This window comes from Podarcis tiliguerta (assembly GCF_965153285.1).
Source record: "Podarcis tiliguerta genome assembly, chromosome: 5".
Lineage (NCBI taxonomy): Eukaryota > Metazoa > Chordata > Lepidosauria > Squamata > Lacertidae > Podarcis > Podarcis tiliguerta.
The window spans coordinates 55040610-55328967 of record NC_139538.1 but is presented as its reverse complement, the minus strand read 5'-3'; the positions used below and the strand labels follow the sequence as shown (position 1 = coordinate 55328967).

The 288358-nt window shown below is 40.7% G+C and overlaps 1 protein-coding gene and 2 long non-coding RNA genes across 14 annotated transcripts; 1 reads left to right on the top strand and 2 right to left on the bottom strand.

Moving 5' to 3' along the window:
- Positions 1 to 87251: 87251 nt before the first annotated feature.
- Positions 87252 to 91214, bottom strand: LOC310677215. Its single transcript, XR_014510996.1, has 2 exons — positions 88585 to 91214; positions 87252 to 87745 (listed from the first exon to the last, which is right to left on the bottom strand). It is a non-coding gene; the product is annotated as an uncharacterized lncRNA (long non-coding RNA).
- A 25-nt stretch (positions 91215 to 91239) lies between these two features.
- Positions 91240 to 287980, top strand: CTBP2 (C-terminal binding protein 2). 12 transcript variants are annotated; one of them, XM_083439599.1, is made up of 11 exons: positions 113126 to 113580; positions 119217 to 119304; positions 211518 to 211678; positions 263523 to 263677; positions 269551 to 269695; positions 273599 to 273805; positions 276323 to 276537; positions 278676 to 278806; positions 280390 to 280517; positions 282424 to 282541; positions 286533 to 287980. In XM_083439599.1, the coding sequence occupies exons 3-11, from the start codon at positions 211621 to 211623 to the stop codon at positions 286711 to 286713; spliced, it is 1338 nt and encodes a 445-aa protein (XP_083295725.1). In that variant the 5' UTR covers positions 113126 to 113580; positions 119217 to 119304; positions 211518 to 211620; the 3' UTR covers positions 286714 to 287980. The 12 variants fall into 12 exon arrangements, 10 of the variants coding, with proteins under 10 accessions (XP_083295726.1, XP_083295723.1, XP_083295722.1 ...); XM_083439600.1 differs by lacking the exons at positions 113126 to 113580; positions 119217 to 119304 and adding an exon at positions 91240 to 91356; XM_083439597.1 differs by lacking the exons at positions 113126 to 113580; positions 119217 to 119304 and adding an exon at positions 91251 to 92505.
- Positions 144446 to 157564, bottom strand: LOC310677226. Its single transcript, XR_014511007.1, has 3 exons — positions 157522 to 157564; positions 150952 to 151015; positions 144446 to 144648 (listed from the first exon to the last, which is right to left on the bottom strand). It is a non-coding gene; the product is annotated as an uncharacterized lncRNA (long non-coding RNA).
- Positions 287981 to 288358: the final 378 nt, after the last annotated feature.

Genomic DNA, 288358 nt, shown 5'->3' with positions numbered 1-288358 from the left:
GTCGTGGCCGATTCTGTGGTTGCGGCGCTCATCTCACTTTGTTGGCTGAGGGAGCCGGTGTACAGCTTCCGGGTCATGTGGCCAGCATGACCAAGCCGCTTCTGGCAAACCAGAGAAGTGCACAGAAACACCGTTTACCTTCCCGCTGGAACAGTACCTATTTATCTACTTGCACTTTGATGTGCTTTCGAACTGCTAGGTTGGCAGGAGCAGGGATCGAGCAACGGGAGCTCACCCCGTCGCGGGGATTCGAACTGCCGACCTTCTGATCAGCAAGTCCTAGGCTCTGTGGTTTAACCCACAGCGCCACCCGTGTCCAAGAAGCTACATAGAAAGAAACTATATCCCTGTTCATTACATCCTAGTAAAAGAAAAGCTTTCAAACCACATTAAAAAGCAACAGAAGAAGCAATGCTGTTACATATAGTATGTTAAAATAGAACTATGACTGTTACAATAAAATACATTATTCACAAGGCGTGATTGCAGAATCCAACAGAACCAATCAGGAGCCTCCTGTTAAGTTTTCCTGATGTCACAGTAAAAGAATTATCATTTTCTTAAATCTACTTCCGCTGTGTGCCGTTACCTCAAAAGCAATGCATTATTCTCCCTAAGATACTTGGCAAGATAATTATCTATGCATGGATGCTTTAGTGCAAATGGCATCTCTAAGAGTCTTAAGTTGAACTTTCTTGGGTTTCTCCCCGCTCTTCATAAAACAAAAGGGGCAAGGCAGAGATTGGTCTAAACCCAAGGACTGCCATTTAAAACCTAAACTAATGAAATGCTAATGTGCACAAATGAATATTGAAAGAACCAGGGCCACTGCTCTGAAATGTATTCTCTGCCTCCCATTGTCCTTTCAAAATGGAAGATTAAAACCTGTACTGCAATGTTTACTGTGTTTAATTTTCAATTGTTTCTTTGATGTAACAGATAGAAAGGTTTGCACCTGTGAAGTAAAAAGGCTTTGAACAGATTGCAAACATTCTGCAAACACTTCATCAGAAATTTTAGTTGTCAGCCTCCCCTAGCACAAGGGAGCCTTGATGATATCTTTGTGTGCCTTTGACTCCTTTTGATTAATAAATGCAAACAAATTTCTCTCCATAACCTCTGTTGCAATCTATGCATGACAATTAGAGACAACCTCTGGTGAGGGAGGCACTGAAGTCTGTTCCCTCTTCTTCTGCCACAGAATAAATACTTGATGTTTAATGCTTTTTGACAATTAGAGAATGAAGTCTTTTGTAGCTGGGCAATCTTGGCTTCTGCTCATTATTCTGTTTTCAGCAGCACAGAATCAATGTTTTCTATAATATTAATGCTTGTCCAGGAGATGCTCTTGTGTCCCAATATTGAAACCTGTAGCAGAAATATAATTGTCTTCCTTCAAGAATATGTTGCTACCCTCTCACTTAAGGATGTGTAAAATAACAGTACATAATGAGGAATCCACGGGTGGTGGTGTCTTCAGATTCTGTAGTGGGACTGTGGAGGGGGGCTCTTAGAAAAGATGACCCATAATGGGACCTCCTCCCTGTGTTGGCCTACGTCCTTGACACTGTCAATAATAGCTAGTGCTTGTTTGCTTACCTCCTTCCTCTAGGCCTAATCTGCACCACTGCTCAGGTGACTACAAAGCAAGTTAGTTCATAAACTATAGATGGCAGATAAGCAGTTAGCAACAGTTTAGATCCAGATTTCACTCTCCCTGTTGGGAGCATACCCACACTCAGGGGACATGCCCTATGGTAGAAGGGAGGAAGTGTTTTTGGCTGATTTCCCTTCCCCCTCCAGGCGCTTGTGCCATCTGAAAATCTGCTGCAAAAGATTGGGAGACCCTCCAGAACAGGGCAGCAGGTAGGCACTGGGGAAGGAAGAATAGGCAAAAGTTGTGTCCCCACTCCATCAGTGGGCTCCCTTCTCTGGATCAAAATCCTTCTGTGGAAAGAAAGAGCATTTCTGTTTGCAGAGGCCAAAATTGGGTCTACCCCAACAAGTAATAGAAAGATCTGCAAAGTCAGAGGGCTCTGGGAGCTAGTAGTGGAAGGTGAACCCTTCATCTTCATCATTTGTAACAGTACTGTACTAGTTTGAGTTCAGAAAAAATCAAACTGAGCTGCCCCACAGACCCTACGCCCCTTCCCCCATCCGTTGTGGACTGCCTGCCCCTGACTATTTATGATACTGTCCAGGGGTTAGAAGTATATTGCTATATAGCCTACTTGCCCCCTAATCGTAACAATACTTTCATAGCAACCTTGTGCACAGCTTTGTTCAGGAATTCTAAGGCAGGGTAGTGTGCAGTTTCAAAACCACTGCTTAAATCTGCAGTTTTGAAAGCAGTTTCAGCCTGCCATCTTGATTCAAAATGGCATCCCATTGTATCCAGTCATAGATGAGAAGCTGCTTCTTGATCTCAGGATCAGGCAGAATTTGATTATAATATCTTAAGATGCACAGCAAACAACTTTCCAAAACATATAGTAGATTCAGACTGGTTACCCTTGGTGCTCGATCCCAATTTTTATTCCCCCCCCCCCCAAAGGCTCAGACCATTGGCCAAGATACCTTTTTAACATATCAGAAGCTTCCTTTCTGACAAGTAGGTCTTCATTCTCACAAGTCATACTCAGCAGTATGAAACAATAATGAAAGGAGCAGGTTATTTTTATGGTTATTTGGTGTGGTGGTTAGATGTAGTGATTATACCTTCTTTTCAGTTGATTCACTTGATTGACTAGGATGGTCTTTGGCTATTCTCTCTCAAAGGTAAGCACTGTCTTAGGTATGCTATGTATCTTATATCCTCCCACCTACCTTAGTGAATTGGCATATGAGTCAGTACTTCTCTGTTTTATTTAACAGGCATATTGCAGAAGGCCGATTAACATTCACAATTATAATTTGCAGCATGACCCCAACCATTTGGGCTCCCCCTTTTCAATAAGATTTTGATATTGCTGTCTTTACCCTTTAAGAAACATCTATAAAGAGAACAAGGAAAACACAGCTTGGATGACTGGCATCATGTAGCGTACATGTGTGTGTACATATATGTATGCATTCACACACACAAATACACAGGCATTTCTGGTATTTATTTATTGCAAATGCTAGCCTTGCCATCCCAGCATGTTCTGCAGCATCTTCTGAAAATGACAGCAACTATAATTCAAATTTACTGCTGTTATTTTTTTAAAACTAGTAATGAAGTTGTAAATGCAGCATTTCTTTCATTACCTATTCATTAAAGATATGACATGAAAACAGAGTTACCATGGAAATAGCACTGCGAATTCTAAGTACATAATAAGAATTTCATTGTTTACACTACTGCACAGATAACTGATGGGTGTTATTGTAGCTGGTAAAGTCTTATTTAGCTTCGCAAATGCTTGGAAAGAGGAAGAAAGGTTATGCAATTGGTCTTCTACTAAGTGCTTGAACACGAGCAGACCTCTTTAAAATCATCAGTGCAAAAGCAGTTTTATGATGAAAAGGACCAAATGTGTTTGGAAAGTATCATTGAATATTTAAGCATTCAAGCTATAGCCCACTTCATGTGTTACTAATACCTCCAATACAGATGCAGTATCTCCGTGCAGCCATATATATAGAAATTAGCATACATAAATGTAGGGATGTTGATTTAAAAAAAAAAATCACGTAAACTGAAAACAATACAGTTTAATTTGTGCAAATGTGTCAGGTGTAATGAATAACAGTGTCAGCAGCTTTGGAAAGGCAGGCAAAGGTGTTAGAAGCTTTATCTCGCCCCCAACGTGTTATGATTTAACAGTGGGAAGGGATTGTGAATATTAGACAATGTGTCTTCCAGCTTCTATAAAGGGTCTATGCAACAGAAGGAACATGAACATGACAAGTGGAGCTTTCAACTTCAAGTGCCCCCTGTGTAACACTGTGGGTACATTTGCACTGTCATTCTTAGTGACCGGATGTTTCATTTTGCATTTGATCCCTTGTAAGGCGTCAATGAAGAAAGTGTGAACTCACATTTGACTGTTACTCAACTATAGAACTTGAAGGGCCTCTGTGAAAATTGTCCAAACATTACCACCACCATAATCATTATCATCATTATCTTTTATTTTTATCACACCCTTCTACCAAGGAGCAGAGGTTCTCCTGCATCCGTTTACAACAGTTGTGGCATAAGGTCACCCAGTGAGCTTCATGTCTAAGCAAGATTTTGAACCCAGCTCTCCTTGGTTTTAAGGATGGGTGGTGCTGTGGGTTAAACCACAGAGCCTAGGACTTGCCAATCAGAAGGTTGGCTCCCGTTGCTCGGTCCCAGCTCCTGCCAACCTAGCAGTTCGAAAGCACGTCAAAGTGCAAGTAGATAAATAGGTACCGCTCCAGCGGGAAGGTAAATGGTGTTTCCATGTGCTGCTCTGGTTCGCCAGAAGCAGCTTAGTCATGCTGGCCACATGACCCGGAAGCTGTACGCCAGCTCCCTCGGCCGATAAAGCGATATGAGCGCCGCAACCCCAGAGTCGGCCACAACTGGACCTAATGGTCAGGGGTCCCTTTACCTTTATATAGTTACACCACATTAGCTCTCGATGCTGTTTACAGGCCTGGCTCACAGTGGTGAGCAGTAATGTAATTATTGTATTTATTTATTAAATTTGGCATACCACCCTTCGTTTTAAGATCTTTGGGTGGTTCACAGAATAAAAATACAAAAGAAAAACACAAAATACATACTGAAAACAAAAAAAATGAAACAAACCAATGCCCCCCTACAAACACATTTAAAAGGACATAAAATGTTAATCACCCAAAGGTCTGGTTGAATAGGAATGTTTTCGCTGGGCGCCTAAAGATGTATAATGAAGGCGGCACCAGGCAAGCCTCCCTTTGGTGAGCATTCCATAAATGGGGAGCCACTACAGAAAAGGCCCATTCTCGTGTTCCTACCCTCCAGACCTCTCGCGGAGGAGGCACATGAAGAAGGGCTTCCAGTAATGATCGCAGGGATCAGGTTGGTAACTAGAATAAGACAACCAGGGCACCGGCCCTGGCTGCGAGCTAGGGTCCCTCCAGACTGGTGTTTTTGTGTGAGTGTATTCTCCGAATATCATCGATGCCATAATAGTGCATTAGTGGTGTATTTATACTGGGCTGTCCACACACCATTCTGATTTATTAGTTGTTCTTTGATGTTTCCCCAAGGTTATTGTGCTATTGCTGTGCTATTGCCCGCATTATAGTGGGACAAAAAATAAACTGGAGCATGGGTGGTATAAAAAGTTACAGGATTTCAGCTTGAAGTAGTGAAGCACTCACTGATTTGAAACAAAGCAGTATGTCCACCCCCAAACTTTTCCAGTCACAAACAATATTGAATGCAGAATCATCCATACTGTAGCTGTCTCATGAGCACAATTATGGGCTGTCCCATGACTGTACAATTATAAAGGATGCCTTGGAAATATCTGTGAAATGGGCACCAAACATCACATAATATATTGCCAATTATGTAAAGGCATGTGAATCATGCACTGTTTTCTAAAGTAAAGATAACCAAGCATATTTTCCAAGCAGGTAAACGAAAAGCCAAATTGTTCAGAGGCACGGCCAGGGCAGCAGGGCAGGCAGAATGGCACTGCCGCAGCTTTTCATTAGCTTTCTGCCTGCAGCCTAACACAGTAAATCACATTGAGCCATTGACCGAAATCTGCTGGAAAGAGAGAGAGGAATTTGAAACCTGTGAAACTGGTCAGCAACAGACAGGTGGTTTGGTTGGTTGGTTGGTTGGTTGGTTTGCACAACAGCTTTTAGGATTATTAAGACTGTGAACTTGGGATGTTAGCACCAATATATTAAAATGTCCAGAAACTTTGATGGTATTTTATGTTTTAATTGTGTACATTATGTTGTGCACCACCCTAATATTTCACGAGATGGTGGTATATCAATACCTTTTATCAATAGATAACCTTAATCTGCCACAGTTCTAATTCCCAGGAGAAGGAAACAACTTGCCTTGTCACAGCACTGGTAGTGGGGTCCCTTTAGGACAGGAGTGGGGAACCTTCGACCTTCCAGAAGCTGATAATCTACAAGTCCCATCAACCCCAGCATGGCCAATGACCAGGAATGATAGACCTTACTGTTGTTCAGCAACATCTGGAGGGCCAAAGTGTTTGCACCCCATCCTGAGGAAAACACGAGTCTCCTATTTTACTGTGTACCCTAGTTGGGCATGACAACAATGGGCCAAGAAGTCTGGAAGCTATAACAGTACCATGACCAGCATAAAGAAGGAAGACAATGCTTGATTTATTTAGTTACAAAAGCAGGTTTGGTCCTGTGCTTTCTAGAACGTTAGAAAGAAAATAGAAATAGCTGGCAGCAGACTTGTTAACTGAAAGGTGGTGGGGAAGAGAACATAACAGAGAGCTTTGGATTGCTTTGCCCATTTGCAGTTGACATGTAGTACTCTTTTCATGTCAGTTAGTCTATCATAGTCCAATGATAACCGTATTAAATCCGACTCCGTGAATAATTTGATATATCTAGTGTCTGATAGGGAGAGCTATGAACTGCAGTCCTTGCGCAGTGTGCATAATAATGTGGAAGAGAATTAAAAAGGTACTCCCAAGGTGTTTCCAAGTATTTTATGGAATATTGAGTTAATAAATATTAGTGATTTAGGGACTTAGTAGGCAAAGGGAGTGGCTGCCATATATTCCCCAATAATTTGCAGAATGCCTTGGAGATTAGGAGCAGTTTTGCTCAGGAAACAAAAGGCTGGCTGTATCTCTTGCTCTTATCACAAAGAACCTTCTGGAAAGATTAAAAAGGATCATGACACAGCTGTTAGTTCTGAGACATGTTCAAGTATTGCATTAGCATTTCATTGCCATAAATGTAATCAGCTCCGCTTAATGAGGTAACAGGGCAATCCTATACATATCTCGTCCAAAGTAAATCCCACTGAGTCCAGTGGGGTTTCTTTCCAGTTATTTGGGAATAGGATTGCAACCCTAAAGTCCATACTGTTAGATGACAAGGGACAAGCTGAGATTTATGTTTTTGTGGGAGGTTTTGTCATGGGGATGAATTTTCATTCATTCCTATTGCTAATGAACCCATTAACTTGGGGCAGGGGGGAAATTCCGTTCAGTTTGCATTTAGAGGCTGTGTTGTCTTCTAGAAGAAGTTCCAAATTCAAGGTAGTAATTTAGAATTCAGAACATACATTTTACTAATAAGCAGGCAAACCTTATGTGTACAAGATCAATCAACTGAACTTAAACTTCTCTAACTGACAAAGCTAACTGACAGGATTGCTCTTAAGATTTTGTTCATTGCAAAGGTACACTAACTACCTAAATCAGGTATTTCATGCATCTTTGTCAATTAACCATTTTGGTAGGACTCTGATGTGTTTGAAACATTGTAACTCAGATTCTTGTCTTTCCATTGTACCTTGTTGCTCTCTAGCCTTTTTTCCAATATCAAACATAGTTTGTTTTTCCAGGAAAAAACCCCACTATTGACTCTCTAAAGAAGCAGGAGATTACCACAGTTTCATTTGCCTCTAACACAATAGCCCAGGTCAACTTAGATTTCGGTTTCTCTGTGATGCCCAAGAAGACATTATCCTCCTCCAGGTTCTGCAACAATCCCTGATGTTTGGGGGGAAATGAGTAACTCTCCTTCAATATGTTTTATGAACTTTAACGTGGAGAGTGAGATGGAAGGGGGGGAGGTAGTTTAAAACTGACATCTGAAACATGTTAACTGAGCGGTTCTAATTTGTACAGATGTGTGGATATTTGTTCCTGCAAAGTTTTGCAAAGTCTACAAACAAGCTAGGCAGGTGACAGCTGCATCTGAGGTTCTCATATTCTGTCCCTATGGAACCCTAATTTAGCAGATTGGTAGAGGCATGTGAGACTAAACTTGCTTTTCTCAGAGTGCTCTTTCTCTCTCAGAAGAAAGTATGGGCCTCACATTTTAGGTCAGTGGAATCATAGTGCACCTACCATCTATTGCTGAAATTAGATATTTTAAAAATAACAATTAGTACCACATTGGCCAAAGTGAATGTATATGTGCATTCACCAATTAAATGTCCCTTTAAAGATGAAAATACATGCATTCAGAATGTTGCTTAAAAAAAATGTTGTGCAGATTTAAATTGTATCCATGAACACCTTTGAAATATGGTTTTATCAGGGGCATGATAACAGATCATGCATGCCTCATAAACAAAGCATTTTAAATATTTGGGTAGGCCTAGGATGCAGGTGGCGCTGTGGGTTAAACCACAGAGCCTAGGACTTGCTGATCAGAAGGTTGGCGGTTCAAATCCCCGCAACAGGGTGAGCTCCCGTTGCTCGGTCCCTGAGCCTGCCAACCTAGCAGTTCAAAAGCACGTCAAAGTGCAAGTAGATAAATAGGTACCACTCCGGCGAGAAGGTAAACGGCGTTTCCGTGCGCTGCTCTGGTTCGCCAGAAGCGGCTTAGCCATGCTGGCCACATGACCCGGAAGCTGTACGCCGGCTCCCTCGGCCACTAAAGTGAGATGAGCGCCGCAACCCCAGAGTCAGCCATGACTGGACCTAATGGTCAGGGGTCCCTTTACCTTTACCTTTAAGGCTCATCCAGTCCAGTATTCTGTTCTTACAGAGAACAACCAGACAGATGCCTATGGGAAGTCCAAAAGCAGAACATGGATGTAACCATGCTCTCCCTACTCGTGATTCACAGCAGCTGGTATCCAGCCATACTGCCTCCAATCATGCAGGCAGAGCTTAGCATAATACAGGCTAGCAGCCATTTATAATGTTATGCTTCATGAATTTGCCTCATTGTTTTTTAAAGTCATCCAGGTTTGTGACCATCACTACCTGTTGGGGGAGCAAATTCAATAGTTTAACTGTACTGTGTTTATTTTTTGCCTGTCCTAAATGTCAAAACATTCAGCTTCACTGGATATCCCTGAGTTCTAGTATTACGAAAGGGAGGGAAATTGCTTATCCACTTTTTCTGCACTATGATACCCAGCAATTGGTATTCAGGAACACACTGCCCCTGACAGTAGAGGTTGGCACCATGTTGGCTACCCCTACCATAGTTGCTCCAGGAATACTCTGTTCCACTCTATGTATTGGTCCAGAAAATGTGAATCAAACCACTTCATTCGGCTCATCCACACATACTTTTCTTCCCCTTCTTTCTAGGCAGAGGTCTGCACTATAAAGCTCTGTGTCAGAGCACTTCTTATTTTATTTTTTTGCTTTCCCCATGAAAACCCACTCTTTATCGCTAAATCAGAACAAATGGCAATTCAGGTTTTCTACACATTGCTATTTGCTCAGATTCAGTGGTAAAGAATGGGTTTTCAGAGGGAATGTGCTGGAACCAAAACAAAGCTCTCAAACCCTTAACCCAGTTTCTTGGGGATGGGTGTGCTTTAAATGTATGATGTGTACAGCATGAACAAAATCCTCACACATCTTTGGTTTTTCATGAACATGTTCTGTCTCTTCCCACCACCACCATCACAAAGAGGCAGCTTTCCCAACAAAAACTGAACCTGAAGATAATTCAGCTCATGGAAATAGCCCTTTTACCTGATGTGCTGAAGCGAATGTGAACCTTGGCACCTTGGAATGTCAATGGCTTTACTGAGCAAGGCATATCAGCCATTGCAGGGCCATACAACTAATTGTATGATATGCAATAAGCAGCCCACAGTGGCTCAGAGTCAAATAAATTGATTAGCTGAAGAGCAGGTAAATATTTAGACATGATCGATATAATAGCTGGCTTTTTCAAAGGCTGTGTTGTTATAACAGAATAACCAGGCCAAGTCTGTTTGTGTAAAACAACAGCATATCCAGAGATGTTAGAGGCCCAACAAAACAAATGTAGAGTACCTTGATAGAGATAAAACTATTGATCCAAGGGGGACTGCAGCCTGTAAGACTATCGGTTATTGGGATGCAACAAAATCTCATTTGCTGGCTTCTGTGCTTGAACACAGCTACTGATCACTGCACCACCTCGATCTGAGATCACATCTTGAGTTACATGCCTATTTCTCAACTAAGCAGTGCCAATTACTGTCACTTCTGTGCTAGCTCTTCCTATCCACACCAACACTGGTGCCATTCTCCTCCTTCACAGAAAGAATTCCTTTATATGGTTGATCACAAGCATTGTCTTTACCAGTGTTTTCTAGTGTTTGATAAACAAGTGAATTCTGCACTGTTTGCAGATGCCGTTCATAAAGAAAATCAATGGGCTTCCCGCAGCGTATCTAGCAGGCTTGATATCTTACATAGTTTGTGGTGCAAAACCTGTGATGGACTATTTGATATTTCTGGCAGCAGTTAACATTTTACGGTCCTCTGAAACTGGATTAATGCTTGGAGAAGCTGTAGTGGAAACCGTGCTGCTTCAGACATAACATTTTTGATGGTCAGGGGATATGGGAAAATGAGATTTGTATATTTCAAGAACCCTGCAGAGGCACTTTACAGCCTGCTAGTAGGGGATCCTTGTCAGTTAGGACCAAGCCAACTTTGGTGCAAAGGCAGGTTTTTTCTCTAAGGGCAACAATACCCGCCCAAACAGCACTTTATCCCTTGGGCTGCCTTTTCTGGTTTTTTTGGAAGGAAAGAAGTTCAGGCCCCCACTTTGGGAAAGGGATGTAGGACCTGAATGTGCTCCCTGCCTCTGGTGATCCATTCTGTTGATCATCAAATCTGCTTCTAAATCCACTGTCTGGCCATTTAATCTTCATAATCCCATCTTGGCTTCTGTTCATTGGCTAGAGTATTATGTATTTATTTATTTAAGGCACTCCCTCCCTGGGAAAAGTCTCACAGAAAAGCTTAAATATCCATTAAAAAAAACCCAATACACCTTACCTTCACCATCTAAAAGACATGGCACAAAAGAAAAAAAGGGGTGGGGAGGAAGGAAGAAGAAGGCAAACTCAGGCACCAGTTCCTAGAGTTACAGTGTTCTTAACTGGCTAGGGTGGAAATGGTTCAAGGCCAGAAACAGCTCATCTCTCAGCAGAAGTGACTAGGCATCCATGCTTCCTATAGCATATGGTGCTAGACTTTACTGAAATATTGAAGTGTGTGTGTGTGTGTGTGTGTGTGTGTGTGTGTGTGTGTTGGCAGTACATTCAACATTGCCTACCGTAATTACTACCCAATACAGCTTTTGATGCATTTATTTATATATATTGTCAGCTCTTGGAGTAAACTTGACAACTTGGACAAAATGTTATTGATGGACCCCTTAAATTCAATGAATTGGAAACATATTCATGTATTACCTACAGCTTCCCCCCTGTCCAGTACATATTTGCAGAAGCAGAACTATTTCACTGTGAAATACTGCCATGAGTGCTGCCAATCTCCACTGGAAACAAGAGAAACGAGTGCAGCTTTTGGTGTGTGTCTGAGCTTTTTGTTATGAGCACATAATCCAGAGGCATCATCTGAGGCTTCTTTCTATTGATATCCTCTTCCCCCACACTTGTTGCCATGTCAGATTCACTTCGGTAAGCAAACATCTCTCAGCACTTTTCATTGCCTTGCCCTCAGGCAAAATCGTCACGCAAAGAATCATTGAGATTGATCTCAAGTCGTATGTGATGATAGCTTACTTAAGATGGCTGCTTGTTATCTCACTGACTTACCCCCAGCCTTGAACTCTGCTGTGGAATTGGAATTCCTTGGCCACTATCAGGGTTTCTTTGGGGGAGAACTCATGCTGCAGAATTGCTATGGGTTTATTAAAGGATCATATTCCACAAAAGAAAAAGAAGAAAACCGCAACATAGCTTCATGTAAACATTGATTAAATTGTGGCTTGAAAGTGTAGGCATTTCTTTTCTTTTTTTTGTGGTGCTGTTTCTAAATATATCTGCAGATTTGTTGTACATGGTAACCAAAACTCTACTTTTATGTGTTACCCTGTTACCATACAATTGTATTTTACCTTTGTAAGATTTATTTGCCTATGAAATTCCACCAGTATTTTTTAAACAACAACAACGTTCAGGGATTTCTTTTTTTATAACCTACTTTTCCTTGCCATCAACAGTATCTTCATACGCACATTGGGATGAGTGTCAATATCAGCTGCTGGGATTCTGGGGCAACTTCTTGGGACCCCGGTGTCCTAGCAAACCCACTGCTAATGCAGCAAACCACTAGCCACCTCTCTTTAAAAACATACCCTGGTCCAGTATTCCAAGTAGCACCAGGCAGTTGGGTCTAGTCACCATTTGAATTTCCCAGAATGCCCCAAACTCCCAGATTAATGGTGGGTGCATTCTATCAGCACAAGCTTTGCAACCTGCCTGACAGAATGACACCTCCCTCCCCCCAAGCAGTGTTCTGGGACTTATCCCAACACCACCCCCTGCAAGCCAATTTCAGCAGGTGTGGAGGGAAAACCTCATGGCACTAGGTAGGTAAGGTAAATGACCCCTGGACGGTTAAGTATAGTCAAAGGCGACTATGGAGGTGGCACTAGCAGAAGTGAGCTTCCACTAGTGGGACTATTTAGTTGAATCCCTCCCTTATATTTGGTTCCCCTACACATTCCATTCAACTCCACATATTTTTCAAGTGGCACTATGCTCCAGACCTTTGTCCACCATCCCTGCAATGAAAATGGAGTTTAGTACCACCAGTGCTTGTCTGTTTCTATAGGAGCCATAGCCTGTACCAAGGTTATGAAATGCTTGTGCGTAGTTTTGAAAACATTACCTGTAGCTGTTGCATCAACGAAGAGTTAAAATAAAAAATAAGAGGAAAAGGAGCAAAGACTCGTCTCCTTGAAGCTTATGGCATAAGCTTTCGTGGACTACAGTTGACTTCACTGGATGCATTAGAAGTGGTTTTTTTCGTCCATGGAAGCTTGTGACACAATCAATGTGTTAGTCTTTAAGGTCTCCCAAGACTCCTTGCTGTTTTTACTGCAACAGGCAAACACGGCTACCCCTCTAGAAGAAGAAAAAGGGAGCGCACAGAGGGAACAGAAAAGAGCAACATAACCATTATGATAAATGTAATGGATTGTGAGCTGAAAGAGTCAGGACAGGAGGAGGAAGGAAAACGAAATAAGAGAATGTTGCAATAGTCAATTTATGAGAAATAATGAGAGACTGAACAAGAGCTTCAGCTGAATCAGAAGGTGGAGGGGCTGAGGCGGGAAGAGAGAAAGGGCAAGTTATATAGATGTTATAAAGCAGGGAGCAACATGAAGCCAATTGCGTGAATGTATGGAGAGAAAGAAATAAGAATTAAAGATAGCACAGGGATGGGAGAAATGACAGGGTATCTAGTAGAGGAGAAAGTGAAGGCCAATCCAGAAATGTCAGAGCAGTAGCTTACATGTCTGCTCTCTTCACATATAAGGCAGGGGGCAGCTGGGGGCAGTTTACGTTTTGCATGGAGGAACGTGAAACTCACCCCTTCCCCTACATTACACAGGACTCTAGGGAAACTGCATTCTGGTGAGTCAGACCATTGGCCCATTTTGCTGAGTATTCTCTGCACTGACTGGCAGCAGCTCTGTGGGATTTCAGATAGGCCCACCTAGAGATGCCAAGCATTAAACCTGGAACTTTCTGCAAGCAGAGCATGTGTTTTACTAGTGAGCTGCAGTCCCTTCCTTCACCTTACCTCTTTGAAACTACACTGCTTAAAGCAGTTTGCCACCAGCCTAAGTCTAGTACTAACAGTGAGTAAAAGCAATAAGTGTTGTGAGCAAAAGTGTTTGCAGGTGGGATGGGAGGGTGGGCTGAATTTGCTCCCCTCCACCATGTACTCATTATTATTTTTAATATGAAGTGTACATTCCCTCCATCTCAGCTCAATATATGGGGCAGACATTTTCATAACATACATGTGGCTTCCCTGTCACATCCAATTTGCTCCCAGGAAGAGGAGAATGAGCACAGAAAAGCAGAATAAAGTTCATTTATTCTTACAGACTTTAGTTTGAAGACATGGGAAGCCAAACAGCAGGCTAACGATTGAGAATACTTCAGGCATCGTGATGAAGGAAGGAGCAAGGAAGAACTTAATGATGAGGTGGAGATCATCTGCAAAGGGAATCAAATTGGCAAATAATAGAGCAAAAGGAGATGAAAGATAAGTAGACAGACTTGAAAAGAAGACCCATAAAAGAGAGCATAGACTGTAGAAAAAAGAGAAATGTGAACAGAAGGAATAGTAAGATCTGCCTAGAATACGTGCCCCCCCCCACCCCTTGAAGCTGGTGTTTTGTTCTGCAACATGTTCTTGACACAATACTAGTGCATTAGTGGCGGATTTATTCTACTTTGGTTTGTCCTGAGATGCTTCTCCAATGCTAACAGGTTATTGATGTCCAGAGGGAAAATAACACAACCAAGCAGAACAAAAATAAACCAGAACATTTGTAGTATGAAAAGTTATGGGATCTCAGCAAGAATTATTGGATATGCCCTGATTGGAAATGAAGCTGTGTGACCACCTCAAAATATTTGCAGGCACAAACAGTATCAAAAGCAGGATCGTGTACAAGCACCCCAATAGCATTATGAGCATAAATTATCATGAATATACAATGGAAAAAAGACACATGGGGCCCAAGGAAAGAAAACCCAGAGAATGCAAAGAAGAAATGCAAGGAGCATGATGTATGAGAGCAATTGGTTCTGAATAAATAATTAGTTGTGGGAGGATTCTGGCCTTTTTAATAATCCAAAAATTCCTTCTTAGCAGTCCCTCTGTTAATCATAAGGCACAATACATAGCCTCCAAAATATTGCCTTTCTACAAGGTCTTCTTCACACTTATTTCTTGTGTTGGTTTTTTTTTTTTTGAGGGGTGGTCTTTATAGTCTTCTTGGTACAGTCTGAATGTATACTTCTCTCTTAAGACACTTAGCAATAGATGTCAATATGTTTTATCATTCATCCTTGCTGATCTCTTTTTCTGTGTGTCAGATAAAAGGGAATGGTTACTTTTTCTGTCAAGTCTTTTAAAGGCAGTGTCACTGTTTAATTATTTATTCAGCCTTATGTTCTCGGTGGAGAGGGTCATTTTAAGATGTATCGTATTTCCCTTTATGTTCTGCACATTACACATTTCTGCAGATGTTCCCCTTGATGGTAATAAAAAAATGAGATTTCACAATTGTATATACTTCTGCTGCCTATTGTTCACCTGGTCTCATTCTCTGCCCATTTTCAACACAGCAATTTTCATAGCAACCAGTTTTTGTATAATGCAATGCAGGGGAATGTTCTAACTTACCAATCACTTGGACCTGTGACAGTGAAGAACAGTTGCTGGGAGCAAGAGCCATATTGTGGGCTTACTACGCACACACCTTTGGACTGAAAATATCATTTGTGCCTAAAGGACATATGGCAGTGGAGAAAAACAACTTCCTATACATTACAACCCTGTATTAACTGACAGATCCTAAGACCCTGCAGTCTGCTACTGGAACCCCTAGGTCTGAGCCCAATGCCAATTTAATGTCATAACCTGTGATGCCACACCAGTTGTTCCCAACCCTAGTACAATTTGTTGGAGTAGCCACCAGTTATCCTGTAAATAAGACTGTGGGCCTTTAAGCCCATGGGAATCACAGATTCTGCCATAAACATGCACTGCCTTCCTATGGCTTTTTAATGATATTTGAAAATAATCCTTATTTAGATGACAACACTGGATACATGTCTTCACCCATACAAGGCAGCCCAAGCTTCTGCCGTTAGCGTAGGTTTTGACCCTGTGGTTTATATGGGCTGGAGCCACCAATGTGTGGGTTGGGAAACCTATGGATACCAACTCTCATCAGCCTCAGATAGCATGATCAATAGTCATGGGTGATGGTAGTTGTAGCCCAATGACATTGGGAGGGCCACAGGTTTCCAATCACTGGTCTATGACATGCTTGTTTGAGGATTCAGCCAAGAGGCTTTGTGCTTCTGTGATCTACAAAAGTGTGTCAGTGGGAATGAGAGCTTGGGGAAAATGATAATAAGAGACATATACATAAACACTTTCATAAGGAAATCTTCTTTCACAATTCAAAGCTCGTTCTCTTAACCTCCATCAGAGCTCTCATCAATTGCTTAAGGATGATGTGGAACTACTTAACATATTACTGCTATCGTGGTGGAGAGCCAAACCCTTCAAAACCCTCGTCTCTAGGGGTAACTCTGGTGCTTGCCAAGTTCAAGTGAGTTCAGAACTGTTTTGAATGCATCTCTTTACTCATGCAGAAATAAAACCCAATTATTGACTCAAAAGTTAATGTAAGATTGACTGAGCGTACCTACAAATAGTCTGCTTTATTAAAAACCTCACTTCACGATGTATTTTATTTCTGTGATTCATCTGGCAGTATTTTGTTCATCAATTCTCCCCTCACCCACCCCGCCCAACACACTCTTTCTTATTTCAGTAATACAAGGACTGAAGTCACACTGACTACTTAATTGGCCAAATACATCAGCTGAAGTGTTACACTTTAGAAGCAGTGTGTTTTTTCCTCCAATTTATTTACTCTTCAAGGTGGAAAAATAGCAACGTTACTATAGAATTCAATTAAATTTTCCCAGGTTAATGGGTTCTGTGTCAAGAATGAATAACCAGAAGTGCGTCGGCAATGAATGCAACCATAAAGATTCATTCCTTTCACTGTATATTCTACTTCAGAAGCATATTCGTGGGTTTTTTTCCCTGGTAGGCGAAACAAAAGGAACTACCCCTTTGTTTTCTCTTTTACAGAGCAAGTGCTACTGCCATTCTGAGTACAGCAAATTTCTTAAAATTATACCAGCCACTTTTACTTTAAGTGCCAGAGGCCACTAGGAAGAAGAATAAAACGCCCTTTCACTTGGGTTAGCTTTAGTGAATATATTTAGTCAGTAAATTATTTGCTTCCTGAACTAGAAGAGCCAATATACATTTATGTTCCAAGAATGGGTTGTTTTACTTACTTTATGAGTGAAGGCTGCAATAGTAGCTAAGTCAAAGGACATTTAATTAAGTTATATTTGCTTTTTCATGATCTTTTAGCTCCAGATTATAAATCAAGAATCAATGAGTACTTAATTTCCTCTTCTGGAATTAAAAGTAATTGCTTCATAAATTCACTTTAGTAATCCAAATATTTGTGCAGAGCCCAGCACAAAGAAGTTGCTTCACTGATGAGGAGTCAAGCTTCCTTCTGTTCATTAGCAGAATATGGGACTGGGAAATTTAGGTCCAACCCAGTCCTATAATGTACCACATTTCCTTAAACATTGGACTTTGTCTCATATTGGAAAAATTCAAAGGCTCCTGTGAACACTCTTTTGGGTTAGCTTTTCCTGCCTGGAAGTGTACTTCTTAGATACTACTCTGCTATTTTCTACTCCCAGACATAATTCTAATAGATTTGTGTTATTTATAAATTTTCTACATATATAAAGCAATAAAATACAGAACAATTGCAGTTGAAATGGTGAGAGGCAGCAGATAACAATCCATGCATAACATGGCAATGAGATAAGAAACTTCCCAGCAGGCCAAATGCTTGTTGAAAGAGAAAAATGTTAGACCACCAGCAAAAGACCAACCAAAAAGATGCAAAGTAGATCTCCCTTGGAAGGAGTTCCACAGCTTAGGAGCAACTGAAGAGTGGGCCCTCTCCTCTATCCCAGTCACATTCAATTCAGATGTTGGTGGAACATGAAAGAGTGTGTCTCTGGAAGATAACAAATGGGCAAGCTTATATAAGTCACAGCCACCATTTTGATTTGGGCTCAGAAATTAATAGCATTGCTGTGCATTGTCCTTAACATTATACTTCATAATACAAGATTTGTGCATGATTATTATTTATCATAAAATGCATTGAAAAATATTCAGCTCTCACTGGCTGGCTGACTTGCAAGGCAACATTGGTATGAAGATCGCTAGGTATCCACACAACACAGTAAGCTGAAAATCTGATTCAAACCCAGTCCAAGATACTTGGGTTGCTAGAACTGTCTGAAAATGTTTTGCTGTTGAAACACACTGCATAAAATATTTCTAATGACATTGGCTAGTTCTCAAGGACATATGTGGTCATTGTTACCAAGCAGCTTGACCAGTGGCTAGCATTACAATGACTTTGTGCAAATGAGTTAAAAAGCCATTGGATAAATCTTCGCTATGTCCATAGATCAAAGCTTGTGGTTTGTCTGAAGAGAACCAGGTTTGCACGACATGATAAGCCAAACCATGGCTCAGCTCAATTCAGTGACAAAACAATTAGAGGAGTAGCAAAGCAGCTGCTGCCACTTCACCAGGAGCCCAAATGTATGCTTGTTCACGCTAAGCCATGGTTTAGCTTACATGTGAACTGAACAACTGTACATAAATGCAGGCCAGAACTGAACAAATTTTAGATATATTCCAGATGTAATGTGAAATATTTATGATGTGGTTAAAGGGGCAACAGAACTAAATGGACACAATCTCTCCAAAAATAAAAAAGGGAGGCGAGGCCATTGATTATAGAGTCCTGGAGAGGTGTCTCTAGTTAACATTCTTGGATCCATCACATAATAACATTCAGAAGCAACCAACCCCTTATGTCTTTAAGAGGTTATTTCAGGGAGATGAACAGGGAAAAAGGAGGCCTGAGGTCAGAAACAACTGTTATATCAGGAGGAGATCTCCATCCAAGTGCAAGGGAATAATCAAGATTTATTTAGAAAAGATTGCTATTAAATAAACATTACAGAAACTTTCGACTATCAAGCTTATTTATAGCTTAAGGCGTGAAAAGCCACATTAGTATGTTGAATTATATGAGTTCACTGCTGCTAGCTGACAGCATGTCAAATTATTTGCAAATATTTTCTGGAACAGTAACCTTGAAGGATGCCAGCACTATTCAGTGTAACCTTATCACAAGACAGGAACCAAGTGTTGAGGAGGGATCTAAGGAAATCAAGGTTTTAGGACTATATGACCTCTAAGCTTTGGCAAAAAGGAAAAAAAGAGAGTTTGTAGATATATCCTTTGGCAAAGAGGCTCCCTTGCCCCCCCCCCTTTTTGGCTCTTTGGCAATTGGACTGATTCTATGGAATGTTCTGGAAAATAGTGTGAGGGATGTCTAACTGAGAAACTCTGCTCTGGGCAGGCATTTGTGAGTACATTAGTCACATTTAAGTGGGTTTATCTCTTCCTGCCTGCAGTACCAAGCTTCTGCGAAAATTATGTAATCATTTTAACAAAGTGTTCTGTAATTGACATGAAAAAGGCAAAATAAAATAAAAATGAATTTCTCTATAAGCAGTTTATCCATTTTAACTGCAATCCGTAAAGGGGAAATAAGGGGGGGGGGGAGGATACAAATACAAGAGCTTTATGGAAATTGCACCCTTGTTGAAATTATATGCTTTGCACCATTTAAAAGAGTAATACCCCCTATGCAGAATGTTTTCTCATTTAAAGATTTGTTGAAGAATGATTTCCAACTTTTAATTGCCTGCTATATTGTAACTGCTGTTCTACTAAATATTTTGTTTCCAACCATTGGAAATAGTGGGAGCAATGAGCAGTGTGGTTTTTGTTCTTGTTTTTTTGTTCAGCTGACAAAGTTTGACTGTGCAAGAATTGGTTTCTGAGGCAAGGGGAGGGTTTTGAGAAAAATATTGCACTTTGTCAGTGACAATTGTTTGAATTTCCTATCACTTCCTGCTTATAATCCACCTCAACCCTCAATTAGAAGCTGCATTTTTGGGAATTTTGTGTGTGTGAATTTTGGTCCTAGGGGTAGAACCCACCTCCTCAATCTGGGTGGGATTCACCTAACAAGATCTATTAGCGGAAGCCCTCTCCAAAGACTTTGGGTTGCACAATAGGGCTTTCCCCTTCCCCCTCCCCTCCCCCTGAACCCTCCAATGATTCTGGGGAGGGTCAGGAGAACCCCCCGGAACAGCATATGGAGAGAGAAGAGGGGATCATTCCATCTGACAAGTTGAAACGCTTGTGCAAACAAAACGTTCATCATAGGGCTATGTTTGATTCCACCCTCTGACATCCTGGTGTCAGAGGACCTCTGTGGGCACTGTTGCCTGGCAACACCAACAAGGGAAGACTTCCACCATGAGCTGAGTGAGATCCAGCTGCTCTGTTGCCTCAAGGACAACACCAGGGAAGACAAAGGCTGAGGCAGGAAATGCCACCTGAATAATGCTGTCACCATAGGGACATTTCCTTTTCTGGTACCGAGCTAGGATATCATTTTTATTATGATAATTTTTGTAAGCCATTCCGAAAGTCTCTTGGGGCTGTTAATCAGGATATAAATATTCTACTAAATTAAACATGTTATTTATTTTTTAATAAGTGAATATGCTGTCCTTTGATATAGATACTCTCAGGGCAGCTCAGCAGAATAGAACAATAAATGCAGCAAGCAGTGAGGTTAAAACAACATCTAAAACTTAGGAACAACTTGTGGGGCGGCACTATGGAATTGGCTCCCTTGAAGCAGCATCATTGGTGTTTGTTGGAGTGATGAGATAGGACAGGGTGTTAATGTGGTCAGGGCAGCACAGATATACTAGCAACACAAATCTAGTGCTCTCGCTGGTGTGCCCACACTGCCCTGACGTCAGTGCCACCCAAATCAGACCAATGCTTCATCTCACTCAGTGTTGTCCACATCAATTGGCAGCATCTCTCCAGATTCCAGATGGGATTCTCCCAGCCTGACCTAGACCTGTCAGGGATTGATCCTGGGACCTTCTGCATGTGAAGAAGATATACTACCACTGCTCTTGGACAGGCAGTATTCAATGAAGATGCTTAAGTTACACTGCCCCTAGTTTGTTACAGTCAAACACTTTTGCTGCCATAATTTGTATTAACTGAAGCTACCAGTCTTCACAGTCCTCACAGTGGGAGGCGCTGTGGGTTAAACCACAGAGCCTAGGACTTGCCAATCAGAAGGTCGGTGGTTTGAATCCCCGCGACAGTAGTTCGAAAGCACGTCAAAGTGCAAGTAGATAAATAGGTACCACTCCTGCGAGAAGGTAAACAACGTTTCCATGCGCTGCTCTGGTTCGCCAGAAGCGGCTTAGTCATGCTGGCCACATGACCCGGAAGCTGTACGCCGGCTCCCTCGGCCAATAAAGCGAGATGAGTGCCGCAACCCCAGAGTCAGCCACGACTGGACCTAATGGTCAGGGGTCCTTTACCAATCCTCATAGAGAGTCCTGAGAGCCAGTGTGGTGTAGTGGTTAAGAGCGGTAGTGGTTAAGAACTGGGTTCATGTCTCCGCTCCTCCACATGCAGCTACTGGGTGACCTTGGGCTAGTCACACTTCTTTGAAGTCTCCCAGCCCCACTCACCTCACAGAGTGTTTGTTGTGGAGGATGTTAGCCGCTTTGAGACTCCTTCGGGTAGTGATAAAGCAGGATATCAAATCCAAACTCCCCTTCTTCTTCTTCTTCTTCTTCTTCTTCTTCTTCTTCTTCTTCTTCTTCTTCTTCCCATGTTACAGTAGAAGTTCTGCTCTGGAGGTTACCACAATGTATAGCTTGGCCAAGTTATCTTTAGCTTTACTTTACATTTGTCCTTGTTGATTTTTAAAAATTTTCCATCCAAATTCTCACATTTTATTGTGATTAATTTGAAATGTTAGTAGATTTTAAAGAGTTTGTGGCTACTTCTAGTTTCTTTAAATCCACCCATAAGTTTAATAGATACATGCGATTGTAAGATGCCAAATAGTGGTAAACCTAGGAGTTCAGCTCCTCCAGAGCCTCATTGCAAACCTTTTTCAACGACGCTAATTATTCACTGCCTACTGTTTTGTTACACGCAATATTCAAAAGCACTGTTGAAGTTCAGATATACTATGTCTATTAAGCTGCCACCAAAAGGTATCTGGTGTGGCATGATTTGTTCTTAACAAAGCTATGGTGGATCAATCTGTATACATTAAACATAGCTCCATAAAAATACATATCTCGCTGAATTTGTTTACTCTAAAATTTCAAGAGCTCAATATTGCATAGAAAAAATCTATTAACGCAAAATGGGAGCATTTGTGATTACATTTATGGCATCATAAAATTAGAGTTTGTTCAGTATAAAAGACAAGTAGCTCTATTGAAGCTATCTTTGTCATGCAATAGGCACTGCGGCAGTAGAACATATTTAATGACAGCACAAAATGACTTGAATATATAGTTAACCTTGACGAACAAGTGTGAAACAGTAGGAGGGCCATAAAAGTGTTCACTTTTTATGTCTGCCATTCTGTCTTCTGGATACTGTTGCACATGCCATCAATTTATACAGTATTTTTGGGATTGACGCCGACTGGTGTATAAAGTTTTGCAATTCTGATCCACTGTGGATGGAAATAATAGAGGCAATGCCTCTGTAAAGCAAAGAGAAAAGAAACATGTATGAAGCCATGGCTAGCCTAGGATATTAGAGAGATGGTGTCTGGACCCCTTGCTGCTAAGTCTACCAATGACGAGATTATTTTGCATCCTATTGAGATTCATATTACCATCTTCAGAAAAGTATGATCTGAGAACCATCTCATAAATGTGTCCACTAAAAGTGATTGGGCTCCTACCCATATGACTAATTCTGAAAAACAGATGTTTCGGTTTGCAGCCAGCTTGCACAACCCTCAGGGGAGTATAAAAATTTCATATAGACATGTAAATAGAACGGTAAGAATATTCAGAGACAGGCTTATTGCTAAGGACATTGGAAACAGATTCCCACCCACCTTGCTATCTGTGTTTACAGCTGGGTATAATTACTTGTTGTTATTATTATTAAAAGCATTTATATACTGTTGTCCGTTTACAAAAATCTCAGGGTGGTGTATAAGAAAATATCTAAACAAAGATGCATTAAAATCCTAAATTACATTGGAAAGAAACCAGATTACAACAGCAACTGTCATTCACCATACTAAAAATAAGTGAACAAAAATCAGTAAAGGTTAGGTAACTAAAGATCAACAAATGCCTGGGTGAACAGATGGATCTTTTAAAAGATATCAAAACAATGTCACTGATGTTGCCTGCCTTACCATAGGGGGGAAGTAATTCCAAAGGCCACAGCGGAAAAGTTCCTTACCCCTGTTGCCACAAAATTTACCTGCACAGGAATTGGAGTAGCCAGGAAGTTCTGATCTTCAGCTATCAGTGAATGGGCATGGTTACATTTCGGAGAAGGTTTTTTCTCCCAAACATGGCCCTGAGTTGTACTAGGACCTTATATGTATATAACCACACCTTGAACCTGGATCAGTAGGAGACTGGCAGCCAGTGCAGTTCCTTCAGCAAAGGTGCAACAACTTAGCTACCAAGTTCTGCACCATCTGCAGCTTCCATAATAGCCTCAAAATATGCCCCACATAAATTGCATTGTGGCAATCCAGTCTTGAGGTTACCAGTGCATGGACCTCTTTGGTAAAAGCAGTCTGTTAAGACTTCTTTCTCTGCGTGAATGCTAGCAGAGATGCATAGAATCTGAGGATAAGATTTAGCACCAAGTCTATGGGTCTTTTCACCTACCTGCTGTATTGAAAACACATTCTGTAAAGTAGCTTTCCACACAACTAGTGTTGTATGATTACACCACAACCTTTTAAACTTAGTATTGGACAAAGGTCAGGTAAAATGTTACTTGCACTTAATGTCCACTTTGTTATGCATTCAGGTAGCAGCAAAGTAATAAGACTAATTGGAAACTGGCACAAAAAAGTGTGGATGAAACAAGGTCCCATAAAGTGAGAGCACCCAATTTGGTTTCAGTATTCTTCCTTGGAGTTATGAGCGAATTCTCTTCTCCCCAAGGGTACTTGCTGGTTTATCATTCTTCTGAGTCTCTTGTTTATTCAGTGGATGCCGTGTGTGTGATACAGATGTCGTAACAATTCCCAAATCACCCAGTAGAACAGGGATCGAGAACTTTCATTACAGAAAAAAGAAGGCTCCTTCTGGTTCCTGCCTGGATATAACTAACAACTACTAACAAACAGAATAGGGCTGTGACAGAATTACTAAACTGTATTGTTAGGGAATGGCTCCAAGTGTCCACAACAGATTCTCCTTCTGATATAACAGTTCTCTTAGGAGCATAACAAACTGCCTAATCAAGCTATTGATGCATCTAGCTCATTATTGTCAATAATGACTGACAGTGGCTGCCCATGATTTCAGATGGGCAGATATTCCCAGCCCTACTAGGAGATGTTGGGAGGTGCTCTACCACAAGTGTGGGAACTTTTCTGACCCAATGAGCCACAGCACTATTTCTGTCCCCCTGCCTCATGGGCCAACTCAGCTGATGGTTGCTCATCCCTTATTTCTGCAGGGATCAGCCACACAATCAAATGCCCTACAGGGAACTCAGCTGCAAAGTGAATCCAGCCACATCTACCTGCCCAATACCTGAGGTCACATGTGATATAAGTTGTGAGGCAGGTGGACACAGCTTTGGGGAAATGGCCTTGAGACCTGTCTTTTGGCCCATGGGCCAGAGTTTCCCCGACCCTGCTCTACCATTGTTGTTTAATTGGTTCTACTTCGGCTTGATACAGCATGGAAAATTGATTTATCCCTGTAAGTCCCTCCACCCAGGCCCATTGGAGAGGGGAGGCAGCAAGGTGCACTTGCCTTGGGTCTTGGAGGGCTGAGCTGGCCTGGGGGGGGGGTGTCCGCAGGGACAGGCTGCTCTGTTGTTTGAGTTTATAACTTTATTGTAACAAGACTCTCGCCATTGGGCCTCAGAAAAGCTTTGCACAGGCCTGTCTCCATCTAATGCTGGTCTATGTCCAGTCACTAGGGTCATTCTAAAACCTGAAGGAATGCTCAGAGATAGTATTTGCACAGATTTCTTAATGGCATTTTAGTTTTAATTCTGTTTTTAAGTTCCATTCTTCTGTTGTTGTTGTTGTTACTGCTGCTGCTGCTCTTGTTGTGGTTGCTTTTGTCTTTTACTCTCAGAACAACTGCATGTTTTATCTCTTATCTTGCTAGCACATTTTACACAGAGATAAAGGATATGGTGGTTGAATAGAACCCTATGTAACAACAACAACGAAAACAACAACCCAAAAACCCTTCAGAATCCACCGCCAAGCAGCTTTAATTCTTGTTCTGTATTGTTAGTTTTAAGAAATGGTTGATAGTCAAGAATATTTCATGGTCTTTATGTATCACATTTAACCCTGGGATAAATACTACTCCTTAAAAAAAAAAAAAAAACATCATCATGTCTACATTTGCTCAGTAGATTTTAAAACACACTACCAAAACCAAAAATAACCAAGCTGGCTAATTTTATGGCTGCTAATTGCATTCGTTGCTATGCAAGCTAGGATAATGATAAGGGTAATCAAATCTCATGCTTCAGGGTATATGCTCATCACCTGTGGATGTCAGGAAGGGTTTTTTTCCCCTTCCTTCCCCACATACAGAGCCAAGTAATTAGCAAGATATAGTGCAATTGTTGGTTGCATTTTAGTTTGTTTATGCTTTCTTGTGAAACACCGTCTCTTAGCTGCAATCTATGAAGCAGTATACTTGATGTGGTTAAACGACTGATTTGCCTGAGTGAGGGAATTTCCAGTGTCTTCCCTATATTGTTTGAGGGTAGGCGGTTAATTAAGTAATTAATTAAAATGCATTTATATACTACTAAATATTTCGAAAAAATCTCTAAGTGGTGTACAGTCTAAAACAACATTATCATTTAAACAAAAACAAACCCTAAAAACAGCAAAACAGCAAATGAAATAGAAGTTCAGGAGAATGAAGCACATAAATCACAAAGGACAAATATTTTAGAAAGAGAACATAGACTTTTCCAAATGTCTGAGTAATCTATTTTCTCCCAATATGGTTTTTTTTAAAAAAAATGCATTATGACATAAAGTTATGAAAGCCAAGTGAAATTTCTGTAAACCTGTTGAAATTTCCAGACTTTGGAACTCCCTCCTTAGAGAAGCTAGACTGGCTCCTTCCTTGTTGTCCTTCTGCTGGCAGGTGGCTTTGGGGAACCAACTGCTTTTAATGAAAGGGCTGGTGCTGTGCTGTTTTTATTGTAATTATTGGTATGATTTTTGGTAGATTTTATATAAGGATATATTTTAATTTTATCAATGTTTAATTTTTTTAAAAAACATTGTTTTTTATGTTTTTAGCAATTCTTATTTTTGTCTGTAAGCTGCCTTGTTTCCTGCCAAGAAAAAGGGTGGTATATAAATAAATATACACCAGCAGTAGTAGCAAGAATAAGAATAAATTTTCACAACTAGGACAAGTCTGGGAACCTGGTCCTCTCTTTCACCCAATTACCCTGTGTGGTGACATTGTCCTTTAAGATCAGTTTGCGGGCTGGGCAGGAATTTGCAAGAATTCCTAAAATAATGAGCTTACACACAGCTGTCTCCAGTTAAGGCTTCAAGGCTGGTGTCGAAAGGTAATTAGAGACACGAGAAGGGAGCAGGTGCTGATTTTGTGGGGTGGAAGGGGTGAACGCCCATGGTCAGCATTCCCTTAAAACCTGGATTGGAGAGAACTCCCGACACCCAAGGCCAGCGTCTACCTTTGAATATATCTACTTTTGAATATATCTTGCTTCGTTGTTCAGCCTACTAAGATTTATGTGTAAGTGTTTATGTTAACTAGCTAGATAAGGCAGTTTTTGTTATTTTTAGCTTCTAAGCAGTTTTAATCTGTGCAATTACTTGACGTTTTTCTCTCTTGTAGAGTCTTGTTTTAACAAAGTTTGTGTATGGTTTTTATGGAAATTGGTTTTGCTTGAGTTTCTGAACCTTCCAATCTTGACTACGCTTTTCGAAGCAGGGACATCCATCACACCCTGTGTCAAGGTTGTCCAAGAACTGGGAAACTAGAAAAAGAAATTTATTTAAGGCTTGTTCCCTTATGCATGAACCTCCCTTAATTTCCCACAACTTGATAACACTGGAGTGCTCTCAGCTTTCTATGAAAGAAAGAAGAATCACAAATGAACATGTGAAAATTTTCAAACGAAAAGCACCGTTTTGTTTTGTAATAGCGCCATTGCACTCTTAAGTCACCACCTGATGATGCCACGGTCATCAAGTGATGAACATGACTGTGCTTCATTAGACTTGGAAAACCTCTGCCTTCTAATGCAGCTAGTTCCCAGGACTATAATTGTGGCATCCATCATGTTATGTTAACATGGCAAGCACTGGCCAAGAAAATAACCGAGAATTGGCCTCACTGTCTCCATCCAGGAAACACCTCTGTGATAATCCTAACACAGGATATTGGGTTTGCCAAAATGGAGTGGGGAGGGGGAGGGAAAATTGTCAGAATTCCACTTCATGCCTCTCCATCTTCTTCTCCTTTCTGAAAGTCTTAATCACGGATCAGCAGCTGTCCACAGTGCAGCTCCCTGTCATTCTACTGTGCAACATCAAGTAAGACTGGGACGTGACTGTTATTGGCTTTGATTCGTTCCTTTTGTTTGCTAGGTTCCCCTTTTCCTTTTCCTTCTCTAGTGCTTTCTCATTTTTCTCTGTTGCTGCAGATCTGTCATCTAATTAATTGATTGGCCTTTATCTGAAGCCAAATGAAATTTCTCTATTGCATTCTCTGATTGAAGCAATCTATTGACATTTATACATCCTAGCAAGCACCCTTTGTAAGTGTTATTAATTATCTATACGGCATGCATGCATACAACAACCATTTGTCAATATGTATTTAAAATGTTATTATGTTCATACATACCTGATGCATAATCATATAAATTCAGCAGAACAGCTCGGGTGAACTGATCAGACAGCCTTCACACAGGGACACCTCTTGCATTGCATTTGGGGGAGAAATATTTATTTCAAATATTTTGAGGATACAAGCAATCACCAGGGTGGGGGTACATTAACTCACTTTTAAAATAACAAAGAAAAATAATGTAGGGACACAACTGAACAATGGAAAAACTAAAGGCATCATAGGGTAGTAATACTGAAAACCAGATTCTACATAAAGAGGCAATTATAGTTATATGGGATACAGTCCTGGAAGATAATGATCACTCTGCAAATTGCTTGATAAAGATTTATATATTTTATCTGTTCTATAACCTAGTACTCTGTGGTTCAGTTCAATAAGTTTCTCAGAGCATCCTGCAATAGGCATTAAAACCATATCAATAATGACACAATATTGTTCTGTTCCATTTGGAATGATTTTATGTATTTTATAACAGTAATTACTTTATCTGTTTTTAAAATAGTGTTTTCTTTTGCTTTAACCCGCACTGGTATCTTATGGTGAATGGCAGGTAAGAAAGGGGGGTCCATTTTTTTAATAAGCTATAAGAACATAATTAAGCAGTACAGCATACAAACCTGTTATGTACTGAGCTGAATCCTAGAACAATAGGATCCAGAATACAGCAGTCTGATTGGTCCGCAGGAACAGCCAATCAGGCTCCTGGATGAAGTGAATCAACAACCTGATTGGCCTGCAGGAGTAGCCAACCAGGCTTTTGGAGGAGGTGAATCTGCAACCTGATTGGCCTATAGGAGCAGCCCTTAATTAGCCAATCATGCAGGGCCCATTGTGTAAATAATGTATATATAGCTAGACGTTTTGGGGAAAGATTCATTCATTGCTACTATGAGCTGAATAAAGAGCATGAAATTCACACTCGACTCCGAGTATATTTCAAAACCTTTAAAAGGCCTGGAAAAAATATATTAAAGATGTTCACTTCGTAGTCATAGGACGTCAAACTTGAGAACAGGTAAACCCCACTTAGGAGATAATTTTAAAAACTGGGTTATCCCCATTGAGAAAGCCCTGTCCCTAGTTACCATTTACTTCACCTCTGACTGGAGAAGATGGTCTTTGAAGTACCCAGGTCTCAAGCCACTTGGGTTTGGGTACTCCAACAGCCAAACTGGCCATTTCAAGGAACACAACATTTGCCCATAACACAAGAGACATATACTGGAATAGAAGACATAAGCCATATACTGAACAATACAAAAATCCAGTTTGGGGAGGTCTGGTAAATGAAGATGGAGGAAAAACCTTGCTGGATCTATTTAAGGTAGATATATTATCAGTTTTTCTGACTCACTGGGATCAGAAAAAGTTGTTTGCTTATTACATGAGATGGAAGCAATTGGGTTTATTGCTATGGTGGTTAACATTTTCTGGGCAGAAGTCATATCCAGTGCTGCTCTTCCCCTAGCACAGCAGACTTCTACTTGCACAAGAGAACTTTCGCCTCCTCTCCTCTATCTACACACATACCAGTAGAGTCTCAAAATCTGCTTCAGAGGCTTGGGAGACCTTATGGAGCAGATTTTTTGGTCATGTAAGGATAAGAAAGGAAAGTACTACTGTACAAGTAGAACACCACACATGCAACATTAGATACAATCCAGAGCTTCTCTTAACATACAAATCTATTTTATCTCAACTCTGTCCATTGGTCTACTCAGTTAAATACGGTCTCCAATGATTAGCAGTGGCTCTCTAGGCCATCAGGCAATGGGTTTCCCTGCCATCAGCTACCTAATCCTGATTCTAAACACATATAAATTCCAGGGGTTAAACCTGAGAAGGCATGTGCTCCAACACTGTGTTGCAGCTCCTCAAAGCTATAGGGCATGTAGAAATCCAGAAGATTGGTCCAGATGTTCTTTCCCCTCCCTATCACTCTCTATTTCTTCAGCCTCTCTCTACATCGCTCAGAGCTACAGGCAGCCCAAACAGTCCAGGTGGGGTTGGTGAGGCAATGCAGCACTGGGAGATCCCCAGAAGGCACGTTCTCCACCTACAGTAGCACGTGAGGCCATTGTGCTACAGGTGTGATAGTACTGATCATTTCCTCTTCTACACCCGGATTGTGTGCATGGGACTGTTCTCCTTTGAATTTCTTCACTTTGACTTACAACACTGAAAGCATTAGCAGGCCAGCTATTCCTTTTATGGCCTTGCTTGTGTGGATGTGTTAATCAGGCTTTCCCAATTGTATCTGCATTGGCTGACGGGGTGGGAGGGGCGCACACGTTGATTTCCTCTAGTAATGGCTCATGTTAGAGTATTTTTTCAGGATCAAGGCCATCATTCTTCATGGTTTGTGTTATAGAAAACACCTGACAATATTGATCAAACAAAAGCACTACAGTACTCACAGGCAATATCACTCCAGAGTTGGTGTATGAAACATTTCCCTTGTCTCCATAGCAATTATTAATGAATGGAATAAAGCTGCAGGTGAGCACAAAGAGCTGACTGTTCTTTTCTCTTTTTTTTTTGCAATGTCAGCACTCCAGATTGTATACTAAACTAGTCATCATACCTGGAAGCAGACCAATAGGCTGTTGACAGACATGTATTTCTGAAGGGAATGTGTGAAAAAATGAAAATAAGCTGCCTCTGATTAAGCTAAACAGGCCTATTAATTACAATACTCTCCCTTTCTTCTCGAGATGAATGCAGGACGTTGAATAAGAGGCTTATCAGGGACTTGATCGTTTGAAATGTTGAGATTCACGCAGGATCTGAAGTGTCCATGTATGCCTTACATGTAAGGCAAGCAAATTGCAACCTATAATTTATTTTGTATTATACATGCCTGGAGAACTAAACACCTTAAGCTAGGCTTTTTAAAAAAGATATGATCATATAGATTTTTATGATCATATAATTATAAGGTGAATGTGGATGCTGAGAACAGCCATACATCAGAATTTGTGGCTGATACCTTCCAGAAGGACCAGAAGGACATTCCTTTCTTATGCACATTGCACAGGCTTCCACAAGTGTGCGGGAGGATTGCTGAAAGTCCCCACCCTCCCCCTCACCAGGGAGAAAGAAGCATCAGCTGCCAATGTTTGAAGACACCAGTCAATTCCTTTGCCTTTGTCTTCTTGCCCTGGGTAAACACCTGCAACCTGGAATCTCACACTTCTTGGAGACTGGGGTGCCATGCAACAATATTCCTTGCAAACATGCATTTTGAAACGCATAGGGAGGAGTAATGGAGAAGTCACAAGTAGGGAAAGAGTTAAGCACAGCCCACCCCTTTATTTGTTCCAGTAGTGTTGGATCATAATGAACTGCCTCTCCTTGCATCCCACCCTCCAGATCTGCTCCCCGCCCCCAAATCTACTCCAGAGGATGCCCCATCCTTCTGGAGCAGGTTTTGTGCATGTGTGAGGTGTGGGGTACGGTTACAGCAAAGAGGCGAGGATGTGAACATTCCTCAGCACAAGCAGAAAAACAAACAAACTCCCATGAAACAAATCACAGGTTGTAGGCAGGCAGATAGATATTTTGTCACCTTCATTGCCAGAGGAACTTCATAATTTCTTCATCATTCCGGTTTCCTAATTTTGAACTTATATATGCAGAGCTATAGCATTTGCTAGCTTCTTTTCAGCTTTCATTTTAAACCTTTCCAAGATATAAACAACAACAGACTTTGTTTTCGATCTGTCGTTAGTTGTTTTAAGCAGGAAAGGGAGGAAGGAAATGTAGGGAGCTTGATATGGGTCATGTGCCTGTTGAATAGAAATATCATTACATATTTCCTTTTTGATGTAAGCTTAGAAGTACCTCTCTCTGCATTAAAACACCATGAGGTGTTAATTTCCCTCTTATCTTGTTGTCCATGCCCTAACATTTGAACCAGATACTGGTTTTTATAACAATACCAAAAGTCCAACAGGGCTTACTTGAACTGCTTAAATGATTTATAGTGAAATACTGTCAGTAATTTAGGCTGCAATCCTATACACACTTATGTGGGAATAAGTCCCAATAGAAATCCTTTCCAAGTACGTATGCATAGGATTGTACTGTGACTTTTGTGCTAATTCTAAGGCCCAAGTGATTGCATGCGCTTGTTCCTATGGTCAACAGAATGTCTTCTTTAATTTTCTATCTGTTCTGTGGGAAGCAAACCAAAAATAGCTAAAAGAACCTTGCTTGTCCCGAAATCTATTCTCATGAGTACATACACCTTTCTTTCCTGTAAATGTAAACACTCTATAGGAAATTATTATTATTATTATTATTATTATTATTATTATTATTATTATTATTATTATACTGCCCTATACCTGGAGGTCTATGGCTATGCAAGGCATAATACATTTTTATATACAGGCATGCAATATGGGGGCACAGCTTAGATATGATGGTCAGATGAACCAAACAAAGTCCCAACAATTTCTTGTAAAGTGTGTGTGGGGGGGATATGGCTTAAGCAGGCATGAGTGGGGAGCCCAATCTTCCCTTTGCCCATGCTTCCCCATCTAAATTGGCCCCTGAATAAGTGGCAGCCACCCATCTTGGTCTTTAAGTTCTTTATGTTCAAAACAGTTCTGGAAGGTTAGTAAGAAGATGCTATGACTTATATCAAAACGTGTTGCATTAACATAGATTGTCAGTGAATGGTGAGGAACATCATCTGCTGTTTCCTTGCGGAAGCAGAGCAGGTGTAGACCTGATCAGTCCCTTGTGTGGGAGATTACTGGGAGCCCCATGAAAGAGCAGTATATACATAACAGTCACAATTAGAATAAATATTTTAAAATCCTGCATCAGCTTCCTCCAAAAAGCAGTTGCATGCCAAGTGTGTCACTCCTATAAAGCAACTCCTAGTCCTTTCTGCCTGTCTCTCGGATTAAAACTGCCTTTCTCTCTCTCCCCACCCCCAGCATTGGTCTCCAGGGCCATCTTAAGCATATCCGGCGCCGTGGTGCTGCTTCCCCATGCTGCTCACACGCGGCCGGGCATCAGCTCCTGCAGCGGGCTCATGGTGTGGGGTGTGGGACTGGGCAGCTGGGCGCAATGTGGGCGGCACGGGAGGCAGGCGGTGGTCTCGTCCGGGCAGGGACAGGCGAAGCAAGCTGGGCCATCCATGTCACAGCAGCAGAGAAGCACGCTCACTCAGCCGCAGTCTCGCCGTCCTGGCTTGGGAAGGAAGGGGGGGAGGAGAGAGCATGACTGGGAGGGCATCGGGCAGGGGAAGGAAATGCAGTTTGTGTGAAGGAGTGCAAAGGTGGTGGGAGAAGTAGGGGAAGGAGGGAGGGGTGCTGGGGGCAGCACTTGCAGCGTGTAGCCTTGAGCGCGGGGATCTTTCGAGGTAGAGTGGATGGGCGGGAGCAGTGGTAGAGTCACGTTTATTATGCGCAGAGCTTGGGGTGCAAGCACACACCATGCAGCCAATGAGGTGGTGTGTTGCGGAGCCAGCAGAGAGAGCTCTGGACAGCGGGAAAGCATCAGGAGCCTTCCCGCCTCCGAGGGGCACTGGAGGCGCGCAGGCACCAAGCCCCCGCTCCGCCTAGCTTACCTGCCCGCTCTCCCCTCCCTGGACTCTCCCCAGACTCTCTGCCTGGCGCCCTCACTGCTTGGAGCCCTGGCTCGCCGCGCCACTACACCCAGTGGTAAAGATGTCCCTGTTGGTCTCAAACCCCATCCTGCTGGGGAGTCCCTCCCAACCAGGCAGGGGTGGTTAACCTGTGGCATTCCATATGTTCTTCAGTTCTTAAGCGCTAGCCTGCATAGTCAATGCTCAGGGATGATAGGATTTATAGTCCAGCAACATCTGCAAGACCACAGATTCACACTCCTCATTAACGAAGTACCATCTTATCCCTGGCTATTAGAAAATATTCAAGTTAACAAGTTAACAAAAGATGATCAAACTTGCCTGCTGAATTCACTGGTGCTGCTTTCATATTAAAGTCACATATTATTTCTATTTAATCACTCTGATTTATTTCTTTACCATCCTTGGTTTGAAATGTGTAGAATTCTTTATAATAATTGTCATCCACTGCACAGCCCTGCGAAGGTGGTGAGTCTTATTTTCAGTTTGACAGGTGGGAGCTAACTCTTGACATACATTGACTTGCCCAAGGCCATATAGTCAGTATATGGGCTGGACAGGCTTTGAAAATTCAACATGTATTGATTGTATTTTTTAAAAATGCCAGTCCTGTTGCCTTGATGACTGTAAAATGGAAGTCTGCACCAGGGTGAAGGAGCTACATGTGCAGGTGTCCTGATGAGGGCATGAGAAATTATAGGACAAGCAAGCTATGTGCTGTGAGCTGAACAGAATTTTGTGTCAGGTTGTGATGGTGAGGACCCTATCAGAAAACCTCAGGAAATCAGGGTTAATTATATCCCAGCTATTTACTTAGCCACTTGTTCACAGAACAGGATGTGCAGGTTGGGAGAAATGATCTCTGCCCATAATGCTACCGATGATGGATGGCACTGGAGTTGATAAGGAAAGGCAGGTTCTTCAAAGGAATGTTGTACACTGCGACTGAGCAGGCAGAAAGGTGAATGGATCTGTTACATGAAGTGAGAGAAACTGATCATCTAAATGAACAGAGGCTTAGTTAAATCCCTTGCTTCCCATTACTGTATTGCTGAAACATTCCCTTAATACAAGCCAACTTAATACACAAAACTAGGAAGCCCAGTGCTACAGCTTCATTACTCCTCTTTACTCTGGCAAGTTTATTAATACTGAAATTGATCAAGTGTGCCATTTTCAACCACATCTATAGGAGAGCTCTCATTCTGAGATCTCTTTATACATCACCCAGCTTGGGTTTTCGGGTGAGAAACACTGTGGGCCAGATTTGATTAACTGGTCCTGCCAGCAGAAGCCTGCACAATGACTTCTGCTAGTGGAACGGGGGTTTCCTCCTCTTCTTCCCCCATGTGGTTGGGTGTGTATGGGAGAACGACAGCACAGCTGTTTCCTGCGCCACAAATATGACAGAAGTCCTAGGCCACATGGAATGAGTACCTTTGTGGCTTCTCCCCACAGCAGCATAGGGGAAACGCTACATGGGCTGCTTCCCATATGAGCTTGGGCTTCTGACATTGTTAATAGTTCAAGAAGGTTCCACTTGGTGCCAGTGAGATGGCACTCCCAAGTTTTCCCACCAATAGCAGCCTCAGAGAGACAGCTGCATAAGAGAAGTAACATCTGATCCTCCATGTCTTTGGTTACAACTGTTGCTTCTCAACAGTGACCCGTGTTAATCCTGTGCTTAAAGAATGTGCCACTGAACCTGCGGTAAATTGCTACCACAAAGCAGTGCCTGTATAGACAGGGATGTATTGGGCTAGACCAGGGGCCTGCAACCCGCGGCTCCGGAGCCGCATGTGGCTCTTTTACACCTTTGCGGCAGCTCCGGGGAGGATACTAGCGAGGGGAGGAGGCGCATTGTGCGCCCTGACACTCCCCACTGTGGCGGGCACTGTACTGGCTGTGACGTCGCATGGGGGCGGTGCGTGCATTAGTCACGCATCGTCCCTATGTCACCTTCCCGCGCGCCTGCCCGCTACATTGTAAGGGGCATGTACGCTGGTCACTGCATTGAAAGGGGGCATGTACGCTGGTCACTGTTTTGAAGGGGAGTGAAGAACACACACACACAAAAAGGTAACTTGTTAATTTAACGTTTATTTCTATGAGGAGGAGTAATTCTGAGGGGTCAAACAAAGAAATAATAAAAAAGTGACAAAAAAGTTATTTTTATAATGACAAGTTTTGCGGCTCCCAGTTTTTTTCCTTCGGAAATGGGTCCAAGTGGCTCTTTTTGTCTTAAAGGTTGCAGACCCCTGGGCTAGACATTTCTTCCTTGACATCCCTGATTGCTCTGCATGTACTAAAGAAACATATAGATGACTGGATGGGCTAAAACAATGCAGAGTCTTGCAGTACCTTTAACTCACACATTTATTATGGCATAAGGTTTCATAGACTAAAGTCCACTTCATCAAATGCAAGAATGGGCTTAAGGTCTATATTAGAAAGAATATTAATATAAATACCATCAGAGTTATAGATTTCTTTTTCCTTACACTGTACAGAGAAACACATTCGGACTGAGATGACTGAGTTCTTCATGCAACAAATTTAGCATGTCCCTGTAATGGCCGGTGATACACAAATAACTTCTAATATAAATAATGAACCACTTGGATGCAGTTCAGCTTCCAGACCGGCTAAAAAATTGCAAGTGTTTGGGTCGGATGGGGGGAAGGAAAGAAGGAGAGAATCCAAATGCATGTCAGGATTTACAGAATACAATAGATGGACGTTGCCAAAGAGGTTGGAGTTCGTTTAGCAGAAGAGTAAGCAGATGGCCCCAGGAAAGTGATCACATTCTTAAGTGCTGAATTAGATTTATACAGAATAGAATCACATCTGCCAAGACTGCTAGCTAGAAGTATGGTGGAAAGGAAATGCCGGAAGGAAATACAGCTTTCACTAGCCTCCGGTCTGGATTCATAGTAGAAGAATGCTCTAATATAAAGATTTGCAACATCTGTATTTGGGGGGGGGGTATCTACAAGATTATCCAAATACTATATTTTGTTGCACAAACTGACGCCTTCGTGAGTGGTCAGATTCCATCGAGTAGTTTTGGGCTACATAACCTTGCATATTGGGGATTTTTTAAAACCATTCTTACCTATTTCATTCTAAAGCAATTGAGCAATATGAATATAGTAACTACGTAACTACATCTGGTTAGCAGCATTCCTCTTAAGAAGGACTTAAGAGCCCCAGATGTGTTGGGATATTAAATACTCACTCATCGACGTATTATTTAGTTATCTGTATTTGTTTGTTTGTTTAAGCATTACTTATTTTATCTGGGTTATGGTCCTAATGGTAGGACCTGTAGGCAGAATGTGGGCTCCCACATTAAAGTACTGCTCAGGAGGGTGGGGAGGCATAGCCACAGGTACAGTGAAAATTAGGACCCTATTAAGAAACGGTTGGGTAGCTGGGAGTCAGTACAGTGGTACCTCGGGTTAAGAACTTAATTCGTTCTGGAGGTCAGTTCTTAACCTGAAACTGTTCTTAACCTGAGGTACCACTTTAGCTAATGGGGCCTCCCACTGCCGCCGTGCCGCCAGTGTGCGATTTCTGTTCTCATCCTGAAGCAAAGTTCTTAACCCGAGGTAATATTTCTGGGTTAGAGGAGTCTGTAACCTGAAGTGTCTGTAACCTGAAGCGTCTGTAACCTGAGGTATCACTGTATTTCAGCCCTCAGTTAATTGCCTGGAAAATGCTTGTGTGTCAGCCTTCACTGAAGGCAATATGTTTCAGGTAGAGTTGCAATCCTCCTACTTATGATGTAGTTAAGGCTGGCATCAACTAAAATAGTCCTTCCTCTAGCACTCATCCAGCAGGAATAGTTTTCCAAGTTTTTATTAGAGGTTGGCTGAGAGACAATTCTAAACCTCCTTTTTTATATATAAAAAGTAAAGTACTGGAAACTGCTTGCCCACTCCTTCAAACCCTCTCTAAGACATTTTAAAAGTTCCCAGTGGAGTGACAAGTCCTGGGGTGGACGATTCAGCAAGAATTCTGTAATGGTTGGTGGAACAAAATGCTGATGCAATCACCCACCCACCTGTCTGGAAACTTTTCATGCACTAACCTATAGTTCTGTGGGCTGCTTCCACAGCCTTTTTAAATGACTAGTGTTATACCAGGAGGAGAGTTAATAATTTTCCTATATACTTATATGGCTGCTGTTGTCCTTTTAAATTTTTGTTGTTGGATGAACATATGTGTTTTAAATGATTCACAAGCTGTTTGATATTTTATATATATTTGTGAGTTGCTCAGAGGCATTTTTTTTGTAGAAAGTAATAAACCTCTTCTTCTTCTTCTTCTTCTTCTTCTTCTTCTTCTTCTTCTTATTATTATTATTGCAAGCAGCTTTTGGTACAAAGAGATTCCAGAAGTAAATAATGAGCTGAATCTAATTCTGGTCCATATCGTGTTAGAGTCCCCACTTCCCCAAGCAGGGGAACTATCTTCTTATGAATGAGTGCTTGACTTATTGTGTCTTTTCACTGTTTATTTACAGCCTGGCTGAACAGATGCAAAGTGGGAGCATGTTCAGAAAGTGCTTAAGAGCAACAGCTCATCCTTGCAGCTCTCCAAGGCAGTTTCTTGCCAACCAGCTCAAAAATTCAGTCTCTTACTTTCTGTCTCTGACCTGTGCCATTCAGATATCATGGGGTTGTGAGGGACACACATTTCTGAAGCTTAGAGTAGCCACCAGCCACCAGTGTTTGTTAGCAATGACCCTATTGTTCACTATGAAGTGTGAGGCTGTAGCCATAGACTGTTTTACTAAAGAGCATGTTTCCTCAGGATTTGGGCGGTACTGGATCATTTCATGTTCCTGCTCCTCTGTAAAGCAGGGTGACCAATTAAAAAGAAAACAAAAATTAAAACTAAGGCTAGCTTGTATTTTGTTTTGAGGCCAGTTGCCAGAAAAGCGAGAAGCTGTGTCAAACCTTTCAACCTCACGTGTTTTAAAAACTTAGATGAAATGTCATTTTGCTTGGACATGACCCCAAACTACTGGGCTTTACCTCCAGATCCAGCCAAAACTTGTGATCTCTATCAGGGATATCTACATCCACAACCCTGGCAAATAATTTTGTGTGTGTGTGTGTGTGTGTATGTATGTATGTATGTATGTATGTGTGTATGTATGTATGTATGTATGTATGTATATGTATATATGTATATATATATAGGTTTATAGCTTTCAGTAAGCCTGCAGGTTATAGTTTCTCTTAACTTCTGGAGGTTTGGTCAGGATATCTCTCTCTCTCTCTCTCTCTCTCTCTCTCTCTCTCTTTCTCTGTGGGTGTGTAAGCATAAGATTTAGAGCTGAGGAAACGTTCCATGTAGATCCTCACACGAGTGTCTTCTCATGTAGTAATAAAGGACTTTGTGAAGGTGTGGAATCGTAGAATTGGAAGGGACCCCCAAGGGTCATGTAGTCCAACCCCCTGCAATGCAGGAATCTCTAATAGATCATATATGACAGGTGGCCACCCAACCTTCTCCTTAAAAACCGCTAAGGAAGAAGAGTCCACCACCTCTTGTTGGAGCCTGTTCCACTGTCAAACAGCTCTTGCTGTCAGAAAGTTATTCCTGACGTATCTTGTTAGCAAAGTCACTTTCAGAACACAGACATAGTTCAGAGAGAAGAGAATTCCTGATAGCATTTTAATGAGGTAAATGGAACAAAACTATGTTTAGTTTGAGAAGAAATGAATAGAGAGTTTTTGTCTTTCCTACTTCAGGCCTCATACATAGCAGGGAGATGTTCAGTCAAACATACAGAGGAAAACTCCATCAGAGCTACACAGCATCTGCATCTTTGTCACTCTGCCTGCTTGTTAAGCCTTCACCCAGCCAGCCCTTGGTTAGCTGACTTGCTGATATCAGAATTAACTCTCAAATTACAAACGGAATAATCCCTGCTGTTTCACTTCCAACAAGTTTCCTGTGTGTTGCCTAAAGAACAGAGTCAGGGAAAGGACTTCTAGAAGAGACAGAAGAATATTTTTTGCTGCCTAGTCTAAACCCAGTTGTAAGCAAGTCTTCAGGAGCAAGTCAAAGGATACAGTAGTGTATGCTTAAGAAGTAATTTGTTGCCAGCACGTAGCATTCTAGTGATCCATACTTTCAATGCCATGCTATTTATGTTTTTTATTATTATTATTTACTTCATATATATTACAAGCAGTTCTGGGGATTCTTAACTAGCGGTTTCAGAGCTCCTTGAAAATTGTATTCAACACCTTATAAAGCGAAACCTGAAGAAATATGTGCTAAGTATTAAAACCTAACTTATTTATTTCGGGTTTTCCCTGTAGATATTCTGCTTTCACACACCCCACCTGAAACATAAATTGACTGTGCTGGACATGCATAGAATACAAATTAGAACAAACTAGATCCATTGTTTATTAATTTATCCTGTGAACCTAGTGTGTGGCATACATTAGCTATCAAATAAAGAAGGGAAGAGAGCATCCCTTCCCTCTTTATGCTAAATGTGTTACTGTGCTTTCTTACTCCACTGACAATCTGCACAAAACGCCCTGACAGAAAAATTGTCATGAAAGTTAAACTAGACATGTCCAATTTTGTTACAGGATAATCTGTGCTAAAACATGTGCCAGTTTGGGTAACCTTCTCAGGCTCGTACTTTGTTTTCTATTAAATGTCAACTCTGATAGACTAGCTCGCTTATTGGAAAGGGCAGGTTTTTACTTCAATAAAAACAAACCTTATTAAAAAGACAGGCAGTCCCTCAAAAAAAAACACACCAAAAAAACAAAAAACAAAACCCAAAACAAATCCTTACAATACATGAAATATTCACTCTTAATTGGCATGGCTACACTGTAAAGTTTTATTGGTAGTGTGAAGGCTACCTGAGATTATTTGTCTTCAAGGGATTGTCAAGGTTATGAAACATTTTCAAGGTACCAGAAGATGCATAAATTAAGTCTGCTGCTGGTGATAACATCATAGTACTGTTGGATTAAATATGCAGGAGCCTTCAGGAAAAAAATATATTATCACAATATTGTCTATATATTTAAAGGCCTGATTCTCATCTGGTATAAATTGGCTAAGTCCCCCTTGACAGTCTTGTAATTGTGTTAATTTACAACTCTTCAAAATGTGTCTTTGCAAGCCCAGACTTGCTGAATGGAGTATATTACCTTCAAAGCTAAGACTCAAGGGAAAGGAATCAATAGCTCAGGGTAAATGTATGCTTATCCCTCACAGATAAATTGGGCTGGGCTCAACTCTTAGAGAACAATGAATGTAGAAGTACAATGACAAATGTTTGTAGTACTCTGGTCTTTAAGACAGCATTTAATATAATCATATGATAGTATTTATAAATTATAAAGCACCTGAGACGATAGGCACTGTGGAAGCAATTGAGTGTTTGTTTGTTTTTTTAAAATCCCACCACGAAACCTGCCAGCTTTTTTGTAGAAATCTTTTTTTTTTTAACTAGTAGCAAAAATACAAGAAAAACAGAAGAGTAAGGAGAGGATGAGGCAGGGGTTGGAGGTCAAAGGCTCAGGAGGTGTTATTGTGTATAGCTTAAACATTTACAGGTAAGTTGAGGTGTGGATGTAAAGAAGAGGCCATATTTTCCAAAGAAAATGTGCAGCAAAAGATAAGGCAGAGGTGTACAATGGAAGTAAACTAGGGTTTAACAAGTGTGAATCAACAGAGTTAAGGGGATTAGAATACAAAGAGGGAAAAGATAACATAGATATGAAAGGTGAAGAGACTTTTAAGAACTCCATAGTTAGGTGATTCCAACCAAAACAGTAGAAGGAAATGTGTGGCAAGCTTTTGAGTTCTCCATAAGCCAGCAAGCAAGGTGTTGCACAAAGGAAGGGATGAGAGAGATGTAACATGTTTGTTTAACACCCTTCCTGATAAAGCATTCTGGAGAGCTCAAAAGCTTGATGCACTTCAGTGGCATTTTGACTAGTCTCAGTAAAGGTATCTCCCAACTGTGGAGTCCACTCTGAAGATTTTTATTGTGTACTCCCACTTCCCCCCAAAATTAATAGAACAATCAAGGTCTGACAAATGATGGTACAATAGGAATGGAGAAGCATAGACAAAACCAAGTACAGGGTGGGGTGGGGGAAGGAACAGCCAAGTAGAGAGGGCGAAGCTAAGGAAGAGGAAAACAATGAATTGCTATCCAGGGTGGAGCGAGACACTTTTGGTCAGAATATCTACTGGTGACTCTGCCTCCCAGTGGAGACACATTTTCAGGCAAATCAGAACCTGAGCAATATAAAAGCGTCCAGGGTAAATAATAATTGACATTATTTGCTTTTTATATGGCTGCCATCATTTGTTAAATATGAATAGCTTGAAAGAGAAAGCTTTCCTACAGCAATCCATTCCTTTTATCTCCCTGCCCATAAAAATCAAGACACAATTCTTTACTTTTACCATCATCACCTGTTGTCATAGAAACTATTGCAACACATAAGTACTGCAAATGACTGCAACTTCACTGGATGGACAGGGATGGATATGGGCCCCTGAAGGGGAACACTTTAGTTTAAACAGGTGTGTCTATAATAATGGGGGGCGATAAGAGGAATCATTCAATATCACAACAATGCGGCATGAGCAACATCCATTATTATGCTAACCATATCCTAAAAGGGTATTTACTGAACCTTTTGTTTATTTTGTGGCATTGTTTCCCACAAGATATGCAAATGTGCCTGAAAACAAGGAGGCTCGTTGTCATGGAGTGAATGAAGCACTGCACTCAAGTTCTGTAGTAATTTTATTATGATTCATAGGAAAGGAACAGAAAGGTGTGCATATGTGTTTACACACACACACACACACACACACACACACAAACACATAAACAAACACCCTTGTTGATAAAAGATTATTTAGTGTGAAACACGTGTAAGGTACCCACTGGCAAATCTCCCAAAATTAATTCATCATCAAACACTTTCTTTTTCTTTTTTTTTTAGTTTTATAGCACCTGGAAATTGACTGTACATTCTCTCAAGCTTATCTACAGCGCGGTGCTGTTCACAAAAAATCAGGAGGTCAGTTACAATGCAAGTTATCATTTTTGTTCTTCACTGAAGATGCAAAATGCCAGGAGAGCTTTGATTTGAAGCTTGGCAAAAACAGTTATTCCTGCATCATCTCAGTGGAATGCAAAAAGCTCAGACAGGTCCTTAGGATGTGTAAATGTCACCAAGATTCCGTTTTGCAGGGAATCCATTGACACTCGAGTGACAGCAGGCAGCATTTTGCTTCTGGTTCAGTACAAATTACAGACAACTTGACATTAGAGACCTCGGAATACAAAAGCAGACTGAAACCCTACATGATCAACTGACTTTTTCATATTTACAAAACCAGAGCTTTCGTTTAGACCTCTCTTAAGGGACAGATGGATAAAATGGAGGGGGGGGGTACTGCAAAGTTCCTAATTCATGTTATTTTCTGCACTATACTTAAAAACCTAAAATGAGCAATGATTTTCTCTGCAAGATATTAAACATAAATGCTATTGGCATATTCATAGGTTTTTTTAGTGTGCAGCCTGTAGTCTCGACAAACCCCTGTAGCATAAAGCATAATAGAAAGCCAAACCATTCAAACAAGAAAAGATCTTAGCGGTATTTCTGGCCCCTATTCATGTTGTTTACTGCAGATAAATTCCTACATTTATTGTGTGCGTTTACGTGGTGGTTTTGCTCTCTTCTTCTTTTCCTTTCACATGTAATAGGCAATTTGGGTGTCTATTTTATCAAGAGGTCTGCCAGCTTGATTCTGCATTTTGAACGTGCTCACTGAAAATAAAGCAGGCAGCGATAAACAGCTTCTTTATCTTATCTCTCTCTCTCTCTTTCCCTCCTTTTCTTTTTAACATGACTCTAGGTCAGTGATGAACATAACACCTTTGGCTCAGCTGAGAATATAAGCAAGATAGGAAATCAAGGTATGTGTTGTGTTAGGATACTGTCATGCCTTGGGCAGGTTGTTAAAAGTAGAAGTCAAGGCACTCAGCTAAGTGTGAAGTGATGATAAATCCCAACGCTGCTGTTTCTTATAGAAATCAACCGTGTGCCCATAAAATAAATTTGAGAAAAGTAATTAGAATTTGCACCAATGGATGTAACTTTGCCTGGCCAAAGAAAGAAATAGAAACAAAAAGAGTTAAATTATTTCTTCTTCTTCTTCTTCTTCTTCTTCTTCTTCTTCTTCTTCTGCTTCTGCTTCTGCTTCTTCTGCTTCTGCTTCTGCTTCTGCTTCTGCTTCTGCTTCTGCTTCTTCTCAGACAGCCAGTGTGGCGTAGTGGTTAAGAGCGGTAGATTCGTAATCTGGGGAACCAGGTTCGCGTCTCCGCTCCTCCACATGCAGCTGCTGGGTGACCTTGGGCTAGTCACACTTCTCTGAAGTCTCTCAGCCCCACTCACCTCACAGAGTGTTTGTTGTGGGGGAGGAAGGGAAAGGAGAATGTTAGCCGCTTTGAGACTCCTTTGGGTAGTGATAAAGCGGGATATCAAATCCAAACTCTTTTTCTCTTCTTCTTCTTTGGCAATCACTTGTAGCCAAGTAAGATTGTCTTCCATAAGCACGGTTTTAACAACGAGTCCGTAAGGGACTGTGGAGGCCAATTCTGGATCCATACATCCTCCCACAGTGGGGACATTGGTTTCCGGGCAGGAGTTGATCACGGTGTGGTTTTGCCAAGTGTGCCTTCCTCCAAGCACGTTTCTCCATTGCATTCTGAGTTCGAGTGTCTTCAAAGTCCATGACACCTTTGGTAAAGGCTGTTCTCCAACTGGACCGCTTCCAGTCCAGTGTTTCCCAGTTGTCGGTGTTTATACAACATTTTTTTAGATTTGCCTTGAGACAGTCTTTAAAACTCTTTTGTTGACGACCAGCATTACACTTTCCATTTTTAAGTTCAGAATAGAGTAGTTGCTTTGGAAGACAATCGTCAGGCACCCTCACAACATGACCAGTCCAACGAAGTTGATGTTGAAGAATCATTGCTTCAAACACTGGTGATGATTTAAGCACGTACTAAAACACTGAGAACAAATAAAATTCTTAATACAGAAAGTATCACTTTTTGCAGGTAGTTTTCCACTTGATCTTATTCTATGAAATTGAAGATGAAGACAAGCAGACAGGTGGCTTGGCCAGGTGTTACTTCCTGGACCTGTGTAGGGAACAGTGAGACCACACATAGAATCCTGCATATGCCAGCTCCAATCCCCCCCCCAGCCTTTCTCTGTTGTACAGGAAGGTCTGAAGGGCATTTGGCTGAATATGCTCAAGATCCTCCCCATGACTGGGAACCCTGATAGCGCTGAGGGAGTTTCAAGTCACTGCGAAGTCAACCAGCACAATTCCAAACAGTTTTATGGGGGGCTTAGATTTCCAGCCAACATCTCAGAACCAAGGAAGAATAACATTGCACCACAGAACTGGAAATTCAGCAGCTAGAAATGCTTATAGCACCATCTGTTGGTGGAGGTTCTAGCTATAGCTAGCTATCTCTCTAGCTATAATTTTCTATAAATGTTGGCAAAAAACCCCACGAGTTTCCTCTTGGGAGGAATGGTGGGATATAAATGCAATAAATAGTCATTATCTCAAGCAAAATGTATATAAATTCATGCGCAATGTGGAGTATGCATCATTCCCACCCATATCTGAGGAGGGACTCAGTGATGCTTTTCCCCTGTGGAGTCCCATATTTACCCCCCCCCCCAATATATAACTTAAGGAACTAATGATGTCCTTGTGAAGTCTAATACTATATAAAAACACATATATACTCTCAAGGTATGTAGCTTCATCTACTAAAAGGGGTTCCATGGTTACAGCCTCAAGCAATGTAAATTGCTGAGGAAGCTCGCATCAGCTTCTGGCCAATTTAATGATTTAAGTGAAGTGTTAAATTGGCAGAGGCCACATATTCAGGAAGGGGAAAGAGAGAGCGTTAAAACAAAGGTTTCAAACGTGTCACACACACCCTATTAAAATTGAGTTTGCCTGTGCCTGACTTCTAAAGTTCCTTCCCACTCTCATTCCACTCCCACCAAACCCAATGAACGAATCAGAGTAGCTTGCAAGCAAGTTCAAAACTGTAGCCTAATAGCAATAGAGACTAAAGAGTCAACCCACTGTGTCTGTTGCCTTGAGTTAGAAGGGGAGGCTTAGCAGTTAGGGCTTCTTAGAAATGGCACCTAGACACACAAAAGCATGGAAAGGGCTGTGTGCACACCCTGTGCATTTTGGAAAACCACCACAAATATTGTCCAAGTGTGAACACACTATGGGACAAGGAGAAGAAATGCTAAAGGAACTGCTTGATTGAGCTAAGGATCTGAGATTGAAAATGGGAAGTTTGTGTATATGGTGGGTTATTTCCCCAGAAACCTATGGAATGTGAGATTTCCCCATTGTCTGGAATCGTGTCCTGCCTAAAATTACTTCTGCTGATGGATAGCAGTTTTGTGCTTGGCGAAAGATTGAGGATAAATGAAATAAACCAAGTGCCTTTCTATACTGGCAAACTGGAGGAGCTGCTATTGCCTCCCCCCATTTTTGCTCCACAATACTTTTGTGTACGTGTGCAATGTATCTGTGTGCATAAACACAGAAAGGGTTGTATGCATGTGAACACATGGACCAACCATGGCCACTAGTATTTCCCTGACCTCCAAGCATGAAGGTTCACATTTTCCTGGAGCCTATGCATGAACAAGGCTCAGGCTCCAGTACTCACAATCCATAACTCTGGAAAATAGAAGGTCCCACTGTATGTGCATAATAACCTAAAGGCATCAAGGAGTACCAAAACAGGCTAAGTATACACATGGAACTTCATCATGTGGCCAGAACAAATGAATGAAAATGTATGCAAATACATGTATCAGAGACTGCACACACACACACACAATATTTTCAGTGACCCATGAATCTTTGCTTCTGTACTCAGTCTTTGCTCCCAAAATTTATCAATTGTACAAAAATCCAAAATGTTACTTCTCAGTAGGTTGGTGCAGGTGTGGGATTCCACATGCAGTTTCATCCAGTTACAGAATTTAAGCCTTCTGACTGGAGAATTTTAAGGTTTTCTAAATGCTAAAATCTCTTCTCCCTGATCATGACCTGTTTCATGTCACTGTGATGTGTTTCAGCAAAGAAATAAAAAAAAAAGAGCCATCTCTTGGTATCCTGTTAATGGGGACTGCTGTGTATAGTGGCCAATCAGAATGGGAGGTTTAAAATGCCTAATTAATTCAACTGTCATGAAATTAAACTATCATGTACATTGAAATGTGCCTTTTTTCAGGTGCAGTTTTACTTGAAGAGCCCCCATGCCTGTTTAGCTGTGATCCCTTTTGGAAATAATTGGTGCAGTTTGATTGATAATGTGTATTCCTCTTTAAAAGAAAACACGCTATTTTTCATAATCAGAGGCTGAATGCATAATGAGCGTTCTGGCACTGCCTTTAGCATCAGGTCTGTCAAACTGCACTGTTATTTCCATATTGATGCAAACTAAGATATTACACTCCCTCATTACATTGACACGGCGTATCTTTCAACAGTCAGCTCCCAATCATACATTCCTTGCAAACAAAATTACCTTCATCTTCTCTTTTGCTGTGAAAGGAACTAGTCTTGGAAATGTGCCCCTAACAAGCTAATCAACTAATTTTTAGGAAATGTTTCAACCATTTAGCATCCTCAAGGAAAACAAGGAGGGAAAAGTCACTAATGGAGCAGCAGGCATAAACAGAAATAAATAGACAACTGGTTGACTGAACATTAGCATACTTGAGCTTTATCAGAGCTACAATAGAATTATCTTTGCGAGCAGAGAAAGAAAAAGGAAGATCTATTTGTTATTATAAGCCAAACCACCTCATTTAGAATATGCATACTTGAACAGATAACTACAGCTAGGAAAGTAAAAGAATGGAGAAGGTCATTCTTTCATGCACTGTACATCTTGTGCTAGAAATCCATTTCCATGGAACCAGCAAACAAATTTTCTAAATCGGGATTTTAGCTGCAGCGCATCACAGTTAGCATATGCACAAATCAAGGGATCCAGTCCAACTAAAGATAAGCACATTTCCTATTGACTTCAACTCTTCCATTGAAATGAACAGGAATTGAAATTATTTGAAAGTGGGATTGTGTCCCCCATTAGCAATTTCTGTTTCGAGCTTAAGAATCCACTGTGCTCACTTGCACCTTCTCCTTAGTTGTAAGTCCTTAGAGCTTGGACATAACTAATAAAATCAAATGTCAATCTTTGGTCAACAGTATTTTAATGCTATTTTTGCAACATTTTGCCCTTTAGGGCTGAGTCCCAATCTGTTCCTCGCTTGGCACAAGCCTCCATGACCCGTGAAACAATGAGGCCTCACGTGGGTCACTCTGATTGTCTCTGCCTGAGGTCAACCCTGGGCAAGAGACTGTCCAGAGGCAGGAGAAGCAGAAGTCAGATCCAATAGAAGAAGTGGCCTGTCTGGTGCACTTGTGTACCTTGAGTATATAAAGTTAGTGATTCAGACATAGTACTGATATGTGCAGAACACATCCTGCCACTTTCAATAAGGATACTGGAAGATAAACACTAAACACTACTTTTTCAGATCATATTCAACTATAAGCTCCCAGGTTTGTACTTAACAGTGGTTTTAAAGATAAAATTGAGTTTACGGATGAATACAGGTCCTCAGACTGTGCTTAAGTTGTGGCCTTATCCCTACCTACCTACCCACCCACACCATGGAAATTCAAATACCATTGTCTATGGCCCACCCAAGCTCATAAAAAGCAGACTGGCAGAGTTGTCCAGCTAGCCACTTTGCACCACTTTTTCCAGACTATGGTAGCACAACCCAGTTGCATCTACAACTCATTTGCTGGTGTAAAATGCTAGAAGAATGAAAGCTTTGTGTACAGCTGCTACAAGGGATGGTAAGGCTCAGGTGGAAAGGGAAAAAGGCAGAGATCAAAGGAAGAGACTGCAAGGTGGGGATTTATAAATAGTAGAATGGAGAAAAACAGGACCATCATAGCTTCTAAGAGATGGTTATGAGAGGGAAAAGGGTGAGAGGGAGAAAGTGACAGAGGCATTAGTAGCGAAAGGGTTAAAAAGAATAGTGAATTAGTAAGTTAAATGTCAAACAATTTGCCCCATGTTGTTCAGCAATGCATTCATCTTGATTTAGCAGAAATATAAATGTGTCCTTCAAAGTTATTTGTGTTGTCCATTCCTGGTATAAACTATGCACATTTAAAACTAGGTCAAAGTCGACATTGACCTTTCCCACCCTAGTGCTATTTAGTGGTCAGGGATGATGTGATTTGTGGTTCAAAATATCTGAAGGGCAGCAGGTTGAGAATGGAGGGTCTAAATAAGTCTTGTTAGAAAAAGTAATTCACAAATCAGTCCACAAATTAATAGAGTTTCATCCCACAAATCTCCCTGTTGTGGGTCTGATTTACACTGGTTTCATCTTGTGCTCACACATTTAGCATACCATATTATTTATCTTGTTATAGCAAAGCAAAATGATAGATGAAATATGCAGGATGTCAAGCCAGAGGAGATGTTTTATCTGGCCAACTGCTTAGATTTGATATTTTGTTCAAGTGACTAGAACTGGTTGGCAAACACTGAAAGCTGAAAAATTGTCAGAAAGACCACTATTCACAAGAAACCTAGATTCAATTTTAAAATGAGGAAGAAAATCATTTTAATAAAGTTAGAGGATCTGCTAGCTGAAGACTCTAAATGACACATCAAAGAATATGGGGCATAATGTAGATCACTAGAATTTATTGCAATCTACATTTCTGAGATTATATTATTAAAGCAAAAGCTGGCTCTAGAATCCTTTTGTGTTTGTATCTTTTCTCAAAGAGATCATACAAAATAAAAAGGATCATTAGCTTTAAATTAGATTCTCAGAAAAGCAAGAAATTTAGCTTTGGGTACTGCATAGTATCAAGATGTCATTACTTCTTTTTTTGCTAAGGCAAAGAATGGGTCAGAAACTGCTCTGTCCTTAATTGTACTATGCAGATAATGACTTTACATTCAAAAGCAAGGCGTCAGGTAGGAGCTGTGTGTTTCAATTAACAGGCTGATGACCACAGCTAAATAAGATCTGATAGGAATTTCCCAAATGAATATTTGTGTTCTGGGATGAGTTTCAATCCTTAGGGCCTGAAGCAGGCTACAATTGAAATCACACAGCCTGAATTCACAGTTAATGTACGTTTACACTAAAAATGCCATAGCCTTAAAAAGTTGAACGCAGACAATGAAAAGCCAACTATGGGGGAGGAGGGGGGGTCTTTGCAAATGGAGGGAAGATTTTGACAGCTGTGATGTAACCATTAAAAGTTTCTTTAGCTGTTCCTTCCTTCCATGACACTGTATCTGCCACCATATTTTTTTTTCCTGACAGGGATCTGCCCCTTTAAGAGTTGGAGAAATAGTAGAGGCAGAGAACTGACAGACTTTAGCAAGAAGCTGGAAAAGAGAAAGAAAGGATCAGATAATGGCTCCAGTTGCTGCGAAGAGTGATGTCGCCATTTAAGGGAGGGAGGGAGTGAGAAGGTGAAAGTGGCTTAAATGCGCAAAAAAAGAATGTGTGTATGGAACCGGACAACTAAAACAAAAGAATCAAGTAGAAAAATAAAATGCTGAGCAGAATGCCAATCAATGCGGTTAACTGAAATCATCTCACACTGTCTTGCTGCCATAGTTGTCAGCTGCGTCTGTTTTTTTCATTTGGGCAGGGTGTGTTAGTGATTCTGTCCTTTCTTGGTTTCACTCCTCTCTCACAAATCATTCTTTAAAGTTTCCTTTAATGTCTTCTTCTCAGTTCCCTCAAGGTTCACTTCTTTGCTGCTTTCTTTACACACTTCCCCTTGGCAAGACGATTTCCTCTTTTGGCCTGCAATATCATCGTGGCACTGATGATACCCAGCTCCATCTTCCTCTTCCTTCCCCGTCTTCCGCTGTTCTTACTAATATTTCCAACTGTCTTACAGCCATTTCTGCTTGAATGATTTATCATTATCTCAAATTCAGTATGCAGAAAGGAGCATTTATTGTATTGTCCCCCAAACCACTTTCACCTTCCTCCTTCAAATGGAAGCATCTTCACAGCAAGAGAGGAGCTCTGGCAATATCCTTCATTCTTCTTTCCTCTGTCTCAGCTCACATTACTATTCTAGCTCAAAGGCTGTTGATCCTCTGTCTATAATATTTATAAAACTCATCATTTTTATCTACTTATTTTATCAAAATGTAGTCCCATTTTATTCCACTGATTATTATAGCGTTTTGCCAGCTAGCCTTCCTGATTCTGAACTTAAATCTATTTATCCCTCTTTTCAATTTTTCTGCATGCAGAGTTTCTTGCTTTGCACTTTACAGTTACAGTGGTACCTCAGGTTACAGACGCTTCAGGTTACAGACGCTTCAGGTTACAGACTCTGCTAACCCAGAACTAGTACCTCGGATTAAGAACTTTGCTTCAGGATGAGAACAGAAATCATGGCCCCATTAGCTAAAGTGGTACCTCATGTTGAGAACAGTTTCAGGTTAAGAACAGACCTCCAGAACGAATTAAGTTCTTAACACGAGGTACCACTGTATAGATACATAATATTTATTGATTAATATTTGTATATATAATATGTAATTGTGTTACATATCAGGGCTGGGGAACCTTGGGCCCTCTAGATCTCTCCCCTGGCCACCCAGCCCTCAGGCCACACAGCCCTCACCTCAGGTCACACCCTTCCCCAGCCCTGCTTCATATTCTCCTTGAGGGATTTTGCTGGGAATGTGCCCTTGAACTCTGATAATACTTCTTGATTACCTGGACAGAGGACCGAGAGAGGTGTCTGAGTGTCTGTAGAAACTAGACAACTGTAAAAAAGGGGGGTAAAAGTTGTGTCTGTCCACTTTGGCCTCTGACCGTGCCCACCATTGGCATGTGTCTCCTAGAAGGTTGCTCAGATGGGAATAGAAGCCTACGAAAAAGGTTCCTGCCTCAGATGGATTCCTCTATTGTCCCACAGCCTTGCCTCTTTTTTACGTACCTTCATTGCTTTCTCTGCATTCTTCTTTTCAGTCTCCACATTCATCAGATACTACTCTACTTTCCAAAACGCCACCCTTTTTGAGAAAGCTATTGTCTGTTCTCACATGGAACCCTTTAACATATTCAGCAGGCATCTTTGTCCTCATTTATTTTATTCATTTATTTATATTATTAAATTTGTATACTGCCTTTCATCCGTATATCTCAGATAAAAACACAAAATATACAATAAAAGCAGGAACACACACACACACACACACACACACACAAACCAATAACCTTCTTCCCCACCCCCTATAGGAGTTAATCAGCACAATGCCTGGTTGAAGGCAAACATTTTCTCCTGGTGCCTAAAGGTGTGTGATGAAGGTGCCAGCTGCACCTCCCTGGGGAGAGCATTCCACAAATGGGGAGCCACTGCAGAAATGGCCTGTTCTCATGTAGACACTCTCCGGACCTCTCATGAATAGAGGCACATGAATAACGGCCTCCGGTAATTTAAGGAGTTGTTTAAAATATCATCCTAGTAATCTTGATTTATTCAATTCATTTCTTATTGATAGATTAATTATTGTATTGTATGGGTGTTACTGCAACTGTTTCACTTCCTTTGGCTTTCTCTCATTCAGCAATAACGAAGTTTTCCCCCTTCCTCCAAGAAGACCATTTTCATTTTATCTCTCTATTTTCATATAACTAGATTTTGAGCAAGTGAGCAGGTTTGCTCATGTACACTACATTTTAGGCATTTTCTATAAATGAGAATATTGATAAAATATAGGGACGCAGAGTCCTGTGTGTACTGAGAATGCAAGAAGAATACATGCCTGTAAACGTACAGAAATGTACAGTATGGCAGCCAAAAGCAGTACCAAAGACGGTCACATATATCAGAATCCATTCATTCATTATTTATAGGTTTCTGTTTATTTTCATGAACTATCACAATGTTTAACTATTTGGATATGAAACAAGCAATGTGATGTTTGCAAATAGAAAATGGCCTTGAGAATATATTAGCTCTCATCTTGGAACAATCCAGCTAGATCCTGAGGTTACTATCTGTCGTTAATTATCTGGCAACAACGAGTTGAAAAACCAATAACATTAAAAGTCAGCACATTATTGGGTATCCTCCCAGGATTTTTCCTATGGAAATGTGGCTGAGATATTAAAACTCATCAAATACATTGTGACAGTGTCAACGCACAGAAACAAACCTTCCTGCTGGAGGTTTATATGGGGTATAGTATAGTTCCCAGTAAATAGTTTTTGCCTGTGCAAGTACCCTAGGGCCTAAGTATACACCTCCACTGATCAACGTAACATGTGAACAGAACAAATGTGGCTGGCAGCAATTCCCATGACGATGATGGATGGACATATCCTCTCATAATCACAAAATCTGCTTAGAGGTGTTGTCAAGCTCCAGGCTCAATAGAACAATCTCCAAGGGGATAGTCATACTTGCCTCATCAACGATGTACATATTATAGCTCTGGAATTATTGTCCAGCTTAATTTTAATCCGAGTCAAAGAAGAAACTTCTTTTATCCATCCAGCAATTGCCCAAAGCCAACCACCATGTTTTCTGTCACCCCACTTGCAAGTGGTGGTGCTTCATCAGTGGCAAGCTATGGTGAGAGCAACACTGGAGAGAGGGTTTGAGAGAAGTCCTCTTCCCTTCATCCCCCCCATGGTGTGTCACTACTAGAGTACTGCCACCAGCTGCCCCAACCAGATAAATGGAAATGAAAGGGAAGTGTTTAAGAGATTACTCCACTGAGTAGATGGAGGAGGTGGGGCTGAGGGTCCAAGAGAATTAAATTTGCTTGACTTGGATATTAGCTCAGCTAGGCTTATTTCTGAGTCACAATCCTGGGTAGATCAACCATCTCTGGATTGTTGGTTTGCTGCCAATCATAGTAAAGTTGTCACACAAATTTGTTGTTGACACCTGCCCATGTCTAGATAGCTTGACTAAATGAAAAATTATACTGTGGGAGCCTATCCAGATAACAGCAATCAGTTTTTTAAGACTAGGAACAAGCATGCCAATCTCTAGTCATGAAACTGAAAACAAAAGTAAACATAATTATTGAGAAACTTTTACATCATGGGGTATTTTTTTATATAATGCCTCACTGCATCTGCACCTCATTAATTCCACCATGTTGCAGCTAGAGAGGGAAAACAGGACATTCCCAGATGAAATTGGAAGCTGGGTTTGCTTCTTAATTCCGTGAATAGGGACACTTGACGGGTATGCTTTTTTAGAATGATTGCCAGTAATGGATCAGAATGACATTTTAAGACTCAGCATTACAAGGACTTAGAGCAAGTGCAAAATTGCAGACATATTCCTCAAATTTGTTGTTCAGAACAAACATGGGCAGGGTGATCTCATGTTCTTGGTATGCTAAACCAGTGGCGTAGCGTGGGGAGTGCAGGGGGGGCCGGCCGCAACATCTGGGGGTGCGCGCTTGCACTCGCAGCTCTCTGTCCCTACCAGGTTAGGGGGCGCAAATTACTTGCCTTGCCCCGGGTGCTGACAACCCACGCTACGCCACTGTGCTAAACTAAGGTCAGAACTAACAATAACACATACCTGTGATGATGTGCCATCACTGGCTATACTGTTAATGGGATTCGGTTTTTTTTCTTGTGGCTACAGAGTAAAGGAAGAGTGGGAGCCACTTGTCTGCAAATCTCAATTGTTCCCAAAAGGAGTGTTTAACCTTCTTCCTTTCCAGGCTGGTGCTGGGGGCAGCATAAGCCCCTGGGCAAGAATAGGATTCCAACTAAATCTCACTTCTAGCCCCACCACATTTCCAGCTCTACTCAGTTTTCCACGTTGCGCTGGTAGAATCCCACTGATGCAAACCAGTAGCCTTCCACTGGCAGTAAAGGCATCACTGTGTGTGATTCCCCCACCACCACCACTGTAGTTTTGTGCAAAGGGCTTTTGGGATGACTCAAGAATAGTATTGCTCTATGACATTACAGTACCTCAAATTGCGTGGAATCTCATATAGTACATTATACTACTTTCCCATTTGTTTGTTGTTCAATATATATCATGTCTTGACTGACAGATTATAAAGTACTCTTCTATAACTCACCTAACTGAATTTTTCTATTCTTGGATTTTCCCTGCTCTTTATTATCTGTAATTGGATAACTTCTCTCAATTTTCTCCTTGGAAGACTGAAGATAAGGTTTCTGTTTAATCATCCCACTTTAAGTACTTGCAATCAGAGAGGATATTGGTGCTTTTTAAAATAAGACAATGACATTTAATGACTTTTATTTCTTCCTATACAAAAGATTAATTCATGTGCTGGAGTCGTCATTACATTTAGAACCACTCTCTCTCTCGCTCCTTTGAATGATTCAACCTAGTACTGTAACCCTTTTTCATTTAGATTTTTGTATATTTCATTGCTTGTATTTGTGTACAGTCCTCTCCTCAATATTTATTTTTCATTTTGTTTTCAAAGAGTATCCTGATGGAGCACTGATGGAACATCTTTTGGGCTGAATAATGGTAGGCAAAATGCTTTTAAAATGCTTTGTCACCTTCCTTCGGACGCATTTCTATTTGTCAATATTGTTTTAAAACTGCTACACCCAGATTGAAACACAGTCATTTAGGTGCATTGTGACCAACACAAAATAGAGAGGTACTATTGCCTCTCATGATCTGGACACTATGCATCCATTGATGCAGCCTGGAATTGCACTAGGTGCTATATCACACTGCTGACCCTTGTTTAACTTGTGGTATACTAAAACCTCTGGATCCATTTCACATACACCACTATCAAGCCAGATGCCTTCTTTTCTATAGGAATCTAATTCTTCCTGCCTAAATACACAGCTTTACATTTATTTAAAATGAAATTCACTTTGTTGGTTTGGGCCCAGTTTCTGATTCCGTCAAGATCATATTGAATCCTGTTTCTGTTTTCAATGTTTTCCACTACCCTGCCCAGTTTGGTACCATCTGCATATTTGATGAGCATCCCATCTATTCCCTCATCCAAATTATTTATAAAGATGTCAAACATCTCTGAGCCCAGGACAGATCTCTGTGGTATTCCACTTGTCACTTCTTTCCAGAATGACCCAGGGCCAGTTGATGAGATGAGCCAGTTTCAGCTCTACCGTAGCCATTTTCATGCCCTGTGTATTCACTATCTATGTGAGATACACATATCAAAATGGCAGCAAAGTGCGGGAGGACATTCAGTCCCTAATAGTGATCACCATGATAACCCAGAAGGGTCGTATCGAGTTTGTTTTTTGCATATAATTGGCTTGTAATTTAATAAGGACAATTATTACATATTCAGATCAATAGTAAAATTCCAAATGATTTCAATGGGATCAAATTTTCACCCAATTAATTTATTCTTTCCCAAGCCTATGGGACTCACTTCTATATTTTATGTGTTCATTTGATTTTCTGAAGGCAAAAATTGGTCTACGATCATTAATATGAAACTAGCCATCTGGTGCTGATATTTTTTCCCCCTTTGTTGGTTAAGGAAACAATACTAATGTTGCAATTATTATAAGCATGATTTTTATTTGTTAATTTTCTTAAACCATCAAATGCAGAGAAGGGAATGAGATGTGGCATGACAGATTGTAGCTGCTATATCTAGTGGCCCCAAAGGCTGCAATTTATGTCTTAAAAATGCACTAATTATATATGTCTGTTACTGCCTCTAATGGCCCCCAAATGGTTAAGAATGGAGAATACTGTCACCAAATATTGCAGCAAAAGTGCTAATCATTAAAATGAAATGTAGATTGCTTTTTTATATTTGGTATGGTGCTGTGTCACTTAACCAACAAACCAGAACTGTTTTGCTGATCGCTTGGCACAAAAGTAGCAAGCACATACAGAACCTCAAATGGAAACTGGCTAAAGAAAGTGATTGTGGTCCTGTTCACAGGAAGATTGTCCAAAAGCAGAGAAGTTCTGGTATCTTATTATCTTATCTCTCCTGCTTCCATATTGCACAAACAAATTGTGGAAGGTTTATGACTGATGTAGCCCATGTTATGAGATTGATGTAAGATTTGCATGCATGATTTATCCCTGACATATATGAGATGATAAATTTGCATGCATGGATCAGATCACAAACACTAACATGCGGACTGCTGAATGGGCAATGATGTCATAGATTTCCACCATAATTTCAACAACAACAACAACAACAAACCTTAACATAACCATGGCCATACAGATCAGTGTTGTGAACTTTACAATAGAAGATGAACTGTTTGTACTATCTGTTTCTGTTTTCGATTGAATAGTTGAGTAGATAGTTTGTGACAGGTGCTTCCCAAGCCCAGTGCCCCCAAGCAGTTGCCTGCTCCTAAATCCAGCCCTGAATTACCCCATGGTGGACAAATTTAGCCAATTATGAGGGCTACTGCATATAATTCTATTCACAACACATCAATGTGTTCATGCAAATTAGCCCTGAGTGACTTTGACACACAGACTTCCAGATTCATGCTCTTAACAACTACATGACATTGTAGCTCACTCAACAGAACTCATGGATTGTTTAGCAAGCATTACCGAGCAGATCGAGAGAGGACATGAAACATTTCCATTGCATGAAAAAGAGTAGGACAGATGCCCCACTGCAAGCTTCAAGTTCCCAACCAGCAAATGAAATTCAATCTGCAAAACATAGATCAAATTTCTTAAGTTCATCAATGATCACGCATCAGGATAATCACATGGCAAGCATCTCCTCTCATGCCGCTATGCTGTAATCATACAGATCGCAGGTGTGGTTGACTTAAGGTTACTTTTCTATATCATGAAACTGTTCTCCTTCAACATTCCTAGGATCCAGTTTCACATCACATGAATTGAATAAGAACAGGAAATAAGAAGCAGAGCTCTGATGTAAGTGGTAAAATTCAGCTTCCAAATAATTAAAGGAACAGTACCTCACAACTTGTGGGAGATGGCTTTCCACAACAATCATTACACTGTGGTGGGTGCCCTATACACTAATCTGATATGCTAGAAACCCAAACCCAAATGTCAATTGGACAATTTTCTCATGTTGTTGATCATCTCTAATCCAAACCTACTAGCCAAATCAATCCAGGTTGGGGAATGTGATGTCCTTCTTCAGCACTGTTTACTCCAAACATTCATGACAACAGATTACCACTTCCATGAACGTCTTTCCATTTTGCTTGCTGATTTAGCACTAAAGTCACCGAGAAGGACAATTCCATTGTTCTACATGTACTAGATTCACACAACACAAAATTCGTTCTAGACCTTCTCCCTGTTGATGAATGTTGATAGGGATGGAAGGTGGAAATGAGCATATGATTATGAAATTATATTTTTTGATCAGACCTTCCTTTACCCAATAAACAGTGTTCAGAAGCATTTCCATTATTGGATTTTTAAAAAATCCCATTATCATTGGGAAAGGATGTCTTAAATTTGACTTAAAATATTTAAATGTTACCAATGATAAAATTGTTTCATACAGTGTGTTTTAGCTGAAGAAAAATTAATGCATTTCCTCTCCACACTGTGTTTTTTGTAAAAACAAAAACACTGGCCTTAATGGCTAAAGCCATGTGCTTCCAGCTCTTCATTTAACTCTGACCTAATATGTTGAATTGTGGTGGCCTCAAAGCCACAAGAGCATTTATTCAGCCCAACCTACATAGCTAATCAAGCCAAATTACATATTGTGGCTCCCGAAAGGCCAAGGTCAGGGCTGGTGCTCCTCTTGACTTTCTCCTCTTTAAAGGCGCATCTCCTTTCCATATATCACACTATGGTCTTTGGCCAGGAGAGACAGGCCCATCAAGACAATACCTGGTTAATGAACCAATAAAGCATATTTGTTTCGGTACTTCTTGCTACCTTTTCTTATACGCACAATTATTACTGAAATCAGAGATGAGAACATTGCCTTGAGATATGATTTCCATACGGGGATAGGCTTTCTTTTTCTTTTTTAACCCAGCCACACAATACCCACCATTATCATTTTGATTATATGCTCTTCTCATTTGCTCTACGTGGTACATTTGTTATTACTTTTACAAAGGAACAGAAAAGGCATCCGCTAGATGGATTGTAAAGGAAGGATTTCTATTTTTGCAGAAAGGTATTTTGGCTGAGAACATTAAGCGGCAAGTGCGATTTGTAAAAGTTTTATTTTATTTTATTTACGTAAACTCTAAAAAGAGGAAATAACAGAGATATTTCTACAAGACAGGAAAGCCTGCGGCTACTTGGCAACAAATGATTGCAATTTAGAATTCATGTACTATTAAGAAGTCCTGATTAAATTGTAAGGTCCTTGGGAAAAGGGAAGTCATAGAAATGAAAAGCCGGTGGTGTCTTTGCAGCTTGGGAAGCCTTATACTGGCTTGTCTCTTGGGAGGTTAAGTTTACAGTGGTGACCTGAGGGCTTGCTCTTTTTTTTTTGGTCTGCTGCAGCTATCATAAGAATGCAAGATGAGCCTACTAGGTCAGGCCAATGACCCATCTCATCCTGTATCCTACTCTCACAGTGGCCAATCAGATCCCTATGGGGTGCTTGCAAACTGGACATGAGTCCACTCTGCCCACCTTTGATTCCCAGCAACTGGTATTCAGAGGTAACCTGCCTCCGACAGTGGAGGTAGGACAATGGCATCATGGCTAGTAGCTGCCTTGTTCTCCATGAATTTGTCTAGTCCTCTTTGTTGTCAGGCAGCAAAGAGACATCCCACCCCCACCTTCCAGAGAGCTGGGCAGACAGACAATAAGTGTGATCCCACCTGAAGGGCGAGGCAAGAATTTCTGTGGGTCTTCAAATACCTTTTACATATCTTCCCTATAACCTGCCACCAAGATGTCTAGAAGAAGTGCAAGCTTCCTTGGATGACCCTAGGTTCCCCAGGTCCTGCTAGATTTAGGGTATCCACTAAGGACAGCTCTGGATGTTAAATCGTCTGCATTCTCCCCAGCATTTCAGCAATAAAAATGAGGGTTCTGTTGTATACTTTTAACATCTCTAGTTCCATATCAGGGAACTTGGCCTGCCACCACTATGTTGCAGATAGCCATTGCCTGCCTTCTGTTAATTTACTCTGTAGTGAATAGTCTGCATACACTGGCTTCTAAAGCAAGGTGAGCTTGTACACTCACCATGGTGCAATGGTTAGAATGTTGGACTAGGATTGGGAGTCAAGGGTTCAAATTCCCACTCAGCCATGAAGCTCACTGGGTAACTTTGGGTCAAACACTGTCTCTGAGCCTAACCTACCTCACAAGGTTGTAAGGATAAAATGGGGAAGGGAGAACCATCTACACTCCCTTGAGCTCCTTTGACGAAAGATGGGGTAGAAATGTAGTAATAAAAGTACAGTGGTACCTTGGTTTACAAACTTAATCCATTCCTGAAGTCTGTTCTTAAACCAAATCCATTCTTAAACTGAGGCACGCTTTCCCTAATGAGGCCTCCTGCCCCCGGTGTCCTTCCACTGTTCGGCTTCTGTTTGTAGACCGAGGTAAAGTTTGCAAACCGGAACACTACTTCCGGTTTTGTGGAGTTCATAAACCGAATAGTTCGTAAACAGAACTGTTCGTAAACCGAGGTACCACTCTATAGTCTTACTTTCTGCCTTCCAAATGTGATGCAGCTAGGTAGAAAGTACCTGGCCCATAATCAGTTTGCAGGGGGTGGCAGGGAAGCAGATAGCAGTTAAGCAGAAAATAGATAGGCTGGTGGCACAGATGGACAACCTAGGGGTCCACCACAGTAATAAGATGCCTTGAGTGAGCAACAGCAACAGGCCTGAAAGATTTCCATAAAATAGCGATGCAGAATAGGTTTTCAGCTATCATCCTGACTCCATTACCCATGCATAATCATGGACCCACAATGCCACTGCTTTTCCACACACACATCCCCTTTTCAGGTAGCATATGTTACTGACAATATCTGAGTTACAGTTACTTTTAATAAATGCAACCAGATCAAGTTTGAAATGAGACGTTCTAAGGAAACTTATAGCCAGTTCAAACATTAAAAGTGCTAGTTCGAACATTCAAACATGCCAAACAATAACATTAACTAAGCATGGGCCATAGTATTCCTCGGCGCCTTAGTAGTATGAATTCAATGTACAGCATGCCTAACCTTCAGTGTTCAGAGCACAATAAATATGTAGATTCTCTAGAAGCACCAGACAGAAATTAATAGGATTCATGCACAAGCCCTGTACTCCTCTCCATTTCAATGGCACACGTACATGTAAAATTATTGCTGAATTATGTCCTGTGACTCTAGACTTCTGTGTTGCTTGTCTTTATGCCCACTGAGGAATATACCTTTACACCTGCAAAACACAAATACTAGCAGCACTTGGTGCACTGCAACAAAACTGGGAAAGATCTGACAAAATGTATAAGGAAGTCACTGGAAGGCATCACAACTGAGGAAATGCTCGTCAGTTGCAAGCCATAAATATTTGACAGAAAGTAATTGCTAGATTTTTGTGCTCTTTGTAAATGCATGACAATGGTAGTAGAGTGACGTATATACAAACCATTTGTGCTGGAAGACCTGGGTTTGTTGGAGTCCATAATGGAAACAAGCTGTTCTTTGGTTGCCACTTGTTTGCATTGCAAGCTGCTCTGCAATCCAAGACACTTCTCTTTTGCTGCTCAGGTAAATAAATAGTGCTAAAGCAGCTTAAACGGGTCTTGCATATGTGAGGATTTTGCCTGTCCTCCAGACCCAGGTGGTAGGTAAGCCACAAAGAATAAAAATATGTCCAACCTTGAATCTAGTTCAGAAAGGCAACAAACAATGTTTAAATCAAAATGTAGCTTGGAAGTTAGTGGTAAAAGTCAACGAAAGTCATTTTGGTATAATTAAAATCTGTTTCATAATACCTATAGAATTAAAATGTGCCAAAGCACCATTATCACCATCAACAACAATAACAACAACAACATTTATTTAAAAAATTTACCACCCTCCATCTGTGGGTCATAGGATGGTTTGCAATACAAAAACACAAAAATACATACTATAGTAACAAACAATAGCCCTTACCCTACAGTTTTAAAAACCATAGATTGTTTAATTAGCCAAAGGCTTGGGAGAAGAGGAATGGTTTTGCCTGGCACCTAAAGATATGTAAGGAAGGTGCCAGGTGAGCCTCCCTAGGAACAACATTCCACAAGTGAAAAGCCACCACAGAAAAGGTGCGTTCTCATGTTGCCACCCTCTGGACCTCTCGCAGGAGAGGCACACAAAGAAGGGTATCAGATGATGATCACAGGGTCCAAACCATAATAGTAAGTTTGAGTCATATAGTAGTTGGCCATAATATCCCTCATTGCTTTAGCAGCAAGAATCTAGTGTATACAAGGTTTATCCTTCACAATGTTCAGAGTGCAGCAAGCCCTAGTTTGTGTCAATCAACCAAGCAAAAACCTGTATAGAGCATGTATAGTGAAAAAGCAGAAACTAGGGGGAAACCTGCATCAAAGAAATCTTACAATTTTCTCCAAGTCAGGAAAAGGAGAAACACTGAACTGAACAGTCAGAAATTGCAGACTGATTTGACTGGTCACGTCACAACAGTAGGTACATTTACCTATAAGTAATAGGCTCTGGGGACTACCTGGTGCTTAACAGGTTTATTCTTCATCCTTAAAGCTATCAGAAACATAGCTATGCTACCGTCCAAACATTTGGTACAAGTTGGTAAACAGTAGAGGAAAGAAAATCAGACTAATCAGGAGTAAGTCAGATATACGTACTTTTTTTTTTTTACCTCTGGGGAGATTTTCAACTATAACAATGTGTAGCTTTGAGCTTCTGACAGATGCTAATGAATTGTTGTTTACATGTTTGATTTACTGCCTAAACAAAGATAAGACATGCTCTTGAAAACACATTGAATGCACAATCCAAACACATCCATTAAATCTGTCACAATAAACATGACAGCTTTCTTCTAACCTAACAACTGGCATGCCTCATTTACATATTAATGAGAAAACTGGGATCAGGCAGCACAAATTGCTTCTATCTTGTGACTGAGAAGTTACTGATCGACAGACAGCATTGCACTGCAGAGTGTAAATGCCACAAGTAAATACCTCTGCCATTTTAATAGATCTTATTTTTATTTGCTGAATTGCTTCTACTGCCATTGATTAGTTGTCTTGGATAAGTTTATAGTTAAAGACACTGGGATTACATTTGCAACCTTGAGCCCCACTGTCAGTTCCCCATAAGCATATGTTGTATTTTTAACATATGGGGATTCTCCCAAGATCCAGTAGCAATTCCACATTTATACACAATGACATCATCAGATATTACAAGGAACATGTATCAATTTGTACCTTTGATCAGTTTTTAAATGTTTTATACAGATTAGAAATATAAAAGCCAGATTTGTGACCTCTGCCTCCTCTTAATGAGAGAAAGTTGACAAATGTCTTCAAAGAAGCAAAGGGTTGAATTGCTCCTCATTTTTGTCTTTCCTGAGCAGTATCTGACTCTACAAATGTTGCTCCCCAAGGAAGCACATGGGAAGTTTTTGAAGAGTAAAGCAATATTTTATTATGGTAACACAAGCGCAAATCTGTCCTATATACTGTACAAATAATGAGCTGACTTAGCCTGGGGGAAAATATCTTCAGTGTAAGTGATGCTTATCGTGAAACTATTGCAAATGTCATAATACAATGTGTTAAGCACCGTTGTTAAAATATTACTTGGCAACCAAATTTCCTCTCTGACTCCAAATGGCATAAATGAAAGTTAGGCACAGCAGCCCCAAATATGAAAAAGGACTGTTTGGAGAGGAATGGATATCTTAGATCACGAAAACCAGGAGTACCTAAGACCTTTTCTTTGCTTTTTATAACTGTTTTGTTATATAATTGCATACTTCATTGTAACCCCCTGTAGCCTTGTGGTAAGGGGTAGGTAAGAAATCTAATACATAAATAAGTAAAATAATTCCAGTCCCAGCTAAGCAGCCTTCACTGACCTGGTGTCCTTCAGTCCATCAGTGTCCATCAGTCCCAGTCAGCAGTAATATACCCTCTGGTAAGCGGGTATATTATTGCAACAGCCTACACGTAAGCCTGCGTAGAACTGGTCTTTACAGCTGCAACCCTAAGCAGCCTTGCTTTCAAGTAACTTCTCTTGGAATCAGTCTTGCAGATATCACTTCTAGTTAATAAGAGTTAATGTATATCTTTAGACTCTCTCACCTTTTAATAGTCTCTGGCGGTGCTATTTTCCTAGAAAAAGAGGTACTGGAATTCACCATGAATTCTTCTCTTGTTCTCTTATAATGGCAGTGGGACCCACCTGAAAGATGCCGGAACTGAGTTCTGGTGAGTTCTGTCTGAAAAAAGCCCCAGTCTCTGGCTGATAATATTGAGCAAACACCATCCTCTGAGCGTGAGAACTATTACATTTTCATCTTTCTATGAATTGAGCAGGGGAGTGGGGTACATTTTCAAAGTAGATTATATAGGAAAAAGAATATACACCTAATATAAATTAGAGTATTCAGCCTACAAAGGTTATTAGGTGCTTAGTTATCTTTCTTTTTGTAAGTTTATTTATTAAATTTAAATCAATTAAATATCAACAAAATCTAAATATAGGTACCTCTTCAAGATACCGAGGGAAGTGTAAAAATATATGCATTTTAATAACCAATAGCTACCACTCAAGATGAGAAGCGACATCATTAAATTTCTTTTTCTTTTTCTATAATAGTATCACACCCAAACCAAAAATAAACAAATGTGCCCTTAATTCATAGTCCATAGTTCTACCAATTAAAATTTGCCCTCATGGATTCAAGTTGGCTCCCACCAATTAATCAACTAAAGCTTTACTCAATTGATCTAGCAATTATACTAATTAAAGGATGCAGCCCTAACGGAAGTATGACTTCATTTTATATTTTTATATAGAATTAGTTGCTATACACACTGGGCAAAATCCAGCAAGAATGAAGAATCCCATCAATTTAAATGAGATTTTAAAATCACATATAGTATTGTGCTATCCAAAGTAAAATGGTAACTACCAGCCCCACATTTCTGCAGCAGTGGGCAGAATGTCAGTTTGGCAATTCTGCTTTTGGGTTGCCTTTGTGCAGCACTGTTCAAATAAGTCCCCCCGCCCCCCATCTGCCAGTCTTTCTCACTTCGGAGGTTAATGCAGAAGCTTGCTGGTTTGATGGTGCAGGCATCTTGGATCTTTAACTGCCAGTTGCTTGAAAATGGTGGACAAGTTAGCTGTGATTTCAATAGGGACTTAAGTATGATTTTTCTCTTGATTAAGGTCAATATAAATTGGGATACAACTTTTTGTGGCTGAAGTATTGCACAATACATTACGACGTAGTTTGGTTTTTAAATGTTTTGATTTTGTGGCTGTTATTTTTTCCCATTGTAGAAACCGCACCCTAACATTGGCAAGCACCAGATACAGTGGTACCTCGGGTTAAGAACTTAATTCGTTCTGGAGGTCTGTTCTTAACCTGAAACTGTTCTTAACCTGAAGCACCTCATTCGCTAATTGGGCCTCCTGCTGCCGCTGCACCACCACTGCACGATTTCTGTTCTCATCCTGAAGCAAAGTTATTAACCCGAGGTAATATTTCTGGGTTAGCGGAGTCTGTAACCTGAAGCGTATGTAACCCGAGGTACCACTGTAGTTTAGAAGGTGTTGCTCTCTAACTGCAGTTGCCAGCAAAAATACCACTTCACTCCTCCCAGTTGGCCTTCTTTGCTTCAGGAATTACTTAAAGCCGATTTCTAAGTTATGCGAATGGCTTGGGAGCCACACCCACTGGGCTGCTCCTTATGCAGCCACATCACTGCTTATAAGAAGCCATCATATACATTTAGTAGCTTCTTAGCCTTAGACTTAGACTTAGACTTAGTCCTACCCCAGGAATTTATGCGCTGTATGGATTTACAGTTTTCTGATCACTGTGAGTGGTTATCTGATCTGGTCTGATCTAGGGTCTGCAGGTTTCATTTTCTTTCCAGTTTGGGGACAAGGGTTGCTCCTAGTAGGCATGTTGGGTACATTGACTGAACGTTCCTCCTGGTTTGTTTGCAGGGAGATTAAATAACCTTGGTTATTTATTGAACATCAATTCTGATTTGTTTGTGAGGATACTGGATGGTGTTGCATCCACCAAATGTTGCCCAATGCACTTTCCAGTTCCTTTCCCCATTGCTTTCCTTATTGCAAAAGGTCAAAGCTTTTGGGGAAGTGTGTTTGTTGCGTGTAAGAGCTCCAGATCAACTAAAACAGCACAGCTTGAATTTGCCAGAACGTGATTGAGTCCCATCTGAAAATAGTGACAGACGGGAAGTGCCCTAGGTTTCAGAACTCTGAAGCTTTGTGGACATGAGTCTTGATATATTAACAGACCTTCAGTAAAGTACTCTGCCAGGCAGCCTCTGTGCCTGTACACAAAAAAGCTTAGCTTTCAGGAACGTGTTAAGTGTGGAAGATTATTTTTATCTCCAGTAAATTAGGAGAAAGAGAAGTTGGAATCCTGGAAAGGAGAAAGAACCAGATGGGAGGAAAACATCATCATTTCTGTTTCACTAAATGTGTTAATAAAATGTTACAGTTATTTTCATGGAGGGAGTTTTTTTTATGGCTATGCCAACAATAAGTGCATTTATGTTCCCTTGCTCTACTTCTACATTATCCTTTATTTATGTATTGGAGACTTTATAAGTAGCAATTGTTATCCGTTAACGGCCTTTATGTTGTAGTTGCCTATTTGGAGGCAAGAAATCAAATTAAGAGAAATAAAAGGCTCTTTTCAGCTGTGCTAGCCGTGCTCAATGAATTGCAGTCCCTGTTTTTATTGATGCAAATTCAGTGCTAAATATGTTGAAGTCTAGTAATGTAGAATCGCATACTCATAGAATCACAGGACAGAAAGAACCTCCAAATGGCACGGCCCAACATCTTCCACTAAGGAGCTGAGAGGCAGCATGTTTGAGGACTTGCTTTCTAAACTGGATGGGCTTTTCCTATCAACCTGGTTTGAATCCCACTTAGAGGTGACCAGGGGCTGTATGCAACATTCTGTGTCTGCTTTCGCAAAGGTTATTGCACTAATGGGTGAGTTTTAACATTGCACACAACAGAGGAATCCAGTGCAGCAGTTGCATTAGCAGGAAAATGTTGTGCATTGGGTTGCACAATCTGTTGTGCAACAAAGTTACCACCAACCTGCTTATCCTTTCTCCTGTGAAACAATGTTCAGCTGGTGCAAAACATTGCACCTACAGAATAAATATACTACTGAGATTAATTTAGCACCACACTGGATACAATCTCATTTGTTTCACCACATACTCATATTTTTCAAAGTCTTGCCCATGAAAGTAGGTCTTGTGAAAGAAATCTTATTCCCGAATCTCATTGACTTTGCTTAAAAGGCTTGTTAGTATTAATGTTACTTTGTCTGATCAAAGTAGGGCTGCAATGTTTATTTTATCAGTTAATTGACCTTTGTTTTAGATGACAAATTCACATTTTGTAGTGAGCACCATCTTAAAATAATCATTCCCTCCTGTGTGTGAAAGGAGAATGCTGCCTGATCAACAACTTTGAATTTGATGAAAACCCATTTAACATTGAAACTTTATTTTTGCTACACACATTTGCTTATTCATAAGAACAACCATGCCGGATGTCTCAGACTAAAGAGCTATTTAGTCCAACATCCAATTTCCCACAGTGGCAAACCAGATGCCTGTAGGAAGCCCACAACTGGACATGCGGTAATAGCTTTCCCCAGCAACTGGTATTATTCAGAGGCATGCAACCTTCAAGCCTGGGAGTAGTATATAGCCCCTGGGTGCATAGTCATTGATGGGTTTACCCTCCGTGAATCTGTCTGATCCCTTATAGAATCCATCTAAATTGGTGGACATTGTAACATCTTCTGGTAGCAAATTCCACAGTTTGACTGAATGCATCATGTGAATAAGTATTTCTTGTCTGTTCTGAATCTTCAACTATTCAGCTTCACAGCATGACTCCGGTTTCTAGTATTATGAGAGATGAGGAAACTCTATATCCATTTACGTTCTCTACACCAAGGGTGATTAAACTGTTGCCTTCAAGATGTTGCTGGACCATGGCCACCATCATCTCTGATCTTTGTGAGTTGGAGTCCAGCAACATGGAGGGCCAGAAGTTAGCAACCCCTGCTGTATATCATACATACTTGTCACTCCCTCTTCCTCATCATTATCTAAACTGAAAAGCCACAGACTAAAATGCCACCAGTCTTTCTGGCTATTGTCAGAAAATAAACTTTTATGAAAGTTAATATGGATTATATACAATAATATTATTGGATTCCCAATAATTGGGTCCCCAAAGTGTGGTCCACAGAGCACCAGTGGTCCTTGAGCTTTATGGTGTGTCTGTAAGAATACAGCTTCTAGCACAGTGCATTACAAAGACTACAATAGCCAGGGCCACCAGCAATTTTCAAGTGGTCCTTGGGTGAAAAAGCTTGGGAACCACTGCAGTAATATAGCCAAGGCCTGACCTTGCTGTGTATCTTGCTGACTTCCAACTGAGATTTTTTGGTTCTCTGACTAAACATGCAATGTTGCCCCAGAAATTACCATTCTTGGGGTCCCGTGTTCCACATTCAATTTTGCCTGGTGCTGATATAAGAAGCCAAAAGTTCCTCTTCAGGTATGAGGTAGCAAAGCAAATAACAGCTTAGTTTACTACTTTGGACATATTTCCTGATACAATTGCTCCAAACTTGAATTGTTTCCATCTGCCTCCTCTGCTTTCCTGTGCGCTTTGAAATTGTACATTGGAAATATGTTTGAGATGACAGCGTAGCCTTGCTACTTTAACATTTTCTGAAATATGAAAATGCATTTCCTGTTTTGTTACAAGGTTCTTGTATTAAATAACAACAATTCCTGCTGCATGACAGGATAGTTGTAATAAAAGACTTTTAAGATGGATTAGACTCCTTGGTGCCACATCAGTGATTAATCTGTCTCAACAGGCCTTTATTGCTTTGTATACTACTGAATAGGCAAGACTATTTCTTAAATATACTTGACTCTTTTGGTATCATGCAATTACACTGAGGAGCCCCCAAAACATATACAGTTATTTTGAACTACTTCACTTGCAAGGAGCAATTGATCGTCAAGTGTCTCTTCCTCCTCTTGTTATGCTGATTAACAGTTTCGGAGATATTCCCCGAAAGGAAAACATTTCCAAAAGTAGGCGACAGTTCTCATCTTAATATTTTAATTCCTTGAGGGTCCTCTACATTCTTAATGAAGCTCTGAGGGGCACCCTCTTTCCTCCTCACATTTTAACCCCATGCAACCATATTAGGCAGAAGCCTTTAATTCTCTTCCACCACAAGAGCCAGCCTCATCATGAAACAGTGCTGTGAAGCCTTGGCTTTTTGCAGCAGAGGGGGCACTGTTTTCCTGTATCCATTATCCAACTCTGTGTTCTCCCCCCCCCCTTTTTTTAATTGACCTACCGAAGAAAGAATATGCAGGGATCCTATTCTGAAATATGTATGTACTAAATAATTTTATCTTGGAGGTATTTGCAGGCTCAGAAATTAAGAGTTACAGCTGAGTTCTGTGTCCAGCAATTTGTGACATGGTGTAGACCATGGGTAGGCAAACTAAGGCCCCGGGGCCGGATCTGGCCCAATCGCCTTCGCCGCGGGCGGTCCGGGAATCAGTGTGTTTTTACATGAGTAGAATGTGTGCTTTTATTTAAAATGCATCTCTGGGTTATTTGTGGGGCATAGGAATTCGTTCATTTCCCCCCTCCAAAATATAGTCCGGCCCCCCACAAGGTCTGAGGGACAGTGGACCGGCCCCGTGCTGAAAAAGTTTGCTGACCCCTGATGTAGACAGTGAAAGGGGGAAGCAGGAAAAGACAGCTCCAAGGGGACTCTGAAAACCAGGAGGAACCAGGAGGCATCTGAGGGAAGCCAGCCAAGCAAAATGCCCTAGGAACAGCAGGTGGGGAGATGAGAAGCAGGAAACAGACTGACATAGAGAAGGAACAGATAAGGGTGTGAGGTGGGAAGTGGGGAAGGGCCAAGTGTGGGGAATGCCTTCTTCCAAAAGAGACTGCCATGGACTGTCATTGCTGCTGCTTCCTTCTCTGCTATTGTTTTGGTTGCAAGAAACCAACACAGCTACCCCTCTGGAAACAGTAACTTTTAAGAGTTGTTTGAGACTGTCAGAAAGCCTGTTGATAGGGTGATTCAGTAGACTTTGAAAATATTTTGATAAAGTTATTAATCAAGGACTCTTGAATTAACTTAGCACTTTTGGCATAAGGGGAGAGGTCTTTTTATGGCTCTCTCTCACTGCTTAAAGAAAAGAATATGAACAATAAGCAATTCCATGAAAATTCCTCATTCAAGCAACTAGCTGGGTTGTTCAGAGATTTCTGTATGCTCAGGCAGGTTTCTGCAGACCACTTCAAAAATCTGAAGAAGGACCGGTATAAGGTATTTTGGTGTAAGGCAGAGCATAAGGATTAATTATTGTAACTCTATATTTGGATTTAAAATTGTGCTGAACTGTGAATAATATATTAAAAATTGTGCTGGATTATGAAGAATAGTTACTATGCTTGAACTGTGAAGAATAGTGTTCCACTTCCGATAATTAATGAGACCTTAAACTTCAGTCTCTGGAAACTATCCGGTTCTTGTTGTACTGGGCACTCTGCCTAATGCAGACATTGTTAGTATGGCTGAGGTCCAAGCTAGTATTAATATTCAGCCCAACTTCCACTGGATTTATTTGGCATTATGAGTATTACTCATGTGGGTCTTCAGACATGGCTTGTGATTAGGAAGACCCTCTGTTGGGTTCACCAGTTGTGGGTGGTCTCATACTATAGACCTTCCAAGAGATCTCTTGCTTGAGCCCCTGTATCTCTGGAGCCAAGTAGCTTTACTGGTTGTTGGGTTTTGTTTTGCCTTACTCCATTCTTTTCAGTGTAATAGGCATTGTTCAGCGTAATAGGCAGTGTTCTAAAGGCATTTTCTGCCTCTAGAATATATTTTCCCTTTTCTATTAGTTAACTTAGTACAACACTGCAGTGTGTGCATCTCATAAATGGTAATCATCTCTTCACCCATGTATCTCTTCACCCATCCTCCTTTACTCCCCAGTCCTTCAAGCCTCCCTGGATTCTTGACTACCCCAGTCCCATTAACTGCTTCCCTCTCAGCTTCTATCTCAGGCATAGACAAACTTGGCCCTCCAGCTGTTTTGGGACTACAATTCCCATCATCCCTGACCAGTGGTCCTGTTAGCTAGGGATGATTGGAGTTGTAGTCCCAAAACAGCTGGAGGGCCGACTTTGCTTATGCCTGTTCTACCTTATCTACCTTTACAATTTGCATTGTTGCTCCAACCTTAAATTTCTCTGTACAGATTAAGGTGCTTTGTCCCAGCCTTGTCACCAGACAAGACCCAGTCTTCTGAAGAACAACCTGCTGTTCTAACCTAGAAGCTAGTGCATATATATTGCTTTTCAGTGTTGTTGTTGTTTTGGCCTAATTGATATTAGAAGAAGAGTTTGGATTTGATATCCCGCCTTACACTCCCTTTAAGGAGTCTCAAAGCGGCTAACATTCTCCTTTCCCTTCCTCTCCCACAACAAACACTCTGTGAGGTGAGTGGGACTGAGAGACTTCAAAGAAGTGTGACTAGCCCAAGGTCACCCAGCAGCTGCATGTGGAGGAGCGGAGACGCGAACCCGGTTCCCCAGATTGCGAGACTACCGCTCTTAACCACTACACCGCACTGGCTCTCAGTTAGTACAAAGGCTTTAAGTACAAGGCAAGGTTTTAGTTGAGTCCACTAAATCTCTTGAGTTATTGCAGATAAGAGTTTTCACTATGCATCATGACAGAGTAATTTAAAAAGAAATCATACTGAGCTATGCAAGTGCCAGTGCTCATATTTCTTCTTTTTAAAAATCCAAACAAATGCTCTCAGTTTGCAAACAATATAATAATCTCAGTTACTTTTCAGGAAATTATATTTAATATACTTTACCGAGACAAGGAGAAAACCGTTTAACCGAGATAGGAACTATATTTAACCGCCACAGTACTAAATGGAATATTTGTATGTAAGTTATGGTTTTTAATCTAACTTAAACCATTATGTACATAGACACTATGTTTTTGCTATTCTAATAACTCCCATTTTATTCTTCTCAACTTTTATTTAAAGAAAATCATATTGTCCTAAGACTTCGTGTAAACTTGTACAATATCCCAAATTTTATTTTTATGTCCATTTCTTTGCTAGTCTAGGGATGTGTGTCTGCATGCTTAAAAAAAAATACTGGAGCCTTAATAAGATTTCTCTTCATAGATATAAAGCATCTTGCCCTGCCGGGGGGGGGGGGGTTAAATGGCTGGATAAGAGCCTTCTCTAGGGAATGCATATTGGTGGGTGCTCACATTTCATTTGCATTGGATTTCTTCCAGTGATCTGCACTTAGCTTACTGCATCCCTGATTAATATTTTACATATATTTTACTAGCACTTTAAATGAAATTTTCTTCCTGAGAAGATTAATTACTGAATGAAAGATATTGAAAGCTTATTATTCCAATACTTCATCCAGATAAAATTTAGCGTATGTATGAAGTTAATAATATGACAGTAATGGATATAATTTAAGATGTATGTTAACTTCCCTGTCTTTTTGTCATGCAACTATGGGTAACTTACAACAAGTTGGTATATACACTCATTATGGACGAAGCAAGTCGCCAAACTGTGTTATCTTTTAAAAAATAATGAGCAAAGTTAGTATAGCATGACTAGCATACAGTTTCATAAAATTTCTAGTGCGTTCTTAATAATTAACCCATGGAAAAAAATGGCTGGCTTGCATTTTTCTCCATTTGCAGAGCTCAAAGTGCTTAAGTAAGTTTTAATGGTAATCAAACCCTCATACTTAAAAGCAGCAGACCATTTGGAGGGCCAGGAAATCAAGGCAATTGAACCAAGATTCACACAAGACTCACATCACACTGACAAACAGAATGTACTCTGAAAAGATATAGAGCCCCTCCACCCCCCTGAGCATTTAGCTCAGGGCTGGGATTCCAGCCTGGGAAACCTTTTTGGCTCCATGGGCCAGATCCTTCTCAGGATCAACATCATAGACCAAATTTATGTCAGAGCAGAGGTGCCGTTTGCAATTGATGGCACCAGGCATACATTTGCCCATTCTTAAACTCTGGAATGTTTTGTCCATGAATTCAAAGTGAATTGGCTCCAAGTGTCTCTTTGTGGAGCTGCTCTGAGCCTATTCAAAGTATGATGTGGTATGCTAGCATCATCCATGCCATATGTAGATGCTACCAAGTGGAAGCAAGAGCTGGACCATAAAGAAGGCTGATCGCCGAAGAATTGATGCTTTTGAATTATGGTGCTGGAGGAGACTCTTGAGAGTCCCATGGACTAAAAGAAGATCAAAGCTATCCATTCTGAAGTAAATCAGCCCTGAGTGCTCACTGGAAGGACAGATCGTGAAGCTGAGATTCCAATACTTTGGCCACCTCATGAGAAGAGAAGACTCCCTGGAAAAGACCCTGATGCTGGGAAAGATGGAGGGCACAAGGAGAAGGGGACGAAAGAGGACGAGATGGTTGGATAGTGTTCTCAAAGCTACCAGCGTGAGTTTGGCCAAGCTGCGGGAGGCAGTGGAAGACAGAAGTGCCTGGCGTGCTCTGGTCCATGGGGTAACGAAGAGTCGGACACGACTAAACGACTAAACAACTAATGGTAGGGTTTGGGGGACTTCCATACATGCATTTTTTTGCAACTTCCTCCTGGCATCCTCCTCCTCCTCCACATGCCATGTTATATTCCTTACCCCATTTAATCTGAAATTATTGTTTATGCCGATTTTTTATCAGGGTTTCCATCGAAATGGTCAATATATGGAAAGTAATAAGGGAAAGCATTTTGATGAGAACAACGTCATGTGGACACCAGCATGATGTCCAAAATCAGTTTCCGTGTAGAAGCACCCCAAAGCTGCTTTGCCATCTCCCTGGTGAAATTGCGTAAAAACATGTGTGAGGAAGACCAGAAAATGATGGTAGAGGCACATCTTTGTAACGTCAGAACAGTCTTCATGTGACTGTGAGATGCATGCAATAGAGGGAATGCCCTGGGAATTCAGCAAGATGCATATTGTACATTTACAGTTGAGTATTCCACAGCAGAAAGATTTTAACCTGTGGGGAATTTTTTAATCATTTCCACATCATTCATTTCGAAAATGTTCAGCACAAAAAGGTGACTATGACTATCAATGTAAATTCAGGTGAAATTAGGATTTCTGATATCAGTGTAATTGGGTAATAGCTAAGCTTTAAGCTGTCAAATGAGTTAGCTGATTCCTAGTAGTTTCATCCAGTCTCTCCTGACATTCCATGTGGGCACATGACAAATTATAGCACATTCACACAAGTTTGAGGAACAAAGGTTTGGTTTATGAAACTCTTTTCTCAGAATCAGCCAGTTATTGTGAGAGAGCTATTAATAATAACTTGTTTATTATCTTGTCTCGCAAACTTGGTTATTAAAAAAATACATCAGACCTACACTGCTGACTCCTGAGAAACAATAAGCCAGCTGTGGTGTGAAAGAGTAAATATTTTTAAACACTTTTTAAATGGCATGCATCCTATTTGTGAGAGAGAGTGCATGCATGGGCACACGTGAAAATATTCAACTAGGTTTTCTTCCACCTGGGTCAAAGACTCGCTAGCTATGGCCAATGTGTCCCTTTCAACATCTTAAATTTTCCTGTAGTACTTTGTATTGAATAGTGTGTGCCAACCTTTATTCTCTGCAAGTATGTGTTAACAGTAGTAGCACGTGATCCATTTTTTTTCATGGGTTCATTCCATGGAAGTGCTGTAATGCTGAAAGGCACTTAGGCATATAGGCGAGGCTGATCACCATGATCCTCAACACACTATTGTTGCACCTTATCCCTACTGTGTGATTTCATGGCATGGATCCTTATAAATACCTCTCTGCCTATGCTGTTATGACCCTTTAAACAGACCAGCACTTGGGGATCAATCCACAGAAAAATGCATTTAACATCTCTGTTGTAGTGTGTTATCAAAGAAAACAGATAATGCTGTCGTTCAGGAATTATTCACATGCTTGGCAGAGAGGTCACTCTTCAGCTTTGTGAATTGTGACTGAGGGGAATATGAAGCTTTTGTCTCCACTGTTTGCGAGGTTATTTAACACATGCAAGTTGGAAACTGGAGGAAACTATGCGTACAATATACACATTGCTAGTTAAATTTTGATAAAGTATTAGGATTCTTCCAAGCCTGCTGAATTCTAAAACGTTGTCCATTAAAGCCTTGCGCAGGGGAAAGTTAATGTATTATCATCTCCAGAGATGTTGGTGTGCAGTGGCATGAGCTGGGATGCTGGTAGTAGAAACAAGCAGGCTTAGAATACACTGTGGTGAGAGCACCCTTATTTCGGCTAGTTGAGGTGTGCTTGCTTCCCACTGCCGCTGCTTTTTATTTATTTTTGTGATTTCTCATTGCCCATTCAGGTTTTAGCTCCTAAGTATTTGGGAAATAGGTTCAGTGAGAGTGCATTTTTACCCTTTAGCTTGGGGAGGCTTTTCTTTGGCTCTCCTGTGTTGTGGTTTTCCTTTCCTATTTTATTTTGCTTGCTGACTGATTTATAGCACTTTATTGTACTCTATTGTATATATTGCTTTAATATGCTGTTCACTGCCTTGGGCCAAAAATGTGTGTGTGTGTGATGTGGAGGTGGGGAATGAGGCCAAAAGAGGATGCCAGGATGCCCCCCACCCAGCCCTCAGGTAAGCACTGGGCTTTGGGAAGGGGGCACAAGAGTCTGGCAAGGTCCTCGAGCGCTCCCTTCTCCTTCCCAAATCCAGGCAAGTGCTAACTAAACTTTGGGGGTAGAGGTGGGAGGACTCTAGGACCCTGTCAGAGGCCACCAAAAAAAGGCCTTGAGGGATGCATGCTGCCCTTGGGCCATGCCTTGGACCAACCTGCTTTAGGCAGCTGTTCAGACAGATCTGGAGGAGGAGGAGGAGTTTGGATTTGATATCCCGCTTTATCACTATCCTAAGGAGTCTCAAAGTGGCTAACATTCTCCTTTCCCTTCCTCCCCCACAACAAACACTCTGTGAGGTGAGTGAGGCTGAGAGACTTCAGAGAAGTGTGACTGGCTCAAGGTAACCCAGCAGCTGCATGTGGAGAAGTGAAGACGTGAACCCGGTTCACCAGATTACAAGTCTACCGCTCTTAACCACTACACCACACTGGTGAAGTGAGAGAACAAGAAAATAGGCACTGATAATAGTACTAAGACATAAGTGAGCCTGTTCGGGAAATGTGGGGGGAGAAACTGAGGTTATCTTGCACTAGAATTAGCATAAAAATTACCATCCTTTCATGATTCCTGGATAGCCAACAAAAGGTATGTGCTCTTATTATTTCTCAAATAGCACATTGCCCTGGCAACTTATGGAACTCGTGTTTCATTTCCTGCTATGGCTCTTGTGCTTGCTTGCAGGTCCATTGCATGTAGATATTTGAAAAGCACTTCCACAATAAAACAAGCAAACAAACAATGTGCACAGTTGTTTGTGCCTGTTTTTAGCCTTCCTTTGCAGGAGGTGTGTTTGTTAACAGATCCAAATCTTCAGGCATATCTATAGGGAACACAAATCGTAGGTGCAGGACAAACAGCACCAACCCAACACAAAAATAAATTCAACAAGGGATGTTGGTGCAGCAGAGATAATTATAGGAAGAGGTGGTGGACTGATTATTCCTCACAGCCCAGCCACCAACCTCACTTACCATGTATTCACATCTTTTGCTGTTTGACCCCAACATCTCAATTTTCTGTCTTTGAATTCCTGGCTAATTAGGCAACTCTGTGTTCCCTATGAGACTGGCCTTTTGTGCAGAGTTTGTAATTAGAGTGACTGTGCGGTGCTCTATTAATTGCAAGAATTGTGATTTTTAGATTAATGAGTTAATTGCTAATATCTGCTTACAACATTCCCTCAAGATGTATTACATTACATTACATTACAGTAAATAAACCTCATGTGTGGGATAGAAGACATTCAAAGGAAGCTGCCATGAATCACTTACTGTTAGATGGTTAAATTACTATTTATTCACTATATGATATTTGTAAAACAGATGTTTTTTTCAATTAAAAAAGGAAAGAAAGAAATGCAAACTATTTCGGTTAGCAAGGGTAACAGAAACAATTTGGTCTGTAAAATAGGATCCTGCTGCTCAATGTGATTTACCATATTATAGAGAATGGGCATAGTCAATGTTGTGCTCCCTAAAATTTGTTGGGCTACAACTCTTATCATTCTTGCCCATTGGCCATGCTGGCTGGGGCTGTTGGTATTTGTAAGTAAACAATATATGGAGACCACTGCAGCGGGTTTTAGCATATGCGGTACCACAGCTTCCTCAATAACCTTCATAGGGTATCTGTTCCCTGCTTTAAAAGACGTAAGTCTGAAGTAAGAGTAAGAAGTAAGAGGTGACATTGGCTATGGCTTAGTACAAAAGGTAGTGTAATAATCTTCATTTCCCATGTTGCCTGCATTAATCCAGTACCACTGGCTAAATAAAACCTTGTTTCTAATAAATTTTTGTTTTGTTTTGGGTTCTCTCACTTCCATCCTATTCAAATATATTTTACTAAATTTGTCAGGCACTTGAGCCAATATCTCATGTGTGCAGAGAAAAATGGCATAACAGGAGTTAAAATACCCATGTCTGCTGCCCACCTGTGCCTTGCACATGGCAGAAGAGATAGCACAATATTAAAGTTTTCCCCATAATAATACTGATGGTATACACATTGTATGTTATAAAGGGCAAGTTGTTTAGCCACATTCCCATGAACACTGCTTTAGACACCCTTAAATTGTTCCACTGCATAGTTCCCAAGCAGGAAGCAAGCAGCACCTATTCCAAACAGTTTGCTAATGGAAAGTCAGAATTGGCCTTCAGGCTTGCCATGAAAGAGATCTTTCTTCTTTGCCACTCTGAGAATTGCTATCTGGGATGGGGAAGTGGGCTTTTCCATGCACAAACAAACACACACCCAATCTTTTCAAAAGGACAGTGTATTAGTGAAATAAACAATACATGAAACAAAGAACACACCCAGTGAGAGTGCATTTGATATGATAACAAACTTAATAAACTTTGTCCACTACATTTATGCTGTCAGATTTCCTCTGCAGTTAATCCAAAAGTTGCTGTTATTATTATTATTGGTTTAAAGGACCTTACCACTGTCCAGTCCTAATGCTTACTCAAATTAGTCCCACTGTGTTCAACGACATATATTCCCGGATAAATCTGTATAGAAATGCAGTCTTCTGCAATTTTTATGCAAATCCCCAAAATGCTCAGTTGACCCACTCTTGCACCCTTTGTGTTATGTGTGACTATTGCAAATGTGAGATAGAAAGTGGGAAAGTGAATTATGCTGTACTCACCGATATAGGTTGCTCATTCACATTATGGACCGATTTATGGGAGAGCTAGTTTAATGTGTGATAATGCTTGAAAGAAAAGGAATGAAGATTTGAGCATGTGAGGGACATGCACTATTAGTAAGCACTATTTTAAGCTAATGCTGATAATTATCTTCATCACCATTACTTTTAAAAAAACCACACACATTTTAGAATTGTTTGCAGAGATCTTATTTTATACCAAACCTTTGTTTTCTCAGAAGCTGTCTAATGTCCTACTTTAGCCAGCCAAATTTACATTCTTAATTCCTAGGTAATATTGTTCCGACCATTTGGATGCTGCTACCTTGTTAATTTCCTTAAACTATTGTGCCTGCAAATGTTACCTATTTATATATCACATTGGAATCCAAGGAGCCCGGAGCAGGGCTTTACATATCAGACATAATAGGACCCAAAGATTGTGACTTCTCAAAGTGAACTGTGTGGTTAAGCAGGGATTTGAAATTAGGATTCCCACTCTGGCCATTGCATCGCAGCAACTCTGCTCCTGGTGCTGTAAAAATATCAGCTGTACAGAATTAACCAAACAGTCCTGATTTCCATGATTTCGTTTCTATTTATAGAATGATACATGAACCGTACAGACCTGAGCCTGAAATAGAAGAGGCAGAGAATGCTGCAAACTCTGCAGTTTCATGATCACTTGTACACAGGAAGCATGGTTGCTAATCAGCAGACAATAGTGTGGGCCTGATCAAAAAGCTTAAATGAAACAGCAAAAAGTCTACAGCAAACAAGTAATCACTCATAGGACATAAAAGGTTATTTAACAATATTTTCACAAATCACAAATGAACGGGTGCACCGAAAGAAGGCAGCCTTCGTTAGCTGACTGGAGGGGGCCTATGTTTAACCAAACATATTTTTAAAAGCCTATGGATAAGAAGGTCCCCAGTGGATCATCTTGTCAGGCTGTTCCTGGTATGCAGCATTGTGAAGAACAACCTGCTTCAGGGGACACCATGAGGGAGTGATAAAAGAAATCAAGAATTGGTATCTAAAATGTTGAAATGTTGACCCTTGCTTGTGGGGAGAGGGCAACTTTGGGCTCCACTTCAGACCCCAAATACCTTGGCCCACTAGTGTAAACACACCACAGTATGACACCATCCTGCCACAATGTGAGCAACCAAGCCTTTTCTTTAATATATGGATGGGAATCCTTGTTTGGGTTACTGTTACTGTGCTATGCCATCTGTATTTCTCTGTTCTGCTTTTCTGTCTGCATCATCGGTAAGACATTGACAGACCCATATTCTTTACAGTACCTGCTATACCTCCCTAGGTGGCGATGGTGGTAGCAGTAGTAACATGTTTTTCACTACTGCCAGTGTGAAAAGTGAGCTAGTGTGGTGTAGTGGTTAAGAGCGGTAGTCTCGTAATCTGGGGAACCGGGTTCGTGTCTCCGCTCCTCCACATGCAGCTGCTGGGTGACCTTGGGCTAGTCACACTTCTTTGAAGTCTCTCAGCCCCACTCACCTCACAGAGTGTTTGTTGTGGGGGAGGAAGGGAAAGGAGACTGTTAGCCGCTTTGAATCTCCTTTGGGTAGTGATAAAGCGGGATATCAAATCCAAACTCTTCTTCCTCTCTTCTTCTACTGTACAAAATGGATTATTGCTACCAATGATTATGAGCTATCTCTTGCTCGTTACACCTTCTGTGCTACCTTGTTGCACACCTGCTTCCTTGGTCCTCTGGTAGGTCTCCTACAGTACAACTCCAAAGCTTCTGTTCCAGTACTGCTCTTCATATGGGGCCGGCTTCAGAATCTGGGGACTCTTCACGCAAGAGACCATCAGAAGACACCGTAGCCAGCCAGGGTAGAACATACAAAAGTGCAGCCTAGAATTACCTGTCCACATGGTGTGTCTAAATGATGACTTCACCATTCTCCATCCAAGTGCTGCTTAGGAACAGTGTGCTGCAAACAATTTCTTTTGTTATCCATACAAGTGCACACTGTTACACTATGCGTTTAATGCAGAATGTAATTTGGGAAATGTACTTACAACCACTAACAGAGATTAGACTCCCCGGTTCACTCATACATAATCACAAGCATGTATTGTCATCCTAACAGTGCTTACAACAATACGATTAATAGCAAATAATTAAGATTAATTGAGAAACAGTATTATATGACACCATTGTTTTGTTCAGCTTCCTCCTCATTGAGGCCCAGGGCTCTGGTACTTGCCCAGTATTGCCACCTTTGGGAAAGGGCCAGGTCTCCAGTGTTGACAGTGACACCTGAAACAGGGATTCATATATCTACTCCATAAGAAGACACAGGAACCCTGGAAGTGAGGATAGCACACGCATATTCCCACCCACAGGAAAAGATGCTCGAACACCTGCTTCAATTTATAGACAAAAATGTGAAAGTAGTTTACTCAGGTTCAAGGACTAAAGTTACTCCTAGTGATATTATATAGCGTCCTCAGATCTGTAAAGTACCTGCTTTTGATCTGAACAGTTGATCTTGATGTGGTGTCCTAAACACAGCTGTCCTTCAGACACTTGTGTTACATTGTACTTGCTTATTTCCTTTGTTCATAGAACAGTATAAGCTTGAGGTTATCAGCCAACTGGTGATGGACATTGGATAGGGAGGATCCTGCCTCAGTGCAGGTGTTTGTATTAGATGACCTTAATCATAATATAGCCTTTCAATTCCATGAAACTGTCCATATCACTAAGATAGGGAAGTGCAATTGATTCCTTCTATTGATTAACTAGTTTTAAGCTGAGCCGCAGAGAGGTTGAACTTTGAGGAAGTTCAGCTTTTATAGGAAGGGAGGGGTACCCATAAACATGTTTGTTTAGGAACACCTGGCACACTTATCAACACTGCACATCCATCAAACTTTAAGCCAAATGGACTGACAAAGGATTAGCTGTGTAATTTACGTAGAAGCATTCATGGGGGAGACTTCAAGGATGAATATACTCAAGTATTAAGTCTGTTGACTAGATACCACAGGAACAGATTACACCTATTGTATGCACAAGCTTCATAAGGTATTTATCTTGTCTTGGCTTGTTCAAAAGTACAAAACAAATAGGAGGAAAACAAAGAATAAAAATGTGTTTTCACAGTGACCAGAAAGCAAGAATTGCCAATAGACACATTTTTTGGGTGTCAGCAGGTCCTTTTCCTTGCATTTGCAAAAAGCAGAGAATTTTAAAATTTCTCACCAATGTACACTTAGCCATTTGTAGAAAGGCAGAAGTAATACATGTTTCCTGTCTCTTGCGAATGATTCAATTCAATAGGCTTTCAGCATACAAGTGTCTCTCCCCTTCCCCTCCTTTCTTTCTTGAAAATAATGCATTTGCCAGCTGGGGAAAAGTGTGACATTTGATAAAGAATATCAGGCATCTTTAAACTAGTGTGACTCATTGTGATATAGCCAAAATCTACTTCTAACTGTACAGACTTTCATATTAAATAAGTATCGTATATAAAACCAGAACCACAGCAAAAAAAAAATACATTATTAGATCAATCTGTGTGCTGATGAAATGAATAGTCCCAATTCATAGATAAGCTTCTCTCACGTTGAAAAGAATCAATTTTTTTTGGAAATATGCTTGCTCCACCAACAATATAATTTTTGCAAGTCCTGTGCTTATCTCCCAGCCTTGCACCACAGGCAATCTAGGGTGCTTGGCTTACAGCATGTGTCATAGAACTCAAACTAGGTGTGTGCTTAAGCAATGCAGCCGCATAAATCTTTGCAACTTTAGTGTCTATATTTGAGTATGCAAATGAGCTTATTTTAAGAAAGACAGCTTGTTCTTCACTAAGTTCTATGGAATATTTTGAAAAGCACATACCTTGCAGAAGGGTATGACCTGGCAATGAAGTAGAGAAGAAAAGTGTGGTTGTTTTTCTAGCTTTTTTGAAACTTGATTTCCCACAAACTAAAAAAAAAACAGCTCATAGGTCAGGGTGAAATCATATTGGACCCTGTTTAGCTTTGCAAATGTGCTAGCAGTTTTATTGCTGGAATATCACACTGTCGCCTCTAACAGTGAGCTCAGGTGAGTGAGTAGCTATCAGTTTGGAAGTGACACATGGACAACCAAAAACAAGAGAGTGATTTTTACATATTCAGTGGATTACTTAGTTAACACTTGGTGTTATATAACACAACAGGAGAAAGCCTCAGGTGGGGTGAGTGGAGGCCTCTTTATCCATTCCCCACTGCTGAAGCTTTTCCTCCTGAGAAGTTCAAACCTACGTGGCTCCTGTTCTAGGCTGGCTGGAAGAAGTGTGTTCCTCTTAGGGATGGAAATAAGACTAAAACAGGGTGCTGCTGGTTCCACTTGCCTAATGCCTGTGGAAACCCAAGGTGGTTTATAAAATAACTGCACAAGTCCTTACTGAAAATAATTATAATTCATCTACTATCACTATTCCAGTTGCTACCAACTTTCTGTTATGATCTTGGTAAGAAGTTAATCCCAAAACTGGAATAGAATAATGAAAATATGTCAATAACTTTCTGCAGAGTAGGTTTAACAAGTAAAATTATGTCTGACAGTGTGTTTAAAAAATGCAAAAAACCCCCAACCCTATACTAGGTTACTCTCAAGCTGAGTGCTGCTACTTATAATAATTAAGTGTATTATTATGAGTTGGGGGGTAGTAAGCTGTGTGCTGAACCAAAGGTGAGCTGTTCTGGAAGCTCTGCAAACACAATCTTAGCAGTCAAGATAACCCTACAATTAACTGGCACTTGTTGCAGCAACGAGGTCATATATGTTTAAAATTCATTTGCTTTGATAAAGGCTAATTGGCTGGCTTTGATGTTATCCTTATCTTGGGGCTTGGGGTGCTGGGCTCTAAACCCAGAAAGCGGATCTACTGATAAGATTTGGGTATGCCCTCATCTGGTCAGGTGGAATGATGGGAAGTTCTGGCCAAAGTGGTGTATGCTGCTTTGTCTATAAAGAATGTGTGAACGTTGGCTTGGGTGCAAACTAGCCATCTCCTTGCTGTGATGTCCACTCCATGGCTGTAAAGGCCAAGAGACCTGGCACGATGATTTGCTGCAAGTCTATGCCTTTCTTTAATAAAGAACTAGAATTGATCACCGTAGGACTCAACTTCTAGGGGCCATGGTCACTTCACACCCCCCCCCAACAAAATATTTGAGGGGGTTGCCCCTTGCCCAAGTTGATGGGCATTGCCATTCAAATGGTGTGTGCATGCCACATCATGTGATTATGTGGGGCAGGCCTTACCTGGGCCCCTCAATATTTTATTCAAGTTGGTACCCCTGTTGATCACTCTGATGTTTTTGACATCCTTCTTTGGTATCCCTGTACCCAACCACTCCCACAAGACCTCCTTTGGGCCTGTGGTTCAGAACAATGCTGACACCCACCTAACTCCTGGAACCTGCAAGTGTTAAAATATGAGCCAGGCTAACTTCCTGGTGTAGTGACAGCCTAGGCCCTAGGTAATGGGCCATTAAGGGAACAAAGGAAATGAATCTGTGTGAGACAGCAAATGGGTGAGGCCCCCTCTCTTAAATGGTCAGAGTTGAGAGTTGAGTGATGTGAGCTAGAAGCTAGGAGAAAACCTAATTGGGAAGCCAGAGAAAGCCAAATTTGATTTCTGTTTGAATCTAAGGATGCTGCTATAGGGGAAGCAAGGCCCTCTCTGGGTGTTAATTCTGTGAACGTGTTCATCATCAGCTCAGATTGTACATTTATGTAAGTAAACCATATATCCTAAAGACACTGCAGTCTCTGCTGTGCCTCATTCCAAAAGAAACAGGAACCCTGGGTAAGTGCATGGAACCCCTGGAATTTCACACCGCTCTGAGATTGGGGTGGTGTGCAACAGTATTTTACAGGTTTAATTTATTCCACAAACTAAAGTCTTTAAAAGGCCAGAAGCATAAGTAGCTTTTCACATCTACTGTTTGCACACTGAAAACTAATCTGGAGACATAAAGAGAAAAACTGACCTGCATTAAAAAAAAAGTCTTTTAGATTTTGCTCTTTTGTTAAAAGCAGTATTTGGTTTCCTAACTGAGCATAGCACTGCTAGTTTTTTGAGGTCATATTCAAACCCTCTTGTTTATGATGCTGATGTGTTTTTTAAGACATGTGAATGTCATTCAAATGTTACAGAAGTGGTCATGTAGACATGCACAGAACTGTGCTGTAAGTCTTGTTCAGCTTTAGCTCAAATCAAGGTTTGTCCATTAGGTGTAGTATCTCAGGTGTTAAACAAGTATAATGCCAAGAATTACGTTTTTTTTATTATTTTTGGAAGAGAGAAAATATTTGTTTTCCTTTATCGCCAGTCAAAATACACTGCATACTGAATCTTACTGGCAGTCACGGAGCAGGGGGAGGTTTTGGAAGGAGTCAATATTGAGCAGAAAAGCAATGGGCATTGAACGGGATAGGCACCCAGTTTTCAGCTGCTTCTCTACTCAAAAGCACCCTCCCCCTAAGCTATGTTTATTTCCAATGAAGGTTGATGTTTGGTTTCGATATAGCCTATAGTTAAGCCTCACGCATCCTAGTTGCTGAGCTTCATACTGCCACCTTTAGACAGCTCTCCCTGAGCTGGTTATTTTTTTGGAATTCCTGGATGCCTTTGTTTTTTGAGATTGTGTCTGTTTCAATGCATCCAGTCCCTGCAGCATATATTGACATGTTTCCATTCCTCAAACCCTTGCACAACAAAATACTGTTGCACTCCATATTGTTGGCTTTCCACAATATGTTAGCATGTGTCCTGAAAAAATTGATACAGTGGTACCTTGGTTCTCAACTTGGAACCCAAACAGTGCAATCACAGAAGTGTTCCGTTTTGCGAAGTTCTTTCGGAAGTCGAATGTGCTCCGTTTAAAGTGTTACGTTCCCAATTTGAGTGCGACACTTCCGTTTTAAGTGTTACACTTCCAATTTGAGTGTGACACTTCCGTTTTGAGTGTAACGCTGAGGTCTGTCTGGTTTTGCTATTTATTTTGCTTTTATGTTTTTGCAGCTTTTTTGTTTTGTTTTTTTGTGACTGTGTGGAACCCTGTTCAGCTACTGATTGATTGATTTGTGTGACTGCAATACATTGTTTATTGCTTTCATTTTATGGATCAATGGTCTCATTAGAGAGTAAAATTCATGTTAACTTGCTGTTTTAGCGGTTGTTTTTAAAAGTCTGGAATGGATTAATCCATTTTGCATTACTTTCTATGGGAAAGTGCGCCTTGATTTTGGAATGCTTTGATTTTGGAACAGACTTCTGGATTAAGTTTGAGAACCAAGATACCACTGTACCTGCCCTTCCTGGAATACTCTACAGCTCCTATGTCTGCTGTAGCTCCCCATTGCCACCTAGATATTTCCTTAGACCAAATTATGATTGTTATTAACCTGGCTTCAACAAGATCATTCTTAATGTTATGTCCTTTACTCTCTTTCTCTTTCATTTCAACATCTGGATTAATTTACTTCTGAAATATGCAATGATCAAGAACAAATTTATTACGGAAATTTATTGTCCCTATTGGACATGTATATTGTCAGTCTACATTGTGTACTGCAACCTTCTTTGGATTGAACCACATCAGGGTATTGGTAGGGGATAAAAAAATATCCATGTATGGAAAGCATTTGACTACAGTGGTACTTTGGATTAAGAACTTAATTCGTTCTGGAGGTCCGTTCTTAACCTGAGGTACCACTTTAGCTAATGGGGCCTCCTGATGCTGCCATCATGCAATTTCTGTTCTCATCCTGAAGCAAAGTTATTAACCTGAGGTACTACTTTTGGGTTAGCGGAGTCTGTAACCTGAAGCGTCTGTAACCCGAGGTGCCACTGTATTAAGAAGGTCAGACTAAAAGCTTTCCTCCAATAATGCTGATTTTTTAATAGGAAGGGAGCATTTCACTCATGCCATTTTCCCACCTGCCCTCTCTGAAGTGGTACAGGGCAAGGAAAACTGAGTGCTTGAATTGGTTCTCAGTGTTGACATTTTAAAGCAGCCTGAAAGGTGGAAGAATTCCTTCTTTTAGGGTCCCTAAACTATAATATGATAATACTGTACACAGCTAATGGTTTATATGTTCCATGCTTAAAAAGTTGTTCCCTGTTCTGCTTCATGGCCTCCTTTAAGAAAGCTTATTGGAAAGATGAAATTTTCATCATGGCATTAGATGCCGGATTAATCAGTTGGTATCGCTGGAACTCTGCAGCTGCTTATGTTTTGTGGTCATCCTCCTTTTGCTCCCAGAGGCAATAAGGTAAATTTGGATAGCCTTAGTCTCATAAGCGTGAGAGAGGTAACTACAGCCCCTTGCATGGTTTTATGAGTTAAGAGTCGTGGTGGTGGTGAGATTGACCTGCCAACCTCTGGCCTAAAGACAGCTGGCTTCAGTAGTTTCATGACAGGACAAAGTTCATCAGGTGGAGTTTCTCTAGTCATCACAGAACTGTGGCAGGAGGAAAATAATTAAAACAAAAACAAAAACAAATGTCCTCCTGCCATACTTCCGAAGACAACCTGGTCACTCTTGTCAAAGGCACAGACCCCCTTTATACTATATTGTTTTGCCCCGAAGCTGTAGTATAGACACTGAAATTGCTCAAAACAGTTCCCCTTTCAGCTTACATTCTCCAGCAACGCAGCACTTTGAGAGGAGCTCTTTACTTTGCTGCCTGAGGTTTTTTAAAATGTGTGAGGTGATGAAGTTCACCTGGCACATGTTAAAATCACAACATTTATCATGTGTTAACTGATACCTTTACAAGCCAACCTAGCGGAGAATCTCTTGTGAATTCACTCAGTTTTTTTGTTTTCTTCATGAGAGCTACACAGGCCTCCCTGTTCATGCCAAAAAACACGAGTCATTATTAATTATAATTTTTTATTGATGTCTCCAGCACTATAGGTTGCACAAGCAGCACTTTGCAAATGAGCACAAAAACATGTTTAAGCCCATATCATAACCAAAATATCACTGATGAGTGAAAAACCTGAAATGACATGTACCAGGTTAATAATGTATCAAAATTATCTTTGAAAAAATGCAGTAAATCAAATCTAACACAGCCTTTTTTTATTTGAGTGGCATGGGGAGCATTTGAAAAGTTTAGAACAGCAGTCTGCATCTTGTTGGCGACCAGGCAGATTGCCATTGTAGACCAGAGGCTAAAATCCTTTGGGGATTCTGTTCAGTTTGCTTACTCTTCCATTGCCACACATCTCACCAACGGACAGAAGCCACACACACCTGTATATGTTATCACCACTCTTCTTTCCAACTCTACTTACCTACCACAGTGAAGCAAAGGACTGAAGCAACAGAGTGATGTGCTCATTCCAGTTTTTCCTTCACTATGACCTGGAAAGAGGTAATGGAAGAGAGAAGCAGGTGATGGGAAAGTAGGTGGGTAGAGGAAGGAGGTGATGTTTGTTACAGGTCAGCCTGCAATCGTCCAAAGGCTGATGATTTGGCTCACTGGTTGCCAACTGCTGATCACAGAGTTCGAGCTTTCATGAGTGGGAATTCAGTACATCTCAGACTAAGATGACATGAAGATGTGTGAATAATAATTAGTTTGGAGAACACTGTAAAATTAAAGTGCAAATGTTCCAGAATATATTGCTGGATTAAGGCTAGATCAGCCATAATTTTGCATACAGAGATTAGAATAAAATATTTTTACATTTCTTTAATGTTTTTCTCACCCTCCCCATTTTATTTAACAATTTAAGTCCAACACAAGGAACAAACAGTACAGTTACACAATAAACATGATACATGCATTCAGTAAATACACAGTAAACCAAAATCAAGATGGCGCAGAAGTCGATGTTGGCAGCTATTTTGCAAAATCAACCGCTATCATCAGCACTCAACTACCACACAATTACTATTCTACTTCATAGCTATTAAAGGCACTCACGTAAAATTAGCTGTGGAATGTTCCCAGGTTTGGCTTATCCATATCTTATTTTGGCCATATGAAAGTACCTGGCATATCAAAAATATTTACTGGACCACATATGGTACACAAATTTCCTATTATGGATGAACAGGAGGTCATTTCCACCCAGAACTGCCTATATGTATAACCACATATGCAGTACCAGTAACAAGGGAACACTACTACCAATTCTGAACATTAGTACTTGTGTTCACTCAGAGTGCTTCACAGGCATTATCTCAGTAATACTTACAGCAGTCTTCTAAGATAAGTCAAGTAGCATTATTCCCATTTGGGATAGAAGAGGAAGGCTAGAGAGAAGGGGAAAGGCAACTGAAAAAGAGTGGTTCGCTCAAGGGTCAAACTAAACTATGCATTTAGCTTAGCATCTCTGCCTTTATGTACAAGGAACTGAGATCATAGCAAGGGTGATGTGTTAAAAGCCCTCTGACCTCCCACTCTATGCGGATCAGGCACCCTGTGCGAGCAATTCACGCAGAACAACAACCCTGCACCTAAAAGGCACAGGTGCAGAGTCAATATATTGTCTGGTTTGATTGTCCCTTCATCTAGCTAGCTCATGGTTAAGGAGAGATCTGAGACAAGGAATTCTCAGCTCCCTCGTTTATGCATGCTTGCTCAGATCTAAGTCCCACTGAATTTACTGCATTTTACTTTCAAGTCAATCCTCCTTCAAATAATCAAATTAAATGTGGACTTAAGTGTATAATCATAGTCAAATTCTGTTTCTGGATGAATATACAGTAAAACTCTTTTTTACATAGTTTCACGAACTACAATTCACATGATGATGCCTTTTCCAATAGATACAGCTTCAGGTTTTTTATTTTGCCAAGCTATGGATTTTGTTTCCTTCTTGAATAAGCAGAAATAAATAAATAGGACAAGACAGGCTAGAAGATTATACAACAAAAAGAAAAAGGTTAAGATCACCACCTGCCCGCATCTTTGTGATAAGCAAAAAAAATATCTAAGAGTGATAGGGCCAACAGTCATCCTCAGAGCAACACAGACTTAAGACTCAAATGAGGATGTGCCTGACTGTGCCATCGCTATCTCAGATTCGACATTTGAACACCGTAGTGTGACTGTATGGTATTCAAATCAATTTTAGTGCTTCGTGGGGGTGTACATGTCAGCTCCTCTGTCTTAAGATGTTATCAGGAGGGGCTCAGCATGTCTGGTGGCCTTTATCCCGAGGCTCTGCAACATCCATTTCAAATTACATGTGCTCTGTACGGGGTGATGATGAATGTGTGATCTAATAATCACACATTCAAATAAACATTGTTGGGAGAAAATGACAGGGTGGTGCCGAAAGGCTTCTAAGCTGCTACAGAAAGCCCCCAGTTGGACAAAGCAAGCACAGAGCTTGATGTGCCAGCACAATTCTTTTTTACTGATGCGTGTGTGACTAAGGGCACACACATGCTGTACAGGCAGTATGCATTTTGAGGAATAGGGTGATTTCCATTATTCCAACCCTCATATTCCAGATTTGTGAGTTCTTCAGTATATGTTTGCATGGGCTGGCTTCTCATGGTGAGCATAGGGGTTCCTGGGAGGAAAGGAGCCAGATTTTTGCTGGACATTTCACATACTCCCAGTGTGTGCTACGCAGCATCCAAGAGGGAGTGCAGGAAGCTGAAGTCTGGCCATGCTCTAAATACCCTGGAATCACTTAAAGCTGCAAAATCCGAGGCTTCTAGTGTGCTTCAGAGTGGATGAAGAATGTTGCTAATTATGTCTCAAGACAAGAGCAATCCTAAGAACAGGATGAAAAGCTGGCCCTTTTTATGTGGCACAATATGCAATTTTTAAAAGCACTATATTGCATTCCTTCAAATTCTGCCCCTAAACAGAATCAGTCTGATTATGTCATCCTGTGTGCATTTATCAGGGAGTGAGTCCTATTGAACATGACAAGACTTAGGCCCGCTTTAAATATGCTTTTAAAAAGCAAAACAAAACCTTTGCTTATTCAGAAGCAAGCTTCATTTAAACACTATTTATTTAGTCCATTTATAGACTGCTTACTATTCAAAGGTGTCAAAGTGGCTTACAATAAGGAAAATCCAGATATAAAAACAAAACAGAGATACACAATACACTCAATTTCAGATGGTTTATATTAAAATAAACCATAATACTGTATAGAAGTTCACAGTACCCGTAAGAACTATATATAACTAATATTGGGTAAAACTAGTAGGCAGCACAATACAAACTTCCATCCACACTATCCACACAACCAGTTTACACAACATCACTTTCGCCTCTATTCACACAACCATTACAGGCATTCACCAGCTCATTCAGTATCTTTACCAAACAACCACTGTATCCAAATCACTCCTGCTCAACGGTGCATACATACCCTCCTATATCCTTCTTGCTGCTGCCAAACACACATCTCTGCAGCATTAATGGGCTCCTGTCCCACAAGCACAGAACTAGCAAATACTCTCTTGCCCAGTTATATACCAGTGCAAACTCTCACGCTGTGGGGGGGGGGGGGTGTAAAACTGCTTCGCTCCCATCAATCCCAACACCAGAATCATACCACACATGGTGCCATCTGCGTGAAAAAAAGCTTCCCTGTGTGTGCATTCCCTGTGGCCACTGTATCATTTAAACCTACATGCACTCACGCCAGAGCAGGTGTCTTGAATCCCCGGAGCACTAATACTGCACACGTCGGCGTGGATACACCACAGCTGCTTTTCTCTTTAAACCACACTATAATCAGAGTAAACGACCCCTAGCAAACCCTGCTGAGGGCTTGCAGTTTGCACAGCCCGAGCTCACGCGGGTTCCCTGCAACTCCGTCTGCCTCCAACGGGACGTGCTCCCAAGTAAGCGCGTTTAGCACTGCGGTGCTCGTTTGCCTGGTGATTTGCAATGGTCGGTGCTGGGCGTTATTGTGCCCCGCTGGGCTTGTTTACGGAGCTCGGGCCTCCTCATGGAGTTGCTGGCTAAGTGACGGGTCTCCTGAACTTCTCAGGTATCCCGGTTCCCCAGGAGGCATCATGATCGCTGCCACGCGGGGGTAACGTTACAAGGGCAAACTCCCGCTCCCGGGAGCCGAGGGCAGCAATTCCACGTGGCTGGAAAGAAAATGCGTGGAGCGCCTGCACGCCGGGAAGGGGTAAGATCCGGCTCCGTAGCAACCGGGAAAGGTGCAAAGCGTGCGGCACGTTTCAACTACCGGCTCCGGGCTCCCTCGGCCCCAAGCGGGAGGGGGGCGCCGAAAGGACCCGCCGCCTTTTTCCTGCTCCCGCGGCGAGGCTTTGCACTTTCTTTCCGGTTCTCTCCCCAGCGCCGGTTCCTGCCCGTTTCCTAAATTTTCCTCTCGCCCAAGTCCTGCCAACTGCGAAAGTCGAAAACGCGAGGAACCGTAGGACGGGGCTGGGGGTGGGTTGGAGAGAGAGCGTCGCGCATGAGACGCTCCTCCTCCCTCTTCTTGCCCCCCCTTCCTCCCCCCCCTCTTTTTTTCTTTCTTTCTTGCTGCGTCTGTTTGTACTTTAGCTGATCCACTAATCCCCTGAGAAAGCCTATTTGCAGTGAAGAGTATCTGTAGGGGGCGAGGCTGGTCCATGTGGGTTTGTGTCATTGGTTTGCAAAGAGAGACCCCGCCTATTGCCCAAAAAGAAAAAAAAAAGGGAGAGAGAGCGAGCGAGAGAGAGAGACCCTACCTCTCCTAGCACAACGGAGGAGGAAGAAACGGAGCCGGGAGGGGGAGGATTCACCCTCCCCTTTTCTTTTTCTTTTTTGCTGGAGGAGCCCCAGCCAAAGACTTCTTTAAAAAAACACCACAAAGCCGGGAAAAGAATCCAAGTTGCCATTCGATTCTCCCCCTCCCCCCTCACTTGGAGTAGCGGCCGGAGCTGGGCGAAGGAGGAGAGGATTAAGTTTTTTTGTGGGGGGCGGCGTGTGCGTGCGTGTCTCGTTTTAAGGTGGATCTCTGGCACCAGGAGCCCCGGCGCGGGGAATAATAATCAAAAGAGCGAGCGAGAGAGCGAGCGCGAGCGGGGAGCCAGCGGAGGCGATCGATCAAGGGGGGGAAGATGCAGCGCTGAGAGCCCAGGCGGCGGCTTTCGCCCAAGTAGGGGGGCGGGCTGCTCCCGGTGGACCTTCGGAGCCCGACGACGAGGTAAGCGGGGCGGGCAGGCAGGCGGCGAAGGGGAGCCGAAGCGAGGGTCCCCCCGGCTGGTTCTCTCGGCGGGGCTCGGGAGTCTCGCTCTCCCCGCTCAGAACCTACCTGCAATCCTCGTAATGTTTGCGCCCGTGCTAGTGTCCAAGTGCTTTCGCTTCACTGCGCCATCCAGGGAAAGGGGGGGGGGCGGGAGAAGGACAAGGGGAAGCTTGAAATGTGAGGACATCTTTGGTCAGACCTCACCCCCTCCGGCCGGCTTTTATCCGTCTGCGGAGCCCCTTTCCATCCAACTCTCACCGCCGAGATGGTGCCTCTTTAGGGCGAATGCCGCTTTCCCCGTCCCCCATCCACCCAGCGCGATGGAAAGGTGTGTGTGTGTGTAGATTTGTCGAAAAGGCTTTCCGATCCAGGTTTGTGCTTAAGCGCGCGCGCGCTGGGTTGTGTGGATGTTTCGCCTTCCTCTCCCCCACCTTCCCATTCGCACAGTCTCATTAAAAAATTTTTTTTCCCTTTTGGGGAGGGGGGTGGCAAGATCGCACTTGCTTTCCAGAGCCCAAGTGGGGCAGATCGGAACAAGTGGATCGCTTGCCTCTCCCTGTCCCCGCTTTCCAAAAAAACCCAAACAAACCTCCAAAAACGAGAATCTGAGAAAAAGCCGATATTTTGTTGTTGCTGCTGTTGCATGGTGGAAGGGCGAAAAGCTGACGGCGGAGGAGGAAAGCGGCGGAAGGAGGGGGGTGGAGAGGGGGAAAAATGACAATAAGTTGCTGCCCGCCTTCTTCATCCTTTAAAAATCCCCCCCTTCCCTCCCCGCTTAGGCGGAGAGTAAGTGAGAGACGTTAAATGAGGTGAAGTGGAAATCTTTTGTTTTGCTGGGCTCTGCATTGTTTACTTAGTGCTGAGTGTGATGGACAACATCTGCCAGCAGATTAGCAGGGTAACCCACGGTTTGCAGCGCTGCCAAAGTCTCGGCCAAGACAAGGGAGCGGGGAGGGGGCATCAAGGGGGGAAAAGGGAGAGAGGAAGGCAGACATTGCACGCCGCCCAGCCCGGGGACTTCCTCCTCCCCAGGCTGCCCAGAGCCGACTCGGGGGCCCGGCGCACTTCCCCCTCCCGCTCCGCGCCGCTGTACTTGAATGCAAGCCGGAGAAAGTTTTCCTACTGCTGGAAGTGGCGATAAGGGGAGACGATTGCAAGAGGGTGGGCGGCAGGGTGGGATCCGTCTCGACCCTCTCTCCCCCCCCTTCCACACACGCACACTCCCCTTTCTCTCTTCCCCTTTCTCTTTTTAAACTACTTTGGAGATCTGCAGCGAGGCGGGTGGGGGTGGGGCCCGGGACGGGCGTGGAAGGCGCTTTATTGATTTTGTGGGCAAAACGAAAGCGGGATCCGCCAGAGCCTTGCAGAGCAAACAGTTGCAGAGCGATGTGGGTTTGGGGGAAAGGGTGGAAATGAGCAACGCCGGGAAAATCCGGATGGGTCTCGGAGGCGCTTCGGGAAGCGGGGGCGGGGGCTTGCGAGCAAGGCATCCCCATCTAGGGAGAGGGCTGCTTGGCGTGGAGATTTTAAAAGCCCTTTCTTTCCTGGGGAAGCGTTCTGCTTAGTTTCATTGTGACGTTTGCATAGTGGCCGTGCAGGGTGTGTGTGTGCCTTACAACCCCTCACGAAAAAGCGGATTTTTTTTCTCTTCTCGCAGCCCAAGCTACATAACCAGAGCTCGATTCATTTTTCGGCCATTCGCTTGTAAAAATTAATAATGATGAAGTAATGACCCCTACCGAGCTGCCAGAGAGGATGTTTACATACCGTATTGCTAATAACTGCTGCTGGGGTTTTTTGGGGGGGAGGGGAAGACCTGATTTTGATTGTTCCCGTACTTTGTATGGATCTCCTCCTCCCTTTCCCTGCCTGCCCCACCTCTTGAAACAGAGAGAGCAGTAATAAACATCATTTGGCTCCTTTTAAAATGGAAAATTTCAAAGTGAGGTGCTGTGTCTCCAAGAATGAAATGGCCGAGGGTTGTGGAAAGGTGTTGCCATCTGCGGAGATAAGCAGAGAAACATCAATGTGTAAACCAGCTCCTTAGCAACTCCTGTGGACACACAATTTCTCTACCTATCACTCTGCTGCTGGTCAGGCAAGGCATTTTCAGGGATAAATAAGATGTTTACATCTGACCCTTTAACTTGTAATTGTCTGAAGTTTTCCTGTTCTCTTGACCAACTCTTTGGTATAACATTGCATCCTTTCCAAATACTATTACACACATCACATGATTACACCAAGATGCTTTATGTTGTATGTGTCTAAATATTGATTCAATATACATCTGTGCCAGGAAATGAAATCTCTCTTATAGTTCTTGTGGAATTTGAGCCCCCTCCCACCAAAACAAACAAACAAAAAACCCTATTGGGTTTATAACTTCAACATTTGGGGGGGGGGTCATGCTTTTTTTTAAAAACTCACCTCCTTTTTCAAAAAAATATTAGTGTAATTGTGTAGATTAAAGCTTATTACTTAGTGGGATTCATCCATGAAGAGTGTTCTTTGGCCCAAATCTAGTTTGGCAGGTGGTTTAAAAAATCTATTTCAGGAAAAGTTTGCCCCTTTAAAAAAGCAAAACAAAATGTGGATTTCATGTATTGTTAAGTATTTCATATTGTGCATAAGAAATGCGAAACACAACAGAAGAATAACTTTTAAGCTGATAGTTTTTCTTTAAGTTAATTACAACCAATTAAATGTACATAAAGATTAATAAAAGTATAGCCAGGTGCTCTTGATCAAGTGTAATAGGGACAAAAAATAAAGCAACTATATTTCTATAATACATATGCCTTCTATACTTCGAGCATATTTTCTTATTTTTAAGAATTAAGCCAGAAAGAGAGGCAAGGTTAGTTGTTTGGTCTTTATGTCTTGTCTTTGCTGCTGTTGGTAGTGTTGATGAATATTTGGGGAAACAGTCCATGCTGTTAGAACCAGTTGATTTTGCAATTTCAGCTAACTGGACCTAAGCTTCCAAGGATTTCAGTAGGACTCCATTCAGACGTTACTTTTTTTATTTATCAAGCTTGTATACCACCCTTCATCTAAGGATCACAGGGCAGTTTACAGTATAAAGGACAAACATACACAACACAATAACAAACTTTATTCTGTCTTCCCAACTTTTCCAACCTGTTATTTTTATGTGATCTTTAACATGATGTAAAATCCACTTCTGGAAATTTGGTAGAATCTAGTGAAAGTTTATTGCTCATTTTTGTGTTGTAAACATTTTTTTCCTGGAAACTACTGTTTAAACAGAGAAGCACAGGAGTTTTGAGTTGTAAGTTTCCCATGGTTTTCATGAATCACATCCCCACTGCTCATGTAATGAACTTTTGGGTGGTGCTTTTGGTATACCATGTGGTGAATCATGGGGGAGCAAGTGTGCGTTTGTGTGCGCGCGCGCACACACACACACACATTGGTGTGATTGAAATTTAGTGCAACATGGTATTATATCAATTGAAAAGCCACAGATCCATAATGCAACAGGTTCTGCAGTGTAAAAGGAACATTAGAAATCAAGACAGAAGTAGTAGCATTATAACTAGTAAAACTGATATTAAAAAATCCGATGTCTGAATGCAGCCTAGATCTTGATCTCATTCATGATGTGCTTGTATTAGTGAAAGTTGGTTAGAAAAAAATAGGTTTTTAAAAATGTAAACAAAAAACGGTTGCATTTTAAGAGTTTGTTCAGAATACAGTAGTGACATACTTCAGAGCTGATAGTATTCCAGACGTTTCATTTATATAACTGATTCATAAAATTCTGTTTTTGACGGTTTGTAGAGGTGGTTTTCAGCTCTTTTATAAGAGCACATAAATTTTCCAACTGTGGAGTTGGTGAGTGATTTTTTTGATAGACACAACCTGCAGTTCAGAATACAGTGTAATCTACATGCAACGTATTTTCTTCAGTAACTTCTTATTCCGTCTCAAATTGACAAAAAAAAGGGAGTTGTCATTGTAGGCAAAATAGTGTCTACTAAACATCTTACTATGGGAAAAAATGCATTGCTGCAACTCTTAGTTACATATTAAGAGTTTGGGCTGTGTGGAAATATTAATAAATCTGTGAATGTTCATAGGTGAAAATTAGACAACTGCTTCTGTCTCCATCTTTTGGAAATACTTCCGTAAAAAAAAAACATGGATCATGCAGCTAGCATGACCCCATGAAACATTTCTTACATCATGATGCAGAGACTGGATAATGAATGTAGGTGTGAAAAATAAATAATCTCAGACTGTTTGATCCTGTATTCTTACTTATTTCTGAAACAAAAGATATCAGTTTCAAAGTAAGCTGTGGTTCCTGACCATTGGCCATGCTGGCTGTGGCTGATGGAAGTTGGAGTCAAACAACACCTGCAGAGCCGCAGGCTCCCTGATGTGAAAAGTTAAAACGTTTAAGCCTGCAATCCCACACCTAACCCTTAATCCACCTTCGTTCTCTCCAGAAGTGTTAGATTACAGTTCCCATCAATTCCAGTCAGCATGGCCAGTGTGTCATCCAGGCATAGGCAAGTTCGGTCCACAGATGTTTTAGGACTACAATTCCCAAGATCCCCAGCTAACAGGACCAGTGGTCAGGGATGATGGGAATTGTAGTCCCAAAACATCTGGAGGGCACCATGTTGAGGGAAGTTGCTGTATCTGTTCACCTGGTAGTAAGTTTCACTGAACTCCTTAGGCCTTGCTCCTGAATACACCTGCATAAGTAGTGTTCTGTGCTTTGTAAATAACAGGAAATGTCCTTGTTTTCTTGGGGATATGTCCTGCTGTCTCTATAATAGAACTACTGTCTAATTTAGAACTGCACCCTGACAAAATAAAATAAACCTGAATTGATTAACCTTTTCTTTATAGTCTCTCTCACATATCAACCTCTTTCATCCTCTCAGGTTGCCCTCCCTGGTTTCTTAGTTTTAGCTGCTCCAGGCCTTGGATACTAGGAGGCTGTTGCTGTCAATGTTGCCTCAGGCAAGCCTAGTGGACATAGTCTGAAGTTTAAACTGCCGTCCTATGTTAATATTTTATGGGCATCAGGGCGGATGGGGGATTGTTACATTGTTTGTTGTAAGCCACCCTGTAATCTTTCAGTGTTGTAGGTGGCAGGTTGTAAAGCTACATACTTTAATAAATAAATAAATAAACCTATAAGGGAGCACCCTCTTTAATAAGTGGCAGTGTTAGAAGCTGACCCTGAGGTCAAAGGTTGGGAAGAAAAGGTTTTGGCAAGAACACTTAAGCTGCCGCAGAGGCAGTCTCTGACTGACTGCTGCACAGTGGAATACAGAGAAGTGCTCTTCTCTACGCATCCCTCAGCTAGCCTGTACAGTGGCACCTCGGGTTACATACGCTTCAGGTTACAGACTCCACTAACCCAGAAATAGTACCTCGGGTTAAGAACTTTGCTTCAGGATGAGAACAGAAATCGTGCTCCAGGGGCCCCATTAGCTAAAGTGGTGCTTCAGGTTAAGAACAGTTTCAGGTTAAGAATGGACCTCCGGAACGAATTAAGTACTTAACCCGAGGTACCACTGTATACAATTGCAGTTTGCCCCACAGTAGATTTCAGACTTAAGCAAAAGGGCTCTGTCCTGTCTGTTACTTCTTAGCCCTGACAATTGTCCATACTGGCTGGCGCTGATACGAATTGGAGTCCAAAACATTTGGAGGGCACCATGAAAGCTACCCCTGACATAACATAGGGGGATATATTTGGCTCTAAACATTGGAGGACATGTTCAGCTGGTGCTGTAGTCTACAGGAAGTGAGGTAGTAGACGAGTTAGAGAGGGCAGAATGTATGCCTAGATAGTATCTTGGAGGAGGACTTGCTTCTGCAAAATAATCTGTGGCTCCTGTAGAGAGGCAAGAAAGGGTCTTCAGGAGTAAAGGAGGGCTTGCTGGAAAAGGGCACCCATTCACTGGTACTGTGTTTACATCCTGGTGAGCCAAGATTGACTCTGTTTCTGCCATGTGTTTTCTACTTATTTGGGTACATGTGACTGTTGGCCTTTCTATGCTGTCTTGTGTTTCCCCTTCAGACTTTGTGTTACCCATCAGGGACAGTGGTGTAAATGTGGTAAATGCATCTACTGCCATAAACTGAATCGGTTCTCAGTGTGTCAAGCTCTGTAGTGCAAATTGAATGCCATTCATTCCCTTATCCGTTTATTTTTAAAGTATGGCTTTGTAACTTACCAATATAGAACAAGTCTTTGATCGACAGTTTTCTTTATAGTGTGCTTCTATTTAGGTTCAATTTAACAGGATAACTCTTGCAGAGTGACTTTTTTTGCAGAGCTCCAGTTCCAGAATGTCAGTTAATACCAAGGCATTCCTGTCATGAATCACTTTTGAAAGCCAAGTTGTACCCTTTGCCCTTGTGTGTTTCCTAAATGGAAGGAAAAAAATTAAGAGGAGTTTGCAGTAACAGCGGAACGCTGCCACTTGCTTTCATTTTTAACGTTGTCATTTTAGCAGAGAGGACTTGTCAACATAATTTATGTGAGCATGTCTTGGGTTCCAGTGCTAATAATCTTCCTATTGTTAAAAAGCATCAAGCCTAAATGTGCTGTGTCCTAGACGAAGGCTACAGATAGAGATCTACTCCAGCTGAGGTTGGTGAAGACAAATTTTCTGTCAGATTGGGTGCTTGCTGTATGGATAATACTTTAGCAATTCATGCTGTTATGAGAATATCCTCATTACATTCTTAAAAATGGCAAATTCTGAATTGGATGCACTTGACAGATTGCATAAGACAAGGTAATACCCAGCAATAGATGCCCATCAAGTCATCTTGCTATCACTACTGACTAGAAATTATTCTCCAGATTAAAGCTACTAGTCCACAAACTGTTTTCTCATATGCCCATGTTCAGGACATAGGAAGCTGCCTCATCTAGCTCAGTGTTGTCTGTGGGGGCTTTCCAGGGTTTCAGCTAGGAAACATCCCCAGCCCTATCTCAAGATGCTGAGGATTTAACTTGGGTCTCTCTGCATGCAAAATAGAGGCTCTACCATTGAGCTGTTGCCCTTCCCACATCTTTTGTGGCCCAAAAAGGAAAAGCTAAAAACAACCACACTCTTTTGTAATGTTTCCCTCCTTCATCTCCTGGAGGCAATTCTTACTTGTCACAAATGACCAAGCAAGCAGGTTTACCTTTTCAGTGGAGTCCTTATTTAACCATTCTCTCCTTGTCTCATTGCCCTCCCCCAGGTGTTAATTTCAGGAAAGGAATAGTGCTTGGGAGGTCTCAAACCAGCCTGGAAGTCACACATCTGATAGAGTATGCCCTTTTACTTAATCCCAGACACCTAAGAGTAGTGCTTGGTTGCTAGTGGTGAGGAAAGCCAGCCCTTTATTAATAAATAATTATTATGGCCACCTTTAGTCTTGACTCAACAATTTTGCTGAAGTCAAAGGGGTTCTGAGTCTGTAGTTAACTCATGGATGAAAGATTACCTGGGAATTCTGTGTTTGCTTGCTTCCAAGCTCTGTGATAAACGAAAGGCAGGATTTTAAATGTAATAAATGACACTTGCAGAGTAAGGGATTTCTAAGGGCTACAGTAAATGAAGAAATCCACAGAGAATTTGTGGGCATATGTTAACAATATAAGTTTCTAAATTTATTTTGGGTAAGACTTCACTGACTTTCAGATTCGTTGCCAGAACTTCGATTATGTTGTTCTGATCTCTGTTGGTTCTGCAGGTTCCCATGACTTTCTCAGCAAAGATTAATGATCATGGATAATAGGAATCTAATATCCTGATTTATTTATCACTCATGAAAAATGTATGTGAAATTCATCCTGATAATCATGTGTTTTTGGTAGGACAGTCCTGTGGAGGCACAGTACTGCTGCAGAGGCACACATTTTATTGGAACCCACAAGAACTCCTTTCACCTGTTCTAATACTCTGAAGTTAAAAATAAATACAGATAATTTTTAAAAAAGTGATTATTACTTTTTGCAAGACATGTTTAAATATGTCCTAGCTATCTCTTAGTGTCTCCGAGGTCACTGAGCCTGAGATTCCACAGCTGCTGCCTGACATGAACTTCTGTTGGCAGCAACAACAGCAGATATCTTCTCTGTTTAATATAATATTTTATTATTTTGCTAATTATGCTGCCTTAAACATGCATTTTATATTTGACTTCCTTTAGTAATGTTTTCTTTTGAAATGTTCAAGGTAGATTTTTTTTGGGTTAACTTTGGTGCATTAAATGTTCATTTTGTACATGACCTTCCTTGAAATGTTTTGATTTGATAGCTTTGAGATAAATTTTAGGTTCCTGTTAATTATGTTGTTTTTAATGCAGGCTTTATATTTGACTTTCTTCTGGATTGTTTGGTGTTTTAATGTAGGCTGTAAACCACTTTGATTTTTTACCTTAACAATGTAAAGTGGTATGATAATGATGATGATGATGTTAGTAGTAGTAGTAGTAGTAGTAGTAGTAGTAGTAATAGTAGTAAGAATAAGCATTGGTGAAGCTTTCCTTTGGGAAATGTGGAACACCTTGGTTGCTCCAGCACATATTATACACCTGTATCACTGTATTTTAATATTCTTTTGGAAGCCGCCCAGAGTGGCTGGGGAAACCCAGCCAGATGGGCGGGGTATAAATAATAAATTATTATTATATTATTATAGTGTTGTCAAACAATCAGTTGCTATTTACTTGCAGCAGTGCCTGCCAATTGTGAAGGGAATAGGGCCCTGAAGCACAGCATGGTAAGGGAATCTGTGGAGTGGAGACCTAATCTTTATGGAATTGAGCTCCAAGAAGACTTTGAGTAATGTGCACTGATTCAAAGTTACTAAATAACTCCAATATTGAAAAGATGTAGATACTTTTTGACTATATTATTCTGCCGAACATCTGTAAAAGAACAAAAGTGCTGTCTGATTTTGTCCATTATAAATTCATCCCTTCCTGTGCCAACTTCCTTGTGAAGCACCCTACTCCATTATCCTAATGCACACCAGCTTTTAAGTTTCCTCAGTGTCTTTTCCTTACCTTTGATGCTTAACTAAGGCCTGCCTTTCTCCTCTCCCTCCCTCCTTCTACCAAAGACTTTATCTCTACTTTCAACAAAACACTGGGTAGAATCCAACGTTGTGTAAGGGAACAGGCTCATACAATGGGATTTCATCTTTTTCGCCTCCCCCCCCCCCCGGACCTCCACAAGCACTGCAAAAATCTGCTCCAGAGGGTCCACCGACCCTCCGGAGCAGATTCTGAGGCTGCATTGGGGGACGAGGGAGAGAGCAGGTAAAATCTGTTCCTCTCATAGACAGCTTTAGTAGGTTCTATCCAGCACTATCTGGTCCAATCTCTCTTCCTTACTCACTCACACTTTCCAAGCTTTCCCTTTTCTTGCCACTTCCTAAACGCTTTTCTCTTTTCCCCTGTCTCATTTAACAAGTGGAGTACCCTGATCTCATCACCTATGCTTTGGTGCTGTCCTCTCCCAGCTTCTGGTTGTTATGTTCTCTGCCATTTTGCTCCTCTTAACCACATAAATGACCTTTCCCTTTCTTGCCACCATTTGCCATTATTCCCCTTTTCTTACCAAAATCCCTTAATTTATTCTGTCCTCCTGACAGTTGTCCAGTTTCCTCCTTCAACAGCAAGCTCTTAATGTCTTCCCGCTGCCTTAATTTTCTCCAGCTCCCTTAACAATCTGCCCTCTGTCCTCTTCTGGCTCTCACAGAAATCTATCTTACAGCCAAATCCAGCAGTCTCCACTTTGTCCTTATCTTCCCTAACCTCTCCGCTACCTTTGAGACAGTTGATCACTCCCTCCTACTTGACTCCCTTCATACTGTGTTTCCATGTCTTTGCCCTCGCTGGTTCTCTTCTTACGTGACTCAGGGTGGCTCATCAAATCTCATGACTCTCAATACGATCTATTTACTGATGAAACCTAGATCTACCTTTCTGTCCTCCTCTCCACCTGATCTCCAACTGCCTAGCTGATATCTCTGGTGGGATGTTTTATCATTGTCTGAGACCAACCTAATGTACTTTCCTCCCAAGTTTCTCTCTCCTTGTATACTCCCCATATCCAGGCATAAAGCCCTGGTCCATTCTTTGATTTTTCCTTCTACCCCTGCCCCCCCAAACCCTTTCAGTTTATTGCCAAGACATGTTGCTTCTCTCTGTACAGCTATCTATACGCTTCCTGTTTGCCCTCCTAGGGGAAGCCTTGGTTTGCAATCTAGTCATCTGCCACCCAAACTACTGTAATTTTCTTGACTGTTTCCTTGTTGTCATGTTGCCGCTCTGATGCCTCCATGCCATGAGAAGCATATGCTACTCAGGACATATGATGCTCCACCTTGGATTTCTATCCTGTCTTGGATTCAGCACAAACCCCACATCCTTCCCTTCCCTTGTGGGCTGTCTCTTCCAAGTCTTCATAGTTTTCTGCCTGTGACCTTTGCTCCTCACACCGTAGCATCCTGAAGTGTCTGGAGCCCTCTTGTTTCTTTAAATTGCTTTCCCTACCCCTAATGCTTAGATTTCCCTCCAAAACCCTTTGTGAAACCATTCCTTCAGATTGCCCCATGTTTTCCATGAAGCTTATGGTAAATCCACCTTGAGTACGAAACCCAAAAATTTGTGTCTCAAGGCCTTCTATCCCCCTATTTATCCTCGCCTCCATCCTCTTCCCCTCCCATTGCCTCCCCGGTGACAAATCATTTATTGTAAGCTCCTTCAGGCCAGGGACCTGACTTTCTGTTCTGTATATAGGCCACTGTTTCCAACGGAAAGGGCATTTCTATAGCACAGCTTACACACAGCATATCAAAACGTTGTTTACTTGGCTTTGTGTTATTCTTTAGGTGTGTTTACTTAAGAGGCTTGTTTGTGTATGGCATTTGCTAAGGGCAGCTTCAGGTACAGATACTTGAGTTTTTTCACCTTTACACGGAAACAGAACAACTGGGAAAGAATTGTGGCCCCCAAAACAAAGGTTTTTCCTGAACCTTTTTGCCCCATGGAACGCTGGGAGAATTGTTGAGGTTTTGGGTCACTACCTAATTATTTTTCTGCTTGTTGTAGCAATTGTAATGCATGGTGCTATATGTTGTATTAACTTTTAATTGTTTTTATTGCTTCTTTTATTTCTTATTTTGTTGTATTGCAATTTGAATTCCGTGGAACTCAGATTGTAATACAGTAAAATGCAGTGTAAGGAATAAAATAAGTACTGAAATACAGTTAAAAGTTAATATGAATATTTAATGTGGGCTTGCCATGGACCACCTGAATGAAGCACCTAGACTACAACTTGGGAACCCCTGCTTTGAAAGTAAGAGGTATGATTTGTACCAGTGCCAGGCCCCTGGATGGATTCCAGTCTTCTTCTCTGCACTGTCCTACATCTGTGCCTACTCACAGAGAGAAGAGACAGGTGAGCTAGTAAAGGCCGCTTGTGTTCCTTCTGGTCACTCCCATTGTTTCCTGGTAGTCTCCACCCACACCAGACTTCTTGTTAGGACTGTTGTGTTACTTTGGGTCATGTCCCATATGAATGCAGAAATGAAGAAGTTTCTTGTTGGGAATAATGTACGGGTGGGAGAACAGAATAGTCCAGCGGTCAGCAAACATTTTCAGCAGGGGGCCGGACTATATTTTTTTTGGGGGGGGGGGAATATGAACGAATTCCTATGCCCCACAAATAACCCAGAGATGCATTTTAAATAAAAGCACACATTCTACTCATGTAGAAACACAAGGCAGGCCCCACAAATAACCCAGAGATGCATTTTAAATAAAAGGACACATTCTACTCATGTAAAAACACTGATTCCCAGACCGTCCGCGGGCCGGATTGAGAAGGTGATTGGGCCGGATCCGGCCCCTGGTCCTTAGTTTGCCTACCCATGGCATAGTCCCTACTGTGTCCACAGATGCTTCTATGCAAATGAAATAGTCCATTCATCAAGCTCCCCCCCCCCCCCCCCGCCTTGCTTGTGGTTTTGGAACCCAGCTTGGGAAATGACAAAAATTGCCATGAATGTGAAATTGAGAGCAGCATCTACAGGTCCTGTAAAAGTGAGTGTGTATCAAGTAAAAAAGTACTATTTTCTGTAATTGTTTTTTGGATTAGGAACATAATTTTGTGGGCGCTTCAGGGGCTATATCTCTGTTTTGGGGCACCCAGGGAGTCTTTTGAACCTTTCTCCTTCAATAGCAACAGCTGCCTACGCTGAACTGGAGGTATGGAAGAGGCCTGTGGCAGCAATAATTTTAAAAATCCTGCTGTGTGTAGATCTGGCCACCTAGGTCTGTGGACTGTAGCTGTTGCAACTGCAGTGGAGAGAATCTTCTTTCCAAAAATATCGAGCCTTGGAGCTGGAGTCTTTACCTTGCCTTGATTGAGCAGTAACAGTACAATTGTTTACATTTCTATTCAGAAATAAATCCCAGTTGGGTTTACTACCAGGTAAGAGTGCATCAAATTTCTGCTTTAGAAAAATATGAATTAATTAATTTTTAGTCAATTAATTATTATTTTACTCCATACAGTTTCGTTTCTGGGTGCTGATGAAAACCTAGCCTTTGCCATTAAAACACTTATGCGTCCCTGTGCCCTTGTTTTTCAACTACAGGCATGTTACTTGATAAGCTGTATTATTTTTATAGATCTCCTACATCCTTAGTCATGGTCGGTTTCTAAAACTAGTTCACTTCAGTGAGATTTGCACAGGGGAAAGAAGAGAAGAGCTTATTCAGGCATGTGAACCGCTGGGGAAGTTTGCAAGATTGCCATATGTTAACTTCTCTGCATTTCTGTTTGCTCAAATTTTGGTCTTTTATAGCTGGGAGAGCAGTCCAGTCTCTAAAGAATCAACATCTACTACATTCCACTGTGGACGCATACTGGTAAAGAAAATAGCAAAGAACACACTCTTTATTTTGGATAGCATGCCAGTCAAGTATAACGTGTCGAAGTAAAGCTTGCTTGCAGTTATTTGAAAAGGTGATAGAAAAAGAATGGAGCAAATTATAGGAAATCTGTATTTTCTTGGATGACCGTTGTGTGAATAAATTCCTTGCTGTGTAATTTAACTCTAGAATAAGCAGCATTTTGAGTTGTCATCCAGTTTGGAAAGCCTCTAGTGCCAAGGGTAATCTTGTGAAAACACTGCACATGATTGAAAACATAAGTTTAAAATTGAGGTCACTTAACAGTAATAGAATGGTGTCCCATCATAACAAAACCCTAAAGCGTGATAGCATGTGAGTTGCTGTCCATTTATTTCCTCAACTGATCTTTGCAATTCAGTTGGGGGGGGGAGGCTTTTTGTTTTCAGCTAAATTCAAATTTGGGTTGGATTCTGCAGTTGCAGGATTGTAGAGTGGGTTTCTTTGTGTGTGTTTTCCTGAGCATGTATTCAGCCATGCTGAAATCAACAGTGATGTAAGTCTATACTTTGTTCAAGGACGTTTTCATCATTTCAGTGTGTGTTGTCTTTAGTTTATACCTTTCAGATTGTATGTTAGAAAGCTAATGCTCTGTGAGTGGGTGTTTCCTGAATTTGGATAATTGATCAATTGTCTTCCTTAGGTGGGGTCTTGAAGGAGCAGATTAATAGTTTAGGGGTGCTCCTGGACCCATATTTGTTGCTAGCAGCCCAGGTGACTTTGGTGGCCAGGGGAACCTTTTGCCATCTTAAATTGGCATCTTAAATTTCTAGATCAGGATAGCCTGACCATTCTTGTCCAAGTGTTGATAACCTCCAGATTGGATTGCAGCTAGGGCAAAATTTTGCAGCTCAGCCACTCACAGGGGCAGATATATCGCCATCGTATTATGCTGCTGCTAAAAAAAAAGCACTGGCTGCCTATCAGCTGCTGTGCTGGGTTCAGGGCACTGGTATTGGTGTGCAACACATATTGGGATCAGAATACCTAAAATAATGTTTCACCCACTACGTGCTTACCTGATCACTCTGTTATGCAGGAGAGGGCATTCTGCAGATGCCATCCTACCTGTAGGGCCATTTTGCATGATGTCGAAGCCAGTCCTTTAGTGTGGTGGCATCTATCCTTTGGATCTCTCTCCTTTTGCATTATCAGATGGGCACCTTCTGTGTTGTCTTTTCAGTGACTTGCTAAAGATTTTCCTCTTCCAACCTCTTTATTCCAGATGGTACAGTGGTGCCCCGCAAGACGAATGCCTCACAAGACGGAAAACCCGCAAGACGAAAGGGTTTTCTGGCGCTTCGCAAGACGAATTTCCCTATGGGCTTGCTTCGCAAGACGAAAATTGATGAAAATTTTCGGGGGGGTTTTCCGCTCCAAAACCCCTTTTTCTGAATCGCTAAGCTGCTAAAAGCATTTTAGCAGCAAAACCGCTAATCCCCCAAGCCTTAAAAAGCCGTTTTTAGCCCTTAAAATGTCAATAGCGCTAATAGCGCTACTCCGTCAATGGGCTTGCTTCGCAAGACGAAAAAACCGCAAGACGAAAAGACTCGCGGAACGGATTCTTTTCATCTTGCGAGGCACCACTGTATCTTTATTGGATTTGGGGTGGCTCATGGGAAGTGGTTCATAAATGAAAAATAATAATAGTGTAATGGCTAAGTCTGCAACCGTAATCCCATTGATACTGGTGACTGGTCCCTCTGCAGACAGAGAGGAATGCTGCCAATGTGGTGGCAGACTGTTGCAGGCTTGCAGCATAACCTAAGCTCCACCCAAGTGGGTGGAAAATGACCACTGGAGGTAGCCAACAGAAAACTCTGAAACGGGGGACAGGATTCAATGGAAGCCTTGCACAATGGGACTTTTTCACCATTTGTATGCCTGTTGCGCTTCCAAAACTGACTTGGAAGGGTAGGAGAACCCCCCCTACAGCATGTTGGGAAAGGAGAAAGGTGATCATTCCTCCTGTCAAGTTAGAATGCATGCGCAGATGGTACGCTCATCATAGTGAATTCTGTCTGGGGTGTTTCAGAGTGGGTGGGGTGCTGGAGCTTGGATTCCACAGCTCATTAGATCCCCCAAGGTGCCCGATCCTTGACCTCTTTGCCATTCCTGCACTTGTGCTGTCCCAGTGAAACAGGATGAAAATCTGCCACCTTTCATCCTAACTGGTAATTTCCAGCAGAGCCCTTGACAGGGTGGTGGTCTGCTGCTTAGATTGGCCCTGGCTTCAGTCAGGGTGGCTTTTCAAGAACCTGGTTATGAATAGAGAAATCGCTGCTTTGAATTTTGCCTCTGCCATGAATGCAGTAGGCAGCTACAAGCCACTGTTTCTTGGGCTCGGTCCCTCTATCTGCAGTATGGGAGATGATAATACTGACTCCCTCTCAGGATTGTTGTAAGGATTACAAATACAGTAGACAAATCATGTGAAACACTTTAAGCACTGGAAATGTTGATTATTAGTAATTTTGGAAAAAGTTAATGCATTTAATCTCTTTCCTCCATTATTTTTGTGAGTGTGCTTTCAATATCACAGCAACAAGTGAAGCGTTATAATTTAGCTTTTGAAGACAAACCTTCCTTCTAATATTGTAATATTTTGGAATATCATTGTTTTGTGCTAAGTCGACATTTATTATTTTGAATCTTTATGCTGTGATTAGATTGTGTCCTGTTCAATTGAAATATAGAACTTTAAGACTAGAAGATCCATAATGCATTGTAACTGCAGGCAAAAACTCATAAGCAGCAGTACCTCTGGGTGATGTAAGGATTGCCTTGAGGGGACCAGACATGGAAGTTGTTGTAATTGATTAGAATGTTTGGCTAAATTCAGAGTAATGATAAGCATGATGGGTTAGTGTTGTGGGAAAGAGCCTAGATGAGCCTTGGGGTCATTTGCTCTCATCTTTTTCCTCTGATGCAACCGTGAGGAAGAGATCAAAAATCTTTCCTTCTGTTTCTAACAGATCACAGTTTAGTGTTATGTCTGAACCTGTGCATAGTTAGTTGTAACTGTACACGGTTTTCTGAAATGAGCCAAATTTAAAATCTTGGTTTATGAAGATGACTTGTTTCAGTAAGCCATAGTTTTTTATTTTATTTACTATATTACTACACCATCCTTCATATATCAGAATCCTAGGGTGGTTTAGAGTGTTCACATTAGAACAACAATACAGTCACACCCCAAGTTGAAGTAACTTCAGGTTAAGCATTTTCAGGTTGCGCACCGCGGTGACCCAGAAGTAACAGAGCGTGTTACTTCCGGGTTTTGTCGCTCACGCATGCGCAGACACTCAAAATGACATCATGCGCGGAAGCGGTGAAACGCGACCCGCAGACGAGCAGCCTCGTGTTACATTCTACTCAGGATGTGAACGGGCTCCAGAACAGGTCCCGTTCACATCCAGAGGTACCACTCTAAAGCGAACAACAGTAAAACCAATAATAAAATCATGATTAAAGTAATTTATACAACAGTGCCATTAAAACAACTAGTTCTTCAGCAAATGAAACATTTTCAGTTTCAGCTGGCTTTGCCAAACAGCTTGTTAAGATCACCCAAACATAAGCTTGAAAGGGTTTAGACCAAGCATCACCGAACCTGGTTATTTTTGAATGTAAATATATGAAGTAAAGGGAAAAGAGGGAGTAAGCTGGAACAGTGGGTACATATGGGGGACAAGGAAGAGGAACCTGCTTTCTGCCCTTTTTAGAAACTTGTACCGATCATCAAGACCACATGTTAGTGACTTCTTGACACTTGGAATTTTGCTTCTAAAGCAACTAATTGCAATTAAGGTTTTTTTGCTCTTTTGTATGTGTGTTTAACCTAGCATAAACTTCCTTTAATTTCAGTTTAGATGATTAGCCTAGGATGATTTGATAAAAAACTGAATGACATGTTACATCAGTAAAAGCAAGTGTTGTTTGTGAACAGTTTGCTTAATGAAGATAAAAGTGCAAAATAAAACTGGATGCCTGAGCTGTGGTATTCCCATAAGCAGCATTGTCAGTTGTATGCAACGTAATTGTATTTTGTACACTTGCCAATTAAGCAGCTATGCTATAGACGGGATGGGAGTGGATTACCTCTTCAGGAGATTGAAGAAGAGTGTCTCACAACAGTAAATCAAATAAACGAGAAGAGTTACAAAAACATGCTGAGGATGTAGTTAAAATATCAAAAATTACCACCACACTGACATATATTTGGCAATATTCGTATCAACTGAGTACTCTGAGCCTTTAAGGAGAATAGTGGTTGATTATAATTCATTATCTTGGCTTTTTAAAAGAATATTAATCCCTCAAATTCCTTTAATATAACAAACTTTATGTTATGCCATTTCCACATGTGTTGGCAGCTCCTCACCTCCTCTGGTGCATCACTTTCACACAGGTTAAAGGGCAAACGTCTGCAAGGGCAGAGAATCCTGCATGTACTCTTCATTTGCGTTGTAGGGTTTTGTATGTATAGTATGTATTTGTGAAATTTTTGTATGTTTTCCATATCTATAATCATAACAAAACTTTTCCAAGTCAAAAATCAGCACCGTGGGTATGAAGTTGTACCAGAACCTATTTTTCATGTTCTAGTTGGTGTCTTTTGTTTACTTACTTGTGTATGTTTTATACAGGAGCAGTAAAAAAAACATCATGGTGAAACATTTAGTGTGATGTGTGAATGTGTGGATCTTTGTAGAGAAACAGGACCAAAGAGCATTGAACTTCCTTTGGAGAGTACACAAACGATAGAGATAAACATAATGGTGTGTGACTGAATTCTTAGTCATTCCATTATGCAGTCCCTCCCCCCCCCCCCGGTGTAATATGAATAATGCAGCATACTTCAAATTTCCTGTCCAATTATTTGGCATGAAGAATACATCACAGGGTGGTCATCTGTAATGAGTGCTATAATGAGTGGTGCAGGTGACTAACATTTGAGGGTTGTACTGGAATAGGAAATACCCACTCGTAAGTGATTATTGGTATAGGTATTTAGCAAGTATATAATTATATTTGAGCCATGTGTGTCAGGTAGGTCTCTCATCCTATTTCAGACATTTTTCGTGCTATTTCTTTAATAACCATGATATTTCCATCCATGTAGCCCTTCATCTTCATTTGTCAGCCGTCTTACCAAGTTTTCTTGTGTACTTAGAAGTTGAGGTGTTTTGCTTCATTTCATGATGCAGCAAATATCCAATTTAAATATCCAATTTAAAATTTGACTACTATTATTAATTATCATAAGTCCTGAACGGGGCTGCTGCCAAAATATTGGATGTAGGAGCTTGGGAGCGGGAAATATTTCCCCAGCTCTGTCATTGGATGTTTTGTCAGTCCGCTGCATAAAAAGTTCTATTTCCTGCCCTTCCTGTCAGATTTGTTGGCTGCAACAGCATCTTAACAGCTTCACATTTTTATCCACCTTTTGTCTCCATGTTTCAGAGAGAGACCCTATAATCCTTGCAGACTAAATAAATATTGCAGTGTTTTCAATACCAGGCTGTTATCTTAAGTGCTGCATTTTGGTCCTTTGTCAAATAATGGGGAACCGTACTCCTTCTGATTCTGATGCCTATTTGTTTTGTGGTCTTCTGGTGTGATTCTTTGCCTCTGCTGTTCAGAAGCATAGTCAATATGCTATATGTAAATTGATTACTGCAGGTTTTTCCTCAAGTCCCGCGTGTTTGATCATTCAAGGAAGCTGACTGTTAAGCCAGTTCGCCTGAAATTTTTGTTTGTAATCTCTGCTTCATGCTTTTTGCATTGACGCTGCCTGTCTACAGTGCATTTCTGTTGCCACTTTACAAGCTGTGGGGTAATATAGCCAGGAACATCAATATCTTGTTTGGCTTCATTTATCTGTGGCATTTACCTTGCTCATCCCAGACCTCAGTAAAAAGGCAATTACTTGTGTTCTCCAGTATGACACTAAGCTTTTCACCAGCATTTGGCTTTAGTGTGATATAGCAAGCAAGACTACCAGCTTACATATATTGCAGAGCTCCTGCAACACTTCGGAGTTGAGGGGGAAGACAAGCAGATGAAATGAGTGTGATGATAATGAGTGCCAGAGAAACGAAATAAGCAGCGTATTTCATGGAAAGGGTAAAACTTGCACTGGCATCAGCCACCCTACATCAGTGTATTTTGCAGAACATTTCCTGGCTTTCAGATCCAATTAATAACAGATTCAGTCCTGGCTCCATTTTGCAGCTGGTTGCTAGCAGCAAGTTTGTGGGAGTCAGTGTGGTACAGCCGTTTAGTATCATGGATTCAGTGTGCCTGATTTTTTGTTGCCCTAAGCTGTGTGCAGTCAGTGTACTGTGCAAACTACACATACAATGCACTGTGCTGAGAAAGTGACATGGAAGTGCTGGGTGGTGTGCCCTCAGCTGCTTGAGTAGGGCTGGAAAAATCCCAGGCATCCAGTACAAAACATGATGTTTGGATTCTGGAATGTAGGAATTTTGACATATAATTCTAGTTATATTTCTGTGTCCCATGTTGGGTTTGCTTTGCCATTTTTCATTGGGTTGATATCCTGTTGCTTGTTTCCAGTGTGCGAGCTCTTTTGGAGGTGCATACCTGCACACTGATTTGAGGCCAGCAGAGCTTTGGATGATGTTTGTAGGATTTGTGGTAGGGATAGATGCACTGTAACAAAAGGAGATGGGAGTAGGGACCATAAACAAAGACAAAACTCTATATGAGGATTCTCTTTAGCAAATGGCTTGCTGAGAAGCACTGATTTATCCACTTATGAATGGGAAATTTAGTACATCACCAAGGTCAATAATGGCTGTTTCCTCTCCATTCTAATAGAGGATTTAAAATGGGCTAAGTATTTGAGTGGGTCTTACTTGTGACAGCATGTGAATCCCACTCGGGCCATATAAGAACTCTCCTGTGCAGATAATTTATTTTTGGTTTTTTGACTTGCATTATTACCTGTATCATTTTTGTCCTCTTGTATTCAAGATTTAGTATAACCTTTTCCAGTCCAGTGTTTTCAATATGGCACTAGTGTCTGGAGGGCACTAGCTTGGGGAAGCCTGATCTAAGAAATTTTATTGGCATCGGGGAAGGCTGATGTAAAATAGCTTCTTGGTGATTTTTGCTATGACAACAAATAAGCAAGGGTGTTGCGCCAGTTCAAGGAGATTGTTATCACAATGGAATAATTACATTTAGGTATTTGATTTGATTTGTTATCTGGAATATTTATCCAAAAGCAGGGATGAAAATGAATGTGTTGTGCTAGATGATTAGTGTAGGCTGTAGGAAGTTTTATTTATGTATTTTTAAAACTCACAGTACATGTTTTAAACAATTCCCCCTACGACTTGTGTAGCAGTGCCAATTTATGGCTTTCAAAAAAGCTAGGTAAGTAAATAAACAATCTCAGTCTTCCAAGCTGAACAAAAAGGACAAATAAGATAAAGATACGTTCTACTTTCTGGACCATAAGAAAACACTTATTAGTTGTGCTTTGCATGGGGGGAAAGAGCATGGCCTAGTTGGGTGTGTGCAGAGTCGCTGGACTTAAGAACAATCCCAGGATGCAGTTTTCAAGTCAGATCCTCATGGTGGAAAAATGGGTTGATGTTAAGGCCCTTCAGGCCTCAGCCAAGATCTGCTCCTCGTTGCTTGGTTAAGAACGTAGTCCAAACAAGCAACGTTGAGGATGGATCAAGCAGAGTGGGGTTTCAGGGGCCAGAGGTTAGGGCTAGGTTGAGGCACCAGGATCCATCTTCTGCTTGTAATGACATGTTGCTGAGGCTGATGAGCCATCTCTGAGGCCTAGGATTAGTATAGGCCTAAATTATGTTATAGGCCTAAATTATTAGAATAGGCCTAAATGGAATCAGCTGACAGTGACACCCTTGCTCTACAGGAGGAAGAGTGCTGATGTTGCAGGAAATAAGGTGCTGGGTGCTAGTTGTTAGGTGATCTGCTTCAAGACACACAGTTTGTGGTAGCTTGAGGTAGTTGAAAGGAATCTTTAGCCAACAACGCTCTCACTTCTGGGTAAGTGAAAATGGATAATCGTATTATGAGGGACTGCTGCATGTTTAATTTACCAAAGGGTCAAAAAATAGAACTTTTAAGCTGTTCTACCACATGTGCCAATTTTATCTTCATTTCACAATAACAATTAAAGTTGAAGACCTTGTGACCATATAGAACCTAGTATGCCCTAAGGAATAAATGAGATCTCTTAGTATCTGCTTCCCATTTCACCCTAAGCCAAATCAGAACTTTTGAGTTACAGGAAAACAGATAACAAAGAAATCAGGTTTGTTGCACTAGTAGTTCAAGCTAACAACCTGTCAACAGCAAATTTGGACAGTAATCAGAGAGACAATGTGCTCTTTTGAACCACATTGTATTGGTATTGTCAGCAACCAATGTAATCAAAGAAGCAAGAATAGTTAGTGTGTCTTACTGAGGTTGAAAATAACTTTTTCATGAATCTGCTCAAGCATAATAGGTGTTTCCTCATCCACCTTCAGTGTGTCACACACTTTGCAGAGTATTTTTCAAAACCAAAACAAACAAAAAGCAGGAAAGAGGCAAGGCCCATGGCTCAGAACAAAAACTATTTAGGATATGCATCAAACAGTCTGGGTGTTTGAGAAATGCATTGAGAAAAAGGTTCCTTTTAAAGAAGATAAGTGTATGTAGGTGAGCATTATTGCTTAAATGCCACCAGCATTAATATTTTTTTTTTTAAAAAGTTTACAATGTTAAAAAGTTTAAAACAACATTTTAAAAAACAGGGGAAACAAAACAAAATAATATAAATGATAACATTGAAGAAGATATGTGATTTTTAGAAATGCAGAAATAATTAGAAAAAATAAAAATTCAAAGCCTTGGGGGGGGGAATTTAAACAATCAGTTTAATAAAAGTTTACAAGCACTGCTTAAAACAAAATAAACAAGATTAAAACAATATAATTAATAGTAATATTAAACTGTTTTGCGATCTGACAACGCAATATAAAATAGCAAAATTCTTCTGGAAGTCCACACTTAATGTTGATATTGGCAGTTGCTTTCAGACTGAGATATTACTTTTATTTATATTCCACTGCACTTTGAGGTGTTTTGTAAAGTAACACTTCCGAATCCTTGCAGTATAAAATCCCTATAAGGTGACTGCCTTTAAGGCTGATGTTTCGGTATTGAGCTGCTGCAGTCAGTTTGTTTGAGGATGATTATTCCTGGAAACAAATGGTCCTTTTTTCAAAGAATGACCATAGTTGGATGCCCAGGTAAAAACCCATCAACAACAGCATTACATTGCCTAATGGAACTACAGAGTTCAAAAGAAATCTTTATCTCCCCCACAGAAACGGGGAGTTGCCTGTACTGTACTCATTTACTCTGCAGTAGCCCTGTTGTCCTCTAATTTAAAGGCCCCAAAAGGTTTTATTATTTTGTTAAAGACAACTTAATGTAATTGTTTGGCTTCGCAACAGAACTAAGTCACACAGGGTGGTTCAGATGTTTCCCCGCCCCCAACATGTCAAAAGGACATGTTTGGGGGGATGTGGGGTAGCCCTGCCCCCTTCGGTTTGATATGTGCAGTGTCCTCACTGTGGCGCAGTTATGCTCTCATCAGTCTGTCATTTTTAGATCGCCCAGCTCCTGCATCATGCATGAGCAGAGTAGTTGCGTCCTTCCTGCTATTTCTCCTCCTCATCCTTATTGCGTATACTCCTATGTAGCGCTGGTTTCTAAATATACCTAGGGGCCACTGGTTGTTCAAGTGTCTGTGTGAGCAGCAGGGCAGATTGGCGGAAGTTGCCAATCCAGGATACTTTGAATTCAGCTGGCTGAATTCCCAAGGAGACCACCTTAAGGCAGTGGGAATCCTAAAACCCTCACCATAGCGACACATAAGCAGGAAGTGGCAGCAGACAGAGAGGAATAGGACAGGACTTCCAGCGCTGTTAGGCCATCCGGTTGAGGTGGGTGCTGCCCTGTCATTATAGTTACCTCCTCACTCCATCCCCTTGACTAGTGTGTGCTGCACATACATAGACCTCTATGACAGACGGTCCCTGATTGGTATGAGATGATGATGATGATGAGAATAATAATTAATAATTTATTATTTATACCCCACCCATCTGACTGGGTTTCTGCAGCCACTCTGGACAGCTTCCAACAAAATATTAAAATACAGTATGTCAAACATTAAAAGCTTCCCTAAACAGGGCTGCCTTCAAATGTCTTCGAAAGTCAGGTAGTTGTTTATTTCCTTGAAGTCTGATGGGAGGGCGTTCCACAGGGCGGGTGCCACTACCAAGAAGGTCCTCTGCCTGGTTCCCTATAGCTTCTTGCAGCGAGGGAACCGCCAGAAGGCCCTCAGAGCTGGACCTCAGTGTCTGGGCGGAATGATGGAGGTGGAGACGCTCCTGCAGGTATACTGGACCGAGGCCGTTTAGAGCTTTAACGGTCAACACGAACACTTTGAATTGTGCTCAGAAATGTACTGGTAGCCAATGTCTTTCAAGACCGGTGTTATGTGGTCTCACGGCCGCTCCCAGTCACCAGTCAGCTGCCGCATTCTGGATTAGTTGTTTCTGGGTCACCTTCAAAGGTGGCCCCACATAGAGCGCATTGCAGTAGTCCAAGCAAGAGATAACTAGAGCAGGCACCACTGGTGAGACAGTCCACGGGCAGATAGGGTCTCAGCCTGCATACCAGAGAGAACTGAACCCACAATTATGTGCATATGACATCAATATCATGTCTTAACAGTTCAAAATGAATGACAGTATGTGAAATGCCAGGTTGTGCACTTCAGGATGCCTTATTGTCTGTGCACATCCATTTAAGTGCATGTACACTAGAGACAGGTTGCTTCTGTTCTCCACTTGTGGAGATTTAACTTGTGGATAGCCTGGAGAGAAGACCTAAATGCTCAACCACAACTTCTGTAGCTGGGGTAGCCAGCATGGTGCCCTCCAGAGATGGTTGACCTGCAGTTCCCATCATCCCTGGCCATTGGACTTGCTGTTGGGGACTGGTGGATATTGGTAATCCAATAACATCTGGAGGGCACCATATTGACTATTCCCCACCTATAGCTCCTTGCACTAAAATATGTCCCCAAATGGCAATATAAGGGCAGTGAATTACTGTCCCTGGTTGTTGTTGTTTAGTCGTTCAGTCGTGTCCGACTCTTCGTGACCCCATGGACCAGAGCACGCCAGGCACTCCTGTCTTCCACTGCCACCCGCAGTTTGGTCAGATTCATGTTTGTAGCTTCGAGAACACTGTCTAACCATCTCGTCCTCTGTCGTCCCCTTCTCCTTGTGCCCTCCATCTTTCCCAACATCAGGGTCTTTTCCAGGGAGTCTTCTCTTCTCATGAGGTGGCCAAAGTATTGGAGCCTCAACTTCACGATCTGTCCTTCCAGTGAGCACTCAGGGCTGATTTCCTTAAGAATGGATGCGTTTGATCTTCTTGCAGTCCATGGGACTCTCAAGAGTCTCCTCCAGCACCATAATTCAAAAGCGTCAATTCTTCGGCGATCAGCCTTCTTTATGGTCCAGCTCTCACTTCCATACATCACTACTGGGAAAACCATAGCTTTTACTATACGGACCTTTGTTGGCAAGGTGATGTCTCTACTTTTTAAAATGCTGCCTAGGTTTGCCATTGCTTTCCTCCCAAGAAGCAGGTGTCTCTTAATTTCGTGGCTGCTGTCACCATCTGCAGTGATCATGGAGCCCAAGAAAGTAAAATCTCGCACTGCCTCCATTTCCTCCCCTTCTATTTGCCAGGAGGTGATGGGACCAGTGGCCATGATCTTCGTTTTTTTGATGTTGAGCTTCAGACCATATTTTGCGCTCTCCTCTTTCACCCTCAATAAAAGGTTTTTTAATTCCTCCTCACTTTCTGCCATCAAGGTTGTGTCATCTGCATATCTGAGGTTGTTGATATTTCTTCCAGCAATCTTAATTCCGGCTAGGGATTCATCCAGCCCAGCCTTTCGCATGATGAATTCTGCATATAAGTTAAATAAGCAGGGAGACAAAATACAGCCTTGTCGTACTCCTTTCCCAATTTTGAACCAATCAGTTGTTCCATAGCCAGTTCTAACTGTAGCTTCTTGTCCCACATAGAGATTTCTCAGGAGACAGATGAGGTGATCAGGGACTAGACTATACAAAAAAATGTGTGTTCCAATTGTCCTTATCTGTCCCTGGTAGATAAGGACAATTGGAACACACATTTTTTTGTATAGTCTAGTCCCTCCAGATTATAGTTGTCCTTTAGCTGATTAACTGAATGGCTTTTTAGGTGGATTTCTTGTTCTATGGAGGCCATTTGGTAGTCTGTTCTATTTTGTTGGTGGATATCACAATCCACAATTTGTTTGAAAGGCTAATGCTGTGGTCATATTGCTGTCTTCTGTTGCTGGGTGCTGTTTTTGGATTGTTTCCCCCCCCACTATGAGTATGAGTAAAACATAACAAGTTATGTGATGTTCTGACCATAGTAACAAAACAAAGCTTTCACCCATGTGATTAAACCAGAGTGGATTCATGTATAAAAACCAAACCAATATATGTCTTCTCTTAGCCCTCCAAGTAAGCAACCTCAGAAAAAGAACTATACTCAATGTTAACATAAACTGTACAATGGTACTATGCAAGTGAACTTTAGATATTAATCTCTTTGAAAATTCCACTGGAGATGCTGGCATTTTTATGAAATGATAACCTGCAAAGGCCTAGAAATGACAGGGCACTCTTGGAAAGTAATGTTGGCCTTGAACTCAGACCAATTAATTTTGCAATACTAGACATACCTGGAAGTAAGTTTCAGTGAAAACAGCGGTGCTTCCATCCAGTTAGATGCCCTTACAATCACTTGTAATTTACATGTTTATACCAAAAGAATAATAATGGCTGTGTTCTCACAAAGGGGTTTATGGTTTGTAAAAGCAATCCTAGAAACAGTTTTGTTAATCATAACATGGAACAGAGTATTAATATGGAAGTTCTTATCATGATAACAGTACAACCATCAAAATAGCAATAAATCAGAATGCGACATTATTAGCAGTAATTATTGCAGCTCCAATACCAGACTGTTAAGTCAAGCTCCACCTAAGCCAAATACTCACTAACAGCACATTCCCATGTCGGGGTGCACCCAAGTAACCATATCCTGTATAGATTGCAATATGAAAATATGCATAGAGGGGCCAGGAGCGCTTCCTGAGCCTGTGAGTTCTAAAGCTTTGGGTCAGCAATGAAAATTCCCCATCTACTGTGCTTCCCGTAGTGGTGCCACAGGCCTGCCCTAAAGACCTTAACATGTGAGCATTCTCCAATTGGAGAAGGCCATCATTAAGATATTCTAGACACCACCATGTAAGGCTTTAAAGCCTTAATTTGTGGTACCAGCTTTAAATTTTGAAATGAATTGGAAATTATCTTTTTTAAAAGCCCTCTAAAAACTCCTTCATTCTCGTTGCTGAGATATTAAGTTTAGAAAATAGCATACAAAATAGCCAATCTCATTTAAAAACAAAACATCATTTATACATAGTCAGTGTCAACACTTCTTCCCACCCAAACTGGCCTGTGCTGCATGCAATAGTTCTTAATGTTAAATCATCTCATTTTCTATTTTAGGGTAGGCAATGAGTTGGCTAAAACATTGATCGTGTCATGGATAGTTTTTCAATGTTCTTCAAGGCCAGCCCCGCTCTGATGCAGTAGGGTGTGTTGTAGTTTCCAACTTTCAAATTCTGAAAATGAGGGGGTGCTAAAAAGTTTAAACATAACTTAGGAATTCAAAAGATATTTTGGTTAAATTAATATAATTTAGTTTTGGTTGGTAATTAGAATGTGTGTAAAATTGCATAGAAATCATTAAAAATGATTGCCAAGTATTTGAAGTATATATTAATATTCTTATTTTTATTCTTATTTAGCATTACTTGACATTTTCAGAAGCTAAAATTAAACTTCTGTCATTTTCTGACACCAGTTTACGTAGTTCTTCATCAGATGTAAACTTGCCAAGTTAAATGTTGTCCAATCACAATAATGGCAGGTTTTGTATTCTTCCCAGCCCAAAACATATTTTTAAGACCTCCACTGAAGAAATTGCAAAAAATAACTTTCACCCCCTAGAATGACACATCCTATATGATGCATATGGATAAGAGCAAAGCATGTGTGACAGTGGCCATGCCAGCCTCTAGGAAATGGAACCACTTGCACCTTTGCTGGGCACTCTTGGCCACAGCTGACACATCACTTCAGGAGCACTCCCAAGCTGAAACCTTGGTTTTTAATGGGCAGTCCGCATCTGAAACATGTTGAACAACATTATCTGAACCAAGCATTTCTCTAATGGTCATCAATTCAGAACCCCCATACCCTCCCTGAAACCGGAAAGTAGGGAGAGAGTTGGGTACTACCTGCCTGTTGATGGCACCACATTCCAAATCTTGAGGCATGTCGTGTAATGTATATGTGATGTATAGTTATTTCAAAATAGCTGTTGTAGATGATAGTGGTATTTGGCTGTTTCTAAGTATCTTTTGCGTTTGTGTGTGCAAGTATGTGCCCTCTGTGCTGGCTCAGAGTCTGTTGTTAAGTCTCCTCTTAGTTCAGAAAAGAGAGAGATTAACGTTTAACAGTATGTAGAACTGAATATTTATTCTCACGATGCCTTTCCATAGCCTTTCCACACAGCACCTTTTAATTAGCTGGGAATTAACCCTTTTCACACTTCCCTGTGAGTAACTATAGATCAGAAGCAGATTTTTATATCTTGGAATAATAGTTAATCTCCTTCACTTTGTTACAGATTCAGTAGCAGACTTCCCTATAGCAATGCTTTTGCAGGAGACAACTTACAGGAAATACTGCCTTTAAATTCTGTTGGTGGTTGTTACGAGTCAGCAGTGCTTGTACATGATGAGGCATGGGAGGTATTTCATTCCCTACATGGTCGAAAATCATAATTCATAGCTTGCTAAAATATTGTGGACCAAAGGGTGAGAATAGTTTTAAAACTATGATCAGTGGTTAAGCGGGGTTAACGTGTCTGCCTCAGGGTTGTGTGTGTCACAATCACTTTTAAGTGCTGTCTTCTCCCTCTATTTTACAAGAAATACTGCCCTTATTGAGGCTTAAAAAAAAAAAAGCATCTGAACTGTAAATGCTGATTTTATAAGCTAAACTGTAGAGTTCACTAATACATGTTGTGACTGTGAGTAGTGCTAGTCTTTTCTTTAAGCTATGATTAATATAGTCTTCTGTTTAAAGCTATTAAGTGTAGTGTAATTGATTTATACCAAGCACAGTTAAAAAAAAATGGCTGTAAATTTCAAGGATGCTGGGGAGAAATAATAAAGGAACACCCTACCAAGTCCCAATGTGGAACAACTACAATTTTGCATTAATCTCCATGCATAGCACCCAGCGAGTTCTTTTCACGCAGCCCCTTTTCATGAGTTAGCTGCCTGTGTAACGCCTAGTTGTGTGTTTCGGAATTACTGTAAGAACAACGCCAGTATAAGATGTTGTGACACTTCTTTTGAAAGGGCTTCTAGCAGAAGGGAGAAAGCAAAAGGGCTACGCTTAATCAATGTAAATGTCAGTGGCTTATTTTAATAAATTCTTGATTTAACGTGGCCTGTTTGCAGTTGCACGTTTTGTAAGGAATTTGCCATTCCCTTCCGAAGGTAGGTGACATTTAAAAGATCTGTAAAGGAGATTGGCTTGACAGCTTTAAATTACATTTGAAAGAGTTTTTCTTTTTCTAAACAGAAAATGAATACTTCCTTTTCTAAATGTCATCGCAAAGGCACAAACATATTTAATCAAATTTATATATTTAATTTATGTAAAGTTAGATTTTTCCCCTTATTCACGAGAGAGAGAGAGAGAGAGAGCCCTCTACATTTTTGCCATTTCAAAGGTTTAGCAAAGGTAGCATTTAAAACTCTTGAGCTTTCTGAATAAATGAATCCATTGTTTGTAAGGAGTTCTGGAATTCTTCAAAAATTGGCATCAGTTTATTACTTGAGCCCTTTCTTGATCTAGATATTTAGTTAACCTCTTGCTGTTAGAAGTACCTAAATATTTTTTAATAGAGAAGTATGTATGACAAATGGTTGGGTAGCTCTGCTAAAAATAATAAATAACTAGAAAATATTGCAACACAACAGAAAAAAGTATAAACACAAATTTATTATAGGGAAGTTTATCCCATCATTCAAACAAATTCCCAAGGTGATTAGCAAATAATAATTAGCACCTGCAGTGATGTTAAAACATTTTCTATCATATTATTCAAGCCAGCAATTGCTCCGCATACTGCTTTTACCAGGCCGGTATTTTATTTAGCAAGATTTATATACCGCTCAATCAGTTTGCTGCAGTCAGTTAAGCCTGTGCATTCTTGCCTTTGCAGATGGAATGTTGGAAAGTGTCCAAGTAATTGCCATAGAATGTGTGTGGTCTTAACATTTTAGCAAGTGCCTGCTCTGTCATTTATTGTGACACTGTAGGAAGCTGAAAAAGTTGTACTGCCTTTGGTCATATGTTTACTCTGAAAGTGGTACTGACTCTGACTTATTGCCATGTGGATATTGCCAGGGTAGTATAAAAGGTTTGATTTTCAGGTTTCTTCAGTATCCGTGTCATGATTTAACCTCACCATAGCAAGACTTGAAAGCTGTCTTTGGGTATTTCAAAATAGTGTTTTTCTTGCTGTTTGTTGGTGTACTGAACAAATGCAAGCGTTCCTTTCCTGCGGTTCAAATAAGACTCCCATAGATGATTTATATACCACTTTACATTTCCAGTAAAATAAAAATAGCTCTAAGTGGTTTACAGCATAATTTTATAACATCTAAATTATCATTGCAAAATATCAGAATCAAAAATTACAAATGTAAATCAAATGCAGGATGCAAGAGCCATATTTTAAGCAGTATATTCAACAGCAAAGCAAAATATCCTCTTAAACCTCAAGAAACACTACAAGTAAAAATCAAGCATAAAAACTCGATAGAATTTCACATACTAATGCAACAGTAGTGGCTAAACAAAACGTATTATGAGCAAATCTCTAAATAAACAAATGAAAAAAGCAAAACGGGGGCACCTTCTTCTCATAAATGGTTATCTCCACAACTTCTCTGCCAGAAATGACTGCTTCAAAAATTACCTTCACCAGTTTATTTTTATTTCTTTGCAATATTTATAAACTTCTTTTTAGCACTTTGTGATCCCAAAGTGATGTTTCAGCATGATGAAATAGTAACAGTTTCCACAAGATTGCTGAACTCCTTGAAGCTGTGAAAATGCGATAGAATCTTTTCAAAAAGTTTGATTGAATATGTGTTCTGGAGTTAGTTGGTGTTTCTCCCCAGTAGTTCTGTGATCCATTCTTTATGTTGATGGGTTGTTTTTTTTTTTTGTTTTTTTTTTGTTAAACAGAATTTGTGTACTGCATCATCATGAAAACCTCTAAGCAATTTACACAATTTCCTCTTTCAACTGTTCTAGCCCTTGTTCCATTCAACACTTTTTTGCCGCTTATCACTGCCACCTGTTTATTCTGCTACTCTTTTCTGCATCCGTGCTTCTGATTTGAGCTTGTTCTTCACATGCATATAGCTACTTTGAGCTTTTGTATGCTAAAAATCCCCAATACATTCTGTGACGGGTTTATTAAACTAAGCTAATTCATCACATCTTGCCAAAATAGAGACAACTAGATAAAGAATACTGATAATTTGTCTGTGACACCATTCTTCCCCCCAACCTTTCTAAATCATGAGTTTTTCACAAACCTTACTGGCTGTATAGCATGTGTTGTGACAGGACTGGCACCAATACCTGTAACTTCTTGTCTCATATGCTGTACTTACAGGAGACAAAAGAGCCTAAACAAGGGCAAAAACATCTGATATTTTGATATGTTTTGGTGCTCAACAGTCTCTCTAAGCTGCTGTCCCAAACTGTAGCCACGATTCTTAATGGACTTTTAAATGGTTCTACTTGAGATGAGATTCCTTTGTGGGAGAATTTGATTGTGTGCATGTATAGTTAAAAGCGACACTAATCCATATTTTAATGGGACAGTGGGAAGTGGCTGCAGCTCAACAGAAGTAGATTGTTTCAAAATAATAGTTGATAGAGAATTCACTTCACAATAGTCCCAACATTGGTAAAATAATTGAGGAGAGCACATATTGTGAGGTGTCTCAGCATAGGAACAGAGATCTCCCTAAGGTGTGCACTTCAAGAGATTCTGACTGGAAATGGCAACTGGTGTTTGATATTCTGAATCTGCATTTTCTTTTTCCTGTAGAAAAATGCCAAAAGTGTTTGCAGCCCTTTCTCACCTATAAGTGCTGTCTGTCTTTTTTTCCTTTTTCTTTTTTACTATTTTGTAATTTTTAATAAGAGTGATATACATATCTTAATTATTGAACTATTTTTTGCATTTGCTGGCATTTTAAGGAATAGTGTACTTTAATAACATAAAACAAAAAGTAACTGCGCTATTGCCACAAACCACATTCAATGATTTTATATTGCAGATACTTGTGAGCTAACTCAGTCATGTTCTCTTTTGGCTCCATGGTAACAGTGGAGCACATGGCTGAAAGTATACTGTACAAGTTAATGTGTATTCTGGGACATGTGGAACACAGTGTGAGAGCCAAGATGCAGCCAAAAAGAGCCCTGAAGACTGCTCTTTTCTTTGGCAAAGTTCTTGTGGAAGCTAATTATTATTTGATTATCTTTCACAGTGCTGCATTGCTCCCTCATACTATTGACCATCTTTAGAGAAGGCGTTGAAAATCTCACCCGCCTCAGTTTTTCCACAATATAAAGTGAAAAGCTGCAAACCAAGACCACAGTGAGGAAGAGGCAGTAATCTAAGAGTGCCATGGAGATAGCACTTTCTGATTTCAAAATCTTATCTCTAATCATATGAACACAAGAACATCCCCAAAAGCAGAGTGAGGACAATATCCTTCTCATGACTAGAAATCATAGGGTGCTTATGATTCTATAGGTAGTATATTGTTTTCAAGGCCAGTGATTGCCTTTTCTTCCATGAATTTTTCTAATATGCTTTTGAAGCCTTCTAAGTTAGTGGCCATCACTACATCTTGTGGTACCAAATCTTGTCAGTTACGCACAGTCAGTTACGCACACCATGAATCCTAGATGCGTAGAAGCTAGTTGTGGTTATTCTGAGTAAGGAAGACATACATGTGTATTTTTTTCAGGCACTCTTTATTATGACTTCATGTGCTCTGGGAATCTACATTGAAAATAGGTCCTTGGGCTAAATCTTAGTGAAACCTGACTCATATTATCCCTGGTTGGCCAGTATATTGTAAATATACTATTGTGATTGATTTCTGGAGAAATACTACTTCCTAGAGACTGTTTATATTGAGTTTGTATAGTGTTTGAGGTGAGAGGGGGATCTTTAGTAAGCTGAGTAAATTTCTAAGTGTCTTGCCTTTGAGGTCGTAGCCCGATAAATGGCAGCACCTCCTCTCCTCCTTTGAAGCGTTTATTCTTCTATCCTTGCTAAGTGATAGAAGGATTATGAGTGACAGTTTGAACTGTCAGTTTAAATCATAGGAATTGAAATAGTACTTGAAGGCAGCAGTGTCTAGATCATGGGATATTCAGATGTGTAATAGTTACACACAAATTTGTGTTTCCACATATCTTTTGATTTACTGAGAAACTTGATCTCTTAAAGGTTTATTATCCCTGTCTTTTTTTCTTAACAGCTCCCCCACCCCCTCCATTTTTCAATGTTTGTACATTCCGGATGGCCTACAAAAGAATTCTGCTGCTATAAGTAATAGGAAAAACTGAAGGGAAAGTACAAGAGCCCCAGAGAGACATCACTCTCAAAGCAGTAGTGTTGTTGGTCAGGTTCTCAGGAAGTAAGTGAAGAGGATACATTTTCCTACAGTGCTACTTCAAAATCAGACAGGATATACATTCCTTTAATAGCCGAAACATCCCTTACTAATTTTCATGAATAAACACAGACATAACACTGTACTAACAATTCTGTAATGCAATGGGAACAGGCCAGCCCATTAAATATTTTCCTTACGCCAAATAGATTGTTTTGCACAATATGTGAGGCATGTGAGAATGCTACACTTGTCTGCTTTTGGATTTATTTATTTTTTGTCTGGGTTTGAATCCATAGCACAGTGATTTTCTGGCTCTCAGTGGTCATGTGAATGCAGACAGAAGTGAGGAATCTCTTCCTCATGGTGTTGTTGTTCTTTAGTTGTTTAGTCGTGTCCGACTCTTCGTGACCCCATGGACCAGAGCACGCCAGGCACTCCTGTCTTCCACTGCCTCCCGCAGTTTGGTCAAACTCATCCTGGTAGCTTCGAGAACACTATCCAACCATCTTGTCCTCTGTCGTCTCCTTCTCCTTGTGCCCTCCATCTTTCCCAACATGAGGGTCTTTTCCAGGGAGTCTTCTCTTCTCATGAGGTGGCCAAAATATTTGAGTCTCAGCTTCAGACTCCAATTGGAGTCTCAGCTTCCTCATGGTAGGTTACTACCATTTGTAGCTTCAGTGAATCATCAGCTTGAGGAGTTGCTTGCCTGCTTCTCATCCATCTGTTTGTCTTCCTTCTTGTGGGCCATGGGATCTGTTGTGTACGGCATTGTGTTGAATCGGAAATGAAGCCATAGTGGCTCCTGTAAAAGTCACTCTTAGAAGGTTGTATCCAACCAAGTTGCTCCATTAGTGCGAAGATTTGTTCCTGTGCCCCTCAAAATCTGTCCTGGGGTTTCACCCAACCATCACAATTTCAAGAGGGGAAGTGGGGAGAGGAGAGGGAGAGAAAGTCCAGTTTGCAAGTGGAAGCTCTTGCACTAACAGAATTACTTAGTTGGATACAACCCAGGCGATGCAATGTTTGAAAGTTGTGGAAGGTTTCTGCCTAGACTTTTAGTAATTAAAGTTATCCAGAGCTGATGTAGAAAGAAACGAAGATGTAGAGGTACTGTTACTTTAGCCTCTGTATAACAGAATGGCAGAGAAGGATTTCGGTAACCATGGAAGGCTTAATTTCTCTGGGTTAGAATATTATCACACAGCTTTCTTCAAAGAGACACAGACTTTCTACCAAAATCTGTATAATAGGAAGAAGCTAGACTTGGGGAAAGCTTCATCTAGTTGCAACTTCTATGATTCGCAGTCTTGTGGAAGTTGCTTTTCAGAGTCCTAAGTTCAGTAACAGGGACTATGTGTGAGAGACATTCTCCTCCTACATGGAGACACTTGTACAAATGATATTTTTCCATAAATACTTACTGGTTTGGGAAAGGGACACTGCTGGCATCAAATGGGGATTGTATAATTTCCCCCATATTTACAGATCAAAAGATACATATATTTTGATCCAAGTATAAATAATAAAGTGGAGAAGCTGGTTTTATTTATTTGAATAACTTCTCTATGAGGGTAAATCCTCATTTTTTTAAACATCCACTTGTAGACATGGAAATTCTGTGAAGAAAGCTGAAAGGTGAACTTGAAAAATATTTATACTTTTAACCGCACCTAATATTGATTTATTTTTAATGTATTCTTATGCTTCTGACTTTTACTTGCACATTTTTTGGAACACCAGTTAAATATGTAACCATGGAGCTCAGTGAACAGCAGTAGTTTGATTCATTTTTCTGTAATATGCTTCCCTGGTGATAAAGGAAGTACTAGAGTGAATTTAAAACTTGTCATAATTTTATAGACTGTTACTTCTGCTTTTTGTTTTTGTTTATTTTTACACTTCTGTCCTGCTTTTAAAACTTGTAAAGTTATACTTACAAAAAAGATTCATATTTGTTGGCTTTTTTTTTTTAAACCACAGTTTCTTGGTTCAGATGAAACAAGAAAACCCGGTTTAGCAAAAGCAGAAGGAAAAGTTTCTGAAATCTTCCTTCCAGCCTCAAATGTGTGTTGGTTTAAAATGAGTGGGAAGTGTAATTTGAAAGTTTTAAAAACACAGACACAATAGAAGTCTTTCTTAGGACTGCTAATGATCACAGAGGTTGGCCTCTGTTTGGTTTGAGTATACTCCTGTGTTTTTGCACCTGTCTGCCAAAATGCTGTTCCAAACATAATTGAGGATATTGTTCTTGGGGGAGGGGGATTACAAAGGATCTGCTCACGGCCTTGTCCTTTCAGATAAGTAAATGCAGCTCCTCTCCAAACTCTTGTCATTACCAAATACCAAAAGGAGTGAAATGTCAGTTTATTATAACACTTATTTTCTTAACACATAATCAGAAGGTACAGAGTTTCACATAATATTATGGTGGCACTAATACTGTTTGTAATATCACAGTTTCGGGTCCTTTGGAGTCTCTGTTGTTAGCATCTCTATTCCCTGGGAGTCTAATTCCAACATGGACATCTAGAAAAAGGAGAGAACATCACATTAAAAACATAGCCTAGGGTTGACCTGAAGGCTGAGATTATGCAACTATACCACAAACTAGGTGGTAGAGTTTGAGCCAGAGGCAGATTCAAGTAGTATATATATGTGTGTGTGAAAATCAGTGGGGGGTTTTATGTCTGCTGTTTTCTGCTCAAAACAAGCAACAAACATGAGCAATATTGAGTGAAATATTAAAGATTCTTTAAAGTCAGTGGATAGCAAGAGAGTGTACTCTAAAAATATATACCTTAAGGTCTGCAAAAGTTTATGGGAAAGATTGTAAATCTGGGATACAAACCTGATGCAAACTCAGGGACAGGTGTGCACTGCCCCCATATTAGCTTTTTCAGACATCCCATTCTGCAAAACTATGACACATCTCTGATGATGCCAGTAGCTCTGTTTTTTGGCTCGTGTTTTAGCCTGGACTAAATTTATTAGAAGCAAGTCCCTTGCCTTTTCAGTGTGGTGACATGGTAAATTCTATCATGGACCATTAAAAATAAATAACCATGGTTGGCTTTAACTACATAGCGATCAAATATCTTTATTGCAATCCATAGACCCACCAAACAGTTTCAAAACAAGATACAGTTAAAACAACCAAACAGGTGAAAGAGACTGAGGTAGTCATTTTGTTATGTCTAGAGCGTGATGGTCTTTGTTTCTTGCGACCTCAGAAAGAAACTTTTCCATGGTCAGTGTAATATCATTTGGCCTATCCTCCAGAAGGTATTTAATATGGGAGGCTTCAGTGAATTGGGATCTAGCAGTATCTGCCTTTCCATCATCATTTGCCTCCCCTGTATTCAAGCCTTCCTGATACCCTTTGTTGGCCATATATGCAAATAGTTTTCCAAGCTCTATTCATGTATTTCCTTGGGTTGGTGTGTAAGAGCTGAAGTTCTAAGACCTTTGTGTTGTGGTCAAAACTTCACCTACATTGAGTTGACTCAGTTCAGCTTAGTGATTCATACTGATTAATTAGCTGTTGTATTACAATTTGTGTTTGTTTTAATATTCCAATTTGTTGTAGCTGTTATCTACCTAAATACTTCAGTTAAAAATAATTTTTAAAATAAGGCCATATGTTGAATCTGACACATAGTCCCAGTCCATGCAATTATGACCCTTTAATTTTGGAGGACTAATTGTGTAGATGGGCTAGTGCACATTTGGCTGGTATGTGTGGACTCAGATTTGAATACAATTATGGCATGTTGCAGAGTGGATGTAATCCTCATCCATCACCCATCTACATGGGGCTGCATTGCTTGATGCCACATCTGAAATAGTAAAAATAATACAGTTAACACAGTGTGCTTTCTTTTCTAATATGTGGTAGGTATATTTGTAATATATGTAAGTGCTGGCAGATGCATTACTTTATTCCATATTGCATTTTCAGAGAAAGTGCAGTTTTATTGAACAAGAGGATTGAATTCTTAACTGACTAATCAATTTTCGTAGCCTAGTATTAATGGACAGCTGTATCCATTAATCAGGGCTTTAGTAGATTAACAGTTGTCAGCATTTATGCTAATAGTACTTACATACTATACTTGTGAAAGGCAGTTATGTTTCCATATTTTTATAAAACATTTGGTAATATTCTCTTGCTTTGCACCTTCAGATTGTTCCGTTCACGGTTGTATATCTCTCTTAGAAATGGAAAAGGGTAATTCCCATTCTGACACGATGCATCATCATTTGAGACTTCTTCCTCATCTTCCACCTACTAATCTTTGTGTCAAAATAAATGGAAATAATTTGTTGTAAGATTTTGATTGCTTTGCATTAGCCTTGCAATATGAGTAAAATAAAGCATATATTATATTAAACTTATTTCAGCAGTCTTTGGTATGTAGAAGATGGAAGAAAAAGCATTTTAAAGGATTCTGGATTGAGACCTTACATCCTTGCTAGATCAGGCCAAGGCTCCATCTCCTCAGTTTCTGTAGTGACCAGGCAGCTGCTTCTCAGAACTCGGAGAGCATGAAGGCAAAAGCTCTCTGATGTTTCTTCCCCTATACAGTGGTACCTCAGGTTACAGACGCTGCAGGTTATTTCTATGCTAACCCAGAAATAGTACCTCGGGTTAAGAACTTCACTTCAGGATGAGAACAGAAATTGGGCGGCGGCGGCAGTGGGAGGCCCCATTAGCTAAAGTGGTACCTCAGGTTAAGAACAGTTTCAGGTTAAGAATGGACCTCCAGAACTGGTTAAGTTCTTAAGCAGAGGTACCACTGTAATTAGGGGAAGCGTCAAGTATCTGCTTTGCATGCAGAAGGTCCCACATTCAATCTCCAGAACCTCCAGTTAGTGCTGGAAATGTTCTGTGCTCAAACCTGGTGAGCCACTGTCAGTGTAGACAGTACAGAGCAATATGTTCCTAGTTGTTAGAAGTTTAGCCTCTGAACACATATGCTTGTCATATCTTCAAACTGTTGGTAACCTCTGTGGTTTTTAAATTTGCACACATTTCTATCATGCATGGCAGGGCTTGAAACCCCAACCCCTTGCACCCAAAGTGAGAATTAAACCCATGGACCCACAAAAGGCTCGAGATCAGCAAAATGACTGCCATTGTGTCTTTAGGGTGTGCCCGAACCACCCACATTTCAAGTAACAGCTGAATTTGTTGTCCAGTGGTGTATGAGTTTGAAAAATCACAATGCAGCTGTGTGTCTTTAGTTTGATTTGGGTTTGAGATTGTGTGTGTGTGTGTGTGTAAAGACCTCCTGCCTGCTTGTTCTCCAGCTTAAGAAAAAGGAAATGGGCCCCTTGAAAAAGTCTGAGTTTTGTTTGGTTTATTTTAGTTGAATCATTTGAGGACCTAGTATACACACTTCAGTTAGTTGATTGCTATAGATTGTCCAGTGGCTCTGGAGAGCTCATCAAGATGTCTAATAGCTATATCTTATTGATTGTCCTTCAATTAATCACATCTGATGCTTTCATTTATCAAAAACCAAATACATGTAATTAACTTTGAAGTGAGAGAGCTCATTTCAAAGTGGTATTTGCTACTGTCACTGAAACATCTCAGGGTAGATTATACTAATGGGGAGCACAAGTCAAAATTAAGCTAATGGTGTCCTGTCTGTCAAGGAATAATCATTTTAAAACAGAGTTGGAGTACTGCTATTCTCTGCAGGTCAAGAAAAAAAAAGTAACTTACCCAAAGAAACACACACAAACAACCTTCCTTATCAATCTTACACTAATTTGCATAGGGCATGTGTGATGGATATTCTTTTTCTTGTCTGATGGCTGGTTAGCCTTTCATATCTGCCTTGAAGTTTTGTATCCTGATGTAGATGTCTGTAAAATGAAGGGTTTGTATGTGCAACTGTATGTGTTAAGACTTATATGCAGCTACAACCCTGATGGCTCGGGACTTCTGGTTGTAGGTAAGAAGGCTTCTACACAGTCGTAAACACATAGGCTTCCCCTGCACAGATGTCTTTGCTTGATTCACAACACATGTAGTGGGACCCACTAATTGGGCCCACTGGTTAGCCTCACCCCAAACACAGTGTGCCCTTGTGACTATGCTGACGCATTGAATCTATGCTTGCACCCTAAATTTTGAAAAGGGCTAATATCAGGGATGAGCGATAATTTTAAATATTATGGAGGCTTCAGAAGATATTTTATTTTTATATTATTCCTCTTTCTTCCCTAATTTCCTTTCCCTATTTGTATCTTATATTTCACCTTCACATTCCTTTTTAGCCAACACCTGTATTACAGGGATTTTAGGTTTCATATGTTCAGAAGTTGAGGAGGACCTAGAATCCAATTGAGGGGGAAATCACATTTTAAATTGTTGCTTTTCCATGGCCTTTCCAATGACCTGTGCCCATCTTGTTACAGCAGCAAAGGCACGACACCTTTTAAAAAATGGATTTCAAAGTATGCCTAAACCAGAGCCCTTCTGCAGTCACCTGCTTTGTGCATCATGCTAAGCCCAAACTATGGCTTAGTGTGAATGTGTAGGCTCTGAGAAAGGAGATTTTCTGACAATGTTCATAACTTAGGAGAAATGCTGCTCTATGGTGGACATCCCCTCACTTTGAATAAATGTTCTTATAAATATGGACACCAACAAATGCACATAATCACAAGTTTTGTTTGGTCTGCATTTCTAAGTGACTCACCTCATACTTCTGAGATTGTTATATGAACCACAGTGCACCTGTCCTTCTGTTTTCATACTTCTCTTAATTTTGCAATTCAGTTCCAGCTTGAAATGAACCAAAATGCATATAAAATGTATTAGGTTAAAATGTATATACAGTGTTAAAATGTATACAAAATGTATACAAAAATATTTACATTTTGAAAAGTGTGTCCAAAATTGCAAATTGTTAATGAGTTACGCCAGAACTCAGATTTGTGGTTTTAGGCTGCATTCCTAATCCCACTTACCTGAGAGTAAAGTCCACTCAATACGACTTACCTCTGAGCATACATGGTGAGGATTGCAGCCAAGCTCTTCTGAACAAACTATGAGTCATGAACCCGGTTACAGCTCACAGTTACTCTAGAGAGAGCTAAACTATGAGCTCAACCATGATTTAGCTCAGTCCACCAGCAGAAAGACCTAGGAAGAGCAAATCATTCGCAATGTTAATGAGCTACTGAAGTCTTAATAAGACACGCCACCCAGATTTGGTGTGAAATTCACTGATGGATAATGCTACACGTATCATGAGAAAACAGTTTCAGAACAGAGCTAAGAACATCTGCTCATGTATCATGTTTAGAGCTTTTGTAGCCTATTGAAAGCAAGAGGAGGCCTTTTTACTATCATTATCAATTTACTATCATGATCACTTTGGAAATGATTACTAAGGCACATAAAGATGAGAGTAACTTAAGGTTCACTTTTTAATAGCTTGGACTTGCCTTTTAAATTGTGTCTTATTTGGCTGTTCAGAGTGATTGGCTCAGACATCCAGATGTCTATAACAATAAATTTAAGATTGTACCCAGTTGGTCATCCTGGGAAACCTTTCATGTGTAATAAGAGCATTACACATGAAAGTATATAACACAGCCTTTACTTGTAAGTGTAGACTTAAGGATGAAACTCTGTAGAACAGAGAGAAGATTGTGAAAAAAAATCCTTAATGGCAGAAACCAGCACATTTGATATATAATATCAGAAAGGAAGCTACTTTCCTTATTCTTTGAATACTGTTACTGAAGTGGCTATTAAAATGAGTAATTAGCAACGTGGCAATGATTATGACATTGCATGGATTAATTAAAGTGAAATGACGCTACGTGAGACCTAATAGTACATGAGACACATGTTCTAAATAAAATTGTTTAGAAATAGTTATCTAGTTGTATATCTGAATTTTATACATTGGTACAGTATGTTTTAGAATGGAAAATAGGCAATGGACAGCCCCCGTCCTTAGTTTCACATCTATTAAATGAGCTGTGTGTTGCTGCTTTGACTGATTCAAATGAGAGTAGTCTGAAACAATGATTGTGCTTTAATTCTGTTGAATAGAAATTGATTTGCAATTTCAGACAACCTGTTTCTGTTGCTTGGTGGGACGTTGTGTTCGGCTTGCCTGCATCACAGTTCACTTTGTATCAGATTCTGTTCCACTCCATTCTACACTAAACCTGTTTTACAAGTTTAAATACAGTGGTTGCTGCATCTACCTTCTATAATAACATTATCCTGCTGAATGGATTTTAAAATGGATTATTCTAGTGACAAGGGAAGTATATCCTCTACGGTATCTCAATCCATTTCCTTGTGTCTGTGTTCCTACCCTGATTGGTATGTAGGGTGAGATTCTAATCTTTTGTTGAAATAGATCCCATTATATTTGTAAATTACTTATACATGTGTGAGAGAAATTGTGACAGGTTGAAAAATGCATAAATGTGTATAGTGCAATCAAAACAGTAAGTAAAATACAATCTGTTTAGTTTTCCAAATTTGGGTGCAGATGAACATGTTTGAAAAAACTGCAGAATTCCGAAGTTACAAATTAGGCTCCTTATTTGGTGGGAGGGACAGCATATTTGCAACAAAGGAGTAGTTTAATGTGCCTTAACTGCTTCTACAGAAACAATCTGACTGGCTTGCAGGCTCCTGTGTTTGAGATCTTTGTACATGTCAAGATAGCAAAACATGAGCTGATTGACAGGGTGATGATTTGAGTGTCAAGACCATCTGTCTAAAATACACCCATGCACACAAGTTTCTTTTTGGCCATTTTGTGTTGCTACCTCCATGCTGTGATGTCCAAATTGCATTCCTGTCATGTGGTATGTCCTAGCTGAGAAGATATAAGAGTGACACATTACGCTAGCAGCGTCAGTGGCTGTCACACTGCTTTGGTAATGTGTAAAAGCAACAAAAAAAGTCAAATGTGAAAAGAGGAGTTAAGGGAAAGGTATGCCTGCCTATCATGTTAAATTAATTGAAGCAGATACATAAGATGTTGCATTGTAGCTCTCCCAACTTTGCTGTCCCCTACCTAGCTCCTGGTGATGTGTATGTTTTATGATTGACCCTACATCCAAGGCTGATGGGCCATATAATTAGGAGCTTTCAGTATTTATGTAACGTCCTGCAAAGCAATCCCTTTGGGATCGAAAAACATTTCCTTCCATTCACCCCAGAAGACTAATCTTCTGGTAAGCTGTAACATAAAAAATAAGTGCAGGGGTTACTTTAGTGGGGAACCATCAGTTGATGCTGAACTTCAACTCCCATCAACCCTAGACAAACATGGGCAATAGTCAGGGATGATGGGAGTTGTAGTTCAGCAACATGTGGAGGACCAAAGGTTCTCCATGCTTGGTGTGCAGTGATGTGGGCTTTCCAGAAGAACTGGGGAATTTTCTTATGCAAATTAGAGCAATTCGCATCAAAAAAATGTTATAATGCCCCAGAGAGTGATCTCATTTAGAATGTTTATTTTACTTGTAGTTAGTAAATAAAGCTAAGAAGTTAAAACTATCAAGGTTACCTAGTATCATACTTTAAAATTTATTACCCACCCTTTACCAGAAGGTCCCAAATGGCATCAATTTATTTATAAATACTTAAGAACCTATGAAATGAAACATTTTCCATAAAAAAGTGAAGGGGGGGGGGGGAGATTTCCACTCCACAGGCCTGTTGGTGTGTAGATGTGGTCCGTGAGCAGTATCTCGCCTTTTGGATCTTGATGATTATCTGCCATAGGCAGAATGTTGAAGGAATGATAAACACGTTTGAAATTTATGTAGGCCAAGAAAAAAGCTTAGTAACCTGCAGCAGGCTCAAGCAAACAAGCAAGCCTTGCAGCATGTCTGTTGGCATCCATCTATCTTGAAAGACAATGGAGTGCACCTCCAGGGGTGAAGCAAGACCGCTGTGATTGCAGTACCAAAGTGACCTCCCCACGACGCAAACATGGGCAGTGTGTATGGAGGTCCTGGGCTGCCCAGACAACAAGACCCCCCTCCTGGCCTTGTAGTCCGAAGGAAAGTAGAGCAATACATTTGGCAGCAGCTTGAATGCAGGAGTTGCCAGAAGGAGGTGTACAAGTCACCATCCAACCATCTTAGGGACTCCACACCAGATTTGTGAAGGATTTACTCCTTAGCCTTTTCATTTGCCGAAGATATCCCAGAGGATATCAGAGTTTTCCTTCTCCTAGATGGGCTACCTTCTCAGGTAGTCACGCCCCTCGTTTCCCTCTACAGCATGCACAGAAACGCCCTTCTTGACTGTTGGACCCCCTATTGGTCTAATCCTCTCAATCTGTCAGAGCTGGTATTTGCATGCAGGAGAAGCCCCTAAATCACTGAGGGTTTGAGATTCATCGGCTACCTTCACCTGGTTTGGCCTTGTCACATACTGCAAAGGAAAGACTAGGATGGAATCTTTTCCCATCCCAACTGTGGAATTCCCAGTTATGAAAATGCAAACTCTGGAGGCTGCATTTGCCCCACTTAGGCTTTCCCGTAACCTGTAGAGTTGTGACATGACAGCTCATCTGTAAGTCAGTCATTTTGGGAGCAGATGAAGCAGGAGGGTTGTGGTGGGTTGTGTTGTTGCTTTAAAATAGGAACAATAGGCTCATTGGGTTGCTTTGAGTCCACAAACGCTATGTGTATACCTGCTTTCATTGGTTAAGCAGAATTCCATGCCCACGCAGCTGAGAGCAACATGGAACTGAAAGCACAGCACCGTTTGCTATTCACTGCATTTTATTTTATTTTTATTTTTCTCTTTCTTTTCCTCGTGCGCCTGGTGCGTGTGTTAAAGTAAGCTTTTATTCTGCGCTAATCCTCAGAAGCAGCCCGAGAAATGACATTTATGCATATTTTATAATGTGATTTCTGTCGGCATACGGAAAAAACAAATCAATTTCTCAGCAGCACACTGTTTAAAAGAAACAGCAACAACCTGTGGGATAAGTTGCAGAAGCTGTTAAAATTAATTATAAATGGCAGAAGATATAATGTTAGGGAGGGGAAAAATGTGCTAATGTGTAAAGAATACTAAAGCTCTGTGCATAAAAGAATTGTCTTATTATTTAAAAATTTATGTTTTTATAAATGCCATAATAAGGAACCTTATTTTTGCTTTTATGTCCTTAACAGCTTCATACTTTATGTCAAATATTAGCAGTTGTCTTATTTTAGATTCAAGTTTTCACATTGCCCTGTCAAGCTTCCAATATGCTGCTTTCTAGAAGCAAATAGCAGATACCTCCAGGGAAAATGGTGTAGGATAGGCTGAAGCATCAATTGGACAGCTGGAAACAGGGATCCCTGAGACAAAAAGAGTGTTGTGGTTGTGACTGTACTGGCCTGAAGGGCTACTTTCCTTGCCTGCAAGTTTCAACCTGGGCAAACAAGTTGCTTAATACAAAGCTGTATTATATGGTCAAGGACTATGTTGGTTATTATAGTGTAAGTGGTGATACAAGACCATTTTTAACTATCCTAATCTAATAAATCATGGGAATCACATACTGTTCATGGAATGACCTGGCATTAACATACAGTGGTACCTTGGGTTACATACGCTTCAGGTTACAGACTCCGCTAACCGAGAAATAGTGCTTCAGGCTAGTGCTCCCACGGCAGCAGTGGGAGGCCCCATTAGCTAAAGTGGTGCTTCAGGTTAAGAACAGTTTCAGGTTAAGTACGGACCTCTGGAACGAATTAAGTACTTAACCCAAGGTACCACTGTAGTGGCTTAATTCTGACTGAAGTAGCTAACCTATGCCTGGGCTATACCACTTCAGACTGGGTGTAGATGGGGGGGGGGCATGATTGAATGCTCTTCCACACACCCCTCAAATTCCCACCAAATAGTAACACAGAGAGAACTTCCTGTGTGTGGTGTTTATTTTTAAACACAGGAACATTTGGACAGGTAGTCTCCCTCTGCAGTACATCCAAGACACAGTGAAAACCTCAGTGACAAACTAGGCCATCTAATATGTTTTAGGAGCAGTTCAGGGTAAACTTGTAATGGAAGGGCCTTCCGGAACTGATTTTGTAACAGAGACATAACCCCCCCCCCCATCACTGTATTGTACTTTTGTACCATCTCAATAATAGATAGGCAGTCTGTGGCTCTTGGCATAATTCCATATGGTGCTTGTGGGGAAGGGTTTGGGAGAGAGAAAAGAAAGATGATGGCCTCAGCTGACTGGGGGCACACCATCCAGAGTCACTCCTTGGCCACCAGCAGTATTCAGCTCTAGACAGATCACCCCGAGAGAATGTCGCCCTTGATGGAAAAAGGGATGGCCATATCAGATCTAAACAAATCCCCGAAGCCAGTAGACTGAGCCTATTGAAGGAAAGTAAATATGCCATCAATTGAGTTCATTTAAGGGAAAGGCCTTTTTCCTACTTAAAATGGCAACCCTCCCCCCGGTCCTTGTACTTGGTCATGTACCTTTTGATTTAATTAGGCCATCAATTTTTTACAAAAGATGTGGCTTTTGTTGTTTAGTGGGAATAGAAACCAGCATATTACTATTCTCCCTCCCCCCAACCTTAATTCAATACAGTTTGTGATCATTTGCAGTTCCTCCAGATGTTAGTTCCTGCAGAGTGGGTGTAACTTGCAACTCCTTGAAGTGGAACAGCTACAGATCTGTTGCAGCTGGGCTTCTGCTAGCTTTTGTAGAGATACTCATGTACAATTTTACAATATGCTTTGTAGCATTTATTTATTACTGTAAACTACTGTAATTCCCTTCTGGAACCTTTTTTATTTTTATTGTTTTTGGCATGATTTTGGCTTTTAAAAGTAGTTTTTGTCTTCCATGGAAAGGTTCAATAAATTACTATTGAATTATGAAACTCAATACCTTTTAATCACAAGATGGATGCATGAGAGGGAACTCAGGCATAGCCCCCCTTTTGTGTTTTCAATATAGTAGGTTCAATTATTTTTGGTGTGAGAGATTTGTACAGTTGGTGGTGGTTAAATGTGCTCAGTATGTATGAAAGGGTGGATTTTGACTTGGAGCCCATTAAGCACGTCCTGACTTGAATAATGTTTTGGGGGTACTCATACAGGCTTGGGTGGCTTTTCGAGGGAATAGCGTCACTTGCCAGATGTTAAATATCCCAGAATACAAGAGGTACAAGAGACTTTAAATGTGTAGGAAATGAATTGTAAAACTGTGGGAGTGGGGCGTGCTTGTTTTCCTTAGCCTCATTCATGGAAACATCTAAACTGTTTCCACTGGCATTTTATGAATGGAGGAGGGGGCAGGGAAAACCTCAAATCAGCCGGAGGCAGAGTGGAAACATGAACAAATGCCAGCCCAAATGGGAATAAGATGTCAGCCTTATAATATAATATAGATACATAGGTAGTATATCCAGTTCTCTTTTAAATAGCATGCTAGAGCTGGTATGTTCAATTTAACAGGATTTGATTAAATATGCCCAGTTCGTACGTCATGATCTGAGACAGATAAACCATGGTTTATTGGACCGGGAATAACCTGTGTGACTACATGCTTTCTCCATTTCATGCATGCCTGGCTCTGGTTATCTTGCTATAGAGGGAACCCATAAACTACACTCTCCTGGTTCAGTCATTACAGGAAACTATGACTTAAGAAAACAGGTGTGCAAGGAATAGAGAGAACATGCTATGTGTCCCCGGGCCAATAAACATTAAGAAGTCCAAATCATACCATTGTTACGTTATCATACCCCCTCTCCCGTCTGCCCCCCCCCCCCCGGTGAAACTTGCATTAGTTTGTATGACTATCACACTGATTATTAGTTAGGATCATAGAATCACAGAAATGGAGAGTTGGAAGAGACCCTGAGGGTCATCTGGTCCAACCCCCTGCAATGTAGGAATCTCAACACACGGTCCCCCATTCAATATTGAATCCATACCAGACCCTGTCTGGTTGCTGCTGAAGAAACACTTCCCCAACTTTTGGGGTCACTGAGACTACACACCTAGTTCCATCAGTGCCTCAAACCAGATAAGGGACATTGAAAAACCAAAGATCGAGTCAGCTCTAAATAAAATTTGCTCCCCCAAGTTCTGTGGTTTAAATACAACAAATAACAGGCTCACTTATATCTCAAAATTAATAATTCCAGTCCAACGCACAGCCTTTATGTTAGCCTGACTGAACTTTCCCCCCTCAGCTTTGGTCAAGGGCAGATATTCAAACATCCCCAGAAATGATAGACGTTGCGGATGTTCTTTGAATGTGCTGGACATATTCTTTTCTATTGTCCATTGTACAACCAGCTATACAACCATGTGCTATCCCCCTTTTTGGGTAGTCTAAGATCACAGCACAATGAAAATATCAGATTCTATCTGTCTGACATTAACGTGGAAGTAACTGCAAGGATGGCTGAGTTTTTGTCAATACTATCTTTTAGAGTGGTGAATGGCACTATTTGTGGGAAGAAATTCCAATGAAAATCCTTGTTATTATATATTTTACATGGCTGTGTGTGCGTGTGTGTGTATGTATGTATGTATATATTAGACGAACTAATATCAGTGTACTGGAAGAAGCAAAGATCACCAGTGCTGAAGCAGTGATTCTTCAACATCAACTTCATGGGACTGGTCATGTTGTGTGGATTCCTGATGATCATCTTCCAAAGCAACTACTCTATTCCGAACTTAAAAATTGAAAGCGTAATGCTGGTGGTCAACAAAAGAGGTTTAAAGACTGTTTCAAGGCAAATCTAAAAAAATGTAGTATAAACACTGACAACTGGGAAACACTGGCCTGCTAGTGCTTCAGTTGGAGAACAGCCTTTACCAAAGGTGTCATGGGCTTTGAAGACACTCAAACTCAGGACGCAAGGGGGAAACGTGCTAGGAGGAAGGCACGCTTGACAAATCCACACCATGATCAACTCCCGCCCGGAAACCAATGTCCCCACTGTGGAAGGATGTGTCGATCCAGAATTGGCCTCCACAGTCACTTACGGACTCATTGTTAAAACCATGTTTATGGAAGACAATCTTACTCAGCTACGAGTGATCGCCAGAGAAGAAGATATATGTATATATTTTAATTTATATATATATGGATGGACTATATTTGTAATGCCTAATAAAAGTTTGGCGAAGTAAGAACTAATCCACTTTCAGTGTTAAAACATTTTTCTTTCGCAATGATAGAACTCCAAGGTGAAGCACCAGCCCCATGAAAGTAAATTTGGAGCAATAACCACATCACTGTGACCATCAACTGAATTGTTAGGCTGAAGGAATATCTGAATAAAACATTTTGACATCCAGTATTCTTACCTATCCTCCATTTCATATTGACTACCAGAATACTTCTCCAAGCCAACAAGCTATGTGTGACCTGATAATATAACTTCTTGCTCACCTGATACACACAACCTTACCTTCTGATCCAGTGCTCCCCATCTCTTCTTTCTCTTTTGTCCTTGTCTATCATGGTATTATTTTCCTACTTATCTCACTTAAAACAAATACTGGATGTTCTATGATTCCACAGAGGCCAAAGACCATAACAGCAGACATAATTTAATTATTAGAAGCCTCTTTTGTTCCTTACGGTTTTATACCTTGTAATATACCTGCTCCTTTAAACTGTTTTTGTTCTAATTTTACTTGCAAGCCTTCTCTCTGTTATTTGTGATGGTGGTGGTGGTTATAAAAATATTTATAAATTACTGATAATCTTAGTATCCGAGAGCTTACTCTGCTCATTTAGACTGTAATCCTAGGAGAAAGTCCCATTTAACTTTGCACGAATTACTTCTGAGTAGGCATGTATAGGATTATACTGTTAAGGGGGCAGTTTTGAACCATAAGTGGATTAGGTGTATATGCAGCAGAAAGCTGGTGTTCAAGATTGTTATATTATGAATGGCATATGTGTTAATTGGTATATGACTATGATCAGGGAAAGCACTGGTCCTCTTCCCAGGTGGCAGAGAAACTCGGGAGCAGCGGCTGATTCACCTACGATATACCACTGGGTGAAGTAGCCATTGTGCCCTGGCCCTCATACTGGTCCTGAGCGATGTATCTCTACATTGCTCAGGCCTTCCTCCAAACTACATACATGTTCCTTAAGGGAGAAAGCAACCTCATCCAGAACAGACAGCATTCCCAGTTTCTGGTCGTGAGGAGAACCCAATCAACATGCCTCTGTCTTGTCCAGATTCAGTTTCAGCTTGTTGACCCCTATCCAACCGACCACTACGTCCGGACTGGGTCAAGGACTGTCACAGCATCTCCTGATGTAGATGAAACAGGGAAATAAAGCTGCATGGCAAGGGCAGTATTATATAATATTTGTTGGTTTTTCAGGATTTCTTTTGCGTGCACTGTTGTTGTTTCTCATATCTGCAGATCCATTTTGATAAAAATTAAAAATTGTACCTACATTATGTTACTCTGCATTGACAACGCAGTACAAAGTAGCTAGGGATTGAAGCAGTGCTTTGTGAAGCATCTGGAATGTTGTTAAACAAATGTGTTGGTTATTAAATAAAGCCTTAGGTCATGCACAATTCAGTTCTACATCCTTTAAAATGAATGGCAGTTTTCCTATTGATTAAAGCTACTAAGATTAAGATAACATTGGCAAATGAATCACTTTATTGTGGTGGTTTGATCATTTATAAATCAATTTGATTGAATTTTCCCCTGATACAATTCTCAAATTCTCCTTGCATTTCCCTAAAGTACTTCCAACAAAGTGTGACACCTGTTTCAAAACATGTTTCTGTGTCAGCATGATTTTAATGATTGCTAGGCTTCTCTAGCTGGCAAAATGTTATGATGTTGGAACACTTCTGTACAGTTGGGGAAGGAGAGGAAGGGAACACTTTCCTGAGTTCAATGATTCAGTCTTGAGTGGGATTTTTGACTTTATGACTATAGTAATTAATGCTCATTAGGTTTCAGTCTTGCCTCTCTTAAAGTTTTTTAAAACAGGTTCTCCTCCACCCTCACCAATCTTTTCCCACCCATATTAACAGGCCAGTAGCATTTTTATGTTTGCACATATTCAGTGATGAGTTCTTCTCTGCAGTGCATGTGTGAATCATATAAGTAATTCGGTCCTGAAACCACCATCTATTTCAACCTCAGTAATAACAGCGACACAGGTGGCGCTGTGGGTTAAACCACAGAGCCTAGGATTTTCCAGTCAGAAGGTTGGCGGTTCGAATCCCCGTGACGGGGTGAGCTCCCGTTGCTGGGTCCCTGCTCCTGCCAACCTAGCAGTTTGAAAGCACATCAAAGTTCAAGTAGATAAATAGGTACCGCTCCAGCAGGAAGGTAAACGGCGTTTCCGTGTGCTGCTCTGGTTCGCCAGAAGCAGCTTAGTCATGCTGGCCACATGACCTGGAAACTGTACGCCGGCTCCCTCGGCCAATAAAGCGAGATGAGCGTTGCAACCCCAGAGTCGGTCACGACTGGACCTAATGGTCAGGGATCCCTTTACCTTTTAATAACAGGGTACTGTTACTATCCTCTTGCTAGAGATGGAGGGCTAAGGTTGATTGTTAGAGGCTCGAGAGTTGAATTAGGTTTTTCCTGATTATTCTCTTGAGCCATTTGTTGTTGACACTACTTGAGGGTAGATTACGATACATTTCTGTCATGTCTGGTTGAAGTCATTTGACATTGTCATCCTAGGCTATATTTGAAGGCATGTTATGCAGTCGCTTTCTGGAGGGGAGCAGATCTGGGTCTGGTCAGTTTTGGATTGGGGATTGCTCAGCAATCACATGCATTCTGCCTTGAGTTCTGTGACAAGAGAAAGGTTGGCTATAAATGTCCTAAATAAAGAAATAAACTGGTACTTGGACCGTTTGACTTTCAGGGCTCAAGTCATAGAACGTTCTTCTGTTCCAAAAAAGGCCGTAAACAAACTTCGTACATTAGCCGGATATAAGCAGGAAGGATTATAGCATGGCCACATGACTAGGTAGTGGAATTTTCATTGCTACTATTGAATTGCATTCAGTCATGTGATGGCCAACCTGCCGTCCAAAATAGTACAACCTAGACACAGAATTGCTATCTCAGTGTGAACTGTGTCCAGGTGGTGACCTTTTGTGGGATTTTTCTGCTTGGGGTGCCCGGTTGGGGTGCCTGGTGCCTTGCTTAGCTTACTCTATTGAGTCTTCTAACTCCATCTGCTTTATATATTGCTTGGGTTTTGTTCTTCTTCTTTTGTTACTTTATTTATATAGCACTTTTCTTTTCCTGATTCAAAATAGCAAAATTACAAAATTAAAACTATTTATAGTAAAACAATGCCCATTTGAACCAGTTAAGCACCAGTCCAGAAAAAGTTAAGTCCTGTTCTGGTTGATTTCACCAAAAACAAACCCCTATGTTGCAATAAGAACCAATCACAACAATACAAACACAACACATAGGCTAATATTTAGTAGTATTGTTGTGACTGGTCCATTTCACTGCAGCTGGTTACTTGAGACTTACTTGAGTCACGTTGATTCCAGTGAATTTTAAGCACGACTAACTTTCTGGATTGCAGACTTAACATGTCTTTCAAAAACAATGCAAACAATCCATTACGATCCCAATAGTTTGGCTTTCTTTCTAAAAAAAATAATAATCTGACAGATTCTTTTGTCACTGGGGAAAGACTTCCACAAAGCCTGCTGCTTCCTTTTTATGGTATTAGATTATGTGTGTTAGCCTTAGGGCTGCTTTATATTTTATGTAAAAATTGAGTTTGCCATCGGCAGATTGGTGCTTCCTGTGTAACATGTGAAGAACAGATGTTGGACCTTAAAAAAACACCTTTTTAGGTATGAACAAGAGCTCTGGTGGGGCTGTGGCTTCCCAGTGCATAAACACAGGCATTTAAGGACATATGTTTGTTGTTGACATATTACACAATAGCCACGTTTGCTATGGGTATAAACACAGACATATTTCCTGCACCAAAGACATGGTGAATGACGTGACCCTCAGATTGGTAGGAGAGGATATGATGCGTTGGATATCCTGCATTAGGATAGCTGGTTCTTCTCAATTCTTGCTTGACCAGAACTTGTTGGCTGCCGTTCGAATTCTGAAAATATAACCATAATGTTGGTGATGCTTGAATAGTTCGCTTTCCCTCGCTATGACCCGGTCAGTAGCTGAGAATTGTAAGTGGCGTCTTTATTCGGACTGCAAAAGAGACAAGGGTTAGGAGATGCAGTCTAAAAAGGCCACTTCACATGAAAAGCTGTTAGATCCAGGTCACTGAGTTTGGTCGTCTGCATTTTATGACAAAGTCTAAAAATGCAGATTTGTAACAACCTATGTTAATGAATTCCAACTGCTCGAATTCCACACTGAATAATGGCTGGAATTATGAGCAGCAGTGATTTACAAGAGCTGGTTGAATGCAATATTTTTTCAAAATTAAGTTGACGGAATGCTGAAATAGCACGCTATTTTGATTAATGATTTTTTTTTGCAACAAATAACGTGTTGGCAAAGGAAATTCTTTTCTTAACAATAAAACAAAGGTGATAGAATGACAATTTCAAACGTCCAATAAATTTTTAAAATCTAGTATCACATTTTAAATGTAATTTTGTGCATATGGAGAATGGCAAATGATACCTCTTTACCCCGAGGCTGCCCACTTTTCATACATCAGAAATATTCTATTTAAATGCAGATTTTGATTTGCTAACTGGTGTAGTGTGTAAGGAGAAGAGATGGTAAAGAAGGCAGGAAATCTATATCTTTTTAAAATTAAATATCTGATTCACATGTCACCCTATCAAGGCGAGACATTAAGGTATTTTCTAAATATGGTAGAAATGTGTGTTCCTGGGTCTACATACCCTTAGTTTGATGCATGATTCCAAAACAATAGCGGGGGAGGGGGGGAGAGAAGTTACATCTAAACTTTGTAAAAGCAGTGAGACACCGAAGGAAACAAAAGCTTTTTAAAAGCAACAGATATTTTTGTACTGAAGAGAAGGATAAACTAGTACAATCAACAAAATATATCAGGCTTAAAATACGCTTAACTTGAGTACACTATGCCCTTTTGGTTGAACTTGGAGATGAGCTAATTATACACTGTTGTAATAATTTAGAAATACAAAACCTTTATTCAAGACATCCTTTGTACTAACGTAGATTATGAAATTCAACTCTAAACCACGTGTTTCTTTTAAAGGCAAGATTTAGGGGCAGGATGGAATCTATCCAACTGAAAAGGGGGCAGCAGAGAATGTTAGCACACAGATGACAAGCCATTCTTTCCCATAATCAATTTTCTGTGTGAATTCCCCTGTTTGGTTTCACCATCAGTTAAATTGAGGACTCCCAAATACTGATTAGGTGCAGCATGTGAATTTGAAACACACAGTAATAGAATCAATATTCACCAAGTTTTGTTAAGCTTCTGCAAGCTGTCATTGCACAAAGGGGAAAATCCTCTGGCATTTGAGGCATGGAAGAACATAAATAGCACAAATTTTAAGAACAGAAAGAACTTAGATGTGAAAATATGAGCTTAGCAAGTGATCCTGTGAGTGCATACTTGTAGTCTCAGTAAGTATAGTGGGCCTTACTCTCAGGTGAATGTACGCAGGATTGCATTTTAAGACCAATTCCTAATATAGGGCATCTAGAATTATTGTGTGTACGCTTTTAGTTGGAGAAAGCTTCTGTGTTTGTCTTTTGTTAGATATTCTGATTCTTAAACCCAGTTATCAGTGTAATGCTCAAACGTGTCCCACTGTCTGATGTGGCCTTATAACCCTAGTAATTGTGTTTAGGGTTGCAGCCCAAATATATACTATTGCTGCTAAGTGACACTAACTTACACACTTTGGCATCTGAGGCCTATTAGGTTTTATTGACTGTTGTTTTGCCCTAGGCTTCTTTGAAAAGGGTTATTCAACTCTTCCCTTGCTCATAAAACAGAAAAAATAAACAAGATTTTCTTAAATAACATCCTTAGAAATGGAAAAAAGAAATGTTAACAATCTTCTTGGTTCTTGTAGTTAGTACCACTTATGCATTATTAGTGTTTTGAAAAGTCCATCATTACCCCTGGGGTGAAATCTTCTGTTCCTGGCAGAAGAACCTTTTGGTCTTAGAACTTTTCCTGAACCAAAACAATCCATTCTGTCTGTGAGTGGAATTCTCTGCATGTGCATGGCAAGTTTGTCAGAATGAGCCTTTAGATTTCTGTGAGAATCTAGATTCCTACCCTTATAAAACTCTTCCTAAATGTTTGAATTACTTACTTGCTCCTTGTATAGCAGATTCTTTGCACTTTTCCACCTATATTCCTTGTTCCTAGCGTGTGATCTTGGTTCATGGCATTTCAGGCAACTATTTGGACAATATAATTTAGTTTTCTGGTCTGTGTAACATTGAACATGCAACAGGGCGTGTTTGATGGCTGGAAAAGGCCCTACAGCGGAGGCTTAATGGCCCTATGGGTTGAATCCAGAAAGATGCCAGTGGAACTAATTCTGATCTTGGCACTGTTTTGCAGAGGGTTGCACAAGAGCTAGCAGGAGACTTCACACAACACTGATTTAGTGCAAGCATGTATTATCACATGTTGTGGAAGGTCAAGTGCAATAGCTTGTCCAGAAGGACATGCACAAAATATTATTTATTAATTTTATATAATTTATATGCTGATCTAGTAACATTTTATTACACTACAAATTTAAGATTGCTTTAGTCTGAGTTTGATAGTGAAAATATATTCATTGTATGTGCAGTATATGTATTTATTCCTAATTGTATAAAATAGAATAGAACTTGGGTGTCCTGAGTATATTTTGTTTGGTTTTTCTTTCCTTCTTCCTCTTCTCAAATTTTTATTTTTAAATGTATATCCTGGCTTTCCTCTTTAACCAAGAATTCAAGCTGAGTATGTCAAGAATCCCATTAATTCTGTAACCAGATAATGAGCATAAAGCTAAAAATACAATAATAGCCAGAATTAAACATGTGCTTATTTTGTAGAAATGGGAAAACAAAGTGGCACACACCATTTTTCTAATAGATCTCAGAGAGACAGAACATGTTGGGCTTCTTTCTCCATAAGTGTGTTACCACAGTAGAAACGATCCTGCTCAATACTGCTGTCACACAAATCTCCAAAAGGGGAAACATCCACATAGCAAGTTCTTCACAATTGATCTCAGAAGATAGGGATGTTCATGGGGGAAAAGCAATGCCAGATAGCTGGATTCTGCAACAAGCTAAATTCACTATCTTAAAATTTTGCACAGGTATTCATTGTACCATGAGAACAGGAAAAATATCTGAGCTCCACATAAACACCATCACTTGTAACAAACAGCCATTGTTTTTCAAGCATGGCTAGAACTGAAATATGATGATAAATTTGGAAGTTGCAGATTTGTCTTTCTCCATCTAATATATGTCTCTGTGTCAGTGTGTGGAAATATTGCTAATGAGTCATTTGTAGAAAGTAAAGCAGTTGATAAAGGGTTTCCCTCCTAAACTTTCTCTCTGAATGCAGTGTTCTATTTAGTAGTACAAAGCAAAGGATATTCTTTCACTAGGTTTTGTCTAAATAGACTACATCAGCGGTTCATGAGTTGGAGAGCAGCCCATTGATCACACAGTGAATGCCACTGGATTAGATACAGATTACTGGTCTAACAAATGACTCACAGTGTTGGTATAAACTAGAAATAAGTGAACTGTTCAACACTCACAACTGAAATGGTCTGTGTTCGGACAATAAACATTGGCCTTAATAAGCTAAGATATTAATGTGCTGGTTGCACTCACGGTTGCTTCACTCCTCCATTTGCACTAGTGGGGAAACAAGTCAGGAAGCAGTAGTTAACCACAGATTCCCATTTTGTCCAGACTGGAAAGTATGGTTAATGGTTTCCAAACAAACTAGGATATTAGCCAACTTTGAACCATGGCTTTATAGCCTGGCTTGCTTTATTATAGTTAATGACTATAATTTCCTAGTTTGGATATAACAGGAAGATAAGGTTTATACGATCCGAAGAGAACCATAAGTGGACATAACGGGAAGATATGGTTAATTAACTCTGGCTTCCTGGCATATTTTCTGACACGCAAAGGGAAGAGTGAATCAGCCGCATGTGGAGAAGCCACATTCATATCTTGGCTTCTTAAACTGAGTTTTGATACAGCATAGCCAATGGGGTTGCATCTCACTTACCTATTTTTATTGATACATGTCTACTAATTAACTTGTCATTGTGGGTTTCCCATATTTTCGGGTGGGTGCTGTTCTACTTTTGAGATGGTGCAGCACAACTTCCAGTAGGAGATGAGTGGTATCAATTTACAGGCACTTTCAGTCATCCCAGTGTCAGTTAGCTAAATGAAAAAAAGTTTGCTCATGAACTATTCCAAGAAATAGATTACTATGTTAGTTTCCCTTTAGTCCGGTTGAATACCAGAAGGACAACCCTTGGGGGTTAATTAAGATGACCGTGTAATTTGTATGGTGCTTGCAATCGTAGCCTGATTGTTTGAAGCTCTCGTCACATGGTGTTTTACCATGAAGTGGCCATCACCTAAGAGCAATGGGAAGAAAAGCTTAATTTCTGTATCAGCTTATACCCGTGTCTAATATCTGAGGTGGATTGATATATCAGGACTTCTAGCTCAAAGTGGCCAGACCCTCATCAACACAGTTCTTGAAGCTGGTGAAACTGAAATAGGTACAGAATGTACAAATCACACCGTCCAGAGTATCTAACAACACCTCCTCCCACTCCCTGACAGCATCTGGAGGTGTAACTGCAATCACAACAACTTCCTTGCTATCTTTTTGGAATCCTGAAGACTGGGAACAATTAAAAAATGCCTTATAGAGATGGCATTGAATCATAGAATCATAGAGTTGGAAGGGACCACAAGGGTCATCTAGTCCAGGAATCTTTTGTCCAACGTGGGACTCAACCCATGACCCTGAGATTAAGGGTCTCCTGCTCTACTGACTGAGCTATCATGGATGACACTTCAAGGCATAACAGAAATGGTCTAGAACCAAAAGTAACTTTGGACTGGAAGTTTTCTATATTTATTTTGTTTTAATTCAACAACTGTAGATATGAGTGAAGTCTATTTCTGGTATGTGTCACTTTCAATCAAATTTTGAATTAATTTGTGGTTATTATTTTTTAAGAATCGTGTTTATATATGCATTTCTCAACTTAACTTTGCATTATTTGAGGGAACAGCTGCATTGGGAAATGTGAATGCTAGTGGTATACAGTGGTACAAAAGCTGTAGACCAGGTCAGTTTGTGTGGGAATTTGCAAAGTTCCAACCATCAATGCAAACCAGTAAGGAATTTGTGGGGTTCCACCATGTTTATGGAGTAGTCTTTCCAGAGAGGCTTGCCTGGTGCCTTCACTGAGATTTTTTAAGCTGCAAGTGAAGACCTTTTTAGTTGCAAGGGCTTTTAAATATCTGGCAAGCTATTTAAGCTAAAATATCTGGAAAGTTTTAAATATCTTAAAACTTTCTGTTTTAAGGAAAGCTTTCAAAGTCTGAGCAATTCTTTACTTTATAATTTGATCAGCTCATTACTACTAGAAAGGAAAGCTTTTAGTCTGAAACTTACTGTTTTTATTGTTGCATTTTAACCATCGTATTTTACCTTAGTTTATTGTTTTATTCTTCTTTCACCCAGAGAACACATGTTACTTGTTTGGCCACATGTTTGGCCACGCAATGGTAGATAGGATACAGGTTGGTTTATCGGTTGCTAGACTAGTATTAATAAATCTGAATATTCCAATTGGAGCAAGTAACAGTGAAGCACAAATTCTTTTTCTTGGAGTAGGTCTATGCCCTTTAAAATAATATTTAAACACTGATTAAGAAATTACTGGGGGGAAATACCCAAAGAAAACATGCTTGATATATGAGCATCTTAATTTTCTAATACTTGATTGGAAGCTGCTGCTATGATTTTAGTTAACTATAGTCATTCTTTACCTCTTTTTAAAAAGGAGAAAAGTGATTGGAATGGATTTACATATTGCCTTAACAACTTTCACAATAGTGCAAAGCTCCCATCAAGCATGTTATCAGATTATTTTATTATGCCAACATTAATATTGGAAGCACACACATAATCTGGAGTCAGCAGGTTCATACACTACTATCTCATTAAATTTTCAGGCAAAAGCTGCAAAAATTAATTGGAGGCGTGTAATAGTTTAGAATGTGAGCTGGCTTATGGTAATATAAATTACATGAAGAGAAGACAGTTTTATATACTGAGAGAGGGAAAACTGGTTTACTTTAATGAGAAGAGATAGAAATGTGGAGCTATTTTTTCATTACAGATGCACTCTAAACTGTTTGGACTTACTTGATGAATAGAGTTAATTCTCTGCTACAGTTCCAATAATTCATGTTGCACAGTTTAATGACTTCTAGATAAAAACAGGATTGAAATGTTAATTTCTATGAAGAAATTGGAGCACTCTCATATATCAGGCTTTTTTTCTATTAAACTACTAGTTAATTTCACTAAACAGGTCTCTGGAGATATTTCATGCTACATCGAGCTTTGCATTTCCTTTTTATTAAAAGTTGGTTTGGTTTTGAACATTAGCTACTGGAGAATTTCACTCGTACTTAAAACCTTCTGCCATAGTTTATTAGAAGTTTTGTTTATTATAGTCAAGGCTGCTTTGAGATCCTGTTTTTAATTTAATGCTTAAAACAACTTAGGCATTACGAGTTGGATCCAGAGGTATCCCTCTCTATCCCCAAAGGTATTTACAGCTCCTGGAAAAGCTTCATTAAATCCGAAGGTGTCATTCTGCTTGTGCAAGAGTTTGCTCAAGCTCTTGCACATGAGGATGCAAAATAACAATTTATTTATTTCATATTCATATAAATAATTACCTATTACAGCATTGTTGAGATTCTTCTGTTTGTTTTTGCACAAGAATGTATGGAACAAATGTTGGCGCTCTATTTTCTCCACATCTGGTTCTTTGGCGACAACAACACTGTATAGCTTATATCATCTTTCTTTCTTTACCTCCTGCTTAACTAGCCCTATCAGGCTGTTGAATTAGCTCTCAACCATTAATAATTGATATGATAATTATGCTAATAATTATAATAAAACAGTTATAGAACAGTAGATTTTCCCCCCTAACACTGAGTAATTACTTGCCCTAGCTCTGTTAAAAGATGGAAGTGACATTTTTGTTTTTTGAAACAGACCTCTCCAGATATTACTGTTAGATCCAGAGGTATTGCTGCCCAACTATTTCTTTATTTAAAGCAAGTTTTGATTCTAAAGGATCTGTGTGTGTGGACCTACCCAAAATAATAACTTGATTCACTTTTAGTAACCTCTAACATGCACTTATGTAGCTACATTTTTTGTAGCTACTGAGTCCAGCTCCGAGGACCTTCTGGTGGTTCACTCAAAGTGAGAAGTGAGGTTACAGGAAACCTGGCAGAGGGCCTTTTTGGTAGTGGCACTTGCCCTGTAGAACGCCCTCCCATAAAATGCCAAGGAAATAAACAACTACAGTGGTACCTCGGGTTAAGAACTTAATTTGTTCTGGAGGTCTGTTCTTAACCTGAAACTGTTCTTAACCTGAGACACTACTTCAGCTAATGGGGCCTCCCATTGCCGCCACACAATTTCTGTTCTCATCCTGAAGCAAAGTTCTTAACCGGAGGTACTATTTCTGGGTTAACGGAGTCTGTAACCTGAAGCATCTGTAACCCGAGGTACCACTGTATCTGACTTTTAGAAGACATCTGAAGGCAGCACTGTTTAGGGAAGTTTATAATGTCTGATGTTTTATTGTGTTTTTAATATTCTTTTGGGAGCTGCCCAGAGTGGCTGGGGAAACCCAATACAACAATAATAAATTGTTGGTGGTGGTGGTGGTGATTTTTCCTTGTTCTGGTTGACAAAAGAATCCTTGTAAACATAAATTTATTATCATCATGAAGTGATCTGTTGTCTTCAGTATGTATGACAGAGGGTAGAATCCGGTTGGTACCCTTGATCTCATGAACTTTTGATCCAGTGGAAGCATCTGTTAATGGAAAAGGAGGGAGCAACATTGCTAGTTCTTTCTCTGCCTGCAGCCTCCAGTCTCCCCTGGAAATCAGCTCCAGATCATTGAGGGGATTATCTAGAACAGGATGGAGGGGAGCGGGGGTAGGGAGAGTTGCAGAGGGAAGGGGGAATTGGCAAAAACAGCTTTCCTTCATCATTTGGTAGTAGGGGCCACAGATGGATCAAAATCACTTCCATGAGTTCAAGGGTACCATTTCGATTATACTCAGTTTTTATTGGGGTTCATGCATACTGGGATAGCATGTGCCATCTCAGCAAGTGAAACAGCAACAGTGCTGATCCCTGCTAGTCCACAGGGCTTTCAAGGTTTTAGTCATTCAGTCTTCAAAGTGAAATGCTATGTTGAGTAAATACAGATTACTACCAGGAATTTAAATCTGGACCAAACAGTAGACACCTTGCACTGGTTATTTAACTGCATTTAGCTTTCCTTATTCATGATTACTTGGGTGGTCTTCTCTTAACCCTAGGGCAGTGTTCCAGCAGATGTACCTTCTGCTATTAACTGAGTTTCTGTAGAGGATTTTTTAATACCTTGCTATTGTGCCTTGACTTCAGTGCTCAGATAGTGTACTAAATATTGTTTGGCTTGTGGGTGGTGGCTGATCACTTTGTTGTTGACTTCCAGACAGGTCAGAACAGAAATCATGTTATTTTGTCAACACGGCTCTTTGGGAAAGGGCAGGTCTAGATCCAGTTGTGTGAGACATTGGATACTATTTCTGTTGTGTGATACTTAAATATTTAGTATATAGAGTTGTTGCTATATGGTTCACCGGGGGGGGGGGGGGGGAGGCAAGGCAAGGCAACACCTTTTTATTGAGCCAGTCTCAAGCGCACTAGTCCTTGGAGGTTGCTAGCATCTGGAAATATTTGTTGGACTAACAATACAATTCTTCCTCATCCCTTATTTTCCTGCCATGTTCATGTGGTAGTCCTTTTTTTCTTTTTAATCTAGTTTAATTAATCACTGAAGTAGCAGGGTACTTTTCTTAAGCAGTTAGTTGTGACAGTAACGTTAAAGGATGAATCTAAAATGGCATTTTCTTTTATTTGTAATAAAACAGCAATACAAAAGATAAACAGAAGAATAATGGGGGGGGGGCAGAATATGGACCAGACCAAGCCATATTCTCATTTCAATACTTTTACTCCTATCCATGATAGCTAGATGGAACTAGATGCATGACCCTCCAGATGTTGATGGGCTCTGGCTTCCATCTTCCCCAGCCAGGATGGCCAGTGATCCAACAACCTCTGAGAGACCATAGGTTCCTACTCATGGTTGTATACCAGATGCTGAGAGTGATTAACAGTGCTGCTGTTGATACGTAATGGAGAAGTTGTAAGCTTCCTAGAAGTTGATTATGTTGGAAACAGATCCCTGCTACTTGGGCTGTTAGATTCATGGGTTTATTGGTTTGAGATATAGTAGATATAGATATAGATGATAAACTTACAAGATACAGAGAATGTGCAAATGGGATCAGGGACAAGCTGAGTAGCCCTTCTTCCTGGCATCTGGACATAGTGCAGAAATGCCTGAAGGGAGGGAGCCTCAGGGTTCCAGATCCCATGAAAGCCTGTACAGGTGAAAGCCTCCTCCCTCCCTCCAGATGTTTGCACAGTATGTGCAGATGCCAGGAGGAGAGGCTTTTTGGCTGAGCCCTGTTTCTACTTGAATGTTCTCCTTAACTGTAATACCTGAAGAAAGTGTTTAACTTGATAGCGTCTGTCACATGTTAACAAATAGTAGGGGGGGGCAGTTGCAGTCCATTCCCATAAACAGAAAAATGATGTGCCTGCTCTAATTACAGAAGCCCTCCAGTCTGACCTCAGCAGAACTATTTAGCTCAGTTAAAATGCCAAGTCAAAGGCATTTGCAACTCATTTAAAACCCAGGGGAAAGAGAGAATGCAGTTTTATAGTTCCTCTATCATAAAGGACCAAAAATTTAATTGGGAACTGTAATGTAATCCATGTTTATATGTGATCATCATCTTCATTAAATATCACTCTGCAAATCAGGCAAGTAAGGTTGATAAAATACCTGGGTTAAGAGCACCTAGTGGGATTTGAGGGTGCAAAAGAAACTAGCTGTAGATTTTAGGGTCCTTCACGATTGCAGCTACTCTGTAGATAGCACATTTTCCTAGATGCTGCAGCCTGCAGAACAGTGTCCAAAATGTGTGTTTGTACACAGTCTCCTCAGCTCTATTACCACTATTGGATTGTGCTATGTATCTAAATTTACCAAACTGCAGTAGCCGTGAAAGATCAAATGCAGCCCCAGGTGGAGAGAAAACCACACATTCCATCTTCAAGATAGTAAGCAGTTTCATAAGTGTACCACAGCTATTATTTTCATACGTATCTGGTGCACAGGTAGATGGATCCAAGAGGTTAGCCCACTATAGTACGTCCCATTAGGAATAAGCGACGAGCTAGCTTTTTTGCATATAAAAGGCACAAGTATTGGAGAGGTACAGGTACAGGCAATATGAAGTCTAGTATGTATGGGACGCGGGTGGCACTGTTGGTTAAAGCCTCAGTGCCTAGGGCTTGCCGATCGAAAGGTCGGCGGTTCGAATCCCCGCGGCGGGGTGCGCTCCCGCTGTTCGGTCCCAGCGCCTGCCAACCTAGCAGTTCGAAAGCACCCCCGGGTGCAAGTAGATAAATAGGGACCGCTTACTAGCGGGAAGGGAAACGGCGTTTCCGTGTGCGGCTCTGGCTCGCCAGAGCAGCGATGTCACGCTGGCCACGTGACCCGGAAGTGTCTTCGGACAGCGCTGGCCCTTGGCCTCTTTGAGTGAGATGGGCGCACAACCCTAGAGTCTGTCAAGACTGGCCTGTACGGGCAGGGGTACCTTTACCTGTATGTATGTATGTATGTATGTATGTATATGTATATTTTTTTTAATGTCCCACTCTTTATCATAAGACTTTAGGGCAGGTTACAACAAGTACATATATTAAATAAAATATAAAAATAAAATACAACATTAATAAAATGGTCAGCTATCTACTACTCAGGCCAATTCCACAACGTTAAACAACCTGAACAGAGGCAGGTCTTCAGCAGGCTTGCATTTCTGTAGTTACTTAACATTTATGGAAAAGACAAGTTTCCAGCTAGTTTGACTTCTCATCCTGTGCACCCAGCCCTATTTGCTTAAGCTTCCATATCCCTGAATTCCATCTTGTACCATGCCCTCTTGGGTAATGGTTTATATTAACTGTTTTCCAAGTACAGATTGGAAATGGCAGGTGCCAGAGCCTATGACAGTTTTGCCCCAAGGCAAAGAAATTCTCTGCCCAGCGACATTAGATCAGGAAATTCCACGTCCATGCTTTAAAGCAGGCAAAAGACATTTCTGTTTTCTCCAGCCTTTTAGTTGGCTTAAGGAAAGTGTGTGTGTGTGTGTGTGTGTGTGTGTGTGTGTGTGTATTACAGTCTTGTATGGCACAGCCCTAGGATGTTTGTCAGGAAAGGCACTTTCTAAATGGATGCCTTCTTACATTGTATGACTTCAGTATTTGACACTGGGATTTAACAAAGTGTTTCATGTATGAGGTGCGGTATGCAATTATTTTAACCCATTTTGCTTCCTAGTGTGGAAAATCTTCTTAAAACGGACCCTGCTAAAGTCATTGTACCATATACAAAGGGGTTATTAAAATGCATTCTAGAAATAGAAAATTGGATTAGATGAGACACTTTTGGCTTTGAGGCCTTCTTCAGCCTCATGGCCAAGATGTCTCATTTAATCTCATTTCCTACTTTCTGCTTTGAATTTTATTAACCCCTTTCCCCCTCTTCTCCCTCCCCCCTTGCCTTTCTCAGCTTGCATTTGTTGATGCATTTAGTTCCCATTGCTTTCCCATCCTTCGCATGTAATAGGAACCCTTTGGTCTGATAAGTGGCCGGTGCCGTTATACTTTATGCATATGAATTGCTTTTACATCAAGAAGCGCCTCTTCCCATTTTCTTTTGTTCTGTCACCAAGCTGAATTTCTTCTTCTTCTTCTTGTCCTCAACTCTTTCGTTTCCCTTATGTAAATAACACCTGACAATTTAGTTATTTTATGTAAAGTAGTGCCTTTCAAACAGTAGCAGAAGGCAATAGGATTTTTCAGTTGAACACCAGTCACATAGATCATCAGGAAAATCTGAAGAGATCAAAATGTTGCGGCGATTTAATGTACCTCATTTTTCATCTCTTGAAATTTACTGGCCTTCAATGGTTACCCAACAGTGCATTTATATAATGATAGTAAAGGAAAGTTGCATTCTTGAAGCAGAAAGTATGCTCCTGTCTACTATGGGAAGTTTCCCTTCCTGCACATCATATTCTGATAGCAGTGTGTAATGGTCACGTACTATCTGAACCCAATATTTTGCCCTTCATGCAGCTTGGGATTCCATTGTGCTGTAATGCGGGTTTGGGGTATGAGGTGAACTTAGTGTCCCAGATGTTGACCATTAAATATAAAAAATTTCAACTTTGCAGACTTTTCTTGTAGTTTGCATCTTTGTCTATGGGTATAACAAAGTTTTGATTTCTTGGAAGTCTTCAAATGCTTACTCTTCTCCCTTCAGACTTTATTTGCTGCTATGTGTTGGAATATTCAGCATCCTAGCTGGTGTGGTAGTAAGTTAACCATTTGGCAGATTAATTTTTTGCCTTTTTGGCAGGGGGAGGGAAATACAAGAGCATCCAGTTTTTAGATAATTTAAAGGTAGAAATAATGATGTATAACACAGAAATATATATATTTATAATGTCAAGTAAATACAGTGTCTAGCAATTTGTATATACCTACCATGCCGGGAAGTGCCTAGTGTCATAGTGTAATGAATAGAATAGACTAGAAATTAGTTTTTTAAAGGCTGAAGCAATATTTTTTAAAAAAAAATATTTTGGATTTTTTCTGATTGATTGGTAGTTTTTTCCTGAAGTTATCTTTTACCCCCAAAGGGGGAGGGGGAGAGTAGAGAAAAGTAGTGAAATCCCAAAGTCTGCCGTCTCACGTCAGCAAGGGTAAAAGTTGGAGGAATATTTTTCCTGACATTCTGTTACACCACACAGTTGATTTATTAATCGCTTTATATAAACAACTGTCTCAAGGTGATTTACATAAGATAATTAAAAACAGTTAACACAAAACAGCAGGCACATTTAAAGCAAGACTAAAACCCAGAGTAGATACTTGTGGCAAAGACCCATTTTATCCAGCTGAAAAAACCCATTGGGACATCTTCAATTGCAGGGGTAGGCAATCTAAGGCCCGGGGGCCGGATGCGGCCCAATCGCCTTCTCAATCCGGCCCGCGGACTGTCAGCGTTTTTTACGTGAGTAGAATGTGTCCTTTTATTTAAAATGCATCTCTAGGTTATTTGTGTGGCATAAGAATTTGTTCACCCCCCCCCCAAGAAAAACATAGTCCGGCCCCCACACATGGTCTGAGGGATGGTGAACCGGTCCACGACTGAAAAAGGTTGCTGACCCCTGTTCAAGTGTTTCCAGAAAATGATAATAGTGGGCACCTGTTGTATCTTATTGCTTATAGTGCACCACAATACTGTGAGGGTGTAGAAATTGTAAAGTGAGGATTGATGATGTTTGCCTTGCTGTTGCTTCTTATACTCTTAACTGTTCTTGGATTTAGTCATGTGTTGTTTACAAAGTTCTCAGAAAGGAACCCTTAAGCTGCTATGGACACCACCTTGTTCCTTGTAAGAGTGAAAAGCAAAGAAGGGAACAGGAAAGTATTTGGTGAACGTAAGTGAGAAGTAGTTGAGGCTATAGCCTACTTCAGACATCTCCTGCCCTCTGCTTTTGTCTTTGAACTAGCCCTGAGCTTTTCTGACAACATCCTAAGTGATAACAGTAGGCCAGCTCTGTTAATGTAATCTCCTTTGCTTGAACTGACCTCAATTATTATTATTTTTTGTAACTACCCATTGTTAGCTGGCAGCTTGAAGTGTTTCTGAGTACTTTTGGATGGTGACATCACTGACTTTCAAAAAAGAGAAGGGTGGTGGCCGTTGTTTTTTAAAAAAATCTGACTCAAGGTCATTGGATCGTTTGTCTGCTTGACTGACCAGTTTCCATGGATACATGCTGCTGACAGCTTCTACACAGCTGAGGAATAAACAGAACTTTGCTTTCTAAGAATTATGTATGTAAATCTAAAGATGTGTGATTAGGGCTTACTCTCAGGTAAGTGGGCATGGGATTGTGGCCACACGCTCTTACCAAAGCATAGTTACAATGCTGCTTTGTTTACTTTAATATGCTGGAATTATTTTTTTCCTAATACTTGTAAATTTAAAAGACTTTCAGAATACAGCTTCATTCAGTCTTTAAAATTGCAGGAGGCTTATATAAATCACACTTTTGTGTAACGGCTTCTTTGTTTGCTCCTGGGTCATTCAAACCGACCAGAAAGCCTTGACTACAGGTTTAAATGGTCTTAGATTTGATAGAAAGTGTTAGCAAAATTATGCAGTAATTGGAAAGCATGCTAAATTACAATGGAAGGTGGGCATAGATCTCTGAGTTGGGTTATCTAAAAAGAGCCTCCTTGAAGCGTCTCCGTCACAATGTTCAGCAGGAAGACCAGTTTGTGTCTCATTGTTTTAATTGTATGTTTGCAGAAACTATTTTAAACTTGCTTCTCCCATGTCAGTTTCAAAGGACTGGATTTAATCCACTGAAACTATAATGCAGCTAGAAATTTAAATAGATGGTTATATGCGTTGGAAAGAAGCCAGCAAATGGAAGGACAATGAGGAGCAGGTGTGTAAATGTTTAGTTTAGTACGGAATTTCTCATTCTCTCCTCTCCCACCCACCCACCCTCTTTTTTTTTTTTACTGGTACTCATGAGCCAGACAAATGAAACTTAACTGAAAAAGTCAGTGATTGATCACATCTTGGGTAAAGGGTGTAAAAGTCTATAAGAAGAGAAATGTTTTTACTGACAGAGTGAAATTATCATATTAGGGTATTGGCACCTGTCAGGCCTGACTAGTAGGGTGCTTTCATAAAGTGTCACATAGTGACATTTGATAGGCATTTAATGCAGTGGGACAAAAGAATGGGAGTGTGTGCTGCTAGGGATTCTATTGGTACTTTTAAGGCCATGTTTTGACTGCTGACAAAGCCTTTTTTAAAAAAACAACTGTAGCAGTAAGTAACCCAGTATACTGGTGTACATCTCCAGTTTCACAGGAGGTGATTTGCTGTTTCTTTGGTGGTATCATAGCGCATAGCCTGTTGAAGGTTGCCTGTTGAAAATGTTTACAGTCTTAGCAGTTCCTCTATTTTGTTTCGCTTAAAAAAAAAGCAACCCTCTTTAAAGTACTTTGTATTTAGCATATGATTTTCATTTCCCAGCTGAATTTCAAGATAAAAACAAACAAGATAATTTGTGTAACAGATGAAGTTGTAATCCCTTGGCTAAAAGCAGTACTTACAGATTGCCTGGATATTTATGGGCCTAGCACCTTGAGCAGTAAATTAGTTATTTTAATAGTGTTAGCCTTATTTCAAGAAATGGACTTATGTGTTTAAGTAATCATAGCCACTGCTATGGCAGAAGTTAACCAGATCCAGGACCTCCATTGTTTTGATCCCTTTGTTCAATGACCAATGATTTTGTGCACTTGGACAATGGCAACAATTGGTGCTCCTTCATCAGAAGGTTGGGAAAATACTTGAGCAGTGTAGCTGTGTTGCTCAGAAAGATCATTTTTATATGTGAATGAGAGTTTGCCCTGGAACTGTTTAAATGCCTCTTTTTTTAGCGCTGTTAGTTCTGTAGCAAGCAAAGCCTATGGGCTGGTTGAAGGCAAGTAGGATACAGCAATAAGGATGTCACTTTGATTGCTATTGTACAAGCCTCTCTGCATTGTTGTTGCTTTGATAAAATTGTTCCTTAAATTTATGTTGCTATTTTAAGTAGACAGGTGTGTGATGATGCAATATTGAATAGATTGTAACTACTGGTGTTCAGGTTTCTAGCTTAAGTTTGTGAGTTAGCAGTGTGTTCTGTTGTAGGGATTTCATTTGCTACCAGAGTAAAATTTCGTACTTATACCTTCAACCTGAATTTTCTTGACCCCAGAATATTCAGGATGCTGCAGACATTCTAAGCTGAGCATAAAATGCTCCTGAACTTGTTAAAACACAAGAGTTAAAATTATTTTCACATTCTGCCTTAAGGTATGCTATTAAGAACATAAATGTATTATGTTCTAATGTATTATTATCCAAGCAGTGTTAACTGCTTGGAACATTTATTTGATGAAATCAAATCATTGCAGAATTTCAGGTGCAGTATTGAAGCAGTTTAGCATTGCTAAAAAGAAACGAGGAAGTGTAAACTTCATGTTTCAGCCTATTATAGCTACTTGGGATCAAGCAATTTTTCCAGTATAATAATTCTGTCTTATATTATCTGTTCTCTTAGGACAGGGCTTCCCAAACTTTATTCCCAAAGGATTCCTTGAAAATTTCTGAGGGTCTTGGCGGAACATTTAATGATATTTCAGCATTAGATTTTGGTGCCTTTCAGTTTGTCTCATATTCACAAATGCATACTATTAGTTCTAGCCCTTTCCCCCCTTGCCCCCCAAATAGCAGCTTACACAATTGGTTTGATGTTTGATTCCTTTTGTAACTACCTGATACAGCAGCAAAGATAAGCAATGGCTGCACAGGAATTAGAGGCCAGTTCAGACTTAAGGTAGGAGACCTAAGCTTTTGCCTCAAGGGCTATAATTTTATTACTTCATTAAGTGCTTTCTCCTACATTTTAAATCTTTATACATCTCTAATTGTTCCCACTTTGTGGCTTTTTAACTCCTTGTTTTTCTCTAGTTGTCTTCCTCTACCATATTTTTTGCTGTGTCCAAGTCAAGAAATAGCATTTGCTGGCCTTGCTATAAAAAAACAACCCACATGGTTCTGCAAAGGAAGCTGCTTTGATGGTAGAGAAATTTCCAGCCCTTGCGCAGCCTGTAAACAGTGCCATTAGCTAATAAATATCCCTGCCCCCTACTGCGTCTTATGTGGGATCCTGTAGTATTTTTATTGCTAGGGTGATCCCTCTTTTGGTAGCATGTGGTGCTGCAGCTGGGCCACCAAGGAGAATCCTGCTTTGTGAAGATGAACGGAGAATATGTTCCTCAGAACTGCCATGCTTAATGAGGCTAAGGTTCTGGTATTAGGAGATGTTAATGAGCTGGAGCATATAAACTAACCACAGGAAAAATCCTTTTAATGGCAGCAACAGCAGCAGTAAAAAGAAGGATGCTGTTAATACAGAAGCTGATTCACAACTTGGTGCAGTTGGAACAGAAAAACAAGTCTGAGAAACTGCCACCATCTCAAATGTGATGCTGTTGACTTTAAGAAGCAGTCTCCACTGTGAAAGAACTTGGGCCAATACACCTGAATCACCACTGCAGGATGAATGTATATGAACTCAGTGTCTTAAAGAGTTACAGCCACAGGGAATGTTTTTAGCAGGTGCCCAAAAGAGTACAGTTGAAGGTGCCTGCTTGATCTGAATAGGCAGGGAGTTAGGAAGTGGTGTTGTTGTTTAGTCGTGTCCGACTCTTTGTGACCCCATGGACCAGAGCACGCCAGGCACTCCTGTCTTCCAGTGCTTCCCGCAGTTTGGTCAGACTCATGTTGGTAGCTTCGAGAACACTGTTCAACCATCCCGACCTCTGTCGTCCCCTTCTCCTTGTGCCCTCCTTCTCCTTGAGTTCTTACAAATGCAGAACAGGAATTGTGTGGCAACCTGTAGTAGTGCCAATTCTGCTGACTGAAACAGTCGAGTGGACACAATGTATTCCAAAACTCCAGATGATCCCACTCAGCATTTTCATTGAAGGCTGCATGAAGGCTGCAAGTAGGACTGGAACCACTGCAAAGTGGTGTCACCTACCCCTAACTCAGACAGTCGCTCCAGAAGGATACCATGGTTGATGGCATCGAAAGCAGCTGAAAGGTTGATAAGAATTAACAAGGACAAAATTTCCCTGTCTCTCTCCCGACAATTACGGTAACTTCTTAGGTGCTATAGTCAGATTTCGAAGGCTCTTTCTTGTCTGTTCTGTTTTATTTGGGGAGTTTACCATTAAACTTAGATATAGATAGAGATATCAGCCATACTTGCACATGTTTGCCATATTGCATTAAAAGGAATTCTACCTGTAGTTTGGGCAGCTGAAATTAAAAAGTGAATCTTATTATCCTCCAGCAGATACAGCCTAGCTACAGATAAGAAGCTGCATTTTACAGTGGTCATGTTTATTTCAAAAGCAACTCTTGCAAACAATATGAACATGAAGGAAACCACATAGTGCTGATTTCCTCTTGAACATTTGGGGTTAGAGGCCTGGTTGCAATGCTTAGACAATAGGGTAATTTGTAATATCTAGCTGGAAAGGTTACTGTCCATGTTTTGTCACCTGTTTTGTCTCCAATTTGTTCAGTTCTTCATATAAGAAAGTACCTTCTAGAGAGGCCTGAAAAACTAGATCTAGAGGACAATTCTGCTGTTTTCCCCGATCCTATTTAATGCAGTGTTGTAAATAATGGGCCAAATAATGATTGCAGATGTTCTAATCATCAGCCTCCCTTTCCCAAACAGTTTAAGGGCCTGTTTGCAAAGAATTGTTCTGAAGAACTGAGTGATATTACTGAAAATAAATCTGTGCTAACTTTTTATAGATTCCCTAGTCAGTCTTTTTCACAGGACCCAGGGGCTGCAAACCAAAGATGCTTCAGCCTGGCAACTGCATACTTAATGAGCATTAAAGGCACTTACAGCACAGGATATAGTCCTGCAGTGGGAAAATTGTACAGCTGTTATGAAGAGTTTTATGTAGCTGTACATGTCATGGCTGAATTGACCATTGTCATCTTCTGATCAAGATTAATAAAGCAGCTCAACAGTTTTTAGATATTATTTTTCCATTTGCTGTTTGAAGATAGCACTGGGAGATGTGTTGGAAGAAGCTAGAAGGTGAATTCTGTTTTTCTTCAATAAATCCCCTAGACTGTTTGGGGAAAATAGATGGCTTCACACATCTGTAAAAACAATGTAAGCTCTCTGGCCATAGTTTCCACTCCATTTATTTCAGAACTGATATCACCAAAGGAAACAAAAGAGACAAATCCTGAAAATGGTACTGATAAATGAATATCTGTATACTAATGCTGATTCAAGTCTCTCTGGGCTTGGGCTTGTGTAGCCAAAACTACATCAGCAAAACACAAGAGATTGGTACTGGCAGACTCACAATGTGAGCTATGCACAAGTAGAAAAAATGGCTGAAAAGAACCTAAGGCAGGGTGGGTACCCCAAAAGCACTGTGATGACCCAGTGATATGGAGTGTACTTTAGGTATTTTCCTGAACACACGAGGGTTAAAAGTGTGTAAAAGCAAGCCCTAACTCTCTTGTTCTTTTGCACATGGGCTGTTTGCAGACATTTGCATCTTGAGTTCCATCCAGTTAGATTTAGTGGGAAATAGAACAGGAGGACTGAATATATATCTATATATCTATATATTTGTGTGGCTCAGTCATTTTTTGGTTCGTGTAGATAAGCTATTTTTCAGTGTTCCTGCAGCTGGAAGAGAGTTTTCTGCAGACGTCAACAGATAAACTAAAGCTTGGATTAGGCACAAATATGTCCCATACATAAACTCCACCCCCCAAGTCAAAATGGAGAACAGAAATCCCAAAGGAAAAACAAAACCACTCAATAAGAGGACTAAGTTGGCTCAATGGGGATGGGATTTTGATTGGCTGTTTGGCTAGGGGATAGATGACTGGAATGGGATGGAAAGGCATAGATTGATCCCTGAACAGAAGCACCTTAAATAAGAAGTATTTTGTGGTGACAGGTGTGAGCATGAAACATGGAGGTGGTGTTTGATAATTTTCTCAGTTGAATTAAAAGTGTGTATATGCCCTAATGCTTTAGTTTAACTGTATTTTGGTTTTCTATCATCTGGTCTTTAATCTGTGATCTTTTATATTGAAAGGAATTAGCATTTGTGAAATGAACCGGGGCAGCGTTAGACAGGAACCACCTGATGTACGAACTGATAATGGGGCCTTGAGCATGTAACAATTTTTCAGTCAATTTTCAGTTATCTATAAAATGGGAATGGTGATAACCTGCTGCACATGGTTGTCGCAGATGAGATACTACTATTAATCATAAATCACTTTGCCATTTGAAACTGCTACAAGTTTTACCATTAATCCATTCACCCCAAGGATCCTGAATACTCTTGGGTAAATAATTCTGTCCTAACTTCTGCTCACCCACCTTTAAAATATGAATGAAAATGCTGGTTTTATTTAGAGCACTAGAAATGAAAAATAAATATTGACGTCCTAAGTAACATAGATAGCAATGATATTTGTTGTTAGGTTTTTCCTTAGGAGTGTTACCTGTTACAGTAAATAGTTGAGTTATTTCATTAAACATAAATGTATGTATTCAATATTAAAGATGTTAAAAATGTAAACTCACCACCCCACCTTTTCAATTCAATGTCATACAGTAGGAATGCTTTCTGAACTGATGGTGTCAGAGGCATCCAAAGCAGTAAGTCTTCTTTCTTTGGTGATCACTCGTAGCTGAGTAAGATTGTCTTCCATGTACACGGTCTTAACGGTGTGTCCGTAGGTGACTGCAGAGGCCAATTTTATATCCACACATCTTTCCACAGTCCTCAACTCCGGGCAGGAGTTGATCATGGTGGGGGTTTGCAAAATGTGCTTTCCTCTTAGCACATTTCTCCATTTCGTCTTGAGTTCAAGCATCTTCAACATCCACAACAGCTTTGGTAAAGGCTGTTCTCCAACTGGAGTGCTCACAGGCCAGTGTTTCCCAATTGTCGGTATTTATACTACATTTTTTAAAATTTGCGTTGAGGGTGTTTGTAAGTTCAGAATAGAGTAGTTGTTTTGGAAGATGATAATCAGGCATCCGAACAACATGACCAGTCCAACGAAGTTGATGTTGAAGAATCATTGCTTTGACACTGGTGATCTTTGCTTCTTCCAGTACACTGGCATTAGTTCACCTGTCTTCCCAAGTGATATGTAAAAATTTTTGGAGACACCATTGATCGAATCTTTCAAGGAGTTGGAGATGGGTTTATAAGTGGTCCATGTTTCACAAGCATACAGTAAGGTTGGTAGTACAACAGCTTTGTAAGCATGCATTTTAGTTTCCCTGTGAATGTCCCAGTCCTCAAACACTCTGTACTTCAATTGGGAAAAAGCTGCACTTGCAGAGCTCAGGCGATGCTGGATTTCAGCATCAATGTCGGCCATTGTAGACAGATAACTGCCCAGGTAGGAGAAGTGATTGACACCTTTAAACACTACAGCATTGAGTTGGATTTGTAGTGCTGCAGAGCGGTTGTTTTGTGCTTGTTGCTGCAGCACTTTGTTGTTTTTTTTGGATGTTGAGTGATAGGCCAAGCTTTTCGTAAGCTTCTGCGAAGATATTTAGGATGGTTTGGCGGTCATTCTCTAAGTGTGCACACACTGCGTTGTCATCAGCATATTGAAGCTCTATGATGGAAGTTATGGTAACCTTACTCTTTGTTTTCAGCCTACTCAGGTTAAAGAGCTTTCTATCTGTTTGATAAATGATTTCTACTCTGGTGAGGAGTTTCCCATCGAAAATGTGTAGGATTATGGCAATGAAGATAATAAACAGAGTTGGGGCGATAACACAACCCTATGTTAACATCATACAGTAGGGATACAGTAGGAATGGGATGCGGGTGGCGCTGTGGTCTAAACCACTGAGCCTCTTGGGCTTGCTGATCAGCAGGTCAACAGTTTGAATCCCCGCGATGGAGTGAGTTCCCGTTCCTCTGCCCCAGCTCCTGCCACTTTTAGTGGTTAAAAGTATGCCAGTGCAGGTAGGTAATTAGGTACCGCTGCGGTGTTTCCGTGCACTATGGCTTCCATCACAGGTGTTTAGTTGTGCCAGAAGTGGTTTAGTCATACTGGCCACATGACCTAGGAAGCTATCTGTGGACAAACATCAGCTCCCTCAGCCTGAAAGCGAGATGAGCACTACAACCCCATAGTCGCCTTTGACTGGACTTAACCGTCCAGAGGTCCTTCACCTCTTTTTACCTTTACAGTAGGAATGTTCTGTGAACTGATTGTGTCAGAGGCATCCAAAGTAGCAAGTAGTGTTGAAAGATGTGGACAGATTTGTTTATACTGGCATTTATTTATTACATTTAGAGACCACCTTTATCTTCCAAAGATATTAAGGTGGTGTACATGGTTCTCCTTCTCCCCATTTCATCCTCACAGGAACCCTGTGAGGTAGGTTAGGCTAAGAGATGTTGACTGGCCCGTGGTCACTTAGTGAGCGTTGTGGCTGAGTGGGGATTTGAACTCTCCTATCTCAGGTCCTAGTCCAACACTAACCATTATGCCAGACTGGCTGTTTTCTTTTAGCTTCTTTTTAAAGAAGTAGGATACTTTAGGACACATACTTAGGGTTTTATTCTTGTATCTGTACATAATAATCAACCTTATTTTTATTAATATAGTAGATACAGTCTTGTATTCTGTGTAATAATACAGTGGCTTGCTGTGCTTAGTGCACTTTTCAGTTTTATTTTGTTTGCGGGTTAACTTTCATTCTTCTGTCTGTTCACTGGGCGATAGCACAGTCATCAGAAATAACAGCTGTTGGCAGCAGCTTGAACTCATGGAAGTTCCTGGCTAGGTTGCTGTCATTAACTATTTGGCTGCTGGCTAGAGAAAAGATGAGGCCAAATTGATTGTTGAACTGAACAACTATATTGCTAAGAACAAACTGGAATAATGGCACTAATTCTGGGCATGGCACCACCTATTGTTGGGAAGGCAACATTACAGTTACACCTCCACATTTTTTTGTCATTGGCACAGTACTCCATGCCAAAGGGAATTTGAGTTGTATCAACTCTGTTTCCTCTCTACCCCAGTGATTTCAGCCGTAGAAGGGATAGATATCATTTTTGAAACAGAAAATCTGAGTAAGACTGAAAGCAGCATGATTAGGTTTCAGTCAGGCTGTCAGGAGAAATATTCTGTTGAACTTTCTGAATGCAAGATCTTCTTTGGCTGTGAAAGAACTGGAAAAAATGCAGAATTTTTTTAGAGATAGTTCACAAGAGAAAACAGAATAAAGAACTGCTTTACTGTGGCTTGTAACATAGAAGATCCAATCTCAAACTTGGCTCTCTGGGAGTTCCTTTAAACTCTTAGGCGTCTTTTAGCTGGTATGGTCTCATTCATCAGTGGAAACCTATGTTTTATTGCCTTGGCAGTATATGATTAACTTCTAGATGAGAGTATATTTTGTTTCTTCTCACCTGCCCACCACCCACCAGTAAGCCCAGAAATATACTGCAATGTTACTGATTTGGGGTACAAGGACTGTCCATGTTCATGCTGTTGAAAAAGAATGAAATGCTGAATTGCTTTTGTATTTTATTGTAGATTGCTAATTTTATTTCCTATTTAACAGTTCCTGCAATTCTAGAAGTCACTGGAGCTTTGTAAGTTCAGCTTAAAAGCATTTTAAATAGTCATTGGGCTGTGGAATGATAGCATCAATCTTCTGTGCTATTATTATATCTAGAAAACTGGATTGGATATCCATTTTCATATTTAAAGCTGAATTACTGGCAAACAGCCATATCATCTAAAACACAGAGAGTGGTAACCTGTGTAAAAGGCTTCTGTGACTGTAATGGCAATACCTATGGGTGCAGGATATTTTTCAGCAAATCAGAATCCGTTGGTAACAAAATGACTTCTGAAGAAGGTCTTTTATCCTTTTAAGCAGTTCCCTTTTTAATTCTTTCATTTTCAAGCTTATTCCATACTTTATAGTCTACCTACTAATAATGATTAGATCTGTTTAATTGGAACGTTATAAGCTTCAATTACTAGCTTGTCCACTGATAACTCTGCTTTGGAATGGGGGGGGGGGGCTGAGTGAGGGTGGATTTCTTTTTAAAATTAAATAGAAACTTAACAGCGTAATGTAAGTCTGTGGCAAATTGAATTAATTTCCTGTTCCACTTCTGCTTAAGGTAGACAGATAAATAGCTGGTTTTTAAAGGCTCTTCTGTTTTCTTCAATCAATTGCTCACTACCATTTAAGAGTTTTATTTCCTGATTATTCCACCCCACCCCCAAATATCTATTAGGCCTCTCTGATCTGAGGCCAATAGCAATATACTTATCTGGCAAAAGTAAAATGGAATCCTAAGCTTCCTAGCAACATTGCTTGTCCAGCCCTTCAGCAGGGTTCTCAAGTTCAAAGATGCAAGGCTTTTTAATAACCCCCTTTTAATTGTTCCAGTCCCTTCCCTTCCTGAGAACCTTGCTGTTGCTTCTTTATTGCCTATTCTTCCCTTATCAGTAGTGACAGGAAGTGCAGCCACATCAGAGGATACTGTCTGGCAAATGACTCTTTCTGTGTTGGCAATGGAAGGGCGGGGGAGCCAAAGGATAATCTTAGAATAATGAATTCTGAGAAAAGCTGTTCATATAGTAGTTTTAACTGTGCAAGACAAGCCCCCTTTCTCTCTGCCTTATGTTCTCTGCTTCACACTTTTTTCCGAGAGAATTAATGTACTCTGAAAAGGGCATGGGCGCTTGTTCAAAAATGTCTCCATATGACATCTCTGGAGAGAAATTTAGCCAGTGCGGGAGAAAACATTTACAGATAATTTAACCAAAGGGCTGGGCTCAGTTGCTCCTTGCTAGCAAAAATACTGCGGATACCGCATACAAAATAAGATGCGCACTTCCAAAACTTCTCAGGAACTAGGTCAAAGGAAGTTAGTTCATGGTGTGCTGTGCACCGCTGATACAGGAGGAAGGCAAATATTTCGGCATGTCACTGTGTTCATACTTGTCGTGTACATAATGGGATTGCAGGACAGCTTTCAGTTTGAAACTATAAAAAAAGGGATCATGAAATAAATCTCTCCCCACCAAAAACAAACTTTCACCAAATACAACAGTCTGCCTGTATTCTGCCTCATTTCTAACTTTTTTGCAATGCAAAAATATGTATAAGCAACTATTTTGGATATTTCTGTAGGAAATATAGGAGCAGCATATTTTTAAAAATTACATTTTGATGGGTGGTTCTAGGTCATTTGACAAAAAAGCTGCAACATTTCCCCTTTGTTATTATAGCAGACCTTAGGCTCAGGCCTAACACCAGAACTGCAGTGTATGTTGACCCCTTGTCCCTTGACTTGGTGCTTGAGAGAGTAACTCACCTTTACCCCTGGGGTAGCTGCCTCCTATTCTACAGTCCCAGCTCTTGAGCAGAAGTATTGTATGAGGATTGATGTTTTGGAATAATGTGCATAGCAGACTAGAGACATCCTAAGGCCTGTGGGAATGACCTAATTTCCCTTGCACTGGCAAATAAGTGATTGGGATTTGGAATAGGGAAACAGATGCAGCAGAGACTGACATTCTTGACATAGATGGAATTGGGTTGTCTGGTATTTTCATTGAATAGAACAGTGGAACTGCATATGGGTAAAGGTAATGTGGGAGGAGCCATAGCTTATTGGAGGTATCCATTTTAGTCCCTTTTGCTTTTCAGCTAAAGGCTCTTGCATAGCAAGGCTGGAAAATACCTCCCTCTGTGAGACCCTGGAAATTTACTGACAGTCAAAGAAGTTTAGACTAGATGGACCAGCAGTCTGATTTGTTAGAAGGCAATCTTGTATGTTTCATTTTCATGCATTCCCAGGTTTCATTTTATGTTGTTGGTGTTGGGAACAGCTCTAGCTATGGTTCTGGTAACTTTACTCCCTGGTCTTATAATGTAGCCTTGTCTCATGATTAATCCATGGATGCTTCATGTCTGTGAATCTCTAATCATATGTAACACTACTTCTAAACTAGTGTAAACTGCTGGTTTTCAGATGTCAATGGGTTATCATCTATGTACATGTACACGCACAGCTTTTAAATGTACATCAAAGCAGGGGCTTGTAAGTTTTGAGTTCAGTATTGTGGCGTGTAAGAGTTAAAGTAGACTTACTTACAAAGTTCTGAAAGCACAATAGACTTGGAAACAGCTGGGTTTGAAGTAATTATTGTGGAAGGAAAGGAAGATCGAGGAATCTGGATGAGAAATTTTCACACTCTTACTGTTGACATCTATTCTTGTGCATATTCTGTCCAAGGGTTATGTAATACTTGATAGTTAAAAGTACATCCCACTGGACTTGTTGGGTTTTTAAATTAGCAGACACAAGATCCTTCTGCTGAGTTGCCTTGACTTTGCATACTTTTTGGCCTATGAGTTCATATAGAGAGCAGCAAATATCATTTTTGGACAGGATTTAATTAAAAATCCAATTCTGATTCTTTACTGCTGTCACGTTACAAACTCATAAGCAAGAATGGCTTGAACCATCGCAACTAGTAAATCATGTGATGCTTACCAAGTATTATCAATTTTGTATTTTCCCCATAATAAACTTTACAGCGAATTGATGAAATGCTTACCTCTAGGTGTTTGAATGCAAGACACTTTAGCCTAGACTCGTCCCATTTATTTTAGTGGGTTGTACTTCCAAGTAAATATCCTTTCAAATTGTTGCCTTACAGTATTTCCAGTTCTTCCATTTTTACAATGATGTTTGTACATCACTCTAATGTGATGATTTCACAAGTGTATAGGCTTCTTGAGGAGCTGCTCGTGGATGCTTTGCTGTCTCTGCTCATTATGCTGCTGTGGTTATGCCATGTCATCCAAACCCAGGCTCATGATTTATCCTGCCCAGACAAACCATAGGACAAACCTTGGTTAATAACTCTTGGCTAGCCTGGAGAGCGCTATATCAAAAGCATGTGTTCAGATGACATGCTAAGCCAAGCCATTGCTTAGATCAGTGCAACACAGCATCAAAACGGGTGAGGAACAAAGTAGCAATAATCTCCTCTCCTGAGGACCAGATGGTCACAGATTCATGCTAAATAATTGCTCAGCTTCATGTGATGTGTGAATGAGGCCTGTTCCAAACTGGACTTTCAGAAGAAGTCCCATGTCAAAATATGTAATGATGTGGCCAAGAACAGGCATTTTATTGAATAACTATTGACATTTCTCTCACTATTTTCACCATCTGTTAGCGCATGTGCAACAGATGAATATGTCTGATGCAGATTTAGTTGTGGGTTGCTCTACCAATGAGGCATATCACCTCAGGTGGTAAAATGATCAATTATTTAGTTCTATTTTTACTACAGTGAGTGGAATAATTTGGATCCTCCCCCCCCTCAAATACCAACACTTCCTGGTTAGGCAATCAGATATCTGTGCCTACTGAGTGGCTTCTCTTGTTGAAATTCTTTATCTCCAGATCCTCAGGCCATTTTTCTTTTTTGTACCCTTACCATACTTGGCCATAGAGTATTGTTTGGCCATGGAAACTGTGTTTCATGCCAGGATGCTAATGCGTGACATAGTAATGCCTTTTCCTCTCTTCAGTGTGTAGTCAAACAGCCCCCACATATGGAACTGGGGAAAGAGTTTCCAGACCAAAAGGTATCGGATCCATGGTCAAATTAAATATGCTAACATTCATATAATTTGTAGCTGCAATGGTTCTTCTTTTTATAAAAAGGAAATACAGGGTGTCTGATCTGGATCATGACCCCTGACAGAAGCGTAAGGTCTCTCAGCAGGAGTCTTGATATGAGGGTTGCAGAAATGCCTGCTTTCTAATTTAATGTATATACATATTATACAACTTCCATTTGTATTAATACTGTTTAGCTTTGTCTCCAGGCAGGCTAAAAAAACCTGGCACTTCTTACTTCAGAAATTAAGCGTTACTTCTCCACCTCTTCCAAAAAGCAAAACTCTCCTGTGAGCTACAGTGCATGCCCTCCCCCAATACACACACAGGGCACTTCGGTGCCCTATACCCCACCAAGATTTACGGAATCACACTGAGCAGAAGATGGAATATCTGGAGGGGGAAAGTGTTCCTTTATTTGGCAAAGATTGTCAGGATTCCTGTTCTAAAATAACACGGCAGATGGTGCTCAGTTGACAACTCCAGGGTGATTCCTGCTCATGAGGAAAAAGGAAAAAAACAAAAACAAAAATCCAGCTCCCATTGAAGTACTTCGTAAAGCTTGAAGTTTGGTTGTTAGCTGTTTCGTTGTGTCATTTGTTATACAATGATGTAAGGACAATTAACATACTACATTTTTAGTTGAGGAAATGCTGTTGCTTTCTCCTTTAGGGTTGCATGTTCTGAGCTGGAATCCAGCAAGCATGCTGCATGTTTTGCATAAGCACATGTGCTTTCCTGGGTTTCCAGAAATGGGAAGCATACACAATTCATTCTCAGCAGGAATATGTCACTTGTGAATCAGACTCGACAGTTTTTTAGGAAAGGCAAAGTAAGATATATTTATTTCATTTTTAAAAATTTAAAAGCATTAATTGATTTTAGTGAATTTAGATTGGGTCCTTCTGTTTTATTTAATCAGGAGGATGTGGCCGATTTTTCCAAAGACAGGAGTTTTAGGGAAGAAAATGGAGTAGGTTTTTATTTAATATGTAGAAGCTGAATATTGACTCAGTTGATCTCTCTACATTTTTGTCCTCTCCTTTGAGAAAATCAACCTACTCCTGTATCATCAGGAGTGTCCAATGAGCTGTGGTAATTTTGCAGTATAAATATTGTAGTTTGACAGCCGCTGTCTTGTGACCATTTTTTGTACAATAGCCTGTACAATAGGATGTAATAGATAAAAACCTGACTTCCTTGTATTTTCAACAAAGCAGATTCATCTTTAAATTTCTTTAGCTGGAAACAAATCGCCATTTATTGTGCCACATGAACTTGCCATGTGTTGGCTGTGATGGTTGCTTGTAACCTTTGCTTATGCCAGATATTAACATGTCTCCTGTATCCTTTGGCTTATGAATAGTTGTTGGGTGGACAGTGATACTGATCATACCTCATAACCAGAAATTATAGATGGACCATCTCTCTGTATGTTTAGAGCTGCCACTTCATAAGTATAGTTATTGGCCATTGTCTCACTCATAGTGCTTACCTAATGTAGCAAATTGTTAAAATGCCACTAAGAGCCTATAACATATAGCTTTGGAGAAGATTACATTATTACATTTTTATGCAGTTATTCCCTGTTCCTTCCACCATTTTTATTAATACCTTCCCCACCCACATGAAATGATTTATGAAGTGTATGCCCATTTTAAAAACTGATGCTGGGCATACAGCAAAACAACAAAGGTGATTTATTTCTTTTACTTCATTTAGACACTACTAAGTTCTAAGAAGGAGCACTGATGCATAATCAAATTAATGACTACAAACCTTGGTTACTATTAGCTTGCTCCAGGGTGTTTATCTAACACCTGGTGAGAACCAACGTAAGACTGGAATCTGTTGACTTGCTCTAAATGTTACAAACTGTTCCTGCAGTAATTATTCACAGAACTATACAATTAGGAAAGGATGGAAAGGTCATTGAGTCCATGAATGTTCTGTATTTGGCATTCCTAACATTGTTTTGTCCGTGAAAATTTTAGCGGAATGCAATAAGATGCACTATACAAGAAGATCCAGTGCAAGAAATTCAATATGGTATATTAAAATAGGTTAAGAAAGCCATCCACACACACACACAAAATTTGAGTTTATTGACACATGCTGGTTTTAAGGAGTTCTGCAAAAACAAAACCCAGTTCCAGAGCTCTTTGCTATCAAAACAATAAGGCTAGCATTTAGTTTCTACCCTACTACAACAGAATGGAAGACTGCTGCAAGCAGGGCTTTTAAAAAGCAAAATTCAGAACTTCCCAGTGGTATGCGATTGCAATTTGCGTGCAAAGTGCACGCTGCTACAAAACACCCATGCATTTTCCTTTTCTGTGCATACACTGACAACTTCACATGAGTGACTAATCATGAAAGGGGACTCCATGTTTTAGAATTATTTCATTCATATGAGAAACACTTCCGAACATTGTGGTGACTGTGGGGTGTGTCTTTGACTGGGGGAAAAGAAATGGGAATGCTTGATCAGGTCCTAGGGTTCTAGGGGAAACTGGACCTACTTAATTTATTTTTCACATTGTTACCAGTCACCTTTTCCATTGTCTTAAACGGTCCTTTTGGATCTGACTGTCCCCCCTTTTTAAAAAAAACTAGCTTGGAGATCTCTGGCCTACTTGTAAGTTGAAGCTTCCTGGAAAGAAGGTCCTCTGCTTTTTGTGACCTATACATGCTGGGGGGGGGGGCAGGGGTGTCACTTTGGCAGACCTCACATATACAGTGGTATCTCGGGTTACAGACGCTTCAGGTTACAGACTCTGCTAACCCAGAAATAGTACCTTGGGTTAAGAACTTTGCTTCAGGTTGAGAACAGAAATCGTGCTCCAGCGGTGCGGTGGCAGCGGGAGGCCCCATTAGCTAAAGTGGTGCTTCAGGTTAAGAACAGTTTCAGGTTAAGAACGGACCTCCAGAACGAATTAAGCTCTTAACCCAAGGTACCACTGTACTGGGAATATGGCATGAATTATGGGAGTGCTTGTGGAAGTTTTTCTCTGCACTCTATATACAGCCAAGAGGGGGAGCAATTTTGGACAAAGCTTCCAACCAGGCTGGCAGAACCTGCTGTGGCTTGGCTGGATTTTCCAAGAGTTACTTGGCTGTGTAAAAGGGTATCCCAAGTGCATACACTTATATATGTAGATGAAGTCATAATGTTTACCCAATTTTTAAAAATAATTTTTTTCTTTAAAATATATGGGAACTAACTGACAAACCTGTGTTTGTTTGTTTTTTTAAAAAAATATTTGTATATTTATGTACCATTCATTATTTAGAATTTTTAATTATTATTAATTCTTTCCCCTTTTTTCTTTTTTCTTTTTTCATTATTTATTTATTTATTTATTTTGACAAAGTAATAATCATAAATAAATAAGAATAAACATGTGCACCTCACCACCGAGACCATTCCATTGTAACTATCCAACCTCCCAAAAGTACAACACCTTTTGTGATGGTTTGATCCCTTTCCGTTTTAACAGTACAAATTCTACGAACACCCTCCATATCTCCTCAAAATCATTTCTCCTGCATATTCCCCGTCTTACCTCAATGGCATATGTTAATTTATTGTTAATAGCTATATCCCACACCTCTTTATACCGTTCTTCCATTTTATATTCTGCTTGCCCCTTCCACTCCCTGGCTATAATAATTCATCCAGCTATCAATAAATTTGTGAGCAAGTCCTTCATAGCCTGTGAAATTTAGAATTTTTAGTTGAAATGATAGCATGCCTCTTAATGTCTTGTTTGTCCATTTAGCCGCCATGTTAGGTTGCTGAATCCTAGACCCATGCTTTGATAGAGCAGGGTTTCTCCATTGTTATTGTGTTATTTCTTTTTGGAGTTCAAAGTGTAATCATTTAGATTGCTTGAAACCAAAGGGGAAGTGGTATGATGTAGTTGCCCTGCCTCTGCCTCTCACAATTACCATCCTTTAGCTTTTGAAAAGCTTCCCTGTATGAATGGAAGACAGGAGAGCATCATCTTAGATGTATACATTGAATCTGATCTCATAGGGTTCTTTCAGGCACTTATCTAGCTAGCTAGCTAGCTATCTGTAACCAAATAGCCTTTCACAGTAGCTCTTGTTGTTGAAATCTTTGAGTTCCGCATCTTCTTGCTACCCCTTTCTGTTTTTGTAGGCTTGAAAGTATCTGTTGCCTTGCTTACTCCCCTCCCCCTGCTCTTTGACCACTTTTGAAAGCCAGTCCACAAGGCAAAAACTGAGTCCTAACTCTGATATCTGCTGGTTGAAGGGGATTAGGATTTAGCAAAAGTACCTCTCTCTACCAGTGGAAAAGAGCTCTGCCAGCGTAGAGGCAAGCCTACTATGGAGGAGCCTGTTATGCGCAAGAATAGTTTTGTGAGCTATCCTGGGCTGTTGTTTCTCTGGCAATAGCCAGTGTTTGCCCCCAAAATGTGAATAACCTACCCAACCCCTGTGATTATAGACATGGCACATACTGCTCCAGCTTTAAATTTTTTTGATGAAACAAAGCCAACAAACATACCTGGTTCAGTCTCTAACTCTCACCATAGCCTTCTCTGCAGACTTGTTGTGAACTTAAAATATTGCTGTGAGTTCCTCCAAGTTCAGGTGCATGGGACTAAAATTGAATACGTAGGTTCATTCTCATTCTGCGCGTAAACAATAGATTGCTCATTTTATTTAAGGCCTTTGTTTATTTAGGAAGTCTCAAATACTTAGGAATTTATAAAACCAACAAGATCCATAAAACTGCCAGTGTTACAAAATACAGCAATAATTCAGGTGAAATATTTAAGCTATCCCTGAATTTGCTCTGTCCCTGAGTTGATACATTGTGGAGCTTCATTTGGTAGGAATCAGCAGTTTTATGTGGCCATTAATTTTAACTTCAATAGGGGAAACTAAAGTGCTAAAAATTTACCCTTGGTTTTCTATGCAAAGGTTGAAGTGGCCTAATATTTATTATTAAGATTACCGAACTATGCATCAGCAGGCATAGTGAAATGCAGCTTTTAAGGTTTCATCCAGAACTGATTTAGTTTATGGTGCAATCCACTAGTTAAACCATATTGCAGGGTTTCACTCTCCTGAAAATAAATCACATTAGATACTGTGAAAACCTCACCTCTTGATTACCACACATTATTTTTCCTTCCCTCTGCTCAAGTTTGCTGTATAAATAATTTTTATGGTTAATTAATTATAGTGGAAATTGAGAAAGTGGAGTTTCAGACACGTAAACACATACAATTCTTCATCTCCAAGTCTCTTGATTTTAATTATTGTGTTAATCAAAAGATATTGGACTGTACAAAGCAAGAAGTCCAAATATGCTTTCAGTTCTTATTCTAACTTGCATAGATGTTTTTGTTTTTTGTTTTAAGGAACTTTTGCTCTGCCATTTAGTAAAAGGATGTGTATGGTTTTATGTACTATGTGTTGTACCCTTCCCTGGGATCCGTAGATATGAAGGGTGGGCTGTATTTGTTTTTGTAGCGTATAAATAAATAGGTATCCCATGTGCAGATGCTGTAGGCGGCCAGAGAGGAGACAAAAGAAGGGGTCAAAGCGGGTCATTAATGCTGAAAGACATTCTGGATTTTTTAAATAGTAAGAGTTCCATCCTGACATTATATTTCCAACAAACCCTGGCAGCAGAGAGGTTGGAGAGCAGTGTGTAGGCATGAGATGCTGACCAGCCACTGAAAGTTGGGCTGAAAGGAGGCAAGCAGCCTGCAACTTGTTCCCTTCAACCTGAGGCCCAACAGGGTAGGAGACTTGGGCTCAGAACACTATACCCTTTTTCATGCATTACAGAAGCGGGTATGGAAACCCAAGGGGCAGTGGGGATGAATGTACTAGCTCCACCTTTCTCTGTCGCTATTTTTGTCATTTCCAACTCGTGGAAGGTGACTGTGTGGAGCCCTTTGCATCCATGGATGCTCCTCCATGCATTTTGGGACTCTGAAAAAATCAGGGTATCAGAAGTGTTGTATCAGTATTTGATCATCAGTGCAATTAGTGCTCTGCCAACTTGGGAGAGCTTGAAAGGATGCAGAGAAAAGGCTAAAAACCAGGCAGTTGTCTCAGCCCCCGTTAGTGGATCGTGTAGGCTTCAGCAATGTAACTGGGATGTATCATCTCGCTGTTTGGTGCTCGCTCTCTCTCTCTCTCTCTCTCTCTCTCTCTCTCACACACACACACACACACAGTTTTATTTGTATGCTGCCTTTCCATAGTTCAAACCATGTTCAAGGAGACTTACATCATGAAAAACCATAATTGCAAACGTAACAAAAGTAGTCATAAGCAATAAATAAAACATCAAAAGTATACAACCAAATGAAATTATTTCCACATAAATCATAATCTCTCTCCCTCTCTCTCTCGCACACACACACACATATTCCGAACAGATTCCATTGTTCAGGAGGGAATTTCAGTTTGTTCATATTATTTGCTCTTTTTAGAAATACAAATATGCTGTATGATATATGGTAGCACAAAAGCTGGTACATGTAATGTTAAAGAGTTTGGCTATGCTTTTCCGCCATAAGAGTTCAGGCTCCCACAATGGGAACCGGTCACCACCCAAAAGATTACTTACTTCTGTTGATGGTGCTGTCTATGAGTATTGTCAGATACAGTGAAAACTAGGCCAAATGTTGCCCCAGAGCAGCAACTACATCTGTATGTTTCCAAGCAACTTGGTGAGTTGGTTCAGTTACAAAGGGCTTTTAAAACACTCCATCTGGTTTCCAGCCCATGATGCGACCACCCCAAAGAATGATCTAATTCCTCTGCATTTAGACTTGGAATCTTTTCACCACTCGCTTCAGAGCAGGAAATCAAATAATAGCCTTTAGGAGCAATAAGATCCACATGCTTGCCTAATTGCATGTCGAGCACGTTTGTTACTCATATTTCAACATATGTATAGCACTACAGTGAAAAGCGTAGTTTTTAGGCTGCCACTCTTTCCCCCTAAAATGTAATAAATCGTGGTGCCGGCTGGTAAGTGAACATTTAGATATTAAACTGTTACATCTGATTTGGCATGTTTTGTGCATAATGTTGAATACTCACGGTCAGACAAAACTGCGCCTTTGGTTGTTTGCTTGGCAGATGTAAAGTTTGTGTGTGCACACATTTTTAAGAAGATGCTATACTGATTGCACATATTCTCATTTTTAAGATGAAACACAGAACATTAATTGTTCTCTCTTTAAAAAAATCTTTGGAACTAAGAAGCAGTGCCTGCTCATTCTACTTTCAGAGCCATGCAATATGAAAGGTGGTTAGAGATTCCTTGACACCAATAACTTCTGCTGGACATCTTTTTAGCACAGCTTTTTAAAACTCTCCTCTGTTACCACTTTGCACCCTCCTTTCTACATTCCAGCTTGATAAGTCCTCTGCATGCACAAAAAGCACCCAAAACTAGCATTGCACTGCCCTGCAGGGGGAGTGGGTCAGCCATATAGCTTTGCCATCTTGCCATAGTAGCATCTCTCAACCAGCACTCGCAATTTGCTTGCACAAATGTGTGCCTCTGAATAAGAGCATGCATTGCTTAACATACAGGGCAAGAGGGTTTTTACACCCTTCACTCAAATGTCTTTTGATGTAGTTTAAGCTTATATGCCCTTTTAAAGACTGTCCTTTTTTGTGTGCCATTACAATACTTCTGGTGGTGCAGAATACAGGAAGCTCCCAGTGATGGAATGATGGGAAAGGATGTCTCGTTGCTTAAGTGCTGAATATCCAGGTGTTGCATGCTTTCCTGGCATTGGTCAGCAGCCATGTAACCTTGCCTAAGTAGAATATGTAGGAACCTGCTTTATACTTTCTTCATCTACCCTAATACTGAGCTCTCTAGGGTCACAGGCAGAGATCTTTTCCGTTACCTAATCCTTTTAATTGAAGATGCCAGCTATTGAACCTGGGACCTTCTGTGAGCAAATAATGTACTGTACCAAATCCATAATTGGAAACACACCCACCCCCTCTCATTTTTAATTAATTTTGCATTTGCTAATGATGAATCATATGTATTTATTTGGGAGAGTAAAAACTGAAGTTGATAATAGGTTTTAAAATGAAAAGTGTTTCAAAAAGAAATTCTTCTATATTATTATTATTATTATTAATGCTTTCCATGAGTTCTAGGAGGCAAACTAGCACTCTCTCTTGTTTATAAAAGCAAACCTTGATTCATACTTGCAGTTTTATATCATGGTTTCCTGTGGGAGCTTTCTCTCAGGTCACAGGAAGTGTGACTGGGCCTGGAGCCACATACATTCCACAGTTGTTAATTTTGTCAAACTAGTAATAGTAAAAAAAGGAAAACAACAATAACCAAGCTTTCCTAATATGCTTTTGAAAGACTGTTAGGGAAATGTCGATGATTTGCTGAAAAGTATTGGAAGAGCAATTGAGGGAAAAGGTCCCCTGAAGCTTCAATTTTGTCAACAAATGAAGTACACAGTGTTCTCATCTGTATAGATAGGTTGAGTACCTATCTATTCATATTTTCTAGATTAAACATTTACTCTTTGCTTCTGAGTTGCGTGTTCTGGAGCTGTTGTTTTTTTGGTTAACTGATGTAGCGACTTCTGCCCACTCACTCCAGCTCCCTTGAGTGAAAGCAGCCTTAAGCTGCCACAAGAAAGCATACAGACTGAGATAAGATGGAAAAGAAACACAACACAATTTTGTTTGTATATAATCGCTGAACAGATAGAAAAGTGCTACACAGAATATTTAGGCTGAAATCATAGGCACGCTTACTTAGGCGTAGTAAGTCACACTGAACTGCATGAGCCTTACTTCTGAGTAGATATGCATAGGATTGGGCGGTTAGACATCATAAACAAAGAGAAGTCAAGTAAAGTGTTTGTTAGCATTCAGTGAATTTAGGAATATGCGAAAGAAGAGAATAAACAAACTTATTCTATGGCATCCATGGCTCAGGATACCATATAGAAATGTCACAAGTAGGGGTGTTGTTGTGAGGTAGATGGCTACTTGCAAGGCAGTTGGAAGGTTTTCATAAGTTTCGTTAACACTAAGTCAAGACATGTGTGGTTTTCTTTCAAGGTCCATAGGCTTAACCAATAAGGACAGAGTAAATAGTGTTCATTTCCTGCTGACCTTATAACACGAACAGATGTTTTCTCTTACCAGAATCATTAGTCCATTTTGTGATGTTTCCATTTTCATAGACCATAGGCTTCAAAATCAACTTAACCCCTTATAGCTTTGACTTTCCAGCTCAGAGAGTTAATTGCTTATTCAACATATTCACACACAGGGCTCCCCCCCTTCTTTCTTGGCATTTAGATTCACTGTATTGCAAAAAAACATTCATTGCACTGTTTCCCCCTCCTTCTTTTATTATTATTATTAATTTAGTTTTGGCTGAAGTCATCCCTCCCTCCCTAGTCTTTCAGCCTCCACAGGGGACAACAGATGTTTCCTCTGACAAGCTCTATGAAAGACTTTTGCAAAGGATTTTTCCCCCCTTGGGAAGTTTCTTTATTTTCCACCACACAAACAGGCAGAGAGTGTATACACACACAAAACACACATACAGAATGAGAGCAATAGCACACAATTTTTCTCTTGCCACATTTTAGAATAGCAATTACTGCTCATGGAAGCTCATTCTAGCACCATTTAGGGACTTCACTATCTAATCTCTTTCCATGAAGATGAGTCAGTTCTACTAGAGACTGTGCAAATCATGAACAGTAGTGAGGCTGGATTTGGGACATTTTTTAAAGCAGGGGTGTGCTTGGCAGGGGGTTGGACTCGATGACCCTTGTGGTCTCTTCCAACTCTATGATTCTATGATTCTATGATTCTATATGTGGCCCTTCTGATCATCCCCATCATCCCTGATGATTTACCATGCTGGCTGGGCCTGATGGGTGTTGGAGCCACAGGTGCACCACCCCTGCTTTCATGTAACCTGCCCATTTTCTCTCCAAGCTCCCTCTGCCCCCCCCCCAATTTCAGGACTTACTTTTCTCTGTGTGTTCCATGCATTCATTCTTAGTTTATTCTGAACTGTCTTCTAACCCAGAGAAGCTAGCAGTGATTTCTTTTCCCTTAGGACTAACTACAGCAGTGTATAGTCATTACCCAGGCACTGAAGTATTGTCCTGTGCCTTTTAACACCTCTGTGCATCATTTTGATATCGCCATGCATGTGAAGAATTTCTCACTTGTGCATACTCCAGTCATCCAGCCGGGCCTCTGCTGTCCCCTCTAGCTGGTACCCAGTTAGAGAATGCAGGTGTTTGTTTTGACTCTCTGCTGACACCCAGAGCTTAAAGAAATCATGGACTTCCACCCCGGCTGGAGATGGGGAGGAAATTATCCTTCTCTAGTTGGAAGTGTTGGAAGGAAGCCTTGGGCTCATCTTGCTCACCTGAACCCCCCAACTAACTCTGCACCATAGTGAGGGGGATAAACAAGATTGCCAAACTCTGTTGGCAGCCAAGCTACAATATCGGTACATGCCAGAAATATTTACAGAATAAACTGTGGATGTTATATACGTAGGCACAGTTCAGAGGTGTTACAGTAGCAATGTTACATGGGCTAGAAACAGAAATACAGCTTTTCCTTGGAATACTATCCCTTGGGTCTGTTCAAAAAGTGTAGTATTATGGGGTAGCGAGTTTATAATTTATTAATTTAGAATAGCTGTATACCATCTTCCATTTCCTAATTCCAGGGCAATTCAAAGTAGTATGTACCAAGTTCAGAATAATAAAATACATGCTACAATCAGACAAGTATAATAAAAAGACAAACAGAAATATTCTTACAGGTCATTAGCAGAATTTAAAGTTGCCAGTCTCCCCAGAAGACTGTAGTAGGCTATTTAACTTTATTTCATTGTACATGCATAACTTTTATAAAAAAAAGTTAAGTCCCTGCACAATCATTGTGCTTGCCACAATTTTTCTAATGCTTAGAGTTTCTACTATATGAGTGTGCAGGCAATCCAGAGTAAAGATCACAGCTGTTTCTCTTCTCCCTTGTTCTGCTGCTACACTCTCATGAGCTCAGCTATGGTTTGGCTTAGAGTTACATGGTTTATTCTTGGCTTACAACTTGTGGTTTTTCTGGAGGAAAAAAACCCACAAGCTTAGCTTCAAGACTCATGCTAAGCCAGGCTTCGCTCTGGGTAGTACAGCAGGGCTAGAGAAGGAATGAAGCTTCTTTTTCCCCCCCGGTGGGTACCTGCTTACTCATTCACATTTAGCCATAGCCTGACTTCATAATTTGTGTGAACTGGGCATCCACCTAAGAGAGGACAATCCATTTAACAGGACCCTCCTGCTCAAAGTACAAAAGTTGCCAGTATTTGAGTTCTTGCCAGCATCCAAGAAAATTATGAGGGAAAATGTACCTGGCCTTGTTTGCATATAGTAAGAGGATTCAATTCCCTCTTGCTTGCCTTCCAGGCTGAAACAAATTCGCTTCCTTAAGCCATGAATGGAGTATGACCTGCATGCTGCAAGCAGAACAGTGTGAGATAATGCAATCAAATAAACACATGAACGAGTTGTTTTTTTTTAAGAAATATAAAATCTTGGTTTAAGTACATTTTCCAAACAAATCATGTTATTGTTTAGTCTTGGCCTGCTTAATCTTTCCAGCTGCTGTGAGGAACATGATTTTTGAATTACGGTAAAAGTGATGTCATTAGAGATGCTTTTCCCTTCCCCTTTCATTGATGAAGCTTGCACAGTGTGAAGAATAAAAGTAAATGCAATCTCTAAAAGCTATATGTTTGCAAGTGGTGGGCATTTATGACTGCTGCAGCTTTTTCCATCGAAAGCATTGGCTCTGATCTGAAGATAAGCTAATTTAAGGAAGTAGGAAACTAGAATGAAAGTTTTCTGTCTCCCTCTGCTCCATCCCACATTGTTCAGGAGCCCCCTCACCCCCCCCCCGAAGTCCTCCAGAGAAGCTTTTCTGAAGTGTGCAAATTGCTGCAAGGGGGGAAGAAGGAACAGGAAGCTATTTTTCTGTGAACTTCCTAAAGTTGCTTTATCTTAGGATCCAAACTATTTATTTATCTTTTTTGGCCAAGTAATTTATTTCACAAACTCACCTCAGCATCCATATCACCTAACACTAACAAATTGGGGGGGCGGGGAGGGGAGAGAACTGGAACTCTAGCTTTCTGTATGAAATGAGATTTTAACAGGGAATGTGTTCACATATTACCTACATTCGGAAGCAATTCAGTCCAGAAGACTGTACCACTTCAGAAACAGCAGGAATGAATTAGCCCTAACACCAGGTAGATGAAATTGGAAGCATGTTGATACACTAAGATTACAGACTTTGATAAGGAAACTTTATTTTCTTTGATAGCACTTGTCCATTCAGCTCATGAGGATGCAGCTGTAGCAAATCTTTTTTTAAAAAATTAAATGCTTACTTTACCTGTTAAATTTGATAACTGTTTTTAACTCCTGCATGGATGTTCTGCTATGTATGTACTGTATGCTTATACTGAAAACCGTCTGTGGTCTATGGGAAAGGGGCAGTTTATAAATTTCTAAGTTTGTAAATTTCTAAATGAATGAATGTAAGGTAAAGGTACCCCTGCCCATACAGGCCAGTCGTGTCCGACTCTAGGGTTGCGTGCTCATCTCGCTCTAGAGGCCGTGAGCCGGCGCCGTCCAAAGACACTTCCGGGTCATGTGGCCAGCGTGATGAAGCTGCTCTGGCGAGCCAGCACCAGCGCAGCACATGGAAACGCCGTTTACCTTCCCGCTATAAAGCGGTACCTATTTATATACTTGCACTTAAGAATGCTTTTGAACTGCTAGGTGGGCAGGAGCTGGGACCAAATGACGGGAGCTCACCCCGCCGTGGGGATTCGAACCGCCGACCATACGATCGGCAAGTCCTAGGCACTGAGGTTTTACCCACTGCGCCACCCGTGTCCCTGAATGAATGTAGTGAGTGATAAAACATGCTCAGTGTTTTGGAACAGAGCTGAAATCTGCATGGTTCTTGACTGCTACAGTGAATTTATTGGCTCTTTAGTTGATTGCAAACTTGAGTAGGTCTAGAGCAAAAGAACCTGTGGACATCTAGATGTTGCTGGACTCCCAACTACCATTAGCACCAGCCAGCATTGACGGTGGTGAGGGATGATGGGAGTCTAGCAATATTTGGAGGGCCACAGGTTCCCCACTGCTAGTATAGATAAATGAAAAAGGTAGAGCTTCAACAAGGTGATACCAAGTCAGAGTTAGGGTCTGATTAAAGAGAGAGAGAGAGGAGGAGGAAATAAAAAAGGCATGCCTATAAGAATACAATGCTTCACTTGGGTGAGATAGGTCAACAAGTGCTGAACAGTAAAGATTATTTTTACTAGTACAGTTGTTTTTTGGAAGTTGAATGGAATCCTTTCCAGAAGTCCGTTTGACTTCCCAAATGTTCGGAAACCAAACCATGGCTTCTGATTGACTCCAGGAAGCCCCTGCAGTCAGTCGGAAGCTGCAGAAGCCCTGTCGGACGTTCAGGTTCCAAAGAATGTTCGCAAACTGATGAAGAAGTTAAGGAAAATGTATATGATTGGCTGCATTACCACCAGATAAATGCGATGTTTAAAAAGACAGTGTGGGAAAGAGGTTTCCAAGAAAAGCAATCGAGGTTTCAGCAGGAAATTTTGAATACTGATGTTAAAGTTCTGTCAAAAATGTATAAATTATTGCTTGAGTGGCATACGAAAGATGAGGAAGTGAAATCGGTTATGATCCAGTGGGCCAAAGATTTCGGATATAATATTCAGTTTGATCAATGGAAAAAATTGTGGGAGGAGGGAATGAAATTCACTGCATGTACTACAATAAAAGAAAACGTAATGAAAATGACGTATAGATGGTACGTAACACCAGTGAAACTTGGTAAGATGTATAAAATCTGTAACAAATGTTGGAAATGCAAAGAAAAAGAGGGAACATTTTACCACATGTGGTGGGAATGTAAAAAAGTGAAATGCTTTTGGGAAATGATTTATAATGAGATGAAGAAAATGTTGAAATATACATTTATCAAGAAACCAGAAGCATTTCTACTTGGGATAGTAGGGAATGAAATTAGTAAGAAAGATGTGAAACTGTTTAGATACGCAGTGACAGCAGCAAGAATTTTGATGGCCCAGAAATGGAAGCAGGAAGAAATGCCGACCAAGGAAGAATGGAGAATGAAATTGATGGAGTATGCAGAGATGGACAAATTGACTGGAAAAATAAGGAACCAACGTGATCAGAGATTTTCCGAGGACTGGAGTAAATTTACAGAATATATCAAAACTGAATGTGAGGAGCAACTAACGCTTGTTGGCTTTCAGGAGGCTTTGTGAAAAAGACTGATAGAAATATTGTTTAAAAAGAAAGGTTAAGATTAAGAGATATAATGTGCAATATAAATGTAAGAAATGTGAGACGTAGTGAGAGTATGGAGAATTCTCAGATAGGCTGATGGAAGTCAAAAAAGATGTTTATGTCAAAACAAATGTTAAATCTGGAAAAAATGTTTATTGGAAAGTGAATAAAAATTATTTATTAAAAAAAAAGAAAGAGAAAAAAAAAAGAATGTTCGCAAACTGGAACACTCACTTCTGGGTTTGTGGCGTTTGGGAGCTAAAACGTTTGAGTACCAAGGTGTTTGGGATCCAAAGTACGACTGTACAAATGCTGCTTAAGTCATAAATCCTCAAATATATATTTCAAATATATTTTATGAGGCATGAAGACCATAGATATTGTTGGTACTGGGAAAGGCAAAAGCAGAACTTTTCATTCATTGATGGATTTTTCTTTTGTGTTCAGTGTTTCTGGTGGATACACTGAGCCCATGATGAAGCTGGTTCTTTATAACCAGATTTCTAAAGATCTGAGGCCAACTCTGAAGATAAGGATGGAACACCTGTGGCTCTCTAGATGTTGGACTATGGCTCCCATCATCTCTATCCATGGGCCTGGGAGCTGATAGAAGTTGTAGTCCCCAGAGTAACTGGTGGGTCTCATTTTTCATACCAGGTCTAGCCTTGTCCTAACAATTGCTCAGTCTTTAGCATTACCTTATTATAGCATATTAGCATTTGTGTGGAAAGTTTTATCATGGTAGCATTTTACTTTATTATTTCACAACTTTAAATATATTTCTGAATCTTTGGTCCTAGTTAATCATAGGGAACTAAAAATGTGAATTCAAATGATTCTAATGAGAGAAGTTAATTGAAGAAGGTATTAATGCTGGAACTAATTATCCCCCCCAGTATGGTTTTTTTAAAAATCACATATATACACCTTGTTAAAAACACCCCAACACATGAAATGACAATTCTGGAGAGGGCCCATGCTGAATATCATTGTCTCAAACCAATAATTGCTGATAAATGGAATGTTAGGAGTTCAGCTTAATCAGGTTTAGAATTTGGAAGCAAACTACATCGCAAATGTTGCTTCTATAAAATATGATTCTTTTGTTGCATTTGGAACAGCTTACTCAGTTCCTTGGCACAGAATTAGCTCACCTGGCAGAACTGTAGTAGCTGTGCCAACATGACTGAAGTGGAGGCTGATTGTGAGGGCAGTTCTGTAGATAAATGTGCTTTTTTATGGTCTCAGTGTTGTCACATTCGTGGAATTCTGTACCTTTGAAGATCTATTCCTGGAAAATTCCAGAACTGGTTTTCACTCCTCTCTCCGTAAAGGTAGGGTCCTATCTTGGGTGAATGCTGAATAGGATTGCAAAAGCCCCTACCTGCTCAATTCTCTGCTGGCTTGCCCCCACAGTGAAGGTAGCCTTCAATTTGCCTTAAGTATCGTTGCATCTCCTTTGTCTACTTTTCTTCTTTCTGTAACATGGATTTCTTCCCCTGTCTTCCAGCAAGGGGGCAATTGCATATAAAAACAGCTGCAGCCACATGAAAAACTGAAGGTGTGATACATACATATTTCTTCCCCTGATCCAGCTGTCAGGACTGTGCATGTCTAACCCTGTTAGAAAATTGGCAACAGTGCCAATCAAGCAATTGTATAGGAAGGAAAACTAGGCAGAAGACTGGGTTTGGTCCCTGCCTGCCAATTGTGTTTTTAAAATAGTTTTTTTTAACATTAATTTTCTATTAATACAAAATTTACATAATACACCATGGTTTGGTTCACAAATCTCACTAAGCCAAACTGTGGCTAAGCATGAATGCATAGATTCCTGGGAGGATATTGTGGCCAGTTTTCCCCTCCCTATTTCTTTGCTGCTGCAGTACATTAAGCTAAGCCAAGCTATGGCTTGGTTTAGCATTTCCTCTGAACCTATACTGTGGTTTAGTGTTCTCCAGTCTAAACAATAGCCGTAAAACAAGAACAAACCTTGGTTACAGCTTGTGGTTAGCCTGAAGAGCCCCAAATTATGAGCCCAAGCTGTGGTTTAGTTTATGTGACGCATCAGCAAAATGACTGGGGAGGAGTGAAGTGACTACATCCTCTTCTCTGGGAGTTTGTATGCTCAGACATTCTCACGAAACCATGGTTTGGTAATATGTAGTCTCGGCTTCTATTCAGTTTCACAAGCATAATTTTGTATAATGGGGTTTTTGAAGTAAATGGCAGCAGAGAGATTTTGAGCAAATTTATTACAAGTTTGCAAAATAACACTAATTGTTTGTCTGGGTTATACATGCACAACCTCAGGTCAGGGCCTGATTTGTTAGGAACAAGGTGAGATTGTCTGTAAAACAGACTACCTCCAGAAAACTCCATCATAAGCTGTCACAACAGGAGTAATCATATCAGGCATTATGTGTGGAGGCAGTGACCATTCATAAATAACATAAACACATGTTCATTGGATTTTAACAGAAGAAAGGAGTGAGATGCGCTTGCACTCTTAAAAAGAGACAGATGGGTGGCAGTCAGCTGCTGTTGGAAAAAAAAAATCTTCAATGCAGAGAAAGGGGAAGCACACAGCAAGAGACCAGTCAGGATTCTAGTAGCAGCAACAGGGAGTAGGCAGGAGAGCTACTTTTAAGCCTGATTTCATTAAATAGATGGGAGATGTCAAGATAGGTGAGTGAAGAACCCCAAAGGTATTTGGATTGGAAGGAGTGAAATTAAAAGGATTAAACGGGGGAGGGGGAGGGAGAGAGAGAGGGAGACTGTCACTACTTAGGTATAGTTTCTTTGTGATATCTTAAAGGTTGCTAATGCTTAAAAGAGCCCCAGGGGTCCAAAACTAATAAATATATGTGCAGGCAGGTTTGCTTTCAATTTCAAAACTTGCAAGAGTGTATAGACAGGTTAAGAAATGGCTTGCTTGCTCACTAAGCTCTGTGTGTGTGTGTGTGTGTGTGCGCACACGCGCACTTCCCTATCAAAATGAAAGAATGGCTTTTTATATTTAAAAAATCCAATTTGGATTTTATTAATGGCAAGCTTGTTTTCAAGTCATCTTCTTTGTTTGCTGCATTCTCCCAATTGTTTTTGTTTTAAATATAACACCTTAAAACTTTTGCAGAAAATTAGCTCTTACCGTTGGCAATCTTTAAAGCTCATTTCTATGAAGCTGTCAATGTAAGAATGTGTGCCATTATGTAGACTAGCCCCCCCCCCCCGTCCTGTTTCTAAAATTACAGGAGGCCTTCCAGCACCATTAAAAAAAAAAAAATCTGGATGCATTGGGACTTTAATTATGAAGTCCTATTTTTCTCAAGTGCCTGCTTCTTTGCTGTAGAAACATAGAAGGCCAGAGCCATAATGGTCTATTATGTCGGTGATCCATGGAATAATGCATCCCCAAGTAATAGCCATTAACTTCTATAGTGGCACTGATTTGCGCATTAAAGGGACCCCTAGTAGGTGTTTCTAGAGAAAACCATAACAGCTCTATAGGAGCCGCCACACTTCATTGCTTCAGTAATCTGTATATTTTGCAATATGGAGACACAAGTAGGCTTTTGGTACACAATGGAACATTATGGCTGCAGATGAGTTGTCATAGGTTTAGGTTAATAATCTGTGGGCTGTTAGAATCCCAAAATAGCCTTGGTATTGCAAGCTGTTAAGTGTTCCTATGCAGAAATCTGCACACTGAGAACACAGGAAATGTGAACCTTATTATTTAAAGAAAAGCTGTGTCAAGGTTGGTCTTTTTGTTCGCATACCTCTCTTCTTTTGAACATTAAACAATATGTATAATATTGTGGATTCATGGTTGAGCCACAAAAGATTTGGATGTTTGAAGATCTCAGGTCTCTAATGCCACTCTCCAACACATTTACAGGGCATCTGTCAAAAAGAACAATGAAGTTATTTCAAGTGTGTGTGTGTGTGTGAGAGAGAGAGAGAGAGAGAGAGAGAGAGAGGTGTATGGAGACAGTAATAATGGTGTATTTCGACTGTTTGTCTCCTCCTTGCTAGTGCCATGGAAGAAACAAACTATGATTTGTGGCTTTGTGTTGCATCTAAACCCAGGGGTCATGTTTTGCATTGCTCCAGCCATGACTGGTAAGCCAAGAACAACCTTGGTTACAGATAAGACAGCAGTTGGCTGGGAGAAAAGTAAACCACTATATCTGGTTCAGGTACAACAGTAATAAGGACTGAGGTTCATTTCATCTCAGCACAAGCTGGGAGGAACAGGAAGAACTGAAACAAACATGATTCACTTATGTACAGTAACCAATGGTTTGTGGCCGTACCTTCAAAAGCAAGTGTGTGGCCACTTTATCTGTTATGTAGAACTCAAACAGGTGCCGTTTTCTAAAGTAAGGAGGCAGCCATACTATTTTGCAGAGCTTTAGTATTCTAAAACAAGATAGTCTTTTAGAATAATCCCCCAGCCATAAAATGAGAGAAAGCTTAAAACAGTAAAAGTTGATGTTCAGTAGGTAAATGTCTAACACATGTGCTCCTACATTGTATGAGCTGCTCAATTTACTCCAGTGCGCTTGCCAGTTACTTGCAAGCAAGTTATCTGTTGAACTACATCTAGATATTTATCACATTGTTAGTGTTTGCATGTCACAGTAGTGAGTAAACCATAGTGTGAATGTGCATGCTGTGAATGTGCAGGTAGCTCTCTTTGCTCCTCCCTTAGCGTGAGCAGGAACAACAAACTATAACACCTGGATTCACTTTTATGTCCCAACCAGAGATCGTGGTTTACTTTGCTCAAACAAATCACATTTGTTAAACCAAGGACAAACCTTTGCTTACCATGGTTTGTTTTAGTGTAAAGCTAATCCAGGGATTGTGCTTTATTGCTCCCGTTGGGGAGGAGTGAAGCAGGAATGACCTCCATGTTCATGGTAAACCATTAACTATAGTTGACTAGGGTGAGCAAACGGAGCTGTGGAACATAAAGGTAATGTGCCATTTATTTGCAAAATTAATGCAAAATTAAAACACCCAAAGCACTTTAGTTAATGAATGTGTAGTAGGATTGTTCCAAAGGCATAGCAGGAGGAACAAAAACCAACCTGAGTTGAGTCGCCTCACTCTTGAATGTGTGGATACCTGGACCTATTATAATATCATGCTAAATCCATAATTTAAAAAGTGACCCAGCATATACAAGTCTGTCTGTCTGTCTGTCTCCTCTCCTCTCTCTCTCTCTCTCTCTCTCTCTCTCTCTCTCTCTTTGTGTGTGTGTGTGTGTGTGTGTGTGTGTAACTTCTCTGGAGCTGAATATATGAATGGAAACATATAGGGTCTTTGGATCTTATATAAGGATGCGTCTCAGAAATCTTACGTGGCAACTAATGCTGATATAACGGTGATGCTACAAGCTCTAAGCTTTGCACAATGCACATGGATCCCATATGTAGTTGTTTCCAGGGGATTTGCCACAACATAATTTACGTAAATTAATTACAGGCTTCTTAAGGCTGCAATCCTTTGTACCCTTTCCCAGGAGTAAGACTCACTGAACCCAGTGAATCATGCTTTCAGAGCATAGGATCAGGCTTTAAGTTAAAGTAACTACCACAGGTTGCAACTTTATATATTAATGCATTCCAAGGGCCCCTCTTCCCCTTAGTATGTAAGAGCTACTGCATTCCAAGCTGGTAAGCAACTACCCAGATTTGTTACTAAAGGGAATAAGTGGACCTGTTACAGAATGTTGCATTGTATCCCCATCAACTAGAACTGCACTTTTTCAGCACTCCAAATGTTTTTGTTTGTTTGTTTTTAAATGAAGAACTTCCTGGAGCACCTCATAATTGTAAGTTTCATAATTCTTCCCTCTACTGAAAATCAGTTTCCTTTCTTCCAACTAATCTTACATAGATATTGCTGAAATTCTCTTCCTGGCATCATTGAAAAGAAAAGGTCCAATGAAAGTGGGAGAACGTCTGCACAGCCCTAGAAAGAACTGCTGGCACAATGGGCACATTGTCAGAGGGTACAAGCATTGTATCAATTTTTTCCTGCACCCGTCACATTTTAAGGGTCCCTCTGAGGTCTTGCACAGGGCTGTCCGAAAAACTGGAGCTGGCGTTGAAGAAATGTATTAGTTTATCTCTTAAGCACATGTTGTCATTATTAGAGAACTGTTAAAACATTTTCCTCATTGATACTAATCAGTGGGTGGCAAACAAAACACTTCTCCCTCTTTTCATTTTCCTTTATTCACAGCATCATCTACATAAGAAAAGAAGTGTATTAAGTAACATGAATCCCTTCAGGCTATTTTATTTCAAGTTGCTAAATTGGTACATACGGATGAAATTCCTTTAAGTTTCACTTGTAAATACAAGTTCTAAGGGAAAAGCTAAATTATGACTCCCAAATATATTTTGCTGAACATATTTAATGTTACTAGATAGCCATTTAATTTATGATGAATGCCAAATCTTTGATCTCCTGTATATGACATTTACAAAGCTGGGTATGCTAAATTAAGCTCCCAAAATGCATCCTTCATGAAAAATGCTAAGCTAACCAATTCTGAGTGCCTCAGTTGGCACAGCAGATATGCCATTGATGAATTGCCCATTCCTTCCTACCATTTTGCTTCCGTGTGATCAGCAAGGACCTGCAGGCTTAAAAAACTAGAAAACTAAAATTGTTAGGCTAAATAGTATCATTAGAATACACTTACTTGTTAGGGGTGGGCAGCTTGTGGTTGTCACAAGCAAACCAGGGCAAGGCTTTCATGTTGTTGCTTCCAATTCTCTGCAGCTTCGGCAAGAGCCGCCAAAAAAGGCCTTGTGGGCCACATATTGGACCACCCTGACTTAGATCATCTAGGTAGATTCTGCTTGTGGCACCGCAACTGACAGACTATCATAGGGTGGTGAACTTGAAAACAGGCACTTTATGCTGTTGCCCCTGTTGTGTTAAATGCCTTTGCTCTGCTATATATGAAGCAGAACCACTGCTTGCTTCGGACATCTTGTAAAGACGGATCTTTTTGCCCAGGCTTTCCCTGACATATAAGATTAGACCCTGATTTATGTGCATGAATTCCCTGAATCTCTGTTTTACTTGCTTTGATATGCTTTTATATTATTTTATTGGTTTTAAGTTGTATTTTTGTTTTAGTGGATTTTAAAAAAAATATTGTACATAGGGTACACCGCTTAGAAATGCTTTTAAATACGGTTAATTAATTAAATAGCTAAAACCTCAGCACCTAGGGCTTGCCGATCGCATGGTCGGTGGTTCGAACCCCCGCGGCGGGGTGAGCTCCTGTCTTCGGTCCCAGCTCCTGCCCACCTAGCAGTACGAAAGCACCCCTAAGTGCAAGTAGATAAATAGGTACCGCTTTATAGCGGGAAGGTAAACAGCGTTTCCGTGTGTGGCACTGGTGCTGGCTCGCCAGAGCAGCTTCGTCACGCTGGCCACGTGACCCGGAAGTGTCTCCGGACAGCGCTGGCCCCCGGCCTCTTAAGTGAGATGGGCGCACAACCCTAGAGTCGGACACGACTGGCCCGTACGGGCAGGGGTACCTTTACTAATTAATTAAATAAAGGCAGATACTGTGTATACAAGGGATTGTTGACTTAAGGTTGGATTGGACGACAGCATTCTCTGGAACCCACTCTTGGAGTTTGTTAGACCTCCCCAGAATGAACTGCAGTGTTGAATACTAAAGTCTCCATTTTGCATCATAGTCAGATAATGCACATCACGAAGGTAATGTCATACTGCATAAATATATCTGGTGTAATATATTAAGAGAGAGTTAGTACACTGAGAAGACTGTAGTGCAATCGCCCCGGGTCATGTGAGGCAAATTCCTGTTCTTGAAGTGTTATAGAGAAAGTTTTATTTGTGGTAATGAAACGCAAATGGCAAGTAGAACTTTGTGGCTTCTTGGAATGGGTCTTGACAACAGTCAGAAGTTAAGATTTATAACAGGGATGTGGAAGTTGGCAAAGTAGGGCCAAGATCTCAGCCCTCTGCACAATGATTTATGTACCACATACACAATTGCATTGTAAAAAGGGTATTTGCAGTAGCAGAAAACTGCCTGTGTCCTGGACTGCATCATCCCTACTACTGTGGCATTTCAGTCTGATCTTCATAATGTGTAAATGTATCTTCATGATTTTTTCTTGTTTCCTTCTATGTTATAAATTTTAAAGGCTTCTCTCCCTGCCCCCCCCCAATGTTTACATGGAAGGAGATATTATGCCTTCATACTCAGGGAAATGAATAAATGTGCCTTTAGAGCCCTTTCCAAGAGCATCATAAGACAAATTGACTGCATGTTCAGTATACATTAATAACGAGAGAGAACCGCCAGAATGTAAGTGGCCGTGGCTTATCTATTTGACAGTTCGAAAGTTCAGCTTTCCTTTCTTCGCCACCGAAAGAGCGATAAGAGCTCTAACCTTCAGCTCAGGAAACAGATAATAGTGCTCTGACACTGTTTACAGTTTTTCCACAGTTAATCATTTTTGAAAAAATTAAAAAAAATACTAATTTGCTGCTTTTGAGATTAACAATGGATGGGTTTATTGCTTCTAGTGGTTGGGAGGGAATCCACTCTGGTTGTTGCAGCGCTTACATGTCTTGTAAGTGCTTAACTAAAGTCTTTTATGTCTCCTGGCCATCTCCTCTTGTCCTTGCTCTTGCACACGCACACACACACACACACACATATATATCTATGAATGAGAGTTACTATGTACCTATGTACCTGTGAAAGGAAAGGTTGAGAAGTGACAGTCATGAAATGAAAGTTGACAGAAAACTCCCTCCGTTTTTAAGCATCTGCTGATGAGGCTTACTAATGCAGCTCAAGAGCTGCGTGTGGACCACTCACTCTAGTATAAAATGCCCTCTAATGGCCAAGTAAGCATATGACACAGGGTAAATTATAGGAAATGTGTATCCTCTTTTCCTAGTGGCTTCTCTGTTGACTGCAGAAAATCAACTCAGAGGCCAGCCTGGAACTTGGAGTGAAGTGAGATTTGACTCAAAGTCAAGGAAGGAGTTTTGGACTAATACTTTTGTATACCTGCTTGCAGGATGAATGATGAAATTCACATGCTTGCAAACTTTATTGGCTGTTGTGCTGCAGGGAAATACATGAATAAAGGAAGGGCACCTGGTAAATATCAAAACTGGCTTTTACACATTTTTATAAAACTGCAGTAAAACTGTAATTTGCACAATTACTACAGGGAGGATTATTATTATTATTTGCTTAAAAATACTATTTTATTGCACATACCATGTTAAAAATGTCACAACCCCCACATCAAGAACACAGCATCTCTGTGCATCAGAAATACAATACAAAAGTGCTTTGTGAGCGTATAACATTATTTATGTTTGATACACTCGGCGCTATAGATAAGAGGTTCAGAGAAAGGCTCGTTTCAGAAGAAATCTCAGGTGGCAACTACTTTCTTCATGTGCTGCCACTTATTCTGCAATGAGCACATTTCATGGGGTCTTCAGCAGTGTTGGGAAACCTGTGGCCCTCCAGATGTTAGCCTATTGTGCCTGATTATGCTGGGTGGGGCTAATGAAACTTGGAGTCCAAGAACATCAGAAGATCACAAGTTCCACCATGAAACGTTCAAATCACATACGAATTGACAATGCACAGGATTTCGTTGGGGGGGGGGGTTGAACTTTATTCCTGTAGTCTTAGACAAACATTGTGCAGAAACATTCTTATAGGGTTTGAAGAATTTCATTATTTTGCTTCTTTCCTTAAATAAGAAATATTCATTGGCACACACAGTTCAGATTACCCTGTAATATACTGTGGTGCAGTTTGTGCATGGCGTCAATTTTATATATTGTGGTTCTTTATTCCTGACTGGTTGTTTGGGTTTGTCTTTGAAGCTTGGTGTTTTGCTCAGGTCAGCAAATACCTGCTTATATGTGTGTTTTATCACAGAACTCTTTACTGGGAAACTTAAATTAAATTGTAATTTCTAAAGTGGTTGATTTACATACCCTCTGCAGCATGCAGCAGCTCAGTATTGACAGTTTTGAAATCAGTGAGATATGTGGCTTTTCTTTTCTTTTTAGCCTAGCCCAGTAAGTACCTTTTAGGGTACACTTTTCGGCATGATTTGGAAATATATCACTAGCTGGTTAAAGCACAACACCAGTCTCCAATGTGACATTATTTGAACCAGCTCTGGGAATCTTTGCTTCCTTGTCCCCTCATCCTCTGTCTTCCAGTACTTACCAAAGTTCCCTTTTTGTGACAAACCACAGTTTGTTAAATCTAAAATAGAAAGCTATGGTTTTATTTGACCTGAAAACCATTTGAAAAGAGGGAATGTGACAGGAGGAAACATTAGGCTGATTCAATTTCTTTTTATGGCTGGTTTCATATATCTTTTATATTTGATCTGATGTAGTTTTTGTAACCATATTGTTACTGTTTCATATTTGATTATTAAATTTATACTCTCCCATTCTTCCTAAAGGGAGCCCAGGGTGGGCACAAACACAGATGTTTCAGAAGTGACTTTGGCAGAATAAGTACCCTAAAAGGGATTTATTTATTTAAAACACATATTAATAATAATAAATTAGTGCAATAATAATAAATAGAAGTTATTATTATTATTATGAATATAAGCAGTAATAATTATTACAAATTAACAAAATGTTTAATCTCGCCGTCTCTATTTCCAAGTGATTCTGCATTCTTTTAAGTCTTTAAATTCTGAATTTCTAGCACAAGACGTTCCAACTTTTCATACCAAGTAGACCTTAAGAGTATTTAGACACAGAGCCCATGCAGCCCATGGGCTGCACATTGGATTCCTCTGCTGTAGACCCTTTTCTTCCCATTCCCTTTGCTTCTTTGTGTTTTGGTGTTATTGTTTCCTTTTCTCCGCAAGCAAGAATTCTTAGTGTTATCTTTTGATCCTTCCTTTTATGTTTCTGACGTTATACTGTAAGCTGAGGCTTTTCATTTTCAGGCGCCAAACATTGCTGATATGTAGACTTTCCCTTCTGTTGAGTCTCCCCGTATTTTAGCTCATTCTCTTTCTCAGCCCTGTTTGCATTATTCTTTCTCTCTTTTTTGGCTGCTCTTTGGTTTCTATTTTGCATTCCATCACTTACCTTATTTTTTTCTGCATGCAGAGATGTTTATTCTTTCAATTTTTCTAACTTCTCCTTTTTTTGTTCAGCTAAAGATGCAACCACTATATATACAAAAACACTCCTTTGGGATACTTTAAGACAGACACCATCTAGTTATATGATCTGCATTGATGCTTAGAACTTTATTCATTCATTCATTCATTTGGGGGAGGGAACACCACACAATACACAGCTGCATTTAAGCAAGATTATCTATATGTTGTTCACTTGTGTATTTTGGCTGTTTGCTTAAAATTGTTGTCATCTTGTGTAAAAGCCTTATAAGACTTTGGTCCCGTCTTGAAATAAAGTTCATTGAAGAGAAAGGTACTTTATTTCCAGCTGTCAGGAATCACAGTTATTACTGAAACACTCTACTGATGTTTAACCTCTAGCATTTTTGCTTCTTCCACCAGAGTAAAGGAACAGACTTGCTACATTTTTCTCCCCTGTAGTTTTTTATCTTTGATTATAACAATATAGCTTCCCCAGTCATTCTAGCTGCAGCTACTTTCAGTCTCTCTTTGTTATTTTGTGACCCTTAATGTGAAAAGTGAAAAACAGTAGCTGTGATCGAGGATACTTGAAATGAAGTTCTCTGTAGTCTAGTTCTAGCAGGGAACTATTAAATTATTACTGTGGATGCAAAGTATTTTTAATACCCAGCACCTAGGTCCAACCCTCCTGAGCCAAAACACTATGACATGGTCATGGGTTAAATTGTACCCCCTGATTATAATGGAAAATGCCTCTATTCCAGGCTCTTCCTTCCATTTTGGCACTTTGGCTACCTTGTCATTGGTATCGCCAAGAAAGATAGAAAACTGATCTCCCTGGAGATCCCGTCAGCCATGATGAATGGTGGTACACAACTAAATATAGCCTAGTAAAACATATGTTGAACTGCACAGAGCTGCAGGTGAATTGTAGTGCAAGCTCCTCCAAACTGCCCCACATAGTGCACTGTTGTGTAAGACCTATCTAAAGTAACTCAGCATTTTCAGCAAAAAACAGTAATGTCACTGAAATTCATAATTACCTGCTGGAATTTGTCCAGATTGTGTCAATATTGTGACTCAGGTACTGTTTCCCTGAGAAGTTCTTCCAGAGCTTGAAGTATCAGATGAGGTTCTGAGCATGCATGTTGAGCATTCAGCAGGCCCAGTCACCCAAATCCAGCTGCTTTATATAGATATATGAGCAGTTCTTTGATGTTAATCCCTTACCAAATGTATTGTTGATTGCTTTGTAGTGCATGACGAAATCACATGATTATGCAGTCTTTTTTGTCTGGTGAATATCTTCTCTATTTGGAGTAGTCAGCAACTGCTTATTGCAAAAGTTTTACGTGGTGTCATTCCTCATCTCCCCCCCCCCCCATCACCTCTTGCCAGCCTGTTCTAAAACACCCTTTCTTGTACCAGGTATGTTTGTTGGAGAGGGACTTGAATTTTCAGGTAGCTTTCCATTACGGCTGATGCTGTGGAGTTGATGCAGGTGACGCTGATTAAAACTCCCAAAGAGGCAGTAGTGCTGTGTACATGTTATCAGACGCCTACAAACTGGTTCTGAATTGAGTTGACATGAATAAGCCTATCACTCCCTAACCCACTGTGGTGGAAAATGCTGGACTGCTTTATATGCTTGCTTGATCAGTTAATGTAAACAGCTCAGAAAAACACATTAACCCAGACTTGTAGAGCATGCAGCCTGACACTACAAAGGTATAAACTGTACATTTTGGCCTGCTGTTCACAGACACAGGCAGGCATCCAAAACAGAAGGTTTATCAAGATCACAGGTTCTGCTGGGCCTGCTTTTACCTGTACTATTCTCAATCTATTCCTAGAAAATCTTTATCCTCCCTTCTGAGCCATTTAGATTTTTTTACAAAAACTGTTAACACTAAAAGTCTTTATGTTTGTGAGATAAAAGGCTTATTAATAGTGGCCTCTGATCATTGCCATGTCCATATAATAATGATAAAATGGGTTGTTTCACAGACTGTTACTTTCAGACCACCCAATCTTATGTAACGTCCATCAGCTATGTTTACATGCTGCAGCTGACTTCCAGGTCACGCTCAGTGGCAAGGGAGCAATTGTTCAGGCAGGTGCCCCAAGTGGGGCCTTGGTGTTCCAGTGATTCCAAGTCATTGTAGTTGATAGGCAGGGTATGGTTCATATGTACACAGACAGCAGGTAGGGCATTAGGAAAAGGCTTTTGGTAGAAGACAGCCCTTCCAGCAGTGCCAAGATGGCAACACAGCTAAATTGTTTGACCATCATTGTCCAATGATTTTGAGAATGAACACAGAAACAGTACTACCTGTAGCCTGCTGTTTCACCCTTTTTATACTCACAAGCATTTGGCGTTCCTTTCCCATCCCTCCTGAAAGCTTTTTATTTGTTAAAGGTGAATAAGTGATGAACAAGTTGTGTTAGTGATGACTGGGACACAGCCTACTTCAGCACATGATGAAGCCAGTGATTCTTGTGACAAAAGGCCACAAAAATAGTTGTATGAGCAGTTCACTGGCTAGTCTGGTAAAATGGTTTGTTTACTCAAAGAATTTCCGGAAATGATACTCTTTCCCATTTTATGTGAAACCAATTGTCCATTTGGAATGTTCTCTCAGTGTCAGGATTGAAAAATGGACCACTGCAAAATCCTGACCTTTTCATGAGACATTTTTTCCTGTGTTACTTATCAATCAGCAGTCGGCATATTCTTTCTAGTGTGGAGATAAAAGATTTATATTGTTTACTCTCCCCACCATCACCACCTCAAACTAACAACATTGTAAATGTTCTCATTATCCACAGAAATGTCTAATCTCCAGAATCTCTTAAGAGTGGGTCTTGAAGATATCTCACGGCTGTGACTTTTATGTAATAGAATTGCTCCTATAGAAGTATTTTCTTTTTCTAGCTATGTAATTTTTTCATTCACGTACTCTGAGGGTTTTTTGTTTGTTTGTTTTATTTCACTTAGTTTGTTGGAAAAGTATTTAACCATGTATGTATTTTCATATCAGAAGAGAAAGAAAACGGCCTCTCTGAGGGTTTGGGGCTTGAAGGATACTGGGTGGTTTCAGTCCTACCAAATTTAGAACTGGTTGCTGGTTAATTGTGTTGGGAAAATGTAAAGGCAGTTGGATGGACTGGTCATATTACTTCCTGCTGTTTCCTAGACAATAGAAACTGCTAAGTCTCAGCTAAAGCAGCCAGAAGATTTAGAATAGAATTTGACTCAGTAACATAGTTCATCTTGTTTACTTTTCTGTGCAGTTCACAGTAACAAAGTTGTAGTTCTGTGGAAGTGTTTGTTTGTTTGTTTCTAGCTAGTGGACAGAGCAAATGGTCATGCAACGGGAAGGAACCTGGAGACAATGTGATCAACCACTTTGGTCCTTATTTAAGTTTGATCTCATATAAACTTCTAACAGATTTTATTATTCCCTTGAAATGAGAAAAGAACAGTGTTTTTCCATTGAAAGCAATTATAGCGACCAAGGAAAATGATTCAGTAGAACCAAATGTCTCCATTTATCAAAATCTGATGCTTTTTGTTTGGCTCCCGCCAATAGGACCATAGCCTCTAACCTCCTCCCCTGTTAGGATCACAAACCTTCAACACAAAGGAAGAAACTGTACAGGTGAGATGGAACCAGTCTCCACGATCCACTACTGAATAGATAAGATAATATCAATATCAGTTCTGTTCATGAAATTAATTTTTCTTATTGGGATTATGCAGTATTGTGTGCTTAGCAAGCAAAAAAACATGAACTTCTCTAGATTCTTTTCTCTCTCTCTTTAGAAACTAGTAGTATATCAGGGACACGGGTGGCGCTGTGGGTTAAACCACAGAGCCTAGGGCTTGCCGATCAGAAGGTTGGCGGTTCGAATCCCTGCAGCGGGGTGAGCTCGCATTGTTCAGTCCCAGATCCTGCCAACCTCGCAGTTCAAAAGCACATCAAAGTGCAAGTAGATAAATAGGTACTGCTCCAGTGGGAAGGTAAACGGCGTTTCCATGCGCTGCTCTGGTTCACCAGAAGCGGCTTAGTCATGCTGGCCACATGACCCGGAAGCTGTACGCCGGCTCCCTCGGTCAATAAAGCGAGATGAGCGCCGCAACCCCAGAGTTGTCTGTGACTGGACCTAATGGTCAGGCATCCCTTTACCTTTACCTTTAGTATATCAATAAACACATACCCCATGCATTTCCTCATCCTGGTAAGCCCATGCTGGGCAAGGATAACAAAATACAAAATGTGATCATTATCATGTGCAAAACAAATAAAAACTAGTGTTATTTTATACATAACCAAGGATCGGTACTTTTCTCACTGTATGCTTAGTCTGCTAATCTGCATCTGTTATTGATACAAAAGAATTTGCCCTGCTATTAGTTTTGTATTTGCTTCTTTCATTTCATATATGTGCATATCTGATGGACATATAAAAAAAATGAAAGATTCGGTCTCGGGGTGAAGGTTGGGCAAGTAATCAAATAAATAAGTAATAGTAATGGAGGTGTTCACAATTTAAGCAGCAGGTGGATTTCATGCCTTCAGTTCAATTGCAAGGATATCCACAGGCCAAATACATTACTGAGCAGTGCCCATTTCACTGTTGTTGGAAGAGACCCTTCTTCGCGTTGGGTATAACACCCTCCTCATTCTTTGTTCTGTCATGGACTGTGGGTATTTAAAACATAATCCTAAGAAGAACTGAAATAAAAAATATTTGCAATGTGTTATTACTTTTCATTCTGTCATGGTTAAGTAACCCCCCACCAATAAATAAATAAATAAATAAATGCCTGGGGTAATGTCCGAGCACTTTCAGGGACATTTAAATTTTGAAAGACGCCGCTGGAGACTAGCAAGGACATGCAATTACTATATGTAAATCACTTCAGTTGTTTCCTAATCTTGCTGAAGACCAAAGAATTACAGTTTCCCCCCCTGTGTGTATCTTTTCGCACTCAGATTTCATTATATGCTGAAACGGTGCATATATGTATGCGTTAATTGCTCTCTCTGCTTTCAGTTGTGCTTAGCCTACTTACTACTACTGTTTTAGAATTGTGTTTTATTTTCAGATTGCGTAGAGATCATTTAGAAGAAGTGGTAGGTGTGTGTATCCTGCTCAACTAATGGAAATCTTTTTATTAAAGAGGAATCCCCTCTGTGTTTCTGTTGTTTCCCTAGCATATCTATGCCACCCCAAATCCTGGCTTGGGGAGCTTGTTTTACTACAGCAGGTTTTAAAATCAGGCTCTTATCACTGCATGGTATCATCATGGGCACCTGTCAAACTTAAATGGGATGGGCCCAATCATGGAAACTGTATTAATTTGTGAAGTACATCTACAGCGTAATTGGTGCCTTTATCTTCAGAGTGTTTAAAAATGTAGTGATGTGCTTGCAGATTTCATAGGCATTGTGTTTTGTGCTTTTTATACTGCTTTAAATAATATGGAATTGGTGCATGAAGTGGGTTTTTTTAGAGCATGGGTAGACAAACTAAGGCCCAGGAGCTGAATCCAGCCCAATTGCCTTCTAAATCTGGCCCGCAGATGGTCCTGGAGAGTAGAATGTGTCCTTTTATTGAAAATGCATCTCTAGGTTATTTGTGGGGCCTGCCTGGTGTTTTTATATGAGTAGAATGTGTGCTTTTATTTCAAATGCATCTCTGGGTTATTTGTGGGGCATAGGAATTCGTGCATTTCCCCCCCTTCAAAATATAGTCCGGTCCCCCACAAGGTCTGAGGGACAGTGGGCCGGTCCCCTGCTGAAAAAGTTTGCTGACCCCTGAGTTAGAGGGTATCTTCTTGTATGTTGATGAAAACTCAGAAAGGTATTTTAATATGACCAAAAGTAGGAGTCCTTGGGGCATGGCAGATCCCTGTTGGTTCTTTGGTCAGGTAGGAACAGATTAGAGTTATGGAACCTGAGATAGCTCCAAGCAGACCACTTCACCTGACAAAGTCGGAATATCAGCTGAGGCCCTTGATGCCTCTTGGGCCACATTACTATACACATGTGCTACCTCTTTCTTGTAGAGTGGGGAGCTTTGAATGTTTTAATCCTCTGGCCTGGAGCTTTACATACGATTGCATCTCAGCCATCTCCTGCCTTTTGTGTTGCCTGTCCTGGGGAGTATAAGGCCACTGGTGTAAGGGACCAGTTCTTTAGTGGAACCTGGTTGAAAAGCTGCAGCTCAATATCAGGACTCCAGTCTGGATCATAGCTGTCAACATTTCCCTTTTTTAAAGGGAAATTCCCTTATTCCGAATAGGATTCCTCGCAAGAAAAGGGAAAAGTTGACAGCTATGGTCTGGATTCATACATCTGCCGGTTCACTGCTAGTCTTGCTGATGCAGCTGCTTTCTCAAGTTCAGTCATGGAAATAGACTGGAGAGATTCACTCTGTGCAGTGTACTCCCAAGTGAACTACTCAAGTTCATAAATAAGAGACACAAGAGATCAATATCTTGTAATAAAAGATTACTTAAGAAACTGGAGAGCTATTTATTAGGGATGTGCATGGGACCCAAGATCCACCTTGTAGCTGTGTATAATTTTGATCTCTCTGAGTTGCTCTGTTCTCTTTGATCTTCAATTTGAATTCTGAGCTGCTCCATGCAAAGCTAAGGCCTGTGTTTCCCATCCGTTATAATGGGGAATCGAAAAACAGCTATAACCCTTTTGGCCAAAATGGATGAAATTTATAGTCTTATAAGCATTTCCAGAGCGGATTAAGCTGCCAAATCGCAAATGGGTCCAGATTTTGTTTTGTTTTTTTGGTGGGGGAAGTGAAAGGGATTCATTTCCCTCCATAATCCCACATGAGAGGACAACAGACAGTTGTCTCTTGCTGAGTTGTATGTATTCTTGCTTGTACATTTTTATTTGTTTGTACATCTGCCTGCAGCATCACACTGCCCTTTCCTTTCCAGTACAGAAGCCCCACTCCTGATTTCTTCTGATTTCCACATTGCATCCCTCTGCACTTCATCCCTGGCCCTCAGGCTTTTCAGGGGTCTCAGCGGGGTGTGATGTGAAAGCCCCATAGTGCAAGCTTGCCCTGTTTTGCTTTTTTCTGGATCCGAGCCAGTACAATATCATCAATAAATGGTATTGCTAAGCTCAGTAAGGATCTAACTTTTTAGAAATAGTTATAGGCAGAGAAGTTTTCCTCCTAGAGCATTTGGGGGCTGGCAAGGGAAGTGTATGATCACACCAGCCACTATTGATTTAGGAGTATTGGCCTCACAAGCTCCTACAAAGCTTGGTTGGAGTGCATTTTACAGGGTTACTCAATGACTGAAGTATAGTTTATGAAATTATGTAACTTTTCACTCTTCCATGGTAACTGTATTGTAGAAGGATCGTTGCCATTTCAGATTTGTGTTTATCAAGCACCAGGATGTGCAACAAAGGACTTGTGTACTCGGCTTGATTTTTGAAGCAGACCTTTATGTGTGAAGCCTATGAGCAAAAACTGAAGACAGATTTTTTTTTAACTTTTGTTTCCTATACCTTTCGAAGGTCATGTTTGTATGTTTTTTGAAGTGGTGTGTTTTGAAACCCTCCTTACCTTTGCTCCTAATAAATGCAATCGTTTTAAGGTTCTGGATGTCTTTTTCTCTTTTTAGTGCAGCTCTCCAATTTGCATGCCTTAAAAGATTTATTACATTTTCTAATTACCATGGAAAAGTAGTAAGGTTTTTCTTTCCTTTGTAATTCTTCTGTGTTCCTGATGATCTAAGAGTTCCTGCTGTTGTCATGTGCAGTTGGCTTAAGTGCAAATATTTTACATGCAGAGATTTTCAGCTTTGGAAATAATGAAGCCATTAAAATTGTTGTTCTCAAGAATTTGTTTTAAATTGTGTGTTTAAGGCTGGTGCTTGGTAATGAGAGAGACAGAAACGCCAGGCTCTGTTTTGATTGCCATCACTGCCAGGACCACACTGCTGGTAACATACAGAACGTGTTCATAGTATTGATGTTTGACTCTGTAATATCATAATATCTATGCTAGCCATACCATTTGCTACTTGTTGACGTCTCTGGAATGAGTACCAATTGTCTCTGACTGAGAACCCAGATGGTAAGATGTCCCTGCTGCAGTGAAATAATATGAAGTTCAGGGTCCATCACTTCAAATCTTGTTTCCCCTGATTGGAACTTCTTCTGCCCTGTCATAGTATATCTCTGGATTAACCCGTTTACAGTGTACTGCTGACACTGGTTTGATATCTGCCCGGGTGATGCAACAGAAAGATGAAATTATGGGTCTATCCTGTATAGAGCAGAGACAGGTATCCTACAGATGACGCAGAAACTGTTAAAAACTGAAGGTGGCAGCTATGGTGGTAGAAGTTATAGCGAGTCTTGCTTGTCTGCTCCTTGCTTGAATATTTAGGGGAGTAAAGGATACCATTTGTACTTCTCCCACAAGCAAGAGGTACTCTGTACATCGTGGGGAATTGTGTGATTCTCTGCATCTCATGTATGACTCGGTGACGGGGAGTTTCTTTCTCTTCTTGTATGCCTGCACACTTTCCCCTATTTCTTCATCTTCAAAGTTGGTCCCAGTTCTCACATGTTGCGTTTTGAACCATAAAGTTGCTCATACCTGATATAAGCTAACTAGTCGAGCCCAAACAGACTTGTTCCTGCTTTTTATTCTACTGCCCTATTCCTGTTAGAATGTGAAGAGTGCTTTCATTAAACTGAGAAATGTTGACAGTGAAAATTACTTCACTTCTATTTATCTACTGTATTTATCTGCTGTAACCTTTTATTTATGTACATAGGTCCCTCCCCCCTTTTATTGGTAATACAATAAACTCTTCCCTTAAAAACCTCCTTTGCCTTGAATTCGGAGTTTAGGTATTTTTTTAAAAAAATGCAGGATTAATTATTAATAGGACTGGGAATCATGGTCTTTAGAATCTTCACATTTTGAGGGAAAAATCAATTAATTATTACTATAAATCTCTGTGATTATGCTGCAGTCGTATTGCTGGGAAATTGGCCATTAACTACCAGGAAATCGCCCATCTCCTATCAGTCAGAATTCAGCAGCACCAGTAAGCCCCTGTTCCTTTTATAAATTAACTATCAACGTGATGCATAATTGATAACCATCTATAATAATAACAATAATCTCCGTGAAATTGTGATCCTGCTAGGCAGTAGATTTGTTACAGTCTTCTCCCCCACCCTCCCAAACCCCACAATAGTATCCTATTGCATTTGTTAACTATTAATAGCCAACAGTTTCTGGCAAACTGAAGCTGAACTTCCTTCTGGGATGCTGTGCTAGACGAACAGATAGGATCATAGCTGTAAGGAGGCAGCATTACCCAGACCTGCAAAACGTTGTGATAATACTCGTCCCTTAATGGCATTTGTATAAACCTGTTGGATTACTCTTTAAAAGCAATATTACAAAACAAACCTACAATGACCCCAGTTCAGCTCTAGTCATGACAGACAGTAGCCCTGAATATGGAGACAAGCACCATCTGGGTGATGCACTTAACCAGTGGACCCAAAATGATCATTGTCATGCAAATGTAGATCGAGTTACCCACCAGTCTCCACATTGGCTATGATGCACAGAAACTTGCTAGTATATTTGGATCTCTTGAGCAGTAATGGGGAGAACATATGTGAAGTCGCTTACACAGCAGCAGATATTTTGCTGCCTGAGGCGAAGGGCAGGGCGGTGCCCTCTCCCAAGGCACACACAAAAGCCAAGTGGAATGGTAGTTGACCTGATGTGAAAGGACAGTGTCTTCTACTGCAGTTGAGGGCAGCAGGCTAGCATAGGGGAAGAGGGCAGGCCACATGGCACTCCCAGCTCTGGCCACTCCCCCCACCTCAGCATCTGCTACCTGAAGCAGTTCTTGTTCTCCCTCACCGTAGGGCCAGCCCTGCATGGCAACTCTTCCCCTCACACCTCCTTGCACTCAGTGAGAGCCTCTCTTTCCACATTGCATTCATCGGAAATATGACTTTCCAATATAATTTAGGTTTCAACCGCACCTTGTCTATATAGTGCAACTTTCCAAATGGCTTCTGTTACCTTTTGTTTTCCCACGCACGTTCATAGACATAGGCAAATACTACACATTGTTTGAAAATATTTCTAATATATATCTAGAACACCAGCCAGTCTCTACCTGTCCGCTGTCTTATTTTACATCCACTCCAGGGGTTGGCACTGCCTATTGGCTTCCTCCTCCTTCGTCTCAATGTTGCCCCTTGTAGAACTCAACAAGAATGGAGACAAAGGTAGAATTAGTTGGCTATGCCTGCCATCGGCTATAGCTTGGTCTGTCATTGGCTGTGGCTCCACCTATTGGCCTCTTCTGCCCTACTAGTGGGCACTAGCTGTTACTGGACAACTGAAACAAAATGTTGCATTGAATCATCACCCTCTAACTGGAGAGTTTTTGTTAAGGGTGAAAGCCAGGATACTGTACGTTTTAGGGTGTTCAAGCAGGTCAAATCTCACTTCCCTTCCACTAGATTGTTTTGGGGGTATTTCAGCCCCTAAATAACATTTTTAAAAGCATGCATTGAGTTTCATCTAAGCATCCTGATCAGTCCCCACCCCTTCTTTTTGCTTCAGCACTGAACTACTTGAATTTTATATTAGCAGGAATGATTTTAATGGAGCATAAGTTATGTGGAAGTTTGACGTCCTGTAGAAACTGCACATTCATAGATTGACTCCCTGTTATGTGTGCATAGTATTTTATAGGCACCTATGTTGTCATTCACATTTGATTAGACTTCCTTTTAAGCACCCTGCAGCTATCTTTTCTCTTTGAGTAATTATGCTGAGGTTCATGACTCTTGCAAAGGAATCCACTTTACTATTAATTTACTTCTGAATAGTGCTGATCTTAGGGAGGCTTAAGGGAAGGTTGCCAGGCTGTTAACAGGTGCTAGTGATAAGTTCCATTTTAGCATTATGGGATAGAAGCTGCAGATACATATATGAAACTTCAAACCTCTTCTAGAACCCAAGCTTCAAATGTATGCCCTCTCACAAACATTACTTAGGCACCAATCAGTGGAACCTCAAAGGACACCCAAGTGAGCAAGTACTGTATTGAGATTGTCAAACATGCCATATTCTGGGTCACATTTCCCCCACCACCAGCACCTTGTCATCCAGAAAGGAATCACATGTAGGTTGTTTTACTTGGTAAAATTTTAATGCATTTGGTATACAGTTGCCTGAAATCTGATGTTGGTACAAGGTCTTTTTTCTCCTTTTCACTTTTTCCAAGTTCATTTAAGTATGGTGTGAGCCAGGGCTTTTTTCCCCAGCCAGAACTCACTTCTGGCACCTCTCAGAGGGGTGCCATTGCCATTATAAGAGAACAAGGGAGGCATTCATGGTGAGTTCCGGCACCTCTTTTTTCTAACATCCTCTGCTTTTTCCTCCTTGCTGTTTCACATGCTACAGCACAGATTAGACCATCTTGTAGGTCGGGATTGGCTAGCCTGTGGTCCTCCAGATGTACTACACCTCCCATCATCCATGACCTTTGGCAGTGTTGGCTGAGGCTGATGGGATTAGGAATCCAGCAACATCTGGAGGACCACAGGTTTGCCATTTCTGTTATAGATTGGTCTCACACATACAAGTTAGTTGCTGGTATTATAAAACTAGGCACCAATAAATAGACATATAAATTATAGCTAAATTATCAAGATTAGCATCAACAGAGTAGAATGGAAGGGCAAGGTGTGAATTACGTGTGTGTGTAATAAAATTCAATTAAAATTCCAGATTTTGTCAATAGTATGAATAAATTAAACCTGTATGGTAGATATTATTTACATAAACTGGCCAAATCTCTGTAAATGCACTTAATGATTTCTGTTAGTCTTTGATGCAGTCTCCTTAAAATGAAGCCTTCTTTTCAACTGATTGGCACTGCACTAGCGAGTTCCCAATGGTGGACTCCTTAGTGCATGCGGATCCCAGCTGTCAGCCAGTTTTAAGTTCCCCAGTTTACTTTTGTAGCCCTTTCCTTACCTGTCCCACACCTGATATGACATCAGGATGTGGGCAGGTGGCCATGGATTGGGGGAAATGGCCTCATGGGCCAAACTCGGACCTGGGCTGGGCTTAATTAGGCCTGTGGACTGGAGGTTCTCCACACCTGCTCTAGAATCTTTTATTGCATTTACTTGGGCTGTGGGTTTGCAGGAAGCATCATGAAGGAATGTACTGGGGGAAAGCATGTTTTAAAATGCAAGAGGACATGAGCTGGAAGCTGTGGCAAAGAACAAGCTGAGCTGAGATGTTCCACCTCAGACTACCAAAAGTGATGTAGACTTTGGTTTCTAAGCCTTAATCGGAAACAGGCAACACATTTCACATTTATTCTCAGCAGCTTGGGGCTTGGACTTAAAAACAACAACTGAAAAGCTCTGGTTGAGACAGCAGGGTCATTGCTCCAGGGTATGATCAAAGACCCTTGATTTCATATCTCTGAGCACTGCTGTATGCAAAGCCAGTTTACTATACAGTTGAAATACCGTACAACAAAAACTAGATGATGGTCCAGTCCCAGTGCATATAGATAAGGGCTTCCTTCTTAAAAAAAACCCACTGGTTGTGCTGACAAAGGCATTGCATTACACATATGTTAATATATCTAGTGTAAGCATTCTTACATCTAGTTCAACCAACATCAAGCTCAAATGACCAAGAGTGCATGATAGTAAAAATCCATAAAGGCAGACATATAGAGAATAGTATATAGCTTCAGCAGCAACAAGGCAAAGTCTGAGATGAAAAGCAGATACAGTCTCCAGAAGGAGTAGATGCTATAGCCATCCTGTGTCTGCAACACTTCTTTACAGTTCCATTTAAACGTTTGCTGTCCCATATCTGCAGCAGGAATTTGCGTAACGAGGGCTCCATAGTGAACAAAATGTCTTAATGGCAGCAGTTGTGTGTGTCTTTTTGTGGGGATGTTCCTCCTGTCCCTGCATTAGTCTGCTCCAGTGAGGCTATGTCTATTCCATGTAACATGTTAGGACACCACTGTTATGCTTTAAGCATTGAAGCTGGCAGTTGCTAGTGTCGTGGTGCCAGCTTGCTCTCTTGTGCTCAAAGCATGGCTGTGGTGCAGTGCCACTGGCTATGATATGCTGCTTCCACAGCACTCATTTGGGCACTTTAGGGGAAAGTGTATGAACTTCTAACTGCTGTGTTGCAGTTAGAAATAAAAATCTAGCCCTAAAACAAAAATGTGTGCAAACATTTCTATTTTCCCCCATCGCTTGCACAGTGAACATGGGGCACCCAGATTTTAGCTCATTGTCTTAGGAGCGAAATGCACCAAAACTGTTTTCATTCTGATTATATGAGAAGCATTTCTAGACAGTTTCAATACAGATGTTGTTTTACAAAGGGCCAACGATGTACAACTCTCTTCTTGTTGCAGGATTCAAAGTGACGTTATGCACTCGGACTACTGTGAATTTCCATAAGTTCTTGGGGGATTGCTTTATCCTTTGATTCCAAAAGTTGTAAAACACAGTAGCGCAATGGCACTTGTGGACAAACACAAAGTCAAACGGCAGCGATTGGACAGAATTTGTGAAGGTAAGCCTTGATGTAACCTATACATCTACTGAACAGTTCCTAAGACTTTTAGGAAACTTGCCGATCTCGCATTTCATTTTATGGAAAGCTAGTTCAGTGCTAATGCCCTCATAGAAATACAACACTAAGCAGAGAGTTGCACCCTGGCAATGTTTTTGTACCTTGTAGTTGTAGACAAATCACATTATATGTATATATTTTTTCATGCCGGTTAATATGCAAAACCTTGCCTTTATTTGGTAATGTTCAGGTGCTGGAATTATCCCACATATACTCCTAATGTGAAAAAAATTAAGACATCCTTTGAAAATCCCAAACCCACATACTTGGTTTGAAAAATGTAAAGACTCTTTGCATTACAGTATTACTTTCCTTTCCCATTCTTCCAGTTTACATTTGGCTGCTTTTTTCACTAATGGGAGAAGTCAACATTTTATTTGTTTATTTCAACTTTTATGACAATATCACACTTGGCGGTTTAGAGATAAAAATACAAATCACAACAAAATAAGCAGAGTTAGGAAACACATAATAAAAACTACCTCAGCAACAGCGGAATGCCAGCCTTGAACGTTTGTTGCAATAACTTCTATGAAGGCAAAGAAATGTTGTTGCTGCCAAAAATAGATCTCCATATCAGGTTTCCTTCTATTATTCCATAATATCAGTTTCAGCTTGCCTCCATGGTTTTGAAAAGCATTTCTCTGTCTTTGCCAGCACCAGCCAGTGATGAGGAAATGCACATTTTGTAATGAATTCCTAGGCAATGTTTAGGTGTGTGGTGACATGTGGGGAGGTTACTTCCCATGGTGTTGTCTTTTTAGTGACAGTCCTGCCCTTCTCTGCAATATGTGGTACTTCCCCAAAGCTCAAGTAAAGCGTGTGAGGTGGTTGTAGATGTACAGTCATACCTTGAAAGTCAAACAGAATCCGTTCTGGAAGTTCGTTCAACTTCCAAAATGTTCGGAAACCAAAGCACAGCTTCTGATTGGCTGCAGGAAACTCCTGCAGCCAATCAGAAGCTGCAGAAACCCCGCTGGACATTTGACTTCCAAAAATACTTTGCAAACTGGAACAGTTTGCGGCGTTTGGGAGCCAAAACATTCAGGAACTAAGCTGAACCATCATCATTGGTTTATCTCTATACTGCCTTTTTGGCCCTTCAAAGCTGTGAACAGTGTCTTACATAAGATAATACAATAAAATTTTTGTAAATACAACTACAAAAAAGAGCCATGCAGTAAATCAATAAAAATATAAAATAGCAGCAACCCAGACGAACCATGAATTCACACTTGTATACCTTCATGGGGTTCGTGTGTGCTCTCCCCACTAACACAGCTGCCATTCACAAACAATGGGACACACTATAGACCTTTCCCTGGAAACAGCTACAGGCAGTACTTTCCCCCCTAGGGGGTACTCAGGGTACGCACCTCTTTTTGTGGGGGGAAAGAGGGTTAAAAAGTGTAGCACTTACTGTAACAACCTCATGGTGAGTATCCTCACCTATTTTTCAGCCAAGTGCCCTGCAGTTATACTTCCAAGTTCCAGTTGGAAAATTTAGCATACCTTTTTCAATAGATAGAAGTTTTTGTGCCTCAGGTTGCATGCAAAACCATTGGAGAGTGTATTAACAGCCAAGGATCTGCCGTGGATTGCCATATTGCTCAGCATTTTTCAAGTAATGTTAAATAAAGAAAACAGGCACTCCAGGAAATTAAGACTAGGATTTTGTAGTGACACTTTCCTTGCTCAACACATTTGACAGTATATGGTGATGACCGAGCATAATGAGAACTTCTGTGCACATGAGTTTGAGATCAATCAAAATGCAAAAGTGATTGCAAGTAGACAGGCTTTTTGTGAGGTATGGTTGGCAAAATTAGTCTGGGGAAAAAAGTCTGAAAGGAATTATATAAACATAGATAAATTTAATGCTCCTTCAGGTCCCATCCCCCAAAGTGTATGTCTACATGTTTTTTGAAGTAGGGATCTGTTACAGCTTAGATTTGGGGGATTTGTTTCATTGCGGTTGGACAACTGCAGTCCACAAAGCACTGCTCCTGTTCCGTTCTTCGTTGTCTTAATGGGTTTGTGCAGGATAATTGTTTGGTGTGAAACAAAACACTGTTAGTAGTTAATCTATCTCTGCTGCTGGTCTAGACAGTGTATCTTTTATTTACTTATGAGGCAAATAAAAGTAGTGCCAGGATCGACAGTGTCAGACTTTCTAATGGGTTCACTGATACGTCTCCATGATGAGAGTTGCTGGTCATCTTATAAATGTTTTACAGGCAGTGGGCAGGGGGAGAAAAAGAACAGAGGGACATTCAATGAGCCAGAGCTTAAATCATGTCTTCTAAGTGATTACCTACATCTAAGGGTGCAGTCTGTGTAGAAAGATTGCCTCAGCCACAAGGAATTCTAGAGAAAATGAACCTAGGGATGGATTGTAAAATTTGAATGTTTAGAGACTGAGGCAGAAGTTTTATTTTTTAAAAAAAAAACTTGTTCTCTTAGAAATATGCAAATATAATTATAATTTACAAAGAGTACTGTGGGACAAGCTTTTGTAGGCAAGAGTCTGTTTTATTGGATAGATAAAGAAAGCTAAGTTCTTCTTTAAAAAAAGAAAAAACTGGAGCCATTCAAGACATTTTGCTGTCCGAGGCAAAAGACAAGATGACCTTCCACAATAAAAAGTTGAACAGACAAGCAGTTGAATTTTACTTCAACAGTGGCACTGTGAAAGCATCCTCTGACATACCTGAAGGCAGCAGGTGAGCTTAGGTGGTGCAGGGTAGGCTGTTTTGCACTGCCCAGCAGTTGGCTTCTCACACTGTCAGTGGTAGGCCTGACCCTGAGATGTGAGGTATTTGCTAGCATTTAAGGTACCTTTCAGCCTTTCTTTTTGCTACAACAGTTGTTTTTGTTTAATGTTTTGTGCTCTTATTGCACTCCACACTCACACACCTTCACCCATTACTTCTAAGTTTGCCTTGGATTATTTAGCCATCAGTCGAGAGTAGGCTGATGCTAGTGACCGTTGTCCACATACAAGCCTCCTGTAAAACATATTATTGATACTGATATCTCTTGGAAAGCCGTGTTCTCTATCATACAGAAGTGAATTTTAAACTCAAAGCGAAGAGCTCATAGTTGTGGCAGCAAAAAAAAGAAAGAGGGGGGGGGGTCTTCGTTTCATCATGTAATAACAGAAAAATGTTAAAGCCATTCCACCTGTCAGCTTAATTAACCCAATCAAAATTGGGTTTATCTTCTCCAGAGCAGAGCAAAAGTATGCTTCCTTTGTAATCCTGAAAAAAATGCTGACAACTGCCAGAATTGTATTGCAGAAGGGAGAGAGCTGTGCTCCTACCCATCAGAATGCCATAAACACGCAGGTGTAGTACTCTATCTCATCTCTAAAGCAGACTTTGAACCTGACTTAAAAGGGTTCTATCAGGCGGCTTTAGATTTTTCAAAAGCCACCCTTCCAGTTTGATGTTTGCTATCAGATGTGGTTGCTAAGTGTACAAGAAACTTAGGAGGATCAGAGGACAAACCAACCCACAAAGCATTAGATACAATTGAAGTTTAGATTATTTTCCTCTGAACAATGGATTTTACAAGTCTTCCTTTTCCATCTGTTTTTTTCTGGCCAATATTTCTCTCTCTCTAATCTGTAAAGGTGCAGTTTACATAAACCCAGAAATCCATTTGTCGTTTGCCAAGTACGTTTGCAATTTTAATTACGCTGAAGGGATTTGCTGCTGTCACACACCGCACAACATGCTTTTGCAACTGCTATTAAAACATGGGGAAAACAGATTATGACTAAATGCAATTAAGAAGTACTTTAAAAATAATACTGAAAAATAATTTTTCATGGATAAGGATCACGGGTTTTCAATTCATTTTAAATTTTTCTGTGACTGTTTTGGTTGATTGTGGATAATGATTATTGTATAATGTTGAAAAGATCTGGCTTTTTACCTGGTGCGATATACTTAGATATCTGAAACCATTATAAGGAATAATGGTGGCTGATGAGACTTTTTCCTGCTTTAAATCTTCTTTGAGGTCGTTATAATCAGTAGAATGGATTAAAAGAAATACTTGTTAGTCCAAAGGTAATATGCAGTGCAGCGTAAAATGTATCATTTTTTATGTATATGCTTATCACATCTTATTCCAAAGGGGGGGGGGATGACCATTTGCTAAAGGTTATTGCTTTCATTGCTATAAGAATTAGCCCAAAAAGATTAGCCTGTTACACACAGAAATTGAGAACATCCAAGGGTTCAGGTTCAATGCATTAATGCTTAAAAAAAGTAAGACAAGAATACCTGGGCAAACATAAGTTTGGCATTGTTGTTTAGTGACCATTACAACTGGGTGAGCTCCCGTTGCTCAATCCCTGCTCCTGCCAACTTAGCAGTTTGAAAGCACAAAGTGCAAGTAGATAAATAGGTATCACTCCAGCGGAAAGGTAAACGGTGTTTCCATGCGCTGATCTGGCTTGCCAGAAGCGGCTTAGTTATGCTGGCCACATTACCCGGAAGCTGTACACCAGCTCCCTCGGCCAATAAAGTGAGATGAGCACCACAACCCCAGAGTCGTCCATGACTGGACCTAATGGTCAGGGGTCCCTTTACTTTTACCGTACCCTATTCTTAGTTCTTGCTTTGTGATAAGTTGTTGTTATGGGTGGGAGGGTATGTATGGGAGAGTGCTGGGACAGTTCTCAAGATGGGGATCATAGCATAGCCATGCATACCTACCATTAGTAATTATATTGAGACTACAGAATGATAAACACATAGGAAATCAGGTGGATTCCTTTAATGGCTGGCATGTCAAATTCCAGAAACAAACATTAGAGATTAAAATGAGTTTGCCCCAAAGTATTTTTGTATAGAAGGTAAAGATTATGATGATATGCTAAATTGCTGTGAATGAGTCCTATTGGTCAGCATCATACAGGAGTCATAAGAATAACAATTTGTATTAAGCTGCAGGTACAGGTTTTGAGTCATGCTGGTATTACTTCTGTATCTTTATTATTCCCTAGCCCAGTTTTAATCACTCTGTTTTGAGAAGTGTAGCGTTCAAAATGTCAGGATGCCAAATGTTGCAGCATGCTGGCAGTCCTATGAATTATGTATGTTAATACAACTACAGACCATGCACACTGCATGTACTCCGTGAGAACTTTTTAGCAGAAGTCTTAGACCACTTCTTCTTCCACATGGCCCAGAATAGCAATGCATACAGGTGTAGTGGTCAATGGCACTGTATCATGGGGAAGGGGGGGGGGAGTTCACTTCCTGTCTTGTGCACTCTGGTACTAGTGGTGATTTGGGGCATCAGCCACTGTTACTCTTTGTGCCTGCACCAACAGCATAAGACTCCAAGCCGTCCTCTGATCCTCTGTAATCATTGTTCTCTCTCTCTCTTGGCTTCTGAAGAGAAAAGAGCCTGGCTTGGCTGGGAAGCAGAACTGTAGAAGGCAGCAGACTGCCTGCAATCCCTGTTAGCAAATAAATGGTAGTTTGGACTGGTAGTGTTTATACCTCTTTGAATTCATTTAAAATCCAGGATGGATTAATCTTTGTAAGTGGCTAACCTTTGGCCCACCAGACATTTATGGGTTCCAACTTCCACCGACCCTAATCATCACTGTCAATGATGATGGAAATTGTTGTCCAACAGCTTCAGGGTGGGTGGGTAGATAAGTTAGCCACCCTTGCCTGGCAGGATTTTAGCCCACTCTTACAGATGGCCAGACTAGTTAGTAACAGTATATATGTAGTTAGAACAAATGCTCCCCACAGTTAAGTGAACTTCCCTTAACCCGCAAAGGAGATGCTACATAGGCTTCAAAGGAGGCAGATGTGTAGGCATTTCTATGTAATTCTCCAAACTATGCACCTGTTGCTCCCTTTTCTTACAGCATCTGAAGTTTGAGTGCTGGGAAATCTATATGAGGAAATTTAGAGTAAGAGATAGACGTGACACAAGCTGTGTAGATAAACATCTTGTACATTACATTTAGTGAAGCGTAAAACAGGTGAATGAAGCCCTGACAACTCGCCCAGCTTTACCTCTTTTGTAACAAAGACAGCAATAAAGAGAGAACATAATTTTGCTTGTGTTTGTTTTTCTCAACACACAATTCCAAAACGTTTATTGTGTCTTGCTTTTTTTTAAAAATAGACTTGGTTTTCATGTTACATGCTGAAAAGTATAGCCAGATCCTGGGAAACATTTAAATATCTACATAGGAAGCTGCAATGTTCTCTAGAAAGAGTACTTGTTAACATGCTGCATTATGCCAAGTCAGGCATTGGTGGGTCTACTTCAGCACTGTCAAAGCTGACTGGCAGCAGATCTTAAGGCTTTCAGACTGGAGTCTTTTCCGAGCCCTGTCTAGAGAAGCTGTGGGTTGAGGTTGGATCCTTTTGCATGCACTCATACCATTGAGCCACAGCCCCTCTCCAAGATGCTCTGATTCTGGGGGTGTCTAACCCCCAAAGTGGAAATCAGATATTTCTCGTAGGATTCAGAATTAATTAAATGTGAAACATAGGGCAGAGTTGGGTTTTTCTTTGTAGTCATGTTGTATCTCCCAAGCCATTTTGTATTCAAGAATAAATCTCTGCAATCACTAGAAGCCTCTAGCTCATCTGTTAAACAAAAAAGAAAGTTTGTATTCTGAAGCATTTGGCTAGCTTTGTGGAGCAGAAGCACCTTTCCTGCTACAGCATTGGCCCTGATCTTCCTTCAGTAGTTCAATAACATACAGATATAATGAGGGAGGAGGTGGCATGTGCTCTTGTTACCCTGGGGACATGTTTTCCAGTAGCCCCAAGATAAGCAGATATTCCCAAGAAGAACTCTCATGCTGGCGCTGCTCCCCATACCAGCACAAACTCTTGGAAAACTGGGCTAATGGTCCTGTTGGTTCCACCGCCTCTGACTGCTGCCCAGTTGTTGTTGACCCATGACAGGTCCTTCTTGGTGACAGTTCTCCATTTGTGGGAGGCCCTGCCTGGGAAGTGTGTGGTCTGTCTCCCTCAATACTGACTTTCAGGAGGAATATGTTAATAACATTTCTCTTTACCCAGGCATTTGACGGCTAAAAGATCCCGGCATTTGCAATCTTAAAACGAGCAACTGTGAACTACATTTAAAAGCCATCACATACCCTCACAGTTGCTAATTTTTAAATTGTGTTTTAAATTTAATGTTTTAAATTATGTTTGGGGGGGAAAGGGCGGGAAAGAAATCTAACAAACAAACAAACAAATAAATGCTTTTAGAGGCTGCGGTGTCAGATTTCTGGATGGAAGTGCCAGGGTCATTTTACTTTGGCAGCAAGGGAAGAGAGGACAGCTTTTTTTTTTGCAGTGGTGTGCAAGAGCCCATCTATAAAACTGGAAGGAAATTGATGGCATCTGGGTCCCAATATGGTGACATATAGAGGTATTATAGGTTTTCTCCCCCACAGTGAATGAAGGAGAAAACTACCTTTTATTCATTAGACCGTATTGAAACCTAAATTTTCTGTTCTAGGCATATTTTCTTTTTCAGTTCTTTGAACATACGACAACATTGTACAGATAAATAATGTAACCCTTGGGCACTGTATGGTCTTTTAAAAGTCCCTGGGATAGCTCAGCCACTAGAACATGAAATCTCAGGATTGTGGGTTTGAGTCCCACGTTGGGCAAAAAGATTCCTGCGTTGCAGAGAGTTGGACCAGATGGCCCTTGGGGTTCCTTCCAGCACTATAATTCTGTGATTCTAATCATGCTGCCGCCCTAAAGAAACACTTCTTCCCCATGCTTAAACACACACACACACACACACCCAGCTGGCCTTCAGTGGCTGGTTAGGATTGCTATATAAGAAACTTAATATTTTGGTTTTTTAAAATTTGAAAACAGCATCCCAGTGCGTTTCACCACAAACATGTGCAAATGTCATTCTAGTAACTGAGTAGCACTACCCAAGAGAAACCTTTAGACTAAAGCTATTAAGCTTTTCCGTAAAAGCATATAATGAAAAATTATTCTGATTTATACAGACAGGTCAAGGATCAATATTCTGACAATTATTAATAAACCAAACTTCTCATGCCTGATCTGTACTGTGTGTTAGATAAATCCATGCTTTTATCGCAGGATTGTTTCCAAATTCTTTTAACACTCAAAATGAGTTTTTAACTGAATATCTAGTAATTTTGGGGTAGACCGTTTTAGATTCCGGAGAAAATGATTTTCAAAGATAGCTCAGAATAATTTTTCATGGATATCTTAGAGACATGAAATCTGTTGAAGACTATATCCTCCTTTTTGGAGGCCGAACACATTTATTATTGGGTAGCTACACTGCTTAATTCATATATAGGTTGCACAATTTGTATTTTGAATAGTATTGGGTTGAATGTAATGAGGCTTGCTCCCAAATAACTAGGTTTATGATTGCAGCTTTAGCCAGTAGAACATTGATTCTGCTACTCTTACAAAAGACTCAAAAGGTATTAAAAAGCAACCTCATATCAACATTAACGACGCAAAATCTAGTAGCATTAACAGAGTTTGATAGGGAAAGACAAAGGATGCTACAGAAGTAAAACGAATTTAAGGAAATCAGTCTTCATTCCATTAAAAGTAAAAACAGAAAATTACTTCTAAAAATGACTTGGGGGAAAATGTTTCATTTTCTTAGGTATTTTCCTTCACTGACTAGATAGGTGACAGGCTAGTTACTGTGCCCACATTCCTAGGCTAAAACTCATAAACCTCATTCAAACAACTAGACTTTCTGACAGCTGCCTGTCATGTATTCTCTAATTCTTATTAAGGCAAGAAAACATCTTCCAATATATTTGACTTTCAAGCAGTTGCATGTCATAAATATTCTAATAATACTAATGCAAGAATAATCTAGTAGAGGGCAGTTTTTAAATGTGTTGCATTTGTATGTGAAATTCTTAAGTGTGTGATGAAGAGGATTTGTACTATTTACTGCAGGGGGGTGGGGTGGGGATTACTACAACATCCTGTCTGTATTTGGGTCAGAAATATAGCCCAGAGGTATTTGTATGATAGATGCATTAGACTGCATTAGTGACTTAGCTATCATAATAGCACAATACGCCATCATGTGACGGCTTGAGCTTCAAACATTTTATTGTGGATTAGCCCTAGAAATGCACAAGATGACCTAACAACCACCAAAAGAAGGTGACTGTTGTGCTATTTTTTCTTCTTCAAGATCTCACTTGCATGCATATCTGTACTTTTTATGGAGAAAGGAAACAATATTATCATTCAGTATGTTCCATAGTTTTAATGTACACAACATAGCATAGCAAATGTGTTGATGAATCTTTTTTTAAAATGTTCTAGCAACCAGGATTCAAGATAGCCATGGCTAATTGCATTCTGTTGACTATTTTGGTGTTTATAAAGTGTTTGTTGTAATTTTCTTAAATATTAACGAAGTGTAAAAATGTTCAGTAGGTTTGCAAAGACCAAATACTGTACATCTGTCTTATTCCTTCCACCTCTTAGTGTCCACATTAATATTGAAGTGATAAAAATATAATAATTGTGCCTGCTGTGCATAAAGTATGTGTGTTGTGTGCGTTTAAATAGTGTACCAGTGAACAATATGTAATGTCCATTCTCTTCTTTCAGCTTTGTAATACTAAGACTTGAGAGCCTTTCATCCTCCCTTTTCTGTGACCTCTTCTCAGGTCTTAAAATTATAAATTCCAGATTACACCTTAGCAATTTTCTTTCCTGGGATGATGAAAGGATTTGAGAATTATGGTAATAATATGAAGAATCGTTTTGGAGAATAATTAGTGGAGCTAATTTCAAACTGGCCTCTCATCTTCCCTGTCCCTTCCCCTGATCCCCCAGTAATTTTTCAAAAAATGTGCAGTGTTCATCACGTGTTGCCCCAATACCTAGATTGTTTCAACTCATGATCTTATATATTTGTATATCTTGCTTCAGCCTTGTTTGGGGCCAGCATGCCTGCTCCTATTTAATTTGTCTTTAGCTCTGTATAGTGGATTAGCATTTCATCAGAATGGATTAAGATTGAATTGACATTGAAGCTCTCTTGCCATTCTCCCCACCCTCTTTATTTTCCTGCCATGGGAGAGGGAAGGTAAAATCTTAAAGGAATCCTGTGTTATGCATAGAAAACAAATAAATATAAATAGCATGTAGTAGCTATGATCAGAGGAAGAATATCTACAGAGGTGTCTGGGTCAGCCGGTGCAGTAGGTTGCATCAGGCTCAAATGGTGTCACATGGAACAAAAGCTTTAGGGGCTTTATTTAGCCCTTAATCCCCACACACTGTTTGACTAGTTGTCCATGTGAGCAAGCCATCCCAAGCAGGAAGGGATAAACCATCTGGATTAAGTGCAGCATCCCTTTTCTGTTTCTGAATTCTACAGGAAAGACCTTTCCATTCTGCAGTTTTTGGAGCCAGGCTAGGTTACTGTTGGGTCTTTCTGTGTTTTGTCTACTTATGTTTCGAAGAATTAATAATTCAGGCAACACTTTGAAATCGTAAACCACCTGTTGGGCTGTTTCTTGAAGCCGCAGAAGGATTCAAATACAGTGCATTTTGTTTGTTTGTTTTTGCTTTTTTTATGCGTGTAACTGAAGCTTTGACAAGAGAGCTTGCTTGCCATTATTTAAGCTGAACATTGCTGTGTACCAATGCCAATTCCAAGCAAACACATTGGCCGCTCTCAGAGCTGGGATGCTGCAGGATGGTATGAAGGCAATTGGGAGAATGAAAGTTCGTTCGACTACCAGAGACCTCCGGGGAGAAGGAATTCTTTAACCTACGGTGGTGAGGGAGTTTGGTATGAGCAGCCAACCCAAAGACCACACGATATCATCTTGCAGGGAGGTGCGGAGCTGAAGCAGGAGCCATATCCATACCAGGAGCCAGTTTTTCACCAAGGTCCTTTGCGGAAAGGTTCCGTCCCTGAGTTTGCTTACTACGACAGACAGCCTACGATGTCTGCACGAAGTTCCTTGCCACCTCAGGATTACTACAGTGACCCTTCGCTAGCTGCCAGATCACCTAAAGATCCACGCTACTATAGAGACCACATGATTAACAGACCATTACCGAATTATGGCAGATTGGCTTGGGATCAGATGCAAGTCCGGTCACCTGCCCCGCATGAAGCCAGCCGCATGTATAGAGATCCAATGACTAAGATGGTCCCTGAGGCGCAGAGGATTCGAAACAGAGATCCTTCTCACGCAAGGTATGGTGTTGAACCTCTAATGCCCAGGTACGGGGCAGAACCTCCAGCATTTCTGAACCGGCCAGCTTATAATGACACAGTGGACAGATCTATAGATGCTGCAGGCAGTAGGCAAGTTACCCCAACATGTTTGGTAGTTGATCCAAACTCAACGGCAGCTCCTGATGGAAGCATAAACCGTGGTTATGGACCAGTCCGGGAGACGGTCGGTGCAAAAGCTCCTTATGACAGCTGCGAAACAGCCACAACTCCTTCACAAACTCAGGTGCCTCCACCTTTCCCAGGACAAGACATTAAAAGGAATGTGGATCCAGAGTTCTTGGCACTTCTGCGTTCTGAAGGAGTATCCGAAAGCACGCTCAATGCCTTGCTGCAGCAGGGATTTGATTCTCCAAGCATGCTGGCGATGATGGAGGAGAATGACATAAAATCAGTTGCTCCGAATCTAGGGCAGGCGAGAGTGCTTTCTAGAATTGCCCATATTTACAAAGCAGAGATGCAGATGCAGAGGCAGGAAAGGAAAAGCACCATCATCCGTCCCAGACACAGGTCTAACAGCTTTAGTCACCGAAGCGAATTGCTCCAGAATGAGTATGCGATGCACCCAGCCACCAGCCCAATGGCAGATGGTGCAGTGATGCACCCACCTGCAGCTGCTTCTATGCAGCCCGTGTCGCCAAGAGTAGCAGAAATAACTCGCCGTCCATCTAGTGCTCCGACACAACACCTTCTAGAAACTGCAACTTACCCTGCATCTGGCTTGCCCCATCAAGGTGCTCCTTTTCTTCTCAACTCTGGATACAGTGCTTCTGGCCCGTGCAATATGCACACCCGACAAGCAACTGGCTATACTGCTCCAGCTGGAATAGCTATGAATGCACTGCAAACAAATCCACACCCAAGTCCCAAAACAGCATATTCGACCACATACACAGTACCCATGGAGCTGATGAAGCGGGACAGGAATCCTCCATTGTCCCCAATGCACAGTCCTCACAACAGCCCCCAACTCATTCGAAAACAAGGAACCCAAATGGAGCCCAACCTGGTGCCAGCAGGACCAAGTTTTCCAATGCAACACTCTCCATATCAGAAAACCACAAGGCGCACAGGGCCACCAGTCATTGTCTCCACCATGGCATCGCCTGAACCAAGTAATTACTTTAAAGTATATTACTTTATATGGTTTCTTTTAGAATTGTTGTATTCATGTTTAATTACTGGGAGGGGGGATCAGCATACCAATAGCCTTAGAAATAAACTTATATATATTCTTACCTGCACCAACCCGGAGAGTCATTAATCTACCTGGTGTATAATAAATAATTCCAGCATGAGGATGCACAGTGTGACTTAATTTAGCTTTTTAAATTTTTTTCTTAGTTCACAGCAGATAAAAGTGGCAACTGTGCCAAACCATCATTTCACAGTGACTCTTGCAGCTTCTGTTATTTGCAAGGGACATAAGATTAGATACTAAACACTTTCTAGGGCAATTAGGCTGAAAGGTTTCATTTTTAGACTGATTTCCCCCAGTTGTTATCAGCACAAGTGTGCTTTTCAGAGGAAACAGTTAGTGTTTCCTTGATGAAATTTATCAAGTAACTTATCAAGTAACTAATGATGTGATCCTGGAACTCCCCAGCTTGGACAGTAATCATTATTCCTTTTGGATTGATTTTTCTTTTTTTCCTTTATTTTTTCCATAAGATTTTTCAAATAAAACACTATGCTGTTGATTTCTTATTGGAATTATTTATGGCTATAGAAGCAGTTAACAAAATAAGTCTGCATTTAATGCTAAAGTCAATCATTAACCACTAGGTAAATAAATACTTTGTGGTGGGGGTTATTGGTTTCATTTGTTACCATGCTATTATTTTTGGTTTTTTTATACTGCAAACTGTCATCCTTGGATGAAGAATATAGAAATATAGAAACTAATTAATTAAAAGTTGGGAATGCTCCTAAAATTCCTTTCTTGCTGTATACAGGTTTTACAAGCTGTATACAGAATACATAAACTGATAAGTTTCTAACATTGATGAAGCTAAGCACATATATATATATATATATATATATAGTCCATGGAATTAAATTTGTAATGAAAGAAAATAACTGGCAGATCCTTAGCATGGGTTACATTCAGTTAAATCCCAGTGAAAACATTTGCCACCAATGAAATTGTAGAAATTGCCTCAGATTAGTAAATTGTATAATTTGACTTGTGCCCAATGCTGTGTGCAGCTACTGGGAATAAGTCCCTTTAAATTAAGGGGAATTTTCTTCTACGTAAATGTTTTTAGGATTGATCTGCATGTTTATTGAAAGTGAGTGACTTAACAAAGGACACAATCCAACCATGGTGAAGCATATTTTAAATCCAATTGATTTCAATAGGAGAATTAAGCATATACTTTAACTCAATTCTGCTATGATAAAATAGATTTAAAAGTACTTACATTTGGCTTGTGCCCCAAAGTGTACTATCTATGAGCGTGAAAACAATGTCTGAACAATGACAGTGTCATTTTAAAGGTGGAACTGATAAAAGTTACAATGTTCCACTTTTGCTCTTACGCTTTTTAAAGCACAGATTGCTCTTAGTTTAGATTTCATGATGTGTGAAATAAATACATATGTAGAAATACCTTGAATATATGAGAATGCCATATGTACAACAGAGTATACTGCTTTTAAAAATAAATAAATGCTTTTGAAAGAATTTGAAGCTAGGGTTGTGAAAATGCTTCATTTGCTTAAAATGATGTTTTTAGCAATGTTGAAAAGAAGAGCCCTTGTGACTGCCATTTGAACTGGGCTTGGTTGTAAATGAAAGCTTCTAAAGACTGTTCAGGTAGAACAATTTCTGAATGATTTCTTGTAAACAGATTCAGAATTTTTCAATTTGGGAGTAATAAAATGTTTTTTTGGAGAGGCCAACATTTTGTCATAGCTGTTATCCAGTGCATCTTTAATTGATAATCTAGTGTTCCTTCAGAAACTTCAGACATAATACAAAAAGCAAATAGCGACCCTGTGCAAGTCATACTGTAGGTAAAAGCTTCTGGTTGCTTCTGGTAGCCTGTGAGCACAACATTTTTCAGTAGAGCTCATGCACTTTTAAGATTAAGGCAGGCGTTCTTTCTAAACATGGTGAAAATGGTTTGAACACACATTATGTGCCCTGAAAACAAATGCCTCTGAATATAGATAATATGTCATACACCTCAGAATATCTCTCTCTTTACTGCTTAGTCCTTCATCACTCTTATTAAGACTTCAGGGATGCATATTTGGGTGGTGGTGGGGAAATCTATAGCTGTTTTCCCTTTTTAATGTGTTAGTCTGTTTATAAGACAATACCAACAGCATTGTTGAGATGTGAGCAGCCTCCTTCTTGAGTCAAACATTTTTTCTCTACAACCAATTCATTTGCATGAGGATGACATTTGTTGCTCCAGTAATTTCATCTGATAATGGCCAGCTTGCAAAGCGGATCTGAAAACATATTCCTTAATTATGTGTTGCTAAGCAACGAGAGGGTTTGGTCATAATCACAGAAAGATTATCTTTCTATTGAAGTCACTGCAAAGGTTTAGCTGAAGTAGGACCTTCTGCTAATTCTCCCCCCCCCCTTCCATTCTTGTTTTGTTCTGTTTCTTTTTCTGCCCAAAACAATGAAGGAAGGTATTTGCCCCTCTTCTTAAAATGCAAATTTAATCTAGGAGTTAAGGTAAGATCCATTGATTACGGAAACATGGGTGAAATGAAGATCCAGGGTATCTTTAATAATGAAGAAATATAAATCTTTATTTTAAAAAGGTACTTGATCATGCATATGACATTTAAAAACACAGTTGCAAGGTCATAGTTGGGGTGCAGAATTGGCCAGTGGTAGAATGCTTATATATATCTTATATTTACTGCTATGAGATGAATGCCAAGGGAACCTTAACTTTTTTTAAGGTGTCTGAATCACAGTGTAAATGTTAGCTTAGGCTGCAGTCATGTATGGGACTTACTTCTGAGTAGAGATATATATAGGATGACATTGTTAGGCTCTAATCTTACATGCACTTATTGATGTGTAAACCCCCTTGAATTCAAAGGGACTCCAAACCCTTGGGGGGGGGTGCTTGTTCCAAGGCAGGAGGAGAAGCTAGACAGATGTGGGCTCCAACAGATTCCGAGCCAACCTTTCACTACCAGTGGCAGGGATGCATATGGGGTAATGGCTCTGCCCCCCAACAGCTGCCCTGCAGGGGCTTGGGTTGCTCCGTTACTTTCAAGTAAACATGTTTATATGTAAAGGTTTATGTAAATATGTAAAGGTTTGCACTGTTAATTAGATTTTCCCCTTAAATTAAAGGGATTTCCACTCATTTGCTGCATTGTTGGCATATAAAGATTGGTTGAAGTATATAGATATCATAAGCTTCTAGTGAACTTGATTTTAAAATGTAAAGATTTAATTGGTAGCTTTAGTTGTAACACGCCTTCTAGAGAGCAATCCCAATTGAACCAGAGTGATACTTGCATCTGCGTAAACATACATAAGATTGCATTGATGATATATAATGGATTGTAACTAATTCTGTCCATGCACATATAGAACAGATGCCTGCTTATGGACTTTTCCTCTCCCCACCCCCCAGCAGCCTCAAAATCTGTTCCAGAGAGTTGAGGAAGAGCTGAAGTCCACCTATGCAAGGTTGGCTTCCATTGAATATCTTCAATGAGATGTCTTTTAAAAATCAGTTCACTCAATTTATAGCTTCATGCCTTTCAGTTTTTGCCTTTTCAGTTACAGCAATTCAGGCTCAAGGACACTGACTTCAGCAGTACGTTGTTATTATATATTTTGTTTAATTATGCAAGCCAATGTATCTACCACTGAGCCAGTTTCAAGGTCCTTGTATTAATTTAAAGAGTCCTGAATGACTTAGGTCTAGGGCACCTCAGGGACCCTTATTTCCCAGCTTGGCCACTGAGATAATCTGCAGGAGCACCACTGGTTGTTCCCTGAGTTGGCAGGGATCATTTGACAAATGCAAGGAACTGAGCCTATAGTGTAATCGGCACAATACTGTTGAATACTCAGCCAGTAGAGAATCAGCAGGTTTCAACTTTTAAATGCCCACTGAAAACTTTTCTATTCCATCAGGCCTGTTCAGGTGATTTGGAATTCATCTTTCCACAATAGCTGATTTCTGGTTTAAACTTCTTTATGTGGTTTTGTGTACTGTTGTTGCAAACTGCTCTGATATATTTTATGAATAGCGGTATGGAAATATTTCTATAAATGAATAAAAAGATTTATAATATGGCATAGACAAGAAACTCAAGGAGTTGATGTGAAAACTAGAGGTAGGGAAACTGGTCTAACATCAATCTGGGAAGGGCTCATTCTTTCCAAGCTTTTATTTCTGTTTTCTGTTTTAATTTTAAAAGAAAAAAGGGGTTGGGGATTTTTTTTCTTAAATCATTACAAATCTGTCCCTGCTAGCCCTTGCTTGTCTGAGCCTCCATACCCATTGCCTAACTTTGCAGCAGCAGCAGGCATGTAGGTATGGAGGGATGTGAATGGACAAACAAGGAGGGGAGGAATAGGGCTACTCCTTGGGTTTCCATTGGTCCTCAAAGCCTTACCAACATAAACTGCTTAGCTCTCAGAGCATTTTAGTTTGTCAGGGCTGCTGGGTCCTGTATAATTACAATTATTACAATTTTTCACCAGCAGCTTTTTGTTTGCAGTCAGGTTTTTGGGCATCATTGCACTTCCATAACACTGTTGCTGCTACTGGAAGGGGATGGGGGGCAGATCAGATTTGCCAAGCTTATTTACAAGTCTAGCTGAAATTAAAGGGATTTGGGCTCATATCATAAAAGTTATGTTATTGCCAGACTGGGGGAGGCTCGCTTCCCAGCCCTTCACCTCCAATTCTGGAACTCTGCAACATCACTTACAAAGATGGGCTGTAAACTTAATTCCTTTGCCAAGCAATTCTCTCTGAAAATGTAAAAGCTTAACCTTGCTCACCCAGCATTGCCAACTGCTTTAAATGCCTTTCACGTCTGCCATAGTTTCAAGCTTTGGCTAGAAAAACACTTTGGAAAGCACACACAAAATAAATAGAATAGTCATGAATTTAGACTTTAAAATAATCTTTTTAAATTATGAGACTTGTGACAAAGCTACCGCAGTTAGCAATCCCACTTGTTGACAGTAAATTTACAGTTTTCAGATGTCTTTCCTGTCACTCATTGATATGGGATGGGGAGATCAGGAGCACAGTTTAATCCTACTTTGTTTTAAGCAATTGGAGTTAGAATAATTCACAGTGCTCTGAGTTTGTACATAACAGGAAATGGGATTTAATCAAAAGTGAAAATAGAAGCTTTCATTCCCCTATAACAAATGAAGAAGGAAGTTGGGGGAGTGAGCCCTCAGGTCCAACCTTCACTGCAGCTTGTCCCTGATTACCGAAGTGTAGTTTATAATTATTATTGTAGGAGCCAATCCTAAATTATGCAAGCAAGCCAGGCCAGGCTTGAGTAATACTACCAGCAAAAAAAGTGATGAACCTTGTCACATTAAATAATAGATGCCTCATAACCCGTACTTGTGGATCCTCCCTACCTAAGACTTCTGAGTTACATTTGTGTCCATAGTATATTTACAACTGATTGGCTCAGATTCAAATTTGCACTTTTTAAATTTACTTTAGTTAGTTTACCTTAATCAGAAAACTCTTTAAGCTGTGTATATAATAAATAAGATAAAATCGGCAATACTTTAAGAACAACAACAAAGACAGGGAATAGCTCTCCTTCTGCCGGACCACCAGCCTGATAAATATATAATTACAACATTTACATTTGTCATCTGGGGGCAGCCATTTCATCAGACTGCCTCACTGGGCGAGATAGGAAACAGAGCTCATTTCACTAGCTTTTCTGGAAGTCCAGCTCCATCAGGCACTTCCTGCCCTTGAACTATGCCAGCTGGTGACTAGAGGAACAACTGTTTAGAAATTTGTGCCTAAATTTTTCTTCTTCCCTCCCTGTCACTTTTCCCTTGTCTTTCATGTATTTTTAGATTGCAAGCCTACAGATAGGGACTGTCTTGTTTTAATTGATCATATGTAAGCCCTTCTGAGAGCTAGAGAGCGGGGTGCTTTTTTTAGGAAGCCCCCAAAATTGGCAAAAAATTGGGCGCCATTTTTACACCCAAGAACCAGGACATTTCAGGATTTGTGACATCTTCCTAAGAGTCTTTATATGCATTCCTTGGGCTAAAGCAAATAGGTGTAATACTGCTGGCATCTTTACCATGGTCAAAAAACAAACAAACTGGGAGTAGCTTGTGGGCTGCCTTCTTCCTATTTTCTGCGTGTTTCCTCATCCCTTTTCTTATAAGCTGCAACCATGCTTGTTTACACTTGTACTTACCAATGTTAATGTTTGGAAACCAACTTCAAATCTTGGTTTCAATCGCTAATGAAAAGTTAACTGTGGTTAATGGTAACCATTATTAGTCTCAGTGCTGATGTAATTTGACACCACAGTTGGTTGTGCAAAGGGAAGGTAGGTTTGAAGGAAGAATGAGGCAGCCCTAAGCCTCTTAACCATGGTTAAGGGATCAGTGGCATTATGTCTACACAGAGCTGGTGAATGTTACTTAATGTGCACATCGGCTTGACAGACGATAACCACTAGCAACCTAGTGTTAACTTGGGTAGTGCTCATGCTTGCTGTATCCTACAACAGAAAAATGAATAATGACAAAACGGGTTTCTAAATAATAATAAAAATTGAATGCAAATGACTTTTCCTCACTTGAGGTGTCGAAATGCTACTCTCACAGTGAACAAAGAAGAGTATGCACAATTTCATCTTCATAAACCACATGCAATTTTAGAGACAAACAGAATTGTCCTTGAATTATTTATTTCATCTTCCATATGTAAAATTGCTTCACAAACTTTAATAAATACCAATCTTTACAGTGTCCATGTAATATTTAGGAAGATATCTGAAACCATTAAATATTTTGTCACTAGAAACTGGTCTTCCCCAGCTATGAAGTTTTAGCGGTGATACATGAGGATGTGAATAGGATGTTGATGAAAGGTGATGAATTATACTACTGAATTGTGATTAAATCACAAAGGTGTGAGCTTGACTCCCATCCTGCTTTGTTCTGAGCAGGATGCCAGCTAAATATTAGCACCTGTTCTTCACATGCTTGCATCGCAGTCAACTATCCCTCACCATCCTTGTCCTTACACGTTCTCCATTTATATAGAGAGCCACCTGCTCTAAATCAGCCTGTTCCTCATACAGGAATTCCTTCTTTGGAGAGGTCTCCCTCACCAACAACTTCTAAAGAAGATTTAAAAACATTTCTGTACCCGGGTGAGTGATTTTTCTTAATGTACCTAAAGGCAGTTATAATCCTAGTCTAATGCTTTAATGACAGTAATTCCAAACACTAAATATTTGTACAGTATTTAAAATGTTGGAACAATTTATCAAAATGAAAATTAGAACTATTTCATGAAAAAGTACGCTAAATACGTAACATTTTCCTATTACAGAATGTTACATTTAACCAGTATACTTTATATGAACTGTTACTTGTACCTCACAGAAAACGGCAAACATTTGCTATCCCCAAGTGTCAGTTTACACTCCTGAATTTCTCCATGTGATCATGTATGTGGGCACACAGACCCAAAGAGAGTTGGTTTGAACTATGGTTTGAACGCGATCTGGTTGGATAGCAGGAGAAAGTGCTACCAAGGTGATGGTAATGCTCACTGTGTCAGCACCCTGTTCAAATTTTCTGCATGTGGTTATGTGGATAGTTCTAAAATTACAGGTTTATGTATCAACCATCCTTCCTCATCTCCAGCAAAGTGCATGCTATTTGGTTCCCTAGAGAAAGGTACATTGTGTTTACTTTCAAATTTCCTGAGATTTAGCAACAATTTAAAAATCTATTCATTTATTTTGAATATATTTATCCTTCCATTTCTGGGCTCAAGGGAGATCACAGTAACAAAAATATTAAATGCAATCTTAAGCTAGTAAAGTCAACTGAAAGAAAACAGCACCCACCCTATAATAAACAAACAGCCAAATGCCTTGTGAACCAAGAATCCTTTTTTTTTTTTTTTTTTGCACCCTCTTAAAACAAAACAAAATAAAACAACAGCTCTGCACTTCCCCTAGGAAGGTACTCAGGATAAAGGCCTTGTTCCTTAAAGCGGATGTTCTTGCTTCCCATTGTGAGGGTATTTGGAGCAGGGCCCAGCCTTCTGACAAGAATTGCTGCCAGCCACATATGGGGAGAAGTGATTTTATGTTGTGAGGGTGAGGCTATGGAGGGTCTTAAAGTTAAGCATCTGCACCTTGCATTCTGTGTGAAAACAAATCGGCTGCCAGTGCTGTTGCAAAAGCTACGATGTTCCTAGTCACTATTAAGAGTGATGCAGCACCATTTTGCACTAGCTTGCCCATATTGAGCATATTGCTATTTCACAATAGCTGAGATACAGAGGGCTGCTTTGTGTGTACTTCATGGCTTGGACATGCCTGGGGGAAATCTGCTTCTCCCACCCCCACCTCCAAATAAACAACCCCTCGCACACTGGTTGTGTGGTTTGGGGGCTCTTGGCTCATGTGTTCCTTTTTCCTTTCTCATGTTGACAAATGAAGCTGCCTACTAAATTTTGTTTGACATTTCTGAATAGTTGCATTCGGAACGCTGTCCACTGGCTGACAGGTATGCAATGCAGGATTGCTGCAATCTAAACGTAAAAGTCTAAAATATTTGTCAGCAAACCAGAAGAGATTATATGTTACAAAACTTCACAGCTCATTTGCACTGGTGGAAAGAGCCAAACACACAGTTTGGGATACTTCCAGTCAATAGCTAAATTAGTGTCCTGTCCCCACCCCAATGATCTATGCTGGCTCTAACCTTGTTCAGTGCTAACTGTGAAGATACTTCGCAAGTGTTCAAAGTACTTCATTGCCTCCTTCCTATCCTTGAAGTTCCTCACCGTGCATCAAATGGCTAGGCTGTGTATGAGGAGTCCATTCAAGGGAGGAAATAGTCTACTAGTGAACAGTTGCACTGGAGTTTAGATGAGTTTGGTCCTCTTTCCTCCTTATCAACTGATTTGTATAGTTTTAACTTTTTTGAAGTGGTTCCTTCAGAGCTGCCATGTCTTCTCTGGATTCTCAGTAAATAAGTGAGCAAATTGAATAGCATTCAGCACAACTAAACTTGAGGATATGGTAGAGGTAGCAAGCTAGCACACTGAGGAAACAACTTCTGTTTTGTCCCTTTGAGACAATTTCAAGTTATTCTGAGAAATTACAGCCCCCATTTGGTGTAAGAGTACATAGTAATTTATTGGCTGCAATATATATTGTTTTTAATTAGTCACATGAGCAGTGTTGTCAAATGTAAAGTTAGGTCTTCGTGTTTGTCAACTAGGAATTCAGGAATTTTTAACACTGTGAAAAAGGAAGGAATGTTTGAAAGAAAATCCCTTCCAACAGTTGTAATCACTTCTTTGCACGGAGGGATTAGAAGTATTGTTTAGGCTCACATTTATTTTTATTATTATTATTTTGTTAAAATGCTTCTATACTCGCCTTCATCAAAGCAGTGAACAACAAATGTAGATCATGATGTGCAACAAAGAAGAAAAATCAATACCATCAAAAGAAATAATAAAATAACCCAAAATAACACTTTAAAAAAAATGCCTGTGTAGATTAAAATAGCTTAACCTGTGGTCTGAAAGCTTGTAAAGCAGGCACCAGCTATGCCTCCTTAGGGGGGGCATTCCAGAACTTAGGTGCCGCTGATGAAAAAAACCTTTGTAATTTTATAGCACAGTTCCAATAAGGAAGGTCCTTGGAGAAGGGCCTCGTCTGAAGATCTTAAGATATAGGCAGGCTATTATGCTTTCTCTCCTCTTCTCTTACTAAGTGTACCAAGACGTCCCACGGTTCCCCCAAGTGGATTTGGGAGAAGGACTCCATTCAGATGCATGGTGGGAATTCTTGGTTCAGATGTTATCTTCTAAGCGTCTTTTATGAGCTCCCTTACCTGAAGAAGCATGTGAACCCAAAGGCCACTCCCCTTTGTGTCTAGGACCCACTGTTTAGGACCCACCACATGCTTAGGACTGGGGTGTTAGAAGGTCACTGTAAGATCAGTTTGTAGAGAGCAATTTGGAAAATGTCTTAAATGGTTCAAGCTCCTAAACTCTGAGCGATTCCTGGAAAGGTAACACTTAAAGTTTTATAAATATGTTCTCAGTTAAAAAACACAATGCTCCTATAAGCACAGCTGTGTGTAGTATAAACATAGGACTGATACATGAGAGAGAATATCCTGTTTCAGTGAGTTTGTACAGAGCAAATAAGGAATTCTTAAGTTCTGTTGAGAGTAGCGAATGAGAAATGGGATATCATGATTGACTGACCTGTTTCTGAAACCAGATCTTTTGGAGCTTAGTAGAAGTCTCCTTTAAGTATATTGTGGGTTTGATAGAAAGCTTTCCCCTTGGGAGATGGTGGAGGGAAGTCCTGTACGATTGTGCCTCTTTCCTGGTTTTCCCAGCTACCCACTGCTAAGACTAATTGCTGTTGTAGGCTACACAGTGGTGAACAAGGGTCACTTCATTGATTAATATGATTCTTGCTCCCTTGGCACATCTTTGAATCTGGTTTAGTTGCATTCTGTTTGAACAGTAATGCTGCTAAGTGGAAAGTAACTGAGGTTCAAAGTCCGGAAATGTTAAGTTATACCTTTCAGAATCCTAAATACTGGTAATTAATATAAAAAGCACATGAACCTACACATCTGATAAATTAAAGAATTCTGCAGATGTTTGTCAAAGAATCATCAAATTGCCTGTGCTTCTGGAAACTAAAAGAAGCACACAGTATTTATATTTACAAGTTTTGTTACATCTGCTGTAAGAAAGCAAAAGTCCAGGAGAGGCAGCTTCACATGGGAAAGGTTTTTTGTCATTATTTTAAAAAGTTTTCCACTTAAAATACAATAAAAGCCAAACGAATCTTAAAAGGAAAGGAAAGAAACCAAAAAAAGAGAAAAAGAAAGAAGGAGGGGTGAGTTTATTAATACTAAGCTTCTTATATCTTTATTCCACACACAGACGAGTGAACTTTTGCCCAGCTCTCACCTGGAAATCTATGCTATGATTCTATGCTACGAATCTAGGATTCCTTCCAATGGTGAAGGAAAATTCAACCATTTCATCTTCCTTCACCATTACCACCATAAGAAAACAGGCTCAAGATGGCCTTTATCTGTTATTCGCTTATTTCGCTTATTTGATTTGTATCACTTTTGGATTAGAGCCCCCAAAGCAGCTCAAGATGCTCACAAACAGGAGTTATTATGATGGTGTGTATTTATCTTCCTCCTTCCCTTTCTTGGTATTCTCACACAGAGCAGTTGGTCTTGTATGGCCATGGTAAACGTGAGAATGGGGCAGTCTAGACAAATCTGAGCTGGGTGTGTAACAGTATTTATTCCTGACTTCCTCCCTCTCCTAAAGCAGATAACAAAAACATGTGAATTCTGAACAAAATCCAAACCTTTCAATGCAGACATATCCAGACAGCAAGAGAAACTGAGCAAGGGCACATCCAAGCATCTCTGCTCTTTGACAAAATGATTGTCTACTCCTTGATACCAAGAAAAGGAATAAAAAAGTAGCTTCCGAGGCTTGCAGATACACCAAATTGAGCATGCCATCCCTTAACTTTCATAAGATTACTCCATATTCTGAAATAAGCCGATTATCGCAGAACTCAGCTGAAAGGATGAGTGAAAAAGTTGTGATTGGCAGCACAGGGTGGAATTCAACTAAATTTGACCTGTTGAAATGAGTGAACATAGGTTAGGTCCATTAATTCCAATAGGCATCAACAACTGGGCATGCCTCCAGTTTTTGTACAGTGGTACCTTGGGTTAAGAACTTAATTTGTTCTGGAGGTCCGTTCTTAACCTGAAACTGTTTTTAACCTGAGGCACCACTTTAGCTAGTGGGGCCTCCTGCTGCTGCCGCACAATTTATGTTCTCATCCTGAAGCAAAGTTCTTAACCCGAGGTACTATTTCTGGGTTAGCGGAGTCTGTAACCTGAAGCGTCTGTAACCCAAGGTACCACTGTACTCAATGTGTTGTTGTGACCTTTGGTTTCTACTTTACCTTGCTCATAATTATTAGCACAACTGTTTCTGGCATAACTAGTTTGTGGCATCTGCTTCTGGAAGTGCAGGGAAGAACAACACCTTTTTTAAGAAGACATTCTGTGTCTCTGAGGATGCCTCTGAGCAGTTTCCTAGTGGAAAGTGGCTTTGCCTCTCGTTGTAAAAGTTATACCTGGCCTTCATGGGGGTACTTTCTTAGCAACCACTCCACTGGAAAGATCATGGATACTCTCACTGTGATTACACCATGGTAAGCAGTTTAGATATTACAACTGGGGCAGAGATCATTCACCATGGGTGGCTTGTTCTTTGCAGCATGCTGTGATGAAAATAACATACGATTTTGATCAATGAGATAGGATTTTGTTATTGAGAATGGAAGGCAACTTGTTGGTGGTAGTTATTCAATTTATTTAGAAAATTTCTTAATCACTTTATACTCAAAAGAATCTCAAAGTACTATACAGAAAATAGAGATCAAATACAGTGGAACAGGATTTCAGAACATTTTCAAATGTAGATGTAAATAATTGCTGGGTTATTTTATAAAATGAGATTGAAAAGGACTAATTTTTTTTTGCAAAAAGATAGTATTCAAGAATTATAACAACTCAAATAGTCATTTAAAGGATGCTGTCAGAATTGCAAGCAGCTTATCTAGCTGACTTAACTTTACAACTATCTGATATGTAAGAATACATGTCACTTGTATAAAGTAAAATCTTACATTGACCTGTTGGCACAATCTAGAGAAGTGGCACAATCTAGAGAAGTTTAAAGTGTTTGAGAGAGGGACGCAGGTGGTGCTGTGGTCTAAACCACAGAGCCTAGGGCTTGCCGATCAGAAGGTCAGCGGTTCAAATCCCTGCGACGGGGTAAGCTCCCATTGCTCGGTCCCTGCTCCTGCCAACCTAGCAGTTCAAAAGCATGTCAAGTGCAAGTAGATAAAGAGGTACTGCTCTGGCGGGAAGGTAAACGGCGTTTCCATGCGCTGCTCTGGTTCGACAGAAGCGGCTTAGTCATGCTGGTCACATGACCCGGAAAAACTGTCTGCGGACAAATGCCAGCTCCCTCGGCCTGTAAAGCAAGATGAGCGCCGCAACCCCAGAGTCGTCCGCGACTGGACTTAATGGTCAGGGGTCCCTTTACCTTTAGAGAGTATGAACAATAAGTAGATTATATCATAGAGTTCATCTTTAATGGTCACTGTGGTTATCTTTATAATTCGGTAGGAAACATTGTCTATTGTCCCTCAAGGCTGAAAAAGCCAAACTTCTCTTCAATATATTTCAAGTCAGGTAAAGAAAAAGTCCCAATTTCAATCCGGAACATGTTATGACATTTCTTTCCACTTAAAAGGTGAACAAAGAATGAAATATCATGCCAGTTGTCTAGCTTAGTTTCCACAAAGTACCCTTCATAAGAGCTCCAAATCCTCCTCTTACTATAACAAGTATTAGAGGGGTTTTTTTTTCCATAGGAGTTTTATATGAAAAAAATAATAGCTTGGAGGAGTAAACATCACTTTGTGACAGGCTTTAGTGCTTTACTGCTTACTGGGCTTCAAGCCTGGAAGGATTTAAAAATCATTATACTTTAAGGGAAAGTTGAAGAGAAAAGAGGGAAGGGCAGGGGCTGTTCCAGCCAGCTGTTGTGATTTAGGAAAACACTTATATCAACCAAAAGAAAAGTACGGTAACTGAGATTGAGAGAGTCAGACAGCCTAGAAATAGCCATACCCAGCAAGATTAGGACAAAATTAGAGCCCCAGTCTGGGTGAGCTTACTTCTCTAATACTACAAACATTAATAAAGACAAATCTTTGATCTTAGTGGATTGGTTTTTTTAAAAAAATCATCCTCCAAAACCTTTTATTACAAAACATTGTTCTACAGTTTTTGATTGATTGCTTTGCAATATAAGTGGATGGTGAAGCATGTAATAATGCTTTGGCAAATAGACACGCAATGCAGCTGCCAGTTTTATTCTTTATGTTTATTTTTTGTAAAGGAACGTTTCTTGTTCTAAAGAATCAATTTTTTGTGTGGTGCGTTTCCGTATTTAATGTACAAGGAAAACTTGTCACCCAGGATTACAACAATGTTGTAGTTCAGAGGTTTTCAACCTTTTTGGATCCACGGCTCCCTTGACCAACTATATTTTTTATGCAGCACCCCTGTGGGGCTCAGGAGCCCAGTTATGTCACCCCTTGCCTACAGAGCCAGCAGCCCCTCATCACTTTTCGAACTCCCTCCCTTGTGATGTGTTCCCTCCTCTCCCCTCTCCTTGGGCGTTCTCCAGGCAGCCACTGCTGCCACCCCTGGTCTCTGAGACCCCTGGTCCAAAGAGAGGTGCCTCCTCACTGCCCCACAGGGGCCTGGGAAGCACCCACTGGCCAGCCGCAGAGTCACTATTTGCCTGTGGAGCTTGTAGCCAGGGCTGCTGCAACAAACAGCCACTCAAGACTCTGTGAGTGGACATCAGAGGCAGGGAAGAAAAGAGGGCTCGAAGCCAGTGTTATCCGTCATGTGTGTAGCCGGGTGGACAGCTGCCCCCCTAGATCAAGTAAAACAATAGAAATATTTAACTAACTGACCAGTCACGCTGGTTCTACCCTCCCTAACAAATGTCCTGCCCCCCCCAAAGTCCTGTCTCCCCTAACAATAATCCTGGCTACGCCCATGCTGCCCACGGCACCCCCTGAACATCATTCAAGGCACCCCAGGTGCCATGGCACACTGATTGAAAACCACTTTTGTAGTTAATTCATTGCTGTAGAATACCTTGTGGTACCTGTAAATAGCATAATCTTTTCTTCTTTGTCTCGTTCCTTAGGGAAGTCTTTGCTTTATATAGAGATGTAAAGGCCCAGGGTGGGGGCAGAACAGGATCCATCCCAAATTTTTCCGGTTTTCCCCCCAGGCCTTCGTATCTGTAGCTTTATTTAAGTAATAAAACTATTTCAGCAGCATTATGGGAAGTACCTATTTTTTCCTCTCTCTCAAACCCAAGAGTTTGTGGGTGTGCATAGGTGTGGGTGTGGGTGTATGCATGAACCAGAATCAGCCTATTCTCCACTTAATGATTAAAAAACATAATGATTTTTTAAATAACCACCTTGTACCTTATATTTTATAAGGTAATTTAAAATAACTATTTTCTTTCATAATGTGTGATTCTTATACTCCACATGCTGGATGCATAACTTACATATCTATGTACCCTTATGTTCTAGTGTCTTCCTTTCCCCTTCCTCAAGTTTCTTATGCAAGTTGCAAGTTTACTAGGTGTATATTTTAGCAGTAGATTCTGTGAAAATAGAAATAGCCTGCTTCATCTCAGCTAGGAAGAAGAGTCATATAGCTGGAGAAATGATAGATTTCGACCACAACTCAATGATGTATGAAAAATGTAAGCATTTATTCTACTAGTAAAATGTTCCATGTGTGTTATGAAAGATATTGGAAGTAGATTCTCTTGTATTCACATGTCCCTTCTATGCCTGATTTAGATCACAACAACCCAAAAAATAACAATAGGGCAACTATGCTGTGCTACAACTTACTGCTATACCCATGTGATGAGGCAACACATTAGCAATACCAGAGGACCAGTATACAGTGGTACCTCTGGTTAAGAACTTAATTCGTTCTGGAGATCCGTTCTTAACCTGAAACTGTTCTTAATCTGGGGTTAACTTTAGCTAATGGGGCCTCCTGCTGCCACCGCACAATTTCTGTTCTCGTCCTGAGATAAAGTTCTTAACCCAAGGTACTACTTCTGGGTTATTGGAGTCTGGAACTTGAAGCGTATGTAACCCGAAGTGTTTGTAACCCGAGGTGCCACTGTAATAAGAAACTTTATTGCTTCTACTTGTATTGAAAAGAGGTGTCAAGTGGCCATCACAAAGCAAAAAATCTGGTTTATCATATATATGAAGACAAAACTGTTTTGAGACACTGAAATTATGTGCTATATGTTTGACAGCAAGTACCATGCTATTACTTTTGAGGCCAACTTTTCAGGATCTGTTGTGAGCAAAATTCTCTTTTTAGTAGCCACATACAGTTTTAATTATATGCCCTTCTGTAAAAATGTTAGAAGCAAGAAAAAGACACAGCATTTCAGACACCAAGGCTGGATCTGGACACATCAAAGAAGCGTTTCAGTTCAGAGCATTGTAAATTTAAACAGGGAAAACAGGTAGAGAAAACAGGACTCCATGTCACCATCTGGTGGCACAATGTTATATCGCACATACAACACACATAAATAGCTTTTTCTTTACCAGTCTAGCTGAGTCCCAAGTAAGAAGCTGTTGGTCAATGGAGTGTTTCTTTTTATTGGATGCATTTTTACATCAGCTACTGCAAGTCTACACAGAGTACTGTTACAAGCAGCAGAAAATGAACAAAAGTGGGCAACCTCTATCATCAGGTCAGAAAAAGCATAGGTAGGAAAAATAATGCCTTTTGATTGTGTGTGTATGTTCAGATACATATAGCAAAGAATTGAAGCACATTGCTATTTGCTAACTGAACCTTTGACAGACTCATTTAAGTGGTCTCTTCTTCCCAAGGTTCCCCTCAAGAGCTTCTTTCTTTCAGCTAATGACAAAATAGATTGAAACACCACAGGAAATAATTTCTAAAATCCTGTGCTTTGAGCCTTTAGGCAGTTTTTCGGTTGTTGGAAGCATTTAGGAAGTTTCTATGAATGTTGGAGCCTTCCCTTCTAAACAAGGAAATGAATAAAATTTGTCAGAATGGCTGCAGCTGTGCTACTTGCTGAGAGCACTGAAATGGGCTTAGTGATTATGACCAGTTCATTGGGGCTTTTCGTATCATAGCCTGACTCCAGAAGTGGGAAGGCTCTGGATAAAAGGCATCCTAAGGCCTTTTGAAAATTATAACTTTCCTATGGGCATAATGTTGTCTTCTTCCTGTCTGTATTCCTGGCACATCTTGTAGAAAGGTTAGTTTCTGTGATGCATTTGGTTTGCAGACTGCTCTGGGCTGATGTGGAGCTGAAATTATGTATAAATTGCATAAAACAGTATTGCATCATTTCTCTCTTCATTGAAAGAGCTGTATCACATTGACACATAGCAAAATGCCCTTTGTTCAAATAATTGGTGGATGCATATGTGTCAGCATTTATCAGAAATGTATATTACCTGGGCCTTTACTTAAGAGTGAAAAAAAATCTGGTACTTGGACTAAATGATTCTCTGTGAGGTAGGTGTTCATGTCTCTCCCTCAATCTACCATCCATAGATAGATAGATATAGATATAATTCTTGCTACATGTAATTACAGTGGTGCCTTGGTTCTCTAATGGCATAGTTGTCGAACAAATCAGCTCCCGAACGCCACAAACCCAGACGTAAGTTTCCGGTTTGCGAAGGTTTTTCAGAAGCCGAACGTCCAACACAGCTTCCGTTTGAGTGCTGGAAGCTCCTGCAGCCAATCGGAAGCCATGCCTTGGTTTTTGAATGGTTTCGGGAGTTGAACAGACTCCTGGAACGGATTAAATTGGAGAACCAAGGTACCACTGTAATATTATTCTATAAGTGTCACTGTTTAACGAAGTATTGTAGAGGAACTACTGCTTATGAGCCATTTTAGATTACAGTTCAGATACCCAACTTCAAATTACATGTCTTATGGTCATAAATATGAAGGTCACTAGTTTCCTCTTCCAAATGCATATGCATGGAGGATTAGGAAAATATTATGCTTCTGCTCACATATATTTGGAAACATACATGCCACAATTGACACATGAAGGACTAGCTCAAACTGTATCACTATGTTAAGTGAAAGTATGCTCCCTCCACACATCTTTTTAATGCTGAGGTTGTGGAGGGGATAGCACTGTGTTTCCTCCTCTAGAGTTTACTTGACAGAAGCTCCTTTCCCCGTTTTTTTAAATGAAGGAAGCAAGATAGAGAGACACAGTTGGAAAACAGCAGATAATGGTTCATCCATGTCTCTTTCCAAGGCTTCCACTTGAATATTCCGTTGTATTCTAGCACTTCTTATATCCCAAATGGTAGTGTTGTGCCAGCCCATGTGCACTTTCTCCTTTACAACTGATTGAAGGTGCATGTAATTTATTTGGGAATCTTAATTCGCACACAAGATGCTTCAGAAAAAGTGAGCCTCTGACTCTGGATAAAATATGTTTGTGTGCTTAAACTTTCATGTGCATATAGTCTATATATTTTCCCCAGTTCTATTCTCTGATCATGTTTCTGCCTCTCCGTTTGTGTTGCAAGCTTAGAATGACTGAAATTTAGTTTAGCCATGTGTGCATGTGTTAATTGAGAGTAACCTTAGGGTATATGGCTAGAGTTCTTAGGTTGATAGGTGATGGATTTTATTAGGGCAATAAAATATAGAAAACCATTAAGGGAAAATGGCTTACTACATCAGCGTAGTTCCACATGATTTATATCTTCATAACCTTAGGCACATCTGAAATATTTTCATCTGCTTCAGTATACATTATTAGATAAATCTATAGTGTGGTCTCACCTACATCAGAATTGACTTTCATTTTCTGTGAGTGTAAAAGACAGCAGGGGTGAAAATCAAAGATTTTATTGTCATTACATTTTAGCATTTTAAACTGTAGCTAATCTATTATTACCCTTTTGGAAGAAGCAGCAGCAGCAATTACACAAACAATGCCATTTAGAAATAATGAGAGTTAAGAGGTAACCACCATACACACCTGAGAATATTTGCACCTCATTTAAGACTGGTATCAACTTGTGCCAAAACCACAAGGTTAGTAGCTCAAGATACAACATACTTATTCACCTTTTTATGTCTATTTGTTTACTTTTTGGTAGAGTTTTTGACCATGTAGCTGTTTTGTTTCCAACTTTAATTCCTGCATTCAGGATTTACTTACAAGTGATACAGAGCCATTCCATTGCATGAAATATTCCTGAAAGGGATTTAATCTGAATTGTGTCTATATGATTGGCACTATCTGACATCTGTTGATGTGAATTTCAGATATACAGATGAAAAAGGTAAACCGGGTGTGCAGTGCTGCAAAGGACTGTCAGTATCTTAGCCTGAAGACCTAGGTTTATGTTGTTATAGGCTGATAACTGGTAACTGATTCACATTTCCCATGCTCAAACACTACATGGGAAACCTAACCTGCATAGTTTATGGAAGATGTATTGTAGACAATTTCATATGTGAAAAACCGAGGAATATAATTTCAGAAAAGTAATCATTTTAAGAGGAATTGTTCTGAAGTGTGTGATACTATCAGATCATCAGAAAAGTGAAGAGAGCATAATGATAGCTGGCTTTTTGTGTAATTGTGTAGCTCAAAGACTACAGGTCACCCAAGATGCAGGGTCTTGTCCCCCCCCTCCCCCATTGGCCTATGAACTGCTGAACTACCAGCAGTAGTAATGTATAGTATTATAAACTAATCCTATGTACTGGAATGTAAATTTTCAGTAACTACTGTGTATGGAAAATCCAACCCTAATAATGGTTTCAGTGGACTGAGAGAGAGGAAATGGGCAACAGGGAATAGCATATTTTGTTAGATGGATGGTGGTTGTGCTGAACTGTGGTAGTTAAGAAATTTATTTACGGCTGAGGTTGCATTGCTATCAAAGAACATAACTTTATAAAATTCTAAGAATATATTAATAAATAAATTCCAGTGGTTCTGGAATTTAAGACCCTTAGAGATAAATGGACTTGTTATTAAAGTCAATCAGTGGTGTAGCGTGGGGGGTGCAGGGGGGGCCGGCCGCACCGGGCGCAACATCTGGGGGTTAGGGGGAGGTGGACGCAAATCCACAGGTTGGGGGGCACAAATTACCTGCCTTGCCCCGGGTGCTGACAACCCACGCTACGCCACTGAAGTCAATTGATTTCAAGGGGTCTTCCCCACCCTAGTAAAACGTTGCCAGCATTCCCTATGCCTTTTCTAATTGAGAGAAAGTCCCTACAGAATCTACAGTACATATGGGATTGCAGTTTCACTTATGACAGTAACACTGGGCCACATAATTTTGTGTCAGGAAAGGTGAAAAGCATGGGGTACTGATGACAGAAACTTTCAGGTTTCTCATCTTGAGCTTGTTGTAGTGCTTTGGAAGTTGGCATTGTGTCTGGACATGGAAAGCAAGGAGGCAAGGCTTGGGGGGAAAGGCCAAAAGTCACTCTTCCCTTGCTGGGCTTCAGTTCCCCATGAGTTGTTTGCATTGTCTCCTGAGCAAAGGGAACAGTGCCAAGCTTGTCGGAGCTGGTGTGCCCGGGCAGTGGGAGAACATATTTAAATTACTGCTCTAGCCCTATGACAAACCTGTAAAAATCCTGTTTCCTGCATTGGTTCCAGTGGTTGTCAATATTGACAACAGAATCTCTGTAAAAGGTACAGGTAATGGCTGTCATTATAATTCCAGGAACTGGTTACAACCCTGCGTCTAAATACTGCAGCCGGAAATTATCTTTGTACATATATACATCTCAATTAATGTGAGTACTGTGGTACATTCTGTCTTTGCCCTTGTGGATATAGTTGGGATCTGCCTGTCAACAACAGTAATTTTTATCTTGTTTAAAAATATTCCTTTGTCACATACAAACGGCACTTAAAATAATCTCCGCCTGGGAGAGGCACTTTTTGCAAATAATAATTTGTTGCAAACTGCATTATCTGTTTTGCTAGTCCCTGTTCCCCTCCCACCCCTCATTGAACTAATCCTACACAATGCAGCACCACAGTTCTATTTAAGACAAAATCTAATTTTCTTTGATGGCACATTAAGATAATGCCTGTCAAGGATATTTTAAAGCTGTGCTATAGAGAAAGATTGCAGTCCTGTACTCAGTTACTGACACTTAATTCCCACTGCTTTCAGAGGGATTTAAATGTGTGGGACTGAGTGCAAGATTACTGGCTAAGATGCAAAACACAGATAATCTTCAGTAACTGTTTCTCTTGGGCTTCTGGAAGTGCAAGAACTGTACTTTACATTTCTGCTGAAGCGTATAGGCTGGGTCTGTCCAAACCCATCCATGCATATGAGACACCAAATTGCAGTGCCATGTTCTCAGTTTTGGTTGAGATTTGAGAACCCATTCATTCATACATTCTTGTTCACGGCAGTGCCCCCAAACCTGCAATTCCAAATACCCATGAATTGTATTAACAAAGATGAAAAAAATACTATCAGCAAATACTTATTAAAATTAAAGATGCTACAGTGTTATGCTGGTGTGTTTCTTTAGAAGCTTAGCTGACACGTGTGTTTATTTCCTGATCATCAGAATTAATACTTGGTAACGTGTGGACATTGAATAAACCTCCCTGCAAATTATTACATACAAATTAGGATGAATTAGGCCATGTGAAAATGACCTTGATATTACATGCAGTCTTATGCATTGCCTTGCACTTGGAATTATCATCATCATCATCATCATCATCATCATCATCATTTGTTAAATTTGTATGCCACCCTATACCTGTAGATCTCAAGGACCTGTAGATCTCCAGATTAGCAGCTGGGGGGGGGGGCATCAGCCTCTTACTTTGAGCAGCCTTTAAGCAGGGGTGGGGGGAACTATTTGAGACTAAAGTATTCAGTCTAGTTGTGAATTTACCGTTGACCATTCTGATTTAAGCTACTGGGGAGTATGTGTTTGGGACTTAACTCACAAATAATTCCACACGACACTACCAAACTCAGCCATCATCACAGCACAAAGCAATCCTTTTGGAGCATTGCCTTATTTTCGTATTCAGTATATTGGATTAAGCAACAGGTAAGTAGCCATGTCCTAAAGCAAAACCAACCAGTCTTGAAAGTGGTTGGCTATCAGTTGAGGAGAAAAATTGGTCTGGTTTGCAAAGAAAAAGGGAATGCTATAAGTAGATGACGCTAAAATGGACATTGAGTCGGAGCTTAAAATAATCATCTAGCTGGTAGCAGATATTAAGTTCCAAGGGTTCTGTGTGACTGCACACTGGACTACATGTTTTAAAGTTGTACTCTACTTCTCTTTGTGCCTTTGCTTGTTTCCTCAATTGGTTTACATTCATGCTGTTTGGTTTGCACTGAAACAAAGCTGTTGGTGTAAAGTGTTCATTTTATACCACTTTGGGTGGAGAAGATTGTTTACAGCAAGTTAAATAAAACAAACATAGACAGTTCCATATTGCCTTCAGCTATGTTGATGGGGGGCATTATAGTGTATTCACAGTTTTCTACCACAAGCTGAGAAGCTAAGCTTGATTTTCCCTCTTCCCCCTACTCCCACCAGCAAACCAGAATCAGTTTTTATGCTTAGGGAGAGATAATTAAGTTCTAGCTTCAAGCATATTGGTTGGATCCAGAGAAAAGGTTGTAGGAGTGGATTGGCAGAAGCTGACTTTCCTGTTCCCTCCTGAACCTGACAGCTCCCCCCGCCCCCCCCCCAAAAGAACTTCTTCCAAGGTTCAGGGGACACTTACTGAATGCAATGGGCCTGTTGCACAGGAGGCTGAATGGGAAAGGGCACTTCCAGAAAGATGTGAACATAGCTTCCACTCATGGTAGTTGTGTCCAATTTTCAGGTGTTCCCTTCAGCCTGACCCATTCAGCAGGGTCCTTTCACCCTAGGGAGAGGAAGTTCTGGTGGAGGAAAGTCATCTTCCACAAGTCTTCTTCTGCAGGCTTTTCTCTGGATCAAATCCATCACGATGAGGCTGAACTCTTAGCTGCAGCCAACATTATTTTCCTTTTTAATGAATAAAGGAGAAGGAGAAATTGTGGGTTATAAAATCTTTGGTAACTTTTTTTTTAACCAGAGCAATTTGATATTCTGTTTGTTGCCTCTTCTCTGCCTTCCTAGCATTCAGACCACAAAAAAGAACTTTTCTTCCTTTAAGGACTCTGAAGGTGAACAACAGTCCAGCAAGCACAAGATGGTTTCTCCCCTCCTTCCAATACTGAAACATAATGAAAGAAGCCACACCTGTGGAACTTCAGTCTAATCATTAGCTATGTGGAAAACCCATTCCTCTTTCTCCCCCTCTCTTCCTGTCTTGCCCTACTTCATCAAGCCAACATCTGCCTCATGATTGCCATTTTTGCACATTGTTACTCTTCAGATGTTTGGCACATTGAATAAAATTTGGCCATGGAATGGTTTAATGTTAATACTGATCTGGTGCTGCTATTAGCCATATGGATGTAAGGATCATGAGATCATGTCTGCTTCAAATTATACTCCATTTATTATTCCTTTATTATTGTTGTTATGCTGGAGTAGAATTTGCTGGGAAAGCTATTATCAGCTTCTTGAACTGCTGAAAATTGTTTCCCTTATCTTTATATGTCAAAAAGACCACATGCAGTTGGAACCAATTCCTTTCTGGTTTTAACCAACAGAACCACTCAATCTAGGTCAGAATAAATGTAACATGACAAATATGTCCTGCATTTAAGCTATAATCCTGGGTACAATTAGGTAGTTAAAATCTTATTGAAACAAAGAGATGCAGATAATGGAACTGGGCATACTATTAGAGCCCTATATATTTTTTCCTACTATGGTGAGATTAAGTGAGGGATTCTGAATTTTCACTATGCTGTTATAAAGCCTACTATTATTATCTTACAGATAAACAGTAGTATAGAATAGCGATTTTACAATCCATTGGATTCAGCTTACTCAAAACACACTTAAAGATTGACTCGAGGGAGAAAATAGCTACATTCAGTAGAACATCCAAACTCCTTCAGAATAAACTGCACAAGCAGATAACGGGTAGGTTAGTCTTATTTCCCCTTTTTCCGATCCTCCTATCTGAAAAGAATATCACAGGCAGATGCAGTTTGGGGAGAGGAATAGAAGTGCTGGGTTTCCTGTTCTTCATATGGCTTCCTTAGTTCCACCTCACTATCCCTATGACACTGTGGGCCACAGGATCCTTACTAATATTTTCTATCACTTCTTGTGGGGGGGTCTGCCCTCTTGAATATTTCCACTTTGCTCTGCCTTACATTGGACCTCAAACATGATCATCTCAGTGGAGTCATTGGATAGAGAGGGCAGCAACCATACATACCCCCCCTTACAGCTGCTTTTCCTTCTTCTTCCTCAAACATCTTCCTTTCTCACTTCCTGACAGTTCGGTTCTGGTTCCTTGTGCCACCCCCACCCCCTAAGTCTTCTCTCCCTCCCACCCTGGGAATATCTAGTAAACTAAAGTCATGTGATATCATTGCACTGCATGTTTACACTTCCTGTGCCATACTTTTTCATTGACTGTCTTTATGAGGAGGGGAAAACTTGCAACACAGTTACATCATAACTGTCTCCTTTCATGTTAACCACATAAAATGGGCTGCATGACCTTGACACATTGCATATGAATCAGTGGCGTAGCGTGGGTTGTCAGCACCTGGGGCAAGGCAAGTAATTTGCGCCCCCTAACCCGTGGATTTTAGCAGGGGGCAGAGAGCTGTGAGTGCGAGCGCCCCCCCCCCCATGTTGCGCCCGGTGCAGCCGCCCCCCCCTGCACCCCCCACGCTACGCCACTGATATGAATTTCTGGAAAGGGGGGGAGACGAAAAAGATAAAAATCAGTTAAAACTAACCATAAAATCAAATAACTTTCTTAAAATGCTTGCTGAGAGAAAAGCTCTTTGATATGTTTTGCTAGTTTGAAAAATACATTTTCCCTAGTTTCTAATCCTGCTTTGCAGAGTTTGCACAGACCATACTTTGCTCATTCAGACAAATACAGCAAACTATGGTTTGCTACTAAGTGGGAAAGAGTTGGTGTATCACAAACAGGATTGTGGTGTGGGAGGGGTGGGGAGGCAGGAAGCACACCTGAGGATCCTTAAAGGCTCACAAATTGGCTCACAATAGGCTCACAATAGGGCAGTTTCTATCCCATGTTCTGTTGTAACCAATTATGTTAGTGGAGCCTAATTTTCAAAAGGAGTAATGGGACTTTGAAAGCCTAGGGCTATTCAGACCAGACCAGATGATCTAGCTGTTACAGATAGACCAGGAATCTGACCTCACTTTAAGGCTTAGTTTAATCTACAGTTTACATTTAGAACATACTCTAAAGACTCAAATGAAAAATGAATCTGAGCCTACAATTTGTTCTCCAGAAGAAGACTCCCAAGAGAGTTCTCTTTCAATTGCCTCTGATGATTTTTATATTGAAGCACATTGAACCTTGTGTTTTTTATTCTCCTGGAATAAACTTTTCCTCTCAGCACCATCCTGAACCTCACATCTCACCCCCCCCCTTCTCTTGGGTTTTTCTTTTGTTCACTCTCTCCCCTCTATCTTTTTTCATCTTCTAACACAGCAACATGCAAGTTTATGGTTAATGTTTTTGTTAATGGCTCTTCATGAAAAGGTGCATTTCCACAAGCATCTGGTGCTTTGCTAAATGAAAGTTCTCTTCTACCTGTACATATTGCTCAGGAACTGGAGGATCAAAGAATGCCTCTTTAGACTTTCAGAAGCTAAATCTTTGTGTATTGGTGATCTTCCCTAGTCAAGCAGATTGTCAGTTTTGCTTTCTGTTCTGGAAATGCAGTAAGTAGACATGGTCCTTTAAATTAATTTTTTCTCCTAATGTTTGATTTTTCTCTTGAAACCAATTCTTCAGTGGCTAGAATGAATTATAAGAAATGGCATGACATTTGATGCTGAAATAGTTTTAAAATCTGTAGCGCATGATACGTGTTTAATTATATTCCTCCAGTGACGGAAAACGAAACATGAGGAAATCATTTCCCCAAAATCTAAAAGTATTTGGATCCAATATTTTGCTTTATTCTTCTCTGTTTTCTCTCTCCTATATTGTGCCCATCAAATAGGACTCAAAGGACAGAAGTTTATAAATAGTAGGACCTTGGAATCCCAAATTTGAGGGGAATATCCCAGTGTTGGATATGTCCAAAGCGAACCAAACTCTGAGGCTTCAATTCCTTAGAAATGTGTATTTTAGTCCAGGGTGACACATTTGTTAATAAATCTCTCCCAAGTTTTTCATAAATGGGAAATGCCATGCAGATTGGGAGTAGGAGAAGAGGGGGAGTGTAATTCGGTAGCGGATAACTCTTAAGCTTCCAAAGATCTTTCTGACGTTTAGTGGACTGTGTCTGTCTTCTGATAGCAGAAGAAAAAAATACATAGTCAATGGGTTATTCAAATTTAATTAATTAATTTCTAACCTCACTTTTTTTGCTTCAAGAGAAGTTGTGTCCATGTCAAACCAAAGCTAAAGTTCAACCAAGGCTGTTTCCATCCATTCTAACACAGAACATTTCTCTAGGACGGTCATCCCTTCCCATAAGTTATCATTAGAGAGGGGAGCGGGGAGGAACTGTCCTTTTGAGGAGGAAGTGGTCCTGCAGTGGACAGTGCCAGAGTCTGAATTAAGCAGGGTCAAAGCATGAGGAGAGGGGAAAGGGGCTGGAGAGAGGCTGGTGAGCCTGCCATGGAGATGACCTGTGGGCAGTATCCAGCCCATGAGCCAGAGGTTCCCACTTTTGCATTAGATTGTAGCTTTTTCCTTCCCTTTCCTTCCCATCATACTCAGCTGACTGCTAGCAACTGGACGGCCACTTGTATAGCTCTGCATTCCTTGCTCTCTTATCCCCAAAACAGCAGTTCATTTCATTGTGCCAGGGCAGACGGGGAGGACAATACGCCTTCTATTCACAATACTTGATCATCAATTGCCTGGTGTCTTAGCTCCTCTTAGTATTAGATGCTCAAAGCAGTTTGCATGCATTATCTCAATAATCCTTAAAACAAACTGGTGAGCTAGCTAGCATTATTAGCCTATGCTGCAGATGAATTTATAAAACTTTGGTTCCATAAACCAGATGTGAATATTTACACAGCTAAAAGCTGTGGCATGCATTTTATTTGTCTTGGTGTGTTTCATTTGTTAAGTTCGTGGAGTTAGCAAGGGTTCCCTCTGCTGATCATCCATATTCTTTGTGATGCCTGAAATAAATGGAAATGTCACTTGGCTACGGTGGGAAAGCACAAAATGTGGTCTTCTCTGCATTTCTGCATTCCTCTAGTTGAAAGTGTTATGAAAATGTTCAGCTTTCAAAATGTTCTTTTTGACATGTCAATCCAGCACATATACCATTATTCCCATTTCACAGAAGGAAACTGATGTTAAAAAATAGTGAGTACTGATATAGCTAAGTTGGCGTATAAAGGTAAAGGTAAAGGTACCCCTGCCCATACGGGCCAGTCTTGACAGACTCTAGGGTTGTGCGCCCATCTCACTCAAAGAGGCCAAGGGCCAGCGCTGTCCGAAGACACTTCCGGGTCACGTGGCCAGCGTGACATCGCTGCTCTGGCGAGCCAGAGCTGCACACGGAAACGCTGTTTACCTTCCCGCTAGTAAGCAGTCCCTATTTATCTACTTGCACCCGGGAGTGCTTTCGAACTGCTAGGTTGGCAGGCGCTGGGACCGAACAACGGGAGCGTACCCCGCCGCGGGGATTCGAACTGCCGACCTTTCAATCGGCAAGCGCTAGGCGCTGAGGCTTTAACCCACAGCGCCACCCGTGTCCCAAGTTGGCGTATAAAAGTTGGCGTATATTAAACATTTATTTATTTTTTAGTTCAGCAATGGATCATACTGTCTCTGGTAGTAGCATTCCCATTCCAAAAATTAATTTGTTGAGTTTAGGAACTGTTTATGTGAATATTGTTCTGGATCAGCAACTCCGTAGATAGTTATTGACCTTTCTCTTCTCTCTCGTGTTGAGAACAGCAGGGAGTTGGATGTGGCACCACTAGAGGCTGGATCAGCAGCATTGTTCGTGGTTATAGCCACTGTGGATTTAAATCAGCATTTAGTAATTATTCTTTGTACTGCTCTTTGCTTGTTGATGGCTTGGTATTTCCTTAGCTGTTGTTAATTTACCTATCCTAGCTAATAAATAATAAGCATTCCTTAGAGGTTTATGTGCATGGATGTGTGTGTGTGTGTTTGCTTGTTTGTTTATTTACTTTTAACATTTTATTACCCCGCTCATTTTCCCAGAAGGGATCCCAAAGCAATGTCCAATAAAATAACAATACCAAAACCATTAAGGCATTAAAAGCAAAACAAATAACAATTATGCATTAAAAATAAAGCTCAGAAAGTATTTTAAAAACCTGACAAGGCAGGGGCAGATAGGAAAGTTTTCACCTAGTGCCAAAACAGAGAGCATCATTTCTAGGGAGAAAGTTCCAGGATAATGGTTCCATAACCAAAAAGGCTCCATAACCAAAAACCAAATAACCCTTAGTTGTTACCCACCTTATTTCTACAGGACATCTGGGGAAATTACTGTATCATAATATAAATTCAGGTTCATGTGGGAAGATGAAGCTGTACAACTTCCCGTGTTACAAGCTGCATGTTGAATTGTTCTTGGAAGGGATTGGGAACTTGTGTTGCTCTTTAAAAACTGGTGTCATGTATCCCATATTCCCAAACTCATTTGGCAATCTAGCCAGTGTGTTTTACACCAAATCCAGTTTCCAAATTTCTTTCAGTGACAGCTCCATGTGCAAGACATGTCATCCGAAAGGGATATTACAAGAGACTGTGCCACTGTGGAGAGAGGCCATCTCTGTCCAGGAGGGTCACTGTCAATGTTCCAGCTTAAGCTGATGTACATAAAGTGCTTGAGCAATTAATGTCAACGCTGAATCTGATAGCATATCAAATCTGCAAAGCAGGTCTTTCAAAGGTAGTACATACCTGTTCAGAACAGGTTGGACACTATAACTCAAGTCAGAACAACCCACCAACAATATATCCACCTTGCCTGGATTGAGCTTCAGTTTATGTTGGGAATCTCAGGTGAGATACCCACGTAGCGAAAGTTGCCCCCAGTTTCAGTCACCACACAGAGGCAGCTTAAGGTCCAAATAGTTTACTGTTGCAGAAAATATAACTTCAGCAGTACAGTTCCAGATGTTGATATATGCATAACAGCTTGTATGAGTGCAGATACAGATACAAGCAGACTTTTTTCAACCGGAACTCCTCTCACGTGGGCAACAATGCCATAATAAGAGAACAAGGGACTCATTCATGGTGGATTCCAGTACCTCTTTTTCTAGAAAAATAACATTTTATACAAGTATGAAGTATTTCTATTGCTCCAGCAATTCAAGATGACTCAAGCTTCTCAGTACTGACCCTGATACAGTTTTTTGGTCTTAGTTCAGCATATTACTGATTCCAGACACAGGGTCAGCATCTCTACAGCTTTACCTGAATTTGATGAGAAGTAGAAGCAGGAACATAAAAAGATGCCTGATACTCAATTAGCACAGAATCTACTACTCTGGAAGCAACACCTCTCCAGGGCTTTGGACAGGAGCCTTTTCCAGTGCTACTGGAAATGCCAGGTACTGAATCTGCAAGCTTTTGCATGAAAACAATGCACTTTTCCTCCAAGCCAAAGCCCCTCCCCCAAAAGAATAAAGAGAGAACATATGAAGCTGCCTTATACCAGGCTATTTGACCAATTAGCCTGGTGGTGTCTTCTCCAGCTAGTAGCAATCATCCAGGGTCCCAGGCAGAAAGGTATCCCCCATTGTTTGTTTCCCAATCCTTTTAACTAGAGACCCCAGGATTGAGCATGGGCCTATCTTCATGTAAAGCACATGGAGTTATGGTCCCTCCATGAACTGAGTGTCATCAGCAGACTGATAATCCATTGACTACAAGATTTTGCTTGGACCTCACTTCAGAAAAGAGCAAGATTTTTGTCTGAAGACTGTCTGATTTAGCTTCAAAAGGGCTGCCTTTACAGTTTGGGGATTTTTCTTTTCTTTTTAAGATTCACTTAATCTTCCCTATTGTTTTATGGTGTTTCATTTGAAAATAGCATACATGAGAGAAGTACCCCCAGATAAAAAACCTGCCTAATTGTAGACAAATGGGCAGGGATTTTGATACTAGGCTCCTTTAAGTTCTTATTGGGGTTGAACTAAAAGGGATTTGCTTTTCTCCCTGTGGTTTTGTGGACAGCAATTTCATTATGAAAATAAGCATGCATTACCTCTAGGAAGGTAAAGTGCAGGTATGGTGGGTGGGGATGAATGTTGGGGGGGGGGAGAGACAGCTTCAGTCTTGTGTTCTTTTCATTTGGCCCCAAATGTCACAAGAACAAAGTGCAAAGCTGATTCCACAGGAATGGATCTGTGGGCATGGGGCACTGAGGCAGAATGATGACGATGTCCAACATTTTCTAGAAACAGAAGTAGCAAAGTGATACAGTACCTCAACATCCTTTCCCCAAAGTCTTGGCAAAACCATTCCCTCTGATTAGTCACAAAAGAGCTCTTCCTCTCCCCACCCCGACATTATTCTTATATTACATACTTGGGGCAAAGTGTTTCAAATTTTGCAGACATGTGGTCTGCACAGGTGTTTTTTTTTAAAAAAAAACACTGGAATCTGCAGAGCACCTCAAAAGTGCTTCAGGTGTCCTCTCTTCAGTTTGGTGTGACCTGTTTTTAGTCAGGCAAGCTTCTAATCTGTCTGCGACAGCCCCACTTAGATTTAGGATTTGTCCAAATACTTTGTACACCCCGGATGATATTCATGACATCACTCATCAGTTTTGTGTAACTGTTAAATAGTGCTGCGGACAAAATAAGAGCCCTGTGGTGCACCATAATATAATGGCTATGGCTGCAGTAGACTTCCATCACAAATCCTGGAAACAGCAGGCCAATGAGGAGTGGAACCACTGGAACACAGAATTCCTGTTCCCCATCCCAGATAGCCACTCCACAAGGATACTGTGCAGGATACTGTGATCAGTGGTTACAAAGGCTGCTGGGAGAGCCAGGAAAACTAGCAGAGTCATTCTTCTGGCAAAGGTTATCTAGTGACCAAACCCAGTCCATGCCAAATCTAGTTCTGAAGCTGTACTGATAGGAATCCAGATTATGTGTTATCTCAGAGTCCCTATCTACTCAGGCACCTTGTCCAAGAAGGCTATATTAGAGATTGACCAGCTGATAGAACAATCTTCCTTAGCAGAGGTCTCCTTCAAGCTCTTCAGGAATGATTACTTCTGTACTCTGGTGGTCAGCCCTGCCATACTAGACGAGCAGGTAGGTGGGTTGACCAAACTCTTCCAGGTGCCTTGTGCACATCATTGGGACTTAGCAACTGAAATCCTTCCAGCAACACCTGATTGCACGATCTAGACACATTTACAGACTGTACTGTAGGCAACGTGGCATTTAAAGACACTACAGATGTAAGCAATTTTAAACTTCAAAATTCATTTACATCACAGCAGATGGCATAGTTATCTATACGTTTAGGCACAAGCCAGTTAAAGCTAAACACTTAGAATTACAGTTGCTTTCAGTGGAAGGTTATGCATAAGTGTTTGCAATGTACTGACAATCCAGCTTGTATTCTGAAACCTTTCTTGCAGCCTTCGTAATTTTCCCTTCTAGTCTTGTTCAAGAGAGGACTCTCAGCACCTGCCCATTCCATTTCACATGTGGCTTTTCTCATGCCTTACATGAAAGTGGCTCTTGTGTAAGACAGATTCTTTATCAAAGACTACTGACTGTCTTTTTGTGGAGGTATCAGAACCACTTTCAAACCTCTGGGTTAGTCACTAAGTTTTGCACAGCATAAACCTTTCCCATTATTTTTACCCGTTTCATCTCACCTCTATGAATTTCATTATACCTTTAAAAAATTATATGTTTTGCTTAATTCTTATTAAGAGAGTGCTTGGATATCATTGTGCAAGATCCCATACAGTGTAGTATTTTTCTCCCCTAGATTTCTTCCTGCCCTTCAGGTTTAGCCTCTTAACTTACGGCCATCTGGATAAAGCCTTATGGTTTCCTCAACAACTCTCCACAACTTACTTTTTAAAACTGTGAAAATGTTTTGGACACTGTTGGTTCCCCTTATAGCTCAGTTCCCAGCAGACAGATACTGATGTTGCAGTACTAGACCCAGTCCCTGTTCCTAGATACTTAGCTGGCATGTTAGTCCTGCTAACTTGAGCATCTGTGTGGTTACTTGCAAAATATGTCACATGAGTGGCAGCAGGTGTCTGGCAAAGCCTTTGTGTGTGGCCTGAAGGGTGGGGGGCATCTATCTAAACTCCTGTTGGTGGCTGCTGTTTCTGCTGCAGCCAAAGGCATACACCCAAATACATAGCCTACGTTAACAGATCACGTTTCACTTTAAGTTGTGAAATAACGGGGCGTGGCACAGATTAAATATGTTTTTGAGATAACTAGGAAAGTGAGGCAAATGTACAAGTCAGTTATTTGGGGAAAGGGAGAGGGTGACATGTACAAACAATTCAGAGTGCACTGTGTAAAGTTTACTTACTGTTATTATTTTGACCGGCACACATGTAATTTCATTCAAGGGCTGCCGGGGGAGTTGGGAGGGGGGACGGCAAACTTTGATTAGTTAAAAGCAGCAGCAAGGTCTGGAGGGAGTGTTCGAAAGAGTTGGGAGCCGTAGAGAGGTGACTATAACTCCTCTAGCAATTTCAGACTATTCTTCTGTAGCAGGACAAAAGCCTTTTCTTTTGCTTCCCGTGTTCAAAGAGACATTTGTCTCGAGACTTTGCAGCTGTGGCCGTGGGGATGCTTGTTTGAAGATACCCCCTTGTAGGCGAGAGGAGAGTCGGCACACCGAACAGTAGTGTAGTATCTTATACTTTTTCTCCCCCTCCCTTTCCCTCTCTTATGCTTTTATTTCTCCTCCTTCTACTCCTCCTCCTCCTCCTCTCTACCATGTGCATTTTTTAATAAGACGAAGAATGTGGAGGCAACGTTTTCAAGGCAAGGGGAAATTTCCTGTTTTTCTTTCCTGTTTGTTTAATAAAGTGTGCCATTGACTTTTAAGAACTGCAGCGACTTTTGTTACAAGCGAGTAATTCAAGGCAACGCTTGGCTTGCTTCTTGATGCACTTTTTATATACTGCTGGAGAAGATGTTTAAATCCTTTTCGCTTTTTTAAAAAGAAGAAGACGGCGACGAAGATGAAGCTGTGTGGCGTAGGCAAGTGAGATTAATAAGAATTAGGCAAATGGCTTCTTCTGCTTTTGTTTCGGTGAGATAGTACCAGCCGTCTTGCAGCCACACAAAGGCTGCCATTTACCAGGGAGTCCTCCCTAATTCTCTTGGCAGGGGTGCCATTGGAATCGGATACAAGTGGGTGGCAATGGGGAGGAGCTGCAAAAGAGGACAAGCAGGCTTTGTGTATTTTTTAAAAATGCAACAAAAGCACTTTATACATTGAGCTGGGTGCAACAAGCTGTGCAGCTTGTGAGTGGGATGGAGTAGTTTTGAGATCTCAGTGTACATAGAAAGCCCTCCCCCCCCCCCTCCTTTCCTTAAAAGCTCTCCACTGAAACATTGGCTAAACTCCACAGAGAGCTGAAAAAGCCAGAAAATATTTATTGAACAATGCTTCTGACAACTGGCTTGATATTTGAAAGCTTTGGAAAGAGAAAACAGACAATCTTAATTTTGAAAACAGTTATGGGGCACCTTGTTGATATTCTGGTCAGAAAATTGGATTCAGTTTCCTTCCTATTGTACACACCCTTCTTTATTGGCACTTAGTTCCCGTTGAATAGAATGGTAGGCTTTTATTCCTCTGGCCCTTTCTCTGATTTGCTTTCTGTACATATAAAAACATGTAGTTTATCATCTCTCATTGTTTTACTTTCTAAAATGCTGCACTTTCTTTGATTCATGTCCCAGACAAATGTGGTCTAAAATGATGGTTGCAGAAGCAAGATGCATGGTTTCACAATATAAACAAAGGTGATAGAAGAAAGAGTGGCTTCCTACCTTTTTAAATTGCTACCTGATTTAAGCATTTCTACTTAGAAGATGAAGTAATTTGTTTTTGGTCCTTTGTGTTATCAATGAAGCATTTGCTACGGGAGCAACCATGGTGCACTTCATATATCATTTGAAACTATTCATTTGCTTTTTTTTTTTCACCAATTCTAACCCCTGGGCTTAGGTTTTGATACAGTATTAACAGGCATGAAAGCCTTCAAACTATCATTTATATTTTTAAAAGATTTGTATAGCTAGAGCTTGTATATCTGTGTTTGCAGGGAAGGCGTGGCAAGAGGTCAGCTATTTTAATCATACTGTTAGGGCTGGGGGTCTTAACGTTGTGTTGCATGGTTTTGGGGGCTGCAATCAGTTCATGCTCTGTACTGAAAAGCAATTACTTTCTGATAGCAGAAAGTTCCAAAGTTTTGTTTCTGTCAAGTTGAAGTAATTGATTTCATCCAGTTGCTCTAAGCTGGATAGTAAGAGGGAGAAATCTTTCTTAAATATTTTAGTCACATTTCCCACTAATGTTTATCTTTAGTCTTTTTTTTTTTTTTAAATAAATGCAGGGGCTTGGCATTGTTTAAAAAGCTTAGGTCATCGGCGCTCTCAAACCTGCTATAGGAAAGAAGGTTATATTTCTCTTGCCTTGCTTAAAATCACTTATTTAATTGGGCAATAAAATTTGAGATAACTGCCTTTGGTGCTTGGCATTTTATGGTTTCAAGAAGCAGGCTCCGACCCTAACTGTATTGTTGCTAGTAAATGTTTCCTGCTTTCCTAAGGAACTAAGCTCTGATTACAAATTATTGAGGAACATAGGAAGTGATACACAGTGTATAAACTGGCAGCCACAGTCTGAAGCCATTGTCCTGGTAGGGAATCTAGCTTCAATTATCCTCTGATTTGCTTCCCCATTCTGCCTTTGACAGTAACAAGGCGAGGCTGTCATTAAGTGATATTCTCAATCCTGGAGACTGTGCACCAGAGTCAAAGTACAGTCGGAGCGCTTTATTCAACTAGGAAGAAAGGTTAGTCGGGACAAAGCATAGCCATTCAGCTCTGGATTGTAAGCCTTACAGTTTTATGTGACCACTCCCCCCTTTTATCCTGGTTATCTGCTTAGGGCAAGCTTCTTTCACTTATCCAAATCATCTCAGCACTCGGCCATGCATACTGTGACACAGTTGCACTTCCATCTGGATACAAGGCTGGAAGATGCGTCACAGTCATACCTCTTGTTACATTTCCCTCAGGTTAAATCTTTTCAGGTTGCGTCCCATGGCGACCCGGAAGTACCGGAAAGGGTTACTTCCGGGTTTCGCCGCATGCGCAGATGCTCAAAATGACGCCACGCGCATGCGCAGAAGCGGCGAATCGCAACCCGCACATGCGCAGATGCAGGGGAAAGGAAGCCTCCCTTCGCTCTTCTTCGGGAGTGGGCTCCTTCTCCACCCACCCCACTCCCACCAACAAGGTCTCTAGGGGTTGTAAAGCAAGCCAGACCATTTAGCAGCGACCCCATTCATTGCAGCAGCTGGCCATCACCCACTCCAAGCCTTGCGAAAAATATAATCACCATAACTACTACTACTACTACTACTACTACTAATACTACTACTACTGCCCTCCACCCATAGATATCAGGGTGGCTCACAGCCTGAAACTAGGGTACTAAGCACATGCTAAAAACTAGAACAAAGGCAAACCAAGCCAGCAACCCTCTTTCTCCCTTATTTGTGAAACAAGCCTGTTAATTGCCTATCCAACTAAAAAAAAAAGGCACTGAAGCTTTTTAAGATCAATGCGAGCTAATAACCATTGCAGGGGGTTGGGCTAGATGACCCGCAGGGTCCCTTCCAATTCTCCTTTTTTCTGAAAAACACACGCACAACCCAACTGTGGTCCCTCTGCAGTTCTCGGCCCAAGCAACTGTGTGTGAGACTTGCTCCCCAGAAAGTGTGTCTTGTCTTGCTACCTGTGGTTTTTGGTCTCTTGTCAGCCCCCTCCCCCCCCCCCCAATCTATTCATATTCCTTTCTCCCTAATCTCCAATATTACATTTTCCTCTGGTTGAGACTTAAAACAGAAAACCCTAATTCCCAACTGTGTTTCTTGCTGCAGTCCTACTGTCTACTCAGAAGTAAGGTCCTATTTGATTCAGCAGGGCTTACTCTCAGGTAAGTGCAGTTAGGGCTGCAGCCTTTTTGACCCAAGTTTTGGGTCCTTTTTAGGTTCAAAATGTCACTGCTTTACACCCACCCCCCACAATATTCGAAAACGTCGGCTTTGTACTTCAACACAAATTGGCCGGGAACTTCATTCTCTGTGTCTTTATCAATTTATTTAAAGAACAACAAACTGGTGATTGCTTTAACTTTTTGATATGTGGTGATTTGAATCATGTGGATGAATTAGAAGAACTGCTGAGTCTTGAGCGAGTCTTGCTTTGGAATTGAGGACGTCATTAGATTTTCTTCTGCCTTTTCATTTTATTTTGTTTTAAGGGCTGGTTAGAGATAATATGTAAGTGTGGTGTCAGCTCCCAAAAAGGGTCAACAACTCTGGGGAACCTTTCCTAAAAAAGGTTGACAACTCTGGGAAACGGGATGGAGGGGACGCCAGAGGGATCTTTGCACTACAGCGCCGGATATGCTTAAGATGGCCCTGGTCAGAAGGCCCTCAGAACTGGACCTCAGTGTCTGGGCTGAACAATGTGGCTGGAGAGGCTTCTTCCGGTTATACTAAATGCACAAGGCAAGAGCTGGGTTAAATTTCTCCTTAAATCCTCAAGCCATAACTTCTCAAAAGCCACTCCAATGCATTTCAGTTCCATAAGCACCTGTCTGCTCCCTTTTACCTCCATTTTACTCTGCTACTTTCCACACCTGTGAACCCCTTGCTACCACTTTCCAAATAGCTCCCTCTCAGTCAAATTGGCCAGCAGCCCTGGAAGGCAGTTGGGGCGTCTAGGGGGTGGCACAGATACCCATTGTAAGCCCTGCATCCAAGACAGGATTCTCATTTGTTCTATGTGTGGATCATCCTGTACTCCTGAAACGTTACACAGGTTAATTAAAACTCATTTCACTTAAGACCACTCTGTGATCCGGCATATTGTCCTTGTTTTTCCTGTCAACATCCATATGCTATATATTGAGCTAATATGATATCTATTACATAGCACCCTAAATAGAAGCACAAATGCAGTATTCTTTTTTCTTTGGCATCAGTTTTGTTGCTCTTTACCTTAGATGTTGCCCTTTTCTGGGCACAAGTGTTTATTTGGTCTTCATTTGGCATTCTGTCCAACTCAGTTAGATCATAGCTGTCAACTTTTCCCTTTTCTTGCAAGGAATCCTATTCTGAATAAGGGAATTTCCCTTTAAAAAAGGGAAACGTTGACAGCTATGAGTTAGATGCTGGGGTGCTGTCTCAAATGCTGCAAGCCAAGGATCTCCGTTTTAGCCTTTAATTCATGGGGCAGCCCAGAACTTCCATGCCCACTGCTCAGGCTTGCATCCTGGAGAGGTCTCTTCAGTGCTGCTAACACAGCGAAAACAACTCAGGAGGCTGCAGTTGCGAGTTACCGGGCATTTTCACAGTGACTCTAAGAACATCTTTAATATCTATCTAATACCTCAACTTGGTCCCTCCAAATGCTGTTGGACTAGAGCTCTCACCATTCCTGACCATTAGATATGCTAGTTGGACTCCAATGATACTTGAAGGCCACAGGTTCCCCTTGCCCTGGTCTGAGGTATCACTTCTCTGTACTTTAAAACAATCAGGGAAGCATAAGAGGCTTACGTATTTACAGATAAATGTGGCAATTTGTTTTAATAGAACAGGAAATTCAGTTAGTATTTGTCTTAACATTTTGATGACTTGTAGGATTGCATGACATAGCTTGTTATGTATTTATAACTTCCCTATTAACTTAAACCATTCATGGATTACATTCTATAAATACTCTTTTTCTTTTTTTTTATTTTAGCACAGGAAAATCAAAGAGAGTGATTTTAAACAATTCAGTGTTTTATCAAAGGGAGTAATCTTAAATCACTCTTCTATAAAAATTTAGGAAGTCCCAGGCTTAACAGGGAGGTAATTCTAAAGCAATTAATGACGTATTCGAGTACTTAGATAGAGTTGCAGAGAATTCAATAGCATGTGTTGTAACTGAACTGTGGCCCTGAGTCTTTAAGAGAGAAAAAAACTAGTAAGATAACGCTAAGTTTCTTTGTCAGAAAAGCATCCCTCAGGGCAGCACTTTCAAAAGTGGCTTTTACTGTTTGAAGTTACTGGCCTATATCACACAGAGCCCCAGCTGTTTGTGTGCATGTTGAGAAGTGTGCTCTGAATGTGGGCCACATCTAAAAAGTACAATGCATGCCTCAAGCTGAGGCCCAAAGAGGTATTGAGGTAAGCTCTGGCTTATAAACCCCTCCCCCGCAGGATTCTCGCTGTTGCTGTTGTTGGTGTTTTTCCCTTTCCTTGCAACAGCAAACCCTCATGCTACCTCAAAAACTGTTTATGAAACTCTTCTCTGCTTCAGAAACAGCATCCCATGCGGCAGGCCCAACAAAAATTCCTCAAGTAAAATAATAGGGAAATAATGTGGTGCATTTTGAATCAAATAATACCTCAAAGCCACTGGGCTTCATTTCTTCACAGAGTTGTGTGAAATCAGATTGCTGTCTACTTGGTGGTGGTGGTGTTTTAGATGTTGTGTTTAATGATATTTGGGGTTAGAATATAGCCTTTGTCCCATTTAAAGGACCTGGTCACTCATCTCCTCTGGGAATAAAGAGGTGTCTGTTCCACTTGGCTCTCCGTTTTTCTAGGGGTCCTTTGTTTTTCCTCCCCTTAGAAACAAGGGGATGTTACACTACAATCTGTGTTTTGGGAGCACCTGAAACTGTAGCATTGTTGATGCTAGTTGGGCTCAGTGCCTGGGTGGTAAATATAAAGAGCTCCATGCAGTTGTGACTGGTGGTCAGACTGCAGAAGGCAGGGAGATCCAACAGTAGGCAAAGTCACAGCCCCACTCCCTGGATTTACTGTAAGAATGCAAGTGGAGGGGCAGGGCAGGCTGAGGCTAGTTGAGGCAGTGTGCCATTTGCCCTAATAGACCAACCTCCACTGGCTCCATGTAAACTCCTGTACCATGTATAAGATTGCACTGCAAACTGTCCAAATGTTGATTCAGGTAGAGGTACAATGAAGAAACCAGAAGTTAAGCTTGGAATACCTTCTCAAGTAGCATCCTGGTCCTTCTATAAAGCCAATACTGCTTACTACAGTGGCAATCAGGGGTACTTTTAAGTTGGTTTAACACTTATGCTCCATTTGGTTCCAGGTATTCGCCCGCAAATAATGAATGGTCCTATGCATCCTCGTCCATTGGTGGCTTTACTAGATGGAAGGGATTGTACAGTGGAGATGCCAATTTTGAAGGACTTGGCTACTGTTGCATTCTGTGATGCGCAATCAACTCAGGAAATCCACGAAAAGGTAAAGAAAATGGTTTTGTAGACTGACCTAATGAGGGAGAGTATGGCTGTCTAGTTTTGAATCCATTTCAGGTTCAGTTCCCCTTACCTGTACACTGCTTTATAGAGTAAAAATGACTAAATTTTGTAATAAAGCAGTTTTGGATTATAAGAGGTGTCTTGGAGCCAAATTTGTGATTGTGTGTGTTTGTTGGTTTACTCTGTCTTTTCCTCTTTGTATTGCTGTTGCTCTTTTGATTAACAGAACTAACAGTGGATACACCTGAAATACGAATTCCTGAGCTAAAGTTTCTTTGATGGCACCTGTCTAGGATTTTATGACCATGTTGGTTACTTAGGCAAAATCAATCTCTTGGTTTCAAAAATTGACTGATCTTGTTAGATAGGCTTTAAAATAGGTGGGTAAGAGGGGAAAAGGTTAATGTAAACAATCTGCCTGGTCCAGGTGCTGTGTTCCTTGTGTTCAGTGTACTTGCAAACAGTGTGTGTTCATGAAGAACAGATTTAGCTATTCTGCCCCGATTGATTTTCTTAAATGATACAAAATCAATAGGCGAAAGCAAAGGAATTAATGTATAAAAGATCAAACATACTTGGATTTCATGTAAACATTAGATAACTGTCTTTCAGTAACCTTTTGAACCTGGATTGGCTAGGGACCCCATGAGGTAGAGGGGGTAAATGACTGAAGTAATAGAAATGAAGCCTTGTCAAAAGTGTCAAAATATGCAGCTTGAAAAGGCAAGCTAAGGTCCAAACTAGATACTATATGTACACACATGGATCCTTCTTCAAACAGCCCCTTTTAAACTAGCTTTGGGAGAGGGAGATTAGGAACAGAAAAGCAACGCACTAGGGTTGTTGTCCCCCCCCCCAAAAAAAACTGGTCCCCTGCCAGTCCTCTCCTCCCCACAGATTTCCACATGTGTGTGTGCCTTTGGTTTTAAAAGTGGGGAGTATCAGCAGAACGTTTTGAATTTTTGTGTGTGAAACATCTTGTTTGGCCTTAAGGTAGCTACAATGTCATCCTGAATATATTTGGGAACAGCACTTCCTTTAGGTTTTTAATTCAAGGACATTCACAGCTTCTATTTCGGTTATTCTGCTTCGTTGCTAATTGTACTCTATATGTGAAGTTTCTATTACATCTTTGTATTATATTTTTATTTGCAGTGTTTTTGTTTTATCTTTTCAGGGAATATTTTGTTTTCCTTTTTTGTATTTTTGTTTTTAGCCTTCATCTGTAATGTTTTATTTTGAGATTTTGTGTGGAGTGTATGAGGTGCTATGGGTGAGGCAGTATCTCTGCTGGGGGACACGTCATGCTCCTTGTCCGCCAGACGTCTTCCCCCTGCACTGAGCTCTTGTCTGTGGCTCCTAGAAGCTGTTGGCTTGCGACAGTGGCCACACCCCAGAAATGGCTTTGACTGGCCAGCTAAACCAGGGGAAGGTAGCCAATGGATCTCAAAACCCCTGCATGCAAGGCGGATTGAGCAGACGTGGGTCCAACTGTCAAGAAGACAGTTTCTGCACATGCTGTAGAGGGAAATGAGGGGCAGATGGGAAAGCAGATATACTCATTTGTGAGAAAGTAAACCCTGGAAGTAAACCCTGAGGAGCAATCTGTACCCACTGCCTTACAGGACATCTTCAGGGAGAAAACGTTAAGGATTATATCCTACACAAATTTGTAGTGCTGTCCCTAAGGTGATTGGGTGGTGTCTTGAATACCTCCTTCCAGCAACTCCTGCAGCCAAGCTAGTGCGAAATGTGTTGCTTTCCTTTCCTTCAGACCACAGCAGTGAGGCCCAAAGGGGAGGCTTGTGCCTTGTGAGAGGTCACTTTGGTGTTTCAGATGCAGCAGAATCCATTTGACGTTTTAAGATAGGTTGCAAAGTGCTTAGAATTTTTAAAATCTTATTCGGAACTGCAAACTGGCATAAAAATCATTTCAATAAATAAATAGACTAACAAACAAACAAAAAAAGGTTGCAGAATGCCACTTAGAGCCTGTTTAGATCATCACGATGTGGTGGATCCTTACCTTGACTTGTAAAAGCTGTTTCTATTTCCTGTATTAGTAGTTTTACTAAGCACATAATATAAAATCTGTAGAATTTGGCATTCACTTCTCAAAAGATAATATCTGATTGTGTCCATCCATGAATGACTTCTGCTCATGCAATGGTACTTGCCTTCCTCTCACCCCCCCCCCTTGCAGCCTTCATATCCCCCAAAAATCTGATTCAGAAGGGGTCTCACCCTCTTGAGCAGTTTTGGAACATGTGTGGGATGCTATAGGAGAGAAAAGAGGCAGGGAGTTCCTGCTGCAGGAACCAAAATCTGTTCACGTGATGTTGGATATCACCCCTTATCTAATTCTCATTTTATTGAGACAGGAATACATATGTCTGATTCATAGAATTGTAGAGTTGGAAGAGATTCCAAGAGTCATCTAGCCCAACCCCCCACAGTGCAGGAATCTCCTGCACACAGTCCCCCATCCAGTTTGAAACCACACTGGACCCTGCTTAGCTTTGCAAATGTGCTCCAAGACTCCTGTTCCTCCCTCTTCTCCATCTTCCTCTCTCCACTGGCAAAGATTACTGGCTTTGGGAATCCCAAGTCATCCTAGTCTTTCTTTCTTGTACTACTCTTTTCCTTCCAACAATTGCATACATAATTTTATTTTTATACCCCCTTTCCATAGTTCAGACATGCTCAAGGCAGCTTGCAACATGAAGGACATTACATAATTACAAGCATAACTAAATTAGTCATAAACAATAAATAAAACATCAAAAGTAAAGGTACCCCTGCCCGTACGGGCCAGTCGTGTCCGACTCTAGGGTTGTGCGCCCATCTCACTTAAGAGGCCGGGGGCCAGCGCTGTCCGGAGACACTTCCGGGTCACGTGGCTAGCGTGACAAAGCTGCTCTGGCGAGACAGCACCAGCGCAGCACACGGAAACGGCGTTTACCTTCCCGCTATAAAGCGGTACCTATTTATCTGCTTGCACTTAGGGGTTCTTTCGAACTGCTAGGTGGGCAGGAGGTGGGACCGAAAGACGGGAGCTCACCCTGCCGCGGGGATTCGAACCGCCGACCATACGATCGGCAAGCCCTAGGCACTGTGGTTTTACCCACAGCGCCACCTGCGTCCCTCTCAAAAGTAAAAAACCAAATTAAACAATTTCCACATAAACCGTAAGATCTCAAATAAAGATACAAAAATTAATATCAATAGCAGTAACAACCCAACCCCCTAAACAATACCCCAGCCTGATCATTCTCAGCTTTTGTAGCTACAGGGCCCCACCCTTCCACGTCAGGTGGAAAAGGCCTGAAAGGCAGGGAGCAGGTCTTCCAGGATTCCAAATTCTCTGAAAAAATTGGATCTTAGGAGTGTAATAAACAATTCTGTATGATATATTTGTCCCAGAACACTATGTATGTTTGTTTTGGATTATTTATAAACCTCTAAACACTACAAAATGCTGCAGTGGTGTACAATAAAAAATACAACATATCAATGGATATCTTTGCACAAAGAAGGGTTGACCTGAAAAGTTGTTCACCCTGAATGCCATGTAGAAAGAGATACTTCTGGGTGAGCAGAAGGCTTGAAACCTAAGTCTCCTAGAAATGAAGATAAAGGGGAGGAGGAGAGGGGAGAATGACAAGATCAGAAATGACGGGGTGGAGGTAGCAGGCAAATCCTTAGAAGGCTTACTGTCATTCATCGCTCAGCCTGTCCTTATAATGCTCCTGACCTAAGGAATTATCTCGGTAGGGCAGCCTTCAGCGCTAGTTTAAATAATCAGCAGTAAATAGCCTGGTCAATACAAATGTAGAGCTGTATCCAAGGTATCTTAAGCATGTTGCCTGTTCAAAGCTTTTTCTGTTTTCTGTTTTCATGCTGTGTTTACACTGAGTATGGAATAATGAGGGTGAATATAACTTTACTCTTAGTGACTCTCTGGCAGACAATATAAATCTGTGCATTAGAGTGTAAATCCCGTTGGGGCATGTAGGGCCTTCTGATCTGTAGTATCCAGTCACATGAGGCCAATTGGATGTCAGAGGTTGTTGTTTTATCTCTTTCTCCTCCCCCTCTTAACCACTGTCTGGAAACTTCATATTTCCTTTATCATAGTCCCTTTAAAATTAGATTATAACCATCTCCCAAATACAAATCCTGCCTTCTCTTTTCTCAGTTTTCATCAGCTCGTGTTAGTGTCATAGTAACTCATCTGCTAGGCACTGAGAGAGCACATTTGTGGGGCTTGGTGATGGCTTTTGCTCAGCTTATGGAAGAGCCCAACTCAGCATTCAGTATACTAGCAACCAGCTGGGAATGAAATGCTCTGGATTTTGGTTGAATACAATACCATTCAGGAGCATTCAGTTCATGGCATCTGGTTTATAATAAAATGCTGGAATATATAGAACTGCAGCTAATATAAAGTGACACATATTACATCAATATTCAGGAGTGCTCAGTAACAATATCTAGCTAACATAGGCTAGAAGCAGATGACCAGCTATCAAGTGGATTTTTCAATTTTCTCTTTTTTAAAAAGTGTAGGGGTATTTCACCACTCATTGCATCAGTGAAGATTGGTAGTGTGTGATAAAAATTACCTCTATCAAGCGCCTTTCTTTCATTAACTACATTGTATGATGGTCATGTGTATTAATCCAGAGGTTCTGCTGTATTTGAGTTGTATCCAGCTAAGTTATACGCAGATTGGACCCATTGAAATTAATTGACCTAAGTTGGTCATGTGTGTTATTTTAATTTGGTCTACTTTGATTAGGACTAGCATTGGATGCAACTCTCTGTCAGTAAGTACCATAGACAAGCAGGACAGCCTCATGGGCTGCAGAATTCTAGTCAACTAGTGAGTATCCAAAGTGAGAAGTATTTTTTGATCCAGCTTTTGTCCAGAACAGTTTCATCTTTGTCTCCTGCATGTTCAATTCAGAACCCGTATATGTAGGGTGCAGTCTGGGGGCTTGAGAAAGGGACTGCAAATGCCTCTGGGAAGTCCCATATTTACTTGATCTAGGGGGGAAATCAGTCCTTTCATCACCCAGTAATATATTTTTGTGGATTTTCTGGTATCCTAAGGGATAGTGTAGAGGCTAAAATAAACTCCCACTGAGAAAGAGAACAGGAGGTAGTTAGTGATGGACTGAGCTGGGAGCCAGTTGCACTGACCGTTTAGAGAAGTCACACTTCCTTTTCTACCATTTAAATTACTGTTGTTGAAAGATAAGTAGCCTACATCACCAGGGATTTGAGTGTTTAGATATGCAAAGATCTAGATATTGTTGAGTATTATTTTGATTGAGGTATTATCATGGGACTACATGGGAGCATATAGTACACTCGATACAATCCAGGATCTAATGCAAAATATTTCTAGAACTGAAAGATTATGGGCAGATGCATTCAGAGGGAAGCCGTGATGTATTTCTATTTTTGAGGCCAGACAAAAGAGCACAAAGCACACACAGATTCTCACTGCTTATGATTCTAGATTGGGCAGTGGCCCTATTCCACCTAAGTTCTTCCAGAGTTTAAGCCTCTTGACCTCAAATGAAGACTGATCCTTCGGGGCAAAATTTCATACATACATACTTGCACACACATACACACACATAGTGAGAGCTAAACACATTTATTCTGGAGTTCTTTAGGGTTTTCATTATTACTTGGGAGTCTTTAACCACTTAATCAGATTGAACCAAGTGCCTTGCTAGATATTTGTGCATGACTCATCACCGGACTTCAACAGCTGTTACCGGAACATGTCCATCTGCTTCACTAATGTCTATTATTTCCTTCTTTTTTGTGTGTGTCTGTTAGGTTTTAAATGAAGCCATTGGAGCAATGATGTACCACACTATCACTCTCACCCGGGAAGACCTAGAGAAGTTCAAGGCCTTACGAGTCATTGTTCGAATAGGCAGCGGTTATGACAACATAGACATCAAAGCTGCAGGGGAACTTGGTATGTTTTAGACATAACTTCAGTGCCTCCTCCTTAACTAAGTTCTTGGTTTTCGTTCTAAGGAGAACAAATTACTTGATTGTCTCAGAATCATGTTTACAGCAGGTTTCTGGTTGGAGTGACTTTGATTCCATCCCTGCATACGACAAAGCAGCTCTGTTTTGCTTGCTGTGATGCAGCTGCTTCAAAGACCATATGGGAACTCCAGTGCAGATAGCACAGTTTTATTGCAGCTAAGGGCTTCCACATTCTCAACTGTAAACTGAATAAAACATCGTGTAATGTTCTGATGGGACAAGAAGCTCCACTGGCAGAGAGATGGTCTATAGATTACTATGGTGTTGGTTACTTTGCCTCCTCCTTTCTGGTGGCTGCTGCCTGTTGCATACATGGATAGCCTGCCAGCACAGATACAATACCATAGAGCGACATCCATGTCCATGCAAGCATTTGATTAGACTCTAATGCTCCAGATCAACAGTTGGCAAGTTTCTTCAAAAAAAACCATTGTTTAACGGAATGGCCTGGCATGTAGACAATAGTCCCCTTGGTTTTAAATCTCTTAGCAATGAAGTCTCTTTTTGCCTGACAACAAACATAGGCAACTAATTATGTTATCCTTAACTAGATTTAAGAATTATAACATATTGGCCATTTCTGTGTGCTACTAAAATGCTAGTGAGCTGTTTGCAAGCAGCACCGTTAATTGTTTTATCACTAATGAGTGCCACTGCATTAGCATATAAAATAAAATTGATCTTTATAGGGTGCCAGCTGTATATGTTTGTCGATAGGGTGTCATTAAAGTGATTAATTGCTACGGAGTACTCCATTGTAAATCTTAATAAAACTAAAGAAACACACATTCTCTGCAGCAGGCATTCTAAACAAGACACTTTGCTGGATCATCTACAGGGGTTTTTTTTTCTTATTAAAAAAAATCCCTAACTTGCCTGAGAGCTCTTTGCTGTTTTACTTACAGCATGACTTTGCTGTCAGAGATTTGTAGACTGAGAAGCTTCTCATGGATTTTTTGGGGTTTTTTAAGTACTCAAGGGCTGCCATGTACATTTTGAAATTTTCCTTCTGATGGCTCTTTCCCTGTCTCCAGTCCACTGCTTTTCTATACATATAGTGAATGAATTAAATAATGAAAAAAAGAAAGATAATATAATTAGATGTAATTCTAACTGCTTTAATTGTGTGTGTGTGTGTGTACGTGTGTGAACCCTACATCTATATATTTACTATATCCATTGGGAAGATTTTTAGTCCAGTGAAGAGCCACCACTGGCATTCTTGCTTCAAAGACCTCAGTTGGCTTGTAAAGACTGTCGGAATTGGCACAAGTGATTTAGGTGGAATATTGGTCTAGCTTGTTATTAGATAGCTCTTTATCCTTGTCCTATAGCAGTGTAACATTTAAAATAGGAAAACCACTGACAGCAGAGAGAAAAATGCCTACTGGCACCTGAGGCTTTGGGGCCTTGTTGACATTTAGGTCTTAATGTATGCATTGCAATTCCATCTTGTTTTTTCTCCTTATTTTGGTACATTGCCCATGGCAAACTTTTGGTGGCTATTAAAAGTTATACATTTACTTGAGTGCTTTGCATCTTTTTCCATACCACTTCCAGCTGCCCTCATCTGTAGCATGAAGTGAGCTTCCTGTGAATATTTGCCCAGGCTGATTTAAGGGGGAAATACTGTTATAGGGAAGCCCTAAACTACAGTGGGAAGTACAACTGTGCACTGTAGTCAAGTGTAGACATTAGAGCAGGCATAGGCAAACCCGGCCCTCCAGATGTTTTGGGACTACAACTCCCATCATCCCTAGCTAACAAGACCAGTGGTCAGGGTTGATGGGAGTTGTAGTCCCAAAACATCTGGGGGGCCGAGTTTGCCTATGGCTGCATTAGAGTGTCAAGACACTCCAGAGCCATGAAGCTCACCAGCTGTCAAGACACTCCAGTGTCAAGACACTCCAGAGTTCAAGACACTCCAGAGCCATGAAGCTCACCAGCTGACCTCCCCCAGCAAGCAATATGTACATATTATTCAGTGTTTCATACACAGCATGTTTGGTGATCGCTTTCAGGCCCCTGAATAGCTCTTTAATGCTATTTTTAAAATTGTATATCGATAAAAGGACTAAGTCTGAGAAACGGGATCAAGTACTTTGGACAGATGGAGGAAAGTATGCTAATGCCATAATTCCTGGTGCGATGGGGACATAATTCTGCAGGCCTGGAAAAGGAGCAAATTGTGCTGAACTTTTCATTCTCTGGAATCCTGGCAGGAGTCAGTCCTGTGCTGAGTGAACATTGTTAATGCTTTGCCAAAGCTGCTTACACTACTTAACCCTAGTATCTCACCTTGCATGTCTAGGCATTACCTTGGGTAGCAGCTCCATCCCATGAAGGTGAATAATCTTCCTGCATGTAGAAGGGGCAGGAAAAGCCATATTACTTAGCAGCCTCATTTGAAATCTTAAGGAAAGGATGACTTAAAAGGAGTAAGGAGTGTTAGGACTGAGACAGGGATGGGGAACTTGTGGCCCTCCAAATGACCACAGTTCCCATTTCCCCTGACCATTGGTCATGATGGGTTGGACTGGTGGGAGTTGGACTCCCACCTGCATCTGAGAGTCACTGGTCTAAGAGCTTCCACAAAACAGCATTTAATTTTAAACCCTAGCTGGTTTAAGATCAGCCCCATATGCTGATATTGTGTGGAATCAACTCAGTTGTCACATTCTGAAGTAGAATAGATGGTCAGCATATAACAAACAAGATGCTTTTTCCTGCGTGCCTTCTAGAGCAGATGTTCTCAAACTATAATCCACAAACACTAGTGGTCTGTGAGTTCCATTCCAGACATCCACAGGAAGGTTGGAAATAGTTGACAATATCTGAATTTGACCCTGAATTTTACATAGATTCGTTCTTTGTCAAAGTAGCCTTGTTTGGGGGGTGAAATGAAACAATTTTAAAAGGGCCTGTCCTTAGCCATGGTTTTCATACTGTGGTGCTGGTGCAGACTACTAAAATTTTCATACCACATTTCCCCTTTCCTTTGAGTTTTATTCATGAGTTATATGCACCATAACTTAGATGCACTGTACAAAGGTCATAAGGGCCATCAGCTTCAAAGCTGGTACAAATGGCCTGAACAGGCACATGGTAACAGATTCTCAGGACTCTTAAGAATGCCGCTGGAAGGGTTGTTCGCTTTAGGCTGTAGCTCAATGGCAGGGCATGTGTTCTGCATACAGAAGGGCCCAGGTTCAATTCCTGGTGTCTTCAGTTGAAAGGATCAGGGAGCAGGTGAGAAAAAACACCCTTCTTTTCCAAAGAGCTGCTGCCAGTTGGAGTCAACAGCATGGGGCTAGGGGAACCTGGTATGTTCCTTGGCCTGGTTCCAAGCAGAAGGAGGCTGGCTTAGAACCTGCTGTGTCTTTCTATACTCAGGGACTTCAGCACCACCACATAAGAAGAGCCTTCTGGATCAGGCCAAGGGACCATCTAGTCCTGCATCCTGTTTTCACAGTGGCCACCCAAATGCCTGTGGGAAACACTGGAGCAGGACCTGAGCACAAGAGCACTCCCTCTCTCCTGTGGTTTCCAGCAGCTGCTCTTCAGAAGCATTGCTGCCTCCAACCGTGAAGTTTGGGGATAGCTCTCGTGGCTAGTAGCCATTAGTAGCTCTTTGTTCTCATGTTAAAGCTGCAGCATGCATTACACATTATGAATTGTTCCAAGAGATCATAGAGAACATAGTTAACTTGGAACACCATGCTAGTGGCCTTCAAAGTATTTTTAAAGTTTGCACTAGTGTGAAACCTTGAGATTTCCTGGCCACAGTCTTGATCACTAAAACGTAGGTTTCTGCCCCATTCGCCAGGAATTGCTGTTTGCAACATCCCCTCGGCTGCAGTAGAAGAGACGGCAGACTCCACGATGTGCCATGTCCTGAATCTCTACAGACGGAACACTTGGCTCTACCAGGCGCTGAGGGAAGGAACCAGAGTGCAGAGCGTGGAGCAGATTCGGGAGGTGGCTTCTGGAGCAGCTCGTATTAGAGGCGAAACCCTCGGCCTAATTGGATTTGGTATGTTTATTCAAAATGGGTCACATTTCTTTCACTAAAACAACAGGGGGTTGGGCTTTACAAGGAGATCTGCATGGATTCTGACATCATGCTTTGCAACTGCAACATTTGCTTGAGGAAGCTGCAGCCTTGCACAGTGTGTGTTGAAGGAGGAGGCGGGTATTTAAAATCCCCGGCTGTTTTTCTCTTGCCAGAGAAAAATATCATTTATGCAGTTTGCAGAATTCAGCTAAAACATCTGCTTGCTTTTAGCACACAGTCCACAGAAGCCCTGCTTGTGAGGGGCTCAGAGCTCCTGAGTTCAACTGTTCCAGTACAATGCAAAACAAGGAGCACAGCCTCATCAGCAGATGAGACTAGAGATGCTCAATTGCAAACTAGCTTATGCTCTGTGAGCTACGGTCACTCTCCAGTAGTTGCTGTTGGGAGCCTCAGTACTCTTTTGGTTCACCCCACCTCCACGAACACTCAGTATAAATTTGGCAAATTAATAGGCATTTGCACATATTTTTCTCCAACTTCTTCTACTCCAGGCCCCGAGTTGTACTTTAATGAGTAATTGCAATCAAAGATAGGTGTGCTTCTTCCATTCCATCTGTTCAAAAATATGGCAGTCAAGAAAGGGAGAGAGAGAAACCATCCCAGCAGAATCCGCATTATTTTATTCCATTCACCTATTTTCCGACATGAAGGCATGATTACGTCTGGTTCTTTGGCTTTCTCTCCATTTTCTGAAAAGAAGACTCCTATCTTGATGTAGAAGTCGGTTAGTTGAGCCCAGGCGGTGACATTGAATTGGAATGACATTGTGGATAATGACCTGCTGATTGCACTGCAGCTGTCCCTCTTTATCAGAAGAGCCTTATTAAACCTTTGCTTCCAAACCATGACAGTTGTCTTAGTCATGCCCAATTAAATAGCCATTCAGCAAGAGCGCAGAAGGAAAGGGGGGGGGGGAGGCTACAGCAAACAAGTTGCTCTTATAATAAATAAGGCTCAGAGGGGTTTTGTTGTTGTTGTTGTTGTTCTACCAAAGATGATCATAATCAGATTTCCTTAACATGACTTCCTCTTTTAGGTCAGAGGCTTAAATGTGGCTAGAACCCAGCGCTTTAATTACCACTGTGGGTGCGGAAGATCTGCACTCTAGTACTTTTAATAAGCTGTGTTACTTCTTTGCAGTGGACATTTGTTCCTTGCCCGCTAGAGTTCCCTCCTTCCAGTTTGAGAATTTGGCATTACACTAGTGTTGCATTCCCTTTATGGATTCATATAGCAATGTCTGTTCATTTTAATTGCATCTGAAGTGCATTGGCAAATAGTTAATGGACTTTTTTAAAAAAATAATGCCGTAGCTCCTTGTATTCTAAAGGCAGATTCAAATAATGCCCTTATACACGCTGCATTACATGGTTCATGTTTGACCTTCAACTAAGTTGGCAGTAAGACTCTGTCCTAAGAATCCAGTTCTTGGAGATTAAAAACCTAACAGTAGGGAAGGAGAAAGACAGAAACCATGATGTTCTCTAATATCCTCTTGCTCATGTAAAAATATCAGTATACCTGGATGGGTTTCTAGTATGTTGTCCCCTCTTTCCCCCAACCCAATTTTGCATTACAGTAACTGAAATTCCAGGTCAATTGACATGAGGCAGTTGTCAAGTGCTTAGGGCAAGGTGCCAGCATTTAAAAATATATAATGAGTAACAGGTAATGAGTAATGGGGGCTTGCTGATAATAGCTATCATTTGTATATTCATGGTATTCATTTGTGAATTCTTGCAGTCTAAAAGAAGAGCTATTGTCCTTTAAAAGCAGATCAGGACAGTATTATTACTATGCCACTGGAACAGACTTTGCACACCTTGTGACCCTATGAACTAAACGTCGCCCACTGGCCACTATAGAAACTTCCATTTCTGTAGTACCAGAAAAAAGTAAGCCAATAATACCATAAAAAGTCAAAATCATTGAAATGACAGGACAGTGCAGGTAGGCTTTCTGTTCTTAGCATTCACAAGGAGTTATTTTCTTGGTTATAGAGCATTTCAGTGCTGGTCAGGGAGGTGAATGATACCTGGGCCCCACAGTTTAATTTTAAATTAGATTAAAAACGTACCACAAATATAAAGCTGCTCCAGTTTGGCCATGTTGCAAGCTTGCTGCCTATTTATGAAGCCTTCTGGTATGGTAGCCCAGCATTGACTGGGCATGTGGCAGATAGTAAGATGCATGAAGCGAGTGGTAAAACTTGCAAAGCGCCTCTCCTTGGCTCTGACCAGTGTGCTAGTCTCATTTCCTCCCATTTTTCAGGTGCCGCATTTCAGCAGCACTAACACAGGGATATAACACAGGAGAGAATCAGTGCAGCATGAACACCTTTGCTGTGGTCAGAGAAAGCGTTTGGCAGCAAGTCATGCCAATTGGTACCATTCAATGCACCCGTTGGAATTCATGCAGCGAATGCCAAGCCTATTATAACAACTCTCTGCCTTTTTCTTTTTTCTTTTGGCTTAGGTCGCACTGCGCAAGCAGTTGCAGTTCGAGCCAAGGCGTTTGGCTTCAATGTGATCTTTTATGACCCATACCTGCAGGATGGCATAGAAAGGTCCCTGGGAGTCCAGCGGGTCTACACACTCCAGGATCTGCTGTACCAGAGCGACTGTGTCTCGTTACACTGTAACCTCAATGAACATAATCACCACCTTATCAATGACTTTACGATTAAGCAGGTAATTCTGAATGGAGGAGGATCATCTTGTTGGCTCCAACTGCGCTCTAGGAATGTGTGGCTGCTGAGGTCTGGAATTCCTGCTGGCACAGTGATAATGCCAAGCAGCTGCAAACAATAATCATATGCATTTTTACCTTTGGGATAGTTGAGAGTTATAGCTAATCTGCTCATCTGTCTTTTGCACATTATATATGTTAAGTGATGGAACTTAAGCAGGTTGGTTTAATGCTTGCCAGTAAATTACAGTTAGCAGCCTAACGTTGCAGAATGTAACACACCTACAATGCTTTTCGCTTTTTTTGCTCTGGTCATTTGGTCTTGTTGGCGCAAGACTTGCTTACATCAATGGCTTATTTGAAACACAGTGGTACCTCGGGTTACATACGCTTCAGGTTACATACGCTTCAGGTTACAGACTCCGCTAACCCAGAAATAGTACCTCGGGTTAAGAAATTTGCTTCAGGATGAGAACAGAAATCATGCTCCAGCAGCACGGCAGCAGCAGGAGGCCCCATTAGCTAAAGTGATGCTTCAGGTTAAGAACAGTTTCAGGTTAAGAACGGACCTCCGGAACGAATTAAGTACTTAACCAGAGGTACCACTGTAGTGCATTTTGAGGAACTGGGCTGGAGCCTTTCATCCAGGTTCTCCTCATCCTTGCTCTTTTGAAATAACAACATGAGACTCTTAATCTCAGGGTTGTGGGTTTGAACCCCATGTTGTGGGGGAAATTTCTGCATTGCAGGGGGTTGGGCTAAATGGCCCATGTGGTCCCTTCCGACTCTACAATTCCATGATTCTGTGAGTCATAAAGTAATGCCCAGACTAGCCCAATACAAGCACAGTTTCCCAGACATGTTCAGGGCAAAGGTCACCTAGGTGACCAGAAAAACTGTGCATTAAATTCTGCCAGAGGACATCTCAGTCAACAGTTGTTCTTTTATTCCTAATTCAGTCATGAGTTCTAGATTCCCGCCCCACCCCCCAAAATGGCTGATTTCTCTCCCAAAGGCTGAGGAATCTGCTTCTGTCCTGCTGTTTTTATCCTATACTGCTGTGGTTCTGCAGCTATCTTTATTATCCCTGTTCCATGCAAAATGAACACATGGATTAAGTAGCAAAAGGACTCTTAGCATAATGTTCATTGTACAGTGTTTAATAACCTAGGAAAGCACCTTGGACACAAAGTATGTTGGTGCTAAAATGTAATACTTCCAGAGTGGTATATTCTACTATTTGGATATTTATTTAGCATAGTGAAGAGTTCAGGAAATCTGTAAGAAGCGCTTTTGAGGTTGAAAGAGAGATCTCAGGTAGCATTTAAAAACCAGCAGCAGGTATGCAATGCTCTCATTCAAAAATTTACACAGCAGGCTGTTAGGCCAAAATTGATAATTATTTTCCTAGTGCTAGTTTCAATGGCCTCATCCCCAGTATTTTGCCTCTTAGACATTGTCATACCAGGGGCTCGTCTCAAGCGCAATGGTGCGCCATTGTGCCACTGATCTTGTTCAGGACATCAAAAGCCAAGACAGGGCTTACACTGGTGCTGGAAAGTGGTAATATACTTTCATTCTAGTAATCAGTTTCCAAAGTATGTTATTGAGTCAGTTGCGTTTGCTGGAGGAGGAGGCCCTTTGCTCCAGAGGAAGATGAAAATGGTTGACAAATTATTGGGCATTTTCCATGAAATAAATTATCTCTTTCCAGCATCTGCTTGTAGCCTTGTCTGTTCCTTTGCTGCTATCAGTATTTGTGCTGACTCACATACTCTCCAGCCTCATGCAGACCCAGAAACCATCCCACTATGACAGCATTCTTTGCTAGGATGAGAGATCCCCCCCACAAAAAAAACTTCATTGAATCAGTTCAGTGGTGAAGAACCCATGCCCCTCGAGATGCAGTTGGAATCTAATTCCCATCAGTCTTGGTCAGCATAACCCATGGTCAGATGGGTGTTGCAATCCAGCAATATCTTGAGGGCTGCTGCTTCCCCTCCCTTGCCCTACAGTATGTGAGCAGAGGCCAGAGGATGCTACACTACGGGAGTAAGCCAGGGGAGTGGTGGCAATGCTCTGCTTATGTCCCACTGTTGGTAATAGTAGTGCTTGAATAGTCCTTTCTTTCTCCCTTCAGATGAGGCAGGGAGCATTTTTGGTAAACACAGCCCGTGGTGGTCTGGTGGATGAAAAGGCCTTAACTCAAGCCCTGAAGGAAGGAAGGATACGAGGGGCAGCACTGGATGTGCATGAATCGGAACCATTTAGGTAAGTCAAGATCTCACTTGTAGCATTTTGCACTTCTATCCTGCATGTTCTCGAAGGCTCAGTCTAGGCCGTTTCTATTCATGTAATAATGAACCAACAAGGTGCCTGTGGGATGCCTGCAAGCAGGACCCAAGCACAGCGGTACTCCTACAGTTTCCAGAAAGTGGCATTCAGCAGCATACTGCCTCCCAACACCAGAGATAGAACATAGCTGTTGTGGCCAGTTGCCACAGGTAGCGTTATCCTGGTTAAAGAGAAGAGAGCTTAACTATGATCCTGGTTTCAGATGACATGCTAAGCTAGGGGTGAGGAAGGCTAGATGTGGCCTTCTGGCCCTCTCTGTCATTACCAACTTAAAATGCAGCCAGGCCATTCTTTTTCTTAATTTGGATCAAAGCTGGTTTGGGGAAAATGTGTCAAAATGCAGAGTTTCATAACAGGATAGATCAGGATTGTGGCTAAGGCCTTGTGTCCACTGCTTCCCAAACCAACAATGGGAGCGCACTGCATGCAGAGTAAATGGGGAGCGTGTTCATAGCCTGAATCATCGTGCAGTGCAGTGCAGATGGTCTCCCCTCAAGCTGAACTTGTTTGTGGATACCGCTGGAAGGATCTAAGAGAAGCAAGTCTTGGAATCAAGAGACATGTGGGAAGCACTTATTTTTATGAAATGGGCAGCCAGATGGCGCACAGCATGTGTAGCAAAATGTGGATGAGAGATGTTTTACCATATAAAAATCAACTTTAAAAGAAAATGAGAGAGAATGTGATGAGTTTGGTCAATCATCTGTCTGCTTAAAGACAATATATGTACATGCCTTTGCCCTCCTCCCCACCCTCAATGCTGCCCCTTCTCTCCTGCCTTTGCAACATCCAGGAGTTAAAGCCAGAAGTCTCTCATTAACCATACATGGTGTTCTACTTCAGATACTACAGTTTGGAGGTTTGGAACAAGCCAGGATGTTAAACCAACTTAAAACTGATTATAAGATCCTGGCGTCTTTTAAGACTGGTAGCTATTGTTTTCTGGTTAGGGCAAAATGGGATTCTACGGTTAGTAGGAGACTTCTGGGTTTAATTACTACACACTTAAAAGGGCTTGTGTGTGTAGACAAAAGGCTCAGACGTACTCCAGTTATTAAGCCAAGAAAGGATTCTCAAAACGTGATCAATGTGTGTCATTCTTCTAGCCTAATTTTTCAGGTATCTAGGAACAACAGTAAACAATACTGGAAGGGTGATTGCCTCTGTATAAAGGCAATCACTATACATATATAGACAACCACTGTCAATTTGAGAGCATGCACCTTCTTGACTTTGACTTTATGGATTTGTATTAATCATTTCAATGAATTCATTGTTGTTTGCTTCATCTGTATGTTACTGTGTTTGTCCAACAATATCTGGATGTAACGTTTGTGGTGTTTATTGTTTCTTTTTAATGCTTTCTGATTGTTGTGAGCTGCTTAGAGCTCAACATTTGTTGTTGGAAAAGGAGAATAGAAATATTAAATCAAATCAAATGTTGGTGAACTTTATTTTTTTACCTCAATCTTTGTTTCTTGGGGGGTGTTTTCCTGTAGCTTTGCTCAAGGACCACTAAAAGATGCTCCTAATTTAATTTGCACACCACACACTGCTTGGTACAGCGAACAGGCCTCACTGGAGATGAGAGAAGCCGCCGCGACAGAGATACGCCGAGCTATCACAGGTACACCAACTTGCTTGCCCATAAAAAGGTAAAGGACCCTGACAGCTAAGTCCAGTCGCAGACGACTCTGGGGTTGCAGTGCTCATCTCGCTTTACTGGCTGAGGGAGCCAGCGTTTGTCCGCAGACAGTTTTTCCGTGTCATGTGGCCAGCATGACTAAGCCGCTTCTGGTTCAACAGAACACTGAAACCAGAGCAGCGCACGGAAACACCGTTTACCTTCCTGCTGGAGCGGTACCTATTTATCTACTTGCACTTTGATGTGCTTTCAAACTGCTAGGTGGGCAGGAGCTGGGATGGAGCAACAGGAGCTCACCCCGTCGCGGGGATTTTAACCGCCGACCTTCCAATTGGCAAGCCCAAGAGGCTCAGTGGTTTAGACCACAATAGGCCAGTTTAAATGTTATAGGTCCCATGAAGTGCTTTATCTGGCACTACAGCATGTGCAGGCGTGGTCTCTGCCAGTGTTGATTGCACGTGTATGTGCCAGTGCATAGTTTAAAGAACCTCTGAACATCACATCACCATATGTGGCACACCAGTCCTGGAAAGTGCATACCTCTGCTTCCATAGACTGTGGGGAGGGGGGCAGTTGTGGTTAACACTTAAATCACCTACAGTGTTAACGTGAGTCTAGCAACCTGTTTTAAATCGTATTTAAATCTTACACATGCACGCCTGTGTATGTTCGTTCAGAAAGCTCATTAAGCTGAAAAATTCTATCAGTTGTCAGCTGCAACATCAGGAGCAATTGCTGCATGAAAACCTACATTGAACCAAAGTGATGTTGCCATTAGGGGATTCTATGCCAGAACTCTCTTAGTTTGAGTGTCCCTATTCCATAACATCACCCTATTCCTGCACTGGACCTGCAAGTACTCCTTAGGGAGGCGTAGCCATAATAGTGTTACCTACAGTGGTACCTTGGGTTACAAACTTAATTCATCCTGGAGGTCCGTTCTTAACCCAAAACAATTCTTAACCTGAGGCATGCTTTTGCTAATGGGGCCTCCCGCTGCCGCCATGGCGCCATTTCCGTTCTCATCCTGGGGCAAAGTTCTCAACCTGAGGTACTACTTCCGGGTTAGTGGAGTTTGTAACCTGAAGTGTTTGTAACCCAAAGCATCTGTAATCCAAGGTACCACTGTATTTGGTTTGTTGTTAGGTAAGTAGTCAAGATATGCTGCACTGTGTACTAAGCATTATAGTTGTTCTGCTCTTCAAGGCAGAACCACAAATGCGCTGAATGGAGATATGGTAGCAAATCATGTTAATGATGGAGCAAACTCCTAATAAAAGGGGTGGACTTTTATCTAAGTATTTTTCAGAATAACTGAGAGTTTCACATAATCACCAGGGCTCCAGCATCCAATACATGCCAAACGTGTAACAGGCACTGCTATAGCATGCCTAATTTTATACTGTTTCAGGTGGCCTTCTGCATCCTTTCCTGTGTCTAATTGGGTTGATTCTCTACCATTACCCAATGTGGAGTTGTTTTGGAGAGAAATGCCAATGGGGCAGAGGAAGTTACAATATCTGGGGCAGCTTTCATTCATTCTGGCGAGGTTTGCAGGATGACCAGCAAACATCTGTAACGGGGCTTGTAAAGTGACTTGGTGCAGGAAAGGGGTGGGAAATTATCCAGCCAGCCCTTCAAAGCACTTTTATCTGGCAGCTGGCTGTTGTATCAGGGTGTGACGAAGGGAAAGCACTGCATATTGTTTTACTCGTAAGCAAATTCTACAGCAGTCCTTTCCCCGCCCTGAATTTTGGTGGGAAGTAAAGAGCTGTGTGAGTTAGAACGAGTGGTGTGGAAAACCTCAACTTGGATATAGCTTGTTGCATATTAGTCGGGCTGATTTGTGCCTGACCCTGCTATGAATTTGAATCATACCCTTCCTCAGGTCGGATCCCTGAAAGCCTACGAAACTGCGTGAACAAGGAATTCTTTGTCACAACAGCTCCTTGGTCAGTAATAGATCAGCAAGCGATTCATCCAGAGCTCAATGGTGCCACATACAGGTAAGATAAAGAACTCTTTTTGGGGGAAAAGCACCACACTTTGTAGTTCTCTACCCAAGAATGGAGCTAGAGAATAAGATACACACATCTTTGTATAGGGCTCAGGTAGGGTAGCCCTTCAGCAATAGTGTATTCAGGTTTCCTCCACTGAAGGCACTTCCTTTATTCTGGGAATACTATTCAGAGATAGCATCTCCACAGGTATCCCGCTGCACAGAGACCCCTTAATAATGCCACTATAGAGTCACTTTGAGCTTCTCTGAAAGGCCTTTCTGCTGTTTCAGTCTTACTAACTCACCCACTATTTACCTGACAAAAAGAGCTTCCAGAAGTCAGTTTCGGCAAACCAGCCCTTTAGTTGGGGGGGGGGGGGGAGGAATATAATCAGTGTTCCTTAAGGACTTCAAAGATTCTTTGCAGAGGTAGGCCACCATTCTAAATGAATAAATATTGGTATATTGATGCACTGTTCACCCAGTACAGGCTGAAAGATGGAACATTAATTAACTGTAGGGCACACCCCCCCCAATGTAATGTTAAGGGATAATATATTACCTAAGTTTAAGTCTAGAAAAAGCATGAGAGATGCAGAATGGTTACTAGGCAGGGGTGGGGGTTTTTTGGCTGCTGGAAATGCCAATCAGTCCTTTTAGGGCACTTCCACACGATTGTTTCGTTCAGCAATAAAGGTTGTCAGTAACTTGTTACAAGATAATTTAGACATCCCTTGAGACAGTGATTTTGTTGTAGGAAAAGCCCAATTGGCTAGTGCCCATGTTTCACAAGCCCCCTCTGTACACGCACATGCCCTCCCTTGGGTGTTTATGGTAGCTCTCAAGCACCAGACTATTTGTGTAGCCTTCAAAGAGAGCAGTAAACAGGAGGCAAACCTCTGCAGATGAATTTGTTTCCCTCCAAGTTTTAAATTTCCTGTGTGAGATTGCAGAAGTTATGGAATTTCCCTGATGGATCCCAGTGGGGTTCAATTGACCCCTTTTCTCTCCACCTCCCTTTAGCCAAGTAGATAGTCCTCTAGGGCAGTTATGAAAATTTGTGCTCTCAGATTTCCTCCATGTGCACTAAAGGTAGGTATGTGTATAGGATATAAAAAGGGCTGAGTTTTTCTGGGATCCCCACATGCATGGATAGTGTGCCTATGTGGAGAAGGATTCCACTCAAGCATAATCTGACATTTTGAAAGCCAGAATTTTTGTTTCACTTAGGAGACATAAACTCAAGGGGCATGAACCTTCACGAACTAGAGTCTCTCCATCTAGTGTTTGGGTCAGAAGAGCTTTTAGACTTCACTGAGCTTCTTATTTATCTCCTCCCCATTTCATTACATACTGTGTATACTAATATTTGCATTTTTGGGGAGGGGGACTTACCTGTGTCCAGCACAGAAGCTTCCTTCCAAGGTCTAATCTAGCCACCTCTCCTATACTCTTACAGCATACCTTCAGAACAGCTTTTATTCTTTTCTCTGATTAACTTTGCCTCACAGATGCATCTGGTCTTTTTTGTAAACTGTTATCTACCAGCATCTCTTCTTTTACACAGTGTTATGTTTCTTCTGCACTTGTGTGAAAACCCACACAATGCTGCTCATGAACAGAGTTTAATACTGAGTTTCAGAAAGCAAGGGCTAGGACTGGAAAGTAGGTATGTGATATTAAGTAAAATCTGAAAAACTAGACAGAGCCTAGATATCCAGTACCTGTTGCCTTTTGCAACTCCTTGCTCTTTAGTGTGATTAGCAGAAATAATGGAAGTATACGCCAGCTTGTTTATTGAACCTATTTCATGCAGGCTACAGAATTTAAATTCAGTATAGAATATGTATCATCTGCGGGGGACGCGGGTGGCGCTGTGGGTTAAAGCCTCAGCACCTAGGGCTTGCCGATCGAAAGGTTGGCGGTTCGAATCCCCGCGGCGGGGTGCGCTCCCGCTGTTCGGTCCCAGCGCCTGCCAACCTAGCAGTTCAAAAGCACTCTTGGGTGCAAGTAGATAAATAGGGACCGCTTACCAGTGGGAAGGTAAACGGTGTTTCCGTGTGCGGCTCTGGCTCGCCAGAGCAGCGATGTCACGCTGGCCACGTGACCCGGAAGTGTCTGCGGACAGCACTGGCCCTCGGCCTCTTTGAGTGAGATGGGCGCACAACCCTAGAGTCTGTCAAGACTGGCCCGTACGGGCAGGGGTACCTTTACCTTTTATGTATCATCTGCAGTTTACAACCTTATGATGCTTGTTAATCCCACTCCTTGAACGGAGTTGTATGTTAAAACTAATTTGCAATATACCTTTCTTCCCTAAATTTGTCCTGTAAATTCACAGACTGAGAGCCAGACAAATGTAAGTTTGCTTCTGCTCACACATGGGGGCTTCTCAGCTTCCCACCCTTCTGACAGCAGTCCGACCCAAGTCTTGCAGAACCTTAGTTGACCTGCTTCATCTTGCAGGATTAAGAGTGTGATAATATACCAGTTTTCTGCAATTTTCCTTACGTAGGGTTTCATTATCATGCATATTTCCCCAAAGCACAATTTCTGTTCTAGTATCCTAAAGCCCAATTCCAACTTGTTTCATTCTCTGTATGTCATACTTTCTCTCTTTCTCTGTCTCTGACTCTCTGTCTCTCTCTCACACACACACACTCCCTCACACTTGCTCTCTCACAGTGTAAAGCTCTTTCATCAACACGGCCTGGTTAATGTGTTTAATAGTAATAATGACACGTGCCACGTTGATTTCTCTCAATTTCCTCCCAAACACTTGTTCACACAAGGGACTTTCCACCAACTCTATGACAGCTTTGGTTTTCTTCTTTGAAGAGCAGGCTGGTGTGCTATTTCTCACTATTTGGGGGACTCACCTCATTTCCTTCAGCAGGTACCTCTTGCATTCCAACATGCTTTTGAAACTCAAATCTAAATGCCTCTTTGAGCTTCCAGAACTAGCTATGCAAGTTACTTAGACTGTTGTCTTGGGCTGATTGTTCCCTCAGCCCCTAGTGATATGGATGGAGCACTTGATGAGCTGACTTCTGAAGGTCTAGACTGTAGCCCATTGTACAAATATAAGAGGTTTACAGCCAGACAGACACAAGTAAGAAGTGTTATCATAATTTAAGGGCCCATTCCAGCTAAGCAAAAGCCCCAGAAGAGGTTGGTGAGAGGCTAGAGCCAGGCTGCCCCAAGTCACATTATTGGGGTGGGGGCATGAAACTAGTCCTGTACAGGCACCGTGTTCTCTATGTCATTTTATTGAAAGAGGAAACATCATTTTTAAAAACTGAATGTAATGTATGTGTTTAGGAAAGGGATGCTGTTATCGAACTACTGACATTAGAACAATGTCACATTCCATTTAGGTTTTTCTTTTCAGCATCTCCATGAGCCAGTCCACCCTTCTGCTTTGTACTTCAAAGGATTTTACAGGAAGAAAGAGATGATACCTAATAGCAAAAAAAAAACATTTCAGTCGCCCTCTGTGGCACTCAAATGAATTAACAGCAAAGAAGCCACAGTCGTATTTTGTGTTCCGATATGTTTGACATCAATAAAAGGGTGACGGGAAGAAGGGATGGCAGCAGCGGATTATTCATATAAGGCTGGTCCCTCAGCTGCTGAAATGTGCACTCTGCGGCTCTCTTTCAACACTGGAATCATTTTTTTGTCTCATACTTCAATGTGGGTAAAAGCAATGTGAAAAAAGAAGAGTTTGAAGGTGATAATTTATATTAGCTTTGATTCCCCCCTCCCACCCAAACAAATACTGCTCTTACAAACATACTTTGAAAACTTGACAGATCTTGCAGTAAAAAAAAGTACTTTCTCTTACCATACCTGGATAGCAGTGATTTGGCGCTGAATGAAATTGACTGCAGGGTATTTCCCCCCCTCCCCCATTACCCTTCTACTACCCCCACAGCCTGTTGTTCTATGGAATGCTTGCATGTCTCCTTTTAACTAAGAAATCACACTCTTCCTAGATATCCACCAGGCATGGTGAGCGTTACACCAGGCGGGATTCCGGCAGCTATGGAAGGTATTATCCCCGGAGGGATCCCTGTTACCCACAATCTTCCGACAGTGGCGCATCCTTCCCAAGCTCCATCTCCTAATCAGCCGTCCAAACATGGGGACAACAGGGAACATCCCAATGAGCAATAGCAGATAATTCAAAGCACTCCGATTTGGGACCAAGAGACATTGGGGGGGGGGATGACACATGAACTGACGGGAGTTTGATACAAAATTTGTAAGGTTGATTTTGGACTGACGCATCATGTTGTTCCAGTGTTAACTACAAAAAAATGGAGTCAAGACTTGGGGAGGGAGGGGGAATGCAGACGAAGTCACCTGCTTACTGAAGCACTGAAAACTAGGATGCGATGATACATTACTGATCAGCTTCTGTTATTGTATGTTTAAGTTTCCTTCATCTTTACATCAATCACAAGAATATATATTTCTTCTCAGTCCCTTTTGGGGAATAGCAGGTGACCTGCTGCTTAGAGCAGGTCCAACAGTCCTAACAAAGCTTACATGATAGTAAGAGGAAACCATCATGTGACTTCAGCCCTTTCCTTCCTCACTTACCTGGCTCCTCCTTGTATAGCCTGAGGAAATATAACCCAGAGATGGGGGAACTGTTTTGCTTGTTGCAGTTATATATGGCCACTAATGTATTGGAGGGATGCTACTCAAGTTTAACTACCGTCATGTAGGACAGCAATCTTGGTGGGAAGAGGGGGTAAAAGGCCCATGTTAACTAGCTGCCTCTTACCCACAGAAATGGATGCTTATTCTACAAGATACACTTAATAAAGTAGCTGTACACTCAATAACACGTGCTGATGATGCAAAAAAAAAGAAAAAGTGTTACGTTTCACATTTATACTCAAATATATTTTTCTCAGTTTTAAATCCACAGCTATTTTATTGAGTGGAAACGTCTTGGGCTGGAAGGGGTTCAAGACTAATGTTGCATTTCCTTATGTCTCAGGAAAAAGAAACACTTTTTATGGTAACTTGTCAGACTGTATGAACAAACCCACTTTTTTAGACATTGAAGTCTTCTTTTCTTCATGTGATATTTTATACAAGAACACTTCAAAATGTGTTATTAGATGTGACTGATTTTAACAAATCCTATTAGATTTGTATCAACTAGTTACATGTTATATTCATAGTCTTTTGTGAATCATCGCCTTTTTGTTGAAAAAGATGGCCTATTTTGAGCCTTTGTATGGGTACATTCCTGTTTCTGTGATAAGTTTTAAAAGCTGTCCCAAACAAAACAAAAAACCAGAACCAATGGCTACCAGAAGTATGTTTTGTTTTAGTGTGTTACCGTTACTGTATTTGTTTATTGTAAAGGTGGACATATAGCGTTCAGTGCAGTTTTCAATAAAAAGTGACAATTTCTATAATTTCACATGGACCAGGCCCTTCATGTCCTTTACCCTGTACGAAATACTAACACATTTTCAGGTCCAACAAGAGCAAGCTATGCCAAAACCACTGTTCTCAATGAAAGAAGGTGATTGATACATCTCTGCAGTAAAGATTCCAAATCGCAATAATCTCCTCTTTTCAGAGCTGTGAGAAGCTCATGAGTGGTATGATTATTTATTTTAAAAAGCAGAGTTAGTTTACATCTACCCCCCAAAATCCTGTGTACTTAAAAAAGTTCCAAGCAAGCCAACAAGACTCCTCTAAAGTATCTGCACTAGAGTTCCAGCAAAAATCCTCTCTGAATATAAGAAGAGACCACAGAGTGTCGGTTAATGGCTTGTTCAGACATTAGTTGGCA

Excerpts from the sequence above, each read along its gene's own strand:
- CTBP2 (XM_083439593.1), top strand. The coding sequence starts at position 222,435 with ATGCCAATTCCAAGCAAACACATTGGCCGCTCTCAGAGCTGGGATGCT. Across the intron at positions 276,538-278,675 it reads ATGACTTTACGATTAAGCAG|ATGAGGCAGGGAGCATTTTT; the intron begins GTAATTCTGAAT and ends TTCTCCCTTCAG. Across the intron at positions 278,807-280,389 it reads CATGAATCGGAACCATTTAG|CTTTGCTCAAGGACCACTAA; the intron begins GTAAGTCAAGAT and ends GTTTTCCTGTAG.